Source organism: Acomys russatus, chromosome 8, assembly GCF_903995435.1.
Source record: "Acomys russatus chromosome 8, mAcoRus1.1, whole genome shotgun sequence".
Lineage (NCBI taxonomy): Eukaryota > Metazoa > Chordata > Mammalia > Rodentia > Muridae > Acomys > Acomys russatus.
The window spans coordinates 72,652,600-72,940,957 of NC_067144.1; the positions used below are offsets into that span (position 1 = coordinate 72,652,600).

Genomic DNA, 288,358 nt, shown 5'->3' on the forward strand with positions numbered 1-288,358 from the left:
TAAAGTTGCTGTACTCACGACCTCATGAACGAACACCAAGAAATATGTAGGGAGGCGGACTGCCGCAGATATGAACGCTGACAGAGCGCCCGCGTGCAGATTGAGACTCGTCTGTGTTCTGGCTCCGGTAGGCAGCAAAGGCAGCCATTCCGCTGAGTCCTTGCCACAGAAAGGGCGTTCCCAGGCTAGCGAGCATGCTGGCTGAGCCTTCCCCATCTGAACGTTGTGGTGGCCACACACACCTGGCCTAGAGATACCTTTATAGTTGCAACAACTGCTCACTATATCAAGTATGAAATGCTTAAAGGAAAAAAAATACACTTACAAAGACGAACAGATAGCAAGATGTTGTTAAGATCAGGGGGAAAATAAAGAGGATGGCTAAAAATGTCTGCTGTAGCTGTTGTGTGACATTTCCTAGGAAGCCACAAGTAAAAAATCTCTTCATCCCAGAGGGGACACAAGGGCAGACTAAAGAAACAACTGCGCCCCCCCAAGTCAAGCTTGTGAGCTGTGAGAGTATGGGGGTTTCCTTACAGGATTTTGGGTGACTTACAGGTGGGAGCATCACCAAAAAGACGTCCTCAAACATGAGGGACGACTTGAAAGAGCTGCACCCCTGGAGCTCTGAGCGGGCAGGTCCGACAGAGAGTCACCTCTGTCAGCGATTACTTACAGCTTCCACAACCTGCTCCAGGCCTGTGACTCTGGTGACTTTCTGAGCCTGTTTAGTTTGCACCTGTGACCCACCCTCCCCGGTCTAGTGGAGGAGACAGCAACACAGCAGTATCCAGGAGTAAAACAGTGCATTTGTTGAGTGATTGGGCTAGAGTTAAGGGGAGGATCAAAGGACAGAAATACATCTGAGGACCTTACTGAGAGACAGAGAGAAAAATGTGGGAGAGTACGAACAGACGTGAGGTGGCTTTGTAAATAAAGTTTTATTAGGAGCGACCACTCTCGTTTGCGTGTGGGCTGCCTGGAGAGTCTTGTCATACTTCAAGCTGGTCTAAAAAGGCTCAGTAGCTGTTACACAGACCGTGTAGCTTTCAGAGCCTGAAGCGGCCGTTTTCTGAATATTTACGAAGTTAGCCTTGCTCTAGTATATGCCTGGCTGGGAACCCAGCAGGAAGAAATGGAGACAAAGGAAGAGAGGCAACATTTTTCGCTTTGTTTTATTCTTTGAGAGCTTCATACATTGCGCGCGCACACACACACACACCCACACACACACACCCACACACAGCAAGAGAAGCAGGGAGGGGGGAGGGTCAAAGTGAACAGAAGAGCTGGCGGCAGCTGCGCAGGCCCAGGCTGTCCCCCAGGGGCTCTGAAGGGAACAGTGCTTTCCTGACAACTTGTCTGTAGGCTTCTGGGCTCCTAGCATTTTGGAAACTTTGTACTGGGACCTGAATAGGAATTTTCTGGTCCCTCTGTCTTCTCTCCCTGGGTTTACAGATGGGCACCTGGAACTGAGGGCTTGCCGAACGCTAGATCATCATTCTGCTAAGAACCGTATTCTCAGAGCCTGATACCACATCCTTTAGGGCTGTGGAGTGAACACTTCACAGACAAAGTTAGTGAGCACACCAAGGTGTCGCTAGCAAGGATGAATGCTAGTAAAACCAAACAAGAGTGCTTTACCACCATCGGCATTAACCTAACTGATAACTCTTACACTGAAATAAATAAAGCTGACCAAAAACAAAAACAAAAACAAAAAAACGCAAAACATAAAGTCAGCACAAGATAAAACAAGGCTGCCACGTGCCCGAGGGTCAGGAAGTCGACCACTATGTGGAAATGTAGAAACAGGCTCATTTTTACTTTTGGTAGTCATGCACACCCTAGTCAGAAAAAAAAAAAAAAAGAGTGGGCTGGGTATAGCCCGATGGTAGGATGGTTGCCTAGCACACCCAAGACCCTGGATTCTAACACCAAGCCTAATAAAGCAAAAAGGGTGGTGAGAGGAAGGAAAGAAGGACAGAAAAGGGGGGTGGGACACGAAGAGGGTATTATGCTTGTGACAGTCACCCAGATAAGAGCACCCTGGGAACCCTCTAAGTGACCTAATTGTTCTCTCCCTGGCACCATTGTCATCATCCTGGCTTCTCAGGCTTCTTGCAGTGCTGGTCTCTGACAGTCCTTGGGTGTCGGGTGTCAAGTGTAACAAGCGTGGTGGCCTCCACCCCGAGCCCAGCAGTGTTGTCAGCCCTGGAAACTTGAGTTGCACTCTTCCTTTAAATAGGTTTGTAGTATGACAAGACTCTCAGGCAGCCCACACGCAAACGAGAGTGGTCGCTTCTAATAAAACTTTATTTACAAAGCCACCTCACATCTGTTTGTACTGTCCCACATTTTCCTCTCTCTGCCTCTCAGTAAGGTCCTCGGATGTATTTTTTATTCAACAGCTATTCCTTCTGACCCCTGAGCATCATTGCAGGAGCTTTTCAAACTAAGCTCTCTCTCTCTCTCTCTCTCTCTCTCTCTCTCTCTCTCTGTGTGTGTGTGTGCGTGTATGTCTTTCTCTGTCTTTCCCTGTGTCTATCTGTCTGTCTGTCTGTCTGTCTGTCTCTCTCTCTCTCTGTCTTTCCCTCAGTCTCTCTCTGTGTCTCTGTCTGTCTGTCTCTGTCTGTCTGTCTCTGTCTCCGTCTCTGTCTCTCTCTCTCTTTCTCAATGGTTTTGTCTCTGAATCTTCCATTTTCAGGGGCCTGAGAGTTTTAGAGTTAAGCATGCTCGCTCTTGCAGACACACAAGGCTCATACTGCCGTACTGCTTGCAACCCCAGCTCTGGAGGACCCGCGGTCCTCTTCTGGCCTCTGAGGGCTCCTGGACACATGTGTACACACACACACACACACACACACACACACACACACACACACACACACATGAATGCTTACACAGATTAAAAAAAAATTTTTTCAGAGACCAGGACTGAGAGATCAGGTGCTGTGCAGTGGGGGGACGCTGGGTGGGACCACGTGGTGAACAGTCATGTTCCCTTATTTAGTCCGCAAGCATGAGGAAAAACAACAGCAACAAAACCCTGGGGTTAACATGTGGGGAGTTGTTCGGTGACTAAAGCACTGTTGTGTGATTTCAATCCCAGTCCAGGCAACAGCAACAACAGCAACAAAAGTCCCAGTTCTCCAATAGCCTTACAGAAAAGTCCAGGCATCCAAGTCTGCCTGGACAGCGAGCCATGCCCACCCCACTGGACTCACTGTCTCCCAGCATGCTCTAGTATGCCCAAGATTAACTCTTTGATGAATGAATAAATTATTATTGTTTGTGTGTATATACGTGTGATGCACATGCAAAGGTGTGTGCTGCAGTTCACGTGTGGAGGCGAGAGCACCACTTTGTATGGCATTTCTCTCTTTCTCTACATGGGTCCCCAGGGTCAAACTCACGTTAGCAGGCTTGTGTGCAAGTATGTTCACTCGCTGAGCAGTCAAACCAAAACCCTTGTTTATTTTTTAATCTCTGCTTTGGTTTTTTTATTTGTTTGTTTGTTTTTGTTTTGGTTTTTTTTTTTTTTTTTTTTTGGTTCATTTTGGTCTCTCTCCTGTTTGACGTCATCTTTCAATATCTCGTTGTGGAGTTTTTCCAGCATGTGTTTGGGCTTATGATTCCAGGAGAGACTATAATGGGGGGGGGGGGCAGGGCGGGGCATGACATCGGGAAGCTGAGAGCTCACATCCTTGAGCCAGAGTGAACTGGGAGTGAGCCAAGGCCATGACCGCCCAAAGTCCGTCCTTGCTGACATATGTCATCCAACAAGGAGGAACCTCCTAAAGGCTCTGACCCCTGAAATAGTGCTACCAACCTCCTCACAAGCCTATGGGGCACCTGCCTCCTAAACCCTCCACAACCTCCGAAAAGAGCTTGTTCAAACTGTAATCCTGTGGCGGGGGGGGGGGGGGGAGGCACGTTCTCCCCATAGTGAACAGCAATATGGGGTAAAGAAGACCCTGTGCTGTTTGACGGACACGGCGGACCAGAGCAGAGTCCGGAGCACGTCAGTCCCACATCACCTGGAACTGATTCCGAGGAGCATCACACAGAAAGGCTAAGGAACCACGTGAGATTAAAGACTAACGAGACATGACAGCTGCATCATCCTGGATTGGAGCCCAGGTCGGGGCAGAAGTTATAAAAGATGTTATTTTGTGAATTGATGAAATTTGAATATAAACCCTGGGTTAGATAATAGCAGTGCTCAGCAATAAATTTCCTAATTTTCGTAATCATACTGAGGTCACGGGAGAGTGTATCCATGCTCTCAGGAGATGAGCAGTGGAGAGTTCGTGGGCCAGCAGGGATGTTGTCTACAGCTTGCCTTCTAATGAATCGGAGAGAGTCGGTGACCAAGTGGAAAGCAGCGTAAACAGCTGGGAATCTGGGGAACAGTACAGGGAGTTCCTTGAGCTTTTCTAACAATGATTATGTATACTAAAGTTACACAAAAAGGATCCGAAACTACCCATTTGTTTCTCAGCGTCCATGCCCTCATCAGTTTGCATTTGCTCGTTAAGAACAGGACCTTAGGAGCTGAGAGACAGCAGGTAACAATGCTACCTGCTTTCACTGAGGACCTGGGCTTGGTTTCCAGCACTCACACCTCAAAACTGTAACTCCAGTTGTAGGACACCCACTCAATGCCCTCTTCTGGTGTCCTCGGCTCCTGCATTCACATGGTGTACGTAAACACAGATGCTAGGCATGGTGGCGGCGTATGCCTTTAATCCCAGCCTTGGGAGGCAGAGGCAGGCAGATCGCTGTGAGTTCGAGGCCAGCCTAGTCTACAAAGTGAGTTCAGGATGGCCAAGGCTACACAGAGAAACCCTGTCTCGAAAAACAAAACAAAACAAAACAAACAAACAAACAAACAAAAGGATAATTGTAGCACTGAGGAGGTCAGAAGAGGGAGCTAGGTCCTCTGGAAATGAAGTTATAGACAGTTGTGGGCTGCTACCCGGGTTCTGGGAATCAGTCTCCAGACTTAAGCAGGGTGCTGGACTCACATGGAAGCAATCCGAACAGCAGACGTACATGTCAGGGGATGGCCCGGAGAGTTTGTAAGAACTGAAAGTTCTTAGCATAGACTGTTTCTTGGGGTTTTTTTTTTTGTTTTGTTTTTTTAATTTTAGATTTTGTTTTCATTTGAAAATTGTTTTGGGGGTCTATGGAGATGGTTTAGTCAGCAAAGTGCTTGCAGCTGAGGAAAGAAGCCCCAAGTTCCACCCAGGAACCTACATAAAAACAACCAGCTGTGGCATCATATGCCTCTACTCCTAATCCTGAGGGGACAGAGACAGGAGGGTCCCTGGGGCACCCTGGCCTGCCTAACCTGCCTGGCAGTCTTCAAGCCAGTGGTCTGCACACACACCTGAATACACAGATGTACCACCACCTTTGAATTCCTTCCCTCCCTCTCTCCCAAAGACAGATGCACCTGACCAGGTGTGACAACATTTTAGGTACCTTTCTCATCGCTGTGACAAACGTCTCGATACACAAAACTTAAGGTAGAAAGCGTTACTCTGGCCCCTGGTTCCGTGGTCCATGGTCATTCAACTCCCTGGGCTTGAATGGAGAATCACGGCAGCAGAGGAATGTTCACACCCTAGCCAATAGGAAGCAGAGGACAGGGACAGGCAGGGGCAAGATACCCCTCAAGGATCTGTCTTCAATGATCTCCTTCCTCCATCAGAACCCCACCTCTGAAGGTTTCCAGAACCTTCCCTAACAGCACAGCCAGCTGGGAACCAAGCAATCAAGTGATAGGCCTATGGGGGACGTGCTGTTCAAACCACAGGAGGTGAGCATCCCACAGTGTATGTGTGGGTGGCAGCCTCTCATGAAAACAGTCTGAACAGTAGGTATACCTGTGCGAGGGTGTCAAGAGCACCTAGGAAAAGCTTCACCCTTCTTTCAAAGGTGTATGGGTCCTCGAGCACCCTAACTCTGGCTCCAGTCATACTCACGCAGTGGAGACCTGATTACAACAAAATTACAGGCATCCATCCGCCTGCAACACGGGACTCTGCCCCTGGTGCTGGCAAAGGCTCAAGTCCCCTCGCCCTGGCAGCCCTGACAAGCTGCCCTTGGCTACCCATCGTCACTGAGTCAGTTAAACACACAGCAACAGCAACCAGCAAAGAACGATCTTTTTCAAATGAAGAGGACCAGTAACCTTTTTCCCATGTGGGGCTCTGAATGAAAACTGTTCTTGCAGGCTCAGGCCTTTGAACCCTTGGTACCCAGTTTGCTGCACTGTTTGGGGGAGGTTTAGGAGGTGTGGTCTTCCTGGAGAAACTGTGTTACTGAGGGCGGGCTCTGAGAGTATATAGCTGCTTTGCCTCACTTCCAAGCTGCCCTCTCTGCTTCCTGCTTGTAATTAAAGGTGTGAGCTCTCAGCTTTCTGCTTGGCTGGGCTGAGGTGCCTGCCTCCTGCTGCTGTGCCTGCCGCCCACTGCCCGCCGCTGCCATGCCTGCCGCCTGCTTTTGTGTCTGCCGCCCAGTGATCAACTCTTATCCCTGAGGAACCGTAACCCCAAACGAACCCTTTCATCTATATGTTGATTTTATCATAGTGTTTCAACACTGCGACAGAAAAGTAACTAATGCAGACCCCACGTCTGTCCCCGAGGTCTTGATATGAGGCTTAGATTTCAATCGAAGGCAAGGATTACGTATGATGGGAGGTCCTGGGCTGTCCTGTGAGGTGGTGTGACACCTCCATCTGGGAGAACGGCCTCTCCTCTGCCTGGTGCCAGGCTCCAGCCTTTTCGTCCTCCCGCATGAGATTCCTAAGGAAGTGCAGGTTCCTGAGGGCCTACTGTCTCAGTGAAAGGGAAGGGCTCAAGTGTGCCTCTAAAATGTCTTCACTCCTGCCAGGATGGCTATGCTATGGGCAGCGAGAAAGAAAAACTAGGGAGCAATCTGGAGGTCCCTGGAGAGGGGTCTTCAGGCCCATCACTCAATAGTGGACCCATGTGTCTCTCGCCCAGAATGTCAGGGCCTTGCAAGCATTTTATTTGCTTTATGGTGATTGCTGGAGCCTTTTCAACATTTGACACCGTGACACAGTCACGCTTAAGGCATGGACTCTAGAGACACTGGTGCCAAGGCAATCACCAGTACTTCATGGACTATCCCACAACCCCAGGATGCTCCAGAGAGCTGGTTTGCACACACCCAGACTCTGAGGGAAGGGAGAGCTCTCTGAGTGTGTAATTCTTGACTATGGCCTCGCTTCTCCTGACTCACTCAATTATACAAGGGCATCAGGAAGCAGTGACTGGAAGCTAAAATTAACATCTCATGGGGCATGCCAGAGAGTTCTTATGTCTCTGCTGGAAAGTTTCCATGTGGTTGTGACAGAGCAGTGTCCACTGATGTCCGCATAAGGATGAGGGAGAGAATTGAATTTCTTGCTTTGTTTTCCCCCCACTGCATAGAAAATCGCCACGTGGGCAGCCTACTTGCCTTTTTTTTTTTTTGGTGAGAATCCCACATTCACTCAACAAATATTTATTGGTCATCTGCGATGTGCCTGGCCCAATGCAGGGTGCTAGGGGTGAAGAGACAAGGTGGACAGCAGCATGTGCTAGAGCCAGGAAGGAGCCTGGGCCTCCTAGGCCAGCCCTGGCCACATGGTTTCTGGCCAAGTCTTGACAATCACGTAGTGTCTAAGAACTGAAAGAATTCTGAGGGAAAGCAGTGCCCTACCCCAAGTCAAGAAGAGCTGAAATTCCCAGCTCTATTCCCTCCCGTGTGTGGTAGGAGCCAGAGGCTCTGGTCAGGAAGGAAAGAGCAGCGCTGTAAAGAGGGGCCCACGGGGAAGATCAGAGGGAAGACATGCTGCGGCTGCGGCTTCCTTTCTCTGCCCCGGATGTAACTGTGTCCCCGCGGTAACATGACCACTCAATGAATAGCACACCAGAGTCCCATCCACCATGGCAGGTCGGAGCACACCCAGCACCCCAGCTGCTAGTGGCTGTAACGTGAAGAGACCCCAACGTCAAATTTCAGGACCTCTGTGAGGTGGCCACAGCCGGACAGGAGGTGCTCTTGACTGCTCAGCACTTGTGAGCTCCTCCAGAAGGCCCTAGTTCAGCTCCTAGCAGCCATGTTGGATATCTCACAACTGCCTGTAACTCCAGCCCCTGGGAATGTGCTGCCCTCTTCCTTCCTCTATGGATACTCAGAGCTTTCCATGTACATGAGCATACACACATGTACACAGAGAGACAGAGGAGAGGAGAGGAAAGGAGGGGAGAGGAGAGGAGGGGGAACAGAGAGACAGAGACAGAGACAGAGAGGAGAAGAGAGAGAGAGAGAGAGACAGAGATTTAACAAGAGAAAGGAGCTCTATCTATGACCACCCTTGGGGGTCATAATTAGAGGACGCAGGTAGACAAGTCAAAAGCATGGGTGACATAAAGTCACGTGACAAAGCTTCACCTTCTTAGAAAGTGCGCACATTTCTTTGTGCATCTACTCTGTCTCCAGAAACTCCACCTGAGCCTGGCCAATGGCTGAGGGTGAGAGCTACAGGCGTGTCTTCCGTTCAGCACGCTAGCTATCCTGGTCATATTTTCCTTACGGTCTAAAGTTTTCTAACCTCTTGCCATGTAGTTAGTGCATGGTGAGGAAGAGTTGGAGATGGAGACTGCCCCTCCCCGACAGGCTCATATGTTTGAACCGTTGGTCCTCAGCCGGCGGAACCATCCGGGAAGGATGACGGAGCTGCGGCCTTATTGGGAGAGATGTGGGTGGGCTCTGAGATTTCAGACACCATGCCACTCGCAGTAGGTGCGCAATCTCTCTCCCTCGTGGTGGTTATCTCAAGATGTGAGCTGTCTGAAACTGTGGAGGCCCATGCCTGCCAGCCGACTGTCATGTTCTCCACTGTGACAGTGATGGACTCACCCCCCGAAACTGTAAGACACCAGTTAAACTCTTCTGTAAGTTGCCTTGGCCACGGTGTCCTCAGAGCAATAGAAAGTTAACTAAGACAGAGGATATACACATGCACACCCCCAGTGCATGCACACATGTACATGTAAGCACACTAGAGCACATGTTATACATACGTGTGTCATGTGACACAATTCCTGAGAAGACAGGAAGAAATGTCTATGCACAACAGATAGGGAAATGCTGATAAGCCAAAGGAAAGAAACCAAGTCCAGTTTGGTGAACCACTGGGTGGTACTGGGGTTCCTTACAGGAGCGGAAGTTACTCACAGACAGCTGCATCGTCAGAGCTCACCCCAGCAAGGGTAACGGCTCCTGAGAGCGCTGAACAACCTGCCCGCAGCTTGACAGTGGGAGACTCTCTTCCGGGCCACTCAGCTAGTCTGAGCCTCTCCCAAGAAGCTCTGTTTGCTTGAGAATGCCTCTCATTGACCCTTCCTTACTGCTTACATAGGCTTCGGGAGGGAGGAGCTCGGGAGTCTGGTCAGTTTCAGGGACTTCCTAAAGCTTCTGTTTATGGCTTTGAAGGAGCTTCCATCTACAGAACTTGTATCTCAGAGGAGACTGTTATACAACAACACACACACACACACACAAACACACACATGCACAGGTGCACACATGTACGTGTGTACACAAGCACAGAGTGTTTACTGATGGTCCCTACCGGCAGAAGCCACAAAGCCAGCAGCAATGTGGCTTCCATGTCAGTCCATGAGTAAGCACATCCGGCCGGTCACACCTGGTTCCGTTCAGGAGTGCTGGCTACAGGGGAGTCCGGGAAACATACGGATGGGTGGGGAGGCATTTACCACACCATGTTGTTGGGGACTCTTAAAGTCTTTGTATCAGCTGTGTATCTTTTTCACTAGACAGACACAAATGTCAACAGCTCCCCCCCCGCCCCGCCCAGTTAGGATAGTTTATTTTCAGAGTAGATGTGTAAAGATGCTAATGTTAATTTTCTACTAATAATACTGATTATTATTTAAAATGATGCCAATAATAACAACTACAAATCACTAAATACTTCCTTCTCCCGGGCAGTGGGCTAGGCCCTTTGTCATTTATTATATTTATCAATTTTTTTTTTCTTAAACAAGCCTGTGGAGGTCCAGACTGATCTTCAACTCACGATGATCTTGCCTCTGCCCCTCTGGGTCCTGGGACCACCAATGTGTGTGTCATCACACCTGCTTTATTAATCATTTTAAAATGAAAAGCCGAGCCAGGCATGGTGGTGGCGCACACCTTTAATCCCAGCATCCGGGAGGCAGAGGCAGGCGGATCTCTGTGAGTTCGAGGCCAGCCTGGCCTACAAGGCAAGTTCCAGGACAGCCAGGGCCACACAGAGAAACCCTGTCTTGAAAAACAAACAAACGAAATGAAAACTCACAGCCTCCTCCTGCCATAACTGTGGGCACACTGCACATAGTGGTTTAGGAGAAGCCAAATCTTGTGCCCTTAAGGCGAATAATGGTGCAAAAACAGTTTTATTTTACATTGTACTCGCTTTCCACAGGTCACATAAACAGAACCAGTGGTTCAAATGCTGAGAGCCTCCTGGCTCAGGTCCTCGGTTAAACAGTTTGCCTAAGCAGGGCAGATTCTAAGTCAAAGTCCTGACTAAGACTAAGGCTATCTGCTGGGTGGAACTCACTTTGTCATGCAAATGCCTGGCTTAAGTCCAGGCAAACTGCTGCAGAATTCCTGCCTGAGTCACCGCATGAGTGGCCACACTGAGGGTTTCCCAATCTGAAGGGCTGTGTTCCTCTTGCTGTAGGTTTCTTCAAAGCTGGTGTCTCTCTGGAATGCATAAAAATGAGGAACGTGCCTGAGCCGTGCAGCCCTCTGTCTGCTTCACCCACCCTCACATGCTAGGTGAGTCACCACAAGGGAAGACTACCATCTGGCAAGCCAGAAGGCACGCAGCCTGGTGCCTTTTTAAGGTTTTACTTTTAATTATATATGGGTGTGCACATGAGTGCAGTGCCTGAAGCATCCAGAAGAGGGTGTCGGATCCCCGGAACCTGAGGTTACAGGTGGTTGTGAGCAGCCCAATGCAAGCACTGGGGACCGAACTCAGGTCCCTCCGTGAGAGTCCTTTGAGCTCCTGAGCCATGAGCTTTCTCTCTGGCCCCTCAGTGGTTTGGAGCTTGTCTTGTTTTTATATTGATAATGGAAACATTTCCCCCCCCCCCCCCCCCCCCCCCCCCGCCAGTGTAGCGGCTTCAGTCTGGGTCATTTGATAGGTTAATTGCTCTGCCACAAACTCACTGGTTCTCACATGACAGTGATGCTCTCCCCCAGTGCCTGAGGCACTGCAATGAGACCCTGACCCGGCTTCAATGGTGGCGGCACACACCTTCGATCCCAGCACTTGGGAAGCAGAGGCAGTCAGACCTCTAAGTTTGAGGCCAGAGCCTGGTCGACAGAGTAAGTTCCAGGACAGCTGGAGCTATGCAGAGAAATTCTTGTCGTGGAAAAAAGAAAAAAGACAATGCCAATAAAATTCTACTAGTATTATTGATATTCCTTTTTGAAATCATACCACCCTCCTGGACCTTTTGAAGAATGAAACTTGAGCAGAAGACTCAGCAGGTAAAGGTACCAACTATGAAACTTAAACCTTGCTCGGTCCCCAGCATAACCCCGTAATCATAAGTAGAAGCCAAAGGATCAGGCATTCAAGAGTTTGAAGACTCTCGGGCCACACGAGATTCTGCCTCAGAAGATAAAGGGAGTTAGTGGCTCCCAAGGCCAGCAGGACACATAGTAAACAAAATAAATAAAACCTATAAAATCTTTTGGCTCCTGTACCAGATTGTCCCGGCACGGGCAGAGGCAGGCTGGGAGGCAGCATCACCCAACCAGACCCTGGTTTTATTTATTCCACATGGCTCCAAAACACGTCTGAACACAGCGTGCTATAATTTTTCTGGTGATTTCTATGAATCATTTTTTAATTATGAATAATGTTTTTCGAAGGCACTCCTGCAGAATTTTATCCAAAGTTCCCTTGGCAACCCTCACATAAAACATCTCAAGTGAAGCAGCATCTACGACCCACACAGACAAGCAAGTTCAGAGCAGAGATTCCCAAAAGATCCTTTTTACTCGGTCACCACCTGTCTCTTGATTCCCACATTCAAAGGGAACCTGAGGGTGAGGGCCACAAACCGACCTAGTAAGATGCAACTCATTGCTCCAATTACTTTTCTACAGATAATAAATTTCCTAGCTTAATTTGGATGCATCGTTCTTTCCTTGTGGCTAGGAACTGTCCTTGTGTTCAAATGGTTGCCCTTCTGTCACCTGGTGGGGGGGGCGGGGGGAGGGCAGGTTTGAGTTCTCAAACAATGGGTTTTGGCCCGCTTCTTGCCCCATAGCTCAATCCAAGCCACTCAGAAATTAGGATACTTACCCGAGATTCTTGCTTATAGTCTTAACTTTTGAAAACCCAAAAATGATGGATCTCCAACACCAAGTAATATCTAAATGCACTGGGGCTGCAGCTCACCTGCAGAGTCTATGTTTAGCCTGTAGGAGGCCCTGGGTCCTCTCTCCAGTGCTGCAGAAAAGGAGCAGAGAAGTCTGAGGGCTCCTTAAACACCCGAGGGTGGGGTTAGTCCTGGAACTCCAGAACTTTCTGCAGGTACATCTCGAGGGATCTTTATTCCCCTTCATTTGTCAGAACCGGCGCCTAAAAATGAATTAAAAAAAAAAAAAAAAGATAGGCTAAACAGAAATGTAAAGTCTTACTCGGGCACCAGACCCATCAGTAACCTTAAATAGACATCAATAAGCACTTAAAATTTTTTTTCTGTGTGGGTAACAATGGCAAACCCCAACAAAAATAGGAATAAAAACAGGTCCTTGCATGAACTGTCCAGCCTGCATGGTGGCTTAAATTGTTTTGAAGGTATGTGAGCTCGTTGCTTAGTCCAGGCACTGCACAGAGCTACCCTCCTGAAACTTGCAGGCTGCCTGTAAGGGTTTACTGAGAGGTTGAGGTTCTCAATAGACACTTCCAGCACCGTCTATCCTGATGCCCCTACGCCCAGGGCCTGGCAAATGGAAAATCTCCAAAAATAAATAACTCTGAAATTTTAACTCGTTTCCACTCTGCTTGCACCTGACCTCCTGTCTCTAAAAGAACAGCCACCCACAGCCTGGGTGACAGTCCCGGGACCCCGCCTGGGAGAGAAATACAAATAACTCTGTAGCCCTAAAAGGAGTCCGCATCTGCGGGATGTGAGTGCCGCCACTGAACCCGATTATTTTATGTCTGTCCTGGGGGGTGGGGGGAGGCGGGCGCCTTCGGAATTGGAGACCAAAAATATCTATAAACCGAAAGAAAGTCGTTTGTCAGCTAATGGATGCCTTCTCCTGGAACAATGTTCCTGAATTAAGGACTGGTGTTTTCTTTTTTTCCTTCTTCTTTCCTTTCTCTCTCTTTCCTTTCCTTTCTTTCTTTCCCTATTTTCTTTTTTCTTTCTTTCTTTCTCGGTTCGTTTCACACGGAAACCTGCTCCACTCTGTGCGGACTGTTCCAGGGTGTTTGCTCTGGCGTCTAGAAGGATCTCTCTTTGTCTGTTCTCCCTCTCTCTGTTTCTCCATTTTAAAATTGGAGATGATTTGGACGGATGAGGCACGTTGGATTTTGTTCCTTAATCTCGAGGATCTAACCCGAAAGGTTGTTCGTCTCGGGCAAGAACTCTAGAACGGGCGACGCGGAAGCTGGGGGCTGTGCAGGGGCCCTCGCGGACGCCAAGGAAAAACCCCGCTGGCTTCTGATTGCTACCAGACAGGACCTCACCCACCCGTCTCGCCCTCGGTGCCCACTATGCCCGAGTATCTGCTGTCCAAGGGAGGGGGGACACGGAGCTCACTTCAGCGCAGAGACCCACGCACGCATGAGAGATAGTGACGCTCACTAAGCAAACCTCCAGGTGCCGGAGAGCCGTGAGCTTCCCGACAGGTTTGCATTTACTAACGACTCAAAGGTTTTTCTGGCTGAAAAAGTCCAAAAATAATCAAGGTCCTAGAGAAAAATCCCATCACCAGTGCGTACCGGGGCTTGAAGGTGGGATTCCCGGAACTGAAGCACTTCCACGGAATTGAGACTCCTCCAGCAGGGCACAGCGGGGACCCCCGTCCCCGCTCCCTCCCTCCAGCCAACCCCTGAAGACCCGGGTGTGACCCACTGCAAGGGAGCCCCGGGCCGCCTGACTTTGGTCAGCGCCTGACAGCCGAGCCCAAATCTGCATCCAGCTTCCATTAGCCAGTGGTCACCTTCAGCCTCAGGTCTCGACCATCACCCCGAATGAAGGTTTAGCGTGCTCTGGACACACACCTCAGTAATCCCACCTTTTACGTTGGCCTTGAAAAGAAAGAGAAAAACAAATTTAAGTCTGAGCAAGACCGAGAGAAGACCGGCCATGGCTGCAGCACGCCAGCCCTGCCTCGCCGCCTTCCAGTAACTTTCTCCTCTTACACTTTGAATGAATCCGTCTATTCCAGATTTGCTTAGAATAGGGAAGCGATTCTTCACTGGCAGCTTGCAAGTGGATACAGTATGTTAATTAAACGAAACGAATTACTATCTATAAAATGCTGTGTCAGCCCTGTATTGTAGTCAACCTACTTTATGCCTCGGCGGCTATTATCACATAAGAGGTGGGGTGGGGGCATCATATCCATGCTTTCTTTGATGTCCCTTAAATTTTCTCTCAGGTGGGTGAGTTTTGTTCTGGCTCTTAAAAGGAATTTTTTTAGGTTGAGGTTTTTGAAGGACTGTTTCGGCAATGTCATAAATGAACTAATCGGTTTTCAGATTTCAAGGCGGTGTGTAATTGATGTAACCACTGAGGAATTTCAGTACACAGCCGACTAAGCCTCCTCCCGCTTAGGGGTTTTCAAACGTGATCTCGGCCTCCCAGAAAGCCTTGAGGATCGTTTGTAGAGGAAAGCTGGGCTTTGCCCAGTAGCAGGTGGTCTGCCTGGCCCCCACCAGGGGCTTTGAGGGGGCTGTTTCCGTTAAGCTGCTCCAAGAGCCCTTTGGGGGAGAGACCCAGGGGGATGGTGGCAGGTCAGGTGACATTCACTCTGGGACCTGACTCTCCCTAGCTTTGCTGGAAGGGCCTAGCTTGAAGCTGGGCAGTTAGGTGCGCCTGCAGCCTAGGCCCCAGAGTGGCCATCTGCCCCCAAGAGGTGACTGCCTGTGTGTCCCTCAGAGGGGTGGAGACCTGTAGAAGTCCTCAGCTGCTGTGTCCTCTCGGAAACCAGGGAGGAAGCAAGGTCAGACTTAGAAAAGAGGGAACACGTTGAGGAAAGGGCTACCCTCATCTCCACTCAAAATATAGAAGGGTCTCAGAATTCTCCCCACTTCCCCCAATACAGTAGGCCAGGGTTTAGGGATACCCCTTTCTTCCAGGCCAGAAGAGGCTCACAGGAACTAGAGCTGGCATCCTGACTCTGGCAGTGCCGGTGCCCCAAAGGATCTACCTCAGACTGTGCAAACCTCACCCCTGAACCCATCATAAGAAGATGCCCTGTCTCCCTACTAGAATCAGTGAGATGCCCAGACCAAGCTAAAGCAAACACTTTCTATCAGTGAGAGGAGGGAAGGAGGGAGGGAGGGAGGGAGAGAGATTTTATACAACTTAGGAAGGACTTGTCTTGACCTCTGACAGAATAAATTCTTTTCTCTAGCTACCTGTAATTGTTTTTAAACAATGTGTTTGCTAATATTGCAATTGTCTTGGAATCCCAGTGACTCCAAGGGGAGTCTGTAACGTACTTGGGAAGGAGTGAGGGCAGGGGGTTGGAGTATCCTTCGGGGTATCTCATACCAGAAAAGATGTCCAGTTGTGAGACCATTGCATCTGTGAGGCTGAGTGGGACCAAGTATTGCTGAGGTAAGCACATGCCCACTGACTGCCAAAATTCACGCTTCCAGTCCCCAAGGCTTCAGGATTTTCTGTTTCCTCCCGCTAGCTAGCTAGCTCAGGCGGTTGAAGTTCTTAAATTTCACTTAGAGGCTGGGATAGGAGGGGTCTCGCCCCCACACACACCTTGGTGGTGCCAGATCTCTGATCTCCTTCTACCACCAGCTTCCCCAGAGCCCACGCTGGCAAAAACATCTGTGAGGGCCTTGATCTGGGCCAGAAAGCTGGTTTCTGCTGGGGATTGGCCTCAGGTAGGCACGGGGTGTGCAGCCTGGCAAAAATAGTCCAAAGCATCTGAAGCGGAAAATTCAAAGAGATGTGGGGTGGCTTGGTCCCACCCCTTTCTTCTCGGGGGAGGGGGGCCCAAATTTTATCCAGCTTAGTTTTCCTAATGGAAAATTTCTAAGAGATGGGGCTGTCTTCTCAGCCAGCAGATTGAGAGTGTGGGTGCCTGCCAGCAAGCAGTCTGCAGGATCTGTAGGTCTCTTCTTCACAACCCCTATCTGCAGGTACCCTGAGATTCTAGGGCCTCTGTTTCTCTCCCCCCCCCCCACCCACCCACCCCCCCCCCCCGGGGCCCCAAGGCTGGTGCTGACACTCCAGGGCTTAGCTTCAGGCCCAGGCTGTGGACCTTTTCTCCAGTTCAGGGGTCAGAGACAAGAAGTAGTGTACTAAACCATGGTCATCACCAATTAAACGTTCAGGGCCTGGCGAGGTGGCTCAGTAGGTGACGTGCCTAGGATACAACATGAGTTTGGATTCCCCAGAACCCATGTAAAAACTGAACGGGTTGGGGGCGGGGCGCGGCTCTGAATGTCAGAACTGTAGTGAAGAGACGAACCGCGTGCTGGAGCTCACCAGTCAGACCTCCTTGCTGAACTAAGGAGCCCAGGTTCTGTGCAGAGGTCCAGACTCAAAAATAAAGTGGCAAATGACTGAGGAAGACATCCTGACTCAACCTCTGGCTTCCTCATGCCCCCTCATATACCCGTGTACACAACACACACACACACACACACACACACACACACACACACACACTCAACTCTTGCACCTTAAGAAGTTTTTAACTTAACACTGTCCCGCAGTAAGCCTGCCCTGGAGATTCTAGGCTCTAACTGCCTCGGAAGAGCTTGGCTGGGGGTCATTACTCTGCATAGGCGGCACACTCTTCCCAGCCGAAAATCCTCTACTACTGAGATCCCCACCCAAAGCCTCGGACTGGAGAGGCGCTGGGGACCCTTGTTCCTTAGCCCCGAGTGTGGTGTGAAGCGAAGTTTGGGGAAGGGCCTGTGTGGAGCCTGGAGCTACCCCGTGCCCACTTCAATCGAGTTTGCCGCCTCTCCAAAGCGGACGCTGTCTTGCAAAAGCCGGAAAACGGCTGCCACTGCGAAAATCCAGTCGCAAGTGTTCAAATGCGCTTTCCTATTAAAAACTGGGGAATTCGTTTGAGAAGTTTCAGTTGTTAGTTGACGGGTTTCTTCCACCTTCTCTTAGCCATGTTTCTACGATCTGGGTAATCCCTTTCAAGCCGGGGAGGAATTCTCTGGAGTCGGTAATTGAGGGTCGGGAATGCTGCGGGTGTGAGAAGCGCTAAACCCTCCCGTAGCTGCTTGAGTGCCCGGGCGCGCTCCGGAGAGGCCTGCGAGGCGGCGGCAGGGTGGGTCCTCAGCCCCTGCTCCCCGCAGCCTCTTCCTGGCGAGGTCCCGGGAGGCCAAAGGCACAGCAGTTAACAGGTCTCCCGTGAAGGGCTGCGTGTTTAGACACTCGGTACTGGATCACTGCCTGGACCCTTATGCAGAACCCAGAAAATAGCGTCCAGCTCCGAAACCTCAAAGGCAAAGCGTGAAGTCCCTTAGACTCCCGCCTGGTGCGACTTCGCACCACCCGCCGCGCTGGTTTTTTGTTTGTTTGTTTTGTTTTTTGTTTTCGTTTCTTAATCAAGGAGCGAAGGGCCTAGGTTTGCGCACCTCGCGAAGTCCACAGCAGTCTACACCACCTTGAAGGCTTTCGAACTTCGGGTTTTCAAAGCGGTCCCAGCAAAGGCCCGAAGCATCGGCTTCACCACAGTGGTTGGAAGGCTCGGCTCCCCTGGCGCTGGTGAGGGAAGTCTACAGGTATTCGGAGCTTGTGGACCAGCAAACTCCTCTCAGACTGGAGTGAGGACTAGAGGAGGAGGAATTCCAGGGTCAGATTCCCTACACCCCACAACTCTTTAGCCGCCAAGAGAGCCCTGATGACCAGGATCCCACAAGGAATGCCCAGAGACCTCTCTGCGTCTGTCTGGGATTCGGGACGCCTGGGAAGTTGGCATCTGACCCGCGTCGGAAGGCTCAAGCTCCAAAGAGGAGTGAGGATTCCAGCAACCGTCACCGCCCAGGTGCGGGACCCCACAGTAGCGCCTGCACCTCTCCTGACCTCACCAGCGGGGGACACACCACAGGATTATTTAACCCAGTGTGGCCCGGTGGGAGAACTCTCGGGGACTGAGTCTCCCTTTTCCAACTGTCTTCTGTCCGTCTCTGTGACCCTGGCTTTGCTATGGTCACCCTGAAGCTCTTGCGGAAAGTCGACTGCCCTGTTCCCACGGAAGAGGCCTGGTCCTTGGGCTTAGCACCCCCAGGTGCCCTCCGGCCCTCCCCCGTACACCCACAGCCTCTCGAACCTCTCCGGAAGGCGACAGTCTCCTTTAACCCTGGTGTTTCTAGAAGAGGAAGAAAGAAAGAAAGAAAGAAAGAAAGAAAGAAAGAAAGAAAGAAAGAAAAGAGGGGGGAATGCGAAAAGGTCACTTCGGTGCACGCATGCCTTTAGGTGAGTAGGAGGAAGATGTAGTGCTCCCTCAGGAGACCTCCATTAGGGTCGCGGACCTGCGTCCTAAGGAAGGTGCGAGTGAGCAACTAGCTCTGAGGATTGGTCCCCCCTGCCGGGCACTTGGCCAGCTGTTCGCGCCGCCTCTTCTGGACAACGCCCGCGGGTGACTTGCCCAAAGTCACCGTGGAAGCAAGCCACCGCACCCCTCCCTCCTTCCATCTTCGCCGCACCGGGCCGCCCTTCTCAACCCCAGGTCCTGCCACTTATCCTCCGGAGCTGGTAAGCGCGACGCTTCTGTGCTCTCTCACCCCGACTTACCTCCAGCCTGGGAGAGAACGCGGGTCTCTCGTGGGACAGTCCCTGGAGGAGGCGGCGAGGAGGCGCGCGGGCGACTCCCGGGCCGCGGTGGGGTCGGAGGCTAGACTCACCGCCCCCGCCGCGGCCCCTCCCCCCCCCCCCCCCCCCGGCGGCCCGGGGCGGCCCTGTGCTCCGCCCGAAGGCGGGTCCGCCATAAACAAACGCAGCTTGGTCGCACGTGGACCGTGGAGCAGCTTCGCCTGGCCACAGACCGAGAGCTCCGGACGCCCGGGCTCCAGGAACCCGGAACCGCCGGGGAAGGCAGGAAAGCGCTCGCAGCTCTGGCTTGGCTCCGGCCGCCGCCACCTCGCTACGCTCTGCTCCCGCCCCATGGCTCCGCGGCCACCGCCGCTGTTGCAGCCCTTGCCTTCCCAGAGCCCTCGCGGCAGCCGGTGCACGCCCTCCTTTAAGGACTAAACTGGGTCGCCTGCTCGCCCGCCGCCCGCCACATCCCCAGCAAGGTCGAGGCGCGAGAGGCCGGAGAGCGAGCAGGAAACAGGACTCGGGTTCACGCGGGACAGTCCAGCCTCCAGACTCAGACGGAGAGTATTTGCGACGGACTCAGGGCTGGCGACGGTGCGGAAGCCGTTCGGTGCCCCTGGCCTGTCCCTCGCACCTGCCCGAGCCCGGCACCCTCGGGCTCACCTGACCCCTGGCGTCCCCATCCCCATCCTGGCTGCCGAAGCCCAAGCGGGACTCCACGGGCCTGGAGCGCAGTGAGGTCTAATATGCCCAGAGCCAAGGCGCGATGAAGGAGAAGTCCAAAAATGCGGCCAAAACCAGGAGGGAGAAGGAAAATGGCGAGTTTTACGAGCTGGCCAAGCTGCTCCCGCTGCCTTCGGCCATCACTTCGCAGCTGGACAAGGCATCCATCATCCGACTCACCACTAGCTACCTGAAGATGCGCGCAGTCTTCCCCGAAGGTGAGGCTGCAGGTGGGACGCAGGGGAGTCGGACGGCCTGCTGGGTGGGTGGGGGGGGGGGAAGAGGCTTCAGTGCGCGTGGGAGAAGCCCATGCGGCCTTCGGGCTGCTGTGTCCCAGGGAGGCCGCGCCCGGGACTTTGGCCCAGCTAAGGGAGGGGACACAGCCAGGCCAGGCCTGGCGATCCAGTCATCCCTAAGCTCCGGGCATAGTGAGGGGAATCAAGCGTTGGCATTTGCCAAGTTGGCCCAGGCACGCTAGTTCGTTCCGGCTGTTCTTTCCCCCTTCCTTTCTGAGCCCTCCTCTCACCTATCCGGTCTTTTCTTCCTTACTCACCGGCTCATTCTGGTCTTTTTCGGTTCCTCTTCTTTTCTCGATCTCTTAATCCATTATATTTCCCCCCTTTCTCCCTATTTCTTTCTCGCCTCTATTTTTTGTTTGTTTCCATTTCTTCTCTCTTTTTCTGCTGGTGGAAAAGGACCTTCTACAAGCGGCTGTTGGACCGCATGCAGGCCAGTGCTGCGGATCCTAGCATTTGTGAGCAGCCTTCAGATTCTAGTCTTTCGTGTATATATCTCGCCTTTCTGACTCACCTCTCTTTGCTCTGATGATATGGACAGGAGACGAGAAATTGGACGAGACAGGACACAGCCAGAAAGAGAAAAAAGTGGCGGGTGGGCCTGAGTGTAACGTTTTAGGATTTAAAAGTGCTACAGCGAGCAATTATCACTGGGCGGCAGCTCTCCTGCAGATCCGGGTTTGTATGAAATAGCGGCCTGCTGGGTGGGCACTCTCCAGCAGGCTGCCAAGGGTGACAGGCAGCTGGGCACCGGAGGGGAGAATCAAGTCTCTTCCGGCCGAGGCCCGGGAGGAGGGATTCTGACACTGTCATGGAAGCGCCCGGCTATGAGGCCTGTTGTCTCCACGACCTCCAGACTTGGTAGTGCAGAGCAGGCCTCTTGGAGAGCCCGCGCCTAGGAAGGAAGAAAGGGATTTGGAGGGTTGTTGCTCCGTTTTTGACAGGTGTCCCTTGGTCACAGGGCTCCTCCACTAGTGCTGTTCACGGCCAGGGGCCGCACCCGAAATCGGTAAGGCCCCTTTGCGGCTGCCACCCACAAGCCTGTTTTTTGCATTGTCTGAATCTTAGATGAAATTTTCTCCACCACACTGGTGGAGCTTGGCTGTCTTGTCCGCGGGTGCAGCTTCCGGTTCTTTGCCGCGGAGGAGCCCCAGAGTAAGCTCCCTGGCGAACTGAGAGCGCCCCGGGAGCCGAGGTGGCTGAGGCGTTTCCTCGGTTCCGTCTTACTGCCCAGTGAAGAGCTCTGCTCCAGCACCCAGCTGGGCCCAAGGAGCGTTTCTTGGGATTTCTTCCCTTGTACAGAAAGATTGGTCTCGGATGCTCTCGTCAGGACACCCAACCTTGAGGCCCTTGGTCCAAGAGGTATTAGTGATTCCCTGCTGCCTGAAGTCTCAGAGTAACGAAAAAATTCGAAGTGGGTTTTATAGCAGCAGCTTTTTTCTTAGTCTCCTTCCCACGGGGAAGAGCAGTGTTAGCTGGTATTCTGCAAGGAGCCCTCATATCCGCTTGCTACAAAACAGGCGTGCAGCTCAGGCCTTCTGCCTCGTCCAGCCATACTGGGTTTTTAAAAAAATAGAAATTATCAAAAGGTGAATGATATATTGTCAATGAATTCAAACAAACCAGAGAGTAGCATCAGGGGACGTGGACGCCTGTGGGCAAAGGACTAACTAAGCCACTCTTGTTTGGGAGCTGACCAGAAGCCTATTAAAAACTGGGACAGTGCTGTGTATGCTGCACAGCAGCCACTTATTCAAGCATGAGAAGGCACGACAAATGGGCCTTATGTGGGTGCTGTCCGCACAGTGGCCCTGGCATTGCTCAGAAGCTCCCCAATCGATGGGGCCACCTCTGCCTCATAGAAGGTGACTAAAGGTTGGTACTCCCTGAAGGGGAGCCTGGGGGCATTTAGCTCTTGTACTTTTTGGAAATAAATCTGAAATTGTGGGGCCAGCCTTAAGGAAGGAGGCAGTGCCCGCATTGGCCACCCCTTTCCCTACAACGCTGTGGTCCTAAGGAATGCAGTTGGAGAAGGGGTGGCCCAGGGTCTTAAGGAACTTGCTCGCTCACCCTCTCACTCTTGCTGTGCTGCTACACCTGTTCTCAAGGTCTCCAGCTCAGGAGTTCTGAAGCTGGGAGCAAGCCCGCGTCTTTCAAGGTACCCCTGTTATGCAAACTAGTGGACTCCCGCCTCCAGAGGCGTTCCTCTCTGTATTGATTTAACCTGTTTTGGAGGGACCAGAATTGACTGAGGTCTGCTGCACCAAAGCCAAATCAAGACCATGGCTCTCGGAGGCTTGGTGGCCAGAGCAGTCCCAGGCACTCTCCCATACAAATCGAAAGGATTCTGAGGAAGAACCCAGCTGCCAAACACGGTTCTGCCGTGAGCAGTGGTGTTCACTGGGTGAAGGAGAATCTAGAAGGCCGCTTTGGGACTTTGGGGAACTGAAGTGCCATGGAATGCCTCAGCCCAGTGTTTCTCAGGCCTTCAGTCCATCATGTTGTGGGGACCTTCAAACGGAGCATTATTTTCATTGCTACTTTATAACTGTAATTTTGCTACTATTGTGAATTGTGACCCACAAGTTGAAAGGCGCTAGCTAGCTGGGGAAAGTGAGGCCAAAGAGGGACAGGCCAGCGGTCTAGCTTCCGTTGTGACTGCATGGCAGGCGATGGGTGCCTATACTCCAGCAGTACAGAGACTACAAGAGAGGAAAACTGAGAAGGGCCAGGCAGCAAGCTGGAGAATGTTCTCGGCTTTTGCATTTGAAGGCTACTCTGCCCCTGTCTTGGTAAATCAGGCTCACTGAGAATTCCATATTTGCGCAGTGGCGTTGGTGTGGGTGCAAGTGAGAAAAGGCACAGAGGAACCTTGCAACAAAAATGGAAAAACCACTTTATTGGCCAGAAACGCGTGAACGGCAAGTGTGTGTGTGTGTGTGTGTGTGTGTGTGTTTTGGGGGGAGGAGGACTGTCTCTGCCTCATGCCTGAAGGCCTTCCAATTTCTACCGCTTTGCTTTCTTTCCAACTATAAACTGGTGTGAGAGGTAGACAGGGTGCGCAGGGGTGTGGGGTGAGGGGCGAGCAGCTCAGCATTTGGAACAAGAGCTAGACAGAAGAAGAGAGGCACACTTTAGTGAGTGATTGGGAGTAGGGGGGGTACACAGGGCTGTGGCATAGCCTGAGCTGTGCTGGGTGGTGCGGCCCTACACGGGGTGGCTGGTTTCTAGCAGCCCGCACAGAGCCACCTCTGCCGTAGATTCCACCAACCCAACATCCCTGAGAGAACCACAGTTGGGCTTCCCTGATAGTGGGTGTGTGTGTTTCCTCTGGGCCCAGCAGGAGGCTAGCCTCAGGCGTTGAAGCTCAGCTCCTGGAGGCAAAAAGGCAGAGAGGTACCTTATCCCAGTGTACTTGAGAAAGCAATGCACACCAACACACACACACACACACACACACACACGCACGCTTGGGGATGGTGGTGTGCAAGGTCTGAATTGTGCCAACAACTGGATTCTTTGGGTTTAAATTCAGTTGCACACACCCCCTCACCTCTCTGTCAAATGCCCAGCGGGGAGGATTGGACCCACTTAGGTCATGCTTCTTTCCATCCAAAGGACTTGATTTCAGAACTTTGGTGAGGGCACTCTTGACATATGCCTATATGGAATTAAAGACCTGCAAGAGCGAGTACTGAAAAAAACCAAAGAAACAAAAACAAATAAATAAAAAAGCAGGGCTGTGGTGGCGCATGCCTTTAATCCCAGCACTTGGGAGGCAGAGGCATGTGGATTGCTGTGAGTTCGAGGCCAGCCTGGTCTACAAAGCGAGTCTAGGAAAGTTCAGGCTACACAGAGAAACCCTGTCTTGAAAAAAAAACATTAAAAAAGCTAACATTTTAAGAATAATGTAGCTTTCCTTTTTCTCTTCTGCCTCTACAAGCTTCTCTCTAGCTGCAGTTTGAAGCCTGCCGCTCTCTGAGTTAGTGCAGCCCCCGCCTGAGATGCAGCCCCTGGCTTTGGAGTGGGGGAGAGAGGAGTGGGGGTGCTGGCAATGCACACTAAGAAGCTGCGGGTGGGAATGTAGCTTTGCCCATGGGTCTCTGCCAGGTCGCTTTCTCCAGGGTGCTGCTGAAGGGGCTGTGTCCCGCACCTAATAGAGATAAGTATTTATTCAGCCTTGGAGGTTGCTGGCGGGGGTGGGGTGGGGGCGTGTGTGTGTGTTTCGGCCCTGCTGTCAGAGAGTGTACTCTCTAGTCCGTGGTGGGATATGCTCAAAACTTGACGCCAACCCCTTCCTTGTCCTACCGACCAGTAGGAGGCCTTCTTGGGGCCTCTGCCTACTCTTAAACCCATCTCTTGGCTCCTTGATTTGATATGGGGGTGGGTGCCAGGTAAGGCTTTTCCGGGGACCTGGGAGAGGACAGAAGAATGACAAGGAAGGGAGCTGGGTTGCTGGAGAAGTCGCTTCTTGTGACAATATACTGGGATCGGGTCTACAAATGGGGCGAGTTGCAGGGACCAGCTGTGTCTCTCTTGGGGAAGCAAGGCAGAGGGCCAGATCTCAAGTCTCACTTTAACACCCCTGCAGAAGCTTCAGCCTTGGGGACTGAGCCCTTGTCCGATCGGATCGATCGAGGACAGGGGGTCCATGTGGGAGATATTGTGGGGGTGGTGGGACTTAGCCGGCTCAGGTAGCCGACCTAGGTAGCCGACCTGTGTGTCTTTGAGAAAAAAAAAAAAACAAGCTTCTGGCTCCTCAGCCCCGCCCCCACCCATTTGACAAGCTTTGTTTACAGTCTGAAACTGGCTTGAGGTTGCCCTTCCCCAGGAACACGCCCTCTTCCTTACTCTACAAGGGTGATGCTGGGGGGTGGGGGGGCAGCGAGGTGAGAGACTTAGAAGCCGTTAGGTAGGTAGCTTAGCGGTGCTTGGAAGCAAACAGGAGGACAAACAGCTATTCCCCACCCTGGTTCTCCCTAACCCAGTCTCAAGGCTAAGATGCTTTAGAGTGGAGGTTAGAGGCCTTGGGATTGCCTGAAGATCAAGATTTATGAGAGGACACTTTAAACAACGTGGGGAGGAGAGAGGTGACCAGGCCTCTGGTTACCGAGAGGAGCTTTCCTAACTGGCTTTTACTCTCTTCTTTTTTTTTTTTGGAAGGGTGGGGCCAGATAGTCCGCCTCCACAGAAGGAGGGAGACATTAACTCCACCAAACATCCACAAGACCCCTATGAAGGGTCCCAGTTTGGAGAGGTGAGAGAAAGGGTGGATTTGGAACCCTAGTGTTTTCACCAGAACCTAGGCCCTAATTTGATCAGAACCCATCTCATCAGGTACCCCAAGAGCCTGCCTGAGACCCCGTATTTGCTCATGAGTTGCTTGTTGACCAACTGAGCAAAAGGCCAAGAGAGGAGGGACCATATTTAGCTTCTTGATGTCAGGGAACTATTGGGCTTTCAACTGAAGGGCAAGCCAAGGGCTGAGCCCAGGATGTGAGAGGAAGTCACTAGAAATGGGTGCATGGGCTTGGCTCCCTCACAAGTGCTCTCAGCAAGTTCTTCTTGGGGTCTCACCATGCAACCTGGCCTCTTGGGCTCCCAGCTTGTCCTGTAGAGGACACATGCTGCTGGGGAGCCCAATATTAAGACTGGAAACTGCAGGTGAGGGTGGAGCTTTGGGCTCCCTTCTTGGGGAGAAGCAGGTTTAGCCCCCCACCATGAGACTGGCCACCACTAACTGTGACATCTGGGGCAGCACAACCTACTCTTCAGCTCCACCCTCACTTCTCTCTCTCTCTCTGTTTTTGTTTGTTTGTTTTATTTTGTTTGTTTGGTTTTTGGTTTTTCGAGACAGGTGTAACATCCCTGGCTGTCCTGGACTCGCTTTGTAGACCAAGCTGGCCTCTAACTCAGAGATCCGCCTGCCTCTGCCTCCTGAGTGCTTGGATTAAAGGCGTGCGCCACCACTTCCCAGCTTTTTATTTTTCCACCCTCACTTTTCAAATAAATACACAGATCTCTTGCTTGGGGGTAGATACAGGCTATCTACCTGGTGTCCCTGTTTCCACGAGTGTGTGTGTCATTTCCCAGTACCAAGACTCTTCTTTTCAGGACAAGCCTGACTTTATCCCACCTCGAAGGCCAGCCCAAAGCATACTTTTATGGGCTGAGTGAACTCACCTCTCCCGCAGCGGCTTCTAATGGAACAGCTGGCAGAGCCACTGCTCTGGGATGAGGTGGCTGGGGCAGGGATGGTGAGTGGAGGAATTGTCCCAAGCAGCCCAGCCACCCCCTGCCAGATCCAAAAGAAGAACATTTTCAAGAAGTTTCAGGAAAAGTATAATGATGTGTGAAAACATCCAGGTATTTGAATTATACTGAAAATAGCCCTATGTGCCCAGTGCTCCGGTGCTCCGGTGCTCCGAGGCTGTGGGGACAAGACCCTACCACAGGTTTTCTAGGAAGCCGGACAGAGGCTTCTGGGTGGAGATCATTTCCAAATGGAAGGATTCTGGGAAGCCAGAAACATGGAGAAGGAGGAGGAGGAGGAGGAGGAGGAGGAGGAGGAGGAGGAAGAGGAAGACTGTGCACTGGGGATCAAGGGTCAGGGATGGCTGTCTGGCCTGAGCACAACTCAAACCCAAGAAAGGCCCAGAGGCAGGGGATAGTCACCGGGACACATTTGTCCATTTTCAGAAATTAAGTTTCCCTGGATTGCTACTAAATTTGTTCTCTGTGAACACTGGGGAATTTTACACCTTGGTTCTTTCCAGGGCTGTTTCAATGGGTTTAGAGGCCTGACACCTTAGCCCTCCACTCCACAAGTACCTAGCCTAAAGCCAGCGGTGCTCTAGGGGGATTCGTGTGGGACGCTTGGAGGGGAGCTGAATTAGAACCACCCTTGCTCATAGGTGGAGCCCAAAGGGCCAGGGATAACAAGTTAGGACTTTGCCTGGCGCTGGGGGGATATGTGAGCAGAAATTAGCGGTCACCCTATTTTTTTTTTTTAGTTTCCAAATGGTTTCCAGGAAGCTCAGAGGTCACATGTCAGTGGTGACACTTAGGACACTGTCCATATTGAGGGGTTTTGTAGCCAGGGTGTCTGCTCAGAGTATGCGTCCCTATCAAGTGGCCCCTGACCTGTGACCTCCACACTTAAGGCACTCCAGCGATTGGAGATTTGGCCCAGCCTACAGTTCCCCAGAGGACACAAGGCTCACCCAGGCAGAGCAGACTCTGAGGGTGTGGAGTGAAGGCTGGAGCTGTGACTCTGGTCTCCAGCTGAGTGGGCAGAGAACAGGCTCTGCCGGGTCACAGCAGCCAAGCCTGGGACATGGGGAGAGGGGGGGAGGGAGACTGGCTCGTCAACACCCCCGCTCCGCATTCTGGGGTGGAAAGGAGGTGGTGGCAATTTCCTCAGATCTTAAGGTGTCCCAGTAGGTGGAGGGAATGCAGGGGACTCTTGATTGTGTGACGAGTGCCCTGAGAAGCCTCCTAAGTGAGCCTGGAGCTCTGGAATTGAAGCTGACCTTGTTCCAGGAGACGCTGTTAAGCGCCTAGAGGATGGAGGGTCAAGAGACTTGACGATCTTTGAGGGCTGCGCTGGGTCAGGGGTGGGAAGGGGTAGCAGCACAGGTGCTGGGGGGATATTCAAATCAATACCATTTGACTCCCAGGATGGTCGGTTTCAAAGCAGATTAGTTTGCTTTGTGGCATTTCAAATAAAACAGCGATTTCAAAGAGTGTGAGCAGAGCGGTGGGCTGGAGAGGCTTGAGAGTCTATGGGAGCCCCCCCCCCCCCCCCCCCCCGCCTTCCCCCTCTCCCAGTCCCAGCTGTGGGCTTTGGACTTTTTGTTTTATGTCCGTGTGTGTGTGTGTGTGTGTGTGTTGCTTCTTCTTTCTTTCTTTCTTTCTTTCTTTCTTTTTCTTTTTTCTTTTTTTGAGACAGGGTTTCTCTGTATCCCTGGTTGGCGAACTCAGAGATCCTCCTGCCTCTGCCTCCTGCTCCCTAGTGCTAGGATTAAAGGCATGCTACACCTAAAGCTGTGGCGCTTTAGGTTTTTAAGACCCTGTCAGAGAGAATGCAGGCGGTGGGTAGCGGAGGTCGGGTAGAGGTCGGAGCTGGAGCGTGCAGCAGGCTGTGGGGTTCCATGTAACTGGAGCCCTGGCATCTCTGGGCACTGTGATTAAATGATTTGCTTTATTCCCTTGTCCCAGGTCTAGGAGACGCGTGGGGACAGCCGAGCAGAACAGGGCCTCTGGACAGCGTGGCCAAAGAGCTGGGATCCCATTTGCTGCAGGTAGAGCCACTGGACGAGTGTCCTCACTGTCAGTGTCGCCGCCGGGTAGCAGAAGTGGGGAGGGGTTCTTCGTGTTGTCGCCAGGCTGCAGAGGAGACTGGGAATGGGCTTGGCTCGGGGATCTGGGTTGCCTCTGGTCTGAGAAGAACAGGGCCCCGCATAAATCTTAAAAATCTAGAGTGCGGAGTCAGGCCAGCGCTACCGGCAACCTGCACAACCCGCCCCCTCACCCCCAACACCACAGTGTCTGCTACCCAAGCCCCGAGGCCCGAAGCAGGGCCGTGTCCTTGATGCTTTTGCTTGGCTCCCTGGGCTCGCGCTTGCTCGGAGACAGCTTTGCAGTTGAGGCGACTGCGACAGAACTCAAATCTTCGACTGTCCTTGCTCCCCTACCCCCACCCCAGGCCAGAGTCTTTCCAAAACGTTTTCATCTCGCTGCACCACATTATTTCATTCTAAATGGGAAACTGAGGACGTGAAAGTTAGAAGTAACGGACTCGAGGTCACAAAATGAAATGGTTTAGTTCCGTGGCCTATATCGATCACCTAGATATGGGGCTTCCTCCGGCATTGGGCCCCCACCCCACAGCTCTAGATCGCTATTATCTTGACTTCGCGCCTGGCCGCGGCGGAGCTGGTCATAGCTGGCCATCACTGGGCAGCCTCAGAGCCCGCGGCCACTTCCACATCAGCGGCTAGGGTAGCTGAGGACAGCGCCGCCTCCCTCCCATCTCAAACGCCCTTCTCAGAATCCCATCAGTGACTCGATTCATTCCCACCCCCGTCATTTGTCTCTGCCACCAAAAAATGTCCACTGATGGCTATTTTGCATTTCCTTCCTCTGTTTTGTGTTTTCTTAAAAAAAAAAAGTACGAGGAAGGCCCTAGTAGTTTAGGTGGGAGAGAAAAGCTTTGCTGCAAGCCTTGGGTGTAACCTAAAAACTGCACACCCCAGGGGTAGGAGAGAAAGGAGTGTGGTGGCATTTGGAGCCTGTAACTTTTACAGCATTAGCAAACAGAAGTGGCATAGTAGGGTGGCGTCCTCGAGCTTTTGCCCTCCAAGGGTCACTCGCAGCCAGGAAGGGCTGTTTGCCTATTTCAAACTCCTTCTTATTTGTGACAGTCGCGCGCCGGGGACAGCAAACCGCTGAGGTACTTAGGAAGGACCAGGTGGGTAAAGTGAACACTGCCTGTCGGGTGTGGGAGTCGGTGACGCTCCACATTTCCACTTTTTAAAAAGCTATTGCTGGCAACTTTCAGTTTTTAATCATAACTTTAAAGACTTCCAATCATTTCCCTATACAGTGAGAAATGCATTTGGCATTTCTTAAAGGAAATTGGAGTTCAGCATCCAGATAAAAAAATTAGAAATTGAATTTTGGTTTCCATATCTGGAATGTCGTTTCTTTTGCGAAAAACACTACGAAGTTAGAATTAGGGAAACAACCAAAACAAAACCTTATTTTTAAAAGTGATTTTACCCTCAGTGTAATGAAGGTAGATGACAGGGTATAGATGACAAAGAATTTTGGTAGCAAAATATGTGATACAGCAGAATGCTAAAGATGACTTCAAATTTCATTCCTACTCCATCCTATTTACCGTCCCCAATCCTTTAAAGGAGTGTGTGTGTGTGTGTGTGTGTGTGTGTGTGTGTGTGTGTGTGTTTAAGAAACCCAACAGTAATCTGGTTTCAATTACATGCTGTAAAAATAGAATTTGTAGCCAGAAATTAAATTTGGGATATTTTTATGGGTGCACAATCGTGAGCTGTAGGGAGCGCTTACCAACTTTATTGCCCCCTTTGGTTCCTGATGTTAAGATAATGAATGAGTAAACACAGTGCAGTTTCTTCTTTTCAGAAAGTTTTTCGTCTTTTTGCTCTTGATGATGCAGTTGTTATTTTCTTTCTTACCTGAATCACTTTTTACAATCTCATGTTATTTCTGGAAGGTCAGCCAACTCAGGCCAGAAATCAGAATTTCATCGGAGTTGGTTTCATTTTTCAGAAATCGATACTTTTCTACTCCTTGTCTTTAGCAAAAGGTCATTTGATCTTTCAAAGTCTAAGTGCTTGATTCTGTAGACGTGGTCTGGTAGAATAATCGAACATTTTGTTTTATTTTGTAGGGAACACCAGTGGCAGGAATTTACTATTCAAATGGTACTTAGGGGTAACTAGGAAACTGTGGCGAATAAAGTTCTGGTCCTAGTGGTATAAGCGGCTGCCAGTTCCCACATTAAGTAGCCTGTAGGGCTCCCCTAAGAACCAGAGAACACTGCCGGGTTCTGATTCAGTCTAAGTGCTAAAATAAAGCCACGACGGTCAAGCTGAGTGGGTTAGGACTTCTCAAATGTTTGCCTGGTCTCTGTAATGTGGATGGATATAAGACTGTTTTAAATGTGCTTTAAGAGCCTGGCCCGGGAAGTTGAGCGTCCCTGATCGCCCTAGACTTTCAGGTCTTCCCGGACCGAGTGCGCACATGTACAGTTTTGCCTCAGGGCCGCAGGCACGCCAAGCAAACACTCTCTGCCATCTCCTTCAGTGGCTGCATTCACTGCTGAGTCTGACTGTAATCTCTACCTGCCACTTTCTCTTTTGCAGACTCTGGATGGATTTGTTTTTGTGGTGGCCTCTGATGGCAAAATCATGTATATATCTGAGACGGCTTCTGTCCACTTAGGCTTGTCCCAGGTAGGTACTGCCCGATTCGATGGGCCATTGAAATATCAAATGTTAATAGTCCTGATAGCTTTGTCCAACCTGCTTTTATGTTTGAGCACCATTCATAACTGCAAAGCTCCCTTCTTTGGACATTACACACGGGGTTCCTCTTATTATATTGTACCCTTGCCCCCTTTGAGGTGTCTGTCAGTATATCCCAGCTGTGGCCAGCCTTGTCCTGAGATCTTGTCAGATTCCTTAGTAATGTGAAGTGTCACCAAAAAAAGCTTCCCCAAGGGGGAACCGTTCCGTCTGTGCTCACACGATATCAGGGGTTGTGTAGACAAGAGACACGTTCTCCTTCAGCGTGGCTTTTGTGTAGCATGCACACTGAGGAGGCCAACCGGGAAGGTGTGGACTCTTGTGCTGGTCCCATGGAAGTCAGAGTCAGTTTTCCTGAGGTTTGTTTTTTTTTTTTTTTTTTTTTTCCTTTCCCCAGTTCAGTGGTTGTTCAGTAGGCATTTTATACGCTGTGATAGAAAGTCATAAAACTCAGCTCGCTACTTTTTTCAAGGTCCTGATTTCTTCAGGACTTTTCCAGAGTCAGTTCATTAGAAGAAGAGTCTGTCCCCAGAGAGTTGCTGGAGGCCTTAAAGGCACACGGTCGTCAGGGAGAGGCTGGAGGGAGGGCCACTCCTATTCTCTCAACTCAGGGCTCATGGTGACAAGCCACATTTTTAAAAACAGTCCTTTGCCCGGTTTCATATGTGCTTATGTGCATCTGACTGCTCCCTCCCTCCACCGTCTCTTTTCTCCCTCACATCACTGTCAGCTTCTTTCCCAGCGTTCCCGTCGTCTTTGTTGTTTTGTTTTGTGACCAGCCGAGTTTAACTGGAGTCCTCGGTGCGACTGAGGCTTGAAGTTGCTCACGGGAGCCTGGCGAGCTGGTCTGCGAAGGGCTCGCCTGCTCCCAGCGGTCAGAAACCAATAGTCAGCAGCGAGGGGGAGGGGCTTGGAGGCCCCACCCCCACCCATGCTTGTGGTCCCGCCTGATAGGCCCGTTTCCGTGCAGCTCTAGCTTGCCGGTGCCGCTGCTGAGAACTCAGGGTTGAAGTTGTACGTCATCCAGAAGATGGGTTCACAGCCTTGTTTTTGTTTTTGTTTCCCTCTTAAACTCTTGCCGTTCCCTTCTTCCACCGCGCTCCTGAGTCTTAGAGGCGGGGTGGAGATGTCCCGGTTAGGGCTGGGAAGTCGGTTTTTACGCGTTCTCTTGAGCTGCCAGTGAGTCTGTGAAGTCACCATCCCCCAGGGCAAATAGAAGCTTCACCGATGAAGGCTGAGGTGGGCATTTGTCTATGGCTATAAACACAAAAATTAGAAACTCATTTGGGATGTCACCGTTTTTATATAAGTAGAAACTAAATGTTTCTCTACATTATGAGCTGCCAGTGGGACAGACAGTGGGAGGCACTGGGATTGGTGACAAAGATGGAAAATGGGCTTTGAGAGGCACCGTAGGACTCGAACTGCAGGCATTTTCTTGTTATTAAGCAAGAATGAAGCTTTCTCATAGAAAGGAAAAAATCATCAAATTTAGAAATCCACCTGTGGTGCAGTATTTTTGTTTTTTCTTCTGGCAACACATTTTAAAACATGTTGTCCAGCCAGGCGTGGTGGCGCACATCTGTAATCCCAACACTCAGGGAGGCAGAGGCAGGGGGATCACTGTGAGTTCCAGGCCAGCCTGGTCTATAAAGCGAGTCCAGGACAGCCAAGGCTACACAGAGAAACCTGTCTCGATAAACCAAAAGCCAACCAAACTAGACCAAAAAAACCCCAAAGCCTGTTGCCACTGGTGTATAGCTCCCTCTTATGCACATGCCCTTCTCTGTCCAAGTGGGTTCCTGCCTCTGGGTTGGTCAAGCAAAGTAAGTGAATTGTACAATACAGTTAGCTGGTGGTCTCTTTTTCTTCAACCACAGCTCCTCTTCCCTCCCTCCCTCCCTCCCTCCCTCCCTCTACCGCCCTCCTCCTCCACTTTCCCTCCTCCCTTCTTCCTCTTCTCTTCTTTCTTTAAAAAAAAAAAAAACAGCTCTTCTGACTACAGTTTACTAAGGCTTAACTCTTGTACTTACTTGTCTCATAGGATTGACACACTTGTAAGACTGGAAATGCTGCTGACGACATGAAATGTACTAACTGATCTATAGGGCTGGGAACAGAGCTCATTGGTAGAGCACTGACTGTACTAAGGTCTCAGGTTCAATCCCCGAAACAGGAAAGAAAAGGGGAGGGAGAGAGGAAGATTGTGTCTACATTTCTTATGGTTATTCTTCTATGAATTTCTAGATCATACCTTTTAAAAAATATTTATTTATTTATTATTTTTGTATACAGTGTCCTGCCTGCATGTACACCTGAAGGCCAGCAGAGGGCATCAGATCACATTATAGATGGTTGTGAGCCACCATGTGGTTGCTGGGACTTGAACTCAGGACCTCCAGAAGTACAGTCCATGTGCTTAACCTCTGAGCCATCTCTCCAGCCCCTAGATCACACCTTTTAGCTGTACCCAGGCAAGTTTGTTCTCTTGACCTGATCAAATGACCTTGATCAGATTATTTTTCACTTTCATCTGTAATCTGTAAAATCACTGATAGTTCTACAATAGTGTCGTAAATATGACAGAACACCTCACACACTTTTAGGCTGGCCAGTCAGCAATCTTTTAAAACAATAAAGTCACTATTGAATGTTAAACTTAGATCTGAGCTCCCTAGCAGTCAAAGGGAAAAGAGAGATGAGTTCTATCGTTGTCATGGTCTGGTGGGACCGGCACTTAATGGGACATAATTTAAATAATAAAGTAAGGCCTCTGACCCTCTCTCAGGGCGCAGACCGAGGCTTCTAATGTACTAGAAGCTTCATTTGAAGCCAGGTGTAGCGGCCTCCCGGGTACCTGTTCTGGAATGTGCTGGCCCGGCCTGCGTCCTGGGGGAGGCCAAGCTTAGCCTCTCCTTCCAGCAGGTGGCTGGGTCCAGCAGGCGGCTCCTCCTGGTCACTTTTCTCTTTTCACGTGTGAAACAGGATGGGTTGACTGTGAAGACTCTAAGAATGGCCAAAAGCACGGGAAGCTGACAGATCCTGGTCCCGCTCCCAATGAACTCTGCAGAAGGAAAGCCAGGCGGCCCCACGACCGGCCTATCATGTTTCCTTTTGGCGGGGCCCAGAAATAAAACTCCATAGCTTCATTTTTTTTGAAAGGGGAGAGGGGCCACATGCTACTATTTTGCAAAAAGGCAGCCTTTTGATACCTTTTGATCCTGCTCCCCCTGAAGATAGAACAGTTTTAAATAGAGTGCAGCCAAGCCAACTCTGCGGAGGCTGGGAGCCCCAGTAAGCAGCTCTCGCTGCTCTCGCTGTTGCTGTTGCTGTTGCTGCTGTGCAGTGAGTCTCTTGTGCCTGGGGGTGCCTGGTGTGCCATTTAAATAATCAACAGTAAATCTTTCTCCCAAACTCATCTCCTGATGATCAACGCCACAGAGGGAAAGCCAGGCCGATCTGCTCTGCAGTGTTTGTTTTGTTTTGCTTTGCTTTGCTTTTCTGTCTTCTTTATTTAAACAGTAAAGAGAAATATTGAATAGGATACCAAGGCAACTACTTTTAAAAACATGTTTTGCATGCTGGGCTGTGGTGGGGGCACGCCTTTAATCCCAGCACTCAGACAGAGGCAGACAAATCTCTGAGTTCTAGGCCAGCCTGGTCCAGGACAGCCAGGGCCACACAGAGAAACCCCATCTTAGAAAACCAAAAGCCAACAAGAAAGAAACAGGTTTTGCATCCTTGAGGTTACTTGTGTAATTAGCAAATGTGAAGCCAATATAACAAACATCCATGCTATTAAATTTATTTAAAGATGGTTCTTAAACAAGGTCACTAGAGACAAAAGTGTTGAGGTGGGGGTATAGTTCAGTGGTAGGCGTGTGGCCCGGGGCCCGGGGTTTGATCCTTGGAACAGAAAATAAAATAAAATAACATTAGAAAGATTTGTGGAATAAACTTAGTGCTTTCTGAGGAATGACAGCCAGACTCCTTTATAGCTTCTAGTTTCGTGATGCCATTCTGTGGTCACAGAATGCCCAGCTCCGCTCAGATGATGCTCCTGTAGAGTCCAGGTTACACTCAGCAGTGGAGGACCACAGGGAGCATCACCTACCTTTAGCCCGGGCGGTAGGAGAGCTCACAGAGAGGTCTCGCTCCATCAGAATGATACAATTGAGATGGGAAAAAAAATCCTTCCTGTGTAATAAATCCATCCCCATTTAAAGGCCATTATTGCAGTTTTAAAATAAATGCTGGAGCTGGGTGTGGTAACGCACGCCTTTAATGCCAGCACTTGGGAGGCAGAAGCAGGTGGATCACTGTGAGTTCAAGGCCAGCCTGGTCTACAAAGTGAATCCAGGACAGCCAAGGCTACACAGAGAAACCCTGTCTTGAAAAACAACAACAACAATAAAAAAAAAAAGAAAGAAAGAAAGAAAGAAAGAAGGAAGGAAAAGAAAAGAAAGAAAAAAACCCTAATAATAAAAATAAAAATAAATGTTGGAATAAGAAATATATTTCTCAGGCCACCAGCTGTCACTATAAATGGTGGGAGCCACCATGTGGTGGCCTGGAATTGAACTCAGGACCTCTGGAAGAACAGCCAGTGCTCTTAACCTCTGAGCCATCTCTCCAGCTCAGGATGTTGCTTTTTAATTAGTAAACAAATGTGGTCACTGCCGTCAAACTCTGGTGTAAAGTGACAGAACCAATCCCAGGGCGTGAGTTGTGTCCCCAGCTCAGCTCCACATGTCAGGAATCGAGACTCTTCAGGCCCCAAATCAAGCCAGTGTCTGTGCTCATACATAAAACATACGGATGGGTATTTGGGGAGGACTCTTTTACTATGAACAGCTATTAAAAGAACCCTTCTCTTCTTCTTTCATTATGTTAATATAAAGTTTTTACCCATATCTGATGAAGGGGAAATAGAGTTGTACATATGCTTTAAGCATCCGTATGGTTTAAATCTAACCAAGTTATCTTACACAACATCTAGGTAACTGTGCTCATCTTTAAAGACACATACACGTATGAGAAATAGCTGTTTACGGGGCACATAAAGAAAAGTGCACTAACTGAGAAGGATGCCAGAAACTGGCCAATACAAATAGCGGCCATGCCGGTTGTGGGCAGGGGACAGAACCCTCTGGCGTTGGGAAGAAAGGGCAGCATCCTAAGCTTGTTTATTTACACAGCTTGAGCTCTGAAGCCCAAACCATCTTAATTTAAAATGCTTCATCTGCTTTACTCAGCAAAACACCCAAGCAGAGCCACGCACATTTCCCAGGGGCCGTGTGGCTGCCTTTTCCACACGGAACCCGTCCTTCACTGTCAGACGTATCACGTCAGCTTTGTAGGCGGGAAGAAACCAGACAGTAGAACATGAAGAAGCTCTTTAGCAGGAATGTCACTGCTTTTGTACTCAGGGTCAGGGTCAGGGTCAGGGTCAGGGTCAGGGTTAGGGTTAGGGTTTTTTACGCTAAAGCAGCACGTTGCAGTTCTGTGTTAACAAGGCCGAGATATACAAGGCCTGCGGAGTTTCATCGAGACAAATACGCATCTATAGAGTCTTATATATTTGGGGGCTTGATGAGATAGCTACACCCCTTTCAGCATTTAAAAGCACGAATACATATAGAAATACAGGAAACTCCACGTCAACCATAATTCTGAGTTAAGGTCAGCACTGTTATATATTACTCCGTATTTTTTCTGTGAAGACATTTCCGTTGTTTGAAGGTTATTGGGCATCCTAGACAATCCCATTCATTCTGTAATGGACCCCAGAGCTCAGAAAACTAAGTCCTTCATCCACAAATCCTGGCCTGCCTGTCCTCCTACCTGTCACGACACAGGAGCTTCGGAAACAGCTTAATTAAAAGGCAGGGCTGCTCTACAGCCGGCAGAGTCACACTCTCTGAAGATGTCTGCAGAGATGTCACTTGACTCAACTTTTTTTCAAACACCACTTCGAGATTAAATGCTCGCTTCCTTCAAACAAAGTAAGGGAGAAATAACCAGGCAATGTAAAACCCATTCAGCCTCCAGTTTATCTTGTTTTTAAAATTAGCCATTGAAAGTAGGTGGGGGGAGTGGAGAGGGGGTGGGAGTGGAGGGAGGGAGGGAGGGAAAACCAGATGGAGCCAGTTTTCCAGCTGTTGGCTGGGACCTTTCTGTTGATGCCTTCAGAGAAATGTGATGTTCCTGTCTCAAACAGCCAGCTTCAAGGTGGCTGGTTACTCATCTTTTAGGGATTAGCAAGAGTGCTATGCAAGAAAAAAGAGCCGTTTGTATTCTTTATTTTTTTAATAAAATCATCTGGCGGGGCAGATGGCTCAGGTGTGAGGGTGCTTGTCACCAACGCTGGTGACCCCAGTCTTTAGACAAGTTCAATTTCCAGACCCCAAGTGATGGAAGGAAATAACAAAATCTAACAAGTTGTCCTCTGGCTTCCACATGGGCGTGGCTCCTCCAACACATGCACGTGCATGCGTGCACGCACACACACACACACACACACACTTATGCATATGCACACACAAACACAAGTAACCAATAATCCAGTGTGATTTACACATGTTTTTTGGAGTTATACGCTCTATTTTCATACAGGCAGAGCCTATGTGAAGCCTCGAGTTTGGAATGTGGGTTAAGTAGGAGGGGGGAGGGGGAGAGAGGGGAAGGGAAAGTTCTGGGCTTAAATTTCTCCCTTTGCTATTTGTATAGTTTTGGAAGGAAAGACTCCACACACGATGAAGAAAATACAATGGTAGATGGTGGATTTTTTTGGAGGGCAGGGCAAGACAACTGTACCGTGTGTGAGAAGGAAAAGTAACTCTCCCGTCTTGACAAGCTGGAAGATCTGGCGAAGCAGAGTCAAGGCTCCTTCGCTTGCTTCGTGGCCGGGGCTGGATGCTAATGTGAGGCTGTGGTTCCAGGGAAAGCACGTCACCAAGCTGCTTCCTGAGGTGGCACAAGATGATCCTGTGACCCACAGCAACCAGCTCTGGGTGTGCCCTCAGGACCACCCACCTAACAAGGAGTCTGAGACCTGGGATGGCAGCAGCTTCTCTCCACTGTCCAGGCAGGGGTGAGAAGTCTGTTTTGCCATCCGAGGGCACTTTGGTGTGCTCTTGGAGTTTCTCTCTATGCTGGCTGGGCTCTGAGACCCACTGGCCCTGATAGAATTCATTCCACCACTCCTGGGTTCTCCCACCCCCAGTAATACTAAGTATGCTGCCTCAGTGTGTTGTTGGCCAACCCCCCAACTCTTTTGATTGTAGTTCTAAAACTAAGAGCCACCCTCACTGCACGGGAGACGGCTTCAGGGCCCGGTCCAGCTCGGATGTTGCCTATGGCCTGCTGTGGAGTGTGTCTGGGAGTTGGTGACATCTAAATGTTGAGATAGTAACCTCAGGAAGTAACTGCCTGTGCCTAAGCCCCGCCCCCTCAGGTCAGAGGTCATGCAGAGGGACCCAGCCACACCATCCGTGGGTCCGCAGAATAAACACACTTTGGACCAGGAAAGTCAGAGACACGTTCCTGGCAACACCGGGGAGCTCTGGCGGTGCCTGGGGCGTGGTTCCGTGCTGACACAGAGGGGTCTTTGTCTGAGTGGCACGGGAGTCTTCCTCTGGCCACGGGAGTCCCCGGCTGGCCAGCCTCTGAGTGGACATGGCTCTCCAGGGGGTGAAGAAGGCTCAAGGCAGCTGGTCCCCAGCTGGCCATTGTCCTTACATAGCATGTGAGTGACAGTAATCGGGAAAGTCCCAGCTTGAGTGTTTTGAGACGTTCTCTGTCTGAAGGACACCGTCCGGGCCTCTGTCCACGGGTGCCACTTCCACCCTTGAGTTTGTCCTCTGCCCTGTGTATCTCTTATGCTTAGGACTCTCCGCAAGCTCAAGGCCGTGCTCTTGGCTTTCTCAGGGGGCGGGGGTAGGGGCACAGCTCAGAGCTCTTCAAAGAGAAGCATGCTTCCACCTTTGCATTTGGCAGCAAGGAGAGACAGACCAGAGTCCTGCCCCTGGCACAATGTGGGCCTGTAGCACATCTGATTTGTCCTTTCACCCCTTGCACCCACCCTGGAGAGACCTATGATGTGTCTGGTCCTTCCCTCCCGTGGCAGGTGGAGCTCACAGGCAACAGTATTTATGAGTACGTTCACCCTTCGGACCATGACGAGATGACAGCGGTCCTGACGGCCCACCCGCCACTGCACCATCATCTGCTCCAAGGTCCGTCCTCCACAGCACAGGAAACCGACCCCAGGGTTTGCTCCCCACACTTGTTGACGGGCTGGGCTTGGGCCAGGTAGCGGCAGGAGAACCCACCCAGTGTGTGTAGCTACACTTAGGCCTCTGTGCTGCTTGTGGCAGCGGTGTGGAGCAAGGCCGGGGCTTTGTGCACCCAGGCTGAGCGCGCTGCCTCTGTGTTTTCAGCTGACAGTCATGGAGTCCCTATGAGGTGCCATAAGCTGCTCAGCATTGGCTCACAGGCTGTTTCCCTCACATGCTCCTGGTTCAAAATTCCAGCGCAGCCTGGCATGAGGCGAGACCCGGCCTGCTGCTTCTGAAGACAGAACCAGGGATGGGATTATATCTGTGTAATTTGGGTGCAATCTAGATTTCATTTGCATATCATTGGAATGCTGGCTTTGTTGTCACGGGCATTACAGATATTTAAAGAGCTGGCTTCCTTTGTAAGCTATGCCATGCATTTGGAAGTATTCTGAGCAGGGACTTTAGATTGTGTGCCATGGCACAGACTGGTTTAGAAGCCCAGGGCATCACACACATACCTCCTTAAATTACAGTCAGATTGAGTGCTGGGAAGACACAGAGCTTAGCCCAGAGGCCCCGGCCTCTCAGCTCCCCTTGGCAGCACCACGAGGCATGCTGACTAATGGGTCTTCTGCATACCTGGGGCTGCAGTTCCCAGCTCGGCCAAAATCTCCCTATGTGGGGCCTGGAAAAGGAATGAGGGCAAAGGTAAGTAAATGGTAGGTTGCTCCTCAGGTAAAGGCCGAGCCTGATGGAGAGACCTGCAGAGATGGAGCTGGGGAAGGGTGTTCCAAAATGGTAGCAGTCTTACAGAGCTTTGGCGTCTCAGAGCCCACCGTGTAGCTGGCGGGTTGTGAATGTGCCCGGTGCCCTCTGCCAGCAACAGGGGCTGAGTTGTGACTGGTGTTTGGTATCTGCTGCCTCGACGGGAATTAGATGCTTCGGGGGCCTCTCCAGCAGCCACCCTGGCACCAGGGGCCTCTGTGGCATGTAAGAGGAAGATGCCACTTTGTGAGGCTGACCCACCACTTCCCAAGACTCTTGCTATATGGCCACGTGGTTCAGGCTGCTTTTCTTCAAAGTTTTGGAAGTTGCCTCAGGATGGGCAAGGTCTCTTGCCTTCCCCACTCAGGCTTTGGTTGTTGGCAAAGCTCTCTGGATCAGGGTGTGGCCGTGGGTGATGAGGCATCTGGCTGCTGTGTCTGCTCTGGGGGTTTGCTGGTGTGGGGTGGGAGGATTCTGGGGGAGCAAGCAGGACAGTCCCTGTCTAACGGTGCCTCTGCTTCCAGAGTACGAGATAGAGAGGTCTTTCTTTCTTCGAATGAAGTGCGTCTTGGCAAAGAGAAACGCCGGCCTGACGTGCAGTGGATACAAGGTATGTCGGGCTCCTGTGGGAACTGGAGTGGCTGGCTGGGGTCTGCACTGTATATCTTATATTCTGTTCCGAGTGTGAACACTTGAGGCAGGAGAGAGGGTAGGGGACTCCACCATGTCACCTCTGCCAGGACAGAAGTCTTGAGCAAGGTGCAGGGCAGATTGAGTCCTCAGGCCTGGCACTTTACTCGGATGTTCCAGGCTGGTTGGATTTCATCATCTAAGACCAGGATTGCAGTGGCTTAGCGTAGACTTTTGTCCCTGCACCTGCGAGTTCCACTTTGCATGGCCTGGATCAGCAACTCTGGAGCATCCACGTTCCTGGGCAGGATCCCAGAGCAGCAATGAGCAGCCGCTTCACAGAGATGTTGCTCCTGCTTCTGGAATGTTCCAGTAAATCTGGTACCTAAGATGGCGTTTCGCAGTAACCACCAAGGCCCTCCTAGGTGCCAAGCGGCACCCTCTTTTGGCACCACAGCCAATGGGTCATCCTGGCCATCTGAAGGGAGTGGTGCTGGCCTTGGGAGGGAGAAGGGAAGGCTGACCAGGCTGAGTGGCACAGCTGAGGCGTCTTAGCCTACCTAGCCCATGGCTGAACTTCTCTGTCAGACATGGTCACCTGCTGAGGTCCATTCCAGAGTAAAGGGGATCAACTACACAGCCAGTGGGCTGTGCTTCGGTGTTAGAGACAGCAATTTCCAGGTAGGAGGGTGGGTGGGTGCGGACCCTTCACCCAGGAGTGTCCCGTGTGCTGTTTGTCCCTATAGGGCAGGCGGGAAGGTTCAGGGAGCTGGAGGTAGCTGAGCTGGCACCCCTTGGAAAAGAAGGAGGGTGGTTTTGGGGGTGCTATGAGGCCTTTGTGCTTTTCAATTCTGTTTTTGGAATGCCCCTCTCAGCCCAGCGTCTTCCTGCTCCTCTTCAGCTGCCTGTTTTTGGTCAGTGAACTCTTCCTTTGACCTTGAGCTTAATCCCTTGACCTTAATCACACACTTCACTTAAAAATAATTTTATTTTTTTACAATTTATTTATTATTATGTGTACCTCTGAGCCATCTCTCCAACACCCCCCCCCCTTTTGCTTTGTTTTGTTTTGTTTTTCAGACAGAGTTTCTCTGTGTGGCCTTGGCTGTCCTGGACTCGCTTTGTAGACCAGGCTGGCCTCGAACTCACAGAGATTCACCTGCCTCTACCTCCCTGAGTGCTGGGATTATAGGTGTGTGCCACTATACCTAGGCCCATTTTTATTTTTTGTAGTTACTTTTTGCACACTGGGGTTAAACCCAGGGCCTCGGACACGCCAGGCAAACACTCCAAGGCCAAGCTCTTCCACACTTGAGGGATATGCACATTTTTCTTCCCTGTCAAGAAGCCTCCTTGAGCCTGGCCAGGAAGCCCTGAGCTCCACCCGTACCCAGGAGGCCCTGGGCTTGACTAGTTTCTGCCACTTGTCAGTTGTCCAACTGTAACCTGTCTGTCCGTCCTTGGTTGACCCATCCAGAAAAGTGGGAGCCCAGGCTGGAATGGAGGGATTTTTAGATTTCTTCCAGCTCTAAACAGTACGTTTGTGAATCCTGTAGACAGAGAATCCGGGCGGCCGTGGCTGTAGCTCGGCTGTAGAGCATGTGCTCTGTACACAGAAGCCCTAGGTTGAGTCACCAGCACTGCGTAAGTGGAGAGTGGTAGTGAACGCCCAGCACTTGGGAGATGGAAGCAAACTGTTAAGTTCAAGGCTATACTCCATTGTGTGGTGAGTTTAGGCTAGCCTAGGCTACAGAGCCTGGCACTAGTGTGGGGGCGGGTGGGCAGAGAGAAAGGTAAGGGTTCAGATGGCCACTGGTTTAACAATTACGGTTCTTGCAGGAGTGTTTAAGTGGCAAATACACTTAGCCATGGATGGATGGTGGCTCAGATGCCTCCAGGTGCCTCGCTCGCCCTGGGAACTGCATATTCCCTCCAGCACGGTCTCTGGCTCTCTAACTATTGTCTGGTGACTTACCGTTTATTAAAAACTTGAATTATAAACAAATTAGAAGTCAGCACGTTGGCCTGAGCATGTCCTTGTCATGTAAACATGAGGATCTGAGTTTGGATTCCCCAGCCAAAGAAATTTAAATAAATAAAAATTATACTGAATGAATTCTTCATTTCCTGGAGCGATAAGAGTGTACTGGGTGTTAGAAATGCTAGGTTCGATCCCATGAAGTTGGAAAGCATTTTAATTGCTGGGCAGCACTCACAAGAGAGCAGCGTGTCCCCTAACAGGTCTCTGCCCGGGTTCTCTAGTCAAATCTGGCCATGGGTTACATCCAAGTCCATCGTGCGTTAGTGAGGCTGGACCTTCTCACTCCTCCTGCACACCTGGCTGGATAAGAAGCAGATGTTTCGTTAGGCAGAGACATAGATCCTTTCTACCGAGCAGGGAATCAGGTTTTTAGCCACATGTTGACTATAGAATTCCATAGGAACTGGACTGAAGAATGTTCTAGCATTTGAAAAAAAAAAGAAAGAAAGAAAACCACTAAACCAAGAGCAGTGGTGCCCACTGAGCCTGCGGCGTCCTTCCCAGGTCATCCACTGCAGTGGCTACTTGAAGATCAGGCAGTACATGCTGGACATGTCCCTGTACGACTCCTGTTACCAGATTGTGGGGCTGGTGGCCGTGGGCCAGTCGCTGCCGCCCAGCGCCATCACGGAGATCAAGCTACACAGCAACATGTTCATGTTCAGGGCCAGCCTCGACCTGAAACTCATCTTCCTGGATTCCAGGTGAGTCTGCCCCTTGCTGTCACCGTGGCTGTGACTTCCCAGAAGGTCCGGGTGGTGGAAACTGGTCCCTGAGAGCCAAACAATAACAAGAAGAAAACCTCCTAAGGGTGTAGATCAGCAAGGGAGTTAGTCACGAAGGGAATGAACTCACGACAGACTTGCTGCCTGGGACTGGGAACTAATTACCTAACGTTTGAGTCTCACAAGCTTGTGAGGAGAATGCATGCTACAACATAAGAGGACCCTTCCTTCCTTCCTACTTCCTTCCTTCTTTCCTTCCTACTTCCTTCCTTCCTACTTCCTTCCTTCCTTCTTTCTTTCCTTCCTTCCTACTTTCCTTCCTTCCTTCCTACTTTCCTTCCTTCCTTCTTTCCTTCCTTCCTTCCTTCCTATTTTCCTTCCTTCCTTCCTTCCTATTTTCTTTCCTTCCTTCTTTCCTTCCTTCTTTCTTTCCTTCCTTCCTTCTTTCCTTCCTTCCCACTTTCCTTTCTTCCTTCTTTCCTTCCTTCCTCCTCCTCTCCCTTTCTTTTCAGACAGGGTCTCATGTAGCCCAGGCTGGCCTCAAATTCACTACTTGCCTGAGGATGATGATGATCCTCCTGCCTGTCTCTGGAGTGCTAGGATGGCAGGCACGTACCTTCATGTACCTTCTCCTTTTGTCTCTTCTGAAAGCCCACGACTTGAGTTTTCCCTCATCTTTCCACCACACTGGGGGAGACCTTGAAATAAAAGGTCTTCCACTCCAAACAGTGTGTGAGGCTCCAACCTCTGCGACAGCCACCATGAGCCAGTGGTGGAGAGTGGACAGTTCACCTTCCATGTGGGGAGGCTTGGCCACGGCCTGTGGATACCTTCCTTGTCAGTGTCTACGCTGGGGAGGGGAGCGTGAATGACGCAGAATCATAATCATGGCTTTTGTTTCAGGAGGCCTTGCTGAATCTGCTCTTACCCATAGTGCTTTGGGTCTCCAGTCAAATGCTTTTGGATTATTATTGTTGTTATCCTGGCTGCCCTGTAGACCAGGCTGGCCTCGAACTCACAGAAGTCTGCCAGCCGCTGCCTCCCAAGTGCTAGGACTAAAGGCATGTCTCTTCACATCTGGCCTTGAACGTTTAATATTTGAGAGCTGGTAGCTATATTTTCGTGGGACACTCTGAGGTGTTTTGATTCTGGTGTGCTGCACATTCCCGAATGATCCAGGCTCCACAGATCTTGAGGCCTCAGCTGGTGTTGCTTTTTCCACTGCCCTTCAGTAAAATGTCAGCCATGCTTCCCACTCGATACTTGAAAGTCTTCAGAAAGATGAAAGCAGACAACAGATGTGAAGCAGCCGAAAACTCAAAGCCTCTGGAGCTTGGCCTTCGGGAGCTCCAGGACTCAAGCAATCCTCCTGCCTCAACCTTACAAGAAGCTGAGACCACAGGCATGAGCCACTGATTGTTTTCTGTTCTATTTTTTCCCAGTTAATGAAAAATAATGCAAAGACGTATCCATAATTCTACTACTGTGAGGCTGAGACAGGAGAATTACTACTGAGTTCCAGGCTAATCTGAGACTGTCTCAAATAAACAAACAATTTATAAAAAAAAAAAAAAAAAGGAAAAATACAGCCAGGTGGTGTTGCCGCACTCCTTTAATCCCAGCACTCGGTAGGCAGAGGCAGGTGGATCTCTGAGTTCACGGGCAAGGCCAGCCTGGTCTACAAAGTGAGTCTAGGACAGCCAAGGCTATACAGAGAAACCCTGTTTCGGGAAGGGGGGTGGGTGGAGAAAGAAAGGAAAAATACAGCATCAAAGTATCCTATAGAACTGGCCATTTTACCCACTTACTGATTCCTTATTGAGAAGAGAGATAAATCCATCTGGCCCAGGGTGGGCCGTGACACGTGAAGTTAGTCAGGACGGATTCGCATGTCCCTCAAAGATATTCAAAGGGCCGAGAGGTGAGAGAGATGGCATTACAGGAGGTACAGCGTCATGCTAACATTTCAAGCAAAGAGTGAATGGAACGCATTGGGCAGCACCTTCCGGGACGGTTGAATGGTGGCCGGTTCTGTTTTGTTTCCTGCAGAGGTAGGGATGGCAGGTTGGGTGCGTGAGCTGGGTCAGAGCTCAGGAGGTCCGATGACCTTCTGGAAGCAGGCTGGACATAGGCCGAAGAAATGCAGAGGAGACTACTGGTTTCCTCCTCTCTCTCCACCTCTGTCTTAGTTAGGGCTTCTATTGTTGTGACAAATCACTGTGACCAAAAAGCAAGTTGGGTGTGACAGGTTTGTTTTGCTTACACGTCCACACTGTAGTCCATCACTGAAGGAAGCCTGGACCAGGACTCAAACAGGGCGGGATCCTGGAGGAAGGATGATGCGGAGGCCTTGGAGGGTGCTGCTCACTGGTTTGCTCCCCATGCCTTGCTCAGCCTGCCTTCTTACAGAACCCAGGACCAGCAGCTCAGGGATGGCTCCACCTACAATTGGCTGGTCCCTCCCCCATCAATCACTAATTAAGAAAATGCCCCACAGCTGGAGCTGGTGAAGGCATTTTCTCAATTGAGGCTCCCTCCTCTCTGATGACTCTAACTTGTGTCAAGTTGACATAAAACTAGCCAGCACAGCGGCTTGTATTTCTCAGATGCTTCAAGAAAAACCCTCGGGAGACCCACTGAATTCTCTGAAAGAGCAAAGAAGCGACTGGAAGGCTTTTGCAGTTGCTCCGCTCACAGCTCACAGCACTTTGAAACGCAGGTGGAGACTGGCTCAGAGGCCAGGCCGCTGTCACGTAGGAGACACTTCAGGGGGTCTGGACCCTTCACCGTTGCTCGCATTTCTGTTTTATTGCAGTAATGTGATCTTGAAAGACCTCTGGGCTAGAGCCAGGCCTGGGAGGACGGCAATAGTCAGGAGCTACTATGGTGGGGAGGGTATTGGCCTGAGGTCCCCCAAGTTACAGGACAAGGGTGGTAGGGCTAGGGGAGCAGCTGCTGGCCACCCACAGGCACAATCCCAGCACAACTGAACCCCGGCTTAACCTGAAGTTTGGATCCTTGGGGTTTTGTGGTGTTCGCTCTGAAACTGTAGCTAGTAATTTGGCTAAGGTTGGGTGAGACCAGCGATGTCTGGGGTCTGGCACATCCTTCTGACAGGTCTACAGACACTGGCTTTGAACAAACCCAGGAGGGCATCTTGCCAAGCCCTTCCCCTGACCTGTAGTTTTTAAAGTTGGCGAGTGGTTTGATGAGAACACGGTGCGCATGTCTCTGACTCTTCCCCACATCCGTGCCCTCGCTGTATCAGCTCAGTGGTCCAGAAGCCTCTTTAGTCTGTGCTGCAGAGACATCTGGGGTGCTTCTGGAGTCAGTTGTCTTTACTTTGCTCCTACCCAGTCAGGCACTATTGGGTTTGCAGCTCTCGGGGAGCCCTTGGGCAAGTCTCTAGAGCACTGACCGAATGGAGCAGGAGCCAGTGACACCCCCACACGCTCACCTGAAGCCCTGTTCCCTCCCCATCCTAGAGAAACACCACAGGTACATGTGTGCCAAACTGGAGAGCCATTCCAAGGAGACCTGCCGCTCTGAGAGATGCACGATTGGGGGTCCGGGCAGCGGGGTCACGTTCCCCCCCCAGCTCTGTCTGTGGCTAGCATTTCACAGCCGGCAAGCAGGGCCCTCAATGCCAGCCTTTTTCACTAGCCCCCAACCCCCCCAAACCACCCCCCATCTCCGCCTTCTTCACTAGCCCCCAACGCCCGCGCCACCCTCATCTTCAGCACTGACTTCTCCCCACTGCCACCTTGTTTTCAGAGTCCTTCCTTCTGCCCTTTCATCTGTCCTTAAATATCTGTCACCAACATGCTTAGGGCCACCTACCTCTCTCAAGGACACAGTTCTCAGTGTGATTGGGCCAAGTCTGTGAAGCCATACCACTTCCACCATGGAAAGGGCAGCCCGAGGTGGTACTGACAAGGGCTTAGCTGCTGACAGCCATTTCTCTTCGAAGTGCTGAAGTGGGAAATTAATATGTCTGGGCTTGTTCGGAGGAGAAGGATCGTGTCACAGGCACACTGGGAAAGACTTCTTGAGGAGACCGAGAGCTTCAGCTTCCAGGCGAATATTTTCAGCCACGGCACCATTTTCTGGGGGGTCTGCAGGATAATCCTCCATGGATGCCAGGCTTAAACAGCCACTCTGTAATTGTCAGTAGTAGGGACCACCCGACTGTAAGGTCTGGAGACCAGCCACCCGGCGAACAGTACCCAGGGTAGAGCAGCAATTAAAACAGCCAGCACGAAGCCAAAAAGTGGAAACAACCTCAGCACCCATGAACAGGCGAGCGAATAAACAAGACACAAAACGTGGTATCGGCAGGAAATAGAATAGCATCCAGTCATAGACAGGGATGTTCTGGCACACGCTACAAATGGCAGTGGACCGTAAACATGTTATCCCGTGTGAAGGAAGGCAGAAGGCAGAGGGCCACACACAATCTCATTCTAATTTAGGACATGCAAGTTAAAGAAGACAGGAAGCTCATTGGGGGACAAGGGCTGGAACTAAGGCCTGGTGGTGTTTTTAAGGTGAGGAGCTTCTGTTGAGGATGACCAGACAGTGTGGGAGGAGCACAGTACAGGGTGACTGTTGATAACGTGTCTTTAGTCAATCAACTAAACCATGCACGTGAAATGGTAAGATGGTAAATATTATGGGATGTATATTTTATTAGGATTGAATAAATAAAAGATCCAGGGAGATGGCTCAGTGGTCAAAGTGTCTGCTGTGTAAGCAGATCCCCAGGAGTCATGCGTGGCTGTGCAGCCTCTAACCCCAGCACTGGAGGACAGAAATGGGGGTTGCCTGCATTAACGCACACACAGAGCAAAACAGGCTCACAAAGCAGCCTCCGCAGACCCTCAGAGAGCCTCTTCTCCATCCCAGCGCCTACTTCAATATTCGCATCAAAACTTTCCCACCAATGTCCATAGATGGGCAGAGTTCGAGAAGAGCTCTGTTGCTAAGCCATCGCAGGCATGCTTGTAGTCTGCAGTTCCAGAACATTCTACACCATACCCCAAGCTATCATCCAGAGATTTTTCTTCCTGTAGAAAAGATCATTCCAAAATCCACATCCCCACCCCCACCCCTGGGCCTCTTCTGCATTTGATTAGTTGGCAAAGCAAGTACTGATTTAAAGGAAATTTCCTAAGAGCAGCTTGACTCATGGAGCCACGGTCCTCCCACAGGGTGACGGAGCTTACGGGCTATGAGCCGCAAGACCTGATTGAAAAGACACTGTACCATCATGTGCACGGCTGTGACACCTTCCACCTCCGCTATGCCCACCACCTCCGTGAGTACCGAGTCACTGGGCCAGGGGCAGCTGGCCAGGGTGGAGGCAGGAAGGGCAGGGAGGGGACATGCCTCTTGCCTGGGGCAGACATATGTGTGAATCTAAAGCCCAGCATGACTTCCTTTGCCCTTGCTAGCGTAGGCCCCTGCTGCCTGTTCCCTACCACTCCCGGGCATGGTCTCAGTGACAGTGGCAGACCCCAGTGGCCTGAGTTCTGAACTGTGGACTGGAAGGCCCAGCTAATCTATGAGATCCTGACTCCAGTTATGGATACCAGGAGCATTAGCACAGGAACAGTGTGGGGCCTTCTGGTGTACAGCCAGGCCTCGGAGTAAGAAATTAAGTACCCTGCCACCCAGTGGGAGGGACCCTATGTTCATAGTCTTCATTTTACCATTGAGGGCACTGCAGTTCAGAGAGGGGATGCACTGTGGTCACATAGGCAGAACTGGAAGCCGAACCCCAGCAGAGTTCAGCGACTGAGTCTCGCCCCGCTGGGATGCTGGGATGCTGGAGACAGCTTATGCTCTACCATAGGGGGCGTCGGCTGGCTTCCCAAGTGACTTGACTTGCCCATGGAGGCAGTGTGGGCACCTCAGGGTTTGGAGCAGGTCACTTTTCTTTAGGAATACAGGGAATAATTGGGTGGAATGAAATATTCCATCTTCCACCTGTCCAGCCCCATCCGGCCCGTGGCAGGTCCTAGGACACTTCGTGGACAAGCTGGGGCCATCCAGGTGAGGCCTGGGTTATGCCCCTGGGCTACGTGCTTGTCTTGTTCTGGCTCAGCTAAGAGATGTGAGAGGACGTTTACTCGTGTCCTTGGAGGTGGCAGATCCAGGGGCTGCACAGCCCTCTTGGCTACTCAGTGTGACCAGGCGTTGGTGAATGCAGCAAGATAGGCTCTTTCCCTCTTCTCAGGTCCATAGGGACCAGCTGAGACTGAATTTCTTACACCAAATTCCTTGCCCCTTGGCACACAGAGGTGAAGAATTAGGGACTGTGTGTGTGTGTGTGTGTGTGTGTGTGTGCATGTTTGTGCACATATGTGAAAACATATATGCGCATGTGTGTTCGCAAATGTGAAAGCCAGCAGTCTCATGGGAAGTTTCCTTTCTCCGGATATTGCCAAGCCTGAGGGAACTCTGACAGGGACACTGCCGGCAGGCAACCCAGACTCACAGGCCCTGGGTTCCGTCCCCACTACCCTGCTAGGACCAGAAGTTCAAAGGCATCTTCTTTTCTGTTATTTTGAGACAGGGTCTCTCTGTGTAGCCTTGGCTGTCCTGGACTCACTCTGTAGACCAGGCTGGCCTCGAACTCAGAGATCTGCCTGTCTCTGCCCCCAGGGCTGGAATTAAAGGCGTGCGCCTCCCAGCTCTAGGCGTCCTTATCTACAGAGAGAGTCTGTAACCAGCTTGAGATACATGAGAGAGACCTTGTCTCCAAAAGAAAAGCATAGGACCCCACTGGCCGCTGCTCTCAGTCCTGGGGTGCTCGGGGAGCCGTGGCAGGCCCTGCCTCAGAGTTGATGAGGTAAAAGAAGAAAGAGTGGCCACCATTTCTACATTTCTGCTGAGAGCTGCTTGTGAGTGACTTTAATCCCCTGACTCATTCCATGTCTGGTCAGGGGGTGCTTTGCTTACGGGGCTCTGTAGCAGCAGAGCAGGTGCCAGCAGCTGGAAGTGGCTGCCAGCCAGCACCAACCGACTTCCTAGTCCCCACTCAGGCTCCTCCTCCACTGTCCAGCCCGTTCCCAGCCTCTCCTCTGCACAAGTGTCACTTCTCCCTGTCACCTTCCCTGTCTGAGGTCCCTGTTGACTAACCTGGGCAGCCTCACAGCCACCTTCACAACCATGGGGCATGCTCCCCCCCATGCCCCTCCTCTAGGAAGAGTGGAAGGTGCTGAGGCCCCTCCCCCCTCCCCTCACCACCACCCAAGGCTGTTGCCTTTCCTGTCACAGACGTGTATAGCTGCACTTGGCTCCTCAACACCCTACAGAAGTGACCTAACTTCTTTCTTGAGGCCCCGTCCACTCCTGCTTTTTAGATCCTTTCCCAGGAGCTGCCACAACAAAGCTTACAGAAGACACACTCATTTCTCCACAGTCATGAGGCTCGAAGTCCAAGCTCAAGGTGTTGTCACTGGGTCCTGCTGAGGCCTTTCCGCTTGGCACCTTCCCCGTGTTCTCACGTGTCTGCTCCTGTGATCCTACTGTCTTATAAATGCACTGGTCACAACGGGTCAGGCCTAAGGGCTTCACCCTGTGAGCTCGTGCCACTGTATTTATCTCTGTTAAGGCGCTGACTCCAGTCAGTTGTGTTCCGTGGTACTGGACTGAGAGTTTCGGTTTGCAAGGTGTGGGTGGCACAGTTCAGCCTGGAGCGGGTACAGTCTTTGACACGCCTGTGACCCTACCTCAGCTGTGGGTGCAGGCCCTTTTTGTAACTTGGTAGGTAACCCCCATTTCATAAGGATGTCACTTCCTCTGATGTCATGGGGATGGGGACGTAGATGAGGTAATGGAAGCACGTTAAATGCGCATGCTTCACAGCCTTGCTCATGCTCAAGAGCATGGATCCCACCCTGGCAAGCAAGTCGGCTGAGGAGCCAGAATTAATCCTGAGAGAAAGCGGTGAATGGCTGTCATAGCAGTGCTGGTTGCATTGGCTGTACACAGCAGGGTCGAGGATGGCTGTTTACACAGCAGGGTCGAGGGATGTGTACACAGGGCAGAGAGGAGGCTGTTACACAGCAGGGATGGCTGTTACACAGCAGGGTCAGAGGGATGGCTGTTACACAGCAGGGTCAGAGGGATGGCTGTTACACAGCAGGGTCAGAGGGATGGCTGTTACACAGCAGGGTCAGAGGGATGGCTGTTACACAGCAGGGTCAGAGGGATGGCTGTTACACAGCAGGGTCAGAGGGATGGCTGTTACACAGCAGGGTCAGAGGGATGATTGTTACACAGCAGGGCCAGAGGGATGGCTGTTACACAGCAGGGTCAGAGGGATGGCTGTTACACAGCAGGGTCAGAGGGTTGGCTGTTAGGGATGGCTGTTAACACAGCAGGTCAGAGGGAGGGCTGTTACACAGCAGGGTCAGAGGGATGGCTGTTACACAGCAGGGGTCAGAGGGATGGCTGTTACACAGCAGGGTCAGAGGGATGGCTGTTATCACAGCAGGGTCAGAGGGATGGCTGTTACACAGCAGGGTCAGAGGGATGATTGTTACACAGCAGGGCCAGAGGGATGGCTGTTACACAGCAGGGTCAGAGGGATGGCTGTTACACAGCAGGGTGTGGTGGCTGTTACATGGCATGCATCTCTACAGATGTTCTTAAAGGCTTTGGCGCCTTGAGTATATTTCTGCTTCCTAACCTCCCACACAAAACACTTTTCCAAGTTAAGACAAAACACTGATTTTTCATTCTGGTTAGAAAATTCAAACTCCTTTGTTAGAACTTTAGAAGACGGAAAGCCAGTCAGATAAGAATGTGCACAGAGCCCCATCTGCCGGCCACAGTTCCTCATAGGAATGCTCTAGTCTTTGTAACTGTGTGCTAGGGACTGTGACTATCCTTGTACAAAAGAGGAGACTGAGGCACGGTTGGGAGCAGATCACAATTAGTCTGTGTGGGCGTGTGCCCGCAGCACCATTTTTTACATTAGGATTACACTCTGCTCGTTTCTGAGCCTCTTTCCATTGCACCACGTGCATTTTCCAGGATCACAGACCCCTGCCAATCATCGCAGAGTCTGCACAGAGCCCTCCCCCTCGAGCACCCGGGCCCCTCCCAGGGAGGCCTTGAACTTTAAACAGTGAATCTTTCTCCACACCAGCCTTCTCATCGTGTGCAACTCCCGCAGACCCCGTCCCTCCAAGTGAAGTATGTGGCTTCAGTGAGTCACCGGACTGCTTTCTAGAAAGTTCTGAGTCCTCCAACATCCCTCAGATGGGCCGGCACCACAGATAAGCTGGCACCGCTTGCCACCCTTTTTCTTAAATAAAAGTCACACAATACAAAGTCCAACTTTGTAACCATTTTCAGTGGGTTTTGGAATGGCCACTGTGCAGCTGTCACCTTAGTGTGATCCCACAAAAAGCTGACTCATGAAGTTGGTGTGTGTGTTTGTGTGTGAAAGTGTGTTGTGTATCTGTGTGTATGTGTGTGTGTCTGTCTGTTTGAGACACAGTCTCACTCTGTAGTTAGCTTGGCATTCACCCTGTATTCCGGGCTAGCCTCAGACCTATGGTGCTCCTCTGATATGCTGGAATTACGTGTGAGGCACCATGCCTGGCTGGATAAAATGGAGCCAGTTTATCCCAAATATTTTAAGAACCGAATATTTAAGAACAAATCACAGATATTTCAGGTATTTCATTGCCTTTGACACGCGGGGCTGACAACCTGTTGACTATTGGTTCATGCATTTCCCCATGCATCCAATGTCTTGAAACAGGGGATGGAGAATAAAAATGTGGGGGCTGGAGAGACGGCTCAGAGGTTAAGGGCACTGACTGCTCTTCCAGAGGTCCTGAGTTCAATTCCCAGCAACCACATGGTGGCTCACAACCATCGGTAATGAGATCTAATGGTAGAGCACTGTATACATAATAAATAAATCTTTAAAAACAAACAAACAAAAGTCTTGAAGCAGCCGGGTTTTTACTGCGGCTGACACAGGATCCATCATGATCAGCAGAGAGCCTGAGGCGTGCTGGGCAGACTGGGGTCTTGGGCTCTGTAGCTCAGTGTGAGGACTGGGTTTGAGTTGGATGCACACCTTGGTGTGTGTGTGTGTGTGTGTGTGTGTGTGTGTGTGTGTGTGTGTGTGTTAGTACCAGCTAGCCCATCACAGCCTCAGCCCCTTTGGCCTTTTCCCCTGGTTTCTGTTGGGTGGTTTCCATGTAGGGGCCCCAGGACAGCCTTGCCTTGACAAGCAGGAATGTTCTAGAACTGGGGGTAAAATAGTTGCCATGCCTTTGCTCAGCTTTCTGCTCACCACTGGCCACCTGCAGCTCTGGACACTTCCCTTCCCTCCTTGAAGACTGCTGCAGGGAGTGGTGGTTTATGGGCGCATAGAGGTTTGGGGGTACCGCTCAGCGGCCCAGCTCTGCACCCAGGCACAGAAGGTAGGCTCATGGGCTCAATCTTCACGAGCTGTGTCACTAAGCAGAGGGCTTTCTTGTGTGCGCAACACAGGAAATTAACAGTCTGAGGAAAATGGGTAACTGGGAAGAAATATAAACGGCAGTAGGGAAGCCGGTTCCCGGTGACACACACGGCACGACAGATGGCAAGTGTCACCACCAATCTGACACTTGGTTGCACGCACGGAAATTAGCATTCTGTTTAAACAACTAAGTTCCTGTGCCCATTAAAGGTTTTGGGGATTAAAATGTAATTGGGACATTTTGGATACTAAAAAGCTAATTGGATTTCACCACTCTGCAGGTACTGGTGATGTCTGGGGGTGGTTTTCTCCAGTGAAAGCAGAGACTATTAAATCAGGGCTCTTAACAAGAGGGGAAAGGCTACTGTGGGGACTCTGCAAATGTGTAGGGGTGTGTGTGTGTGTGTGTGTGTGTGTGTGTGTGTGTGTGTGTGTGTGTGTGTGTGTGTGTGCACGCGCGCGCATATACATGCGTGCATGTGTTCGAGTGTGAGTGCATGCACGTGAGTGAGTGCATGCACATGAGTGGGAGGAGGTGAAAGGCATCTATTCCCAGTTCTCAAAGGTCCTCTGCCCTAGAGGGCTCTGCGTCAGAGCGTAGGGCAGGACCTCTGGAGGCCCCAGGACTCATGTCACCTTGTGCTTGCAGTTCTAGTGAAGGGCCAGGTCACCACCAAGTACTACCGGCTGCTGTCCAAGCTGGGCGGCTGGGTGTGGGTGCAGAGCTACGCCACCGTGGTGCACAACAGCCGCTCCTCCAGGCCCCACTGCATCGTGAGTGTCAATTATGTCCTCACGTAAGTCACCATATTTGTTCCTATCTTTGCTCTCTCCCTCCATCCCTCGTCACACCGCTCTGAGAAGCGTCCTCTCCCACCCCACTTGCTTTCTAGAACTGTCTCCCTTTCTGTTATACTGGGATAATCTGGTAGGTTGGGATGTCCCAACTGTTGACATGTGCCAGGGAGTGGTAGTAAGGATGATGCGGGGACGCTCCCAGGATATAGCTTGGATCCTAGTAGAGAGCCCACGAGAGGGGCCAGTGTCCACAGAGCGTGAACTCGTGCCCTGTGTTAGTCACACGCGTCTGTGCTTCTGGCGTCAGGGACAGACATCTTCCTCTCTTCCCAAGGATGGTGAGTTTTTGGTTCCTGAAACACTCCAAAGTTTAATTGGAAATTTAAAAAAACAAAACTGTTTCAAGACAGTCTTGTCATTAGTTCAGGCGAGCCTCTAACTCCCACACCAGCCTTCCTTGTACTGGGACTCCAGGAATGGGTCTCCAAAGGCCTCAGAGGCAGGTGCGTGTAAGTCCACTAGAAGTCACGGCGTAGTGTCCTGTCCACCAAAGCGATTGTAGAGCAAGTCACTCTGGCTCTCACTTTCACTATGTGCGTCCACAGCCTCAGCCAGAGGACGGTCCTTCTTTGTGTCCTGGACACTGAGGGTTCAGAGCCTAGGTTCCTTCACAGAATGATCACCAGGCTACCACATGCTTTAGGAGGATGACACTGCAACATACGTGGGAGAAAATGCCTCTGCCCCTAACTTACACCAGCCAGGGATGGCAGCACTTAGTAGCTGCTCTCCCTTTAGAATGTGGCCTTGTCAACTTGCTTCTGCAGACTAGACATGAGTGCATGTGGGAGAGGGTGAGGTGAGGAGCTGTCTCTATCCCACCAGGCTCCTGGGGGCACTTAACAGAGAACAGCTGGGCCCCAGGTATGCAAACCAACAGGGACAGTGGGTCACGGAGCTGCTGCCTTTCACCTCTGCCTAGTCACTATGCCCACCCCTCGCCGTGGTCAAGAGTGCCCTTGGGAACTAGGTGTGGGCAGAATGGGTTCCCTTCACTCTTGAACTCTGTGGGTCACCACCCTCAAGCTGCCCTACCTGCTTTTCCTCCATGCCTGGGCTGCTGGGAGTGACTTGCCCACCCCTGCATTCCAGAGATATCGAATACAAGGAACTTCAGCTGTCTCTGGACCAGGTAGCCACTTCTAAGTCTCAGGACTCCTGGAGAACCGCCTTGTCTACCTCACAAGAACCTAGAAAATCAGCTAAACCCAAAAACACGAAGATGAAGACAAAGCTGAGGACGAACCCATACCCTCCACAGGTAACACACAGTGGGCAAGTTGGCATCTATGTGGGAGCTCAGGACACCTGGGTGTCAACTATATGTCCTTGCACAGTGAGATAAGGTCCCGCAAATAGCAAGGAGGAGAGGCATGCGTTACCTCGCGTGGCTTATGGTACTATCAAAATGAAAAATGTTTCCTCTTATAGTGTCATTGGTGAGTTCTGGGAAGTGGCGGGTGTCCACAAGCACCTGGTGTGTGGTCAGCTTGGAGGATAAGATCTTTCCAGTCGGGACCTGGGGACTTCGCAGTAGCATTGGGGTCAGGCCAACGCCAGCGTGGGGTGGGGCCCCTAAGATCCTGCCCTGTGGGATGAGAAGGCAGCTTACCCGTGGCCTCTTGGATGGCCTCTCATTTGTCTCTCTTGCCACGCAGCAGTACAGCTCGTTCCAAATGGACAAACTGGAATGCAGCCAGGTGGGAAACTGGAGACCTAGTCCCCACACTAATGCCCCAGCTCCTCCAGAACAGCAGCTCCATTCAGAAGGCAGCGACCTTTTGTACGGGCCGCCCTATGGCCTCCCCTTCTCCTACCATTATGGACACTTCCCTTTGGACTCTCACGTCTTCAGCAGCAAGAAGCCAGGACTGCCCGCCAAGTTCGGGCAGCCCCAAGGATCCCCGTGTGAGGTGGCACGCTTTTTCCTGAGCACGCTGCCAGCCAGCAGCGAGTGCCAATGGCATTGTGCCAACCCCCTAGTGCCCAGCAGCCCATCGCCAGCTAAAAACCTTTCTGAGCCTCCTGTGACTGCTGCCCGGCATGGACTTGTGCCAAACTATGAAGGTGGGTCTTATTTGCACGAGGGGAAGGGGAGGGCTCCAGCATCAGTAGCGGTGGGTGGTGGATGGGGAAAGGGTTCTCACACTTCAGGCAAACTGGCTTTTTCTGCTTCTAAGTAGGAATTACCATGCTTCCTACTGCCAATCATGGCTTCTGGAGTGAGAGAGGACTGGGTTGCACTCCCTAAGAACACCGAGCCAGCATCAAGTGCCCAGTCCCTCTGTAACTCCACGGGGAGACAAAAGTGATTTTCCAAACCAGCTCCCACATTTGACAACATAAGAGCTCCATCCGCAAGATGTCTTTTCACTGTATCTCAGAGTCGATGACAGAGACATTGGTTCTCTCCTACATCAGTTGTATTTTTGTTTTCATTTTTTCGGTGTTTTGTTTTGTTTTAGTTTTTGGTTTTTCGATACAGGTTTCTCTCTGTGTAGCCTTGGATGTCCTGAACTCGCTTTGTAGACCAGGCTGGCCTCGAACTCACAGAGATCCACCTGCCTCTGCCTCCCCAAGTGCTGGGATTACAGGTGTGTGCCACCATGCTCGGCTAGACCGGTTTTCAAACTACAGAAAACAAAGTAGAAATTCCTGGCCTGGGGGACAGAAACCATGAACACAGAACAATTGACATGAGCTCTTCGAGCCTCCGCCTTTTTCTCTGTAAAATGGGACTGCAGCCTCTGTGGGGAGCTTGCTTAGCACATTCTAGGTGCCTGGCAGTACATTGCTAGTTCAGTGACAACATAGGACCTTTTAACTTCTCCTGTTAGCAAGTAAGTGGGAAGAGCCACCCATTGTGTGGGGCCCTGAGACTTCCCTTTGCTCACTAGGAGATCCCAGGCCCAGGTCAGTTTAGCCTGACGGCCAACTGTGGGAAGATATAAGCCATTGCATCAAGACCTGGTGACTGCTCAGAGCACCAAGAAAGTCCTTGCAGATTGTCTGCGGGAACCCTTAAATGAGGGTAAATGTCACTGTAGGATGCTGTGCCATAGGAAAAAAAGATACCATCAGCATTTACTCAGTTGTTCAGGGAAACGTGTTTCCCTTGTGTGTTCTTTCCAACAGACACACACACACACGTCTCTCTCATCTTTCCTTGCACCCACATTCTGTCTCTCTGGCTTTGCTTTCTGTTCAGACTCTGGGGATCTGACCCCATATTGTGATCAGTCTACATTTCACGGCCAGATCTGAGGGACAATTACAGGAGAAATCCGGCCTTTGTGATCATCAGAACAACACGGTTTTCACAAGCACGCAATTGAGACGAGGCCCCACCAGGCACTGGCGCCTCCCTGCTTTGGCCCCAGCCTTTCCCAGAAGCCATGATCCCTACCTTGGGATGGCTGAATCCCCAACACTCATCTGTGCAAGGGCCCCTCACAGCCAGGCAAAGAACAAGTGAAGGGCCTTGTAAACATCCATGTGAGGCAGACTTATCATTCTGAGGATTGGCTAATGATATAACACACAGAATTAGACTTTTATTACTATTTTTAAAGCAAAAATAGTAGGCACCTGCTTGCTTGTCACATTTGACCAGAAAGGGGGCAGGGGAGGACCAAAGGTGCTAATTTGAGGCAATTTGTGACCAACTTCCTAGTCTTTAGTATTAAAAGACAAGAAAGGCCTCATAGGAAAGCTCAGGGGAGCTACTGAACCGGCATTGGCTAATACTTTTAATTATGAGCCTACTAACCAGCACAGGGCAGTCACTCACTCACACACACACACACACACACACACACACACACACACACACAGACTGTGGTACTGTGAACTGTCCTGCTTCTACACCACTGCTGGCCAGCAAGGTGTCCACTAGCTCCGGGTGGCTTTGGAGCATATTTTAATATTGACCACACCCTGGAGTATTTGGTTCTGTTACTTTAAGCGTTTTACTTAGAATGAATCCCACCTGTTGCTCTAAAGCTCCAAGCACATTTCCAACTATGTCGCAGTGGCCATGATTGCACTGCGCTGGCCTGGCCTGCACAAGGGGTGGGTGGCCGGATGGAGGAGAACTGAGTAGTTTTGCGCTTGATGGAGGGTGCCTGTGGCTGTGTGTAATGGAGAACCATGTGGCCCTGCACGTGTGACTCAGTGCATGACCCAGGAGGACCGTGTGGTACCACGGCTGGTAGAGAACCGTGTGGCTCTCCGTATATGATTAAGGGCACGCGTGTCTCTGTGCAAAGCCAAGGGCTCCTGAGGCCCGGCAAGGCTGAGGGTGCGTGTGGCTCGGATTAGAGCAGAGGACTGGGGTGTTTCTGAGTGTGCGGCTTCCTAGTGCAACCCTCTAACCTGTTGCTTGTACCCCGCAGCGCCCGCCGCCGCTGCTGCGCGCAGGTTCGGCGAGGACCCCGCGCCCCCAAGCTTCCCGAGCTGCGGCCACTACTGCGAGGAGCCGGCGCTGGGCCCCGCTAAGGCGACACGCCAGGCGTCCCGGGACGGAGCCCGGCTGGCGCTGGCCCGAGCGCCCCCGGAGTGCTGCGCGCAGCCCGCTCCCGAGCCGCAGGCGCCGGCGCAGCTGCCCTTCGTGCTGCTCAACTACCACCGGGTGCTGGCGCGCCGCGGGCCGCTGGGGGGCGCTGCGCCCGGCCTGGCCTGCGGCCCCGGAGCCCCCGAGGTTGCCAGCCCACTGCGACCCCGACACCCCGGCCCTGTTGCCGCCTCTGCGCCCAGTGCGTCCCGGCCGCACTATCTAGGCGCTTCGGTCATCATCACCAACGGCAGGTGACCCGCCAGGGCCGGTCTCACTCGGCAGGGCGGCCCGCAGGGAGAAGCCATAGGCCAGGTCTTCTCTGGTTCCTTTTTTTTTTTTTAAACTCCCCCCACATCCTTGCCCCCAGGTCCAGCTGATGGAGGGGCGAACTGTATATGCACGATATAAATTAATTTATACAGAGACAACTATTTTAATAGAACTCCGCAGCCGACTTTTAGATTTTTACCGTAGGCATAGAGGATTGGATCGCAGTTGGAGGATGGGAAAAGGGACCGCCTATCCTTGTCGCCAAGGGCCAGTTTTCAGGGGGGCCAGATTCCAGAGTCCTGATGCCAACCTGTGACCCTAAACTACCCAGTTTCCTGGGATCTTTGTTTCCTCACCATTAAGTCAAGCAAGCCGAGGCCCCACAATGGGAATTCAAGGCATTGCACGCAGTTTGGAGGAAGGATGCCACTTTAAGGAGAGCTCCCTCCCCCAGTCTTCTGTTCCAGATGGTTGGAGACAGGGTGGAAGTCCCTTCAAAATCCCTTTGGACACTTAAGTAAATGCAAAATGTTATCCTTGTAAGTCCCAGGAGCAGACAACAGTTTCTGCTGTCTTTGAACTCACCCATGCATCTCATTTTTAAATTTAATCCTTTTAAAAACACAAAAACCAACACGCGGAGGCTAAGGAGGAGAACGCGCAAGCTTATTGTGTGTGTGGACATGGGCGAGCTTCAGAAGCACACCAATCCGGAGCTGTTAAGAACTCGTGCTGATACCTACAAGTTGCACCTTCAAAATATATGGAGTAGGCATTAAATGCAAAAAGAAGATATATATATTATATATACAGAGAGAGAGAGCCAGGCCTGTTAGGAGAATGACCCCGTCAAGTATAATTCCTGGCAACGTCCTTCCAGCCGGCACACATCTGCCAGTCCTATGCTTGTGTTTGCTGCAAGTAGGAACTACTAAAGTTAGTTAAACTGCATGTGCAATACGGAAACCTGAACAGACTGCACCTTGCGGAAGAAAAAACATGCTTAAGGGATGTAATGAAAATGGTGTAAACATTTAAGCATTTTCTATATAGCGAGAGCTTTGTATGAACATGTCACATGTAACAGGTGAATGGAGACCCTTTTTATAAACGCACCAGCAGTGTTTAAAAATAAACTTCCATTACTTTTGTTTCACATTTATGATTTATTTACGAGTGTGTGTATTTTTCTTCTGGGTCACTATTTAGAGCTAGAGGTGTACCTCAGTGGCCCAGTGCTTCTGTGGCAGGCAGAAGATGCTGGTTTGAACCCAAGTATGAAAGGGGGGAAAAAAAAAAAAAAAAGAAAGAAAGAAAGAAAGAAAGGAAGAAAAGAAAATCACTATTCAAAAATTTTCTCATGGTTCTGACCTGGACATCTGCCTTGACTGCTACTTTTAATTTCTCTATACAGGAAATATAGGATAGATTTACTTTAAAAATACAGTTTATGTGGGTCTGGGAGTGGTGGAGCACACTTTTAATCCCATCATTTGGGAAGGAGAGGCAGGAGGATCTCTGAGTTCCAGGAAAGCCAAAACTACACAGAGAAAACCTGTCTCAAAAAACCAAAGAAAGCCGGGCATGGTGGCTCACGCCTTTAATCCCAGCACTCAGGAGGCAGAGGCAGGCAGATCGCTGTGAGTTCGATGCCAGCCTGGTCTACAAAGTGAGTCCAGCCCAGTCAAGGCTACACAGAGAAACCCTTGTCTCAAAAACCCCCCCAAAACCCGAAAGTCTTCACTTACCAGGAAAGTGGGATAGAGGTGAGGACATCCTATTGGGACTCTAGGTAAGAGAAGCATGGGAGAATGGGGAAACAGAAGGATCCAGAGGGTCCTAGAAACCTACAAGAACACTATGATGTGCGGATCTGGGCCCAGGGGTTCTGCTCAAACTATGGCCCCAACCAAGGACAATACGTGCAGTGAGCATCAAACCCCTACCCAGATCTAGCCAATGGACAGGACATTCTCCACAGTTAAGTGGAGAGTGGGGACTGACTCTCACACAAACTCTGGTGCCCCATATTTGACCATGTCCCCTTGATGGGGAGGCCTGGTGGCACTCAGAGAAAGGATAGTAGACTACCAAGAAGAGACTTGATACCTTATGATCATATACAGGGGGAGGAGGTCCCCCTCAGTCACAGTCATAGGGGAGGAGAGTAGGGTGAAAGGAGAAGGTGGGGAGGAATGGGAGGATACAAGGGATGGGATAACAATTGAGATGTAATATGAATTAATAAAAAAATTATAATGCAACCCCCCCAAAAAACCCAAAACAAAACAAAACAACAACAAAAAAACCAGCCAGCCAACCAACAACAACAACAACAACAACAAAAACAAAAATCAAAAACAAAAACAAAAAACAAAAAACAAGAACAAAACAAAAAAACCAACGAACCAACCAAACACCACCATCACCACCCCCCAAAAAAAACCAACCTGTATTTTAGGAAACTTCCTACCTGGATGGAAAGGTTCCACTTTTTGGTTTTTTGTTTGTTTGTTTTGTCCTTGTTTCTTTTAAACTAATCCTTCTAGAATCAATGCCATCAAGAATTATAAAAATGTGAGCTTCAGCAAGCCTCCTGTGTCACTCAGTGAGGACCCTGTTTACTCTCTCCAGTGCTGGCGAGGTTAGGACCAGGAGTCTATGTGGAAGGCACTGGGTCACACCCCTCGTCTGCACCCAGCATCGCCTCACTAGATGCTCAGTGTCCACACATGGTAACAAGCCAAGGTGTTATCCTTTATGCCCATGAGCCTCACAACTAAGCCACGGTTTTTGGAAGGTCTATGTTTGATCTGTGGGTGTTAGCACCAACATTTTCCAACAAAGTGCCATTTACATGCTTACCTGTGTCCATGGGACGAGAGGGATGCTTACTAGTGAGTGGAAAGATGACCCAGTTACAGATTCATAAATTATGACATAAACAAACATAGGGGAGTCTGTGTCCCTAGAAGTTTGAATGCATATTAGTAAACATTTCCTTATTTGGGCAAACATCACCCATTTCCATAACTGAGAATAGGAAAGAAGATTCCTCGGGAGCCAAAGTGGCTCCCAGAGATTATGGACTCAAGCAAAGTTGCCAAGCAGTTACCATGGCAACCCAATACTGTCACCCTTGTCCTCACACTGGTTCTCAACTCTGAGGCTCTGACAGACAGGAAGACTTTTAATAATGATGCCCTCCTTTCACAAAATAAAAAAATAAAAAAGAAAAGAAAATCACAGTGGGCTCTACCTAAGATGTGCCATGTTGACAAAAACGGTAGATCAAATGCACTTGAGGCCTAAGCCCAATTCAAGCCTTTGGTCCTGCACAGGGCCTCCCAGGGAAAGGAATTCCTTTATGTTCTTGGAAGCCCCTTTCTAGAAAAGCCATTCCATTCATACCTCTGCAGAAACGTGAAGGGGTGGGAGGGCCTGTTTTCCCCACCCCCACCCCCACCCCTCACTCCCACGCCTCATCCTTTCAGAAGCATGGTAGGCCTATCTCCTTTCCACCATAAAGATGTGTGTGTGTGTGGTGTCAGTGTGAGTGTATATGGTGTGAGTGTGGTGTGAGGTGGTGTGTGTGTACGGGACTTGTGTGTGGTATGAGTGGAGTGTGTGTGTGAGTGGTTCATGCGTGTGTATGTGAGGTATACGTGGTGAGTGTGTGTGGTGTGAGGGTATGGTTCATGTGTGTGGTATGAGCGAGGTGTGTGTGTGTGTGTGTGGTGTGTGTGTCTGTGTGTGAGTGTATGTGGTATGTAAGTGGTGTTAGTGTGTGTGTGTGTGTGGCGTGAGTGAGGGGTGGAGTGTGGTATGTGTGTGTGTGGTGTGTGTGTCTGTGTGTGATTGTGTGTGGTATGGGTGTGTAGGTGTTCTGTGGTGTGAGCTGTGTGTCTAACAGCCTACACCTATAAAATCTATCCATGCTTTAACCTACCAGAGCTGCAGGCAGTTGGGTAGAGCGTGGGAGTCGCTCTAATGCAGTGGAGTCAGAACATTTTCAGCTGAAACCGTGGAGACTGGCAGCCTTTAGTCACCGCCAGCCCAAGCCTCAAGCTGACCCAAACATAAGTGTGCTATTTAGTGTTAAAATATCAGTTTTCACAAAAGACAGATCCTAAAAGAACAGAGTTGAGGTGGTGACTTTAAATCTCCCTCTCATTTCAGCTGAAGGATTTGGCTGGCTGGGCGTGGTAGACAGGTGGATCCCTGAGTTCAAGCCCAGCCTGGTCTACAGAGTGAGTCCAGGACAGCGAGGGCTACACAGAGAAGCCCTGCCTCAAAAAGCCAAACCAAAACAGACAGAAAAGAATTGTTTATACTTTGGGCCTTTGTGAACTTTGCTCCTTCCCATCAGTAAGATTTCCTTTTGGGCAAGAATACATAAAAACTCACAAAGCACCAGGTTCTTGAATTCTTGCACGATTCTTGCCTTAAAAGCATGTTTATATACATATCCACACACACACACACACAGAAAGCAAGAGCTACTACTCTTAGTAATGAAACCGGGGCGGAGAGGGAGTGTTAAAACAAGATTGAGCCTGAGCCACAGTGAAAACCCTAAACGTTTATTTTGGTAGACTTGCTTTATAGGCATTGGTTTATAGTCATTCTTTTCAGAGATGAATCTTTGAAAAGCTACAAAAAAAAAAAAAAATTTACATTTTTATCTCAAAGATGCATAGTGATGAACCAGGACCGAGGATGTCCCATTTCTGGCAGGTTGGGAAGCAAAGCCCCTAAGATCCTCTCTTGCATTCTGGAGCTACCAGGTGGGACAGGCCAGGGGACGACCACACTGTATGACATCCCACACTAGGTGTAGTGGGATGCCCAGAGTCTGTGGCCCCTCACTGGGTGTGTATCTTCCCAAGCCTCTGACAGGTTTAGGGTTGGGGTCATGTCGCTGAGCATGAGAGCAACAGGACACAGGTCCACCACTTCCAGCCCTCCCTAGGGTTTCATCATCGCTCTAGCTGAGCCACGTGGAACCCATTTTTTGCTGTGTGCACCTTCCAACGCCTAGGGGAGTAGGCACGTTAGCAGCATTACAGCAGGAGCAGCCTGCTTTACAGCACACATGCAGATTCCGAGCTAGGTGGCCACATCTCAAGGTTAGGAGACAGTGAAGTATCCCCTGAGACTGACAGAGTCCCTGCAGCTCCTGGCACACAGCAGCTAGAGCGGCAGCCTTCCCAGCCCCATTAGCAGGATGCTCTCTACAATGTGGAATTTGAAGTCTTTGGTTCATGTGAGGCAAAGCCAGGCCAATGGAAAATGCAGATCTGCTTCAAGGCTATTTTGTCTCTCTCAAGACAATGGAGCGTCATGTCTGCGTAGGCGAGAGCACCCCTAAGCAGTGTGACTACTCAGTGGCCGATCGCCGTGCCCAGAACATCTCTGTCTGCTCTGACATGACCACACTTTCATTAGTTTTAACTTACAGAAAGGAAATTAAATGATAACATTTTTTCCCCAAAGTAGAACTATCCAGAATAGGCCTTCAGTTTAAAATAAAACATAGCATGTTTTTCATTAAATAATCCCCCACAGAAATGTAAAATGTAACAATGGCCGTCCTGAGAGAGACGGGCCTTACGTTACAAAGTCTGAAGAGTGAAGCTTGCAACGCCAGTCTGGGGATCTTCAGTCTGGATGACATTTTACAGACATCCTCTCAAGGGTCAGTCAGTTTGTAATTTTGGGGCGGTGTAGAGTTTTACTTGAACTTGCATGAATTAAGGAAAAAAAATCTGAACTAAAAAAGTTACTTTTAAGTTCTTTTAAAGTTACATTCCCTGGAACACAGGTCAGGCTTGTGTCATTCGCTCTGATATTTTTGCTTCAAATAGGGCTGTCTGTGCTAGGCTGAAGGTAGATGGATTTTTTTTTTTTAGGCAAAGTTTCTCTGTGTAGCCTTGGCTGTCCTAGACTCGCTCTGTAGACCAGGCTGGCCTTGGACTCACAGTGATCCGCCTGCCTCTGCCTCCTGAGTGCTGGGATTAAAGGCGTGCGCCACCATGCCTGGCTTTGTTTTTTAAATTTTCTTTTGTTTCGTGTTTCTGTAGATGGATTTTTATACTGAGAACCTCAGGTGTCTGGAGTTGGCCTGACTACACAAGACGTGGATAAAGATGGTACTCATTATGGTGAGGGGATCTTGTTCAAAGCTAAGTGTTCTGTCCAGTCGCTTCCTTTCCACTAACTCGGTGCAAGTGGCAGGAAGCAGGGAGAGCAGGCAGGAATGGGGTCTCTCAGGCTGGCAGTCAGGGGTATGCCCGCCTCCCAAGCCCCACAGAGATGGGAGGTGTGTGGGGAAGCACGGCCACATCTGGAAACAAACCTGGAAAGGCTTCCGTTCCTTTGTTCTTCCATGGAGATTTTTAGCACATCCGATTCTGGCCATCTTCCTTTAAAGTCACACACGCATGTGTAAACACACACTCACTCACACATACATACACCTCTCCAAACTGATGGCTTTAGTGTCAGTATCTTTCTTCCATGACAACGTAAGGAAATGGGTGGCAGAAGACCGTGACTACGGTGCAGTCCACACAGTCAGTCCTGCTTGAGCACCGAGTCCTGTGGGAACGCTCTACTTTTACCAAACAGCCTGCGCCTGCGACTAGTCTGCTTAAAAATTCCGAGAACCCTCCCTTGTGTGGGTAGAAGAGTGAGCCCGCACCTCCATTGGCCTGGGCGAGCATCTACCTCCAAGGAAGGTGTCATCATGGCTTAAAAGTCTGCGAGGTCATGGCAACTGCTCGCGGCAGCTGTTCTTCAGCCCAGTGTTACTGGACTGCCACAGCAGAAGAACTTCAAGAAAAAAACAAACAAACAAAAACAAACAAAAAACAACCCCCAGAAACAAACCAAAACCACAGTGCCCGCCGTGTTCCGGGAGGACCTCTGACTGAGCGCTCGCCTGAGCGGAGGGCGTTCTTTGTGTCAGCAGCAGGGCTGAAGGCCTGAGCTACTTGGGAAACATCTGCACTGTCATCTCACTGCTATTTCCAACTTCTGCTCCTCGTTTTCCCCAGTAAACACAGGTCGAAGCCCCGTGTGGGCAAGAGCACTTTCACACTGTGCAAGGCAAACTGAGCTTCCAAGCTGAACTGAATCTCCACTCAGCCCTCACCAGATGCATCTTCAAACACCCATTAAACCCACAGGGATATATATGTAAACAAACAAACAAACCCCAAACCTGGGGGCGAGGAGGTGTGCAGGGAACCAGCAACCTGAAGGGTTAACACATGGCACTGGCCTCCGACTCTGCTTCAGTTTCCCAGGCCCTAGGCAGTCAGAGACAAGAGCCACGCAAGCAGAGTGCTTGGGCAGAGCTCCCTTTGTTGTTGTGGCTTGCCGCCGAGGCAGATCCAAGCTCTCTGCAGGACTTGCGCTCCCAGCTACTGTCGCTTGGGCACAATGAGGTTTCTCAGCATGTCGAAGGAGTTGCCGTCTGGATGTACAGTCACAACCCCGACGTCCTCTTGATGGACCTGCAGGAACCCAGAGTCATCAAGGCCCACGATAGACACCTGCGGCCCCTCGGCGCTGCCCAGGCGGACTTGCTGACCACTGAAAATGAAGCACACAGGCACAGCGGTCACAGGAGGCAAGGGAAGGCTGGAACTATCCATTACAGGGACTAGGGTCCTGGGGACAGGCTGAGACTTACTTTAGCGACCTCTGACCTTCTCTGTCCCTGTGAAAACAGCGATAGAAATGGGCAGGGACTTCTATGGACCACATCAGGTTGCCTCTGATCCTACTACTGGTGATCTGTGCCCCTCCCCACCCTGAGCTCTCTAAACACGATGTACAAAGAGACAGGAAAGTGGGGGGGGGGGGCTATTTGAGAAACAAAGGGGTAAGGAGGGGCAAGAGAGGGCAATGGGGCCAGTGAATATGACTAAATTATATTGTAAACATGTGTGAGATTTCATAGCAAAAATCTACTACTTTTTCAGATTAATATGTATTAATTAAAACAAAGAAAGGGGGAAAAAAAGCAGTATATAGGAACAGGCAATATGGCTAGGCAGTGAGGTACTTGCCCACAAGCCTGATGACACAGACTCAATCCTTGGAACCCATGTGAAAATGGGAGGGGAAGGCAACTCCACCAGGCCTTCCCTCCTTACGTTCAAAGACGCTAACGCTTTGGAAGGGTAGACGCTTGTCTCACACACGTGTGGCTGTCCCACCTCAGTTGCAGGAGGACTCTGGGAGCTGAGTGTAGACTTAGTGGATCCTGGGTGCAGGTGTGGCTGCCACTGATGCATGAGGGATCCCGCTTTGAGATCTAGAAGGTTCTACCTTCGGTGTGACTACCGGCCTCTTCACAGTTCACACCAAACCTGCTCTAGATGCTCTCAGTGTCACGTTCTGCTCCTGGCTAGGCCAACTTGTTTAAGTTTGTGATCACTGCACTTTCCCCCCAACATTCCCCTACCCCCAGAGTTAAAAAAAGAAAAACCAACTATCCAGACCTGCGCTCGGCTGACTGCCAGGAGCTGTGAAAGAAAGCGCGGCGGGCACTGACCTGTGCACCCAGTATTTGTAATACAGCGGAAGGACGCCATTGGGCCCCTGGTCCTGAAATGTGTCTATCAGTTTCTCCAGCACAGTTACGGCCCTGGCTATGAGGCAGTCGGCTCGTAAGGGCTCCAGGCTGGCCCTGTGTTGTCTGTTGTACTCTGCGATGAGGTCGTTGATGCATATGGTAGGATTACTGTTAGTCACATTAAATCCACAGCCTGGACAAAACCAAACAAATGATTAAAAAAAAAAAAAAAAAAAAAAAAAAAGCAACCTGACATCATTAATGGTTCTCAACCTTCCTGACGCTCTGGCTCTGTAGTTCCTCATGTTGTGGTGACCCCAACCATAACATTATTTTTGTTGCTACTTCGTAACTGTGATTTTGTTAGTTATGAACTGTAACGTAAATATATGATATACAGGGTATCTGATATGTGACACCCCCCCCAAGGGTCGCGACCCACAGATATGATATACAGGGTATCTGATATGTGACAACCCCCCCAAGGGGTCGCGACCCACAGGTTGAGAAATGCTGTTCTGATAATAGTGCAATTTCTCCCAGCATTCACAAAATTAAAAGTCTGAGGGAGAATAATGCTACCATTGCCATCATCTTGGAGTCTGTCTTACTAGGAGCTGGAACATTCTGTTGCTAACCTGAAGCCTGTCCCTCAGGACTCGCCAGCCTCCAAAAGCACTAAGATGCACCACAGGACCACATCCCCAACACCATACGTTGGCTTCCGGGAGCGATATCGTGGCCACGGTCCCCGCTGCTTAGGGCCTGAATGTAGCACAATTACTCCCTTAAGTAAGTGGAGCTTTAGAAGTGAGAAGCAGCTTGACTAGAAAACTGCTGCCTGCTGGAAGCCGGGCTGGGAAGGGGCAGGCCTTGTAGACATCTGGGTACACATTTCTGTCTGTTGCTGATTTCTGAGTGACCAGTGAGCTCTACTGGGAATTAGGGGAGATTGGTGGTTGGTCCTAAGTGCATCTGAAACTGTTGTGGCGCCTCCTCCTCCCTGGACGCACTAGGGTGAAGCAGCCCCTTGAGGTTTTTGTTTTTCTGAAGGTTAAAGAGGGATTTTTTTTTTCCATGGCTGGGAACGCAAGGCCAGCGGCCGGGAGTGTCTTAGCTACTGTCATTTCTACTCCGTTACCGTAATAAGCAGAAAAGCAGAGACTGGGGCTGCTGCCCACTCTGGCCTGGGTTTTCCTGCATCACGGCACATAATCAAGACAATGCCCACAAAGACGCTTACCAACACTATCTGGATTCTCTTTCCGGGTGATTCTATGCCGCGTCACGGGGACAGTCAAGCTACCCACCACAGACATTAACTTTTTGCTCATTATAAAATGGGAGGGTGTTTCCTCCCACCATTTCCAGCTCTGTGAGCAGCACAGAGAGACATCTGTGAGGTGTGACACCAACCTGGCAGCTTCCACTGCCCTTGAAGTGCTCGTTCACTCAGAAATAGGAGTGCATAGGACATTTACATTTCTGTTGTTTTAGTATTATTAGAAAATGCTGGGGGAGCTGGGGCATGGTGGTGCAGGCCTCTAACCCTAGCACTCAGGGAGACAGAGGCAAGAGGATCGCTGTGAGTTCGAGGCCAGCCTGGTCTACAAAGCGAGTATAGGACAGCCAGAGCTACACAGAGAAACCCTGTCTCGAAAAAAACGGAGGCCAAAAGAAAGAAAGAAAGAAAGAAAGAAAGAAAGAAAGAAAGAAAGAAAGAAAGAAAGAAAATGCTGGGTGAAAGGCTTTAAAAACTTACCGATAAGGATATAAAATGTCTCTCCCATAAGCGTTGAGTTAACCAGAACCCCACCAATCTTCATGACGTCACCATAATAAATATCGTTGGGCCACTTCACTCGCAGGTTGATATCCTAAAAGCAAATCTGCATGTTAATTAAGCAATTGGCCACAGGGTGGCAAGCAATGAACCAGAAAGATGGGACCTGGTCCTCTCCAGCTTTAGACAGCCCATCACTTTGTGGGGTGTACCACAGTACCTTTTAAACTTGATTTTATGTGAATGGGTGTTTCACCTACATGTCTGTCTGTGTACTATGTGCAGGTCTGGGGCCATGAAGGCTAGACCTGTTGGATCCCCTGGGACTGGGGTTATAGGTGGTTGTGAACTGCCACGCAGGTGCTGGGAATCAAATCCAAGTCCCCTACAAGAACAGCCATTGCTCTTAGTCACTGAGCCGTCTGCCCAGCCACATGGAACACAGTATTAAAGTGCCTGCTGTATCGAGAAGGTAAAATACCGACGGAACATACCAGAACACTCCCTCCGTCACTGTCTCTCATTATTAAAATACCTTTTGCACAGATATTCCTGTGGCTCAGGGTTGCGGATTTGAGGCCTGCCGGGGTAACTTTGTGAGACTCCGTCTCATAATTAAAAAAGAGCAGTGGCCTGGTAATATTAGGTTGGTGGCAGAGCACAGGCCTGGGAAGGATGGAGGCTCAGTCTCCAGTACAAACAAACATCAACAAGAACAAAGCCCCAGCGTCTGTAGATGTCTTTTTTAAAAAATGTAAGTAATTTATTCAGATTATATTGTTATCTCCTCACTTGTATCTTCCCATCCCCCCCCCTTCATGCTATTCCCCTCCTCTAGGTCTGTGGCAGAAGGGAACCTCTTCCCCTCCTCCCCCAACCCCCCATATGGCCACAGCCTAACAGGTCTCATCCTGGTAGCCTGCTTACCTTTCCTCTGAGTGCCACCAGGCCTCCCCACCAAGGGGAAGTGGTCAAATAGGGGACACCAGAGTTCATGTCAGAGTCAGTCCCTGCTCTCCACACAGCTGTGGAGAATGTGGTGTCCACTGGCTAGATCTGGGTAGGGGGTCTAGGTTTACTGCATGCATTGGCCTTGGTTGTTGCAGTAGTTTGAGCAGAACCACCTGGGTCCAGATCCGCCAGCCTTAATGTTCTTCTTGTAGGTTTCTAGGACCCTCTTGATCCTTCTATTTCCCCATTCTCCCTTACCTCTCTCACCTGGAGTCCTAATAGGAAGTCCCAATATCTATCCCAATCTCCTGCTAAGTAAAGACTTTCAGGGGACATCCCTGTTGGGCTAGTGTCCAATTATAAGTGAGTATATACCATGTGTATCTTTCTGAGTCTGGGTTAACTCACTCAGGATGATCATTTCTAGTTCCATCCATTTGCATGCAAATTTCAGGATTTCCTTGTTTTTAATAGTTGAGTAGTATTCCATAGTGTAAATGTACCACAGTTTCTTTATCCATTCTTTGACTGAGGGACATCTAGGTTGTTTCCAGATCCTGGCTATTATGTTTAAGGCCGCTATGAACATGGTTGAGCATATGTCCTTGTTGTGTGGTGGAGTATCTTCTGGGTATATTCTGAGGAGTGGAATAGCTGGGTCTTGAGGAAGCCCTATCCCCAGTTTTCTGAGATAGCACCAGATAGATTTCCAAAGTGGTTGTACAAGTTTGCACACCCACCAGCAATAGAGGAGTGTTCCCCTTTCTCCACATCCTCGCCAGCATGAGCTGTCACTTGAGTTTTTGATCTTAGCCATTTTGATGGATGTAAGATGGAATCTCAGAGTCATTTTGATTTTCATTTCCCTGATGACTAAAGGATGTTGAACATTTCAAGTGTTTCTCAGCCATTCAATATTCCTCTGTTGAGAATTCTCTGTTTAGTTCTGAGCCCCATTTCTTAATTTTTTTTGGTTTGGTGGTGTTTAATTTCTTGAGCTCTTTATATATTTTGCATATTAGTCCTTTGTCAGATGTAGGGTTGGTGAAGCTCTTTTCCCAGTCTGTAGGCTGTCACTTTGTTCTGTTGACAGTGTCTCCTGCCTTACAGAAGCTTCTCAGCCTCATGAGGTCCCATTTATTAATTGTTGATCTTAGAGTCTGAGCTATTGGTATTCAGGAAGTTGTTTCCTGTGCCAGTGAGTTTGAGGCTCTTCTCCACTTTTTCTTCTAACAGATTTAGTGTCTCTGGTTTTATGTTGAGGTCTTTAATCCACTTGGACTTGAGGTTTGTGCATGGTGATAAATATGGGTCTAATTGCATTTTTCTGTATGTAGCCATCCAGTTAGACCAGCACCATTTGTTGAAGATGCTATCCTTTTTCCATTGAATAGATTTGGCTTCTTTGTCAAAAATCAAGTGTCCATAGGGACATGAAAGGTGGGGGACAGTAGAACTATGTAAAATAATAAGAGCCATACAATGGGGGAAAGGTTTAAGAAGTGATGGAGTTGGGAGGATTTGGGAGTGAAAAGTATGGGGGTGGGGGAGGGAGAATTAACCCAAATGAAGGGACTATAAAAAGGACATGAAAATCTATAATGTTAACTGGCCCCCCTTATCTCAGTATTGGGCACAGGTCACCCCTCTATGAGTCGGGGGGAGGGGCTCCCAAAGCAACAGAGGTTATTTCCACTTGCCCTTGGTTGCCCACCATAACTAAATAGTAAGACCCTATATTGAAGACATCACACACTCCAGCTGCAGGGCAGTGAGAGATCAACCTTGAGCTTATGGGGAAACTCCCTGTCTGGCTGGCTAGATTTCTGAGTGCCAGATGTGCTATGTGGGCGAATAGAAGAGCAACGACACCGGTAGTCTTATCCAGAGCTGGGCCCTGACAGTGACAGTAAGCACCTGCCAGACAAGGTGTGCTCACTGGTGCAACAGTGGCACGACTGTCACGTGGCAACCAGCCATTTTATGAGTGGATTGGAGATTTTCTTCTTAGGAGAAAATTCACAACCAATACTGTAAGCCTGACCAAAACCGCACGACTGCGGAGGTCTCGGGCACCAGCAGGTGGCCTGTTACAGGTGTTTTACTAAATGGTCATGTTGTCTGACAGCCACCATGTTTACAGCTCTGTGAGATCTGTGCTTCTCTCAACCCTGGTGAGAGACGCTTCTTTCTGTAGAAGGCAGAGGTTGATACAGAAACCCACAACCTGCCCAAACACTAGGAATAAGGGGCCCCGAGTGCTTAGCCCTGGGTGGATGTCGTGAGAAAGGCCCTACTTTCTCCAGGCTCAGGGAGCATCAGACAAGACGAGGCAGAAGGAACCTAGGAGTCGGAGAAGAGGGAAGACCTCTGTTACACTGTCTTCTGTGGCTACCTGCGTAAGGCTAGACCAGCCACACATCCGGGCGCGATGGGGAGGAAGGGGGGTCATGCAACCCCACCCTGGCCGAGGGGCTGGTACAGCGGACAGGCACTGAAGCGGGGAGAAGCATTTCTCTTTGGGGGTTGTCTGACCATCAGATGGTCCCGCACCCACGCACACACATGGAGTAGTCACTGGACTCAGTGGGTTATTAAAACAATTAGAGGGAATCAAGTTGAGAGGGAGATGTGTTAGGGGAGCATCGGGGCGGGTGGGGTATGATCACAACACATTGCATAAAGGCAAAATGAATAAAAAATTGAAAATAGCTCCACTCAAAATGGAAGTCATATCCTCCAGGTAAGGGCGAGGCTGGCAGCCTTGGAAATGGTAAGAATGCCAGTGGCAATTATGTCAGGTGCACCATGGGCAAGCTTGCTCTCCCGCTCCCCGAACCCCTGGCGCTACCTCTGTACACAGCAGCAGCTCAGTGAAGGCACTGAGTTAATTAGTGAGGCAGCAAGGTCAGAGTCAAAGCCGCGAGGAGGTGATCAGTCTTACTTGTGTCCTAGGCTCAGCATGTGACTTGCTGAAAACAGACTGTCACACTTACTGCGAGGGCTAAATGTGCCTGGTGCTCCCAGAAAGCATTACACTGTCAGCGCTCAGCTCAGGTGTCTTGAGGGTCTGTGATACTGATGGGCCCAGAACTAATCATGCAGTCATGATGTGGGGCAGTGGTCATTCACGCTGGTCAGTGACCTGACCTTGTAGGTCAAAGTGGACCTCGGAATTCTCAGCATCACTTGGAAAGCAAAGACACGTGTGCACTGTCCACGTGGGCAGAGACAGGGAGTGGCAGACAGCTTAGACACCCATTGAGAGCTGTTTCTCACATCTCGCTTAAGGAACCAATAAGGCCTTTAAAAACAAACAAATAAACAACCTCGATGTAAGAACTGAAACTGGGAGCACTGCAGGGAGCACCTCCTCACGGCCACAGGAGAGTGCAGCAGGAGCACTGCAGGCACATATGGAGTGGTGACAGGCATGGAAGAAAGGCTCCTTTTGCTGAATCCATCGTTCTCTTTTCCTGTCTTCCTTGTCTCTTTAATAGTGGACGCTACAGTAGTCTGAATAGGAACATCACCCATAGACTGATGATGTGTTTGAGAAACTGGTTCCCAGTTGGTGGCACTGCTTGTGGACGTTTGAGGTGTATGGACTTGCTGGAGAAAGTATGTCGCTGGGCTCTGAGGCGAAGGGCCTGACCTGCTCTACTTCCTGCTTGTGGCTGAGCATGTGTAGCTTCCTGTTTCTGCCACTATGCCTGCTGCTTGCTGCCATGCCGACACTGACCTTCTCCCTGCTGAAGCCGTATGCCAGAATAAACTCTTTCTTCCAAAAGTTGCCATGACCAAGGTCACAGCAACAGAAAGGCAACCAATAAGGAAGGTGGTGCTGGGAGTGGGGGTAAGACAGGTAATAATAAGGATGCCGAGCTCACGCGTCCTTGCAGTCAGGGAAGACAGCACCAAATGAGCCTGGCCGTGAACTCCATCACCCATAGACAAAGAGCAGCTCTTCTGAGTGGAGGTGACAGTCAGAGCAGGTGGGAAGAAGTTATTTAGATCCATAAAAAAGCCCCATTCAAAGCCGAAAAGGCAGAGCTTCCATCCAGCCCAACAGCCTGAGACGGGGCTTTCGTTAAGAGAAAAGCTTGTTCTTACTAGGATGCTAAGCAGCCTGGCAAACGGCCCCGGAAGGGATTGGGATTGGAGGTCAAGCTCTGTGGAAGAAACCACCCACAGCAACACGGCAAGTGTGTCAGGCAAGCACTCTGCCCCTGAGCTGTGGCCCCGCCAGGACTACCGACTGTAAATGGTACCACACGTGCTTTGGTGACAGCTTTGTGAAGGGCAGTGCCAATGATGCAAACACAGGCTACAGACGGAGAGGCCAAGCTGGACGCTCCACAGGAAGGGGAGGACAAGGAGGCTGCACATACCTCATACTCTGGGACGGACCGCACTGCCTCCACGACAGCCAGGGACATCAAGTGCTGGACAAATGGAATCCTCTGTCCCAGCTGTGACCTCAAGGGAACCGAGACCAGCAGGGTGGAAAGGGCACACCCCACAGGGCTCAGCCAGGCATTTGGGCCCCTTCCTGGAAGACAGAGCCATTGAGAGAGCCTCCCGTGTGGACACCCCAGAAAACACTATCTCAAAGCCTGGTAGATGTCGGACTTCAGTCTGTTTGTGCTTAGTGACCCACCTTGAGATTCTGGGGCTGACTTAACAAAATAAAGGTGCTCGGGGCTGGCAGGAGAACTCAGCTGGTAAAGTACTTGTCATATGCGTGTGAGGGCCTGAGCTCAGTCTCCAGTGCTCATACGAAAACCTGGGCCTAGGAGCGTGCTGGTGTGTCCTTATGACACCAGTGTTGTGGACGCAGAGACAAGCCGGTTCCTGGGGCTCTCTGCCTGGGACAGTTTTAGCTGAATCTGCAAATTCCAAGTCCCAAACAGAGAAGGGGGACAGCTCCCAAGGAACGACACTGAAGGCTGACCCTGGTTTCCACATGTACACACATACACACACGTGCACCCCACCACCATGAAGCCGCAGTTGAAACTTAATGATTGTGACAGCAGCTTCTCTTCTGTGCTTGACGGTTCATGTCTTACAGCGTCTGCGTGCTGTGCTGACACACGGTCGTGTGGAAGCTACCGCAGAGAAGAGACCCTTCGTGTAGCCCTGGCTGTGGAGCCCACGTACGCTGAAGCCAGAGCTGAGCCTTTAGTAATCGTGGCATTATAGGCCTCAAACTGGTTTTGAGTGCTGGGATTCAGTCTGGAGCTTTGTGCATGTTAGGCAAGTCCCGGTCTGAGCTGCAGACTGAATACTTAAGTTGAAGCAATCCCTGGGGGCTGCAGGGACGGCTCCGTCTGCAGTGTACTTACAGCAGGACCTGGGACCTGAGTTCAAATCCACAGCATCCACATGAATGACCAGGCAGGGGGCTGGTAGACAGCTGGATGAATAAAGTGGTGACACACAAGCATGAGGTCACTTGGGACACAGAGAAAGGGGAAACCAGGTGCTGGCTGTATGGACCAGCGAGAATTGGTAAACGCCAGGGCCACTGAGAGACCTTGCCTCAAGAAATAAATAAGCTGGAAAGTGACCAAGGCTCCTGCATACACGTGCACCGCCCCCCCCCCCCACACACACACAGAGCCAGGCATGGTGCTACCCTCGGTGTGACCCAAGTGATGAAGAGATGCCGGCAAATAGGCAGATGTGGGGCTTGGTAGCCTGCTGGTCCAGCCTACAGCTGAGGTTCAGGTTCAGCGAGAGGAAGACACTTCACACTGACCTTCTGCCTGCACACACAAGTGCATACACACCTGCATACATGTGCAATACAGAGTAATGCATGGGCATGTATCACAATACACTCACACATGTATACATGCATACGCACATACATGTACACACACACACACACACACATGATCCCTGATAGCAATTCTCTAAGCTGCTACTTGTTTTTTAAAATTGAAGTTAGGAAAAAAATAATAATAAAAATGAGAGGCATATCTTAATCAAAATTCTTCTAAAGTATCTTTCAAAGAAATATATATCTACATACACATGCATATATACATATGTCATGTCAAGTCCCATAGCTGTTATGCAATATATTTCTCTTCTTTGCCTTATGCTCAAGTAAAAGAATTGGCGAGCAGCAAACTCCCATCTCTCTGCCCTGAGTGAGGAAGGGATGTGTGTGGCCTGGTGGTGGCTGACAGAAACATGCCCCATGTTCCTGTAAAGGCTCCTCCATGCCTCTTGCAGACACTGCCAGGGTCTCTGCCCTTGCTGGTCCCACCATGGCGCTGGGAGGGTGAGGATGCTTGGTCGGCCAGCAGCAGGTGGTGGGAACCCTGCTGGTGCTGATCCAGTGCCAGCTGTGTCGGGGGCCTCGGGGTATGAGGCTTCGCTGAGGACCCTCGGGAGAGTAAATGCCTTAGAACTTTGTTTCCACCACAGCTCGCAGGATGTACGGGGAACACAGGTGCCAGGTGTGACAACCATCATGTGCAAACACTGCATAATTAGCGAACTGTGGCCTGGGAGAACGCTTTGTTCTACTAGCGTCAATCTGGCCTGCTCCTTTCCCCCTGCCCCATTTCAGGGGGCTGTTAAAATGGAAAGGTTCTAACTGGAGTCGTCTCAGGGTTCAGCACACACCGAGCTCTCCAGCTGGAGACTCATGGATTTTCGGGAAGAAAAATAACGGCAATGATAACAAAAGTTGACTGACCTTTGCCCTGGGTCTGCCGCACTGCAATGGCGATTAAACCCATTTCCTGTGGCATCTCAAACATCAACCTGCAAACGGTGGGAAAAACTGGTCAGGTAGAACGGATACATGGAGCAGGGCCCACAGCCTGGGCAGAAGAGGACGAGTGCGTACGTGTGTGTGCATGGTGGCCGGGAAGGGCCAGCGATCTGCAAGGCTGTAAAGACGGAAGGGGGGGGCGTGCTGTTCCCTCCACAGCCCTTGGTGGGAACCAGCAGGGAAGGGCAAGAGAGTGGCAAGGGCAGGGGAAGCTGCATGGCGGGGCTAGGTTTGACTGACCTAGGATACAGTTCCTTGATGGTTTTATTAAGTTGTTTGTTTTCCCTTACACTGTACCCACCTTCAAGTGACAACCACAATTCTTGACATTTGCTTCTATTTACAGTGAGTTTCTGTTCCAGCGCGCACACGTTTCTGATTACTCAGAAACCCAGCGCGCTGGCAGTAAAGTGTTTAAGAGATACCCCCATCCCATGAGAACTAATTATGCTTTAACTGCAGTAAATAAATCAACACCTTTTGAGAATTCCCGAGAACCCTGGGTCTGTTTGGGCTTCAGTTCTGCTTTTAAAATAGTTTCGTTGAAAAGGATAGAAACTTCTCGTGGGAGTTAAACAGCAAAGGGAACTTCTGTACTCCTCTACCTGACTGGCCTATATTAAGGGTCAAAAAAGAAAGGAAAAGGAAAAAGTGCGCACACACAACAAAGTCCTTCCCTCTGAGTCTCTCCACCAGTATGTATCAGGACACTCCTCTACCTCCTGCAGCTGCTGGTCTGGCTCCCAGCAGATAGAGTTCAGGGCAGGAGGTAATAACAGCCAAAGCCAAGCTTTCTCTTCTGTCAGTACAGTGGGGCAGTCTCTTTCAATGTTATCTGTCATCTATGCATCTATGTATGTGTCTACAAATCTATGCATATCTATTTGAGTGTATGTATATATCATCTATACACCTATGCATGTGTACTTATATATGTTTAGGCTTTTATGAATCTATATATCTATGTATATCTATATGTGTCTGTATGTGTGTGTGTGTATGCATGTATGCATACATGTATGTATGTATGTATGTATGCATCTATCTATCTATCTATCTATCTATCTATCTATCTATCATCTACCATCTGTAGAAGAGAGGGGTTGAGCAAGGCCTAGGGCAAGCCGGTACTCTGTATTAAGAAGAAATTACAAGTCCGTCTGAAGGGTTCTTCAACATTCTTGCAACATTAAAGCAAGTCTGTGCTTTGTGTAGCTCTCCACTCTCTCCTACGGGGTACAGGAACCCCAAGAGAAGAAACTGATTAGAAACCAACACCTTACTCCTGTCTCCCGCATCCCCAAGGCGTGCCATGCCTATGCAGGGAGGAAACCTCAGGGCTCTTTGTTTGTTTGTTTGTTTGTTTGTTTTTTTAAAGGCCGGCTCCATGTGCCTTTTTCTTTTCTTTTCTAAGATTTGTTTATTTATTATACAGTGTTCTACCTACACATTAACACCAGAAGAGGGCACCACATCTCACTATAGATGGTTGTGAGCTACCATGTGGTGGCTGGGAATTGAACTCAGGAGCACAGACAGCGCTCTTAACCTCTGAGCCAGCTCTCCAGCCCCCCAGAGTTCTTTGTAAGGGGGACATCAGGCACTGTTGGGCAGGGTCTGGCTGGTGCAACAGCGGGGTCTGCCTCATAGCTGCTGGGGCAGAACAAGGTACTTGGGGGACCCAACCTGTGCCAACGCACGTGAAACACATATTCACAGTATTGCTCTTGAGCCAGGCATGGTGGCGCACGCCTTTAATCCCAGCACTCGGGAGGCAGAGGCAGGTGGATTGCTCTGAGTTCAAGGACAGCCTGGTCTACAAAGTGAGTCTAGGACAGCCAGGGCTACACAGAGAAACCCTGTCTCGAAAAACAAAACAAAAGAAACACAGTTTTGTTCTTGGACACCATGAATAACCCACTGAGATGAGTATGCCTACCCACCCTGGGCACCACGAACAAAATGCCCCCTGCTTGCGCTGGCCAAGCAAACAATCCTCAGAAGGATTCCATGTCCCATGGCAGAGGTCACACTGACTTTCAAGAATCCCTGACTCAGGGTCCCCTTCCTGAGGCCCAGGCTTCCAGGGTGGATGAGGGGCAAGGAGGAGGGTGTGATTTAGTACCCTGTGAGCAGACCTCAGACGCTTCCGGAATGGTGGGTAATCTAGAGTGTTCTTTAAACTTGTGGACAGAAGACACGCATATGGACAGGGGTGGGGGCAGGGCTACAGGAATATGAGTGGCTCAGAAACCAAACAGACTTTTAGAACAAAGGGACGTGATTAAGGGAACATACGCACTAAACTGCTAGAGGTTTGGCAGCACTTAACAGGCCACAGAAGCGAGCAGAGTGAGTCCGCGCTGCCGAGGCCAAGAGGAAATTCTATGACGGAGACAACAGAGGAAGGAGCTAATGCTTGAGACAACTGGAGGCCGCCAGATTTGTTTGTGCTATCTGAGATAACTCTGGGGGCCAAGCCGCATGGCTCAAGGCTGACAAAGAAGCATTTATGAACTTTGTCAATGCTGCGTTTCTGAAAATGAAACTGCTGCAGTCTGCTTTAGGGAGGGAAAAAGCCCCATGGATGCACGCCATCCTTCCCGAAGACGGGAAAGTGGGGGTGGGGATCACCTAATCTTTACCTACCAGCCTCTATATTTTATTTTCTGGCTAGAAAGCTATGGAATAAAAGGGTTGGGCTCTGTGCACTCGCTGTTGTACCGAAGGGACACCAAAGAAAAGCCCTGTCTGTGCCGGACAGCTTCTGGAGCTCGAGAAGGAATCTGTGCAATGGAGATGCTCTAACGCCCATGCCGAGTGCTCGGTCACACGGCGCTCTGCAAAGACGGCCCAGACTTCCACACGGTCAATAAAGTTTTGCTAATCATACAAATTCAGAAGACAGGCCGGGAGGAACTAGTGAAAACAGCCAGTGAACAAAAATTTAAACGAAGATCCCAGTCTATCCTGGGTGGGGATCTGGATCAGCCACATTCGCCACTTAGGAGGGCAGTGAGCAGAGTCACAGTATGAGAAGCCAGCAGAACAACTGGTAGGCATTAAGGTGGCAACTCTGACACACAGACCCATGGGACACATGCTGGCCTCCAACACACACAGAACAGCAGGACTCAAAAGTAACACGCACACTTATTAATGGCTCCAGCAGGGTCAGTCCATCATGCTTTTTCAAGTCTTTCCATCATATGATCAGTTAGCGTTTAGCTTTAAAATTGCTCTTAAAAATTGTGGAAAATGTGCTATTTTAATATTAGGTAAATTATTTTCAGTTATTTAAAACTATCCTTAGGATTAAAATGAAAAGGTCTGCTTTAAAAGTAAAGAGGAGCCAGGCGTGGTGGCACGCCTCTAATTCCAGCACTTGGGAGGCAGAGGCAGGCTGATCTCTGAGTTCAAGACTAGTCTGGTTCTGTTCAGAGCAGAGCCAGTTGTGGGACAGCTGGGCTACACAGAAAAACCCTCCCTCAACAAATAAATAGATAAATGAATAAACAAATAAATAAACACACACAGAGAAACCCTATCTCAACACACAGATACTGCAAAGACAGCAAGGAGCTAAGTGTTCCACAGTCTTCACGCTGCCGTACTGTACACACGTCCAAAGGACACTGACACAGTGAGCAGGCCCTCCTGACGCCCATGGGTGGACACCGACACAGTGAGCAGGCCCTCCTGACGCCCAAGGGTGGACACCGACACAGTGAGCAGGCCCTCCTGACGCCCAAGAGTGGACACCGACACAGTGAGCAGGCCCTCCTGACGCCCAAGAGTGGACACCGACACAGTGAACAGGCCCTCCTGACGCCCAAGGGTGGACACCGACACAGTGAGCAGGCCCTCCTGACGCCCAAGGGTGGACACCGACACAGTGAGCAGGCCCTCCTGACGCCCATGGGTGGACACCGACACAGTGAGCAGGCCCTCCTGACGCCCATGGGTGGACACCGACACAGTGAGCAGGCCCTCCTGACGCCCATGGGTGGACACCGACACAGTGAGCAGGCCCTCCTGACGCCCATGGGTGGACACCGACACAGTGAGCAGGCCCTCCTGACGCCCATGGGTGGCAGCTTTGTTATCTTTCCACAACGTCTGACTCAGGAACTATGTTCGATGCTTCTAGAACTAAATCTTAAGGAGTACTCAGAGAGGAAAAGGATTTGAGTCACAGTTATTTTCTTTTATTCCTATTTATACTTTGCTATATTGAGATACAACCTACTGCCAGTGGCGTGCACAAATTTTTTTTTTAATTTATAAAATGAACATTTATTTTTTAAGACCTTCTTAAAACAACAACAACTCACTACTGGTCTAATGCTATGGCACAGAGAAAAAGATCATGGAACGGCGGGCTATCCTGAAGGAGCATGCAGTGTTTGCTTGCGTTCTGCCTCTCTTCAGCCTAAGGCTAACAAGCAAACAATGCACCTAACAGATTGCTCCAGTCTGTCCTCTTGTCCCACCCAGGGTGGGCATTCTGTCTGTCCGATCACGTGTAACTGCAATTGGCGTTTCCCTTTCTTCCACCAATCACTGCTCCTTTTACATTTTTAAAGTTGTTTGCCAGAGTTGGCCTTTATCTTCGTTGTTTTCTATGGCAGTGATAACACACCATGACCGAAGTAACTCAACTGGGGCTTCAGAGGGCTACAGCGTCCATGCCGGCTGAGAGCAGGACCGGAGAGATCATAGACTGACCTGCAACTACAAGGAGAGACACACAGACCCCAAAGCCAGCCCTCTCCCAGCAACACATCTCCTCCGATAAACCTGCTCCTAACCACTCACAAACCGGAGACCAAGTATTCAACTATAGGAGCCTATGGGGGCCACTGTCATTACACTCAGAGACAGGCCACTCTCTCTCACCCTCATTCTTTCTAGCTGCTCTGCCCCTCAATCTTGTAAAAAATAACAAGCCAACCTCAGCTGTCTCTGGTTTGGTCTCTTCTGCACACACTAGACACATGCCCACTTTTCTCAGTCTCCCCTGCCTTACAGAAGGTTGCCACTCTGGACCTACATCATATTCTCTCCACCCCCCCCCCGTCCCCTCCCCTATCCATCTCTCCCTTCCCCTTCCCTCTCCCCCTCTCTCTCCCGCCCTTCCCTCTCTAATCTACCCAATGCAGGCTGGGCGCACTCAGCAGGTCCACAGGCTCTCCCTCTTTCCTGTCTAGTTGCTGCGGTGTGGGTTCAGCACGCCAGGCCTGGCTCGTCATTAGGGTGATGACCATGACCTTCACCACCTGTGTGGTAGCACTGCTGGGGTTGCATCTGCAGAGTAAAGTGTCAGAAGCAGGGTGCTGGTCAGACAGCAAGCACTTTCATGACTGTGAGATATGGCTAGACTCCCCTGCCCTGGTCTTGCATTAGCTAGAGATGACCCGCATTCCCCACATCCTCAGTGATGGTCTACCACGCATGCATGCCTCAACATAGCTTTTGCCCATTTAAAGAGTTCTTATATGTTTGGGAAACTATGATACCTATTGCAAATATTTTCCTCTAATATGTTATTTATCTTTTAATTTGGCTTACAATCTTCTACCATTTTGGGGGGGGGTGTCAAATACATCAAGTTCTTCCTTTTTTGCCTCTTGGTTTTGTTTCATGGCTAGAGAATCTTTTCCCATCCCCGAGTCGCAGAGGAATGCACTTGGTTCTTGTGTCTGAACACATTCATTTTTAAGTTTTAGATTCCTGGTCCATTTGGAGTTCCTTCCTGTGTAGGCTAAAAGGCTTGGTACAAGTCTCGTTTTATGCTTTCCCAATGCCTGCCCATCTGTCTCTGAAATGATTTTAGGAAAATTTTCATCAACAGACATGCTACCCTTTGTCATGGGGATCTGAGACCTCTCCTTCATTTTGTAGTGAGTGTCAAACGCGCTTGTCTGTTTCTGAAGGGAGCCCTTTTCTGTTGGCACCTGTTCCCCCGTCCTAATCTCCAGCACTAAGACAGTGCTGATAGCATATTGTTTTAGTTATCAGGCACGTCTTAGGGTCTAGCCGGCTTAGCTTTCCTCACTGGTTTTTTTTGGGCACTATTTCCGCAGGCCCTTTCAGATATTGAGGAGTTTTGTTTCTTTGTTTGCTTTGTATGATGCACTTTCTAAATTAATTTGAGACTTGAAATGCTTGTGAAGCCAAGCTGCACTGTGAGTGAGGAGCCTTATGCTATTCAAATACATTTCTATAGGCATTCCTATAATGTTCTTTGTCATAAATATATGTCATATATCATTTTACTGTTACTATGTACACTGAAATCTATTGATTTCTATAGGCTAATTTTATATCCTGCCCCTTGACTTATTTCCTTCATTGCTTAAGTTAGAGAATTATCAGTCTTCTAAGATTTCACACACAAGCAATCATTTCGTCTGCGAACACACAGTTTTGCTTATTTTTCGATTGTGCCTTTAGTAGGCCTTGGGTTCTGTGACCTCAACACACTAGATTTCCAATAGTTAGCACACCCGCAACACAGTAATAGTTTCACACTTGCTTAGATCTCAAGAACTAAGCCCCTGAGCCACGGAGAATGGGCAGCTCTCAGCATGAAGAAAGAATAGGCTCTTTGGCTCTTTAGAATACCCCTCATGATTCTGGACAGGATACAGTTCCCCACACCCGTCCCAATAGGTCGTCAGCAGTTCACAGCTGAAGGAGTGGAGGTCTTGGGGGATCACAGAACAAGGTGGCCTGGCTCACGGCAGAAGACCTGCCATTTCATTTTGGGCTCCTGACATGTAGCCAGGCTGGCCGTGGATTTGAGAGGCTCTTGCCTTAGCCTCTCAAGTCTCTTATTCCAAAAGAAAGAGGTGAAGGCAGAAACACCATTAGTCGTCAAATGCATCTGTGTAGGGTTACCGGTCTCGGGGATTTGTGAGCTTTTCTAGACTCTCTCTATACTTATCCCTAAACTTGAGAGAGGATTATCTTTTTTTAAACAACTGAAACAAATTCTTAAATTTGCAAAAATTAAATGCCACCCAATGTGTGGCAAGGGTTTTGATTGTTTTTGGTCCTATGCATCTGGGAAGTTATTTTTTCCTGCTTTCTATGAGTTCTGGTTTTGTTTCTTTTTTCTTTTTTTTTTTTTTTTTTTTTTCCTCCTTCCCTTCTCTCATATCTTTAAAGATAGGGTCTCATGTGTAGCCCAGGCTGGCCTCAAACTCTCTGTATAGCTGAGAATGACCTTGAACTTCTGACACAGGCATGCACCATCACTTGAGTTATGTTACTGTGGACCACACCCAGGACTTCATGCACCCACTCTACCAACCGAGCCACATTCCCAGGAAACATTTTTTTAATTTTTTATTTATTTATCTATTTATTTATTCTTAATTTTCGGTGTTGCTGGGGATTGAATGTGTGGCCTTGAGTACAATAGGCAAGGCCTCTCCCACGGAAGCTCTGTTTCAAGCATGCCAATTTTTCCTCACCAAATTTACATAAAATAATAAAGTAACAAGTTTCCTTAGTTACAGAGCCAAGGAGTTCCTGAAGCACCTGGGTGGTCAAAGCAAGTCTCCTGGAATGAGTTTCTTCTAGAAAGGGAACCCCCCCCTCCCACTCAGGTCTCCATCCGGCCCTTCACCTCAACTCCGTCTCTGCCTCAGAATAATCACTGGGAAGGAATTCTCACCCTGCCAGCTGGCCTCAAGAACCAGAGCATCTCCTGCCACCACTGCCCTCTGTATCACCCTTCCTCCTTCCTCACAGGCTCCACCCTGCCAGGGGCGAGCAGCAGAGAGAGAGAGCGATGGGGGCGGGGAAGAAGCTTAACACCAGCTCAGCCTCTAGTGCCAGGGGACAAGGGGCCTCTTTCTTCAATGCAGGGCTTTGCTCCATGACACGCCTAGTTCTGCATCCAATGCTGGAACAGGTACTCATTCAAATGGTGATTTTCCATCCCCTCTGGGCCAATTCCACTTTCTACCCATCTCTCCAGCCCTCTGAGGCTCACTTCTGCTGACTCCGATGTTGGTGGGACCACTTGCCCCACTCTTTCACTGAGCTCTTCTGCCCGCTCAGCATAGTTTAAATGTGGGTCCTCTCCTCGGCACGTCATCACATCGTCTACACGGTGCACAGCGAGCATCGCGCCTTTTTTTATTCTTCTGTCGACGGTTGGTTTTGCGTGTCCCTCTGGGTCGGCTAGTGCTTCCAGGATGGTGCCGAGACAGGGAGGCAATGACTTCACAGAGCTGCTCCTGCTGCCCCCTCCACTTTTTAAAAATTCACATTTAAAAAAACGGTTGGTTTGCTCCACCCATCACGCGTTTGCCAGGAATTGAACCCACATCACCAGGCGTGGTGGCAAGCACTTTTCCTGCTAAGTGGTATTGTCACCCCGGGGTGGCTTTCTCCATGGATGTTAGCTTTAGGCCTATGGAATCTTACCAGTTGCCAGCAATCGGAAAATACTGGCAAACTCCCCTTTGTCCCTTCAGACCCTGGCATCACAGCATGCTTCTATGGCCTTGTTGAGAGGCAGCTCCGTCCAGGCTCATTTCCACCAAGACTGCCTGTGTGTCTGCAAGGTGTCCGTCAGGGTGAGCTGGGTCTTGAGTCCACCTGCGACCATGACTGCTAGAGTTACAGACACAGCGTGGTGCGTTGAGACATGCTACCCTCTCACTGCTGCTGGAGCAGGAAGAGGAGAGCCCACATAGCTGGGGTTCTGGAAACCGCTCCCTCCTCTGACCTTTCTCCCATCTTTTCCTGCCCTTGAAAAGTAAAGTGGGTCTACTTGTCCATTTTTGAGACTTAACTGCCTTTTTTTATTTTGCCTGACATCTTAGAATAAACCTCCCATCTGTGTTTGTTAATGCTTTTCTATTTAAAAATATCTCTCTCTCTCTCTCTCTCTCTCTCTCTCTCTCTCTCTCTCTCTCCCTCTCTTTAAATTTAAAAAACACAGTACCATACTGCTAAAGGTGTCAGGAAACATGCTCAAATAAGGAAGGGCTCCAAAGACGGCCCTGCCAACAAAATGCCAGTAAAATCTGAAACCTGGGTTCAGACACACTGGGAACGTTCCAAAACTTAAGACCTAAAGAGCGTCCCTATTCCAGTAAATCAGCTTCCCTGCAAATGCCATCAAACCCCAAGCTTTAATGAGACGGGGAGTATCAGAGGAAGGGGGGAGGGGTAGAGGAAAGGGTTCGGACCAGTATGGAACTTAATTTAAAAACTATTACGAGAAGATTAATATCCCCTCCCCCAACCAAATATATAAATCTCCCCCACACATTCTGTTTCATTTTCTCTTCCCAAAAAAGTGGGGGAAAACGAAGGAAGGACGGTATCCCCAACTCATAAAACCATGACCCCGTGTGTGTGTGCGCACGTGTGCACACGCGTGCATGCATGTGTGTATGTACACATGTGTGCCTGTGTGCAGGCTAAAGGTTGATTCCAAGTGTCCTCCTCCATCACTTCTCCCAGCTAGGCTGGGCGGCCTGGCTCTGACTCTGAGTGCCAGGGTTATAGGCACGTGTGGCCGTGCGAGTGCCAGGGTTATAGGCACGTGTGGCCGTGCGAGTGCTAGGGTTATAGGCACGGGTGGCCGCGGTCTTTACCTAAGTGCCAAGGATCTGAACTCGGGCTCCTCATGGTTACACAGCAAACATTTTACATACTGAGTCTTCTCTCAGCCACAACCTTGTACTTTCTTTTTAAAATAGCAAATGCTAATTACAGGACTTTCATTCAATTTTATCTGAGCTGAAATGCCATGCTAGGTGTGTGAAATAATCCGATGCAACCAGAAAAAAAAAATACAGGAGGGATGATGGCTAATACAAAGCTACCCAGGCCGTTTGAAGAGGGACTGTCAGAGTCTAGTGAGGGTGGCCAAGGCTCACAAGCGAAGACTGAAGCTTGCTCCTGTAGTCGACATGGTCACTACAGAGGTGTGGCTTATCAGAGCTGGGCGGTAGAGGAGAAACCGACAGTGTGGCCATGTTGCTGTGCTGACCTGCCACCTCCACTTCAGGAGTTGGAGAAGGCTGGACTGTAAGCTTTCTTAGAGGCGTTTCTTGAATCTCAGCAGGAACCTTCAGAGAGGGGCTGTGAGACAGGCTGGCCCCTCCTGACAGTGATGGGCTGCTGGCTTGGGATCCCAGAGGAAGGCTTTACTAAGGGCACCTGTGGGGTTTCCCCCTTGTGGATTAAGCTCTGAGCAGAGCATGTGACACACTTAGGTCCCTAGTCACAGCTGCCCTTGCCTCCTGTGTGCCTCTCCTGAATAAGGAGGCATTCTCACACAGACTCGAGCCCTGTTCCTGCTTATCTGAGGTGCTGCTGGTTTAACGTTCTTTCTAGAAAAGAGGCCCTGTGTGCCCTTCTACCTAACGTGGTTCAGAACAGAGGAGAGCCCCACGAAGACACCCAATAAGGCCACCAATGCACCAGTGTCAGGGTAGATGATGTGACTGTCTCCAGGTGAAAAGGTGCCAGAGTTATCTCTGTCAATAGGCAGGTTCACAGATTCCTGAGGAAATACTCACTCTGGGACGCACTGGCCTGGGGACAAACTCTCCAGGAACCACTCTCCTAATGATAAATTCTTTCATGTGAGTGCTCTCCTGTGGAGCCCACTCTTCTGTGGGGGATGCTCTCCTGTGAGGGATGCTCTCCTGTGGAGCCCACTCTTCTGGGGGGGGGATGCTCTTCTGTGAGGGATGCTCTCCTGTGGAGCCCACTCTTCTGGGGGGGGGATGCTCTTCTGTGAGGGATGCTCTCCTGTGGGGGATGCTCTCCTGTGGGGGATGCTCTCCTGTGGGGGATGCTCTCCTGTGAGGGATGCTCTCCTGTGGGGGATGCTCTCCTGTGAGGGATGCTCTCCTGTGGGGGATGCTCTCCTGTGGGGGATGCTCTCCTGTGGGGCCCACTCTTCTGGGGGGGAATGCTCTCCTGTGGGGGATGCTCTCCTGTGAGGGATGGTCTCCTGTGGGGGATGCTCTTCTGTGGGGGATGCTCTTCTGTGAGGGATGTTCTCCTGTGGGGCTCATTCTTCTGTGAAGGATGCTCTCCTGTGGGGGATGCTCTCCTGTGGGGGATGCTCTCCTGTGGGGCCCGCTCTCCTGTGGGGGATGCTCTCCTGTGGGGTATACTGTCCTGTGGGGCACACTGTCCTGTGGGGGATGCTCTCCTGTGAGCCACACTCTCTTGTGGGGCACACTTGCCTGTGAGCCATGCTCTCCCATGGGGCACACTCTCCTGTGGGGCACACTTACCTGTGAGGCAAGCTCTCCTGTAGGGCACACTCTCCTGTGGGGCACACTCTCCTGTGGGGCACACTCACCTGGGGGGCATGCTCTCCTGTAGGGGCATGCTCTCTTGAACACACTGCAGCCAAGATTTTATTTTCTCTGCTTTTTCTTCCCCTAATTTGGCATAAGTTTGAATGTGGGTTTATTCCATTCCGAGGCAGCTCAATTCATTCATCTCCCTCAAACTTCCAGAAAATTCTTGTGCCGCCACTCCCCTCAAAAGAGGCACCTCCTGGATATGACATTTTTACCTCCCTGAAAGCAAACTATGCTGGATCCTCTCTGTTCCCATGTTAGATCCTGGGTGAAGCATCCTTGATGCAGGGCATGCCTGAGGAAGACACTCATCTGGCAGAAAGGAGTGGGTGTGCCCACCTTGTACACATGACATGCTTTCTGGGCACACTCAGAAGCACGGCAGACACTAGCTTGGGGCAGAGACCGTTCTCAAGGGTCTTCGTGGACTCCCTAGTGGGACCTGGGTGCTGACATCCCTAGGGACCTCCCTGTCCACACTGGCCCACCAAATGCCCCTCATAAAGCTGGAAACCATAAATGGAGCTTAGCGTTCTAAGAAAACGGAGACTGCTGGGTGCGTTTTTTCACAAAATGAAACTGCCCGGAGCTTCTCATAAGGCTTTTTACGATAAGCATTAAAATGCAAAGAGGAAGATTAAAGTTCCTGCCACAGACTAGGCCTGTGGGGAGAGAGGGGAGGGCTGGCGGGCAGGCAGGGGCTGGCAGGAGGCTGTGCACAGCATTACAGTTGGATTTTGTTATATAAAAAGAGTGTGTTATTAAAAGAATCCTAAAGTTATAAAAACTCAAAGGAACATTTAGTGACGATGAATAACTTCTTTGGTAAAGATGAATAACTCATATTTCCTGCAGGCTTTGGGGAGGGGGTGGTTACCTGGCCAAGCTCTTTAATAGTTGGATTTGGTTGTTTTTGTAGGGCACCGGGTCTAGGATAGGGGATCAGAATGCAGTTGGACTCTAGTAGGCCTCAGGGAAGCACCCCCATGACCTACCCTGCAACTGAGGTACGGCGAGAGGTACGGCGATGATCCTAATAAAAAAGGCAACAAAAAGACCTATCTCCAGTAGCTACCTGAGCCAGGAGACACAGAATGACCTTCCCTGCAGGCCAGGAGACTGAGCCTAGGCTACTGTGCAGTGCTACAAACACAGTCCTCTGTTCTCCTTAAAAACAACAAAACACCATGTTACTGGCCATAGTAAGAGTGAACTCGGTAAGTCAGACACTGTCTTGCGTAGCCCAGGCTAGCCTCAGACTCACTCTGTAGCAGAGGATGACCTTGAATTTCTGACTCTCCTGTCTCCACTCCCCAAGAGCTAGGTTCGCAGGTGTTTCCAGAACGTCATGTAGTGTGGTGGCAGGGATACTCTGCAGGCCAGGCAAGCGCTCTCCCAACTGAACTACAACCCCAGATCCTTGGATGCCTTATACTTTCGCCCAGCTACACGGAAGGCTGCAGAAGACAGCAAACAGGGCCCATTCTGCTCTGCTGAAACCCCGGCAGTGACTGGCCCTTCTGGTGTGCTCCCCTTCTAGAAGGGAGGCATTTTGGTCAGCCCACCTAGACCCTGTGTTCCGGACATTAGGAGACGGAAGAATTTTAGAATACTCCCAACTGCAAAACATCACAACGGCAGCAGCCCTCACATGGGCCTGTCCACTCACTGCCGCTGCCTGCCCACGTGGAATGTGTGCAGCCCCTGTATGGGTGGGCCTGTCCACTCACTGCCACTGCCTGCCCAACTGAAACAGGTGACCCTTGATTCCTCTCAGAGCCGGGGAGCCAGGTCTTGAACGATGTGTTTTGTAAACAGGCTGAATGATGAATGGAGGTGCGGACTCGTACAGAGCTTCTGGGACAACAAAAAGACTCCAGCAGTAAATAGGCCTGCCCCAAATAAATGCCCCTCATGCAACCCCTGAAATACTCTAAAGAATACTAAAAAAATTCAAACATACACCAAGAAGCAGGAGTCACAGCAAGAACTCCATCCAAGAACACTGCGTATCAACAACTGCTAAGCCTCCTGCCACATATGCATTGGAGGCCAGGGACCCGCTCCCTGAGCACCCCGGCAGTTTGGCAGCATCACAGCACATCCAGAACTCCCAGTACTCCCTAACTTGCGACTTCCAGAGATGCAGCTCACAGCATTTGAAGCAGTCTAGCAGACTGCCAAATTCCTGCTGGGTCGGCCAAGAGGTAGGAACCAAAAATAAAAAAATACATATATATATAAATGAAGGGTTTGTTTTTTAAAAGCAATACATCAAACACAGAAAGGGCTCTTTTGTATGCTTTTTCCGTGTGGGAGCCAGAGAGGAGAAAATGGCTGGCCTTCTGGGAGGAAGGCGCTTGGCCTCACCTGTAACTTCTCTTCTCACCCCATTAAATGTAACCCACCCTAGGTGGCTCTTTACCACGTGAGAAAAATCATGGTAGGGAAAATGGGCAGAGGGAGAGGCTGGCTGGGAGGCCCTCGGAGCCACACAAGTGGGTGCCCAGGGGCCACAGGGAATGTGGCTGTTCCCTGGGGTCTGCCGAATGGACATAAACAGCTGTTTCTGTGGCTTCTGAAACCGGTGAAATTTGGTCACCAAAAGCTGAAGATAAAAAAGAAGATAGGTTAAAAAAGAAACAGAGGCATGTCAGAATAGGGTGTGTCCCCTTCCCAACTGGGAAGGGGAGGACAGCTGGGTGGACACTGTGGTTCCTCATGGTGGTGCCCACAGGTGAAGCAGACATTGTCTAAAATAATGCCACGGTGGATGGCAGCGCAGAGGTGGGGCACGGGCACCTGTGGCCACCGGGGAAGGCACTCAGGATCTCGTTCTGAGGGACAGCAAAAGACACTTAGTCCCCTAACCCTCTTCCCAATAAGTAGCTGTCAATGACAATCCCCAGGAGGCCCTGGTGAAAGACACCTCTGTGTGTGTGTGTGTGTGTGTGTGTGTGTGTGTGTGTGTGTGTGTGTTCTGCAGCCTTGGAGTAAGCCCTGGGGATGGGCAGCCTTTTCTTCTGTCACAGCAGGAAATCAGGCTTTGGCTTCTGTGTGAGGGCGAGGACCGACAGCTGCCACCTGCTCATCAACCATCCACCATCACAGCAGTGGGGACACAGGAACCATGGACGTTTGACTGTTCAGTCGTGTGACTTGGACTAATGCGGAGCGGGAGAGGACGGTCATGCACGGATTTTATTTCAGCGACCCCGAGTGAGGGACAGTGCTCTGAGATGGGGACTGTTCCTAGCCCATCTGGAGAGGAGGGACTGCTCAGAGCACTGGCGTCACCCACCCAGGGCCGCACAGCTGCTGAGAGCTCAGTGGGCTCACTGCCCACAACAAACAGTTGCTCCTAAGCAATGAACCTAGATCCCATCGCTGGGCAGCCACACGGCCTTCTGGCCCAGTGGCCGGGAACAGGACCAGGAAGCTTCAGGGAGAGGCTTGTGCCGAGAGAGCTGGGTCTGTCTCTACCTCTAGCCACACTGGTGAATACAGCAGGGATGTAGGAAATGCTACCCAGACTTGAAGTGTGCCTGTGCAGGGCTACCCCACCTCAGCCTGCCTTACAGAAGCGCCTCGTCCTTCCCAGGAGGGAGCTGCTCCTACACAGGCCTGCCGTCAGTCATACTGGCTGCCATGGTCATAGTGCTCCAGTCTCTGCTCAGAAGGACCAGGCACCAATGAGCCATGCTCACTGACCAGACAGCCATGCTCTTCTGGCCTTTCGGGGGCACCTGTTCCTGAGGGGCCACCTTTGAGTTCCTTGGAGCACAGGGGACAACTGGAAGAACACAGGGGTCACGTGCCAGTCTCTCCCAGGCTCTGCGGTAGTTACAGTGAAGAGATACCCTGTTCACCCTGGGGGCTGCTATCCGAGTGTGTGTGTGCTGGGGGAGAGGGCAGGTAAACTGTTTAATTAGGGAAAACAAAAGCAGAGTAAGGGGGTTAGCAATGAACTTGGGGTGAGTAGGGACCAGAGGTGGGCATGACTGGCCAGGAAGGCCACATAGGCCTTTCTCAGAGGGCAGAACAAAGTTAAGCAAGTGCCTGAAGATGTCTGAGAGCAAGGCCAGATGCCCTGGGTAAGTTTTAGAGAAACATGGTAGCCACAGAGGCTTAAGTTCACCCTTTAGAGGCCACAGGAGCATGGCTAGGTGTGCTCAGGGCCAGGGCCGGGGTTTCACACTCATAAGGACTTCGGGTTTTATGAAGAATTTAATAAGACACAAAACGGAGCCAGGTGTGGTGGTAGATGCATTCTGTGCATTTGGGAGGTAAGGCTGGAGATCTCAGTTTGGGGCTGGCCTGGGCTGTAGAGTCCAAGCTGGAGCTCACATTTTTAATGAGTCACCTGGTGGTTATACGGAACCAGCCTAAGCACGATGGACTTGGGGCAGGCAGCGAGGAGGCGGTGCTGTGGAGCAGGTGAGAGGGGATTGTGTGGGTCGCTGGAGTGGCAGTGCCGGCTGCTGAGGGAGTAGATGGAGTCACTGATGAGCTCAGGGTCCTGACCTGTGTGACTGAGGGGAGAGCTGCTGACACAGCGTTCGGAGGAGCTTAAGTGTGAGACACCCCTCAGCCAGCCTTGAGGATTCCCACAGTAGCCTGGAGGGAAGGGAGAGGTGGGACAAGGACCCAGACGTCTTTACACAGAACATTTGGTCCTCTTCATTTTCCATGCGCTCCGTGGAACTCAGAGGTGGCCTCTCTGGGATGGTTGCTCCACAAAACTGAAATATGCTTCGTGTAGATGGGGCCTCGAGCCCCAGGTCATGGTGGGTGGGAGGAGTAAAGCAGTGGGGAGAAGGGGACTTCTGGTGACCACCACTCTCACCCTTGGTTTCTTTTCAGAGAAGAAGTGTGGTGACCACACCTTCAGGACATGTGAGCTGCAAAGACCCAGGCCTGCTGTCCAGGTGCTCAAGCATTCAGGACGGCGGGCAGAAGGAGAAGGGACGGGTGGCACCTCTTGTCAGCCTCGTGCCTCCACATCTCAATGTCTCTGGATGGGAATAAATGCACACAGATCCCCAAAACGCTGAAGACACTTGACACAAGTGACTTGCTGTCATTTGGACATGTCTTCCCTAAGTTCAAGAGTTAGAGGCTAATGTTGATGGCATTTAGATGTGAGGACGGAAGAAGTAATTAGGATGAGATGAGGGTGGGGCCCCCAACATGGCAGGAGAAGCTTCAGGAGCCTCAGTCATCACAGGTGACGCCGTCTAGCATGGCATCACAGCAAGAAGGTCAGTCAGGCTCATGGCTCCCGGCCTCCAGGACTGTAAACCAAACACGCCTGTGTTCTTCGTATGAGCTGCTCAGTCGCAGGCAATAGAAAATAGCAACAGAAAATGTCCTGAGACACTGTTGAGACAGATTTCACACTTTCTGTGCCGTACTTTTTGCCTAGCATAGTATATGGATTTCGTAAATATTTGATGAATAATGTGTATTTCTAGCTGAAATTGGAGATTTCACAGCTATGCTTAATTCGAAGCTCAACAAATATGCAAGAGGATTATCCCTTGAGAGACAAATGTCTGAAGGTCCCTTTCACGGACCCAGACAGCCTGCCACAGGTGTGAGCCATTACCAGCGGACGCGTTCTGTCTGCCTTCTGCAAGTACCACAACAGCGCTCTTGCTCCTTCCCAGCGCAGGGATAATGCCCCGTGCAGAGTGCAAATGCCCAATAAATCTAAATAAATGTCAAATAAATGAGTGAATAAATATCCATTAAAAATTAACTGGACAGTTAATTTAGCCTACTCCCTGGGAAAAAAAGGAAAACAGTAAAACTAGAAAAATATCTTTTTTTAATTTAAAAGGTTAATTAAGAACAAGGTTAAAAAAATATTTTGGTGGCTTAAGCAGACCAAGCCACAGTCTGCAGCTCTGAAAACGGACCATTCTGTGCCATGAAGCAGAGACGCTGGGAAGCTGCTGGGCGTGTCTCACGATGCCAGCATGGCTGCCACTCTAAAACTAGACAGCCTGCCTGGGGAGGGGCCACCCTGGCACCAATACACTCAGATATGGAAATCCTAGATAAAATGTCAACTGACCCCAACCTTCTGGCTAAACACTGCCCTTGGGTAGTTTATCCTAGAAATGCAAAGGTGTTTTAACACCAGAAAGGTATAGCAGCGAACTATGTCCCACATGTGCTGGTTGAGGGGAGTCACGTGACCCTTGGTGGCTCTAGGTCAGTGGCCCAGACCATGTTCAAATCTAGTAGAAAGAAAGGAGCTTTGGTGAATTAATCCTATGACCTGGAAAGAACAAAGGTTCTTTTGGTTGTTGTTGTTTTAAGTAAACAAGATCTACTTTAATCATTATTTTCATTTACAATTTGTGTTTTAGCTTGTCAGAAATATTTCCTTCTATGCTTTTAGCCCTACCTTTCAGTTTATGGTTCATTTAAAATTACTTTTTCTACACAGCACCAAGTAAGCTCTACCCCGCCCCCGCCCCCCAGCTACTTAGTTGTCAGAGCACCCACTGAAATAGCTCTCTTCCCCACCCTCTTTCCTCTCTCCTCAAAGCTCAACTGGTGCTGGGCTGTGAGTGCGTTTCTGCACATGCCACCCTCTCCCACTGCTCCACACCTCCATCCTCAGGACAGTTGTGCTGTCTGACCTATAAGGTCAAGTTAATTTTTAAAATGTCTCTTGGATATGTAAAGATTATCTGTCCACGCTGAAACACATACATTTTATATATCCAATTAGCAAATCTACACATGAGCCTGAAGTCAGTGGAGAGACTTAGAAGTGATGAGCTTAGAGATGACACTAAAGCAGGGCTAAGTGACCCTCGAGGGACATAGGCACCGAGAGGGATGGGGGATGGGAAAGGGGGGGCTCTCTTGGGCTTGTGTACCCAAATGACTATGGATGTATTTGGTCTGTGTGATGGTTTAATACCGTTTGCCAGCTTGACAGGGTCTAGAGTCACCTAGGAGTCGGGCCTCCCAGCACATCTGTCAGGAATTATGTGGACTAGGATATCCTGAGGGGATGCCTATGAGGGATGATCTTGATTAGGTGGGAAGATCTGTCCTCAGTGCAGGTGGCACCACTGCCTGGGCTGGGGGCCTGGACTAAGTCATAAAAGGCTGAGTGAGACAGCACCAGTTTTGTTTGCTCTTTGCTTGGTCACTGCATATGCACCGACTCACGCCTCAAGCTCTGGCTGCTATGATTCCTGCTGTGGTGGACTAAATCCTTGGACAGTGAGCCAAACAAATGTTTCCTCCCTTAAGTTGCACAGCAAAGTAACTAGTGCAGTCAGTCTTAACAAAGTAACTAGTGCGTCAGCCTTCCCTAACAAAGTAACTAGTGCGTCAGCCTTCCCTAACAAAGTAACAGAGTAACCGGGTGTAGCGACTCACACTTGGAATTCCAATTCTCAGTTGGCTGAGGCAGGAAGATAACAGGGTCAAGGTCATCTTGGACTATATAGTGAGATCTTGTTTCAAAACAAAATAGTATAGTTCTGACTGTGAAAGCATAGGGGGCTTGAGTTTACTACCCAGAACCCACATAAAGAAGCTAGGCATGCAGACTTGTTTGTAATCTCAGTGTAATCTCAGGACATAGACACCCTAGGGCTTGCTAGCCAGCCAGCCTAGCCTACTTTCCAAGTTCCAGGCTACTGAGAGATCTCGTCTCAACAAACAAGATAGATGGGACCAGAAAAAACAAAAACATTCAAGGTCAGCCTCTGGCCACCATATCTATGTACACACATGTGCAGCTGGTCCTACCACCCCCCTCCCACCACGGATGATAAACAGATACTGGATGGATGATAGACAGACAGAAAGTGTGCCCCCAGCAAAGTCTTGGTCTGCAAACAGCACAGCTATCTAGTTGGGGTCTGTCATATTTCCAAAGGCCCTCGGAGAGCAGAGTCCCAGACTTAGCCTGGTGGTTTAGGAATCTTGGTTTCTAAGCCTTGGGTCTCACACTTGGGATTGCAGTTGCATGGGGCTGGGTAGGACCAACTGGAACAAGTAATATGCAACATTGCAAATGAGACCCAGGCGTCCTGAGAGGCCAGTGTCCCCCCTTCTTGGCTGGAGGGTCCACATAATTCACCTTGATTCTCCCGGAGCCACAGAGAACATGCGGTGGGTCGGTCTAAACACAAATAACCCTGGCAGGCATGGGTCAGCATGCCCTGTCACCCGCATAAAAGAGGCTCCAGGCAATGTCCTGGAGGAGGCTGCTCCTCGCTAAGGCAGCTCATCAGAAGCAGATGTGGCCACCTAAAGCAGCCCCTGTGGAAAATGGGCACACTCAGAAGACACACTTGGCAGGCCACACCTACACCATAAATACTCAGTGCACACAAGACCCACAGAGGGAGACAGGCATTTGCACAGGAGGCAGACACTCTGCCGCCAAGCTCTGCAACACGATGGGAACAGACATCAAACCTGGACTGAGTGCTTGAAGCCCCACACTTCAGAGGGCTTCCTCTCTGCAGCAGATGCAGAATACTTCAGTCATCTGACGGGTAGGGCTCTGTTAACCCCTTGCATGCCAAGGGTGCAGGCAGGAGGGTGGCAGACTCGTCATCTTGGCTGCCATGATGGCGGTCTCAGTAGCATCCTTTGCTCTGGTGGCAGGTCATTTGTGGATGAAACCTAAGAGCTGTGTCAGGCAGACATCATGGTATACAGGAATGTGCTTGTCTGGCCAGGCTTACAGAAGAAAAGTAAGGAACAGACTGGGAAACTGTCAGTAAAGCACAGCTGCTCGGTTAGTAAGCCCTCTTATGTACCCCCACCTCAGCTCTGTCAGTAACCCCTCTTATGTACCCCCACCTCAGCAGTCAGTGCACATTAGGGACACCTATGGCTTCAACCAACTACAGCTGACTGAAAACTAACTGGTGGTTCTCTGCCCTGGGACATCTTGGAAATCAGGTTCTCACATGCAATTAGCTCCTAGCTTAAGTCACCTGGGCCACTTACTATGTCCCCAAACAGACGGGTCTGTGAGAAGGATGAAAGAGGAAGGAAAGCTTTTGTCTCAGAATTCAGTTTTAAGAGGTATGAAACTAAGTGGAGGGTCAGAGAGACTGCTCAGCAGGTGACCGGAGCTTAACCCCGAGTGGACAGAAAGACGGAAGAAGCTAGGCATAATGGCGCATGCCTTTACTCCCAGCACTCCCTAGGCATAGACAGGTGGATGACAGAGCAAGGTCCAGGCCCGGCCAGGGCTGCACAGAGAAACCCTGTCTTGGAAGAAACAAACAAACAAACAAAACTAAATCCAAAGAAATGTTGTCTTAGAAGAGGAGAGTGGATATGTCCACGGGGCCTGAGCTAAGTGCTGACTCAGCAGCAGTTAGTCTCATTGTTGCTAATGGTTCTAGAGTGAATGCACTTCTCAGAAACCTGTAAGAACTTCAATAGGGTACTTTTGTTCCCGTCTTATAGGGATGCTGTAACAAGGCGGCGTGTCTGAACAACACTGTGTCATGCTGTTTATGTACGGAAACCAGCCATTCCCTATGTTACCACAAACAGAACTATGCTTAACCAAGGCAGGCTCGCGTGAGCTGAAGGAACCTCATCACGGTGGCCTGAGTTCAAGGCTGTCACATGACTCTCCCCCAAGTGTCGGCTCAGGGCCTCAGGCCTCTCCCAACACGTGAAGCTACCATACCTGACTGCAGACGGGAAAGGGACATGGGGGCGTGCACTCCAAAGGGTGAGAGCTGGAAGAAGCGGTCTTCACCCTCACCCCATCTGGCCCAGCAGGCAACAAAGATGGGGGGAGGTTACTGTGTGCCAAGGGAAACAGCAGGGCCGGGAACCTCAGCGTGTTCTCGCTGCTGGACATAGCACCGTGGAGATGATTTGCATCTGACAAATGTTTCCACTGCCTGCTGGGTCTTCCCTTAAGTATTCGACATATTCGGGGAAAGCTGACAAGTTGAGAGTTAGGGGAGGCGGCACCAAGCCCTGAGTGGCCCCGTGAACGCTGAGGCCACATCTTAAGCCCTTCATTACTCTTTCTTTGTGTTCAAGTTCAGGACCGTCAGAGCTCCTGGGGACGGCCCATGCTAGACTTCGGGTCACCTCCTTGCTGCAGACGGATTCGGTATAGTACCACCCAGTCATGGTGCAGTCCCTGTGAGACTCACAAGGACGGAAACGGTGACAGTGTGAACAGCCAAGCGGTTCTTACTGGAGAGGAACCATCACCAGCCACTTGAGACGGCACTGCAGAAAGGGGAGGGAGGAGGGGCTCCGGAAGATGGTTCCATCAGCTAGTAAGTCCTTGCTGTGTCAGCGTGAGGACTTGAGTTTGGGTCCCCGCTACCCACATGACAAGCCAGGTACAGCTTGGGAGGGAGGGGGAGTAGGATCCCTGGGGGAAGATGGCAAGTTGCTCTAGCTGAATTGGTGAGCTTCAAGTTCAGAGAGAGGCCCTACACCCCCCCCCCCCAAAAAAAAAGGGTGAAGAGTGAGTGAAGAAAAAACATAATAAAAACATAATGTCAATCTCTGGGCTCCAGACACATGTGCTCCCACATATATCGTTAACCCCGTCTCTTCAGCTGAGAGCAAGGCCAGGCCTAGTGCTAGCTGCTCTGGTGACAGCTGGCCTGACTAAGCGTGAAGACAACTGAAGCACCAGGATTTCTGTGCTAAGGAAGGAGGGGAGCTACATAACATTAAAAGCAGAAAAAGTTTCCTCTTCTTAAAGTGAGTGGACCAGGCAGTGCTGAGCCAGAGTCCAGGACTACTCCAACAGGGCAGCCTGGGGCCCAGGAGTAATTGCCAAGGTTCCAGTTTATGCCCCGAAGGCACGGCGAGGTTCCTGCATGTGGCCGCAGCCCTTGGCTTTCCCTAACAGAGCTCCTGGCTCCAGCAGGTTTTGGCTGCAAAATCTACCCTGTGACTGGTTTATTCCTCAGTTCCTTTTTCTCTGAGTGAAGCATATCCATGTTGCCAAAGCAAGAGCCGGACAAAAAAAAAAAAAAAGATTTTTTTTTTTTTTTTAAATTTCAAGGTTAAGAAAAACAATCTTTGATACAGAAATGTGATCAAATACTCATTTCAGAAAACTGTCAGAATCAGGTAATGTGATGGACAATTTGGTCCCCACCTCTCCATCATGAGTGAGGCCTGTGCACACACGTGCCAGCCATGAGCTCCCGGGCCGTCTGCCTGACCAGACCGTAGGCCTTTACTGTAGACAGATCCCAGTTGGTAGGGCCGCTTCCCTCCCTACACTAACACAATGCTTCCTTACACCAAGATAAAGTGTTCTCCACTTGCTGGCAGCCAGGCCAGTAGAGAATGAGGCTTGAACTTCATGGGTCACCGTGGCGACGCTGCACACTTCTCCCAAATGTGAAGGCATGTGCCGCACTGCCCCGCCCCCAGCCTGCCCTCAGCCGCCGCTGTGACTGACGCTCCACCCCAACCCCAGGGCATCGGGTGGCTGACAAACACATGGGGGGCGGAGCCCTGCTTCCAATTTTCTTTCTTGGGCTCTTTGATCAGGACTGGTTTTTAGCTAATTCTGCAAATAAGAGTAGTCATAGGGTGAGCTTTGGGACAACTCTGGGTTCATTCAAACCCCGCAGAAGCGATGGGCACCCAGGTCTGCTGTGTCCACAAGGCCATCTCCAAGTTACAGAACCGTGCCATCTCCGCACAGTGGGTCTGTGGGCCCAGCCCTGTGGGCCCACATGGCTTTCTGAGTCTCTCCTTCTTCCTATACTTGGCCTTGGATTGTTCAGGGGCCTCAGAGTGCACCAGAGCCACTTAGCCAGAAGGTCCAGTGCATGCAGCTCTCTCTGTGCTGTGGAGGTGAACAGCATTCCTGTAACCCCAAAACACCAGCTAAGAACACTGAATTTCTAGTGTCCTCCACGTGCCATGGGAATGAACACTGACCTTGTCTATAAAGGAGGAGACAAAAGACCCCCTAAGACTATCATCTGCTGTCACGTGACACTTGTGTATGTGCCAGCTGACATGCTACATCTCTTGGTCAGAAGCCTCCCAGCTCCTGGAGCTCAGGAAAGTCTATCAGCTGGATCATGTGACTGGATGGCCCTCAGGCTAGCATGGGTCTCTGATGTTCCACTTGACCAAGCCGTGTGAGCTTGTGATGTCAGGGACAAGATGGCGGGAGGTATTCCAACAGTGCAAAAAGAAGGCTAGCGTGGTGCCAGCTTGAGAAATGTGAAAGCAGCCAAAACATACTTTCGGATTCTAAACAACGGTAGGGAAACTTCTCTGAGAACCCTCAGTACTCAGTCCAGCGTAACAGGCGGTAGTTAAGGGCAGGGATACGGCTCAGTGGGTAAAAAGCTCACTGTGCAAGCGTGACAACCGTAGCTCAGATCCTCAGCACCCACACAAAGCTGGGCAGGTGCTCTGTGTCTGCAATCACAGACTGCAGAGTCCCAGGGCTCACTGACCAGCAAGTCCAGCCAAAACACTGAAGTCTAGGTTGTGAGAGACCCTATCCCAAAATATGAGGGGGAAGCAATAGAGGAAAAACACAGATGTCAAAGTCTGACTTACATACACACACACACACACACACACACACACACACAGAGACATGCACAGCCATATGCACACACAAGTGTCCATATATGCATAGACCACACACATGCACACACACTCATATGGACACACATGTGCACACACACACACCCAGCATATGGGCCACACACACACACACACACACACACACACACTCTTACACATACTCATGGACACACAGGTGCATACACATATACCCATACACACATGCACACACCCCACAGGGACACAGGTGCACACATATGGACACACACATATGGACACACATTCATACCCACCCACATGGACACATGGGCAGACATGCATGTGCGCACACACACACATACCCATATGGACACATAGACATGCACACCCACCCACATGGGCACACACCTGCAAACACATGCAGACAGACAGACAGACAGACAGACAGACAGACACACACACACACACACACACACACACACACACACACACACACACACACACACGAAATTGTCGGGCATGCCCTGAGGCAATGTCAGGCTCAGACCTGTGCTGGCTTCCTTGTGTTTGGGTGCCTGCTCCTCCCAAGCTGCCTGGCTCTGGGCTCTGTGTTTATGGGCAGGGCGGCAGGAAGGACATGACCTCTCCAGCTCACGGCGGGTTAAGCAGCCTGATTGAACGCTGCTGCTAATTAAGGGCCCCTCTTGTCTGGCAGGACCACCGGGGTACCTTCTGCACTTGTTCATGACCACTGGGCCGCTCTCAGAAATTAACTCCTGATGAGTTCAGACAGGGGCCCAGCTGGTCCTCCGAGTCCTCCCAAGTAGATAAATGGAAAGTAATCAGAGAGCTGCTGACTGCCAAGGGGAGAGGGGCTCTCCGTGACCTCCTGGTAAAATCCACAGTATACTTTTACTGTGGCTTAATTCTCTACACTGGGGGCACTTAACAGAGCCAGGCGTAGTGTGAGGAGAGCCACAGTGATGGCGACGGCATCTGGTGTGAAGTCTACCTTGTGAAGGAGCTGCTGAAGGAAACAGAAGTGACTTGTGCAAAACTAATTTCCATCAGCAAAACATTTTCAGATGTGCTGTTTTCCCCACCACACTTCACAGACCCCAAACAGCTCCTAGAATGGTTTGCAAACTGCACGATGTTAAATCCTTCAGATGTTAAACCCTTACTTCCTATTACTTGCAGAAGGAGCTTTCCTCTGAGCTAGGTATTTGGCCGCCACTGTCCAGCCCTTCCTTCCAAACCCAGAGGCAGGGAGGCAGGCCCGCTATTGATCACCCCCTAGCTCCTGTGGGTCTGGCAGCGCTGCTCTAAGTGCCTTTGGCTCAGCTTCTTCCACAGCACTGTGGTCCCGGTGTCAGCCAGGGCCAGAGCCACCTTCAGGCTTGGCTGGGAGGATCCACTTCCAAGCTTCTTTCCGTGGCTTAGCTCCCCACAGACTGTCATCACGAGGCTTTTGCCGTGGGCTCCTACAGCCTGTCAGTTTGCTTCTTCGGGCTTCTTTTAGCCCTCTGGGATGGGGAGAGAGTCCATGAGGAGGGGGAGGGGAGGGAGGGGCAGTGGCAGCAAGCAGAACACTCTTGCTTTACTTGGTTCGTCAGGAGAGCCACAAGGTCCAGCCTCACCCAAGGCTCACAGAAGTGTTCCAAGCATAGACAGCACAGGCCTGGGCTGTCACAGCTGCTGACCACAGCGGGAATCCTTGGATGCCGGATGACCCAGGGCCAGCCTGCCCGCCCTTCCATAATGGGCCCCCTGGAAACTGCACACAACGACACAGCTCATGTGTCAGGCTACACACCAGAGTCATCGCTTCCAGGGTCATCGTCCTTTAGGCCCCAAAGAAGCCAACACGGCTGCCTATCACAATGGAGTGTTAAGCAAGGGGAACTTGTAAAGCCCATGCCGGGGGGTGGGGGTGGGGGGGAATGGGGTGGGGGAAGAATGGGGGGAGACTAGTTCTCAGGAGCAGCTGCCCAAAACTGACCACTCTAAGATACCAACTGTTGGTGGCCTGTCCCTTCTTATATTGTGTCTACAGATGCTACGGCTGCTGCTGGCAGAGGAAACCACATTCTCAGAGATGTACTCTTATGATAAGGAGAGGAGGGGGAGGGGAGGGGGAGGAGGGAGAGAAGATGAAGGGGGGAGGAGGAGTTCTAAACCAAGCACTTCTCAGCATGCTCTGCTCACAGATGAGGAGGAATGTCAGTTAGGGTACCACTTCACGTCACTTCACGTCACTTAGGAGCCACAGGTGAGTACCTCAAGGTCCTGGTAATACTCAGCTGCAGCTAGAAACAGACCATGTATCCAAACAGCTCTATGGTCTCACATCACTACACTACAGCTGTAGGGAATCTAAGTGGGCCAGATGTGATGACGTAAGCCCTCAGGAGGCAGAGGCAGGTGTACCTCTGTGAGCTCAAGGCCAGCCTGGCCCACATATCGAGCTCCAGGCACAACTACAATGTAAGACCCTGTCTCAAAAATAAACAAAACTCATGGAATTACCCACAGTTCTACCACCAAAAAGTATTTGGTAAAACTGATGTAACTTGTTTTCATAGGTGTTAATATAATCAGAAGGAAGGAAAACAAAAGAAAGCAAAACACCAACAGACACTACTGCCCGAGTTTGCTGCGGTGGCGTGTGAGCAAGTTGTCCTGCTAAAAAATGTTCCTCACATCACCTGAGTCAGGCGGGAGAGCCAGCTCCGGTCTATTCCCTGGAGCTGTGGGAGTGGGGAACCAGCCTCCAAGATTGTCTTCTGACCCCCACACGTGCGCTGCGCCTTATGTGCACCACACGTATCATTCGCACACACAATAATAAATAAAACTGTAAAAAGGGGGGTGGGGCAGGGTAGCATGCAGGTGTAGACACACATGTGTGGGGGTGTGCATGCATGGATCAGGTAGTTTGCGTGTGTAGGTACTTATGTGTACGTGTGTGTGTGCATGCATGCGTGTGGAAACCTGAGGCTGAGGCCAGTGCTTTCTCAGTGACGCTCCACCCTAGTGTTTACACCTGAGGCAAAGTCTCTCACTCAAAGCCAGACTTGGACGACCCAGCCTGTCTGCCTAGCCAGCTTGCTCTGGGCATCCCCCTGTCTCCACACTGGGATATCAGGATGGCTTCCACAGCCACTGGCATCTGTGTGGTGCTGGGAGTCCAAACACTGGCTTCACGCTTGACTGCAAGCACTCTACCTACTTAGCTATCTCCCACACCTCCCGACACCTGATTTAACATGGATATTTGGATCGTTCATCATCTTGTTATGACTTAATTTGTAAAAACTGGCTCTTTTTACTTGTTTTAAGAAATTAAAATTGTGTCCCTCTGCTGCTCATTTCCTGCTTCTTAGAAATTACTGGGATATTGATTTCAATTTCTCTATTAGCTTCCTAGTCATGTTTCTTTACATTTTTAGGTTATTGCACCAGGGACCACAGTATATGCTGTAACTTTTTATAACCTGCCACAGTCAATATTGTACCACTTCCTGTACGATGAGGAAACCTTAGAACCGCAGTGGCCCGCACCGACCACTTCAGGCTGAAGTTGTTTCGTGCATCGCATCTACAGATGTGACCCTCTCATGAGGAGTGGATTAATCCTCGCTCTAAATAGCTGTGTGGTTAATCAAAAATTGAATAAGGGAAACACAGATAAAGCAATATTTTGTACCTACCCAAGAAGCTCGTTTCCAGTTTTCTTCACCGCCCTGCCAGGACCTGGTTCTCTGTGCTATTGCAGAGGTCCCTTTACGTCACGTCACAGTGATGGTCTGCTGGTGACTGAATTTTCTTACAACCAAAAATGCTCTAATTTTCAAGAATTCAGAGTCTAAACTGTTTTCTTTCAGCATTTTATAAAGATGCTGTCTCACTCTGTTCTGGTCCCCTTGGTTTCTGATGAGAAGTCCAAAGTTGGTCAGATGTCACTGTCCTCCGGCATCACCTTTCTGTCCTCAGGGGCTGCTCTTGCCTTTAGTTTAACAGTGTTAAGGAAACTCCCTGGATTTCAAATACTATTTTTTCTGCTTGGCATTCTCTGAGTATCTTGTATCTGGAAGTTTCTATTTTTCATCAGTTTTTTTCCTCCTGAGACAGGGTTTTTCTGTGTAGCCTTGGCTGTCCTGGACTCGCTTTGTAGAAGCTGGTCTCAAACTCACAGCGATCCGCCTGCCTCTGCCTCCCTGAGTGCTGGGATTAAAGGCGTGCGCCACCACGCCCAGCTTCATGAATTTCTTTAAAAATTGCTATTAATTCCTTCAATTATCTCTTTGGCTCCCTTTGCTCTTTCTCTTGCTTCACTTCCTTTCAACTATAACCACTAAGTGTTTTATTTTTTTAATCTGAGACAATAGCAGGCGTTGGGACACAAGGCCCAGCACTCCATGTCCTCCAATAATGCAAGCTGATGAGCTGTGGTGAGTGGGGGGCTCCCCTTTAGCAGAATAGGGGAGGGGGAAGAGGGAGGGGGAACCAGGAAGAGAGGAGGGAAGGGGTTACGATCAGGATGCAAAGCAAATAAATAAGTAAACAAGCAAGCATAAATTGAGAGCAAGAGTGAAAGAGAGAGAGAGGAGAGCGAGAGAGAGTGAGAGAGAGAGAGACAGACTGAGAGAAGAGAGAGAGAGAGACAGACAGACAGACAGACAGAGACAGAGACAGAGAGGGAGAACATGAATGACACACACAGGGAATATGACTGTATTTTCAGCCCCAGAATTTGCACTCAGTGCTCAGTTCTGGGTTTGATGACCTCTGACCTCTTCTTTCCCATCTCCCCTTACTGGGCACGGGGGTGCGGTGGGGTGAGTGGTGTCTTAGCAGCAGGACCTCTGCTGTGGTTCACCTTTGGGCTGGGCCACACAGTTCCAAGCACACAGGTTAGATAGATGTCTATCGTAAAAGATAAAAGGATTTCCTACTCAGGCTCCCTGGGTTTTTCAGTGCTACAGAGCAAACCACCACAGTGCGGTGCCTTACTCAACTGTTTGTCTGACTCGTGTCTGCACTGGCTGGGGCAGATCTGCTGGGGGCTGGAAGAGCCACAGGAGCACGGCATGGCCACAGGCTGCCGAGGTGGCGGCAGTTGGAAACTTAGCCAAAACCGGATGGGATTCACTCCTTCCTCATAAAGCTGTATGGGCTTCTACACAGAGCTCCAAGAGAACACATATGTGAGTTGTCAATCATGTAAGATCTGAGTCTGGGGGTGTCCATCGTCACTCCTATCATATCCCAGCAGCCAAAGCTGTCCCAAAGCCCACCCATACTCAGGGAGGGGGACACAGAAGTTACAACTTATTTCTAAATAAACTAGCTTTTTTTTTTTAAGACAATGTCTTGCTATGTAGGCCAGCTTGGCCTCAAACTCATAGTGATCCTCCTGCCTCAGCCTCTTAAACGCTGGTGTTACAGGCACTTGCCACTCTGTCCAGTTTTGAAATGATCTACTTAAGCATTAGAAGGATACATTTACCTCAAAGCATCAAACATGTGCACACCAATATCCGAGCGCACAAACGCAATCGCCTTTGCTACCTGGAGCAAAACTCAGCTTCCCCGACACAGCCGAAAGTGCATCACTTTGCAGTGCAAGAACCAAAGTGGTGAAAGCCGCTAACCCAAAAGCTTGTGTCCTCGGTGTTCACCACTGCTTGACTCTCCAAAGCACTCGGGAGAAACAGAAATGAATTGAGGGCTCTCGCTATTTTCAAGCTGCCCACAGTACCCCAGGGAGCCACAGGTTGTCCAGTGAACGCTGATGGACGGAGTTCATGGAAGCCAACTGTGAGCAAAGCTCCAGAGCCACGTGGGAGAGTGGGTGGGAGGCAGCAGTGCACAGCCACGTGGGAGAGTGGGTGGGAGGCAGCAGTGCACAGCCACGTGGGAGAGTGGGTGGGAGGCAGCAGTGCACAGCCACGTGGGAGAGTGGGTGGGAGGCAGCAGTGCGCAGCCACGTGGGAGAGTGGGTGGGAGGCAGCAGTGCGCAGCCACGTGGGAGAGTGGGTGGGAGGCAGCAGTGCGCAGCCACGTGGGAGAGTGGGGGGGAGGCAGCAGTGCACAGCCACGTGGGAGAGTGGGTGGGAGGCAGCAGTGCACAGCCACGTGGGAGAGTGGGTGGGAGGCAGCAGTGCGCAGCCACGTGGGAGAGTGGGTGGGAGGCAGCAGTGCACAGCCACGTGGGAGAGTGGGGGGGAGGCAGCAGTGCACAGCCACGTGGGAGAGTGGGTGGGAGGCAGCAGTGCGCAGCCACGTGGGAGAGTGGGTGGGAGGCAGCAGTGCACAGCCACGTGGGAGAGTGGGGGGGAGGCAGCAGTGCACAGCCACGTGGGAGAGTGGGGGGGAGGCAGCAGTGCGCAGCCACGTGGGAGAGTGGGGGGGAGGCAGCAGTGCACAGCCACGTGGGAGAGTGGGGGGGAGGCAGCAGTGCACAGCCACGTGGGAGAGTGGGTGGGAGGCAGCAGTGCACAGCCACGTGGGAGAGTGGGTGGGAGGCAGCAGTGCGCAGCCCTCTCGTGTGCCCCAGCAGGGTTGGCATACATCCCCACTTCTCCCATCTCTAGCTCTTCTTTCCTTAGCATTCCTACCTGCGCGCCCAGTCACAGGCCCTAGCAAATAGGAGAATCCAAAATCCAAGCTAGTTCAGGGTCCTCTTAAATTATACACATCCCTGGTCAGGTCAATACAGTTTGAAAGATGAATATTCATTTTATATGATATTTTAAATTCAAAGCTGTATTAGATAAAGCAATGCACAAAAGGCAAAATAGTTATACAAAATGAAATAAATCCAAAGAATATGTAAACCAAATCTTATGTTGTATATCTTAATATAGGAATAACAGAAACACAGTTTAAGAAAGGCTTAAGGCCTGGGGATGTAGCTCCGTCAGCAGTGTTTGCTAGCCCGAGAGGAGACTGTGGAGTCAACCCTGACACCTTCACACACCAGGCAGGGTGCCTGTAATCCTAGCACTGACGTGCACTTGTGTCCACATGGAAGGTCAAAGGCTCAAGGTCATTTTTGACTACACAGAGAATTAGAGGCCAACCGAGGATATATGAGATCTTAGAATGGAGGAAGGAGAGATGGATGGAGGGAGGAAGGTAGGTCGGCTGAAAAGCTAAGCTCCCAGCTCTCCAGCATGCTTCCAATGGAGGAACGGGGGCGCTCTCGAGTCCCCGGGCATCCACGAAAATAACCCCAATTTCCTGAGACCACCCTCACGGACAAGAATACAGGGACTCTTGGATTGAAAGAGCTGCCTTTAGAATATGTGACACTGATGAGTGAAGGGGCCCCATCAGCAATGCACAGCACAGCCAGGTGTCCTCAGCCGACACCACAAGGAAAACAATTCAGCCGAACTAATATAGCTGCCCACTCAGAAAAACAGTGTATCCCAGGCTGTCCCGGAACTCAGAGATCTGCCTGCCCCGCCTCATGAGTGCTACGAGGAAAGGTGTGCCGCCATGCCTGGAAAATGTACATATATTTAAAACCAGTAATGTGACCACACTGGGACTATGAATTGAACAGTGAGTGTCACACTGACCTTCTTCGGGTAGCAGGGACACAGGCGAGCTTCGCTGGAGCACCCTCCATCACGGACTCTAAAACCATGTCCTTGAGAGCGTATGCACTACAACAAATACTACCTGGCATGTTGACAATTTATGGAGTTTTCTAGTATTTATACGCTGCCCACCCCATCCCTCAAAAATTAAAGGCTTGTTTCCCTTTGTTGATACAGCCATGGCTAGCCTGGAACTCACTATAGATGGGCCACCTTGGCTGTAAATTCACAGGGATCAACCACCTCTGCCACCTAGTGCTGGAGTCAAAGGTGTGTGCCATCGCGTCTAGCCCTAAGGGTTATTTTCTTCTGTGTGTGTGTCTGAAGGTGAGTGGGCATGAGGGCCGGTACCTGCCGAGGACATCAGGCACGGGACGTGAGGGCCGGTACCTGCCGAGGACATCAGGCACGGGACATGAGGCCGGGACCTGCTGAGGACATCAGGCACGGGCCATGAGGGCCGGTACCTGCCGAGGACATCAGGCACGGGCCATGAGGGCTGGTACCTGCCGAGGACATCAGGTACGGGACATGAGGGCCAGTACCTGCCGAGGACATCAGGCATGGGACATGAGGGCCGGTACCTGCCGAGGACATCAGGCACGGGACCCTCTGGATCTCGTTTACAAGCAGCTGTGAGCAGCCTAGTGGGCGCTGGAACCACAGCTGGGGTCTTCGCCAGAACAATATCTGCTTGCTTGCTTATTTATTTATTATTTTTGTTATAGTATTATTTGTTGTTTTTGTTTGTTTGTTTGTTTGTTTTTGAGACAGGGTTTCTCTGTGTAGCCCTGGATGTCCTGGACTTGCTTTGTAGACCAGGCTGGCCTCAAACTCACACAGATCCATCTGCCTCTGCCTCCTGAGTGCTGGAATTAAAGGCATGCGCCACCACCGCCAGGCCAGTACCTGCTCTTAGCCACCGAGGCCTCTCTCCAGTCCCCTTAAGCAAGTCTAATTTACATTATTTATGTGTGTGTACATGTATGTAGGCATGCTCAGATCATCACACGCATGTGCAGGTGAGGGCAGCTTGTGGGGGTTGCCTCCAGGTTTGGTGGCATGCATCTTCATGCATTGGGTCACCTCGCCAGCCTCTGCTGCCTACACTTCTAGCTGATGTGCACCTGGCCCATGACTTAGCTCTCACAGAGCTAGGTACACAAGCCAGGCACATTCCTTGGAAAAACATGGTTCCGAAGTTTTGATAATTTACAGAGGCCTCTTTTCCACTTGTGGCATTCATGTGTGTCATCATTCACCTTTGACCCTTCAGAATGCCTGCTTCCAGAGGCCTCGCCTGCTGCTGACACCCGGGAGGAGTGTGGGTGACAGGCCAGGAGCTGAGGCTCCAAGCCACAGACAGGGACACCTTTTTGCTTAGAAAAGACTCTGCAGGAGACACAGCAGGCCTCAAGGAAACTGGCCCTGCACAGCTGCAAGCTGCACGTGCAGCAAGGTGGAGGTGTCACAGAATTGCCCAGGCAAAGAAATCTCTCCCTCTGCTTCTTAAAGTCTTACCAAGTCAGGAAATAACAGGTTTCCAATAGATTTCACAAAGAGTCAAGAAAACATCTTCACTCCTCGGCACTAGGTTTGGTCATGCTAAGCAAAGCCCCTGAGTTCATGCCATGTATGGCATGTGTGACTTACTGTACCCACCGGATTATTTTATCATCATTGTTTTGAGGTTTCTGGGATAGGATTTTCCCAGTTAGGCTTAGAGACTTCTGATCCTGCAGACTAAGCCGGCAAAGTATTAAGTGTGTGTGACAGGTGTGCATCACACGCACGAATTATCCACTGATGCTTAGTTGTGGAGTAAGACACAGCCAAGAACCTGGCAAAGGGCTTAGAATATTAATGTTTGAAAGGTAAGACCTTATGAGCTACCCAGTACAGCATTTATTATTTTGACTTAAATTGTTTAATTTGTTAAGTTGGCTCCTCACCAATTTTGGTGAGTTTAAAATGGAAAGAACTTGTCCAGGTAGGATGGCTCAGCAGGTAGCAGTGGCTGCCTCCCAACCCAGACAACCCGTATGACAAGCAGATGCCTTGGTGTGCACCTGCAACCCCAGCACTCCTTGCTGAGATGCAAGGCAGAGGCAGCAAGCCCCTTAGCAAACTCAGTCTGGGAAACTGCCCTCTGTCTCCTTCACGGGCTCTGGTGGATGCACACCTACACACACATGACTCGAACACAAACACACACACACACACACACACACACACTCACTCACACACACAAAAATATATATATAGTAAGCCAGTGACAACAAAATAGAACAGAACTGATAAAACGGATACATATATTCATATATATCATGCATCATATATAAACACACATGCACACACATATATACACATATGGACATGTGTGTATACATACATACATATATACATATATATGGGATTTATTAGATGGCTTACAGGGGAAAAGAACAAATTAGAAGTTTCACATCTGGCCTTCTTCTGAGGAGGCCTGCTAGGCCCCAGGGACACCCTGTTCCAGCCTCCAGACCACAGCTCTACTCACCTTCAGAGGAAACCTGCCAAGCCCCAGGACCATCCTGGGTAGAACCCGCAATCCCAACCCCCTGCATGTAGGTCCAAGTGGGACAACAGAGGAGAGCTGTGGTTATTCCCTGAGTTCTAGCATCCAGCCCACAGCTCTACCCATCTCCTAAGGAGGGCTCCCAGGCACCAGGGGCATCCAGCCTCTGGCCCGAGGCTCTACCTCCCCCCAGGAGATCTGCATGGCCTCAGGCTCATCTACCTCTGCATGCCTTCCCGAGGACTCTAGCATGCACCCGAACACCCGCCCAGCCAACACCAGAGACAACCAGATGGCTGACGGCCAGCATAAGAACACAACCCACAAGAGCCAGGGCAGTGTGGCAACACCAGAGCCAAGCCAGCCTACTACAACAAGGCCTGGATATCCTAACACAGCTTAAACATGAGAAAATGACCTTCAATCTAACCTTATAAAGATGATAGAGACCCTTAAAGAGGAAAGAGATAAATTCCTTAAAGAAATACAGAAAAATACAACCAAGCAGGTAAAGGAAATTAATAAAACTGTTCAAACCCTGAAAATGGAAATAGAAACAATGAAGAAAACACAAACTGAGGGACTCCAGGAAATTGAAAACTTAAGGGAGAAAAAGAGGAAGCATGGAAGTAAGCATTGCCAACAGACTGCAAGAGACAGAGAAGAGAATCTCAGGAATAGAGTGTTTGAGGAAATTGATATGTTAGTCAAAGAAAATGTTAAATCTACAACATTCCTGTCAGGAAACATGCAAGAAATCAGGGACACTATGAAAAGATGAAGCCTAAGAACGATAGTAACAGAAGAAATAGAAGATCCCTGGCTCCAAGGGCCAGCAAATATTTTCAACAAAATGATGGAAGAAAACTTGCCCAGCCTAAAGAAATAGTTGCCTATAAACATACTAGAAGCTTACAGAACTCCAAATAGAGTGGATCAGAAAAGAAAATCTTCCCTCCACCTAATAATCAAAACACTAAAGGTAAAGAACAAAGAAAGATTATTAAAAGCTGCGAGAATAAAAGGCCAAGTCACATATAAAGGCAGGCCTATCAGAATTATACCTCAACAGAGACTCTAAAAGCCAGAAGGGCCTGGGCAGATGCCTTGCAGACCCTAAGAGACCACAGATGGCAGCCCAGACTACTATACCCAGCAAAACTCTCAATCACTGTAGATGGAGAAAGCAAAATATTCTATAACAAAATCAAATTTAAACAATATCTATGCACAGAAGATAATAGAAGGAAAATTACAATACAAGAAGGTTAATTATACTGAAGAAAACACAGGAAAAAAATAACTCTACTGCAGGAAAACCAAAAGAAGAGAGAAACACACACACACACACATACACACACACACACACACATTCTCATTCTGGTCCCCCATCTCCCCATCACCCATCAAAATAACAGAAACTAACAATGATGGGCCATTAATATCTCTCAACATCAATGGACCCAATTATCCATTAAAAAGTCACGGGCTGAGAGAACAGATGAGAAAATATCATTCTGCAGCACACAAGAAACACACTTCAGCAAAAAAGATAGACATTGTCTCAGAGTAAAGGGCTGGAAAGAGATCTCCTAAGCAAACGGACTCAAGAAGCTGAAGTAGTCTAACATCTACCAAAAATAGACTTTCAGGCAAAATTAATCAAAAGAGATGGGGAAGGACACTTCATACCCATCAAATGAAAAACCCACCAAGATGATGTTTCAGTTCTGAACATCTATGCCCCAAATACAAGGGTAACCACATTTGAAAAAAGAAAGAGAATTACTAAGGCTTAAATTACACATAAACCTCCACACACGAATAGTGGGAGACTTCATCACCACACTCTCACCAACGGACAGGTCATCGGAACAGAATCTAAATAAATCCACAATAATCAGGGACAAGAGAAGGCTGTCCACTCTCCATATCTCTTCAATATAGTACTTAAGTCCTGGCTAGAGCAGTAAGACAGCTAAAGGAGATTGGGGGATACAAACAGGAAAGGAGGAAGTTAAGGCATCACTATCCACAGAGGACAGGACATATAAGTGACCTCAAATCTTCCACCAGAGAACTCCTACAGCTGATAAACACCTTCAGCAAAGTGGCTGGATACAAAATTAACTTAAAAAATAAATAAAAATCAGTACCTGTCCTGTATACAAATGATAAAAGGGCTGAGAAAAAATAAGGAAACAACATCCTTCACAATAGCCACAAATAATATAAAGTATCTTTGTGTAACTCTAGCCAAGCAAGTCAAAGACCTTCAAGTCAAGGACAAGAACTTCAAGTCACTGAACAGGTTGAAGTTGTCGCTCACAGGTTAGTTGAGTTAACGTAGCACAAACGGCTAACAGGATGGATGCCATCTTACCAAAGGCAACCTGCAGATCCAGCGCATTCCCATCGAAATCTCAACACAGTTTTTTTTACAGATGTTGAAAAAAAATCTCAACTTCATATTAAAACAAAAACAAAACCAAAAAAATTCAGCCGGACATGGGGGCTCACTCCTTTAATCCCAGCACTTAGGAGGCAGAGGCAGGGCGATTGCTGTGAGTTCAAGGCCAGACTGGTCTACAAAGTGAGTCTAGGACAGTTGTGGCTACACAGAAAAACCCTGTCTCAAAAACAAAACAAAAAACAAAAACAAAACAAAACAAACAAACAAACAAAAACCACCAAACAGACAAAAAAAATCCAGAATAGCTAAAACAATCCTGTACAATAAAAGAACTTCGGGAGGCATCACCATTGCTGGTTTCAAAAGCTGTACTATACAGTTATAGTAATAAAAATTGCATGGCACTGCATAGAAACCGACTGACTAATGGAATCAAACTGAAGACCCAGAAATAAACCTACACACCTACAGACACCTGAGTTTTGACAAAGAAGCCACAACCATACAATGGAAAAAAACAGCATCTTCAACAAATGGTGCTGGTCTAACTGGATGTCTGCATGTAGAAAAATGCAATTAGGCTCATATTTATCACCATGCACAAAACTCAAGTCCAAGTGGATCAAAGAGCTCAACATAAAAACAGATACAGTAAATCTAGTAAGAGAGAAAGTAGAGAAGAGCCTTGAACTCATTGGCACAGGAGACAACTTCATGAACAGAACACCAACAGCTCAGGCTCTAAGATCAACAATTAATAAGTGGGACCTTATGAAACTGAAAAGCTTCGGCAAGGCAAAGGACACTGCCCAAAAGGACAAAATGGCAGCCTACAGAATGGTAAAAGACCTTCACCAACCCTACATCCAACAGAGAGCTAGTATCCAAAATATATAAAGAACTCAAGAAATTAAACACCAACAAGTCAAATAACCCAATTGAAAAATGGGGTACAGAGCTAAACCAAGAATTTTCAACAGAGGAATCTCTAATGGCCAAGAAGCACTTAAGGAAATGTTCAGCATCAGAAAGTCATCAGAAAAATGCAAATCAAAATGATTCTCAGATTCCATCTTACACCTGTCAGAATGGCTAAGACTAAAAACACAAGTGACAGCACATGCTGGCAAGGATGCAGAACAAAGGGAACACTCCTCCATTTCTGGTGAGAGTGAAAACTTATACAACCACTATGGAAATCAATACGGAGGTTTCTCAGAAAATTGGCAACAGTGCTACCTTAAGACCCAGCTATTCCACTCCTAGGCATATACCCGAAAGATGTTCCACCATACAAGGACACTTGCTCAACTATGTTCATAGCAGCTTTATTTGTAATAGCCAGAACCTAGAAACAACCTAGATGTCCCTCAACCAAAAAATAGATAAAGAAAATATGGTACATTTACACAATGGAACACTACTCAGCTGTTAAAAACAAGGCCATCATGTAATTTGTAGGCAAGTGGACAGAACTAGAAAAGATCATCCTGAGTGAGGTAACCAGACCCAGGAAGACATGCATGGTGTGTACTCACTTATAAGTGGACATTAGCCATACAGTACAGGATAGCCATGCTGCAATCCACAGACCCAAAGAAGCTAAGTTACAAGGAAGGCCCAAGGGAGGATGCTTGAATCTCACTCAGAGGGGGAAATAAAACAGGCATTGGATGTGGAGGGAGGGAGGGAACTGGGTAGGAGAGGAGATGGGAAGGGGAGCAGGGGTGGGGACTAGGAGTAGAACAGGGGGGGCTGGGTGAGAACGGAAATCAGAGGTGGAGGACATGTCTGAGACCTGGGATGGGGAGGCCCCAGGAAGTCTACGGGGGCCACCTTAGCTGAGACTCCTAGCAGCACGTGACATAGAGCCTGTAGTGGCCACCTCCTGTGGCCAGTGGAGGGACAAGGACACCAACCCACCCACAAAACCTTTCACTCAAAATTTGTCCTGCTTCCAGGACGTGCAGGGATAAAGATGGACTCTCAGATGCCATCGTGCAGCTGTCAGAATGGCTAAGATGGAGGGAATGGCCAAGCAAAGACTGGCCCTACTTCAGACCCATCCCAAGGGAGAGAACCAATCCCTGACGCTGTTAATGTTACTCTGCTAGGCTTATAGACAGAAGCCTAGCATGACTCCTCTGAGAGGCTCCACCCAGCCGCTGATGGAAACAGATGCAGAAACCCACAGCCCGACATCGAACAGAGCTCCATGAGTCCTATGGAAGAGTTTGGGGAAGGATTGAGGAAGCCGGAGGGGCCAGGAACTCCACAAGACCTACCGAGTCAACTAACCTGGGCCCATGGGGCTCAGAGACTGAACTGCCAACCAAAGAGTGTGGCCTAGGCCCCCTGCACATATGTAGCACAGGTGCAGCTTGGTCTTCCTGTGGGTCCCCCAGCAACTGGAGCGGGGGCTCTCTCTGACTCTGAGGCCTGCCTGAGATTCCTGTTCCCCTAACTGGGCTGCCTTGTCTGGCCTCAGTGGGAGAGGATGCACCTGGTTCTGCAGCGACTTAATGTGCCAGGGAGGGTTGGTACCCATGGGGGGCCCCCCATCTCTGAAGAGGGGATAATGGGGGCGGGGAGCGGTAGGGGAATGGGAGGAGAAGATAGGGCGGCAATCAGGATGTAAATTGAATAAGTAAATTTTTAAAGTTTCACATCTAACTTTTCCTTCCTCTCAGAAAGAAACAAGTCGGATAGACAAGAAGTCTTGAGTGTCACGCTGCACACACTTGCAAACACGTAAAGTACATGGCTAACTTTTTCTGTAATTAAGAATGTCACTTCGGCAGATTATAAATTTAGTCAGCATTCTTCTGAACATCCCGCCGGCCGGCACTAAGCAACGCAAACACAGTGCCCCAACAGCCAGGGTTCTAAACACGCGTTTCCATTTCTCCCACTACATCACTTCCTGGCTAATCCCGCGCATGCCGAGACCCAGCAACACACTTTTTTATGCTCCACAGGTCAGCGTGCCAACAGCAAGAGGACACCCTGTGAAAGGCTGGGCTCTCACCTGAGTCCTGAGAGAGCTGGGCCAGCGCTGTCCACCTCCCTAAGGGTCCATGGTAGGTGCAGACTCTAAGAAAAGGGTCTGATGCCATTTTTTGGTTAGAAGCGTGGGAGGTTGACAAAAATCAAGTCACATGCAAGTACCTCTCGAAGGATGCCAACACTTGGTGCCAGTGCAATTATGAGTTGGAAAATGTGTAATGAATAAAGCAGCCCATAATTCCTCGCGGAATATGTAGGCACAACGTATTAAGTGACATTAAAAAGCAAAAAGCCACAGCGCATGCTTGAACCTCAACTCCAAGACTCACTGCTTTGGGGCATTTGAGTCAAGCCCCATCATCTGGAAGCACCTAACAGTAAGAAACATTAGGTCAGGCGCGGCTGGAGAAACAGCCGCTAGCTCTCCGCCTAATGAGGTGAGTGGGCCAGCACTTCGGGTGCTGCCTCAAGTCAGAAAGCTCAAAAGTTAAATCTAGTGCAAGTCCAACCTCCAACATGCAAGAATGAAAACACTCATATGCGGGTATTTTTTCTCTTCCAAAAAAATTTCAAACTGCCAGCTCTCCCACCCAAAGCCACCTGGTGGAAAAATGTGTCCCCGGGCTCATCGGATTTTCCCAGAGAGCATGCCCAGTTCACCTGGTGGTCTTTAGAGGTTTGGCAGGAACGTGGTGGCATTTTCCCTTGGTGTCTCCAGCCCCCACCTTCTCCTAACACACGCACAACCAAAGCCAGGAAGACCTCAGAGACAGACAACCCCCTCAGCGCCAAACCTCGTCCCTTTGAAGACTGTTGCCAGGCCGATGGGAGAGAGGAGACCGGACGACTCTCTGAAGGGCCCCCGCGTCCCCCCCCCCGACGCCGTGCGCTCCCCCCATGCCCCCCCCCCGTGCCCCTCATATTCTATAGCTGAATTTTATTTTCTTCCAGCCACGCTGTCAGGTTTCACAAAGAAAAAGACAGAAGGCCCTGTTAGATTCTCTAGGCCTTCCTTACCCCGGGAGGCTGTGTGCTGAAAGCCAAGGCGAGGTCAGGGCACCTTGAGGTGGGGCGGTGGTGGAAGGTCTTTCCCTGGGGGTGTCTTTGCCGGGGACTATGAGACTCTGGCCCCTTCTTGTCTTGCTTCCTGGTGCCCGTGAGGTGAGTGGCTTCCTCCACACACTCCTGCCATTATATTCTGCCTCACCGCAGACTCAGTGGGGCCGACGGTCATGAACTGGAGCGGTGACTCTCAACCTTCCTAATCCTGCGACCCTTTAACACAGTTCCTCATGCTGCGGTGACCGCAGGCATGGACTCGCTTCACTGCTACTTCATAACTGTGACTTTGCTACTGCTAAGGATCGCAATGTAAATACCTGACATGCAGGATGTCTGATGTGTGGCCCGATGCGTGACCCCTGGAGAAGGGTTGTTTGACCTCCCTGAGGGGGTCACGACCCGCAGGTTGAGAACCACTGAACTAGAACTTAAAAAATCATGAGTCAAAATAAACCTTCCCCCTTTAGAAGTTGATCGTTTCAGGCACTTTGCGACAGCGATGGGACACTAACGTAAACAGGAATTTCCGTTGAACAACAGTCAGTGTGGATGGTCCTGGATCGCGATGGCCATCATGCAGGCTGAGCTTTGGTCCCCAGGCGGCCCCAGCCACGAGTCTCTCGTCAACCTTAGGCATACTAACCACATTTCCTTCCTTCCCTCAATTAATTATTATTTCAATATTTCTTTTTTCCCCCCTGTTACATGTTTTTTTTACATCTGTGTCTGTCTGTCTGTCTATCTGTCTCAAGTGTCCCTGCCACAGCACCTGTGTGTGGAGCAAGATGGCAACTTTAAAGTTATTTCTCGGGCCCCACACTGTCCTTGCTGGGGCAGGGTTTCTCTTCTTGTTCCTGAGGTATCATGGTATCATGTGCGCCAGGCTGGGGACCTGAGAGCTCCCAGGAGAGGCTCCTATCTTCATCTCCCATCCTAAAGTGGAAGTGCTGGGACTCCAGACAGAAGCCACCACATCTGGGTCCCCATCCTCTAACCCCTCCTCCCCGCCCCAAATGGGTTCCAGGATTCAAACTCCGGGCCTTCAGGCTTGCTTGGCAAGAACCCTAGCACACGGTGCCATCTTGCCAGCCCAGAAATGCATTTCCAACTTAGGATGTTTTCAACTTAGAAGGGCTAATTATGATTTAAAAAAAAAAAAAAAAAAGTCAAATAACATCTGCATAAGGCCAGTCTAGCGGGTGCATGGGGTGTGCCTACGCAAGATGTGTCGTGTGTTTATCTGAAATTCAAATTTAACAAGATGTCTGGTATTCTGTCTGGAAAATTAATGCACAAATATTCACAAGAGAGAAGCAGACATGAACGCCTTGCCCTCCTAGCAATCAGTCTAGGAAGAGAAAAGACAGCAGCTGGGAAGGACATAAGTGGGGTGACGGGAGAGGATGCCAGGAGAAAGCTCGCGCCCTCGTTGTGGAACTCCACGTGCTGTTTCTGAGCCCTGAACATCACTCAGCGTTCTGGCTCGTTTAATACGTGGACACCAAGCAGCAGGGCCAGGAGCTGGGCAGCGAGCAGCAGGGCCAGGAGCCGGGCTTCTTCCTTTCTGAGCCCTTCCCAGGAGAGATGGACACTGCTGGCCCAGACCCATCGCTTTCTGAAGCCCTGCTAGGCAAAGGGATGGTAGAGGTGATGGTCTGCATTACCTCCTCCATCCCGTTTTCAATTTATTTAGCTCTGCCTCCTTACAAATACCCGAGAGAAGATACAAAAGGATCAGATTTGGTTTCAAAACATGAACAGCAGCTGGATTTGAAAGCCATGCCTCGGGCACTGTTACAGGCACACCAAGGCGCATGTGCAGGAGGCCTGGCTTCCTCTCTCCCACTGTGGTGTTCTCAGCCTTAATCAATACTCTTTGACACGTTTCCCATGCAGAAGATACGGAGTCTGCAAGTCATGCTGACAGTCAGCATGGGCCATCTGCAATGGCATGCCGGAACCAAAGGCTGGTGGCCACATACTTCTTCCAAAGAAGGTGACTGAAAAAACGACTCCCAGCCCAAAGCCAGCACCTTGCTTCACCACCTGCATCCACTGTTCATGAGTCCCACTTTCTCACAAGGTCTTACCCGGACATGCTCTCCATCTTCAGCTCCAGCCCTCCCCACCCTCACACTCCCACCTGCTTCTGACAACATTAAAGTTCAGGGCCGGAGGGACAGCCTGGCGCTTAAGAGCCTCTGGCCCAGAGGAGCTAGGTATGGCTCCCAGCACCAACACAGCAGCTCCCAAATGTCTCAAACTCCAATCCCAGGGTATGCAGTGCCTCTGCCCTCTTCTGGCTTTCTCTGGCCACCAGGCACAGACATACACACAGGCAAAATGCTCATGCACATGAGAAATAAACAAATCTTGAAAAGAAAGGAAGCTAACTACAGATGTTCCATCTCTTCTGGGTCTCCTCCTGGCTGCTCACTGCAAGAAGCCACCAGCCTTGTCAAATGCTAAGACGTGGGTTCTGAGTGGAAGCACACGTGTGTACACAAAGCAGATTCACTGAGCAACTTTGCTCACACCTGTCTCCCTACTGCTGAGACCAGAATCACATACACGCAAAAACCAAGTGCGAAAGCCTCAGCCTATGTGGACAACCCACACACACATGGTGCAAGCCTGCAGGACTTGTCAGACCGGCATCCCTCCCTCAGGCCCACTGCAACCACAATTCTAGCTACCTGAAATCCTTGTTGGAGAAAGCCGGGACGCATGGCAACATTTGGTACCCACAGGCTTTCTCCATGCATGTACAAACAACGCCATTTCCACGCCAATTACAGTACTCCAGAAGCAGCTTCCATAGCTAATTTCAGAAAACCACCATTCTATCCAAATCCAAGATGGCTACGCCCCCTACTCCCCACCGCCCCCCGCTAGACACCTTCCCAAGGGGAAAGCCACAACTAAGGTTGTTTGTGTCATTGGCCATACCGGCAGATAAATTCAGCTAGAACCATTTCCCACATCTCTTTCCTGTGGACCATTCTGCTGAGAATGAGGACTGGCCCTGTACGAGAGTGCTGCAGCAGCAGCTCCTGTGCTGTCCATGCCCTCAGCCCCCGGCACGTGCTTCCCATACCACTGTGAGCGCAACTGGCAGCTGACAGCCCTTTCACTGTGCCCAGGAGCCTTGTAAGGAAAGCCTAATGGTGACACCTATGCCTCCACAGAGGATCGGTGACAGCCGCTCAAATGTCCGAACTCCGGAAGGATTTGACTTATTTCCTTTTCTATTTATTTATTTGAGGAGAGATCTCGAGGTCTGGGCTGGCTTTGATTCCTTTTATAGCCAAAGATGATTCTGAACTTCTGGTCCATCCGCCTCTACCTCCGAAGAGCTGAGTTAGGCACGTGCACCACTGTGCCCAGTTTGTGCAGTGTCAGGGACCAAATCCAGGGAACTGTGCATGCCAGGCAAGCACTCTACCAACTAAGCTATACCCCCCGCCCTCCAAAAAGGCCAGTGGCAAAGCCTCAGGTCCGGTTGGCAGCCTTCCCTCCTGGTGATCTTGTACAGCAGCTTTGCTTGGTTACAATACACCACAGCAGTGTGGTGACTTCCTGGAGCAGAGTGATCATCGAATAAAGACTGAGATCACAGAGGGGCAACAGGACCTTTGCACAGCACCATGGTTTCAAAGTGGGAAAAGCCTTTGCTAGCAGGGGATCCTTGCATATACGCCAGAGGTGGATTAAAACGTGGATGCTTTTCTTTTTACCCAAATTTAGGATTGCTTTGGATTTACCACTTGTATCTTTATTCAAGTCTGGACTTAACTGGTTTCTCCGCCTCTCCCTACAATGCTGAGACTTTTCTCCAAGTGACCCTGCCTACTCTCATTTGATTTTCTGGATCCAGGACTTTCATCTTCTGAATCGCTGCTTATCTCTCTCGTGCACCACTGGTGATGCGCCCCCCCCCTCACCCCCAAACAATTGTTTGAGTATGGCTCAAGATTTACATTTCTTTCTCAAAGGAGAATTTAAATCTTTTCATTCTCCAGAACTCACCTACCCTCCACTCGGAGCACTTCCCTCCCTCGCTGCTTCCCCACCCAGCGCTTGGGTCTTGCCTTTGACATCACGCAATTCTTTGAATGAAAGAGGTTGGAGTTTTGTTACCAGCGAAACGAACTCTACTTTGGAGACATCCAAGTTGTGTGGATTTCGCATAAGCTCCTTTCAATGACTGCCACGCCATTACTGGGCATGTTTACGCTGAAGAAGAAGATTCTGTGTTCTATTGTGACTGACGCTTTCAAAGTGCGATTGTTCAATTTGCAAACTGCAATTGGTTAACCAAGCTGAAGTTAATTAGCCCGTGATCCTAGAGCCCGCACCGAGCCCCACTGTTTGATGTATTCTGCCGCCCTCCAAGCCGACTCCAGCTGGCTGGGGGTCACAATGAAAAGGCAGCCGGCTTAGGGCTGGGAACGAAATGAGCCGCTCTGAGTGCGGCTCTCCTCGCCTTCTCTGGGGCTGGCTGCTCTGACCTTCCCCACATCGGTCCTTTGCGGATTAACATGTAAAGCAGAGCCGAATTAATTTCAGAAAAGGAATATGAGATCAGCCTAGGATCATACAAAACATCTCACTCCTAAACACACTAATGCCATTCAATGAGAAGCTGTCAGTGTGGGGGTGGGGGTGGGGGGGGGTGTCGGCCCAAGGATTTGAAGGTTGGAGCGATCTATCAGACCGGTTAGCGAGCTGCCTACTCCTGTGGCATGGCTAATGCATTCCTCTAGAAGTTAATCCTATTTCTAAGGACCCTCCTGCGAGGCGCACACAGGCCGTGATGAATGAGAACTAAAATGCATTAAAATTCTCAACAACCTCACCAAAAGGCACACTATTAGATTCTGAGTGTCTTCGGTAAGACGGTTCATTAAAAGTGCAGGTCTTAAAGAACACGCTTTTGTCCCCACACACTGGAGAGAAAGGGTCCGGCTGTCAACTTGTGGTATCTGCAGTCAAAATATTTTTACATTAGGTTGTCTGAGTAATGACATAAGAAATGCTACATGGAGCGGGAAGGGGCCCTTTTCACGGGCTGGCTTAAATGCAGTGACCTGCCTGTGCCTGGAGGATGTGCGTTTCCACGGCTTTAGACACACAATGGTGTCATTAAATCCACTTTAAAAACTCAGAGATGAAAGAGCGCTTAATTTCCCTTGAAGAACTAGCAGTGCTGAACACTTCTCTTTTTCCCTCATTGTATTTTGCTTGTACTCAATTAAGAGATAATTTAGCCATTTATCAAGATGTGGTCTGAGCTGAGCAGTCGCAGACATTTCCCGCAGCTGTTTCTGCACAAGTCTGCACCCACCTAGAGCACAGTGGAGTGGTGGTCCGAGGATGTTCGGAGTCCACACCTACAGCACGGGGGAAGAATGCACAGGTCCAGACATGACCAGGACACACATAAGCTCAGAAACGCCAAGGACAGAACACTTGAGACACTGCAAGACCAGAAAGGACTCAAAAAACACACAACTATATGTGACCCAGAAGCTAAAGGGTTCAGCCTTGGTGGCTCAGGACATAAACGTCCACCGTGGATGCTAGGTACCCTGGGTGCTAGAGGGCTCCCTTGGGGGGGGGGGAGGTAGGAGGGGGCACAGGCTCAAGCCAGACCACACTGTTCCCATGAGTCATGGCACGCCTGTGCACAAAGGACCCACAAAGCACCTGACGCCTGCTTACCCCCCTTTCACACCGGCCTCTACCCCTTCCTTTGTGGTGTAGTCAAACCTACTGCAAACAGCGCATCAGTCCAAACTCTGGAGCTCGTGAGCATAATAATTACGGTAATGACCACAAAAGACTCACACCTGGTCACTCCTGACAGAGCATCCACTTTGCACACGTTACCCCTAATTCTCACACTCCTTCAGGTGGGTGGCATCTGCGTGACAGACGACACAGGCTCAGAGAGGGCAAAGCAGTTGAAGGCCACACAGCTCAGCCACAACAGAAAGAATCCGACAGTGGTCTTCTGGACTCCAAACTACAGGATGTTCCCATAAAGAAGCAGCGAGAGAAAACAGACAGCTGTGACGCTAAAGAGCAATGCAGGGCTGCAAAGCTAACAGGGTCCCTCATGCCCGAAGTGAAGGCACCTGTTAGACGTCAGAAGAAGGGGTTGGGGAGTGGAGGGGGGCGCCACCCTCTGGGCCAGACTGGGGGTCCTCGTGGAGCAGCAGCAGGACACAGACATATTGGGGAGTCCCTAACAGCTATGCTAGGCAGCTGCTGACCGGCACCTTAAGCCCAGCGCATCCCTTCAGCAGGGGTGAAGCACAGGAGGATGAGGCTTGGGAGATGGGGAGGAGTGCATGCTTCGATCTTGTGCAAGTGTCTTTCCTGTGTGCTTAGCACTCCACACCACCACCCCTCTAAAGCGGAGACGATCACAACACGTGTGACAGCTCTTTAAGACACACGGAGGGATGCTAACTGGTTACCCTCACAAATCCTTCATTTTCTTGCTTTTATGTGTAAGCGTGAATACAGCCTGGGGTAGACTGGCAGCAGCCGGTTCAACAATTCCAAACACACAGTCAGTCTGTGTGTGCCTGTCGTCTGCTGCACCCCATCTCCACATGGGCTGCAGGGGTGTGAGTGTGCACAAACACAAAAGCGCTCGAAGGCCAGGTGTGCGCTACCTTGTTTGTACCCTGTGACTTTGCTTCCATCTGAGATGCAGAGTCTAAGCCACTGTGTCAATCAAACACAGCTGGGCTGGGTGTTTGCGTTGCCTAGACAAGCGTGTCCCTGCAGCCACACAGACCAGAACTATTTCGCTGTGTCCTCCCTCCCATCTTCAGAGGTTCTCTGCATATCTGGCCCTGTGACACTGGAAGACGATGGTTGATCACAGTAGGTCCCTCCCCCACTCGCATTTTCACATTCTGTGGTTTTAGTGGGTTGTAGCCATCTGTGGTCCAAAAATATTACACTGAAAATTCTGGAGTGAAACATGTCATGAACTTGAAGGCATGCCAGCCTGAGCAGCATGAGCGGATGCTGAGGTATCGCTCCATTCCACCCGGGATATGAATTCCCCCTTCACCAAGTATCAACAACGCGTGTGCTGGCCTCCTCTCACTAGCCAACAGCCTCCTTGATGCCTGTGTCCAAATAACCCTGATTGTATCTAGTCATGTCCTCCGAATTTGAGAATGTTGATGCAGGCCATTTGACTAGTCCAAAGAGAAGCCATAAAAGGTTCCCCTCAGGTGAAATGGTTAGAGGTTGTTAGAGGCACATGCGTATACAGGCAAATGCACATGCGTTGGGTTTGCTACAATTCCTAGTTATGGCACACAGGAAAGAGACGCACTCAGTTTCCCTAACCATGAGAGAAATGCAAATCAGGTATTTCCCTGCTATCCCTGCTATCCGCACCACTGGAAATAAGGCATACCAGCAGCCTCTCACACAACTGACGGGTGCTTCACAGAGCTGGGCCCTTTGGGAAGTTGTTCAGTGATGCCCCTGCCAGCCGTCAGCACAGCCGGTAAGTTGGCACTTGAGTTCATTGTGATAGTTTTTGTTTGTTTGCCTGTTTTGAAAGAAGGGAGAGGCACGGGCATAAACATGCTGAGTGTCACCTCAGAATCATAAGAATTTGGAAAACTGTAGAAATGACAATGTTAAAATTGTACAGGGTGAGTCTGGCAGCTGCCAATCTCCAGCAGGTCCCAGCTGGAAGCCTGGAGGACGGCTTCCACACAAGCATCCTCTCTAGGAACTTTCGAGCTGGTCACCACAGTAGGTAGACAGGCGCGTCATCATGCCTCAGAGTTGTACCGCCATTGTCCATTCAGGAATTATTTCTCTGTGGTCATCCTTTTGGCCAAGCTGTGCGCTCAATGGCAACTCCTTATGCGATGCCAGGTAGGGCTTTGGCAGGTCTCAGTCTGTTCCAGTTGGAGAAACAGAAAGACACAAGCAAACATGGGTGCTGCCAGGTGCGCCTGCTAGAAGCTGCCATCACAGCAACGGCCAGGTGACAGGTGGGCGCCAGCACACCAATGGCCAGGTGTCAGGTGGGCGCCAGCACACCAATGGCCAGGTGACAGGTGGGCACCAGCACACCAATGGCCAGGTGACAGGTGGGCGCCAGCACACCAATGGCCAGGTGTCAGGCGGGTGCCAACACACCAACGGCCAGGTGACAGGTGGGCGCCAGCACACCAATGGCCAGGTGACAGGCGGGCGCCAGCACACCAACGGCCAGGTGACAGGTAGGCGCCAGCACACCGCACACCTTCAGTGTAACTATCACCCAGAGAGAATGTACGTCAACACCGAAGCCAGCCTCTTGCATAAAACTCTGAGAAATGAGCAATGCACAATCCTGGCCATGGTCGAGTGATGCCCTGTGCATCGCCTTTTCTCATGGCTGTGTCAGAGTTCCCAACAGCAGCCGTCTATACCACCACCATGGCAAGAGCCGGCTGCTCGCACTGCTCACAGGAGGCAGAGAGAACAAAAGCTGGTGTGCTGCTGTTCACGTCACCCTTTTTATTCAGTGTGGGGTACCACCTACACCCAGGGTGGGTCATCTCTCTGGAAACAGCCTCACGGTGACACCGTGGACCATCACAGTCGCTGTGCTGACAAGCCTGGGGACAAAACAAGGGACAAACCCCCTCAGTGTGCTAATGGGGTCTTTGCTGTCCTTCTTGTGCTATTTTCACCACAGTCCCCTCTGTCCCCAGCAGAAGGTATTTAAACATGTATTGCTGGGATCTCCAATGTGTCTGGAAACCATACGGGGCTGTGCTGAAGGAGGGCTCACCACAATGACATCACCAGAACATCACCCAGACTGGTAGCTCTCAGTCAGTAATAGGACCCCATGGTTCGACTGGGGCTCTCTGCTACTGGGCAGCGCTGTCCAACTGGGATGGGGGCTATGGGTGAGTGCCCATCTCAGATGCTCCTTGTTAGAGCAGAAATGAGCAAGGCCTGGTACCCACACACACCTCAGTGGTGCACATGACACTCCAGGTTTATAATGGAACTTGTGAAGCCCAGCTGCCCGGCACAACGAAGAACCCAACCCATGTAAGTTTGGGGACCATTCAACTGGCTACAAGAGCCACAGGGCATCTGGGGAGCCACCTGTTTGCTTCCCCCGCCCCCCAAAAAGGAGATCCTGAAATTTTAACTTTACACTGTAACCTTGTGAAAAGAGGTCATTAGGGTAGCAGCTATCCTTATTGAAGGGAAATCAGACAGCACTCATGCAGGGAGAGGGTGTGATGTGACGCTGTGTGCCCTGTACCAGGTAATGCTGGACAGCAGACTAGGGGGGAGAAGGGATTGTTCCTGGTGGGTCAGGCAGGGCTCTGACATTTCCAAATGTATCTCCAGGACCTAGAGAATTAAGTTTCAGTCATTTAAAGCCACGCCCTAGAGCAGCGGCCATTATAAACCACTAACAATCACCCTACCTAAGTCTCAAACTCCTTGGGCTGTAGCTCAGGGGTGGAACTTTTGCATATGACTAAGTTTCTGAGCTTAGCCCCAGCTCCCAAACAGAACTGATAGGCTAATCAATAATACATATATTCCTTTAGTTTGATACTAAAATTAGTTACTGTCTCTTAATCAATCTTGAGTTTGGTTTGGTTCTAGTGCCTGTGTGTGCACATGTGAGTTTGATTGTATGCACACACCACGTGCACACACACACACACACACACACACACACACACACACAGAGTTCTGATTTTTACTTTGCTTCATTCATCCTTCCTTTTTGAAGTCCAATACACGAGGTAGATTCACTTCTACCAGGAAGGCCCCAAGCTGTCCCCCAGTCTGAGTACCCTGGGCAGCCACAAGCAGGGTCAGCCCCACTGGAGGACCATGGATCCTGACTGTCCCTCTGCCATCTGATGTCACACTGGCAATGCAACAGCCTCTAAACTGTGGTGTCTGGGTAGCAAATAGCAAGTCAGGAGCTACTGAGTAAAAAATCCAGTCAGATCTGGAACTTTCACAAGGACAGGAGAAAAGAGAGGATGTAAAGTGAGGGCACCACTGGGGGTGTAAGGTGAGGGGTAAACAGAGGAGGGGTACACTGGGGGTGTAAAGTGAGGGGTATACTGAGGAATTTAAGGTGATGATACCACTGGGGGTGTAAGGTGAGAGCACCACTGAGGAGTGTAAGGTGAGGGCACCACTGGGGGTGTAAGGTGAGGACACCACTGGGGGCTTAAGGGGAGGACACCACTGTGGGTATAAGGTGAGGGAGGGCACACTGGGGTTATAAGGTGAGGGGCACACTGGGGGTGTAAGGTGAGGGCACACTGGGGGGTGTAAGGTGAGGGGCACACTGGGGGTGTAAGGTGAGGGCACACTGGGGGTGTAAAGTGAGGGCACACTGGGGGTGTAAGGTGAGGGTCCGACTCTCCAAACAACCAGAGAAGAAACACCTGGAGCTGGAGGGGCTTTTCCACCTAATGGCTGGAATAAGAGACGCACATGATTTGTAAAAAAAGAAAAAGAAAAAAAAAAAGAAAAATGCGGGACTGCACCAGCCTCACAGCAACTGATTTTAATACAAGAACAACAAAACGAGACCCCAGCAAGCCCTGCAGTTCTGCACTAGCCTGCCTGCTTTGTGGGCTCAGACCAGCCTACATGGATGTTTTCAGGCACTACCTAATCTGAAATTGCTTCTTCGGCTCACAGAAGGAGATGCTCACACTCTGAGCATTCTCTCTCTTACAGGCCTCACAGAGACACCTGCATGGCAGGAGCAGCTTCTCTGGTGGCCACCTGTCAGGATCCGGTGTCAGGTTTCCTTCCAAATCATCCCCTCTACTTACACCATGCTAGTGACTTTTCTCTTTTTCTCTTTTTCTAAGTATATTGAAGGTCTATGCCACACATCAGTTTTAACTCCTGACAAACAAATAAAGCAACGCTAATACAGGATCGGTAAAAATCCAGAATAAAAACAATTTACTAAAATGTAGGTGGAAAAAGTACATTCATAATCAAGCCTGTCTCCAAGGAGGGGAGGCAGGCACTGCTCCCTGGAGCCTCACAGTGGCCCTGATGAAGTCAGTAAGATGAAGGCCAAGGCTGAGGCCGAGGCCGAGGCATGAAAGAGGAAGTTGCTGAGCATGAGATGAAAGGAGGGAAGATGCAGAGGAAGTGATGGATTCAGTGCCTAGGTAAAAAGGCCCCCAAAACACAGCAAGAGCTTGGATGTGGTCCAGCAGCCACGGTTATCTCCGTGGTGCCTGGCAACGGTAGGCATCTCAGGAGATGCTGAGGATAAACGTGAGGGTTGCAGGGGTGCCGGGAGGCAGTGGGGCTTCTCTGAGGTAGAGATGAGCAGCTGGGGGGGACTTGACAGCCCAGTGATGTGGACTTAACAGGAGGACTGAGCGGAGCTGCCCGCAGTACGCCCACTGATGGCATTTGTCCGGTAGGACTCAGTCAAAGCCTTTTCCTCTCAGGTGGTCACCTTTCGCTGAGCCTGGGAACAGATCAGAAGAACTGGTATCCCGGGGCCCCCTGCCCTCCTTGTGGGGTACTTTCCTGTCTTTCAGACAGCACAAATGCACAATGGCATTCCCACACACCCTGCAGGTGAGGATCTGGGGGTGTGTTCCTGTAGGCTTTGAAGACCCTCTCCTGCCGTGCTGTTCAGCTGTCTTACGTCTGGTCCCCAGCGTGACAGACAAGCTAGAGCACCCAGGGCCTGGCCACATGCTTCCTGGGTGCTGTGCACAGGCGCAGGCACAGTGGGGATCTGTCTTAGGGCCTTGGCTGCAAGCGAAGCTCTCGAGATCGGCAGTTCCAGTGGGGACGTCTCCTTCCTAGGAAGTGGCCACTTCAGAGCTGTGAACCAGGAGTTCTTCCCAAAGCCAGCACAGAGTCAGCACCGCATGGTCCCGTCTCCAAGCACTTGCAGTAAAACCCACTCTTCCGGGGGCTGTCCTAACTAGCGTGCCCACGAAGGGTCCGTGTGAGCTGACCTCCAACTCACGATGCACAGCAATGTTCTTAGCCGAGCACTTGCTGGAGTGGCTGCATCCACAGATGACCCATGCCCCGAGCCAGCTCACTCACCACGAGTGAGTGCAATATACAGCAGCATTGCTCCCGGTTCACCAACCGGAAAGCTTGCCTGTCCTCAATGAATGCCAGCAACAGACGCAGGCTGGCCACGCTGCCTCCCAGACAGGGCGGGAAGGGACATGGCCTTGAGGAGCCCGTGGAGCAACTCAACGTGCACACTCAGCTACTGAGCTGGAGGACAGTGAGAGCTGGCAGAGCAGGAAGCTCCCTCCTGGAGCCCCTCCTGGTCACCCCACCATCTGCTCCTTTACGGCTCTCGGCCTTTTTTTTTAATACCTCAAAGTCTGCGGCATCTCCTACCTCCCTCCATGTTCTGAGAACCAGAGGAGAGGATTTTAGCTTTTCGTGTGTGCGTGTGTGGGGTGGGGAGAGGGTGTTAGTTCACAGAGCCACACATTCAGAGGGGACTGAGTGAGAGGACGCAGCAGCACAGGGCACAGGACAACAGGTGGAGTCTCAGCAGCAGGACTGAACCGCTGCTGTTATTCTCATGCGTATCTCTGGTGTTCAAAACCTGCACACAAAAGCTTGAGCAGAGAGTGACTGGATGGGCAAAGGGGCGATTTCTTTACTTCCTGTGATTGAGGTGAAGGAGCTGGAACTATGGTGGGCTTCCTTGTGTCATTTCAGCTCACCTGACCCACTGACTGACACATGTCAGAGAATCCTGGAAATGTAAAAGAAATCTCCCGCAACACCCTGCCTTTCCCTCCTTCTTCCTTTTTGCCCAAAAGGTTAATGGCAGATTCAGCAGCTTTTCCTGACCGTGATAGATAGCATAACGCTGCATTTTCACTGACAGTAAAGACAACTCACATTAGAAGAGACCCTTCTACCCATGGGGTTAATTTTTTAAGTGGATAAGCAATTAAAGGTGCCAAGCAGATTAAAATTGATCCCCTGCATGAAAGTTGTGATCAATAAGAAAGACCATCTGTAAATTTGATTGCATAAATCCCTTTTACCTAAGCTGACCATAAGCACAATCTCCGGGATCGTGCCTTTCATCTCCCCGAGAAAGAAAAATGTAATAAAGGTCACAGCCTTCACAAAATGGCAGAATGTCTGTTCAAAAACTCAAAGCCACCCTTGGGAGACAAGTGTGCCACGATGAGCTTATGACCAAAAACTGTATGATTAAAAACAAAAACAAAACAAACAAAACAATAGTAGTTAAGTTCCCAAACATGAAACACTACAGGAAGTACTTCACAAATATGGCTTGCTGCCTCTAACTGGTTCCAACTCGCCCCGTACTGGTTTTCATGTCCGGTCACTTTACATAGCATACTTATACCTTCTTGGTGTGGGCACAGCTCGGGCACCACGTCTCTCTGCTCGGGGCCTGGGAGGTGCACACTCAGGTTCAGATTTCCGCCCACCCGTATCACACTGCTCGGGTGCAATTGCTAACTGTGAGCAGCTTGTCTACAGGTCCATTCTAAATGCTGGCATGTGACAGCCGTTCACGTCCTGACAGGTAAGCATGGCCGACAGCACTGATGTTTATTATCTATTATATAGATACTGTAGACACAGGACCCAACAAAGCCTCTACAGCTTTGACTTGCCACCATAGTGGAAGGAAAGGAAACAGGCGTGTCCCTGGGCCTAAAGACTCTTAGGGCTCTTTAGATCCTGAAGGTCATGCAGGAACTGACGCTGGGCACGCGCCCTCGGTAAAAAGACTAGCAGACGAGTGACAGGCCTGCAGGGAGATGTGTCACTCCAGGACTGAGTCAACTCAGCTCCTTGGCCTGAATCATAGCTGGGAGAATATCACACCTGAGAAACTTGACAAAATATCCAGTGAAGATCCTACCGCTGTGAGGGTTCCCTGACATGTGTCAGTCAGTGGGTCAGGTGAGCATGAAATGACACAAGGAAGCCCGCCATAGCTCCAGCTCCTTCACCTCAATCACAGCTGGCGAGGATTCCCATGGCCACACAAGACCAGCACATGCCAGGCATGGTCCTGCACACCTCACAGCCACTGCTCGTTGGCTGCTATAGTGACGTTCATGTTGCCACTGCTTTACAGAGGGAGAAATAAGCCATGAGGTGGTGAAGTGACTTGCCCATGGCCACACAGCTAGTCCCAGACAGGAAGAAGGCCATCCCTGCTCACTGTCTTCCTTCAGATGCGATTGTGAAGTTACTTTCTTTCACTAACAAATGCGCATTATGCCAGTCTGAGAGTGCCCGAAATGTGTCCATGAAGGCAGCTAACAGAGGCAGCCCCTGCTGAGTCTTGACCCTTGTAAGGGCTAAGAGGGAGCCTCAGATCCACAGCCTCCCTAGCACTCACTTCCAGCCCCACTATCTGGCTGACCCGATAAGAACCAATGAGTTCAAGCTGATGCAGACCCCTCGTGGCAGAGGAATCGCGGTGGCAGGGGGCTGGTTGCTCACGTGCATCCACAGCCAAGAAGCAGAGTGCGGACAGGAAGCAGGACTTCGCTGTAAACCTCGAGGCCTGATCTCAGTGGACCACATCCTCCAGGGAGTCCCCCCTCATACAGGGTCCACGGCCTTCCCAAACAGCGCCACCAGCTCTAGACCTAGTTCTGACACGTGTGGCATTGGGAGGCGCACCACACTCGAACCGCAGCTTTAGAAGGCATCCACACAGATGTCGGCATGCTGACTCTACCTGGAGGTTCCGGTATTGTCTATTAGGTACTTTTCTGTTGCCAGGATAAACCGCACGGTCAAAAGCAACTTGTGGAAGGAGGCGTTTATTGGGGCTTATGGTTCCAGAAGGTCAGGGTAACCATGACAGGAAAGCACCGTAGTAGGTAGGCATGGTAGTAGGGGCACGGAGCTGAGAGCAGAGGTCTTCCACCACAAAGCAGAGACAGAGAACTGAAAATGCTGTGAGGTATAAACTCTCCAAAGCGCACCTCCAGTGCAAGGCCACTCCCCCGACCCCCAGCCTCTCCGAGCTTCCCCAGCAAAGCCACTGCCCCCAGCCTCCCCAAACAATGCCACCCACTGGGGACCAAGTGTTCAAATGCCCGAGCCTAGGCGGACATTCCCCATTCAAGGCTGCAAACCAGCAAAGGAGGAGGAGAAAGATGGGAAACGCTTCATGTGAACAGAAGAGGGGAGGCAGCTGGGGACAGGGCAGGACAAACAAAGGAGACACTGCCAAGCTCGGGATTGGACCGCTGCCTGTGACCAGTCAGCTCACACACACCACATGAGCTTTGCTGACCTCTCCCAGGCTGAGGAGGGTGTGGGAGTACCTGGGACAATCTCATGCTCTGAGGCCACAGGATTCTAAGAGTGGAAGTGAACCGTTTTCTCTATTGTAAGGGTGGTGTGACCGCGTATCAGAGAAGGTTATGGAGCCGGTGTCCCAGCCAGGGGACTGAGAAAGGCACCCAGCATGTGAGGGACCTTGTTGAGAGACATAAACAGGCACGTGACCAACATCCAGGAAACAAATGTGGGAGGAGTCAGCCCCGGCTGGGGGGGGTCAGCCCCGGCTTGGGGGGGTCAGCCCCGGCTGGAGGAGTCAGCCCCGGCTGGGGGGGGGGGTCAGCCCCGGCTGTGGGGGGTCATCCCCGGCTGAGGGGGTCAGCCCCGGCTTGGGGGGGTCAGCCCCGGCTTGGGGGGTCAGCCCCGGCTAGAGGAGTCAGCCCCGGCTGGGGGGGTTCAGCCCCGGCTGGGGGGGTCAGCCCCAGCTGGGGGGGTTCAGCCCCGGCTGGAGGAGTCAGCCCCGGCTGGGGGTGGGGGGGTCAGCCCCGGCTGGGGGCAAATGTTAGGGGTGGCCAGGAAGCAGCGTCTTATCGTGTGGGTGATCCCGCCGACCGAGGCTGCCGGAAGAGGCCTTCCAGCGGATGCCTCTGAAGCTTCACTCTGAATTCAGATAACAAATGTTTAGGTTGAGAAGTGAGGACACCATCTAAAGAAAGAACAATCAGGAGCCAGGCGGAGCGTCACCAGCCTGTCCTCTGAGGTGTACAGACGAAGGTCGCCGTCCGCCTCACCACGACCACTCCTGGCATTGTAGGCAACGGCCTCTGAGGACTAAACAAAGGGCAACCCGGGTGCCTGGTGCCAGGTGTGGGTAAAGCAGCTCTGTCCGCCCTATGAGAGGTGACAAAGGTTTCTATCCACGGAATGTTAAGAGCTTCGTGGGGCCAACGAGCTTCCCAGAACCCAATGCTCTTCCTCGAGTCCCATGGCAATCAGGCAATCACAAGCATCACCTTTCGGGCTAAAACTCTGATTAAGTCTAAATAACAACTAAAGACTACTTTATGAGCGTAAGATTAGATGCAGAGCAGATGTCGGAGCCGAGTGTGAAGTCACAGCTCCTCCAGCCTTCAGCCCAAGCGGTAATTTTAGCACTCTGCCCCTCTCCAGCCCGTAAAGTCAGGCATAGCTCAGAAGCCGTCCTGATTGCTGGCCCACGCCCAGCCTGGTGCAGAACCCTGGGGACATGCTCTCCCCCTGACCCCCCACAAGGCCTCACTGCCCCTGGCAGGCCACACCCAGGGCTCCGTAATTCCCTGAGTTAATGAACCGGGCATGTCTCCCAGTCCAGGGAAGGATCAAGTGTCCCAGTGATAGGTGCTCTTACTCGCCCTAGATCAGCTGTCCTGGGCAGGCGTGCCAGGGAGGGGCCTCATGAGCCACTTGAAGATGCCGTGTCCTGTGAGAATCAATCAGCACCAGGACAATTTTAGACATGAAAACATTCCCCCAGGGACGTCAGGGGTGGCGCCCTCCTCCTTGTGCGGGCTGCGTGTACTCCAGCCACAACCACAAGGAGATGGTTCTTATTTTCAAAGTTCACCTCGGAGGCACAGTGACCTTTCCCTCTAGCACTCCTGTTCACGTGTCGGGCACCAACTTCCTCAGCAGTGACACATGAACATGCCCATGGCCACTCACACGGCTGAACGCTCACCCACGGTCTGCCTGGCATGGAGAGTCTCCGGGACAGCGCTGAGTGGGTGCCTCCACTGCAGGGCTGTTCTGGAAGGCAGCCCCACTTCTGTGGCTCCCCCAGCCAAGGCAGCCTGCTCTCCCCCGGCCCACCCCAGACAGGAGCTGGAAGGCGTTACTTCAGACTGCACTCCACTCTCGCTTTGCCCACAGGTGTGGGGAAAACCTGGTGTGATTTTTTTTTTAAGGCAGCAGGTGTCAAGGTAGGGTCTGAGTTTCTCTCTCACGCAGCTGGAACTGGACCAAAACCGTGTGGTGAACGGCAATGAACACATGAGCGTGACGCTGCGACCCTTAGTGCTGCCGCTTGACCTGCCTGTTACAGAAGGCTATTTATAAGGCCTTCTCAACGCGTCTGAACACCAGAGCCTCGTGCTATGCTAGCCTTTATCAGGCTCCTTTAAGAAACCTCAACAAAGAGGCGACTCAAAATCCTCTAACTACACAACGCCTCTTAAGTTCAGACATTTGAAAATACAATACAGGTGCTGGAGAGATGGCTCAGAGGTTAAGGGCACTGACTGTTCTTCCAAAGGTCCTGAGTTCAATTCCCAGCAACCACATGGTGGCTCACAGCCATCTGTAATGTGATCTGGTGCCCTCTTCTGGCCTACAGGTGTACATGCAGGCAGATACTGTATACATTAAATAAATAAATAAATCTTTAAAAAAAAGAAAAGAAAAGAAAGTTACATCTTGACCACATGCGTGCCAAGAACAACTAATAAATAAAATAACAATCTGGTTAAGTGAGAAGTCCTTGCCCAACTCTTTAATGTCAAGCTCACAAAAATATCAGCAGGAATATAAAGATTACACCTCTTGCCTTGGACAGTATGAGGAAAAAAAGCCAGTGGTCCAAGGCAAAGAGTTAGTACAGTGTGATTTTGGAGACTTGGGCAGGATGGCTACAATCACAAAAATAATGTCAAGTTAAACAGTGGAGGCCACACTCGGCTTGGTGGGCCAGGGCAACACGGCTCTTATCTTGCAAGAAATGACAGCAATGGGGGAGGGGCGGGAAGTGGTCACACACAGGTTCCCTGAGCAATGGGGGAGGGGCGGGAAGGGGTCACACACAGGTTCCCTGAGCAGTCCTTGGAGAGCAGCCCCCTAAGCAACTGCTGCTTCCAGCTCTTTTTTTATCCCCTTTTCAAATAACAGGAGTCCAGGCTAGTTTTAAAGTCAGAGAGCATTTACAGTACCTGGCAGCCTTTCTGTTCCAGTCTTGGTGAACTTGGGGAGAGGTCTAACTTTGAAGAAGTGAAGCAAGGTAGCCCTTCTCCCTGACCCTGGGCCCGGAGCAGCCTCCACCCTGCAGGAAGGGACCCGAAGTGCTTAGCAACTGGGAGCTGCCTTTTTTTTTTTTTTTTTTTTTTTTTCCTGTAGTGGACACACAGACTCAGCGTCCGCACCCCAACATGCAGACCGTTAATGCCTAGTGTTAGAAGGTGTCATGGAGCTAACAATATCAGACAGGCTCATTCAAAATGACCTAGCCCCTACATCCAACAGTGAGCACTCTTTTGAGACAAGAAGGGAGCGATGAGGGGAAAGGCTATCCGCAAAGTGAGGCAATTGACCTAAGAGATGCGGCTACCAGACCGGGATGCCCAGAGCCAGGAGATGCGGGAGGAACAAAGACCAGCTCCTCGCTCAGAGCCGCCGAAAGCTCAGCCCTGCCACACCTGGTCTTTGACTCTGGCCTCCAGAATTGCTGAGGGGATTACTGTGGTGACTGTATATGGCAGCCCCAAGAACAGCAGATACACAGGTGCACGCCTGTCATCTCCAGGCAGCAAAGGTGCATCACTCGGGCAGTTTCAGTGAGCATGCTCCTGTGCCGGCGTAGCACTACATCAAATGGGGCTCAGAGGGGTGACACTGCTCTTCCCATGAGACCGTGGGGCAGCATCATCGTGCCTGCTTTCAGAACTACATCTGGGAGTCTTCAAATTCCGCTGACAGATGGCATGGCTATCAGACACCAAAGCCAATACTCGAATACGGCCGATGAAACAAACAGCACACCGAAGACAGAACCAATGATGACATCCCACTAAGACAGTACCAGCTCACCAGCTAAGCCCTACGTGTGTGTTTGTCTCTTCAGATAGGCGGACACCTCGAAGCCGCGTGCCGTCTGCGGGAACTGACATATGTGTTTTCCACCTCAGCAACATTAAGAAGCAGAACCCGAGAGGACTGCATGGCACAGCCCATTATTTCAAAGGACAAGTTCTAAAGCAAACACTGGCACCCCTGGGTGCCAGGCTGCCAGATTGTGAGTGGTACACTCGTAACTTGTTGCCACGACTCTGGAAACACTTTCCAGCAGGAGGGAGGAGGCACACACACACAAACCTCAGTAAGACCTTCCCCTCGTGGGAAGGCTAAGGATGTGTCTCAACTAGCCCATCTTCAGAAAAAGCAAGCATGACTTTATTCAGAAATTCCTAAGATCTCAGGAAGTTATTTATCTTAGAATTTCATTGCTAATTTTTACAAGCTCATAGACCAGAGATCTCTGTATTATCTAACATTTATATATAGTTTAGGGCAAAACTTATTAGCCCTGAGCTCTACTTCTCTATAGAAAATGTGAGTAGATATTTTAAACACTTAGTCTACTTTACAGTTGAAGGAATGTTGCCTCTGTGACATCTCAGAGGAAAACCACGGAAGTGTCTAGTAGTAGATTTACTGAAGAGATTCCGTGCTCTGACCTTCCAAGCACTTAAAGTGCTCAAACAGGAACTATCTCTGCCAAGGTCTGACTATGTGATGTCCCTCACAGGCCCACGTGTGTAAGCATTTGGTGCCCAGCCGGTGGCGCTGTTTGGAGAGGATGTGTAACCTGTGCTGGAGGAAGTGTCACTGGGGTGGATCCAACCTCACCGTGCTCCATTTCTGCATCCTGACTGCTGACTCAGTGTGACCAGCTTCCTCACCCCTGCTATCACCTGGGTCACCTACAGCTGTGCCTCACCCCTGCCATCACCTGGGTCACCTACAGCTGTGCCTCACCCCTGCCATCACCTGGGTCACCTACAGCTGTGCCTCACCCCTGCCATCACCTGGGTCACCTACAGCTGTGCCTCACCCCTGCCGGCACCTGGGTCACCTACAGCTGTGCCTCACCCCTGCCGTCACCTGGGTCACCTACAGCTGTGCCTCACTCCTGCCGTCACCTGGGTCACCTACAGCTGTGCCTCACCCCTGCCGTCACCTGGGTCACCTACAGCTGTGCCTCACCCCTGCCGTCACCTGGGTCACCCACAGCTGTGCCTCACCCCTGCCATCACCTGGGTCACCTAAAGCTGTGCCTCACCCCTGCCGTCACCTGGGTCACCTACAGCTGTGCCTCACCCCTGCCGTCACCTGGGTCACCTACAGCTGTGCCTCACCCCTGCCATCACCTAGGTCACCTACAGCTGTGCCTCACTCCTGCCATCACCTGGCTACCTACAGCTGTGCCTTACCCCTGCCATCACCTGAGTTACCTACAGCTGTGCCTCACCCCTGCCATCACCTGGGTCATCTACAGCTGTGCCTTCCCAGCCATGATGGCCTGGGTAACTTAGACTAGGATCTGAAGCAAGCCCTCCCTCCCTCAGGTGGCATTTTGTCAGATATTTGGTCACAACAACTAGGAAAGTAAAAGATACACCATCTCATGCTTTAAAATCACCATTTATTCCTGGCATGCCACCATGGTAAAGATAGCAAGGACTGTAAGGTAATCCTCATAGGTTATGAAGGGGGCATCGGGCTAAACTAAAGTTGCTTTTAGGCTAAATTTGTAATCTTCATAAGAAAAATTATTAGGAATTTGATTCTTTTGACAGAGGAATAGGGAAATGATGCAAAAAGGAACTGGGGCGGATGAACTTTACAGAACGCAGACTACCTCCCACTTTACAATTATACATAACATTAACTTACATTTTAAGATGACAGGGCCTTGCTATGTGTCCCTGGCTGGCCTGGAACTCACTCTATAGACCAGGTTGGCCTGGAACTCAAAGAGATCTGCCTGCCTCTGCCTCCTGAGTGCTGGAATTATTGGCATGTGCCACCATGCCAGGCCTTGAATTTGGTTTAGTTTAGTTTTGTTTTTGAGACAGGGTTTGTGTGTGCAGCCTTGGCTGTCCTAGACTTGCATTATAGACCAGGCTGGCCTCCAACTCACAGAGATCTGCCTATCTCTGCCTCCCTGAGTGCTGGGATTATAGTGGCCTGGCTGCCTTGAATTTTTTAAGTAAACATATCCTGTATAAAAATGCTGTCCGTCAGTAATGCCCCTCTGGCATAGATGGCATCGTGGCAAATGTAGACATGGTCTAGCAATGCGTCCTCTAACACTTAACACACAGAAGTGCCAAGATGGCGGCACTACTCCAGGGGAAAATGTCATGGGTAGATTCACGCCGGCGCATGCTTTGTAAAATCCACAGGGAACGCACACCAACGCAACAATAATGCACGTACTAACAACGCGTCAGCGGAGGCTCTTAAGCATAAAGGCCCCACAGCAGAGGAGCAGCTGTGGGAGTGGAGGGAGAAGGGGGGAGCCCATGCAAGCCCCCTGCTTCTAAGGAGGCTGGACAATGGCTCAGAGGCTAAGGGTACCTACTGCTCCTGCAGAAGACCGGAGTTTGGTTCACAGCCCCCACATGAGGCAGCTCACACTTTCCTGAAACTCCAGTTCCAGGGGATCTGATGCCTTTGGCCTCCTCAAGGAACCTACATGCCAACAAACACATCCACACACAGAGACACGTGATTAAAAATAAGAAATAAATCTAAAAAGACTCCTCTAAGAAATGAACCCTACTAACTAAATAAATAAGTCATCCTTCCCCCTTTTTAAAGATTTCGATATTTCACTCTGGTCTGCAGAGAACACTACGCAGCAGGAAACACAGGAGCCCATTTCCAAGGCTTTGCCTCTGTTTGTGCACAGTTTCCATCGTAGTGGAGACGCCAGGCACTGTTTCAGGAATGCACATGGAGCACACCTAGCCTGGGCCCTTTCCGTTTTCTCCTTGTATTGGGCTGGCAGCCTGCTCTGCCTAAGAAAACACAACACTAGATGTATTCAAATAAAAGCAAGAATGAGGGTGGATTTTAATCCCACAGAGAGAAACCCTATCGATTGGGCCCATAAGGAAAGATGTAGTCGCTAGGTGCTCCCTAATTACGGCTGCTCTGGTGGGCAGCGTGCTGGCGAAGCAGATGTGGGAGACCATTAAAGCCGGGCTCCAACATCTGTTTACAATTTCAAGGCAATTGTAAATACAGCAGAGAAGGTCAATTGGGCCAATTAAGACCGATGTGCAACCCAGCACTCTGCGTTTCATTCCAAGCTCACACAGACTTGACTCTTTCTGCTTGTACCTCATGCGAAAAAGAAAAAAAAATTAACACAGGAAATGAGCCTAATAACAGCTTTTGTCCTTTTTGATGGTGATGTTTTTTAAAAAAATGGCGGCAAACTCTGTGTTCACAGCCATTAATGTGCACCCTGGGCTTCCCAAAGCCCGTGCTCTCGCCCTCTTGTGCCACAGCTGCCTCTCCGCTCCCTTCCAGGGGCTGGTAAGAGGCGCAGAGAGGTAAGGAATGACAGATGCTCCCTTTTAAATGGGAACAGGGACACCAGCACCAAGGCACAACTCCACAAACATTTTAAGGCAGTGTTGCAAAGAGCAAGACTGCTAGACAGCGTGTTCCCGGTAGAGTGAGGAGGACGCGGTGCCCATGGCGTGACCAGGTCCTCCCTGCGGTGTTTTTGAAGGGTGAGGAACAGGCGTGGTGGATGTCCTGCCCTCAGGTCAGAATGACGGCCACTAAGGGATGTTTTGCACTGGTTTTGGTAGTGGGGGCCTCTATAGTCTTCTCTTTGGGGAAAAGGGGGAAAGGACAGTTGGGCAGACTTGGGTTCAAGTTCTGCATCGTCTGGTCAAGTGGCCGCAAAGCCTGTTTGCTCATCTGCAAAATGGGAGTGCTGCCATCTTCCAAAGCTCTGAAACTCAGTACACAGTAGGCACTCAATAAACGCTGGCCTCTCTGGGTTTGAAATACATTTGACACTTAATAAAGGCTGGGTTCCTCTGTCCTCTTCTGAGGTCTCCAGGCCTTCATAACCCCAGGGGCCTGGACCTGTGATCCCAGCCATGGCGGCCCGTTCTCATGAATGTTGCTTCTACTTAACTTCTGGGATAGGTCTGTCCAGGCTCTGGTGATGTCATTTACTCTTACCTGCTTTGGTTTTGGTTAAGTAAAATCTGAGCTGATGACAGTGTGAGGCCCTAAAAGAGGAGCCCTAGGCAGCTCTAGGGCAACACAGATGGTGAAGGAAAGTCAATATAGCCTATAGTGAGAAAGTTTCTTTCTTTTTCTTTCTTTCTTTCTTTCTTTCTTTCTTCTTCTTCTTCTTCTTTTTTTTTTTTTTTTTTCTTATGTCTTCTTTTGGCACTTCAACCTTGAGGCCCAGCCCTTCGGGTCTCAGCTCAAATAAAGAGTCCCCTGTCTAAACAACTGGTAAATCTGAGAGCAAACAGCTCAACTCCATGTGGTTCTGCCCCCAGTGTCAAACTTGGCACCATCCGGTCAACCTTCCAGAGAGATCTGCAAGGGCCATTCCAAGAACAGCGCTTGCAAGGTTTGTAGCCTTTTTCAGAAACACAAAAATCTAACTAATTCACTTGGCTGGTTGTTCCAGCCATTAAGCTTAAACGGATTTTTAACAAATAGTATTTGAAACACCACCACTGCCATGGTAGTAAAAACACTGCAAAAAAAATAAGAGGTCTCCTTTCTCCCGGGTCCACAAAGGAGAAAGTCCTGGTAAACATTCATCTTACTTAAATGCATGTATAAGCCTTCTTAATTATAAAAATTGGGTAAGCTGTATGTATTGTTTTTGGATTGGTTTATGATCTGTAAGAGCTGTGTAACAGATCAAATGAATGTGTAATTATTGGATACAGATGGTGTTTTCTGTATTCTAAATTGTGAATCAACAAACCCACACATACACGTCTCTGTGCTCACTCCATCTTCCTTGGGTTAAATTCCTAAGAACTGAGTTGTTAGGTTCAAATGTGCACACATCTCAAGGTATTTGAAACACAGGGTATGCCAAGGAGGCTAGGTTAAATCTGTATCCACGTACAAGAGTGCCCTCAGCCTGGTGCTTCTGCCCAGGTAATCTGTGTGCACGCTTACCTGTGTGGGCATGTGTGGAGGCCAGAGGCTGACCTTACCTGTGTGGGCATGTGTGGAAGCCAGAGGCTGACCTTACCTGTGTGGGCATGTGTGGAAGCCAGAGGCTGACCTTAGCAGCTCTTTTTCTATCGCTCTCCACCCTGTTTTGTTTTGTTTTCAGACAGGGTCTCTTGCAATTCTACTTTAAACAGGCTGGCGGGCCAGCGCGATCCTGGGATCTATCTGTGCCCTCTCACCTCGAAATTGCTGGGGTTGCAGATGCATGCTGCCACAACCAGCTTCTTATATGGATGCCTGAGATCCAAACTCAAGTCCTTAAGCGTATATAGCAAGAACTTTGCCTTTTAATCTCCAATAATTTAGCACGCAAAAATGTCATTTCCAAAATAAATAAATAAATAAATAAAGTCATTTCCATTTTTATTAATAATGATATTTAGATCTTTGCCACATTTGTACTGGTCACCTGATGCCTTTGAGAAACTGCTCAATTGCTTGACCAACTGTAAAATTATTAACCCTTTGATGATAGCATCCCATGTACTTCCTCCTCCGCCAGTCAACTGAATGCTGGTAGCACGAGCTGACACACAAACCTTACAGCAAGGCGCAGCCCATCAGGCTCTCCAGCCATGCTTCTTTTGGGATCTTTAAGGTTTAAAGAGCTTCCCTTTCGGAGCTAACAGTCTTACACACTGTGCTGACAGCAGTACTGTCCTGGCTTGGTTTCCTACGGATACGCCTTTTGGTGTTTTGAATGTGATGCGTGTGCATCACGTGTTTTGAATGTGATGCGTGTGCATCACGTGTTTTGGTCAAGCATACCCCTGTTCCGCCCCCCCCCCCACGTTTCCTCCCAACTTCAGGTATGGCACTCACTTTAATTGCTGTGATCGAGAGGGCAAAACAGAGTTGAGGAAAGAAAACAGAAACCCCAAAGGAGAAAGAAAGAGGTGAGAAGGCTTCTAAAAATAATATTTGGCAGACACGGGCTAAATGCAAGTCTAATTTGCTTCTTAGTTAATGAAGGAGAAAATGGGGCTGCTGAAGAGAAGGCCCATTCTAGAACTGCAATAATAAAATCCCACCGACGACAATGACAACATTCTTGTTATACATGGAAATCTAACCCTAAGATAATAAGGGATGTATTGCTACAGCAGTACTGAGAATAAATTCCATTTAAGTGATGTTATTCTAACAGTGACCCAGAAAGTGTTGAACTAAAGTCATCTGTTACCTGTCCCAGGTGTGTTCTTCGGGGGATAAAACCCACTTAGAGAACCCCAGGCATCCAGGAACATACATGTGGAGAGAAGTGTTTAGTGTGCAACTGATCAGCCGTTACGTGCTACAGATGGCTGGTGTGTGTTTATACAGAGCTCAGGCACAAATATGCACCGCATGCGCATCAATTTTGCTCTGTCAAAAGGTAAAAAGAGACGATGAAACTTGGCGTATGCTCTCTGGCCATTAGGTTCCGCAGAATGATGGGTGGCCCCTGCTGCGCCAACCCGTGTTCCTCTAAACCGGGGAAGGAAAGGTGCCTCAGGAGTGTCTGGCTGGAAGGAGGCCGGGGAGAGTGAACCCCGGTGTGTGATAAAACTGTCTGGGACCGTCCAGAAAGTCTACTGGGGGACAGGAGTAGAGCTGGCCAGGGCAGAACCAGTAGTGTCCAGCACCATCCTCCTGCCTTCCTGGGTGTGCGTGTAAAAATCTGGCTCTGCTCAGTTCTGACGTGCTTTTCCAGATGGGTACTGGCATTGCAAGTTTCCAGACCCTCATCCTTTCTTTTAAAGTGTGTGTGTGTGTGTGTGTGTGTGTGTGTTTGGTGTGTGTGTGTGTGTGGATGTGTGCAGATGTGCAACTGAGTGTGTTCATGTCTGTGTGTGCATCTGAGTGTGTACGTGTCTACATGTGCATGTACATGTGACTGTGTGTGTACATCTGTGTGTGTGTACATCTGTGTGTGTGTGTGTACGTCCGTGTGCGTGCACACGGGTATGGAGGCAAAGGACAGTCTTGGGGGTCATTCGTCAAGAGCTGCGATGTCCTTCTTTTGAGACGGGGCTCTCACTGCTAACCAGAGGCCACCATACAGCTAGGCTGGTGATCAAGAAGCCCCAGAGGCCCACCTGCCTCCACCTCCCAGGTACAAGTACACACCACCACACCGGCTTGTGTGTGGGTCTGAGATCAAAGTCAGAACCTCACGATCACAGAACAAAACATGTCACTGACTACACTGTCACTCAACCCTTCCCTGTATGTGGGACGGGTCACTTCTGCTTGTTACCCAAGCTAATTTCTGCTTTTGACAACCATGGATGTTCGCTTGCACACTCTTATATAAGTTTCTGACATAAATTAAAGCACATGGAGCTCACGCAGCCGCAGTGTCCTCAGCATGGGCACACACACACCTGTTCAAAGCTACTGGGCTTAGGCTAGTCTCTGGGCCTAGGACTCACATATGAGTTGAATGCTTTTGTTATTTTTTTCTTTGTGCCTAGGTCTCCTCTCCTTAGGATGAGCCTGGTACAGAGTCCGCTCAGGGGTAAAAGTGGGACACTAGAGAAAGACGTGCACTGCGCAGCCTTCCTGTAGCTCTTGGGGGCTGAACCTCTCTATCTCACCAACGTGCTACAAGTGAGTCAGACCTGGACTCACCTTAACTCGCTGTCCATGTTTTCAGCACCCCTTTGTCCTCAGTAAGTGAGAGGGAGGATGGGGAGGTGACTTCTGTGGAGTAGCTTCCCTCTGTGGCCCACTTACCCCTTGAGTATGGGGGTTCTCTTTGGAGGAGAGCTGGGTGCTCAGAGATGTGCACCCCCCCCCCCCCGCTTGGGGAGTTAGGAAGATTTTTCTCACCACATTTCCCATCTTCCCCAAAGCTATTAGGGACAACTTCTTATTTTATAGGTATGGTACGTGATGGTAGTAGGCCAACCTCATTAGTCTGCACAGCAACACAGCACGGCCCACACACTGGGCCAGAGAGGGGCACACTAGCCTGAGACAGCCCTCTTACCCCCATCCCCACCCAAGGTCCCTTCCTCACTGCAGAGTACAGGCCGAGAGGTCCTTGAAGGATCAGGCCCTGTGGCTACCTACTTTTCAAGTCCCTGGAACTGAAGGGCGAACCCACACCAGTGAGAGCTGTCTGTACTCATCAGCTCACCCTGGGCCTCCCGACAAGCTATCACCAGCTCCCCGCGCGCCCTCAACACAGCGCAGCGCATTTACCAGATAACCACTGTCCACAGCCAGAGCCTGGGCCCTGCTGCCTAGTGCCAGCCATTTGCTGCCCGCTGATAGCAGGCCTCTATTTGTCCGGTATGAAGAGACAGCAGCAGGGATGGAGACTCCTTCCTCAGATGGCGTCCCATGCCATGCCTGCACAGCGCCCAGCACACCTCTCCTCTGCAGAGACACCAAAGCTGCCTGAAAAACGGCTCTTGAGCAAAGGCAAGTAATCTGTCTGTACACACACCACCTTGTGCCACCACACACAGCTTCTCTGTCCAGCGCAATTCAAATTCAGAATCTGATAAAAACAAGTAAGTGAACAATCTTTTAAGGCTCCTGAATGTAGATCCATTTGCATTTGTGTGTATGTGTGTGTGCGTGTGTGTGCACAAGCGCATGCCTGTATGCAGGTACATGTGGGCATGAATGCAGATGACAAAGGACAATCTTGGCTGCTATTTGTCAGGCGCCGTCTACTTAGGGTAGTTAAGAGCATGCCGCCAAGCCCAGCCTTCTCACATGGGTTCTGGGGACTGAAGTCAGATCCCTCGGGCTTGTGAGGCAAGCTCTTCACTGGCTGAACCATCTCCTGCACCTCAGCTGCATTCTGATGAGAGCAAGCTGTGGCTTTCGGGAAGAGATGCTCCTGACGCATGCTGCATGGAGATGCATCCATGGAGATGTGTCAGCAGCCAGGGTGCAGACAGCCTTCGCTTAACATCTGGAACCTTCCACGACTGAGCTGCTCAAGAATGCTTGACTTCCGAGATAAGGGCAGAGGAGAGCTATAACGCAGGCACCTCACTTCCTCCAGGGGACAAACTCCACACCAGCTTACCCATCGAAGGCTCTGAGAGATGGCATGGGACGTCATCGTGGGAACATGAACGCCAACGGGCTTGTCTGGGAGGTAAACGTGGACTGTAACGAGAGCCTGGTGTGGCTAGCTGGCATGCTGTGGGGACTGGCCCTGCCAGCTAGGGGACGAAGTGGATTCATTCTCTCTCTCCAGGCTGGCCTTGAACTCACAGAGATCCACCTGCCTCTGCCACCACAGCAGTGGGATTACGGGTGTGTCCACTGTCTACGCACTAGATGACCCCAACACCGAGGCCCACTACTTTCTATGAAACATATTTAAAGCACGCACAAAATAAAACCAATGTAAGAAGCATGTTGTCCTGATGATGGTGATGGCAACTTTAAAATGAAAGATTTCAACTTCTTAGTTGTTTTCAAGCATGTCAGATCGAATCACATGACGTCGGAAAGTTGTAGTAAAGTTTTAAGAATCCTTCAGGGACTGACAAAGTGACCAACTCTAGTGACTACCCACACGTGGGGTGGCTCCCAGCATTTCCTCAAAACTGAAGGGCGTCCTGGTTAGTTTATAGCTGACAAGCTAGCAAAAATAATTACTGATGGGAGAGCAATGCAAATCTTGACATTTTACTTGTAAACATGTCAAAAAACTGATTGGAGCTGCCTTTTTTTTTTTTTTTTAAATCAATTCCTTCCGTTCCTCTGTCTGTGCTACAGAGGGACAACACAAGGCAACCAATAAAAGGAGAAGTAGAATGGAAAATTCAACTTCAAGGAGACGAAGTCACCAGTGTAGAATTGTAGCGATTAAAAAGAGCTTCTGAAAGTGGCCCGCTGATGGTGTGGAAACCGCCAGCGGACAACAGGTTTGGCTAAAACAGCTATTTCAGAAAGATATGCAACTGTCACCAAATGTCACTGTCTCTTATACTCAGAGTTGCATTCTTTGGAAACATTTACGCTTTCGATTAAATTGGTAAGTGTAAGGAGATTTAGGATTTTCAGAACTATTTTGGGGTATACAAAGTCAAAGCTGAGGAGCCTCTGTGGTCATTGCACCCCATTTCTCTCCTGAAACAGACGTCCACTGGCCCCTCCAGGAGGTGGCTAGGGAGGCAGCCCAGGTCAGAAGATGGCCGACACCTACATGGGTACACAGCAGGCCAGCTCTGCGAGTCGGGCAATGGCTCCTCCGAAGCCACCTGAAGAAAGCACCAGTTCCCTCACGTTCAATCAGTGGTGTGAGCAAGCAGGCTGGGAGCTTGGGGGGCTCAAGGCTATCACAGAAATCACAAAGCTGACCTGGCCACGTGCTCAGAGTCCTCTGTGGGCAGTCGTACCCCAGGGGCTCTGCAGGGCCGGTCCTGCCCCTGCCCCGGGGTGCTGCAGAACTGACCAATGCTTGCTTGGTTGTCATGTTGATTAGAATTTGTGTTCAGAGAGGCCTCGCACCCCCTTTGCCTTGTCTCAGCCAGTGAACTCTACTGACCATTCATGGGAGATGGAGCCCACAATTGTCCCAACCAAGAACTTGTTCTCATTTTCGTATGGGAACAAAAAGTTCCTTTTGTACAGTTTTACTAACTAGATGTAACCACGTAAGCCAGGGCCAGACAGGCAGAGCCCACACAAAGCACAAAGTCAAATTCTTACCGCGCACCTCGTGAAGTAGAGGAAGGCTGACACAGAAAGAGGACAGCTATGTGACTCTAGCTGTATCCGATGCCCAGGACAGGCAGGCAAAGCCATAGCCCGGGCTGCCGAGGGATGCATGCGAGGGCATGAAGGCCAAATGCCTATCTGTCCTACTGGTGCGGAACATGAAAGCTGGCTGTAGCAAGAAAATGCTGACAGTCACTGACTTGACCATACGCACACTTTAAATGTCAGAGAGTGTGAGTTATAGTTCAAAGAGGCTGTTTGGAAAATGTAACGGGCCCAACTTGTTTGAAAACCAGGAGGAAGGAGGTGGGGCACCCGCCAGGTTCCCCTCCCATTAGAGTCGCTGTGGAGTCACTGAGCGACCACTGGGCAGGGTGAGAAGGGCTAAGTTCTGAAAGGACAGTCACAATAGACGCAAGGTGACACTTTCCAAAATAGGCTGTCTCCGATTTCAAATAAAAACTAGGGCTTTTATGGGTCAGAAAGCTGTAATGCATTCCACAGCCACAGCGGTCCCTCAAAACCCCTGCAGACCATGCCGGCACACGGAGCAGGCCTTTCTAGGAAGCGCAGCAGCAGGCAACGGAGTTCAGGGAGCACAGCCCACAAAGCAATGAAAAGAAAGCAGCAGGGAGAAAAACCCACAAATGCCCCCACAGCCTCTACAGCACCCAACACCAATAATCACCTAGTTAAGAGGAAACCACATCTAGGGACTGTGTTCTCTCACCTCTGGTTATGAGGCAAGCACAAGCCAGTGCGTGAAATAGCTAATGTGTTCCAAAGTCAGAAATACGGTGCAAAAAAACAAAGGTTTATTAGCATGGAAAATCTCACACAGGCGCTCACACCCCAGACATGGACACCCACATATTCTCACGCCATACATATATGCATGCATGCTCACATGCACGCACGCGCGCACACACACACACACGCACGCACGCACACACACACACACACACGCACTCACCTTTCCCAGGTGCTGTCATTCTTTGACTGGCTTTTATTATACTAGTACATTAACAGAGACAGTGGGCACTAAGAATGCTGCCCTTCCTTGGGTGTTGTCCACCTTGGTTTTTTGAGACAGTCTGACCTGGAACTCACTTTATTAGTCTTGGATGGCTGGCCACCACACCACAGTAAGGATGTCTAACAAGACAGGGGCGTGATGTTGAGGTGGGTGCTATGGCCTACCTTCCCAGGCCTGGAGAAGCATATACTGGCCATACTGCTCATGTGGGCCCTCAGGCACAGGGGAGGGGAGACAGGATGGGGGGGGGGACCCAGAAATTAGCACAGAGGCCAGTGGCTGCCGAGGACAGGGCTGGCCCTGACCCTGACCTAGAATAGTTCCTTGCAGGGTCTCTCACACCACTGACACTCACACAACAACTCAAGGGCTGGTCGTGTGTTAGACGGGATGGGACAGCACAAGTGTGCACATGCACTCTGTACACTGGACACATGGGACCTTAACCGAGCCCCTGATGTGTTCCTGGTGGTCACACGTGGTGCTGGAGCTTACCCCTTCTCTCCAACAGCCCATTATTATTCCTGGCTTTTATCAGGTGAGGAAACAAAGCAGAAAGATCACGCTGTTTCTCCAAGGCCACGTACTTCCCCCAAGGTCAGCCAGTCAGTCAGCGAGGGATCCCCAAACTGGGCACATAGACCAAAATCTGAATGAGTGGGGTGCTGAGACTGGGACAGACCAGAGTGCAGGGCTTGGTTACCTAAGTCTTACGCTAAGAGTCACATTTTAATTCTAGGTACTGTTGGCAGAACCACACTGTGAGGTGCATATGAACCAATCAAGTGACACCTTTAGTTTAATCCTGGAATGAGGAGATGAAGGGGGAAAAAAGACATAAATAAAAAGGCAAAACAATCATTTCTCTCTCAACTGAAATGGGAACACTCAACCTTCTAGAGTGTATCCAATTTAGACACAGCACATCTGTGGATCAATAAACGGTTCCTTCCCAGAGTTAAAACCAATGCAGAGGCAGCTCGGATTGGCCGGCCAACTTCTCACCAGTAGGAGCCACTTACCTACTTTAACATGCTGCTACTTAGAAATTATCACTCAATCAATCGCCATCCACCTGGGTTTATTTTCGCAGAGCGCGTCAATAAAATGAGTGTGAAAACAAGTTAAATGTGTTCTATTCATTTTCTTGATTTCTCACCTCTCCCAATGGTGGATATGTTGACAGAAAAATTACTTCATTTTATTTCCACAGGCATTTATGGAATGCTGACCAGGCTCTGTGCTCAGGCTTGGAGGCACTCTACGACAAAGGGGAGAAACACAGTCCTCCATCCCTGAGGAATACATACATGTCCCCATAGCCTGGATCAAGGCACCCAGAGGAAATGTGAGCCCACAATCTCCCCAGCCCCGCCCACACTCTCTGGCCCCGCCCACACTCTCCCCAGCCCCGCCCACACTCTCTCCGGCCTCGCCCCCTGCACCCCTCCACCCACACCATCAGCCGCTGGCTCCAGCCCTGGGAATGCATTCCCACCAAGGGATAGTTAACGCACTCTTGTTATTTGTTGTTGCTGTTTTTACTAACAGGATTTCCTGTTTCTCCTGCAGCCTCAAACTCGCTGTTAGCTCCAGTATAAAACTGAATTCCTGATCCTCCTGCCTCCACTTTCCAGGCTCTTTGACACGCTCTACCTAACCTCCAACTCTTTTTAACTTTGAAGACTAGCTCCTGTTGGGGGGTGGTGAGGTGCGAGGGTGGGTGAGCATCCACGTGATCAGACAGGAATGTGCACGCGCCTGTAACCCCAGCATTTCAGGGTGCACACAGTGGACCTGAGAGCCCCTGGCTGGCCAGCTGAACTGGAACAGAGAGTTTCTGGTATACAGCAAAGAGAAATGCTATGTCTTGAGGCAGTAAGGCCGAGAGAGGGCTGGAGAGGGGAAGGCTCCCTGTCCTGCTCTGACCTCCCCATAACACGCATGGGCACACTTGCACACACTTGAGTGTGCACACCACACACACAGTATCTCCTTTCTACATAATTTCTGATGAAGGCTGCTAAATTTCTATCAACAGCTTTTTTTTAAATGACAACTTTATTGAGGTGTGGAAAGACCCTGAGTTCATCCTCTTAAAGTCTAAGGTTTAGCAGCCCCAACCTACGGGCCGAGTGGTACAGCCTTTAACACTATGCAGCCCAATCACCTCTGCCGCCCACAGAGGAGACGCCTGGCCTGCAGCATCCACTCCACCCAGCCTGGGAACCTTGATGCTTTGTAAAAGTTTTGAGGTTTATTTATTTTATGCAGATGAGCGTTTTATCTGCATGCGTATCTGTGCACCACAGGTGCCTGGTGCCCACAGAGGTCAGAAGAGGGCAACAGCTCCACTGGAACTGGAGTTATGGATGGTTTGGAGCCTCCGTGTGGGTCCTGGGAATTAAACCCACTTCCTTCACAAGAGCAGCAACTGCCCCTAACCACTGAGCCATCTCTCCGGCACACTCCCAGTCAATCCACCTCTGTGCCTCTATGATGCTCTCTCCTCTGGCCATTCCACACAGCGTGGGTCCTTTTTGCCTTTAGCTTCTCCCACTTAGCGAGGTACTTGTAAGGCTCCCTCCGAGTAGCACAGATCAGCACGCCATTCCCTTTTTATGCCTGGTACTCCGTGAGCCGACTGTATTTTATGTATCCACTTACCTGCTGGTGGGTTGTTTCACTTTGGGGCTACTGAAAATATTGACACTAAGCACACATGTGTACAGGCTTTTGTGTGGCTGCCCCTCAAGCTGCTGGGTCACCCAGTTAGTTCTATGCCTACTTAGCTGAGGCACTGCGAGGCTGTTTGCCAAAGAGACCGCACCATCTTCCGTTCCAACTAGCAGTGTGAAAAGGGTTAAAATGTCCCCCCTCCTTGCCAACCCCTGTGATTGTCTTTCTCATCCCTATCCGAAATGTCCTGCAGCTTCACCTTCCTAAGTGCTGGGACTGGGCGGCTTCTGTGTCTCCCTACGGCCATTTCAGCGAGGATAGGCTTCGATTTTAACTTCTCTACTGACTAAGAGGTTGAGTACCTTTTCATGTGCTTATTAAAGGATGTTTCCCTTCACAAGCATTCCCAATGTGTCTTTCTTCCTGTTTTTCTAAGTTTCAGACTGTAGCCTGGCAGCCCATCCCTGCCCAGCATCTTCCTCCCGCCCTGCTTGGACAGGCGAGCTATCTATCACGCTGCCAGCTGCTGGCAGGGACGGGGTAAGTGGTACCTAGGCTGTTTCCCCAGCTTCTGTACTTGAAAGGCTGTAATCATGTGGGGTTTGGGCTTTTTGTTTGGTTCGGTTTGGTTTTGTTAGTAAAGCAAAATGCCAAGGCTGAGCTGTTGTGGGGTTTTGTTGCTGACTTTGAAAGAGCTGTGCGGTTCACGGCTCTGAAGTTGACGGGCACACCACGGCTTCCACTCTGCTCCAGAGAGGGCCACGAGGTCAGTGGGACAAGGTGGGAATGTGTCTCTCACACACAAAGATCCCAGGGAGACAAACAGCTGCTCAGAGGAGCCAGGAACAGCCTCGCATTCACCCTGCTCCCTCTGAAAGGTCCCAACACCTAAACACCCCACGGTGAGGACCAAGCTCCCAGCCCCTGAGGCCTCGGAAGACAGATTCAAATTATATCCACACCAAGGCAGCGGGGCAGAAACTGGGAGGAAGCGGAGCAGCGGCTGGTCTCTTGTTCAATGGAAGGCGATTTGGCCCACGCCTCCCACCACCACCATGTCACGAATCCCTGAGCTTTCGTCAGCGGGATGTGAGCACGGCATGAGTCACAGAGACCTCCCAGGCCCAGCGTGGGCCCTGCCTTCCAGGGCACAGGCAGCAGAAACATGAGAGCCACACGGTGTAACATGCAGACTGCAGGTAGCACGGTGAAAACCTACGCAGTGTAACATGCAGACTGCAGGTAGCACGGTGAAAGTCCAAGGCTTCCAGACCTGAGAGGACTCGCTGGCTGCCCAGTGGGAGTGAGTGATGGGGGGGGGGGGGCAGTGGGCAGGGGAGACCAAGTGTGGAACCGCAATTTTGGAAGCTCGGGTATGAGGTGACGCTGAAACAATGACTGCGAAGGCCACAGGCAAGGTCACGGTAGACTCAAAGCCGGAAGGTTGGCCATGGCCAGGAGCTGTCTTCTCTGAGAGTCAAGACTTTGCAGCTGCCAAATGTGAGTCCTACAAGCTTTTTAGAAACAAGGAGGTGAGATGTGACCTGTACTTCAGGCAATTACACTGCAGCATCTGCCAACTGTCAGATGGGTAAATTTTCCTCAGCAGAGTTACAAAACCTGAAAGCTACCAAAACATCTAAGCCTATTTAAGATCATCTTTCCTCCCTCCCTCCCCCCTCCCTCCCTCCCTCCCTCCCTCCCTCCCTCTCCCTCCCTCCCTTCTTTCTTCTCTCAGATAGCCCAGCTGTCCTTGAACTCACTATGTAAGCAAAAATGACCTTGAATTTCTGATCCTCCTGCCCCCACCTCCTGAGTTCTAGGTGTGAACTACCATATCTATTTTATATAACGCCAGGCTCAGACCCGGGCCTGACACACGTTAGCCAAGCACTTGGCCGCTTGAGTCACATCCCCAACTGTCTTCGCACAGTTTCTTCTTGAACAAATGCACACCCCCAAATGCTACAAATTCCCATGTGCTCTGAAGAACGCTTCTAATCATCAGCGTCACAGGTCCTGGAAGAACTGTAAAGCCACGAGGTTCCGCACACGTTTAAGTTGGCACATAAAGTTCCAGTCTAAGGGTACTGCAGAGACAGGCGTCACTGGCTGGAGGTCGGTGTGACACTGTAAATAAGGCCATCACATGGCTCTTACGTGTGTGCATTCAGAATGATGTGCTTCTCAGTGTCGACTTCTAAAATACACGTGCAAACTCCTGAGCCCAGTGTGCTTTCCTTTCCTGTTCAGCGCAGTCACAGCCCACCTCTGCTTCAGAATCTCAAACCCCCTCTTCCACTTGCCCACATTACAAATATTTAAGAAAAAAAGTGTTAAGTTATTTCCAGTGACCCTTAAATCCTAATTATAAATTTTTTAACTGAGCACTGATTCAGTTCTAATCATTAATAGCAGAGAATTGCTTAAAACATATAAATGTTTCCAATTTTGATTAAAATGTTAACTAAAACTTTTGAAAGGTATTGGAAATAATATTTTTTAATTTTTGAAACTTTGAAAATCTATTCTTGGTGTATATGTGTGCATGCACACACACAGGCACACATGCACACACACACATGCACACACACACAGGCACACATGCACACACACAGGCACACATGCACACACACACACAGGCACACATGCACACACACAGGCACACATGCACACACACACAGGCACACATGCACACACACAGGCACACATGCACACACACACAGGCACACACACACAGGCACACATGCACACACACAGGCACACATGCACCACACACACAGGCACACACCACACAGGCACACATGCACACACACACAGGCACACATGCACACACACAGGCACACATGCACACACACACAGGCACACATGCACACACACACAGGCCACCTCTGTGGTACATGGGTTCTGCTTATAGAACTCATATCGCTAAGCAAGTGCTCTTATGTGCTGAGTCATCTTTCCAGCCTAGAAATACATTTCTCCATCAGACAAAAGGGCCTTAGAAATTACAGTGATGGAGGAAGGCTATCTGTCGCCAGAAAGAGCTGGGAATCGCTCAGCATCAGCCCCAGGCCTGGTGTGCATCTTGTTAGATGTGACTCGCTTGGCGACCCTGTCCTTGTGGAGTTTTATTATAGAAATGCTTCCCAAACGATCTGCCAGGTGATGGGCTGTCCAGGTCCTCCTTCACTTTGTCCTAAGTAAAAGGAGGCTCCATCTGAACAGCCAAAGGAATTGCCACTCCATGTCACCTGCAGTATTTCCCACAGCCTTGCTCTGTGACACCTGGAGGCTGCCCCACTCAGAGAATGGGTGAAAAGGCAGTGCAGCAGAAGTGAACAGGGGGTGAACTGGGGGGATCGAGCAGGCTGCTGCTGTGTGAGTGAACGTTTCAGAAAGGGACCCCTGTGGAGGCTGAGGGAGTGACAACTGTAACCTTCCCACGCACACGCTACTCCAGCATACCCAGTTCAAAGACGCTGCAGCAAGGCAGGCCGCAGACTTCTGGTCTACCGTGGTGGGCCTACCCTGAAACCAAAGCTTTGCCCCTAAAGGGCAGACAAGAATGGAGGTGGAAAGAGATGATGAACAATGCTAGAAAGAGATGAAAGCTTTATGAATTACTCTGCGGCTCGCCCCGCACAGAATCTGTCAAATTAGAGCTCTGACCCTCACACTTTCCCCTCCCTGCAGGCTGCACTCACGGCACCTCGGGAGTCTCTGATGCGTGGTTCGTTGCTGTTGGATTTTTTTTCTCTCTCATTTTTAGGCAGAAAGCTTGTCATTCCAACCGTGTTTTTTCCAAACAAATAGTAAAATGTGATAGAAAATTCTGAACATTCCACCAGCAGTGACCCTTGGTGCTCTGATATGGTCTAATAACTCAAAATTATTCCCCATCACCCGCACTTCATATGACATCAGCTACCACACAAGTTTTTAATACACAGTAGGCAGGTGGCCTGGCGATCCCCTCCACGCCTCACATCTGGTATTGTACTCCATATAAGGTGCTGAGTCCGATTTTTTAATAAAAACATGGCCTGAGCTTGTAAAAGTTCAAGTAAAAATATACCTTTAAAACTGCTGTGTTTAATTTCAGTCATGAAAGCCTAAAATTATTGTAAAATAATACTCAACCTTTTCATAGTTCCATTCAGTGAGGCTTCAAACTGCTCTCCTCCTGGAAGGGGAAAGAACCCACAGCCCACAGCTTCCTGAGTCCGCACGGGCTCCTGCTTCGGGGAGCTGGAGTTACGTGGCCTCTATAACCCTTCAATCTGGGTGAAATTAGTTTGGTTGGGAGTGTGAAGTGCTAATCCGTCTCAGTTTCTGGACAGTGGGAAGCGGAAGAAATACTGAACACTTCGTGGGTAGCATGGGGCTGAAGTAATCTTTCTGTCAAAAATGGAATTTAGTCCTAGAAGGAAGATATACGCAAAGGAAAAACCATTTTAATACATGCATATGATTATAAATCTTTTTTAGATATAGTCTTACTATTTGTGTGGTGTGAGATGTTGGGGGGAGGGGAGGGAGAGAGAAGGGAGGGAGGGAGGGAGAGAGAGAGACTATAGGCCCACTTGTGTGTGTGGGTGCCCAGAGAGGCCTGGATAAGGCACCAGATCCCTTGGAGAAGTTTCTGAGCTGCCCAATGTCTCTCATGACTGAGCAACAAGTGTCTCAACAGCTGAGCCATCTCCCCAGCCCCTGCTGTGCGACCAGCAAGAAGCCTGTTCTGCTTTCACATGCCACAGTGTGTTGCTCTAAGTGTGGCTGCGAGACAACGAGGGTGTCTGCCAAGTTCACGCACACGGCTGTGCGTGGACCGCAGCTCAGGTCTAAGTCGGTGCACACTCTCCTGAAAGCTAGCCCAAGGGGGGCAGGTCCCGCCAGTGCAGATGGCTTTCCGTGGCTGGGCAGGCCCACGGTGAAGACGCCTGGATCTCCTTCCTTCCTTCGATCATAAACGGCTCGAAGCGATCTGGCTGCCTCTAAATCAAAACTTAACTTTCATTTCCTTTAATGATTCAGTTTCATCTTTATCATCTTCAACTACAGACTGGAAGTTGATACTAAATAAGGGCTAAGTAGAAATAAATTAGTAGTTGAAGCCGGCTATAAAACAAGCAGACTAGAAAACCTTTCTGCTCTACAGAATCTATTCAATAATAACCATTTCCCCAAGGACTGCTCACTCTCGGAGGCTTGGGGGAGGGGATGGCTGCCCTCCCTATTGTCATCAATAAAACACAAATCAGCCACAGGCCTTTGCAGGGTAAAGGGTCCTCCCCATCACAAGGGCCGGAGTACAGTTTAGGCGCAGTCCAACAACGCCTACCCGCCATGTGGGCACACCCCTCAGCCCAGGTCCAACCTCCCCGGTGCCTAGGGAGCGGCACTCATGGGCATCGCAGCGCTGGGTCCAACAGCACAACAATGTAACTTCTTACAAAAGACCAGCCGAAGAGTGTACTTGTGCCTTCTGTCCCAGCGGTTAAAGGACGGGCTGTGCTGACACAGTACAGCATTGGCTGGTCTCCAGGAGACACAGCTGACTTGCAGAAAATGCACCAGTCCACTCAAACCTGTGTCCCATCGCCACCGCAGGTAGCAGAAGTCCATGAGGACAGTGCCCTTGACCTCTCCTTTGAACCAGGCTGGCTGAGCCCAGATACTAGCAGGGAAATGGGCCGCTGGCTAAAGCCATTGACCTGCTATCTCCACTCCTGTCCTACCCGGTGGCTGGGTCTGTGGTGGCGAGCAGCACCTCTCAGCCTGGGTCCCCAGATGGCTACGTGGATCATGAGCGGCCAGGGCTAATGTCCCCGCTGTCTTCTTCCTCTTCTCCCTGTGATGCTGGGGATTGTGTGAACACCAGCCTATTACACATATGAGGTAACTGTGAACACGAGCCTATTACACAGACGAGGTAAGTGTGAACACGAGCCTATTACACATATGAGGTAAGTGTGAACAGGAGCCTATTACACATATGAGGTAAGTGTGAACAGGAGCCTATTACACATACGAGATAAGTGTGAACACGAGCCTATTACACATATGAGGTAAGTGTGAACACAAGCCTATCACACATATGAGGTAAGTGTGAACACAAGCCTATCACACATATGAGGTAAGTGTGAACACGAGCCTATTACACAGATGAGGTTAGTGTGAACTCGAACCTATTACACATACAAGGTAAGTGTGAACACGAGCATATTACACTTACGAGGTAAGTGTGAACACGAGGCTATAACACAGACAAGGGAAGTATGAACTCCAGCCTATTACACAGACAAGGTAAGTGTGAACACAAGCCTATTACACATACGAGGCAAGTGAGCACGCGAGCCTATTACACATATGAGGTAAGTGAACGAGCTCGGCCTGAGTTACATCCCCAGATGTGCAATTTTAAAGACAAACTGCTAACTGAGTGTACGGCACACACCTGGGACACCAGCTTCTTCTGAGGCTGAGGCAAAGAGATGGAAAACTACGGACAACTTAGCAAGACCCTGTCCAAAGAGTTTAAAATGGGGCTACGAGCATAGCTCAGTGGTAGGAACTTTTCCTAGTGTATGAAAGGTCATGGGTTCAATTACTAGTACGAAAACTGACTGAATGACTAAATAAATGGACAAATTGTTGTTGGTTTGTTGCTATGGCAGTTTAGTCTTTTATCCTAACGTAGGAACATACAGGACCAGGAAGTTTATAAGGCGTAATAGATAGAAAAGTGCCAAGAAAGACATTCAGTATCTCCCAGCAGTGACTACGGAGGCAAAAGTAATGAACCAGAACCCTGTGGTTCAACATTATAGCTTCTAATTTTATGTAAACAAGAAACACTCCTGTGTTAAACAACAAAGCAATAACATAAAAGTCTTTGTGTTTTGGTTTTTGTCTTTTTGAGACAGGGTTTCTCTGTGTAGCCCTGGCTGGCCTCGAACTCACAGAGATCCTCCTGCCTCTGCCTCCTGAGTGCTGGGACCAAAGGCATGTGTCACCATTGCTCAGCAAAAGAAAGATCTCAGTGATTTGTGTACTATTTCATAATTCCTCTAAAGGCTCCACTAAACTTCTACTGTGGCTGTACTGTATAATTCCAGGAAATCGCTAAAGTGTAAAGAAAAAAATGCCCAAAATAAAAGCTGCTTTGAGAAAGACCCCCTGCCTGTCACTCACACTTCAGAAAACAACACAACGTAATTGGCTGGAACAGCAAGGAACTTTGTCCCTGCTGGGCTACTGTAGGAGCCTGGCAGTGCACCTCCACTTCTCAGTTTCCAGAACCCATGGCAGTGCAGTCTAGGAGGATCCTGGGCTGGAACAGGAAATGGAGTAGAGGGCCAGTGAGCTGGCTTTACCACGAGAACAGGGGTAAGTGGCCTAACTCTCTCGCAGCTTCCAATGAAGCCAAGACACTGGATGGGGGGGGGGGGGGGGAGGGTCTAAGCTCAGACTCTGTGGTCTTGGCTAAGAGATCAGAGGGTACAATTTTAACTGGAGGGTTTTTGTTTTGTTTTGTTTTTTAAGGAATCAACTCATTAAAAGAACAATGCTTAATTTCAGGTGAATATTCTTTCAGCCATGCATGCTATGAGAGGCTTAGTGGATGAAGAGTGGCCACCTGAGTTTAAATCACTGGAGCCCGTAGCAAGCCAGGAGGGGCCGACTTGCAAGGCTGCTCTCTCAGGGTCACAGTTGCACCACAGCATGCACACCATCCCACCCACACAGTAATGATAATTTTAAAAAGAAATTTTCACTTCCAAATCTAATTTCCTCCTAAGATGACCCCTACTCCCTGCCTTTTGCATTTTCTAAATGTCTCTGAGTTTCAGAAAGCCCTGTGAGAACGTAAGATATGAGGCAGGCATCCTGTGAGAGGAACAGTTCCACTATTTACCTCTGACCATTTTTATCTTCGCAAGATTTGGTCTGTTTGAGCATCTGCCTTGGAAGAAAGTCCTTTCAGCCTCCATGACATCACTCTATTAATCCTTCATTTTAAACGCACGAGCATCCTTGAGGCTGTGTTTATAACAAGTTGCTTAAAAACCAGACGCTTGGACTTTTAGTCCCACCTGAGAGTCCAACCCAAGACTTGACCTTAAAAATCAGGGCACAGAGGCCTCCCAAAATTCCTCCCCTTTTTTTCAATGAGGGGGTGCAGCTTTAAAAAAAAGCCTAAGCCACTGCTGCATTGGACTCTTTGGAGAGTTGAGCAGGGAAAGGAACTAGAGAAAACTACACTTAGCCGTACCCCGGGGCCCCAGCTACAGCACCTCCAGACTGCAGAGACTCTGAGTTGCTGTTCTGTCACAACTTTAAATTTAACTCCGCACCACAGCATGTGTGTTTTTACTTAAGAGACTTCAGAAATTGATACTGAAGGACCAATGCGGGAGGCCAGGCCACGTTCGCTTCTGGGTCCCCGGTTCTACTGGTCGGTGCAGAGCCTGCTGGCCTGGTAGGGAGCTCCTCGCAGCAGGACCACCCCCTCAGCCATACCGAGGCTTCTTGCTACCACAGAAAGTTGTGAGGAGAAGTCAGGGCCACATCTGGCACACAGAAAGAACTCACGCAGGCCAAGTGAATGCTGTCACCTCCTGGCTGACGTACAAATCTTCACATGTACGTGGGGGGGGGGGGGGGCTTGGGTCATCACACTTGCCCAGCAAACACTTTACCCGCTGAGCCATCTCTCCTGTCTCCCTCTCACGTCTTAAATGCATAGTTCTAGCTACCAGCTAACTAGTAATTTTAAAGTGTGTATAAACAGGAAGAACTGGCTTCTCTGTCTGTCCTTCTGTCCTCAGACTCTGACCTCACTCATGCTGGACATGAGAGGATTTTCTCAGGCCTAAGGAATCCCCTTCACAGAGTCAGGAGGAAAACTACCTCACGGATCAGGACCAGCTTCCGGGGAGAAACGGCAAGCCAACTGCTGAGAGATGCCAAGGTGAGGAGCGAGTGCACCTGGCCTCCCGGGTCTGGGTGACGACAGTTGGAGGCTCAAGGGCAGAGAGGCCTATGAACAGCATGGGGGCAGGAAGAAAGATTTGGCATCGACCCCTGCGTGGGCCCACACCCCACTCCCCTCCAGAGGCTCTTTTGAGGGATTATGGAATAAAATTACATCAGAATATACATTAATGAGAATATTTCCAATAATGAGAACACTGCTAATTGTATCTTTTCTTTTTTAACATGAGGTAGAATATTTTATGGCAACCCCGAGACCGGCCAGGTGCCCAGCGGGGAGCCTCGTATTCCGCACACACTTGTAAAGGCCATGACAGGACGCTGCGTGATATGAGGTGTGAGAAATGAAAACTTTATGTGCATACAAATTTAGATTTTTAAAATATTTTCACTAGGGGCATAAATAAAGAAAAATTAGACCCCTGGGTTTTTGGGGAGCGAGAATACAGACTGAGGTTTTTGTTTTAAATTTGAGTACTTAGGTCACCTAAGGCCTAAGGAAGTCACCAAAAGCAACACTTCAGCTTGACTTTGTTTTTCATAGAACTTACACTGTTTTCTTCAAGGAAGGAGAGAGGGTTGAATATGGAGAGCGAGAGAGAGCGGCCCATGTGTAAGTATACAGGGACCTGTGCATCTCTCTTCGTGAAGCAGCCTTTACAAACACAGTAAGGTGACTCAGACAGTTTACTTAAATTCATTTTTAAATTTTAATCTATTTTAAATATACTATCATTGCTACTTTTTCAAAAAGTCCACGTTGGTTTGCTCATTTTAAAGATATTTACACATTACAAGAATGTTGGGTTTTGATGGGAATGCCCCTGTCCCGGCCCCCTAGATTCTACCGTCTCTACTGTAAATACTTGCCGTGGTGCACATCAAAGCATCCGCCCATCCTTTCCCATCTCCACAGAGTCACAGACAGCCCCACCAGGTCAGTTTTGGTGTCCTTAACTTCAGCCCAGTATTTTAGTTTGCATGTGAAAGTGTGGCATTCCCAGGTCTGCTGGGACACGCCTGCGCTAGCAGAACCTATCAGAAACCCCGGGAGGTGGCTCGTGCCCCATGTCCCGTCCTGCTGACCACCGCTCCCTTCCTCTGCTCCACAGCCGCCCACCGAGTCCCTCCAGCCGGTCCAGAACACTGCACGACGGAGCCACACTGTGTGTCTTGTGTCTCTCCTGCTCTGCCTGAAGCGAGCGGATTCCCACAACCCAATGTATGTACCGGCTTGAACCTTACCTGCTGAGTCACTTTTGTTTCTTTTCATCATATGGATTAATGTGTGTGTAGGTGTGTGTGTGTGGCATGCATGGGTGTGTGCGTGCTGTTGCGTGTATGTGGACACTACTCAACCATTTTGGGGGGGTCAGGCCTCTCCTTCTAGCATGTGGGTTCCAGGGACTGAACTCAAGTTGTTGGTGGTAAGGATGTTAAGCTCTGAGCCATCTCTATGGCCCAGTGTACAGTTTATCCAATCTATCTGTAATATCCGGATAGAGACTCTATGTAGGAAAATAGCTGAGTTTTGGTCACCGACCTAGTGACAAGGGCTTCCAAAGAAGCCTAAACCACACACGTGCCTGGTGCCCACGGAACTGGAGTTACAGAGGGCTGCGAGTCACCAAGTGGGTCCTGGGACCCGAGCCTGGGTCCGCTGCAGGAGCAGGAAGGGCTGTTAACTGCTGAGCCATCTCGCCAGCCCCCTCCACGCCGTCTCTAAAGGCAGCTTCCCTAGGGATTGCAGCACCGAACTCTCGCCCCCAATGGCTGATTTCACCCTTCACTGTCCAGGAGGCCGGAGCTGCCATAGGTGCCACATCTACACGCAGACCACCCAAGATGGCAGTAAAAGCCTTGCTTCAGGCGGATGCACACAACATGTTCAATAAATTGGGTAGAAAAGGACTTTCTACCCAATATGCACTCAGATACTCACCCAGAGAGCCTTCTGGATAGTTACTTTCTCCACTGCTGTAACGAAAGTAAAAATTACAAAGGCAACTAAAGGAAGGAGGACTTATTTGGAACACAGTTTGAGGGTTCAGTCCCTCATGGTGGGCAGGGGCAGCATGACATCACACTACCTCAGTAGTCAGCAAGCACAGACCAGAAGTAAGGGGGTCCAATTTGTCAAACCACAGGGCCCATCCCAGTGGCCCACACCTTCCAACAAGTGCAAAGCCTCCTATGGGTTCTCAGCACGCAGAAGGGAGCCAGCATCTGGGCGCAGGTGTTCATCCGCAAGCCTCCTGCTCCGCGTGCAACCCCACAGCCTTTCTCCTCAGGGGTGCATGCGCCCTCTAGTCTCGGGAACTGGCTCACGTGTCCTTTGGGGCACATGGCCGTAGCCAATTTGGAAATAATGCCCTCGCAGTTGCAGATGTTTTGTTGTGTGTACAAGTCTAGACTGACAGTTTGTTTTCTTTGAGCCCTTTGAAAACACAGTTCTGCCTCTGTAAATACAGTCTCCTGGACTGTGCGGCTTCTGAGGAGAAGGCCGCACCATTCTTCTGTCCACGCACGCTGCTTTGCTCAGCGACTGACTGACACATTTCGTTGTGACTTGTGGCTCTGGCAGTGAGTATGGTGGGCCTAGGTGCATTTCACCATGTTTATCTTGCCTCGGTTTGCTGGACTTCATGAACTCGTAAATTTATGTCTTTGGTCAAACTGGGGGGAACATCTGGCTGTTATTTCTTTAAAGATTTTTTTTCTCTCCCTTGTCCTTCTGGACCTCTGATTATACATGCATTAGGCATTTCCACGCTGCCCCATAGGTCTCTGGTACTCTGTTTATTTTTAAAAATCTGATCATTATTACAGTTTTGTTTTCAAGTCCACAAAACGTTACCCCTAGAGACCTATATAATTACTTCACTGTGCTGACCTTTGAAAGGGTTACTGTGAACACGACAGAAGCTAAAAAAAAAAAAAAAGGTAGCCTCGACCCTCACAGGAAGTTGTGTTGGCTAGAAAAGTCCCACCCCAGCGGCCACTCAGGGAAACCAAGAGAGCACTTCAAGTCAGGAAGGGGCTGGCACCTGCCACCAAGCCCTGGGTGTGGCCGTGGTCGCCCTGATGTAGGTCTCAGAAATAGCCCGTGGCTGGTGGTGTCCACATTTCCAGACAACGGCACGAAGGAACAAACAGCCTGTCTCACTGGTAAGATGGGGAGTCTTAGAAAACAGACCGTAAGGATAGCACCGTCCACAGCAGCAACCACCACATCTTAAGCTAATAATGACTTCGCAATCACAGAAGACAGAGTTAAGAGGTTTTTTCCTACTTGGAGTCACGGTGTTATTCATGGTCATATTTCCACTGTGGAATGGGATGGGTCTGAGGGATGGAGCTGACATGAGCTCAGCAACCATTTGTTACCTGAACCTGTGACAGGACAGACTTGCTATGGCTGCTGGGACACAGAGGGGCACACGCTGACTGCGGTGGGTGGCTGGCCTTTCAGATCTAAGAGAGGACGCAGTCTGGTAAACGCCGTCCACCGACGCGTGACATGGGCGATGTCAAGTCCGCCATGTGATCGCACGCCACAGAGAGGCCTGTGTGTTCCACATCTGTGCTCTGGGCACTGACAACATGAGCTGCACGCTGTTGTGATCTCCTAAAGGCCCTGATTCCACCAAGGCCCCTGCAGATACTCAGCGCAAGCCCTCTGCGGAACTTCTGGACAAGTGCGGGTTCTCGCCTGAGAGGCACATCCGTGGCTCCCAGCACCCAAGTTTCTTGGATCGCCTCCATGGATGCCACAGAATGCTGAAAGCCAAACACATTTTGTTTTGTGCTCTGCTTGAAAAGACAAAGCCCCATTGACTACTCTCAAAAGCAGAAAGGGAACTGGAAGGAGGCGAGAGGACCACAGCTGCAAAGTACAGGGAAGGGAGGAGGCGGATCTGTCTGAGTCTCCACCTCACACTCCCCACTGCAGGCCTGAGTGGCCTCACCTGCTTACCAGGCACAGCCTGGAGGTTCTGGGCCAATCAGCCAAACAAGCTTGAAGGAACTTCAAGATCTAAAAGGGTAGTGAGACCTCACCTGACCAGACAGTGCTCCCCGCTGTGGGCTGAGGGGCAGCTCCCAAGGCCGCTGAGTTCTGATTTACCCCAGTGTCACTTGTTCCTGCCATTCATGTGATTGTTGGTTATTTATTCAGACAGGGTTTCACAAGCTGGCCTCAGGATCTACTACACAACTGGTGATGACCTTGCACTCCTAACCCTCCTGCCTCCACCTCCCAAACGCTGGGACCACAGGTGTGTACTACCACACCAGGCCGCCCCAGCTCCCTCCGCCTCACAGCCTGGTTGTGTGGCTTGGAGGTGACCCTAGGGTAGAATTCCTTCATGGATGTCACTTAACTCCAAGGGGAAGCTCCCACTCCCACCCACGACAGTGGCTACTTAGCCTGACAGGGACATAGAACCCACACAGACCTCCCTGTGCTGCAGAAGGGAATCCTAGCCATAAACTCTGGAGAACTCTAGAACTTCAGTGGCATTATGTGTTACTAATAAGGCACATACACGTGGCTCACCCGTGGCATGGAACATCCACAAAGCAGAGCATGTTCCATTTTGACTGGTGTGGGAAGGATTAAGCTTTGTCACAGGTGGGAGCAGTCTTGGCGGGCTTTACCCTTGGGGCACCCCATGAATACCTTATGACAGACTGAGTGGAGCCATCCTGGGTCTGGAATTCAGGAAACAGACCTGGGAACCCCACCTGGACTATTGTCTTTCTAATGGACCTTCACCGGGAGAAGGAGCCGGTCCTTCCCACGTGACTCAGGGACTTGGGGAAGAGAGAAAAACAAAGTCGGCGGCAGGGAGAGCGTGCGGGGGCAGTGGACAAGCTGGACCAGCACGGACGAGCTGGACCAGCACGCAGGCCAGAGAGACACCTAAGGACCCGTCCCATGGAACGGCTACCGTAAGGTTCACTCTTTTGTTTGTCCCTTTAACCTTTTTCCTTCTTGTATAAGCTAGTTGGGTTGTATAATAAAGTTTAATTGCTAAGAAACAGAGTCAACAGACTGGCCAGCACCTCCAGGAGGCATGGAGGACTTCACAGAGAGAGTGTGAGACCCTTACTGCCTTAACTTTTTTTTTTTTTTTTTTTTTTTTTGAGGAGGGCATGGAATAAAAAGAAGTGACTCAGCCAGCAAGCGAGCACCCCAGCCTGAAGGACTGCGGGTACCTCTGGTCTAGCCTCCACTCTGGTCTAGCCTCCACTCTGGTCTAGCCTCCACTCTGGTCTAGCCTCCACTCTGGTCTAGCCTCCACTCTGGTCTAGTCCCTCACACTCCACCCGAGGCCATTTGTATGTAGGCTCCTGTACAAGATCTCATCTGAGGAAGAGTTTGTTACTTAAAGACTAAGCTCTGGGCTGGAGAGATGGCTCAGAGGTTAAGAGCACTGGCTGCTCTTCCAGAGGTCCTGAGTTCAATTCCCAGCACCCACATGGTGGCTCACAACCATCTATAATGAGATCTGGTGCCCTCTTCTGGCCTGCAGGTGTACATGCAGGCAGAGCACTGTATAATGAATAAATCTTCTTTTTAAACAACAAAAACAAACAAACAAACAAAAACCCTAAGCTCCTAATGGTGGGAGCAGACGCTTTGCTGACTTGTGAGACCCTCCTGCTCCTCCTGTGTGCCTGGTCTTACTGTAGCTTGCTATGCCATGTTTGGTTGATGTCCTTGGAAGGCCTGCTCTTTTCTGAGGGGAGAGGGGAGGAGTGGGGAGGAGAAGGAGGGGGTGGGAGGAAGGGGGGGCACTGTGGTCAGGATGTGATGTCTGAGAGAAGATTTTTTAAAATGAAGCACAATATTAGACTGTTTTTTAAGCACCCACATATGCAATACAGCAATCTCAGTTTACAAACAGGAGGCTGGCCCAGAGAGGCCCGGGAGCTCCACCTCACATCCCAGGCTGTCAAAAGGGCATGAGAGGGTTTCCTGGTTATTAGCATGGTCACCCACAATGCACTCTGTTTTAGGTAAATGCGGCATACAGACACTATCCAACTTCAAACTGTGAGAAGGCTTTTAGCATCCAGGTGACCTCTGGACCCGCAGGCAGAGAGAAGCAGGACTGGACCTCTCCCCGCTCCCTGCCTCTCCCAGCTCCCTGCCTCTCCCAGCTCCCTGCCTCTCCCAGCTCCCTGCCTCTCCCCGCTCCCTGCCTGCCTCTCCCCGCTCCCTGCCTCTCCCCGCTCCCTGCCTGCCTCTCCCAGCTCCCTGCCTCTCCCAGCTCCCTGTGCCCTTCCCACAGCCTAAGAAAAACCCCCTCTAACAGCCAATGACCTCACCGGCCTCCTCCATAATTTGAATACTCTGCAGGGAGAGAAAAAATGAAAATGATGAGTGACCTCCTGTGCAATGCAGGAGAAATGCAGCCTTGGGCTCCAAGTGACAGAATACCCTCCGCGCGGAAACAGACCTCTCTGTCCCCAAGGTGTGCCCATGTATAAAAAATGTGTAAGAGAGCAGGTGAGAGCCACTCAACTCTCACCTTCAAAGCAGGGAAGTGTTTTATTTGAAAGAAAAACAAAGGTTCTAAATAAGCCACAAAGCAGAGTCAGGTGAGAAGCGGGAGTGAGGAAAGGTGGCTTAATAAACAGGAGAGAACGTGTCCGCTTGATTACCCAACACAGTATTATGCTTATTTTCTTCCTTACACATTTACAGGGTTTTAACACAACACATTTATAAACCCGGCGCTCAGCCCTGTCTCCACAGCACGTGTACACAGGTGAGTGGTCGGCCTCTGTGAATACGCCATTCTAAACCTACCTAAAATGTTTCAAGTTAGGACTCGTGCTCACCCATAAACCAACGTTGGGAAAGCTTTTCTTACCATGGGTGTCCTACAGGATCATACCTGAAGGCCTGTCCACGGCCTTGACTGGACAATAAACCCAGGGTCTCTAGACAAGCCGGCCAGGAATGTCTCCGCCTGGGGCCGGAAGATGGTCAGATCTCATTCTGGTGAAATCATGGGAAACATTAAAGAGAACTCAAAACAACAAAGGTACATATATTTTAAGTCTTGGTTTATTTGTTTGTTTTTCAGTTTCCAAGTGAGTGGCTGTGTGTACTCAGCTTAACGACCACTCGGCAACCTTCCAGCTCGGTACCAGAGGCCTGCAAAGGGCCTTGTGTGCAGCTACCCCTTGCACTTCCTCGTGGCATGAATGGGCACCGATGAACCTAACGTTTTCACGATGGAAAATCATGAGATTTGGTCTAGGCCCAGTAGCCAAAGATGTGCCTGAGCATCCCAGCCAGATGTCTTGTAAGCAGACCCTGGGTCGGCCCAGGTCAGGCCATGGACCTGTTGCTATGGACTAACTAATGCCTCTGCACCCTAGAGACTCCAGTGAGAAGGGTTCAGGTCTCTTCCAATTGCAGTCAACTCCTCAGCTTGTTTCCTCTAAGAGGAACCTGAGCTACAAGAATGAGATGTTAGCCAGGCCTTGGCCTTTAATCCCAGCACTTGGGGAGGTAGAAGCAGGTGGATCTTTGTGAGCTCGAGGCCAGCCTGGTCTACAGAGTGAGTTCCAGGACAGCCAAGGCTACACAGAGAAACTCTGTCTCAAAAAACAAAAAAAAGAGAAAAAATAGAAAGAGATGTTAAAGGTGACTTTGATGGTTTGATTGATTTTTTTTCTTCCTTTTTCTTTCTTTCTTTCCTTTATTATGAGACACGATCTTACGTAGCCCAGGCTAGCCTTAAACTCTATGTAATTATGATCTTGAGCTACCTCCACCTTCAAAGTGCTGTGGTTACAGGTGTGTAAGACCAGAGAAGGTTTATACAGTTCTGGCAATTAAGTACAAGGACCTCACCCCTCCCCGCCCCCAACTGCTACCTATATACAGCTGGAGCTCACGGGAGACTAGCTGAGTGGCTGAACTCTAAATAGAACCAAGCAAATGATTACCAGCTATGTAACACACAGAAGCAAATAGTGTACAGTTATCCACTTGCTCAGGGCTACTGGCCTAACACACAGCTCTCGAACAGTGTCTGGACACAGGGCAGCCACACAAAGGCAACAGTGAAAAGTTTCTGAACACACAACAAGCCAAGATTAACTCAAAATCAACACCTAATGAGCCCACGGTGTTTCTGTCAGGACTCACCTTTGCTGCATCCGGCAACGTCACTGCAGCCAAGGCTCTGAACATACAAATCCACTCTCACACTGTGTGTGCCATTACACAGCACAACTCCAGGAACTGCTGCCTGAGACACCGTCGCTTGGTTCTGAGACTAGCATACATTATGACCTGCAGTGGTCTGTACAGACTTTTCTACTCTTACAGAAACACAACCGTTTAATTATGAAAAACAAGACCTTTTATTATTTGCCTGCTATCCCATATCCCAGCAAGTATCTAATTAGTGGCTATTTTAATGAATTACGTTCACCTCTTTGTTATGCACGTGTGTAGTAAGTGTGTGCGCATACACATGCGATGGCATGCGTCTAGACCTTAGAGGACAGCCTGAAGGAAGAAGTCAGCTCTTTCCTGGGACGTGGGCTGCAGGCTCGGAGGTAACAGCTCCACCGCCGAGCCGCCATGGCAGGCCACAATTTAGTCCGTCTTTTCATTGTGTTGGATAGTGTCTGGGTTCAGACTCTGAGTTAAGCTGCATTTAAAAGCACTGTCCTGTAGATTCTGACCTGGAACTGTGGCAGAATTCCCAGCAGTCGCTGAACTGGCCCCGAACACACTCTGTCTCTTTGGACTTAAGCAAAACCGTGTCCTCAGCATTGATGTTATAAAATCAAAGTGTCAATCAACTGTAAAAAAATATGGAAGAGACTCTGTGCCCTACAGTATCAAATATTCAGCTAAAATTTGTCTTTATATAAAAATAAACAAGCCCATGAATCTCATTAGCGGGCGAATTTTCCTTTGTAGTAAATAAGTGATAAAATTACTATGTACTAGAAAATTGTTTTTAAACGAATTGCTTTATGATTTATTTTTAGTGAACGCTTAACTTGCATGCCTATTTTATATACTTAAATGCCTGGGGATGGTGAAAAGGGGCCTGAGTGGGAAAAGTTGGAGCCACCTGGTCTAATCCATGCTGTAACTGTCACCCAAGGACCCACCCACAGGATGAGGCACAGTGAACGTGAAGAGACCCTGGGTGCTGCAGCGAGCGAGGGACCGTGGCAACTGCACAGTCTCTGCAAGCCCTTCCCAGTGACTGCCTGAAGGTCTCAGACTCCCTCAAAAGGTTCAGACTGCCACCACTGAGAGTATTCAAAAGACCACGCTGTGATCTGAAAAGTGTCAACAGGACCTTAGGCCCTCCTAGCCCTTGCTGTGGCGGTGCTTGCTGTGGTCCTGGTTAGTACTCACCTGTGCCCTCTGGTTTAGTAAAGGATGCTTCCGGTTAAATGGTGCAAAGGACTGAGCAGCCGCACTTTCCTCACCCCCATAGCGATGGTATGAGCGAGCGGGGTCTGGGGGCAGGGGGAGGGGGGAGGTTGCAGAGGTAGAGCCTTCAGGATGAGGTTAGTGCCCTCACAGAAGTGGCTCTGAAGAGCGTCCTCACCCGTCCCCACCATGTGAACAAACTAAGCGAGAAGGTCAATATGTGCCACTCAAAGCGGGGTCCTCACCAAGACTGGACCCCAAGGAAACCCTGGCCTCTCACTTCCAGGCTCCAGCAGGGGAGAACAGAGCCTTGGCCTCATCGACCTAGCACAGGTATACTTGGTTACAGCAACACAAACTGACTTAGAAACCAAATGGTTGAGAGAAACCGAGAAGGTCCGTTAAACAGAACCCACTGTGAGCATCATTAAACTGTCCCGGTCACAGAGCAGGCCCTGCCTCTCAACTCTTAGTCGGTTCCATGCCTGCCATTCAGACACGAGGCCCTGAGTTTGGATCCCACCCTCACATAAAAGCAGAGCGAGATGGCAACCCCAGGGCTGGGCAGGTGGAAACAGCAGATTCCTGAAGCTCACGCGTCCATCAGCTGGCCTGGCCGAACCCACCAGCTCAAGGCTCAGTGAGAGAGCCTGTCTAAACAGACTGGAGAGCAATGGAGGGGGACGCCTTGTCAACCTCTGGCCTTCACACGGACACACACTTATGCTCACGCGAACACAACACAATCATACTGATGCAACAACAACAAATGTCTAACACACACACACACACACACACACACACACACAAACTAATGGGAAAAACATCTCCACAAGAAAAACAGGCCCCCTAAAGTAACTCAACTTGAGCAGGCTGGCCTGTGAAGGGTTAACTTATTCAGGTATCCAATTGGATCAACCAAATAAAATTCCTGGAGAACTTGCCAGAATAACCCTTCAGTCGTGACCGTTGCAGAAGTCAAGCACTGGAATTATTTCCTAAACTTTAATTTAGAAGTAAACATTCAAATAAGGGGAAACTCTCCAATCATTTTCACTTTTAAAGTACTAAATTGGCCCATTTTTTTAAAATCTCACATTAATTATTCCAAAGCAATCAGCTTCTTAGGACCCTTTTATTTCACAATTACACTAATATGCCATTAATTTGGGACACTTACCAACAAGTTTGTCCCCCTCTTATTACCTGTGTGCACATTAAGAGCATGTGGATAACACAATACAGGCATTAATATGTAAAACGCCAACAAAAGCCATCTGGAAAGCTAATGAATAATCAAGGGATTTCGAATTAAACTACAGGATTTTCCCTTAGAATCTTTAGGACAACACTGTCAGGTCCAATCTATTCGCTCGGCCTCCAGAATCAATTTTTCAAACCCTCTGACAGCTCTAATGGTTTCCACCTGTGTCTCCCGCCTGACTCTTGACTGGCATGCTACCAGCCAGGGTGGGAATGGACACAAAGCCCGCTATTAGGATCCGGCTGTTTCTCTACTGTGAGGTCACTCAGCCATTAAATTAGTTCCAGCCCAATTTTTGTCCTCTCGGGCTTGGGCCTGAGGGAGGAGGGAGCAAGGTTCCTGGAGCGGTTTCAGAAGGGGAGGAGAGGGAAGACAGGGTGGGTCGAGGCTGGCTAGAGTGGGCCCAAGGCTGAGAAGCTGGGCTGGCCCAAACTTTGAAGGTCAAAACACTCTTCCCAAAATGACTGTGGCCATTCCCGTCAATGTGATCCCTCCCCAAAATAAAACTCATAAAAATTTTGGAAACAAGGTCTCACTACATAGCCCACGTTGACCTGGAACACATGTAGCCTAGGCTAGCCTTAAATGTGCAGCAATCCCCCTACCTCAACCCCCTCAGCGCTGGGATCACAGGCACGCTACTATACTTATGGGATTGCTTCTTTCCTTTGCTTCTGCTAGTAGATCAACTGTCTCCCAGACGGTCCTTCCTCCTCAACACAGAACTATCCCTCTGAAGGCAGTGCTGGTTTCTTAGAAACAGCAAGAGTGACTAGGGGACACTTCCAGACCAGAGGGAGCTGGGGAAGGTTCTAGGGCAGCTTCTGATGTTCAGTGCCCCTGTCCTCACAGCTAGGAGAGGGCAGGGTTCGGGGACCGGGTGCTGCCAGGGATCACAGAGCCAGTTTGAGATATTGTCATGGTCCCAACACTTTCCCCATCGACTGTGAGCCTTATAACCACACTCACTAAGCAGGAACCACACGAGAAAAGCTCGCTGGCCCACTGGTGCATCTACCTCGCACCCTGCGCTGTCTTGACTGTGCCCTCTTCCAGATCAAAAATAGCAGCACACCCTATGAACTGTACTGTCACCAGGATGTACCTTTGGGAATCTGTCCTGAGATGAGAGCAGTGTCTACACATGGCCACGGTGCCTGGGTAATCCCATATAGTGCTATAGGCAAACGTGCTTGAAAAATCCAGGGATTTAAACAGTGGTGATCAAACATTAAATAGTAAAATCAAAATTATCCTTTACAGATGAAAAATAGCCAGCCCTTGATGAGGCCACCCAGCATGGACACGTGGACAGAGTTAGTCTGTGTCTGTCTGGCACACCCCACCATGGCGTCACAAGTCAGTCATCTCAGTATCTGACAGAGACTTGGCATCACTCAATCAAGAAAGATGCTAAGACTCAAAGAAAAGACAATTCCAAAACTAACAATGGCTCATGACTTGGTTGCCCCGTGACCAAGGGTTCTGTGGCCTCAGGCTGTCCTCACAAGCACGCTGGCCCCTCATCTTACCAGTAAACAGAATGCCCAGGCTCCCTAAATACCCCATCAAAGCAAGCACTCAGGTTGCTTCTCCAGTGGCGGGGAAGGCCTTATGCCTAGCCACACCTAGACTGCACCACATCTGTAGATGGCTACCCAGCCCATCTGTAGGATGTGACCGTGGGACACTCTGGGGCTCATTGGGCCAGACATAGCCTGAAGTCCACACTTTAGGACTCCACCCAACCGCTGAGCTCACCAAACATGGAGAGAGAAAGAAAAATAAAGGTCCCTGGACACCCACAGTGCCAGCAGTGCCAACAACTCTCCCGTTACAACAATTGGGTAAGACCCATGGCCAGGAAGATAAGCCAGAGAAAATGACAGGGGCCAAGGAGAAAGGCTGAGACTGCCTGTCCAGCCCAAGGACCTCCACGGCATGGCCAAGTCTGACGACTGGGGGAGCATTGCTCACTGATCGCGTGTTTACTTTTTGTTTTGGGAAGGGAGAGCCTATAGTAACCAAGCAATCCTCGGCTTTCTATTGCTGCAGCTCCTAGAGTCACAGGGCTGGGGTAAAAGGTGAAGGGTCACCATCCCTTCCAGATGAACGCAGTGTCCTGTCAGAGACCAAGCGAGGGCTTCCAGAGCTCCTGCTGCTGCATGGTGGCTGACGGCGCTTTGCAGTGAAAGCTGAAAGTACAGCGAGTGCCAACGCACTGGTCAGACGACAAACCCTCAGATCTCCCTAGATTCACAGTAACAGGAGAAGGACGGCGTTAAACACAGTAAAAAAAGAAGCAATAACAAAGGCTGGTGTTTCTAAAAGAGTCTTATGCTGGAGAGATGGCTCAGTGGTTAAGAGCACTGGCTACTCTTCCAGAGGTCCTAAGTTCAATTCCCAGCAACCACACAGTTGCTCACAACCATCTGTAATGGGATCTGATGCCCTCTTCTGGTGTGCATGAAGACAGCACTCATGTACATAAAATACATGAATCAATAAATCTTTTTTAAAAGGGGGTGGGGGAACTGCTCTCCCCGTGGTTTTGAACCCTATGGACACTGAGGCTACAATATATTCACACACAGGTCTCCAGCTTCTTTCCTTAACAGAGCGTACCTCTGCCATGAAGACTTCTAATTGTCCCCACATCTCTCTCAAACCTTCAGTTGGATCCACAGATGCCTCTCAGGGAAGTGTATGCCACACAAACCACAGCAACACAGAGAAGCTGCGTGCAGCGCCGCACACCGGTGACAGCATGCTGCGGAAGAGTGGAGCCGGTGGGTGCCTGAGACTTGCTGGCCAGCTAACCCAGTCAAATCCAGGCTCAGTGAGAGCCCCTACCTCAAAAAGTAAGGTGAAGAGCAGCTGAGGAGAGACTGCCCTCTGGCTTACACACACACACACACACACACACACACACAAATGTACACATGAACTTACACATACATGAAGACCGTGTGTCTCCTAGCTTTCTTTCCTGTATGTAGACCATGTGACTAGGCCTAGCCATGAGCTCTGAACATCAAGGCAAGCGTTACTCCCAGCACCTAAGTGGACAGCAACCCAGTCTGCTTTGCCCACCCTGACCTCTAGCATGATGGGTGGCGTTGCCGGGTTCAAGGACGTGCAGCAAAGTGGTGTCCACATGCATGGACTGCTCTGTGGTGGTTTGAATGAGATGTCCCACCCCACTGGGGCCTTTGAACACTGTGGTCTTGGTGGCTCTGCTTGTACAGGCCTAGGGGGTGTGGCCGTGCTGGCCTAGGGGGTGTGGCCATGCTAGAAGTATGTCACCAGCGACAGGCTCTGAGGCTTCACAGTCACTGCCAACAGTTCCCACTCCGCTTCCTGCTCTCCACCTGAGATGTCCCAGCCACCAGGCCTGCCTCCTGGGACGATGATGAACCCCTGTCCTTCTGGAAACATGAACCCAAATAAACTGTTCCTTGTTTTTTGTTTTGTTTTTGTTTTTCGAGACAGGGTTTCTCTGTGTAGCCTTGGCTGTCCTGGACTCGCTTTGTAGACCAGGCTGGCCTCAAACTCACAGCGATCCACCTGCCTCTGCCTCCCGAGTGCTGGGATTAAACGCGTGCGCCACCACGCCCAGCATAAACCGCTCCTTCTATAGGCTGCCTTGGTCACGGCGCATCACCACAGCAACAGAGAAACACGAAACAGTGAAGTGTTAACACCACACCAATGGGCTGCATTCTCGGAACACAACAAACTGTGGGTTTCCTGCTGACATATGGTCCCTTGGTGAGTTATCCTGGGTCCTTCTGGCACTAAGGAGACCTCTTCAGATGCCTCTTCCTAAAATGGCTACCTCGGGGAACTTCCATTTGCATTGGCTATTTGAGCAGCTTCCCCTGGGACTGCTGGGAAGGACACACACAGACAGAGGGGAAGGACAGCTCCCCGTTCAGTACCTGAGCCACAGAGGGGCCAACAACAGAGCCATTTCACCGCCTGTGCTGCACAGAGCAGAACAGGAGAGAGAGAGGACTCCTCACTGCCCGAGAAAAGCAGAAATACTTTTCTCTTGGCTGGGGGTGGGGTGGGGGGTGGGGATGAAACTGAAAAAATAAGTACCTATAGCAACACAAATTGGCTCAGTAAACAAACCCTGTAATTAACACGGCTGGAGTTATAGCTCGCTCATCTGTCCCCCCCACCTCCCCCCCCCCGCTCCACCCGTCCTCTGCTGACCGCCTACATACTCCACACACTTTAACTGCACCTCGGCCAACGGTGTGAGAGCCAGGGACACACCACCTACTTCGTTATTTTGCACCAACATACAACCAATTCTACTCCAGATACTATTAGGACAAAGGCAAGGGCATTTCCACACACTGGGTTACGGTCTGTCTAATAACCTCTGCAGGTCAGTTACGTCTGGAGGACTTTTCAGTGTGGGTCATGCCTAGCGGAGGCCTTGTTCTTGGTCTCTCTCTAGTCTACCAACGTCCTAAACTAAAATCATCTTAATTAGGACAAACAACTTGTGGCATTTAGAAAAACCCCTTTGATCTGTTTTCCATGTTTTAACTTCAAATAGAGACCATAGGATAGACATAAAATGGAAGTTTACAGTCGGAATAAAATTCAAACATGCAAATGAGATTAGAGAGCTTGGAAGATGACTGGCTAAGGACGTACCAGAACAGTTTTCAAAATACGAAATTCCAACTTATTCCCACTTAGGCCAGTTATGTGTCACTCTGGTTTACTCTTCACACCCCGCAGAACATCCTAGATTAGCTGTTTGACACTGATCCCAACAACACAAAGAACAATAGTGCCTGACCACTTCCACCTGTTGCACTATTTTTTTCATAGTTTCCTTCAAGGACGTTTTGCAACGGCTGATTAAAGGAAGCATAACACCAGCCATAAAAGCAGCGTATGAAACACAGGCTCTGATACAAATACTTTTTTTAATTCCTCCTTTATGGCTCAAGCGCTCGCACTCTCTCTCCCCCCTCCCGCCCCCGCCGCAACTCTACACACACACACACACACACACACACACACAGGATGAGACTGAGTTCTACCATGCTCGGACGATCGGCAGATCTGTCCCAGCTCTCCCCTGGCACTGGGTACAGAGAACAGACACCAGTGGACACCTTGGCCAGGCCGAGGACAGGCCTGGAACTCACCCATCCAGGAGACTCATGGTTGTTGGGGTCACTTCTGCAAACAGAATGACTTTTCCGAGCCGTGAGGTCTGCAGATTTCGGCGATAGGTCTCCAGGTTAAAGTGCTGTGATGAGAAGACTTTAGGGTTGGTAACCACAGGTATGGACGATGGGGTGATCTCCTCTTCAGACGTGTAAGAGGAGACAAATCTAAGGGAGACTTTGCTGGACCGTATGATTCCTTCAGGGTCCACGTGCCTCTCAAGCCACCGCATAACTGGATCCTGGATTTCCTACGCCATAAGAAGGGGAAAGACTGTGATTTGAGGTTTAATCTACTGACAGCAGTGTTTCCTGACATTGCTCTCTGGGTACCTTAAATACTTCCTAATTTATAAACAAAAGAGGCAGGTTAACAGACTCTGCACATCTAAAGAGGGACAATATAATAAATAGACTGAGCACTATGGTTTCGATTCGTCCCCAGAACTAATTCGAAAACCCATGCATTAATGGTATTTTGGGGTGAAACTTTTGAGACACGACTGAGTGAAGGGGGCTCTGCCCTCTCACATGGATTAACCCATTAGTGGATTCCTGGGTCACTGAGTGAGTTATCAGGAGAGTAGGTCGGGCTTGTAATAAACACTAAGGGAGCCCCCTCTCCTGAGCTTCCTGCCATCTGACATCCACGGTGCTCCCTATGGACTCCTCAGAGTACCTCTTATCAGCAAAGAAGCCTTCATTCAGTGATACACAGACACACACACATACACACATATGCATACACACACAGAGACACACACGCATACACACACACACAGACACGCACATAACACACTCACACACACATATACACAACAGACACACACACTTTCACAGACACAGACACACACTCACACACAGACACACATGCATTCACACACATACACTCACACAGACACACATACACACACACACACACACACACACCTTTAAATTGTCAGCCTCCAAACTGTGAGGCCTTCATTGCTTGATAAATTACGCAGCCCTAAACTCTCAGTGATGGTAACGGAAAGCAGTAAGACAAGAAGTGTGGGTTCACAGTTAGGAATTAGAAACCAGGAACGCAGGCGTCCTCTCCAGCCCTGAAGCCCCTAGTTACCCAGGACTGCGCGTATTGTACAAAGCAACAGAAAAAACAAAAAACAACAAAACAGTGTGGCACTACACGCTACTTTCCTTTGTCCTAACGGTGAAAACAGAAGAGACCCTGCTTAACCCAGAGTCCAGTGCAGAGCGAAGAGACAAGAGCGGCCCTGAAGCTTGCGGAGGCTCGCCACGCCCATCTGCAGAGGCCAGAGGCCCTACTCTGGATGGCACCACAGAGAACCGTGTAGATTCCTTCAAAATAGGCCTACACTACACAGATCCAAAACAGGCCTACACTAAACAGATCCAAGTGCCTTAAACGACTTTAGCATTTTATCTTATGTGTATGAGTGTTTGCGTGCATGCACGTCTGTGCACCATGTGTTCCCAGTGCCCACGGAGGCCAGGAGAGGGCATCGGATCCTCTGGAGCTGGAGCTACAGGCGGCTGCGAGCCATCGTGTCGGTCCTCTGCGGGACACTGAGAGCCAGGGTTGTAGGACAGCCTCGTGCCAATGTCAGACCTTTCACAATAAAGTAAAAAGTGTCCCTTCTCCGCTACTATCAGGAGGGTGTGGGAAGCTCCCCACACCCCGGAGAAACAGCTGACAGGATGGGGGTTCTTTCATTCAACCGATGGCAGCCCTCCAGCCTTTGGGATTTACTTCCAGGTTATAGCAAACAGCGAGGGGAGTGGAACAAGTAATAATATCAGGAGAAATCCAGACAGTGAGACACAGTACAGGACACTGTGCAGGAGTCCTGAACGAGATGGGTAAGGAGACGACACAGTGCAGGAAGGTGCAGACACTGTCTAGACGACTGTTCACAGGGCACAGGGAGTGCCAGTGGCTGGGATGGGGTGTGTTTGTACACATCTGTAACCACGGCACTCAGGAGGCTGAGGCAGAGGGCTTACGAGTTTGGGGGCAACCGGGGCTACATAGCAAGACCGTGTGTCAGAAAAGAAACAAAAATGCCTAGTGAAACACAGTTGGTGACTCTTTATTGGACTCTGGTTGGAATAAACCAGCTGGAAAAGACATGAAACAATCATAGACAGGAGCACTGTGTACAGCAAGTAAAGTTATTTGAGTAAGTATGGAGGACACAGGCACTTGAGGACGATGTCCTTAGCATCTGTCAATGTCCAGTAGATCTGACTCATCTCCAACATGGCAGAAGCCAGGAAGGCTACGTGATGCCATTACACAGAGGTGATGGGCGCCAGGAGTGTTTGCTGTGCCTTTCTTCCCTAATCTTCCATGCTTAAGAAGGGGCATAAAGTTTGTTGCTTGTTTGCTTGTTGTTTTTTAAGTGGTGCAATAAAATAATAAACTCAACTAAATACATTAGCCATCTATTCAATCAGGTATCCATTCAGCAAGCATCCCAGGCAGGTCATCCTGCGGCCTCCGAGGAGGCAGCAGATAGCAAAGGGCCTCTCCCTGTCCTCAGAGGGCTTTCCTTCTCATGTGTGAGTCACAAGCCCAACAGGCAGGGTGTTACACAGATATGTGGGCTAAGGGAAGGAATAAACAAAGAAAAAGAGCATGTTGGAGGCTAGCCACTGGAAGTCAAAGTCAGAGACAGGGGATCGTACTGAACAGGCAACATTAGGAAAGACCTCGGAGGGAGGGAGGGAGGAGGGAGGGTAAGGGAGGGAGGGAAGAAGGGAGGCCTTGCAGTGTGATCTGTTCACGTCAGGCTCAGCTGTCTACTTTGTGTCAGAGCTCCACAATGCTCCACGGTGAAGAAATCAACACATTCCCAGAACACAGTCCATCAGTATGCAACGCTTGGCTGCAGTGACATCACTTGGATTATGTAGAGGGCAGAGCAGATGCTCCAAGGAGACCACAAGGAAGGGGAAAGGGTCTGGGGGAGCAGAGAGACGGCGGAGCCCACGTGGGGGCCATCAGGGAGCTCCTAAGGGCTTTCAGGGGTAGGGTGAGCCAACTCCATCAGAGCAGGGTCCCTGCCCTGCTTCCGGAGTGAGCTGACTGAGGGGAGGAAGCGAATGGAAGCAGAAGTGAGGTCACAGTGCCTGAACCAACATGACAGCACATGTGGTGAGAACATGCTCACAATGGAGGATACACAATTTGACAACAGGTCATGTCTGGGATGTTATCAAAACGGGGTGATCGGGTTCAGCGAGACGGCTTAGAGGGAAAAGGTACTTCCCAGACAAGTCTGACAACTTGAGTTTAATCAATTCCTGGAATCCACATGAAGGTAGAAAAAGAAACGAACACTACAGAGTTGTTCTCTGACCTCCAGACACATGCTGCACATGCGCACATGCGCAGACGCGTGTGCGCGCACACACAAACACATCATCATCATCATCATCATCATCATCATGTTTACACACACAGAAAAATAACAAATAAATATGAGAAGATTAAATATGAGCACAAGATTATTTCTGGTCTAGACACTCTAAAGGACAACTGTTAGCAACAGACACACAGAGACCTGGTGTGCGAGAAGGAGCCGAGGGTCAGCCTGGGTGTACCAAACTTGACAGGGGCTACCAGAAATACAGCAGAGTAAAATGAGCAGGCGAGGGCTCAGGAGCTCAGGGGACAGGTCAACACAGACCCACACTCTGGGCCCATCAGATGTAGATGACCGCTGACAGCCAGAAGAAAGGATCACGAGGACATGGTACGCGTTAAAGGAAAGGATGCCAATGAGCTGGGTCCATTTTCTGGGGTCTGGTAACAAGAACCACCCACCAAGGTGCTTTAAATGACAAGAATAGATCATAGCTGTCAAGGCCATGATCGAGGTGTCAGCAGAACCAGATCCCCTCTGAAGGCTTGCTGTGTTGACTGTGCCACCCAAAGATGTGTGGGGACACAGTCCTTCAGTGACATCAGGCTGGGAGGTAAGATATTTCAGTGGCTCTGTCAAGGCTTTGGGGGGCGCCTCCCCTCACTCTATCATCAACCCTTAACAGGAAAAGGTGTGTTTGCAAGAAGCATAAACATAAGCACTTGTTTGGTACAAGCCTGCCGTGCGTGTCCTTTCAGACGCACTCAAATGACACTGGTGACTTGAAAGCCGAAGAGTGACTGTCAAAAACACACGCACAGGTCTATGGGTTAAGTGTGTCCCCCCAAGTCCATGTCTTGGTAACCTAACTTCTGACGCAACAGTATTAAGAAGTGGGGCCTTTAGTCACTGACTAGCTCATACGGGCCCTGAACCCACAAGCAGGTTAATGCAGTAGTTCATGTGGATCAGCTGTCTATGGAGTACATACCCTTCTCTCTCTCCTCCCTCCATCCCTCCCTCTCCTTCTGCCCCCTCCCTCCTTCCCTCCCCTCTTCCCTCCCTCTCTCCGTCCCTCTCTCCCTCCCTCTCTTCCTCCCTCCGTCTTGCTATTCTTACTGCCAGTGGACAATACAACAGAAAGGCTCTCACCAGGCGACATCATCTTGATGTGGCATTCTACAGCCCTCCATAATCAGGAGACATAAATTCATTTTCTTTTCTGCACTGTTTTGTTAGTAAATTAACTAAATCAACTTAGCAAAAATTAAAGCACAAGCTGAAAGAATTAATTCATGATTCTCAGATATTTTATCAGTAACCATTAAAGCAATATGAAAATGTTACTGAATTAAAGGTTTTGGAGGCTGGGTATGGTGGCAGATGCCTTTAATCCCAGCACTTGGCAGGCAGATCGACGTGAATTTGAGGCCAGCCTGGGCTACAAAGTGAGTCCAGAACATCCAAGGCTGCACAGAGAAACCTTTTCTCAAAAAACAAAAACAAAAACAAAACCCCCAAACTGGTTTGGATTTTATATACACAAACACACATATAATTTATACATACATACATACATACACGTGTACATATGCACATCTATATGTACACACGTGTATGCTGTGAAATGGCCTGAACCATACACAGCACAACCCACCCTCAACCTCCAGACCCATTTCGTTCTCTGAGATGAGTGGCTGAGACAGAGGTAAAATGTCTCTTCTTCAGGAGGACAGCCCTGTGCACAGCCTGGCACATCTAGGTTAGGCCCTCGCAAACCTTCGGGGACTTTATGGCACTCGTTGCAATGTAACCTGCAGGCCACATACTCAATGTCCCACTATCCTATTAGAACAGGAATTCCATAAAGGTCACATGTGCGTATTGCTTTCTTGTGCCCACAGCAAGCTCAGGTCTGGCAAATACCTAACACTCACTCATGGTGAAAATTCACACCAAGTTCCTAAGCAAGGAAGTTGTACAAGAAACAGACACATGTGCACATCTACCTGGTCACAAGCAAAACCCTCAGAGGGCAATGAAATGAGATGGCATCCCCCTCCCTTCTCTCTAGTGTGTGTACATGCACATGTGTAAACATCACCCCTCCGTGTTTGTGTACATGCACATGTGTAAACATCACCCCTCCATGTGTGTGTACATGCACATGTGTAAACATCACCCCTCCATGTGTGTGTACATGCATGTGTGTAAACAGCACCCCTCCATGTTTGTGTACACGCACATGTGTAAGTCACACCCTCCGCATCCAGTGCACCAGCTCCTGCCTCCAGGGTCCTGCCCTGCGTGAGCTCCTGTCCTGACTGGCTTCAGTGATGACCAGCGAGGTGGGAGCATGAGCAGGATACACCCTTTCCTCCCCAGCTTGCTTTCTGGTCCTGGTGTTGTTATAGTACTGGAGACCCTGACTGAGCCTGGAGGCTGGAGGACGCGTTGTGGGTGTGGCTTCTCCGCTCTCACCACGTGTGTCCTTCATCTACAGGGTCCATGAAATTCGAACTGAACTCTCAAGCAAGCTGGGTTTTGTTTTTGGTTTGTTTTGTTTTTAGAAATTGACTTAAATTTTATACAAAATCAGAAAATACTTAAGATGGCCAAAGGGGTCTTGGGAAGGAAGAGCATAGAAGACTGCATGAGCTGTTCCTGTAAAGACACACACACACACACACACACACACACACACACACATATACACACACACACTGGGTCCTGTTGCGGGGGTGGAGATGCAGTGGCACTGCACACACACACACACACATGGGGTCCTGCTGCGGGGGTGGAGACACAGCAGCACTGCACACACACACACACACACACATGGGGTCCTGCTGCGGGGCTGGAGACACAGCAGCACTGCACACACACACACACACACACACACACACACACACACACACACACACACACGGGGGTCCTGCTGCAGGGGTGGAGACGCAGCGGCACTGCACACATACACACACATGGGGTCAGGGGTCCTGCTGCAGGGTGGAGACACAGCGGCTCTGCACACACACAGGGGTCCTGGAGCAGGACAAACTCTAGAGAAGCAGGTTCACACATTTGATTATTTCACAAAGGTACTAAAAGCAAAATTAAACTAATGAATAGGGCAGTACCTTTCTGATCTTAAGATATAAAATTTCTCAGGTGGGACAAAACATATATGAACTCAAAAGGCAGGAAATCCATCACGCTGGGCTTCAGAAGACAGCAATCGAGAGGAAGCAACGCCAGCATCTCCAAGAATTGACAGGGAGGGTTGAGGACAGGCCCGGGGGCAGATCCCAGCCCTGAGCCTGATCCTCAGCACTGAGGGAAGAAAGGGGAGGAAGAGGAGAACATCACAGAAAGAAAAACAAGACAAAACAGGGAAACTCTTCTCAACGCATTACCAGACAAAGAGCTTTATCTAGAACATATTTTTAAAGCCTTAAAATTTGCAAGGAAATAACTTAGAACATGGGCAACAACTCTGAATGAACGCTGCCCAGAAGAAAACAAGAGCCAGCCGGTAAGCCTATGAAAAACCTCAGCATCATTTGCTGCCTGGGAAAAGCAGGCTGAGAGCCAAGCTTTGCGCATCTCCTCAGTGAGAGCTCAGACCCTGACACTGCTGTGTGCTGGCAAAAACGCAAAGCAAACACAGCTCTCCAGTAACACAAGAGACCATGATGGCTCTGGAAAACAATGTGGCTGGCTGGTCACAGCATGTTGCTCTGGCTAGCCCAGAACTCTCCACATAGAACAGGCTAACCTTGAACTTGGAGGCACGAGATACCACGCCCAGCCCTAGATAAAGGACTACTTATCTTACGGTCAAAACACAGCTCTTCAATACTGACCCAAGAGTGAAAACACATGCCCACACAAAGACCTTCACGTGTGTGTCCACGATAGCTCCACTCGACAGGCAGGACGTGCAAGCCCAAATGTCCACGAGTTGGTGAATAAGTGAACATATATCAAAACACTGGAGCATGGCTCAGCAATTAAAAAATGATGACCTACCCAGATATAAACATGTAACGACTCTCAAAAGCAAAGCGCCAATCAAAAAGAGGGGAGTCTAGGGAGCTGGTATAGTGCTTGCCTTCCAAGAACAAGACCCCAACTCCAATCCCCAGAGCCCACCTTAGGAAAGCGAGGTGTGGTGGTGCACACTCAGTACACACTGGGAATCCCAAATCTTAGCACCGAGGAGGGAAACATGGCAGACTCCTGGGCTTACTGCACAGCTGGCCTCACATATTTGGTAACTTCAGGGGAGCAGAGACCCTGCCTCCAAAGAAAGAAAGAAAGAAAGAAAGAAAGAAAGAAAGAAAGAAAGAAGAGAAAGGGGAGGGTGTAGGTAGGTCACACAAGTGACCGCTGCACACACATGTGAACACACTCGAACATGCACACACACAATAAGGTGAATATGTACAACATGATCCCATTTACACAACATTTCAGAAAAGACCAGGCTCACAATCCCTGGTGATAGAGGGCAGAAGGCTGGTTGCTTGTGGCTGGGCATGCGGGCCCAGGGATCCACAGGGGGCCCAGGGATCCACAGGGGGCCCAGGGATGCACAGGGGGCCCAGGGATGCACAGGGGGCCCAGGGGATCCACAGGGGGCCCAGGGATCCACAGGGGGCCCAGGGATCCACAGGGGGTCCAGGGGATTCACAGGGGGTCCAGGGATCCACAGGGGGCCCAGGGGATCCATAGGGGTCTAGGGATCCACAGGGGCCCAGGGATCCACAGGGAGCACAGGGGATCCACAGGGAGCGCAGGGATCCACAGGGAGCTCAGGGGATCCACAGGGAGCGCAAGGGATCCACAGGGAGCGCAGGGATCCACAGGGAGCTCAGGGGATCCACAGGGAGCGCAAGGGATCCACAGGGAGAGCAGGGGATCCACAGGGGGCGCAGGGGATCCACAGGGAGCACAAGAATCCACAGGGAGCACAGGGGATCCACAGGGAGCGCAGGGGCTCCACAGGGAGCACAGGGGATCCACAGAGAGTACAGGAGATCCATAGGGAGTGCAGGGGATCCACAGAGACAGGAACAGGAAATGTCCCAGATCTTGACTGGAAAGTGGATAGCACAATACACTTTCATCAAGTGTACACCACAGCAGGTGCATTTTCTTGAGTAGAAATCACGCCTAAATAAAACTGATTTTTAAAGCAAGCAAATAGCAGCAAACCTGAGCCACGCAGATGCTTGCACCCAGAAGACACTCCACCGTAGATATGCCCAGTTGTATACGTGTGTGCACACAGAAGTGGCCCTCTAGTGAACACTGAGACTTGAGAGTGCAGCTAGGACCAGGGACCTGATGCTCACTGTCTGGTCTAGAGCCACTTCTACCTGATGTGCATCCAACAAATCAACATTGGATTAAAAGTATCTATTACAGTCTGCGCTTGTGTCCTGGGGCTCCATTTCCCAATCTGTAAGGTTTTTTATCTCGGAGACACATTTGGCTCATGATAAATAATTAGATTAGTCCTGCTTCAGTCATAACAGTGTCAGTTGCTAGGCAACCAGAAGCGGGTAAATCAGAAAATGAACCATCAAAGACTAGGCACACAAACCCTTTTTATGGGTGTCTGGTTCTTAAATACTTCAGGGACCAGGAACAAATGTATGTCTACTCTCATGGAATTTATAGGAGACGGGCCTATTCTTCCTCTTCTTTTTTTAATCTACTCAATAAAAAAAATTAAAATGTTTAAGGTTTGGGTCAATTTCACTGACCTATAACCCCAGCCCCAGCCAATAAAAATGTACTAAGCACCTCCCTAGCACTGTCATACTCACATTTGTAAGAGGGGACCCTGGCCTGGACGCCTGACCTGAGGAGGCAGCGAGCGAGCGCGCAAGCGCATGGACAAGCTCTGGCTGGGCACTGAGAACCGTGGCATCCCAGAAGAGAGACTGGGAGTGGAGCCCAGTGTCCTTCACTCACAAACACCCTCAGCCCTGTCTCCTCTCACTGCTCTCCTGCTCAGGGTCTCCTGTCCTCTTGCTGCAGGAATGGGAGGCGTTTGATAAGTAAGGGCTGGCAGAGACGTGCAGAAGGACAGAGCCAAAAGGCCATGAGTAAGAGCAGCCGCTCAAGTCCGTAGTGAGGAAATCAAGGCCCCAGCAAATTTGCCTTATGAAACCCCTGCTTCCCTCTATAGTTCGTTTATTTTCTTTTTTCCTTTTCTTTTTCTTTTTCTTTTTTTCTTTTTTTTTTTTTTTTTTTTTAACATGGGGTATTAGTATGTAGTCCTGGCTGTCCTAGAACTCACAGGCAAACCAGGCTGGCCTTGAACTCACAAAGATTCATCTGCCTATGTCTCCCAAGTGCTGGAATTAAAAGCCACTATATCCAGCTGTTCTACTGTTCTTGAAAGGAAAAATTTAACTTTTATCTCTTACTCTAAGACCACACACAAAAACTTCACTCTTGCCAGAAGTGGTGGCACCTAACTTTGATCCCAGCAGTAGGGAGGCAGAAGCAGGTGGATCTCTGTGAGTTAAAGGCTGGCCACTGCTATACAGCCAGACCCTGTCTCCACAGCACTCCTGAAAAGTTCCAAACAACAAAGGCAAATGTCACTCTTAAATTTAATTCTACACACACAAACAAACGACACACAGAGAGAGAGAGAGAGAGAGAGAGAGAGAGAGAGAGAGAGAGAGAGAGAGAGAGAGATGGATTTAAAATTGTAGGACTTGGACTGCACAGAAATTCACAAGCTCCGTCCTACCCAGCCTTGCAGGACACACAGGAAACACTGATGCTACTAAGGTCATCACTACCTGAAGGACCTCATAAGGAAATGAAAAGGCATGAGCACAGGGCTAGCATGCCCTGAGGGACATGCACAGGGCTAATGTGTCCTGAGGGACATGCACGGGGCTAGCGTGTCCTGAGGGACGACATGCACAGGGCTCTTGGTGACTGAGCGTCAGGAAGATGTGATCTGAGGCAACAGAAGAGAGAAGAGGAGCCTCTTAGGTACAAGTCTGGATTTTGCTTTCTCCCCGCATGGTCGTGGCGCACATCTTTAATTCTAGGGCTCGGGAGGGAGAGGCACTCGGATCTCTGAGTTCAAGGCCAGCCTAGTATACAGAGTGAATTCCAGGACAACCAGGGCTACACAGAGAAACTCTGCCTTGAAAAGCAAAAACAGAAAGATTTCACTTTCTCCCTTCCTGGAATCTGGAACATCCCAAATCCAAGAAGAGTAAAGGGTGTTTCCCTGAAAACTCAAGGGAATGACTGAGACGGGGCACTTTTGTAGCAGGGTCTCCTCCAGAGAGCAGCCCAGCCAGGGCATCCTGATAGCGGGAAAACCGCACTGTGCCTGTCACACAGCACAGCCCTGTGACAGCTCCTACCCATCACTGACTGGGAAGGAAGCAGGTGAAGACACATGACAGGGAGAGTGTGAGAGTCACCAAGGGGCTGGTCACCAAGGGGCTGGTCTCACTTCAACCGCCACAGTCCACTACACACGTCACCCACGATCTGAGTCTGAGGGGTCACGCCTGTCACAGTTTCCATCCACACAGGTGCCTGTACACAGTAGGCACTCAATGTGTGTCCGTTAAACTGTCTTCCTTTTATTACGTAATGTGATAGCCTGGCTCAGTCACAGTAAAAGGTCCTAGATTTACTACCTTTTTTTTTTTTTTTGGTTACAGGCTAACTAGTGAAGACCACAAAGGGCTTGAGGGGAACAGTAACAGGAGAAACGAGTGAGTAAGTCGTTTCTAACAAGGCTGGTTTTATGGGCCTCACACCTCCTCCAGGCAAGATCTAGCCTAGCCCCGTGGAGACAGGGGGAGGGCGGCTTTGGGAAGGAATCAGCTGCCACTCACAGGACTCTTGGGTTTGGGCCACGCCCGCAGGAGTCTCCACGGCCTTCATTAAGCATGCCGTATGTGAAACTCCCGCCATTTGTTGGAATCCAATACAACCCAACTCCTGACAGTGTGGGGAACAAAGAAATCCGTGCCTGGGGTGCCAGCAGGAAAGCCTGTGCAGTTCTCCTGGAAGTGGACTCTCCTGGCCTCCCTGTACACAGGAGTGACCATTAACACTTCCTGCTAGGGTCCCAGTGTATCCCAAAAGTTCACGGGTCATGACCCTGATTCCATAAAGCAGCAGTGTTGGGAAGTTTTTGGGAAGTGAACGGTGCTCGGTCCCAGGGAGCCGAGGAACCCAGTGTGGATAGTTAGTCTCCTTCTCCAGAGCCTGGACGAGTCATCTCCTCCATGAACACCTGCTACCTGTTATGGTTTGACAGTGGTATGACCCCCATGGCTCACGTTTGCACATTTACTCCCCTGATGGAGGTGCTAGAAGGAGGAGGTGGTAGACCCCTCAGCAGTTAGAGATCACTGGAGCAGACCTTTCAGGTCCTGGGCCCGCCATGCTAGGAACTCTCCCACGGCTACTGAGCTGCTCTGACGTGATGAACTAAAATCCTCTGAGTCCATAATCTAAGTAAATCCCTTTCTCTTAAGTTCTGTCAGGCAGTCTGCCCAACAATGAAAACTGTAACCCACACCTTAGGCTTCTGTGTCTACCATGAGCCAAGACACCTCCTCTGCATCTCAGGCGTCAGGAAAGTCTCAGGCTCCACCATCCACCTCACCTGGATTTCTCTGGAGCACTGCCCGTGGGGCAGGGGACATTGGGCGTGGGGTTACATGAACTGACCTGCCACCAACCAAGTATAAAGTCATGTGGAACACAGTTTGTGCAGGCCTCAGTGTGGAGGAATGCCTTGAGTGGATGTAGCAGTTGTCAATAAAGTGCTGTTTAGCCAATCAGCTGGGCAGAAGGACAGGAAGGGGAAGGCGGGGCTTCCACGGGAGGTGGGATGAGAGGGTTGCTGGACAGTTGAGAGTTGGGGAGAAAAGCCACCCAAGGAGGATCAGATCTGCAAGTGACTGGGATGGGTGGGGGCTATGAGGACACGGGATTAGAGGAGAGGAGTTTGCAAGTAGATTAGTAGCAGTTTAGGTTCTGCCCAGCCTAGTGCTGTAGCTTTAACTACACCACAGTCTCAGTGATTTGTGCCCTAGGCCACAGTTATTTGCAACACCTCTGGGTCTTCATTTTCATTAGGTTGTGGCTGTTGTGTAGTTGTTGAGGCTATCTGTGGTTTCTGTTTGCTTTCTTGGTTGGTTGCCCAGCATCTTTAAAAATAAACAGTGGGGCTTGGAAGACGCCACCATCACCAAACGCTTGCTGTGGAAGGATGAGGACCTGAGTGTAATGCCCAGGCACCTGAATAAAAAGCTGACAGGGCAAACCAGGCCCACAAGGCAAGCAGAGGAGTGGGGAGGCCGGCAGGTGCACCCTTGGAGCTCAAGGGCCAATGCTCCAGAGTCCCTGAGAGCCTGTCTCAAACACAGAGATGGAGGAGAACTGAGGAAAACACCCCATGTCGACCTCTGACCTCTGGTACACACAAACACACACCTACATGCACACATACATGCATGTGCCCCATACACACACACACACACACACACACACACACACACACACACTCACATATACACAGATTCTTTTTGTCACCAACACGTCAACAGTGGTGAACTTGGGTGAGGGCTAAGTGGGGCCGGGAGGCTGTCCTTTATTGTTCCAAAACAACCTGCATCGAAGGCGCTGGCGCTAGGCGCAGTCTCTAAAGCCAGATGCTTTTGTTCCACTTTCAATGCTGAAACTGCCAAAGATGTGACCCTCTTAAACAGCAGCAACAGAGACCCCAGCTGAACGTTGCGGCCACACCTACAATCCCAGCGCTCGGAAGCTTGTGGCAGGAGGCCAGCTGCTGGTAAGGCCAGCCTGATAAATAGAATGAGACCATGGCTGGAAAACAAAAACAAAAACAAACAAGCAGACACCTTTCCCAGCCTCCCCTCAAATCAAAAACACAAGGAAGACTGCATCCAGACGCTTTGCTTTTAAGCTGCCTCTGAAGGTGTCCCTCAGCCCCCTGCTGTCTGAGTCAGGCTGGAGCTGCCCAGCCTAGCCAGAGCAAGAAGCATTTGTGATGGAGAGATATATGACTACGGGACTGCAGAGTTCCACCATCACAGAGCCGTCCCTCCGGAGCCCGGGGCTGGAACAGTGCAAAGATAGGATGCACAAGCCCCAGTGCATTTTGCAGAGCTCCTAGGTCTAAAGGTTGGAGTATCAGTAACGACTTCCTGGCATGAAACAAGGCGCACACACGTCTGAATCTTGAGACTTGAATCCCATCCAGCTTCTACGTCACAGCTGCCTGACAGGGCTGTGGCCCCAGCATACTTGCTGACTGCAGACCTCTTGGTGAGACTTGAGTTTTGAAACCAGAATCGGTAGGTTAACAAAATTTACGGGTTGTAGAGAAAGTCTCTGGGCCTCTGGGGAGGTAAGCTCACCTTTCGGACAGCAGCCCCTGGCGGCTGGTTTAGTAAGAAGTGTTGGCTCCCCTTGGCCTACAGGCCATTTCAGGTAACAACTGGGGGTGCCCAGGGAAGCAGAAAGAAATCAAAGGTGTGGCTTTAAGCCATGTAAGTGATCGCCCTCTGTGTTTAAAAATAAAACAGTAAAAGTCCCATCTTTCAAAAGGACCCAACGTGCACGAGGCTCTGGTCGCTAGCTCTGTGCCACATGTGCCTGTGAGTAAACAGAATTGAGTTGTGTGTGCGTGCATGCACACATGTGCGGGTGTACGCCTATGCATGGGCCTGTGGAGAACAGACCTCAGCATCTGGCATCTTCCTTTCTCACTCCTAACCCTGCTGTTGGAGACAGGGTCTCTTCTGGGAACCTGCAATAAAGAGCGGTTCTCAACCTGCCAGGCACTCCTGCAACCCTTCAATACAGCTCCTTGTATTGTGGTGACCCCCAACCATAAAATTACTTACATTGCTACTTCATAACTGTAATTATGCTGCTGCTGTGAATTGTAATATAAATATCTGTGTTTTCTGATGGTCTTAGGTGACCCCTGTGCAAGGGGTCGTGACCCCCAGGTTGAGAACTGCAAAGTTAAGCTATTAGATAGACTGTCTGGCCAGAGACTTACAGGAATCCTCCTGCCTCCGTACCCCAGCTCTGTCTGGCTCCTTATGCAGGTGCAGAGTATCCCGCCTGACTCACGTGTACAAAGCAAGTACCTTACCCATCTTACCCACCCTGAGGACCTATATTTAGAGGGCTGAGCTCAGAGGGGCAGATAAGACTTATTTTTTTAGTGTGCCAACTTCTACATTTGGAATTTGGGGAAATTTTTCCACAGCATTAAGAAACTGATTTTCAGGGCGGCAACTTCTAGAAGACACGGCTAACTGAGCTCCGGGGCCTCAGAGTCACAACATGTTGAGATACAGACAGAAGAATCGGAGGCTGACAACACGCAAGGCCGGGAGCCAAGAAGCAGCAGCCACGGCTTCGCTTCTCCCTGCGGTGCACTCTGTCCGCAGCCACGAGAGAACAATCTGGAAACAATCCACCGGGCAGCTGCTCTCATCAACAAACTGTTTATTGTAAGAAAGTGGCTGGGTCAAAGGCTAAACATCAACCTGAAACTGAAAGCATACAGAGTAAAATTCCATACCGTCCATGCCAGGGGAACCGGGACCTCTGCACAGGGAGAAGCGAGGCGAGGAACTCACACCAGGGGCCAGAGTGCGGGCAAACCTGTGTGTGTTCCGTGTCCTCTAGCAACTCCAGTGTTGCAGCGGCTTCTCCCGGTGGCTTCCCTCGCTTGTCTCTCACCAGGCTCAGCAGCTTATGCACAACGCATAATCAAGCAAGACAGCCTGCTTTTAAATGTGTCTAAACCGAAGCTGGATGGGACAGGACTGGAAAGAAGTGCTCCATTACGGATGTCGTGGTGGCCGCACAATTACATTTTCAACAGAGATGTTATCTTTTTAGAAATATATACCGAAATATTCACAAGGAAAGTCAACCAATATCTGGGATTTGGTTTGAAATCATCCCACACACGGCGCGCGGGTGTGAACAGATGGAATGGGACTGCCGTAAGAGGACAGCTGTGACGGAGCGCGTTGAGAGCTCAGGAGTCCGCGGTGTTCTGCACTTACTTCTGAGTATTTGAAGTTTTCTATGAGACGGTTTCTTTTGCTTATGTGCACAGTTCATCACAGATCTCTGAGCAATGTGTGAGGCAGAGCCATGAGTCTCTGCCAAGGAGTAGAAAAGCAGAAAGGGATGCTTCATGTCTTCCCAGCGTGCTCAGGGCCCAATCGGCCAGACCAGATGCAGAATCAGACCCAGCAGATGGATCCACCAGGCCTGAAAGCATGGCTCAGAGGTCACACACACTCACACACACTCACACACACATACACACTCACTCACACATACTTACACAGATATGGACACACACACTCACACATACACACTCACACACACAATTATTGTATGGCAAACATGGACTTGCATCGGAGACCTCCCTAGGGCTTCACTGCACTACGGAGCAGGAGACCCTGAAGTAAAGTAAGAAAACCTAATATCATAAGTAACAGGGACCAAGATTTCACACAGACTTTGAAGATATAATTTTGTTTGTAAATCTGAGACTAATACAGACTATACTGATAGTTTTTATAGTATAGGTAAATTTGAGAAAATGCGTGACATTATAAAAAGTAAAATATTCTTTGGCCTCTATTGAGGATTTGTGGCAGCATAAAAATGAAAGTAGCAGTCATTACAGAGATTTGGGAAGGGGCGCGCTCTGGGGCTGCTGCAGAGGTCTGGCTGCGGAGAGGCTGTTTGTTTGTTACTTTGTTTGGTTTTTTTTTTTTTTTTTTTTTAGTGGTTTTTAAGCGTGGGCATTTTACTCAATAGAAGGGTGCCTGCCTACCTGGTGTAATACTGAGTTGGATCCCCAGCAACACAGACCCACACGTAAATTCATTTGCACACGTGTGCTTTGCCAGTTCCAGCATAAACACCTTAAGGGACCTGAAAGGATGCAGAGTCGCTTTGTCTCTCATCCCACCTGACAGAAAGAGAAGACTTCGGAGGTATCGGTGGCTGTCTTTTACAAAGGCGACTTCTATGAAAAACTCAGTGTGGACCATCTGCAATGCTATGTATACGCCCAACACCACGGAAGGAAAACATTCCAAAGAGAAGAATCGTCAAAATTATAGACTTTTGATCTTTAAATATTTTATAGCTTAAAAGGCTACAGGGGAGGGAAAAAAAACATGAACCAGCTGGTATATCGAGGTTGCCGGAGGAATACTCCAGTGAACTCATCTTGGCAGGGTTAGGCAAATGAGATTAAATATGCTCCACACCCTCGCCAAAACTGAACCACCATTTTTAAAATATGAAACTAGCATTTGGTGCTTCTTTTAAACATTACACTTGTTTACTTATAGAAAATAAAACAGGAAGGGGCGCTGATTTAAACATCCCACAATATACACACACACATAGTCAAACACCACAGGGAACCCTATAAATATGCATAATTTTCTTGTTTTTATTCGTTAGTTAAATTTTTTAATTTTTAAGAAACTGAGAAGGGAATCAGTGAGGCCGTCGTGTCATCTCTCTCTGATAAATGTCATTTTGAGACACAGAAAAGCTAATCTTCAAGTTTTATTCTTATAATTATAACTTTTCATTTTAATCTTCTAAACTTTCATCTGCATGTGGGATATAAGCTTATTTCATATTTTTAAAGTCCAGGACGCAAAGAAGCCTCAGAGTTAGTGGTACTGACCCACGGCGTGACCTTTCTCCTGTCACTGCAGACGTGGCAGGTGGTACCTTAGACTGTAAATGTCCTGAGCTAAAGCCTCCCCTTCCCTTCCCTCCTCTCTACCCTGGCAAACGTCCATGAAAGACCGACACACACACACACACACGCACGCACGCACGCACGCACGCACGCACACACACATGCACACACACACGCACACACGCGCGCGCACACACACACATGCACGCACGCACACACACCAACCCTTACACCGTGAGTCTCTGGGCTTCACAAGGAGATGCGTGTGTGGCCTCCCTCTGTAGCGGAGATCCCTAGATATTCTAGCCGGCATCTCCTCACTCTCGGGGTCAAGGGAGAAAACCGTGCTTCACAGAGCGAGGCTCTCACTCGGCAATCTTATTTTCACTACAGTTTTAGCTAAAGGAGACATACGTTTAAATACACAAATGTACATACATATGGCTAACATAAGAACATTAAACACCACTAATATGCCAATTACAACAAACCTTCTAAAGGCTGAGCTGTTCTCGCTTACTAAACCCGTGTTCCTCTGATGATAAAATAGCTTTTAAACTCTACAATTGTTTCATGCGGCATTGAAATCTTTCACTCCGGCATATCCCCTCTCTTTTATTCACTTTCAGTGATACATTAAAATTGTATACACTTACAGCCAGCCACACGGCGTCCTGACGTGTGCAGAGTAAGCTCTGGATGAAGTACCAACACTCCTTCTTCTGAGTACATGATTAACCCAAATGCTGAGAACATTTTAAGAAAGGAACTACCCGCGCCCCAGCAGGAGCCTAGCGAATGGTGCTAGAAACACCGAGCGCCCAGCACACACTGACCCCAGCATGAAAGCCATGCCATCCAGGGTCTGCCCAGAATGTGTGCTTTCATCTGCAGCAAAGTGCCTGGTGGACAGACAGACAGCCTGACCTTGATAGAGTCCCCTGCTTTCCCACAGAAGCCAGAAAAGGGTGCCCAGAGGACCTAGTCAAACTGTAGCACTCTGAGGCCTCGCTGAGACTCGAGCACCACCGGGGCGCAGCTCCAAGGCTGGCCTGCCTGATTTGAAATCTCATGTTTGTCCAAGATACAGGGCACCACTCTAGGAGCGACAACCCCAAGTTACTAGCATGGACAGGAAGAACACATAATACTCTTTCTAATGAACACACACGTCAGGTGGCCATCAGGTCCCAGACCTCACAGTCCTGCACTGATATGGAGGAGTCCTGCAGGGCTGGGCCAGTTCTTGAGAAGCGGGTTTGGAAGCCTTGCCATTTACCGTGGTGCCCACCGCCGGCCGCCTCGTATCCACGTCTCACCTCTGCACCTGATCACAAGCCCCTCTGACGGTGCCCCCCACAACCCAATGCCAGCGTGGGCTGGCTCCCGGGGATGCATTTGTTGGACCTGAGAGACAAAAATCTGCTTTCAAGAATGTTCCAAGAGTTACTAGAGACAGCGTCAGTCGGCTTCCCGGGAGGCAGCACCACAATCCATACCCACTCACACATGGCAGCTATTAGGGAGCTGGTGTAAGAGACAGAAAGCATTTGCTCTTGGAGGATTTTTTATTCCAAATGAGCCTGCTTCGCATCTACAAATCTGTGACTACATAAATGGTGGATATAAATAGTCTAAGGAAACAGAGCCGCCCTTCCTAGCCACAGAGCAACCCTGAACTGCAGAGCTGTGTGGGGGCCCCACCACCCGCTCCAGATCCCATGGCAAAAAACACAGCTCAAAATCACAGCAAAACTCAGCAAGGCTGGAAAGCAACAGAAGCCGTGTGTACCTCCATCTCCCGCAAGCATTTTCTCCCTGCCTTGACGTGAGCCCTGAAGTGTGGGCCCTCCAGGCAGCTCGGGGGCTGGCTTGTAAGAACAAGACTCATACACAAAGACAGGTCACCCGGCAGCTCAAAGGCTCCTCGGAAAATCAACGTGCAGAGGAGGCCGGGGACAACACCCGCGTTTTGTGGCTTTTGCACTTCAGTGTCAAGAAGGATCATTTCACGTTTACACGGGTATTGTATCTGATAACAGGAAATGAGTCAAAATGAACAACAAAAAAATTCCCAGTTTTGGTGTGGGGAGAAAGAAGAAAGGAGGGAAAGAGGTATATGAAAGACGCTTGAAAACATCCGTAGCTATAAAAGCTTTTAAACGTTGGCTTTAATCTGCCAGCTGCTCTCAGCTGTGTGTTCTATAAAGTAGCTGCCTCAAGACCTCGGCAGGCGCACATCAGAAGCCACTGGGTGCACCTGGGACCCTGACTTGCTCTCCAGTTTGGATCTCCAAAAAAGCATTTCTTTACCTGCACTTTAGAGTAAGGCTACATGTTTGTCTCTTATTCAAGACTGAGAGCAAGGCCCAAAAGCAAGAGGAAGAGAGGGTTCCGTGTCAAACCCGTGTTCAGAGAAAACTGCAGGCAATGGAGAATTAAAATTTAAAAAACAACACCACTAAGTACTGAAGACTTTAAAAACCTAGTTTACAATTTGGGGAGACAGCTCTGTGTGTACAGTGCTTGCTGTACAAGTGCCCACAAAAATGCTGGGAGCATTGGCAAGCCAATAACTCTACTGCTGGGAGTGGCCCCACGAGGATGCATGGAGCTTGTTAGGTGCAGCTGAAATGCTGAGAGTCGTGTTCAGCGAGAGACCCTGTGTCCATCATCATCATCATCATCATCATGACCATCACCATCACCAGAGAAGTGACTGGACAGACAGAACACTACCAGTTACTCAGGCCTCCCACACACTCACCCAGGCTGGTGTACCCACACGTGCATATACTCCCTGCTCACACAACTTTGTTTTTAAATATTAAGAAGACAGAACCGACTTCCAGGCTTGGACACAGTTCAGCAGTACAACAGTTTGATTCCCACCTAAGTAAATAAGCAGAAACAAAAGCTCAGGTCCCCAAGGCAAGGACGGACAGACAGACACAGATGCACACACACCGCACCGTGCTTATTAGAGGACCCAGATGAGACCGTGAAGTGTGTAAGGAGACTCATTTACTTGAAGAGCAAGCCATAAAGCTAAGAAACGACCATTTCTCCCAAGCTGCACATGGCTCGCCCTTACTAGCTTTCAAATGTTTGCTGAATGCAGTGGCCAGTGCAGAGAGAAGTAAGGACCCTGAGGAATGACGTAGCCTGCATTCCCTCATAAAGCAACAAGGCCCAAATCCTACTTCATGATGGCGTGCTTCAAAACACCACACTAAACACCTTAAGTGCAAAAAGTTGAAAGTGAATTTACGAGAAGGCATTCCCCGGGCAGAAAGGCCTTGCCAAGGGTCTGTTGAAATGTCTACAAATATTAAAAAACTATTTTTACCAACAGCAGCTAGTCCACAACAATGTCTGGATTTTGAAGAAGGAAGTAAGAGTTTTTGTATGTAATTTTAGGTTGAATCAGAATGGAATATTATGGCCCATTTTTTTTTTTTAAGCATGCACTATTCGTGCCGCACCTCCCACGCCACCGAAAGCACACACGCACACACCGCGTGACTCTGCCCAGTAACTCTATCAACAAACTCGGTTGCTGCTTCCTTATGGCTGCATCTTGATCCCAAGGGCACGTGGTCAGACGGCCTGCGAGGACCCTGCCACGAGTCCAGCCGCACGCACTGCATCTCCCAGGAGTGGGAAGCCAGGCTGGAACAGACCTGCAGACAGCCTGGGTCCCTCAAAGCAGCGGCAGCTCCCCTGGCTAGCGGTGGAGGCGTCCACCCTCTTCTGCATCCTCTGGCCACCCAGGGACCATCACCATGACACTGGCTCATGGACATGAGACTTTATGGGGAGAAAGACGGGGGGGCTGGCTCAGAATCCTGGCTGGCCCTAGTCATTCCACAAGAGCACCCCGAGACTCCAGTGGGCCTTCTTCCTTGTCACCCTTCCTCAGACAGAGAGTAGGAGGAAATAGAAACCAGACAGCCTTTCATTGAAAAAAAAAAAAAAAACCTGCTTCTTTTATAAAATGGTATTTTTATATAAAATAAATATTTACCTTTCCTTCTCTGTCTTTTACTTACAAAAGTGTGTGCCCCCCACAGCATACCTCATAGTAACCCTGCACTCCTGTCACCCACACAGGCGAAAAGCATGCGAGGCATCCACACCCCAGCCCATGACAACGATACACCCCACTGGCAACACTGCACCCTGCAAACCAGTGGCTCCCAACCCTCCTGCTGAGACTTTAATACAGTCTTCCTGTCGCAGGGACCCCAGCCACCACACAGCCATTCTGTTGTCACTTCACAACTATAATTCTGAGGTTATGAATGGTAACGTAAACACCTTATATAAAAGCATATGATATGCAGCCCTGCGAAAGGGCTGCCTGACCCTGAAGGGGTCGAGACCCACAGGTTGAGAACCGCTGGTCTAAAGCATTAAGGCAGACGCCAAGTGTTAACCAAGTGTCGGTGTCCACAGAAGACGCTGAACACTCAGGGCCTAAACACGAGTAGGGTGCTTCCAAACTCTGGGGACACACACCAGGTCAGTTTTTAGCTATTAACAACTGGTTCAGCTCATTATAAAAGTAACACACATGCATCATAGGTAGCTTGAAAGTAAAAAGAAAACTTTAAAGCATTATTAAAATTACCTTAAGCCTACCACCTGTGTGTGTGTGTGTGTGCACATGTGTGTATGTGGATGTTTGTATATAGAAGTGTGTGTGCGCGTATGTGTCTATGTGTGTGTTTGCGTGTACATGTGCATGTGTGTTCATGCACCATAACTCTTCCAGTCTTGTTTCAGTGGACCTGGCTATGTGGCACACAGTGTTGGTGGTTCTCAACATACTGACCTCGGCTGAAGCCCGAACTTCCGCCCTTCCCTGGGAGGACGGATCAAATGGAAAGACCCTTGTCAGACCAGAAGGCCGGCTTGGCCACCGCAGCCTGCCCTCCGCAGAGCCTTGCTTGTTACCCCCTTCACACTCACGGGGCACTGTAGTGGGGCTGGCTGGGAGAGCCCGTGCTGGTCGTGGCGTATGGAGGGAGCGCTCAGAGCACACCCCTCATAAACTCCGAGGTCCATGGTTCTTTATGTCTCTCTTCCTATCACAGTGACACGGAGCCGCGGGGGAGGGGGCGTCATAAATCTTCCCGGCTTCTTGCCGTCAAGAGCAGAGTCAGAGCTCCAAACTGGGTAAACACAGCTGCTGTGCAGTGAAGGTATTTAGGTAATTTCTCTATTTATTTTGTTCTTTCACGTCCTGTACTAGAACAGGACTTAGTACTGAATAAACGTTGAGTGAACAGATAAATTTTATGAACTGTGGCATTGAAATAATTTCTACAGACCCAAAAGAAAGCACCACCAATATAATAGAAAACATCGAAAATTACGCTGTTTGACACTTATATAGGGTGAATAAACTAAATTTCTGAATTATTTTATAGTTCTGTAAACTGTAAAGGAGTCTGTAGCACAGGCAGGCTAGCTCAGCAGCGACACCGTGTGGTGGGAGCATGGATTGCCATGAGCAGTGCTCTTTACAAAAAGCCACAAGTCTGCCCAAACTCCTAAGTGTACAGGGCAGGTGGCAGGTCCAGCAGATGGAAACTGACAAAACCCCCCTTACATACGTCTCATCCAAGAGAGGTCAATGAGACCTACTACGCAGAGATTCAGGAAGGAAAGCAAACACAACACAACCCCATTCCTAGCCTCGCTGGCTGATATGCTGAGCTAACGGTACAGGGGCTAGCTGACCGGAATGTCTCAGCTTCAGGACAGGAGCAAGAAGAATCTTCTGGCTGCCCACACACAAAAAAAGCCCTTTCTGTTTCCATTTTCAAATTCATTCTCATTATAACTGTTTGGAGCATTTTGCTCCAAGAAAATACAATACTTTGTCAATACTACGAAAGAAAACTCTGACCTTTGACCTCAACCTCTAAAGCTTATCCAAGACATTCCAGAGTGTTGAGGAACATCACGCAATGGACACACACCACAACTGCGCATGTGCATTCACTTCCCTCAATTCTCAACATAAGATGGAACTCAGTCAGAATCAAGCAACTGGGAGGCTGGGGCAGTCCTCAGAGGCTGCCTCAAGGCGGCCAGGAATGAGACCCGGGACCCAGAGTGAGGAGGGAGCATTTGTGAACACCACTCTTTCCAAGACTGTACGTAGTCGGGTCCTCAATGGGGAGCTTTGCATGTTGTACACAGAGCAAATACTGGCTTTCACCTTGTTCAAGAATCTCATCCTATGGTTCCTGAGTGGGTAAATTAGTATTTCTCCAGTCAGGTCCTAACTAGGAAAACACACACTACCCCACTGCCACTCGCTGCCATGGGGCATTTTATTTTAAGTTTTATTTCCACAAAGAACTTTCACTGTGGCTCTATGGAATCTGGAAAGCACAGGCCTGCAGTTTCGAGCTCGCCATGGGGCATTTTAAAGAACCAAATTCAGGGGCTGGAGAGACGGCTCAGAGGTTAAGAGCACTGACTGCTCTTCCAGAGGTCCTGAGTTCAATTCCCACAACCACATGGTGGCTCACAGCCATCTGTAACCTCTTCTGGCCTGCAGGTGTAATGCAGACAGAGCACTGTATATATATTAATTAGAGCCAAATTGACTCTGTGTGTGTGTGTGTGTGTGTGTGTGTGTGTGAGTATGCACACATGTGCACCCGTGTAGAGGCCAGAGGCTGATATCAGAGGTCCTCCTCATCTGTTCCCCACTTTATTTACTGTGCCAGGCTCTCTTGCTGAGCCCAGAGCTGAAAAATTTGGTTGTCTAGCTGTCAGCTTGCAGGGGGAGGCCCCTCTCTGCTCCCCACAGGCTACAGTCAGAGGCAGACTATGATGGCACCCAGCTTTTCACGCAGATGCTGAGGGAGCCCTCAGGTCCCAGTGCTGTGTACCAAGGTCTTGTCCGAGGTGCAGTCTCCACAGTCTGAGAACGGAAAGATTGAAGTCGCAACCTCTCTTCCGTGTCCCTGTGACACAGAGCCTCAGTTGTACTTGCTCTAAAGAATCCACCTGAGCAACAAAGCATGCCGGGCAGCTGCTCACAGGAAGATACCTGAGGCCACCTTTCCTCTTCATTTCTCTGCCACAGTCAAAGGGCCTAAGTCCCAAGACCCCACAGTCAGGACTCGGAAAAGGGCAAGCAGGCCATGGGCAAGGTCGGTCACCAATGCCTTCTGACCTCCCAGGCTAGCAGCCTTGCAGAGGGCACATGCGTGCTCTCACCTCCAGCTGCAGCCCTCGACGCTCAAGCAAAGATTTAAGGACGGCCTAGGAGGCTGGCAGCTGCGCTCACGCCACTGAAGGACCGTGTGCCTGGCCCACACAGACAAGTACCTGCAGTTCTGAGGACGGTCTCTATTTGGTATTTTTATAAGTCATAAGTCAGACTGATAAGTTTTGCCCTATGAACTGAATATGGAACAGTGGGGCTGGAGAGACGGCTCAGTGGTTAAGAGCACTGGCTGTTCTTCCAGGGACCCAGGTTCAATTCCCAGAACCACATGACAGCTCACAACTTCCTGTAATTTGAGCTCCAGGGGATCCAACACCCTCACACAGATACACATACAGGCAAAACACTAATGCACATCAAATAAAAATAATAATAAAAGCACAGAGATGAGTAACTGGTGTTGGAATTGCTAAGATAAAGGAACAGACAGAAGTTATATGACTAATGCCCAGAAATGCGCATCAGAAAAAGCGCAAACTGCAGAGCTGGGCGTGGTGGCTCACATCTATAACCCTAGCACTCAGGAAGCTGAGGCAGGGGGATCACTGCAGGCTTAAGTGTGACCTCTACTGCGTGGTGTATTCCAGGCCAGTGTGAGCTAGTGAAAGCGTGCCTCAAAACAAAACAGAACTCATTAGTAGTGAAAATGTAATAAAAGAATGTTTTTTAAAAGAAAAAAGACCATCCTGTGTTGATATTAGTTTGCTGATTAAAAGCATTACCTCCCGCCTTCTTAGGCTAGGTACCAGGAGCTTGTTAAGCACATCTGTTCTTTAACCCACGCAAGCTCTCACAACCCACTGATGGCCGCACTATCCTGCAAACTGCACAGTGCTCACACATAGTGTCTCCCTCATATTGTCTCCTCCAGCCCTCACACGATCGCCAAGGGTCTGCATCTGTCCAAGTCAGGACAGGGCACCCGCACAATGCAAAGCTCTGATCCCCACAAACTAAGCTTGCCCAGGGGCAGCGCCTCCCTTTCCACAAAGCAGGAGTGAATGGTATATTTTCCTCTTTTCAACAAAGCAGATGGGGTGGATGTGTGGAGTCTCCTGGCCCCCATGGATTTTGCTGTGTGTTAAAATCACTAACCCCACCGACCAGCCTGTTGCTGGCTGACAAGAGAAAGAGCTCCACAAAATCATTTGTCACAACGAACAGGAAATTGACAGCATGTCACCATGAAAGGATTAGTGAGAACACACACCTGGAGAGCCTGGCAGCCTGCCCAAGACCAGGTATCCCACAGGGACCAGCAACGAGTGCAGGCCGGAGGGAACTCCCCAGCACTTTCCAAACGTCTCCATTTCACTCTTAGATGTGAGTGGCAGACATGAAATCCAAAGCCTTTTTGGCACAAGATAGCAGACATCAGCACACAGCAAACAGAAGTTGTGATTTTTCCCACACAAAGATTTGCTGAGAAAAATCCAGATCAAAACAACTGGTTTTGATCCCGGCTGCTCACAGCCGCCAAAGCAGTTCCACTTCAGCATGCGCGGGGGCTGGTTCCTGCACGCCCTCCTGCAGATACAGCACCGCTCAGCATTTGCACGTGGCCTCTGCACATCCTACTCCGGACTTTGACAATCTCCAGAAGACTGGAAACGCCCAACACCCTGCAAATGCTACACAAATAGTTGTTACACTGTGCTGTGTATTGCTCAGGTAATGACAGGAAAACAGTCTGTGTACACTCAGTAGAGGCAGGATTGTTTTCAACTGTGTGTGTCTGTGTGGTGTGTATGTACACATGCATGTGTTGCACGTGTATGGTGTGTTACCTATGCACATGTTCAAGGGAGCGCACACGCCATGGCACGCCTGGCAGGGCAGATTTCGGCACTGCTCTTTGCTCTTGCCCTTCTACCTCGTGCGACAGGGTCTGCTGCCATCACCGTGCCGCCAGGCTGGCCAGCCGAGGAGCTTCCAGGGCCTCCCATCTCGCCCTCACGTCATAAGGAGCACGCTGCTGCGCCCAGCTTCACACAGGTTCTTGGGAATTCACACCCAGGTCCTCACACTTGCTCCTTACCAACTGAGCCGTCTCCCTGGCCCAGCACAGGACCTTTACTTTTTCAAATACCTAATCTATAGCTGGTTGTGCTCACAGATATAGGACCACACATGCAGAGATACATAACACCGGGTTCCACTCCCCTACAAAAGGACCACAGACTACAGAGCTCACACCTCCTAACTCCACAGTCCACAGTCCCCTCTACTTTACACACACACACACACACACACACACACACACATATACACACACACTAAAATATTAAAGATACTGGCATCAATTTGGTTTCCAAACCTAAAATCCAAAGAGAAATCAAGGCTGAAAACGGTCACGACAGAAAAGCAAAGGGGCCGTGGTTTCAAGGCAGGTCTACCTCAAGCATGTGATTCCCAGCTGAGTGCACTCACCTCAGTGGCTGGCAGTAAGTACAGTGGTGTTAGGGCAGGAACCTGTCGTGCGTCGCAGCTCAGGCCGAGGGTAGTCAGGATCTCCTTGAGGACTTCATGTCTTCTCATGTTGCTGGATTTGAGTGCATTGAAGTCTTCCTGGGTTTGCACCATGGAAGCGCTCGGAGGGAGTTCCAGATGCACCTGAGGAGAGACAGGATGACAGCAGGTAGAGAGAGGCCGCCTGCATCAGAGAAACAGTTTCTGTAAGCCAGTGTGACATCTGGAAAGTGATGCCAAGAAAGAAAATGCTGAAGATTAGAATGGGCCACATAAAATAGTGGCTTCCCAGCTCAAAAGCCATGCTGGGACTGACCAGTGCCTCGGACGGTCGCCAGACTCTTTCCACGTCATGACTTTTTTTTTTTTTTTTTTAATATTTTTTATTTAATTTTAATTCATGTGTGTTGGTGTGAGGGTGTGAGATCTTGGAGTTACAGACAGTTGTGAGTTGCCATGTGGGTGCTGGGAGTTGAACCCGGGTCCTTTGGAAGAGCAGGCAGCGCTCTTAACCGCTGAGCCACCTCTCCAGCCCCATATCATGACTTTTATCATCAACCCACTGCACGTCCTTGGGAAACTGGACTAAAATTATGCTGAGAACCCAGCAACACTACGGAGGCTAGGCAGGCATGACAAGCCGGGCTGGGCCAGGCCGGGCTGGAACCTTCCGCTCTGCCTTGCAGTCAGAAGAGCAGAGTCTCACGTGCGTCATTTGGAGACTGCAGGCCTGGGGGTGGGTAGGCTGGACTTCCAGTAAGAGGGCCTTCCTGATGCCCCTGCACCTGAGCCAACTATAAATGTGGGGCTTCCTGCATGTTGTCAGCTGTTAAAGTGTGATCTAGGATGCACACTGCAGACCGAGTAGCTAAGTGAAGGTTATAAGTACACACATCTCCATCAGCGTCCATGGCAGGATGAAGGAACACGCTGGAACTTCCAGCTCCCCTGGGGGGCAGACTTTAACTGGGCGTCAGAGTCTGCAGGTGCGAGAACACTCGGTGGCAGCAAAGTGCCCTGTGTTTAGTTTTATGTTGGTTTTGTCTACTGGTTTTCCAGCTGGAACACTGGAAGGCTCGGGAAGCAGGGGCCAACCTCCTGCTCTTTCAGTCACCCAGTTCTCACCTAAGCTGTAACCAAGGCCAACGTGACAACCAAACACAGTGTCCACTTTGGGGCCAATCCAAACAAGCTGGGGAACAGTGGTCAGTGGTCAGCAGGTGGGCCTGCCCCTCAGAAAGCCCTTAAGGAGGACAGAGGAAAAAAGGAGTGCCAGCAAGTCCTAGACAAGGGCCACTTCACCCATCGGAGCACATATTTGCCCTGGAGGCTAACCCGTACAAGAGGCACAAATAAAATGAGCAAAAATCCAGGTGGTAGTGGTGTCTTTAATCCCAGCACTCAGGAGGCAGAGGCAGGTGGATCTCTGAGTTCGAGGCTAGCCTAGTCTACAGAGTGAGTCTAGGACAGCCAAGGCTACACAGAGAAACCCTGTCTCAAACAAACAAAAAACAAAAAACAAAAACAAAGAACAAAGGCGGTGTTCCTGCAGGAGTTCACAGGGCTGAGTGCACATGGCCTCACTGGATGGTGTGCATGCAAGGCGCAGGCGCACTGACGTGTGCTCAGCTGATGTGCTCGTGAGAGAGATGCAGAGGGAAAAGGCTCCCATCACACTGCGATAGGCCTCCAGGCCCAGAAAGGGCAAAACCAAAGCTGGGGAAGTGCTCTTACACTGGGCTGGGGGCCGGGGGTGAGCGGAGGGAGGGGTCAGGGCTTGCTTAGCATGCATGAAGCTCTGGGTGCATGAGGCCTCAGAACAGCACACCAGACAGCAGGAGGGCGCCATGCCCTGCCGCCTGGTCCTCTGTAATCCTGACGGGAGCCTCACAGCCATTGGCGTGCAATGCTGGTGATGGGACTTAGATCTATGACCTGGCCCTTCTAAGCCTAAGGCTTCTCAACTGGACTGAAAGACAGAAGAAAACTGTCCCCAGCAACAAATGCAGAGCAAGTGGCTGGCGTCCACTGCGCAGAGACCAAGGATGCTGCTCTGCCTACGGTTTATGTGAGCATGCGTCACCACAAAGTTTCATCTGGCCCAAATATCAAGCACTGAACAGCTCTGCTTGAAACTTCTTCCCTGAGCTAAGCCGGTGAAGCACATGAAATTTTTTTCAATTTCATCTTCAAGCTGTATTTGGGCAACTTCATGACAAAATCCTGACCCGTTTGATAATCAAATATCAACCTTAATTCTCAGCTTTACACTTTCCCAGCGAATGCGATCTTCATAGCACTGTGTGCACGTCCCCAGCTCATCGTGTTTTCTTGTTACAGTGACTGAAAAAGCTGGGGTGCTGCGCCTGGTGGGCAGTGGGGCTCTGCCCTTGAAGCCCTTCGCTCTCCCTGACTGGGTCACATCATGACAAGGTTTATCGCCGAGATGAAGGCTGTGAAATTGAACAGAGGAAGAGAAGACTAAGCAGACCGGAATGAGAGTCGCCGGCCTTGGTGAAACGGCGGCAGCCGAGGCTGTGGAGGAAATGGTGGCCCTGCCACACTGAAGGCTGGAGGTCACTGAGAAGCAAAGATGACGTTCTAATCCTCAGACTCTGATTTGTGAACCTAGGGCAACATAGTGAGGTATCAAATTTTATGATAGTATTGGGGTCAGTTTAAATGGTGCAACGGGCAGATGTGTCACGGAACTCAGAGAAATGGGTTGTAACGTGCCGAATCAATTTTCTAGTACAGGTCTGTGGACAGAAGTGAGAAAAAAAAAGTCTTCAAAATTGAAATATGGCTCCAGGAAGTGGGGTTTTCAAGTGGATTTTTTGAGAATGTGTGGTTGCTATAGTTACCATATTTGCAGAGAGAAAGATAAGAGGAGCATTTATTGGGCCCCCCGAAACTAACCCATGTGGTCTGCAGCCCCACAGGAAACCTGCTGGCTCTGTGTGTGAACATCTGTCCCACTGCTTTCGGAGCATCCCTGTCTAAGCATCGTCGTAACAAAAAAGGGCGTTAGAACAAAGAAACAAGAGTAGGAAAGAGCTCGGGGGTGAGTGAGGGCTGTGTGAGTGTGCAGGCTCAGGGGTGAGTGAGGGCTGTGTGAGTGTTCAGGCTCGGGGGTGAGTGAGGGCCGTGTGAGTGTGCAGGCTCGGGGGTGAGTGAGGGCCGCTTGAGTGTGAGTGTTCAGGCTCGGGGGTGAGTGAGGGCCGTGTGAGTGTGCAGGCTCGGGGGTGAGTGAGGGCCGTATGAGTGTGCAGGCTCGGGGGTGGGTGAGGGCCGTGTGAATGTGCAGGCTCGGGGGTGGGTGAGGGCCGTGTGAGTGTGCAGGCTCGGGGGTGGGTGAGGGCCGTGTGAGTGTGCAGGCTCGGGGGTGGGTGAGGGCCGTGTGAGTGTGCAGGCTCGGGGGTGGGTGAGGGCCGTGTGAGTGTGCAGGCTCGGGGGTGGGTGAGGGCCGTGTGAGTGTGCAGGCTCAGGGTTGCGTGAGGGCTGTGTGAGTGTGCAGACCTGAGTCCCGGTACCCACAAAACCCAGCTTCAGCAGCATGCATCTGTAATGCCAGAACTCCTAAAAAGAGATGGGAGGTAGAGACAGGAGAATGCCCCAGAAGCCCGTTGCCCAGGTAACTTAGCACTGGCAGAGTGAACGAGCGACCATGTCAAACAAGGCAAACAGCAAGGACCGTGTCCATAGCTGGCCTCTGGCCACGGCATGTGCTTACGTGCAGAGACAGAAGCAAAGAGAGATTTATTATGTCTGTACACGTATTTGCACACCTGTGTGTATGTGTGTGCATGCAGTGCCCGTGGAAACCAGCAAGGTGAAGGCCAATCCCCTGGAGATGGAGTCACAGAAAGCTGTGAGCCACCATGTGGGTGCTAGGAATCAAGCCCAGGCCTTCTGGTAACTGCTGAGCCATCTCTCCAGCCCTGAGCACTTGGGTTTTAAACATAACAAATCATAAGAGAAGAACAGAGGCTGTGATGATCTATCCAACACTAAATTCGTGATAAGTGTCACTGACTGTGGCAGGTGCTGCTTTGAGCTGGCTAACCCTATGCCTTTGACCTTCCTGCATTAAACAGGGCTTGATGACATTAACAGGGGTGTGTTTGGGGGCAAAAAAAATAAATTAACATATTTTAGGAAGATTGTCACCAGTAATGATAAAAACAAGAAAGAATTTTCTGGCTAACCCTCGGCTAACTGGAAGGTTTACCTAACCTCGCCACTTCCTGTCTTGGCTCCTGGATCACATGCAATTTGATTGATCAGGGTATTCATCAAAGCCCTCAACTATGCCTGCCACCAGCAGAAACCAGCCAGGAGTGTGACTAACTACTAGCACTTAAGTTCCTGTGTGTGAGCGCACAAGAACACACAAGCTTATGAGCAGAGGCCACGGTGCTGTTCCTCACTGCTGCCCACCTTGGCTTTTGAGACAGAGCCTCTCACTGGCTGTCCAGCGAGCCCCAGGTGTCTCCCCTTCCCCGCCACCGGGATCACAAGCCCACCCCGCCACGCCTGTTTTCATGTGGGCTCTGGGGAAGTGCACTCAGGCCCTCCCGTTAGTGAGGCAAGCCTGTTCCTTCTGTGCCACTGACCCAGCTGCTCCCAGGCTCATCAAGCTGTAAAGAGTGCGCTCTGTCCCAAACACGCCCAAGAAGCATCGTAACGGCAGCTCCCCAGTACCTGGCAGAGAATGGCTTCCCCTCCTCGGGCGCCGAAAGGCACATGCACAATCACCGTGTCCTTGTCCTCGTTCTCCAGGTGGCCCTGGACGCTGCCCGGGCTCAAGCCATGCTCATAAACATGGCCGCTGCTCAGGACACTGAGCTGAACCTCACTCCCATCAGCCTTTGAGAAAACCAAGTTCTGGGCTGTGTTCTGTGACACGTCCCTACTTGTCACCTGAAAGTCACCGAGCGTGAAGGAGGACGACAGGCCCAGCACCTTCCCTCCCTGAGAAAGGTAGGCCATAAACTTCTGCTGTGTGTCTTCGGGGACAGGCTCCCTGCTGGCAATGACCAGCAGCGTGCAGTTGTCGGCCCACGGGTCCCTCAGGGCACTGTCTTCCTGCAGGTGGTAGAGGGTGTAGCTATCAGTGTCCACACAGTCGCCCAGGACAGATTGCACCTGCTGGAGCCGGCCCAGGGCCTCCTCGGAACTAGAGCCCACGTACAGCAGGATGTTGGGTGCCTTTCCTGAAATGTTGACTCTCCTCTCTCTCCGTCCAGGGCCCGGTTCACCCGCGGCACCGTCTGCACCGCTGCCGTGGTCGTAGGGGAGATCTGGGATGTCCTCCGCTGACGCAAACCTCACTGATTCAATGGTGCTGTTCTCAAGTTCCAAACACTCATGGCAACTGGACAGGTGGAGCGGATGGTGCTCAGCGCAGCTCTGCCCTGCATCCCCACCTGCAGCACACTTGCTGGCGGAGGCGCAGCCAGTCTTCAGTGGGAGAGAGCCTTCTCCGGCAGCCTTCCAGGCACCTTGGCCAGCACGCTCCATGACACCCTCTCGGGAAGGTTCTGGGTTCAGTGGTAAGGCTTGAGCTTGCCCATCGGAGGCCTTGCTAAGTTCCTTCAGAGCAGGATCCTTTAAGTGAACTGCTAGAGTGCGAACAGGAGAGATCGTTAGTCAAGACTACTGACCAGAAATCCAACGAACCAAAAGTGCTTCCTGTCCACCTCAATCCCTCACATGCATTGAGTGTGCACTTCTACAGTGAGATCCGACCTCTTGGCTAGAACTGAAAGTCATGGCAGCGGGATGTGATGGCAGCCCACTGGTGAATCGCTGTGGCATCCCCCCCAGGGCATGGAAACTTTTCTAAAGTTACTTACAGACGATCTTCTGGGCTACCAGCCCATTGTCCATCTGCAGCCTGTCCTCCATGAACGCCACCCCAAGCTTGCTGAAGTTGTCCACGCTTGCTTTAGCAATTAGCTGGTGGGGATCCCCAGGTCGGCAGGCTAACGTCAAACAGCAGTCAGACCATTTTACAGGCTGAGAAAGAGCAGGTGAGGGAGAAAGCGAAGCTCAGACTTCCGTTTCAGAAATGGCCGGACCCAATACTTTAGCCCCGGGATCCTCAACACTAGGTCACAGTCACAGGCGGAATCCAGCAGGCTTACGGGGTACAAACAGACAGACAGATGGTGTCCAGCAGGTTACTGGATACTGCCTTTGATCGGGAGCAAGGATATTTGGGCTCAGACATTCCAATTCTGACCTAAGAAGATGACATATTACAAAACGCTGACCAGAACTGTCACTGAATGCAGCTGGACTTGTGCCTGGTGTGGAGCACATGCCTCTTAGGCCAGCGGCACCAGCCAGTCCAAGGCCCAAGAATCCCAAGTTCAAAGCCAACATAAGCCACGCAGTGAGACCCTTCCTCAAACGTCAAAACAGAGGAGTGGAGAGACGGCTCCATGGTTAAGTACACTTGCTGCTTTTCCAGAGGACCTGGGTTCAGTGCCCTGCAGGTGACTCACACCCAACTCTGCTCCCAGGAAATCGAGCGCCCTCTGCCAGCCCTCATGGGCGCCATACCCATGTGCTGCACAGACATATGTGCAAGCAAAACACCCATACACATAAAGTTAAATTTAAAATTCAGTAACAAAATAAAAAACAAATGTAATTTAGAAATAAACAGAGGTCACTAAAGCTCCAACTGCTTTAGGGCACTAAGGTGAAAGAAAGGGCCAGACCCAGGTGAACCTAGCTGCCCTTTTGTGACAGACACTGGCAGGAGCATCCATAACACCCAGAAATGCAAAGGAAACCCGTCCATCAGCTATTTCCAAGTGCAGTCGGGGCTGGTTGCAAAGACGCACCTGTAAGCACACCGGACCCTCCACTGCCAGGGTGCAACTGCCTACTGTTACAGTCAAACACAGTTCCAGACACACGTCACACGCAGTTCAAAATCTCACCACCAGAGGGCGAGAGACACACAAGAAGAAAAAAACAGCTTTTAAGCCTTCCAGTTTTGTACCAAAACATTTCACACCAGGAGACGAAGATGCGCAATCGCCGAGGTGCTCAGTGGAGGAGAGGACCCAGCTGAGCAGGAAGCCTGGCTGCAGAGACCAGACTGAGCTCCACTCACCACCACCACGGCCCTGGGCGAACTCTGCAGCACTCACCACCCTCTTTGTAAAGTAGGAAAAATGAGAGCATTTACCATCACCTCAGACCTGTGTGGCAATGGGATTAAAGAGAGCCTGTGCTACCACAGGGCTCGAGGTGTGTGTGTTAGAGGGCTGCTCAGGGCCTATGAGCGCTGCCTGCTGTTTCTGAGGACTCAACTCCCTCAGCTGGTCAGAAACACACACACTTAAATAAGTAATAAAAATCTTTTATGATAAAACAAAACAACAAATAATGAAGCAAGGCTTTCAACCTTTGACTCTTTCTGGAGCTCTTCCCCAACCCACAGAATAATTTGGTGCCCCTCTTATGATAGGACTGTTTTGTAACATGCAGATCTGGCCCTAGCGAATCCAACGCATTCACCGCCAAAACACCTCCCACTGCCCAAGGTCTATAACTGTCTCTGATTCATGAAATAAATTCTCTCTCTCTCCCTCGCCCCCCCCCCTTCTCACACCATTTCTCCACCACGACTGTCTGAGACACCATTTATTCTGGGGAAGAGTCACCACCGGACACTGAGGGCTTGACTGCTACTAAGGTACCAGATGGGCTACGCCCCCCACCCCCAGACCTGCCTTCCAGCTGGTTTCAGGCAGCTGCCTGCACAGCCAACTAACCAATGGGCTGTAGCGCTGTGGTGTCACCACAGGCCACCAGCAATTTTGTTCTAAAAGAGCTAACTGTAACACCCAGTGGAAAACTCATTTCCAACACACACACACACACACACACACACACACACACACACACACTCCTCACCGTGAGACTGGGAACCTTGCCTATCACACAGGCCTCACTTAACCTGAGCGCTCTATGCCACCCCTGAGCAAGAAACAAGGCCTTTGATCTCAAGGTCCAACTGTTCTCGCCCAGAAGAAAAGAGCGCATGGAACAACCCTCAGGAAGTGGAACCCAGGCCACCCACCAAACAATGACGGACAATAGACAACTACATAAAAAATACATATCCATAAATAGACTATTAAGCAGCCACTGAAAATTAATGAATTACCAATACATTACAATCATAGACAAAGCATGAATAGCTTAAAAGATGCTTTCTCAGCCAGGATTTTTATTGCTGTGACAAAGCACTGTGACCAGAACCCAGGTGAGAAGGAAAAGGTTTGTCTCGCTTCCTCTTCCGAACCACAGCTCCTCACGGAAGGAAGTCAGGACAGGAACTTCAACAGGGCAGGAGCCTGTTGGCGGGAGCTGATGCAGAGGCCGTGGAGGGGTGCTGCTCCCTGGCTTGCTCCCCATGGCTTTCTTAGAGAACCCGGAACCTCCTGCACAGGTGGCAGCACCCGCAATCAGTCGGGCCCTTTCTCATCAATCTCTAATGAAGAAACTGCCCCACAGCCCAGTAGTATGGAAGCATTTTTCCCAATCAACGTTCCCTCCTGTTGGGTAACTCTAAGGCTGTGCCAAACTGACATACAAGCCAGCCAGGACAGATGCCAACAGCTAAAGGTCACACATGAATCTATGTAGGCAGCGTATCTAAAATAGGCAGCTGCACAGTCGGAGCACAGGTGAGAGTTAGCGATGCGCCTGGGTGGTGACAGCTGGCGGGAACAGTTCTGAAGTGAGAAGGCTTCCCAGGTTAGCTGGGCTGATAACTGGAATGTTGGGACTGCAACAGAAACTATTTAACTGAACTCTACACATTAGGATACATTTTATGACATGTAAAGTCCCTGCCTGCAGGGACCACAAGAGGGCGTCAGCTCTCCCCGGAGCTGCAGATGCAATCGGTTGTGGCCTGCTCTGCAACCCCTCACACCAATCTCTGCAAGAAGCGTAAAGCCGGTTGGCTGGTTTCTGCACTCTTTCAGGACAGCATAGTCAGTCAGTAGGAGAACCCTGGACCCTAGGGTCTGACCTGAGGCCACTGCTCTTCTCTGGACTGATAAGATCTCCCACCTGGAAGCTGCCAGGCAGATTTAATGGGGAGACGCCTTAACGAGCCAGGTCCACACAGGCTGCTCTGATCAGCCCACAGCGTGGGGTCCTCGGAGCCATTTCCCACAGCACAAACCCCCGGGTGCAGAAAGTGAAGAGTGGGATGTTACGATGGTTTCTGGCCCCTCCAAGACTCAATCGACCACATGAAATTTTGTTGTTGTTTCTTTTTTTTTTTTTTTTTCCTCTGCATAAACAGTCTTGGTTGTCCTGGACTCTTTTGGCCTCAAATTCACAGCGATCCATGTGCCTCTGCCTTCCAAGTGCGGAGATTAAAGGCGTGTGCCACCACATCTGGCTATGACATTTTACTCCTTAGTATTCTTAGAATTTCAATTGAACTGAATTCTCCTTAGAGAAACAGCAAAAAAGAAGTGACTAGGCAGCAGGGAGTGGTGGCACACGCCTGTAATCCCAGCTCTTGAGGAGGCAAAGGCAGGTGGATCACTGTGAGTTTGAGGCCAGCTTGGTCCAGGACAGCAAGGCTACACAGAAAAACCCTGTCTTGAAAAATCAAAAGGAAGGAGGAAGAAGCAGCAGAAGAAGAAGAAGCAGAAGTAGCCGCAGTGAACAGGCACCGTGAGAAGACTTAGAAGGTCAGTGTAAGCGCCGGGCTCTGTGGTCAGCGGCTGAGTGAGCATGTACAGAAACAGAAACCCATGAATCTCCTTCTAGGCAAACTCGAAGCCTCCCTCCCCTCCTCACACACAGCCCACACATGCGCTGCGCCCGGAAGGTCCCAGATGAGCCGTGTTCAGTAGAATTTCATATTTTAAAACTGACATCCAGCTGGGCATGGTAGCTCATGCCTTTAATCCCAGCACTCGGGAGGCAGAGGCAGGCAGATCTCTGTGAGTTTGAGGCCAGTCTGGTCTACAATTCGAGTCCAGGACAGCCAAGTCTACACAGAGAGACCCTGTCTCAAAAAAAAAAAAAAAAAAAAAAAACAAGAAAAGCCAACAACAAACTGACATCCTAGTGGGATGTGAATGCTCACACCTGCAATCCCAATACTTAGGACACTGGGGCAGGGGGATTGCCCTGAGTTCAAAGCTTATTTGGGTTACAGAGTAAGACCTTGTCTTCAAAAACAAAAATGTTTAAACTACAAGTACATGCACACACATATGCATGCACTTGTGCATGCAAGCACCAAACACACACACATACACACACACACCACTTATACATGAGAAAAAGAAGAAAATAAATAAATAAAAATACGTAAAACCCTGATCATTTGGAAACATCAGACAAACACTGCGCTGACGCCCAGCATGGGAATGGGGCAGGGCTGTCTTTGGAGGAAGATGGGAGGAGACACTACTGCCCAGGCAATGGCAGGCTTTCCAGACAAAGGGTGGGGCAGGCAAAGGAACCTCTAACAGGAGGGCACTGGTGGCACACAGCCAGGAAACGTTCAGCCAACAGCTGCTCAAACTGCCTCTGCATCTGCAGGCTTCAGGTAAAAGGAGCCAATGATTAAACTCACACATCTCAGAAGGAAGAGAGATGCCAGGACGAAACAAAGGCGGGCGAGTACAGGAAAAGGTCTCAGAGCGATGCCTACCGGTCCCTGATCAGGTTTCCCAACTCTGTGGCTGCTTCCTCTCCTAAGTGCACTTCCTTTCTCTAGGAACGCGGGGTGTGTGTGCCATGGACCATGGCGGCTCCTTCAGGCAGCGCACGGGGCTCTGATCAAAGGGAAGACCCACTGTCACCAACACCTCACAGGGGCTGGGCGGTCACAGGACACTTCCAATTTGCACAGGGAGATGGGAAGTGGAGACAAAAGGGTGGGTAACAAAGGGGAAGCCATGCAAAAGGCTGACCCCAAAGATCAAAGCTGAGGAAGCCAAGACTGCGCCTGAGTTTCCTCTCAGAGCCTACCCAGTCACAGGAGCTCTGAACTCAGTGTCAGGACTCACGGTGACATCCCAGGGTCAGCCTCAGAACTTGAATTAAAACTCCAGTCCAAGAAGCAGAGGGTGAGACACCAGGCGTGTGTGGCCCCTGCAAGCAGCTGGGGGAACAGAAGCCCCAATAAACTGTTCAGGTGCCCAACTTGATACTATGCCGATGTCTACGATATGCTAGTGTCTGCTTCCTGGTCACCTGAGCCGCACGCTCGGTGGGTTGCTAAGCGTTCTAGGAAGCAGGGCTCCATGGTGAACGCATGGAATATCCCAACGCGAGGGAAGCAGAAGGAGATGCTATTGCCAGGCTGCAATTCTAGGACTGAGGAGACCGATGCAGGAGGATTGCCACCCATGTGAGGCCAGCCACAGCCATACAGCAAGATCCAGTCTCAACAAGAACAGAAAACAAAGAAGCAAAACGAATGGTTCCAGCAACAGATGGGGGAGGGGAGGGGGGATGGGGGGGGAGGGTACGCATGGAAGAGGGTCCACACCATGGCAGGGGCTGAAATCTGTGGCACAGGGTCACCGCTGCAACCTGGTAGAAACAGGTTCAGACACCAACTGTCCTCCCCAGGCTTACGCAGTGAACACTTTGTCCTCAGCTGATGGACTGATCTGGGTGTCTGATTTGAGAGGGTTTGGAAATTGTAGAAGGTCACTAACAGTAGGTCCTCAGGCACCGCGCATCTTGCCTCAGGACTTACACACACACACACACACACACACACACACACACCGCCCATCAGGTGAACAGCCTCTGACACATTCCTGCCAGAGCCCTAGGCAGAGTTCCAATTCCCAATGAAATACTACGTGGCCTTTTAGTAACTAGACCGCAGCACTTTCCACCCTGTGGGTCACACATCAGACGTCCTGCATCTCAGATATTCACATTTTAATTCATAACAGTAGCAAAAAAAAAGTTATAAAGTAGCAATGGAATAGTTTATGGGGGCTGGAGAGATGGCTCAGCAGGTAGGAGTGCACTGGTTGTTCTGTCAGAGGTCCTGAGCTCAATTTCCAGCACCCAGCACATGGTGTCTCACAGACATCTATAAGTGTAGTCTCACAGGATCAGATGACCTCTTCTGGGGTGTACATAGAAATAGATGGGTTTAAAAAAATAAATAATTTATGGTTGGTGGTCACCACACATTAAAGGATCTGTGCTGCAGTATTAGGAGGGTTGAGAACCGCTGGATTCCAGCATTATGTGCATTTGCCAACCACTTACAAATATTCAGTTCTGCCACATAAGAAAGAGCATATTCATGAATTAAACTCCATATATTTTTAATGTGTATGGATGTTTTGCCTGCACCTATACCTGTGTACCACGTGCGCGCTTGGTGCCTTCAGAGGGCAGAAGAAGGCCTCAGACGTCCTGAATCTGGAGCTACAGATGGCTGTAGGTGCTGAGACTGGACCCTGGGTCCTCTAGAAGAGTAGCCAGTGCTCTCTAACCACTGGACCACCTCTCCAGCCCCCTAATACCTAGTCTGTGAAATAAAATCATAAACCTGCATGACACACTAAGGACAGATAAAAATGGGACCCGTGTGTTGGCACGGATGTAAGGCGACAAGACTGTTTCATGGGGTGACCAAGCCTGAAAGCCAAACTTCACGGTCAAATTGACTGGATTTAAAGGCACCTCTGAAACAGATCCCTTGGCTTATCACTGAGGAGGGACTTCCCAGCCTACATGCAAGGGGCTCCATCCCACAGGCCAGGGACCCAGACTGAGCAGGAAACTCAAGTCTACCAGCACCCTTCACACTGCTTCCTGACCCACTGCTATGTGAGCAAGCGGCTGCGGCCTCGGACCCTCCAGCCTCACCCATCCCTGCCATGACAGTGTCCTCACCCTGTGTTCAAAACGAGCCCCCTTTCTTTAGTTCTCTCTTGCCAGGAATTTGTCACAGCTCCCAGACAGGCAGGACACAGATAGCACAGATCCAGAAGTGAAGGGACGTCACTCTCTACAGCCTCGTGTGTGTTCTGCAGAGAGACGCCGACAGTAACAGCACACGGCTTCTAAGCAGTGCCAAGCCACGCCCACTGCAGGCACACATGCTACATCATTACAATAGAGCCAGAGCATGCTGGCTTCCGGAACCTTCTATCTGCTGAGCCATGGTGACCTCTACTCGGGTCCTTGTATTCATGGGCGGCAGGAAAGGCTGACTCAGCAGAGGGAGGGGCTGCAGTTTATGTTCTGGGCCTGCGGTCCTTCCATGCGTGGGTATCTGCTTGACCCCAGGCCTCTCCTCGTTTCTCACTGATGTCTTAACTGATTTGAACATCTTACCTTGATCTCTAGCCTGTTTTGTGACCACCGGGACAGCAGAGGCAGACGAATCTCTGTGAGTTCTAGGCCAGCCAGGTCTACAAAAGAGAGTCCAGGACAGCCAGGACTCCACAGAAAAGCCATGTCTCAAGAAAATAAAAAAATTTTAAAAAAAGGTAATGAGGTGACAGCTGTGGCAGGCATGCTAGTACACCCCCCCAGCCTAGCGTTTCTCCTTCACCGGCAGTACGGAACTCCCAAGTCCTTGCTGAGCCCACACAGTCTAGTGAGGGACTGGAGTTCTTATCCAAGGGACCAAGGAGCCTTCGTGTCTAAACTCTAGGCGAACAGATGACAGCAGCAACAGCATAATAGGCAATCTATAGATCACAGCGCCAAAGAGGAAGCTCGCCGGCTTCCACTTTGCTCTCTTCCCCTGTCCTGAGAGCTACAATATGGGTCAATTTGGTGGTAGAGAGGCAGTGCACAGCAGGAGCCAGAGGCTGCATCTAACAACCATCTAGGATGGAAGAGGGAAGTTCAGCCTGCCTGAGCCACTAAGTCACCGTGGGTCTCTTTGTTTCAGTGACTTAGCTGCTATCCCACACGCTACAGTAACCTTGTTGCTTAAGAGGCAGTGTGTTCCTAACCCCACGGTGAGGTGCAATTAAGTAACAACTTAGGAAATTAAAAACTGCAGTAGTCAGGGGCTAAGGCTGTAGACCCGGGTAAAGCAACTGCTTGGGGTCACCAGGTCCTGTGTTCAGTAGCCAGCTCCAAAAACAAAAGAGGGTTACAGTAGGTGCGTCCTGGTGTTTCCAAAGAATCTGTGTGCACTGGATACTGGATTGCAATGTCTTAAAATTCTTACTAAATTTATACAGAATACCAGGCTGCACAAGGTTTTTACTTTCCATATTTGTGTAATAATATATAAGAGAGATGTAAGTGTTCAGAAACCTGGTGCTTGTTCGTTTGGGATCTAAGAAGAGACTGTAGAGGGGCTAGGAATGTGGCTTGCTGGATACGAGGACTGCTGCTCAAACACGAGGACCTGAGTTCAGATCTCCAACACTCACTTAAGAAGCTGGGTGTGGCCCTTAGTGATAACCTCAGGGCAGGAGGGCATCAGCAGGCGGGACCTCAGGGTTTTCTGGCCAGACAGCCTAAGCCAAAGTCAAGCCCAAATTCAGTGATGAGACCCTGTCTTAAAAACTAAGGTGGTGAGCACACACTCGTACGTGTACACACACACACAAACACACACACACACACACATATACACACCAAAATGTAATCGCTTTAAGGAAACTGGGAGATAGAGTGGAGGAGCCACAGGGCACTGCAGGTGAACGGCTCTGTGAGAATCCCACACAGGGCTCCGTACAGTTTTCGTGTGGAGTACACTGACACTGATTATGGCAATGCTGTACGCTGGTATTATAAAATAAAATATTTAAAAATATTTGCATCTGTAAACAGCATAAATACATTCAAAAATCCCTTTGATTGTAACTGTGTACTAAACTTCAGAGAGTGGCAAGGTAGACTTAAAAACCCAAGGAAGACCAGGAGACAGCTCAGTAGGTAAAGGACTTGTCATCAGCACAGGGACTTAACTAGGATTCCTTTGCTGTGAGAAAATTCCATGACCAAAAGCAATGGGAGAGAAAAGGGTTTGCGTGACTTCCAGGTCACACTCCATCACAGAGGGAGATGAGGCAGGAACTCAGGACAGGACCTGGAGGCAGGAGCTGATGAGAGGCCATGAAGGGCGCTGCTCATTGGATTGCTCTCCATGGCTTGTTCAGCCTCCTGCTCAGCATGGCTCCACCCACAGTGGGCGGGGCCCTTCCACATCAGTCATTACTCAAGAAAACACCCCACAGACTTGCCTAAGGGAAATCATACCCAGGGATTTTCTCAATTGAGAGTCCCTCTTCCCAGATAACTCTAACTTGTGTCAAGGTGACGAAAATCTAATCGGGCTACATGATGCCCTGAGTTTGATCTCTGGGACCCACGTGGGAGAAGCAGAGAACTGGCTCCCTCCAGTGTCCTCTGACCTCCATCCACACACGCACACACACATGCACACACAAATAAATAAATATAGTGAAATAAAAAATACCCAAAGAAGAATAAGGAACACAAACTTTTCATATATTAAAAAAAAAAAAATGAGTCGGGCGGCAGTGGTGCATGCCTTTAATCCCAGCACTCAGGGAGGCAGAGGCAGGCAATGTGTGTGAGTGAGTTCAAGGCCAGTGTGGTCTACAAAGTGAGTCCAAAACAGGCAAGGCTACACTCAGAGAAACCCTGTCACACAAAAAAAAAAAAAAAAAACAAAAAAAACAAAAAACAAAAGAAGAAGAAGGAGGAGGAGAAGAAGAAGAAAATACAAGGAATTTTATGTGATTTAACTAAATGATCACTTGCCATTTGTTTTGAAAATTCTTTAAAAGGTAAGGATATAAACAGTTGTTTCTATGTACAAAAACTACTCAAGTTCATCAAAAGACATGGTCTCAATAGTTGGTCTCCTGATACCAAAGGAACCTGTCAGCCACAAGCACTGTAGACTGGACAAAGTTTAACAAATCCTTTTCCTGTTCAGAAAACTCAAAATCAACCAATGAAAACCACTCACTTGTTCCTATGGCAACCAGGAAGGATGTGAGGATTGAGCATCAGGTCACATTTGGCCACCAGTGGCTTTAGGCACATCATCTTCTGCTTTCAAAAGCAACAATGGAGACCTAGGCTCTCAGCATCAGCTGTGGTGTATGTGAAGTATCTCCAAGGACTCCACACAGCAGCCAGCTCTGGGGCCTGCCCTCCAGCCCCCACACACACCAGCCGGCTCACCACAGACACAGGGCAGGGCGAGGTGACTCCCAGGCCGAGGGGGAGTCAAACCACTACCCTAAGAACAAGGACCGCGTCTCATGCCGCCAAAGCTTAAGTCAGCATGTCCCAGTGGCGTGTGCTCCAGGCCGGAACTCTGGCCATTGAGGGGAAACCAAAGAAGGGTCACGAGACAGGACGGGAAGACAGCCTCCCAGCGTAGACAGACAGAAAGGAGGACCGCCTCCCAGCTTAGACAGACAAGAGGACAGCCTCTCAGCTTAGACAGACAGAAGGACAGCTTCTCAGCTTAGACAGACAGGAGGACAGCCTCCCAGCTTAGACAGACAGAAAGACAGCTTCTCAGCTTAGACAGACAGGAGGACAGCCTCCCATCTTAGACAGGAGGCTCAAGCAGGAGATGAAATGAGCCATGAAAACGGAGGCACAAAGCAGACATGAGGGAGTTGTGTTGGTCAGACTTATAACTTAATGGAAGTGAGGGAGACGTAAAGAGGTGGAAATAGGTCTCGCCCCCCTCTCTTGGGGTGCCAAAAAAAGAGAGATTACAGGGCCGGACCAGAGCACCTGGGACAGAACCTGGGGTATTGTTGCCCAAATACACTGCAGGACGGCTCGGCGGGTGAAGGCGCTTGGTGCCAATCCCAACAACCTGAGAAGGATCTCAGGTCCAAACATGGCGGAAGAGAACTGACTCCTGGCAATACAGCCTCACGTGTTAACACAATCAATCAATCAATAAGTGGAAAAGGAAAAAAAGCCACATAAAGTGAAAAGAGGGACTGGGATGGCTCCTCTGGTAAAGTGCTTGGCATGTCTCTGTGACGACATGAGTAAAACCCCGAGCACCAAGTTAAAAACTTTACCTGTGGGCCGAGGAGCCAGCCTGGAGCAAGAGTAAGGTCAGGGTGTGTCCAAACCCGAAAACCTTGTCTTGAGACCAGCAGGAATAGGACTGTTCCCTCCCTGATCTCTTACAGCTCCCACCTCTGCCACCCTTGATGTAGCCTTGTAGCCTGGCGGCCAGGTTACAGGGTAACCGTCCTTTCTTCTTATAAGGGTTATGTCCACAAAGCACCTGGAATTTCTCTTCACGCAAATAAGGCATTCCCAGCACCTTGGCCGGGGCTGTACACCTGTATCCTCTGACCCTGCCACCTCAGAAGTCTGGTTCTTGTACAATCACCTACGTCTGAGGTCTCCAACACTTGCTCCCCCTTCCCAGCATCCACTGCGGGTCAGATCCAGCAGGTCACTGTGCTCCACCCCCAGCGTCCACTGCGGGTCAGATCCGGCAGATCACCGTGCCCCCCCCCCCCGCCCAGAGTCCACTGCGGGTCAGATCTGGCAGGTCACCGTGCTCCCGTCCCCCCAGCGTCCACTGCGGGTCAGATCCAGCAGATCACCGTGCCCCCCTCCCAGCATCCACTGTGGGTCAGATCCGGCAGGTCACCATGCCCCTCCCTCCCAGTGTCCACTGCGGATCAGATCCGGCAGGTCACCGTGCTCCCCCTCCCAGAGTCCACTGCGGGTCAGATCTGGCAGGTCACCGTGCTCCCCCTCCCAGTGTCCACTATGGGTCAGATCTGGCAGGTCACCATGCTCCCCCTTCCAATGTCCACTATGGGTCAGATCTGGCAGGTCACCATGCTCCCCCTCCCAGCATGCATTGCTGGTCAGACCCAGCATGTCACGGCTTTATGGGTGGGGAGGCAGGGCCAGGAACAGCACATGCCAGGAGTGGTGATGCTTGACACACCCTGGGCAGGTGGACACTGGCTGACTGGTGAGCCTCGGGTCCCTGTGGCAGACCCTGTCTCAAAGGCAAGGTGAACAGAAACGGAAGAGAGCTGAGAATGTCCCCTGGCCTCCACATTCATCCATGTCTACAAACACACACATACAAACACATGCACACAAGCACATGTTTATGCACAGGCAAAGAAACAGATGAAAGTAATTTTACTAGTACATCTTACATAGCCCAGTATATCCCAAAAGAAAGGGGAAAAAATCCAGAAAAGACATTCATTTTAGGACAAACAAACAAGCCAGGTGTGGTGGCACACACCTGTAATCCCAGCACTCTGAGGCAGAGACAAGTGGATCTCTGTGAGTTCAAGTCCAGCCTGGTCTACAAAAGTAAATCCAGGACAGTCAGGGCTATTACACAGAGCAACCCTGTCTCAAAAAACCAAAACAAACAAACAAAACACACACACACACACTCACAGAGAGAGAGACAGAGGGGGGTGGACTGAGACTTCTTTAGGGCACACAAGTAAAACACACACGGCACTCACTGTTTCTGAAGATGATGGCTTCTGGAGACTGTCGCCTTGGACCCGGATGCTCTCTGTCACAAATGCTATATGCTCTGCCTCAAGTATGAAGGGTGAGACAAGAAACAGAGCCCATTTGTTCAAGTCATCGATAGACTACAAAGGAGGAAAGACAGAGAGGACTCGATGTCATTTCAGACCACGATTGTTACTTTTGCCTGACTTGCCCTCCCCTCACCTCTTTGGGTGAATTATCTTCTGCATCAGCCTTCCCCTTTTGCTTCTTGTCTAACTGTGGTGTTTAAACAACCGTACAGGCCCTGGTCTGGTTCACAAGAATTTCGAGGACTCTAGATATTTCTGACCACTACTCCTTTCAGCTTAACTTGAGTGAACTTTCCAAACCGCACCCGGAAGCACAGTCAAGGGCGAACCGCACACCTGGAAACTTGTGAAAGTCACATGACCGTCCAACGACAGACATGCTTTAAATGAAATGCGCACCCAGTCAGGAATTCCCTTATTTTCAGATTCCTGGGAGGAGGACTGTAATTTGACTTTAAAAGGCTTTAGTCTACTGAAATCAAGGGACACCCAAAGCAGAAAAGGCTGGAGTTTTAAAGAGCAGATTAGACACAAGTGGTTAGCAGTTCAGATGGGCCTAGACCTTATTGCATGCGGCTTTTACATGCCTGAGTTCAAACAAAAAAATAATTGCCTATACGAACAAACTCACTTTTGTGCTTGTCACTGACCCCTAAACCACGCCATATAATTGCCATTTCCACAGCCTTTGCCCTGCATCAGGTATTGAGATAACCTAGAGATGACTCAAATTCGGGGAGGACTGGACCATCCTCACCTGTTTGTCTCTTGTTTTAGGTGAGCTACCAACCTTGAAAACCCATTTCCTTTATTTTCAGATTCCTGGCAGGAGGACTGTAATTTGATTGTAAAAGGTTTTAGACTATGGAAATCAGGGGACACCCAGAACAGAAAAAGCTGAAGGCAAGGCTGCAAGGAGCTTTCTCAGCATCACAGGCCTGAACCCAAACACCACACAACAGCAGTGATGTGTGAGCAGCACTGAGGGGCAACCCACCAGTGCACAGCAGGGCTGCAGCAAGGGATGGGTATCCACAAGGCTGTCCGGCTGGGGTTGGAGCAGGTAAGAACCAAGCAACTAGGTTAGAATAGTTAACAAGCCAAAGAGGTCCTGAAAAGGTCCAAAGGTATCTAAGAAATTTTCCTTGGCAAATTTTCTACTTTGATACAAACCCCTAAAGGTTTAGTTTTAAATAATCAGTTTAGAAACTGCCACAGTGGAAAAATCTAGCCTCTCTTATTCTTCAGTTTTGTGGTCTCTCTCAAGCAGCTATTTGGGGGGGGGGCGGGTAGGAGAGTTTGAGACAGGGTTTCTCTGTGTAGCCTTGGCTGTCCTGGATTCGCTTTGTAGACCAGGCTGGCCTGGGAACTCACAGAGATCCGCCTGCCTCTGCCTCCCCACTGCTAGGATTAAAGGCGTGCGCCACCAGGCCTGACTTCAAGCATCTTCTTAGGAGAACTCATGTCCTAGGAGGAGCAGGGTCTGCTGGCACTGCCCCTGCCTTGGTCCAGATGGTACTGTCATGTCTAGACTACCGTAGCCATAAACTTGGGAAGCCTGAGACCTCTCAGCGTGTTACTCCCACTGTACCCTTCTTCAGATTTATTTACTTGTGTGTGTGTTCTGCTGCCCTGCCTCCAGGTGTGTAAGTGTACCACCTGCACTCCCTGGGCTCTCTAGAACTGGAGTTACAGATGGTTGTGACCCAACATGTGGGGGGACTGGGAACTAACTGGACATGGGTGATCAGAAAGAGCAACAAGTGTTCGTAACCGCTGGGCCAGCTTCACTCCCTACCGTGTATTTTTCACTTAGAGTGATGTTGAGTGCCTGGGAGCGCAGTTCCATGCCCATTCCTAAGCAGCTTGCCGACAATATTCACCCTGAACTAAGATGATGATTCCCATATGGCTGTTATGGTTTGACATCTATGAAAAAAACTCATTTTAGTGCTAAAAGTGAGGCAGCTTTTCAGAAAGGAGCGGAGAGGGTAAGAGGCCATGGAAAAGCGAAACACTGTGTGATGTTCACGGAGGATACAAGTGATGTGCATAAGTTTACGGTAGGAAGTGCACTGTGAAGTCAGGTCCCTTGCCTGCACAGGACCAGAAAGAAGCCAGCCCACAGAAACGCTAGGTGCCAAGTGGGGTATGGTGGGTGTCCCTGCTACTGCCGCAAGACCGAAGACTCGAGGGAGGGGCCCTGGCCCGCAGCCAACAGCGCACAGCAGGGCTTCCGGGCTCCGGTCCACGCACAGCCTGTGCGTGCCGGGGATGCAGCCGCAGCCGCGTGCCGGGTCCACGAGGCGCTCCCGCCCACCGCCCACCTGGCTCTCGCCGACGCAGAAGACGCGGCCGCCGCGGCTCAGGCACACGCGCGCGCCCCCGGGCTGCAAGGCCGCGCGGCAGAAGGTGAAGGAGCAGCGCGAGGCCCGCAGCCGCCGCACCGTGGAGAGCACCAGCGCGGCCGGCCGGCGCCCCCAGCGCGCCCACAGGTACAGGTAGCACAACGTGATGAGCATGGCCGGCGCCCGCGCCCGGGCCAGGCCCCGCCCCGGCCGGAAGCGAGGCTTGGGGACCCGGTGGAGTGCGCGTGCGCTGCAGGAGGGTGCTGTGGGCGAGGGAGGGCGGGAAGGAGGGCGTGCTGGAAAGAGGAGGGTACAGGGGAGCGATGCGCTAGAGGTGGAAGGATGCAGGCTGGGGAGGAGCTGGGGAGGCGCCAGGACCACGGAGAGGGTGACTGGGATAAAGAGAGGCTACGGGAATAGAAAGGCAGGACAAGGGCTAAGATGACACTGGAAGAGAGGTCACTGTCTCAGGAGGCTAGGAGGGAGAGCCAGGAGACTAGAGGTGTGCTCTAGAGACAGAGAGACCTGGGCTGCACAACTAGAGAGAACTCAGTAGGTGAGAGAAGCTGTGCAGGGAACACAGATGGACAGGGGCGTGGAGGATAGGGCCCTGGGCGTGGGATAGTGATGGAGGGGAAAATAGGCACTCATGAAACAGGAAAGTTTGGCTGAGGAGGGAGGGGTAACTCAAAGTCCAGCCTCCGTTCCTTGAGAGTGGGGCTGAGGAAGGCACTGTGCCCTAGTTTATATCAACAGCCAATGTTTGCTAACTGCACATTGCCGCATTGCGCACCAGGAAGCAAACAGCCTCTATCCTGTCCATTTGGAAGAATAGCTGAGGCCATTGCATCAGATCATGCAAAGCCTTCAAAAGTACTACCGGGCAAATTACACGTTTTCATAGGAGGCACCAAAAAAGACAAATGGGGTTTTCCCACTACTACTGTCTGTTAGCGGTTTAACTGTGAGCATCCTAACCCCAGCGGAGGGAGGGAGCGTCAGTTACGGTTCACGGTGGCCTCGCCCCAAGGGAAGCCCAGTTCTCAAGACAGCAGTGTTCTTCTTCCCTGGACTCAACAGCTACTGCTGCCCGGGCCATTGCTCCCTCGCTGTGAATGGGAGGCTCAACACGATGAAACCAGCCAGGTGGGCCAATCTCATATCTTGCCTAATCCAAGCATAGATTTTTTTTTTTAAGTACACCAACCATGGATCTGTCTGTTTAAAATGTCCCCTCGTGCTGCAGAGGTGGTGTGGGCCTTTAATCCCAGCCCTTGGGAGGCAGAGGCACACCCTGTGTTCACGGCCAGGCTGGTCTACAGAGCAAGTTCCAGGACAGTCAGGGCTACACAGAGAAACCTTGTTTTTAAAAACCAGAAGGAGGAGGAGGAGAAGATCCATGATTGTGTAAGATGTCAACATTGGTGAGAGCTGAGTACAAGTGAGCAAGAACTCACAAGTCTTTTGTAAGTCTAGTATGATTCTAGAATAAATTAGAGAGCAACTGTCTCCTTAATCTCATTAGCCCTCCTTGTTCTATCCCTGAGTTACTAAAACAGCAACAGCAAAAAGCGAAAGCCAGGCATGCTGACATGACAGATGAATACAGTTTGGTTACCGAGGAGGCTGCAGGGGGAGGACCAGGCATTGGAGGGCAGCCTGGGCAACAGAAAGGCTCTCATCCTCGGCCAGCAAGATGTTTTAATAGGTGACGTGCTCGCTGTGCAGCCCCCAGAACTCACATAAGAGTGTGAGGAGAACAAGCTGGCAAGGCTGCCCTGGCCTCCACGTGGGCCATCATGGGACGCATGCACCCACGGGCAGTTTTACAGCAGGGCAGGAGAGGCGGCATGGTGGCTAAGACAGGTGCCCTGCTGTTACAGAGGACTCAGACTCTGTTCTCGTCATCCACATGGTGGCTCACAACCGTCTGTATCACAGTTCCACGGAATCAGACAACCTCTTCTGGCCTTTGCAGGCACTGAAGGCACATGGGCACACATACACACACACACACACACACACACACAGGGAAACACTCTTACACATAAAATAAAAATAAGTATTTTTTAAAATAAAAGAAATATTTCTTTTTTAAAAAACTCCCAACCTCAATCTTTTTAAGGAGAAACACAAACTAGAGAGTTTCCAGGTGCCTCCCCTGTACCCCCAACTCTGACGTTCAGCTCCCAACACAGCTGCAACATGACTCAGATTACTGGGCATCTCCACATCCCTGGTGTTTAGCACCTTACCTCCACCAGTAGATGCTCAATAGAAGTTTCTGGGAGTAAAACTTCATAATTTTTTTTCCAGTGAGATACAGTTGCAATCGCCTTTTACCTACTTGGCTATTAGAAAGCAAAGTGCTAAAAAAAACAAAAAACACACACACACACACACACACACAACAACAAAAACAACAACCTTTCTACATTGTAAGTCAATACATCTTCACGCAGCGGAGGGGCACAGTTCTTTACAACCAGAATATACAGATGCCAGCTCCGGGCTGCAGGGGGAGGTCTGGTCCGACCGATCAGAGGGGACCTGGGTGCTGAACAGTACACAACGCTTCCAGATGAGGCCCTGTTAGCCACCTCCTCTGGCCCACCGTCCAGCATTCATAGGTTTCCAAAGTCAAAACCACCTCTGTGGATGAGGAATGAAGCTGAAAAGGGGTGAGCCCTACTCCCATTTCACCGACAGCAGCGACCCGCGTTCACAAACATAAATCGCCGTGCAGAGAGAAGCTAACTACGGAAGAGGCAGGGCTCGAGGCAGGGACCGTGAGGCAGCTGTATTGAGCTGGCTTTCCACAAGTTTTTCCCCCCTAATAGATTTGGCCCTGAAAAGACGACAGTATCCAGACCCTGCCAAGGAAAGCCAAAGGGGCCCGCTGCGAAGAAATTCTTCCTGTCTATAAATAACTCCCCCTAGGGGGCACAAACAGAAACATCAAAGGCAGCCGAGCTGGGCAAGCCGCTAGCTCTTGGGACAGTAGAAAGGGAGTGCGTCCCCAGTGGGAGCTACCACCTACCGTAAGGCCCTGGCGGCTACGGTCCCTACGGGTACTGCCGGCCCGCTACCACAGCTCCAGGAGCCGGTAGCAAGCAGCCAAAAACGCGGAGTGGGGCGGTGCGTATTCGCCAACCACAACGCAGGTGGCAGCCTCGTGAGCAGGAACAGACCACGGGAAAGGGCCAGATCCCTGCAGCCCCAGATCCTGGCCACACCCCAGCCAGGCTCAGGCGGTGCTGAGGCTGGCTACCTCTAGCCATACTCAGTTGAGACTTCGGGCACCTCCCGGGCCCACAGCAAACAGGGTTGCTCCTCAGCAACTTGGCCAGCCCCACAGCAGGGCGAAGAGTGTCTACTTGTCCTCTAGGGCTGGCCTAGGTCAAAATGTCACCTCCCTGTGGAAGCTTTCAGTACCCTACCGACCCTGTAATGGATTGCTTGCACACCTGTGTCCGCTTGCCTTAGAACGCCCTGCGGTGGACATTCCTCTAGAGTGACACCTCCCCGCAGCTGAGGGGGACGGAGAGTTCTTAACACTTACTCTCCCAGCTTTCTCTTCCCATAGTAAGGATGGGGAGGCCTGAGAGGGTCTAGATTCTGACATCTGAACCCTTAATCTGTCATTGTCAGGTCAACAGTTTCAGGAAGGCCCCACCCCCACCCCCACCCCTGCCCCCCTTTATGTTTCCACACCAAGAACTTTGTGTGCTACTAGCACCTCCTGGGTACTGAACCTAGAGCCTCAGGCACCCTAGGGAAGCTGCTACTCCTGATACACAACGCACACACGCGCACACACAAGCACACCACATCCCTCCTGATACACAACGCACACACGCGCACACACAAGCACACCACATCCCTCCTGATACACAACACACACACGCGCACACACAAGCACACCACATCCCTCCTGATACACAACACACACACGCGCACACACAAGCACACCACATCCCTCCTGATACACAACACACACACGCGCACACACAAGCACACCACATCCCTCCTGATACACAACGCATACACGCGCACACACAAGCACACCACATCCCTCCTGATACACAACGCATACACGCGCACACACAAGCACACCACATCCCTCCTGATACACAACACACACGCGCGCACACACAAGCACACCACATCCCTCCTGATACACAACGCATACACGCGCACACACAAGCACACCACATCCCTCCTGATACACAACGCATACACGCGCGCACACACAAGCACACCACATCCCTCCTGATACACAACACACACACGCGCACACACAAGCACACCACATCCCTCCTGATACACAACACACACACGCGCACACACAAGCACACCACATCCCTCTTCTATTTTTTTTTTCAGGATCTAACTAGGTTGGCTAAGCTAGCCTCCGGCCTCAGCCTCCCCGTTAGCTATAATTACAGGTCTGTGCAGCCAGGCTCTGGTACAGCTGGAGAATTTTTTATTCTATGTATGACACAGATTAGCACCTAAAATTAACTAAAATACTCTCCCTGGTAAGGAAACAACTTGAGTCAAGGAAGTATGGCTGAGCTCCATAGAACTGAGGCTCCAGGGAAGCCTCAGTGACATCCAGTCCCTGTGAGGGCTCCCGGTGCCGTGACATGCAGAGGTGACCAGGACCCGCGTCCTCAATGGCTACAAGTGCTCTGCACCCCGGGGTTCTGTGGTCTCCCCCATGCCGGCTCACACAGTACTGCAAAGCTCAGTCCTGGTCACTGCTCAGAACACATCATCACTAATGTCCGTGGGCTGTGTGCGAGTGCTAACTGGCTAACACAGTGTGGAAATCAGTGTGGCAAGTCCTAAAAGAGCTAGGAGAGTGGTCATACTGCCCGGCTGTCCCACTGCTGGTTTCTATTCCCGGCTCTGGGGAGCAGGCTTACTGTGCTCACAGCTCATTTACTCACAATGGTAGTAATGGAGAAGCAGCTCAGATAGAAGGAACTGCTCAGACTTCCATCGGTTGGTGAGTGGATAATGGCAGCGTGGCACCGTACACAGCGAAATTCCACTCAGCGGTAACGAAAAATGAAATCTGCAGGAAAATGGGTGGAGCAGGAAGACATTATACTGACTGAGGTAACAAACACTGCAGGTTCTCACGCATATGTGGATCTTTAGATTTCTGTGCCTAATTTAGAGTACATGTGGAATCCAGGAACTAGAAAGAGACCTGGTGGGGAGGAGGTAAAGACCTTAAGGGAGGGACAGAGTACCACACAGGTGACAGAGGGTAAAGAAGAGTAAGGGGAGGGAGGCCTAGCTGGAGAGAGGGGCGGGGAGGGGGGGGGAGCTAGGGACGGATGACTAACACTAAGGATAGTTGCAAAGCCAAATGCAAACCTATTATAAGTATTAGTTACCTTTCTGTCACTGTGATAAAACATATTAGCTGCAAGCATGAAGCAGACAGGGAACCGGAAGCGGGGTGAGGCCATGATGAACCGGAAGCGGGGTGAGGCCATGATGAACCGGAAGGGGGGTGAGGCCATGATGAACTGGAAGGGGGGTGAGGCCATGATGAACCGGAAGGGGGGTGAGGCCATGGAGTCTCAAACCCGTCCCCAGTGGCATACCTCCTCCAGCAAGACCACACTTCTTAAACCTCCCAAAACAGTACTGTGGACATGTTTAAAAACATGAGCCTGTGGGGATGCTTCTTATACTAACCACCACAGTAAGTTTCCTAAGTGTGGGGGGGGGTGGCGGGGGTGTAAGAATGTGTCTGTGTGTGGTGTGTGTGCCTATTTGTGTATGTATATGTATGTGTCTATGTGTGTATATGTGTGTCTGTGTGGTATGTGTACGTGTGTGTGTATATGTGTGTCTGTGTGTATATACATATATACATATACACACACGCACACACACACACACACACACACGCACACACACACACACACACACACACACACACACACACACACACATATATATATATATATTCCCCCTCCCAGAAGCCATAGGTTAACAAATAAAGCCCAGTGCCAGGTATGGGATACCTCCCTTTGTGTTGTTTGTTGAAGTGTTCCAGAACCCCCCAGAAACAATACAAGCTATTGCTGCTGCTCTAGCTTGCCCCTCAGAACTTGATGCTAAGACCCTACTACTGAAAACACGCAGTAGTCACCAGACATGGAGAAGTCAAGTTAGTACTGACCAGTAGCTTTTCTCTCTGCTAGTGAGCTTTCACTGTATTATAAGGTACTGTAGGCTGCATAGGGGGAATGCATTAATAAGCAGACCAGCCTCAAACCCTGTAATTGGTAATAATGGGCAACATGGAAAGACACATGCATGAGCTAATGGAAGATGCGCCCATGCATGAGCTGTGGAAGACAGCCCGTGTATGAGCTAGTGGAAAATGCGCCCGTGCATGAGCTAGTGGAAGACGCACCCATGCATGAGCTAGTGAAAGACGCGCCCACGCATGAGCTAGTGGAAGATGCGCCCACGCATGAGCTAGTGGAAGACGCACCCATGCATGAGCTGTGGAAGATATGCCATGCATGAGCTAGTGGCCCAGATGGTACGGAGATAATTAACCACTTTCTGGTTGGATTTAAGCCAGTCTCCATGGGAGGAAATGCTTGCTTGGTGCTGTGACTCTGGCCAAGAAGCCACGGCTGGGAGCTCATAAGCCCCAGGAGTGAAGCTCTTACGACTACTCTGTTGAAGGGAAATGTGTCAAAGCACCAGCTTCTTGCTCTGCACCTAGAGATTAGTGCAGTTCTCAGACCTCAGACAAGCTTCTTCGCGCAGTTAACACAAATTCACACGTGGTCAGATGCAGAGAATAAATGCAGGGGAGGGCTTGCCATGAATGTGACATCTATACACTATATCACACAGTGAGCGTACACAAACACACACACAGAAATGTGATGCATAATTACACACAGGACCTGAGAAGTAATAGTAATAATTAATATTAGAATTTTAAAAACACTTGTGAGGAGCTACAAAGATGACTCAGCACTTGAGGGCCTTGGCTGCTTCTGCAGAGGACCCTGGTTCAATTCCCAGCACATACATGGTGGTAGCTCACAGCCGTGTAACTTCAGTGCCGGGGGATCCAGCAGCCTCTGCAGGCACACATGCAGTGCAGACATGTGCAGGCACAACACCAAAGCACATAAGATAAAAATAAATAAATCTTTGAAAACCAAACAAGAAGCTGTGACTGCAGCAGCTGTCCATGGAAGCAGTGACCAATACACATGACATGGCTTTTAAATTGATTGCTATTCAACACATGATGACACTGTGGAAACCATGTGCCTCTGCATATGCTTCCGATCCCACACTCACACAGAGACAGCACTGAACTCTTCCCCAAAGTGCCCAGCCTGAGCAATGTTCCCTTTATCAGTGGCTTTTGTTTTCAACTCAGGATTTTAAGGTAGTTTAGATTTTAGATTCCTGCTGATTTTCACAGCTGCTTTGGAGACTGAAGAATCTCTGCACACAAAGCTTCACACTGTGGTGCTTGGGAAAATCTCCGAGAGGCAGAGTGCCAGCTAATTACAAACGCGTCATTGTCCAAACTCTGAATTTAGGTCAGAGCAGGCCCCAGGATGATGGCAGGGGCATTGCTGACCTCAAGACTCTGATGTAATTGGGGGTGGGGCCTTCCCAGGAATGTATGGCTCCTCTGCACCTAACAGGCACCCCGCTCACAGAGTGCATGGCTGTGCAGTGCCTTGCTCTCTGCTCCTTGCGTTTCAGTCAGCCCTTCTCCTTACAGACCACGACAACATTTACACTTCTGTATTTGATACTCATAACCTAGGCATTTACCCTAGAAGTGATAACAAAGGGAATAATATTATTTTGGAATTATTTTTGTTTTATTTTATTTATTTTCAAAACAGGGTTTCTCTGTGTAGCGCTGGCTGTCCTGAACTTGCTTTGTAGACCAGACTGCCTTGAATTCACAGCTATCCACCTGCCTCTAACTCCCCAGTGCTGGGATTACAGGTATGCTCCACTGCACCCAGCTAAGGAGTAATTTTCTAAATTGGGATTTTTTTTTTTTTAAGATTTATTTATGCTGGGCGTGATGGTGCACACCTTTAATCCCAGCACTTGGGACACAGAGGCATGCAGATCGCTGTGAGTTTGAGGACAGCCAGGGCTACACAGAGAAACCCTGCCCCCCCCCAAAAAAAATTTACTTATTATTTATACAGTGGTCTACATGCATGTATGCCTGCATGCCAGAAGAGGCCATCAGATCACATTATAGATGGCTGTGAGCCACCATATGGTTGCTGGGAATTGAACTCAGGACCTTTGGAAGAGCAGCCAGTCCTCTTAATCTCTGAGCCACCTCTCCAGCCCCTAAATTGGGAATTTTTAAGTATTAAACCTAGGGTACATCTTCTGCAAATGTGGATGCATCCACTCAGAGGCATGACAAATACTATGGAATGGTGTCTTTCCAGAATGGCTTGAGGTTACGCTGCAGAAATCACTCAGGGTGTTTGCTAAGGACACATCTCTTACCCAATCACGCTGCAGGAACTGGACTCAGATTGAAATTGCCCCACAGCTAATGTCTGCCAGCTCTAAGATTTTCCAAAGACTATCAGGTTGCATCTGCGGTGGTTTGAATGTGCGCCCCCCCCCCCCCAGTCACATTAGTTCTCCCTTGAGCCCTACAGGGAGGTGAGACGTGAGGGGGCGGGGCTGTAGATCATGAAGGCTCTGCTTTCACGAATGGCTTTTGGCAGGTCTCAGGGGAGCTGGGTTAGTTCTTCTGGAGGCAACTTTTCCAAACAGTGACCTTTCCACACCATATGATGACCTTTCAGCTTATACATGACAACAGTTCAACCCTCACTGGTCATGCTGACTTAGATCATACTGTGAAAGTGGATCCAACAAGCTCCTTTTTAATCTTTATAAAATATTGTCTGTGGGGTGACACTCTGAGCTGTGGAGTTCTTTATTCCTGTTATTTTTTCGCCCAGTGGTTGTCACACGTAGTTTACTTGTCTGAACCATGACTGTCTCACCGGGCTGTTTCTCCTGCATTTTGTTGGGTACATTTGTTCCACCATGCTCATTTGTTTTTAAGTTTCATTTGCTTTTTGCCCTCACCCGTTCACCCGTGAGTGATGGACTTTTTTTTTTCCATTTTAATGTGTGAGTGTGTGTGTGTGTGTGTGTGTGTGTATGCATGTGTGTGTGCCTGCACTTGGGTGCACATGCATGTGGAAGCTAATCCTCAGTCATTCTTCTATCTTATTCAATGAGGCAGGCTCTCTCAATCAAACCCAGAGCTCAATGATATATGGCTGGTCTTCCTAGCCATCTTGTCCTGATGATCCTGCCCCGCCTTCTGAGGCTGGAGTAGCAGGCCGCGTCACCACCTCACGAGGCCTCTGTGTAGGTTCTGGGCCTCTGAACTCCAGTCCTCAGCCCTGCACGGCAAATGCTTAACCACCGCACCACGCCCAGCCTCAAGTCTTTCATACTCAGGGTGACTATTCAGCACTGCCACCAGTCATCCTCACTCTCAAGCTGCTCCAGCTCAGCAAGTGAGAGCTCCATGCCCTCTGGACTCCCTCCATCACTTCTTTGGGCACCTCTGTGCTTTCTGGCAGGAGCCATTCCTGGCTCCTCTCACTCTTCCTGAAGGAGGCATTTCTCCAAGGACCTCGGCTCTTTTTCATGGACAATGACATTCAGAAACAAAGATGAGTGGCAGTGTTCCCAGGCTCTTAGAAACAGTTACTTTAAAATAAATGCAAATGGGATGCCCTTCACTCCAGCCCACAGAGTCTCCTTTTCTCCTAGTGAGGACCTTGGTTCCCAGCACTGTCATTCAATGATTTACTTAAACCTGTAACACATCCCAGGGGTCCCGCTCAAACTATGGCACCAGCCAAGGACAATACAGGCAGTAAACTTCAAACCCCCTACCCAGATCTAGCCAATGGTCAGAACATTCTCCACAGTTGAGTGGAGAGTGGGATATGACTTTCACACGAACTCTGGTGCCTCATATTTGACCACGTCCCCTGAATGGGGAAACCTGGTGGCACTCAGAGGAAGGATAGCAGGCTACCAAGAAGAGACTTGATACCCTATGAGCATATACAGGAGGAGGAAGTCCCCCTCAGTCACAGTCATAGGGGAAGGGAATAAGGGGAAAATGGGAGGGAGGGAGGAATGGGAGGATACAGGGGATGGGATAACCATTGAGGTGTAATATGAATAAATTAATAAAATGAAATTTTTTTAAAACATGTAACATACACACACCTTAGAAAACTGCCCCATCTGACTGGACCATAGCCAGCTGCCAAGCCCCAGACCCCTTTGCCACTTTATTGCCTAATTTACAGACAGAGGCTGTGAACAGAAATCCCTAGAAAGCTGCACATGTTGAAGATTCTTTGGGTTGACTGATCTGAACTTCACGACTGTGCAGAGTTGGAGGGATGCAGCTCAAAACCCAAGAGCATCTTGTTTTTGTTAGTCCTTCGACAGCCTTTATCACATGCCTCTGCTGTTCATCCTGTTATCTCTTCTGGTCCTAGGTGGAACCTTTGGAATGTGACCACTAGCTTGCAGCAACCCAAAAGCTAAGATTACCATAAGGTACCACCTGAAGCCTGGAGCAGAGAGCTCACTGCACTCCCTGTGTAACTGAGGTCCTGCCTACCTGCAGTCCCTGCCAAGGCATTCCCTCAATGTGCTGATCTGTGGCTGCTACCTGTTCCGTGACTATGAGATATCTGAAAGCAGCTTCCACAGTGGAAGACGACCTGCAGGATGGCCACAGGCCACGCCTCCAGGCCACACACATTCAAAGCTCACTCCCTTTGCAGTGAAAGCTGCCCTTGGCATCAACAGTCCTGACAACCACAAAGAGCCCAAGGACAGTCCGCATTCACCGTGGGCACCCAGTGCTTGTGTTGCCTTCTCCAGCGGATGAGGTGAGAGCCTCCTAGAGCTCAGACTTCCCTCTGATTTGGTGAATGGTACCTTGGCCTCCTGAGCAGGCTGCTGTACTGGACAGTTTTCTATTGTTTCCCACTTTAGAGCAAAGCATTTGTCAGAACTTCTGCTAGCAGTTGGCTGCCTCTCACATCTGTCTTTGCTTGCCCGCCTGATCAAAGCAATCTTGCTACTTTAAAAAATTCCATGACTGCGTGACCCTAAAGACAGTGAAGATAAGAGTCACTGTCACCTCCACATTTATGTTCCCTCTCTGTAGAACTTCTCTCACATTTAAAACACACCCAGCATCACTCAAGATGCCCAACATCCATTGCTTTATCTCTAATGATTCCCTGAGGCACTGCAACTCTCCAAATCCAGCCACGTCACTACCATGGCAAGAGAAACAGAAACAGGTAAATGTGGTTGTACACAGCTGCCTAACACACCCAGTTCCAGATCTGATGCCCTCTTCTGGCCACTGCAAGCATGACACACACATGGTGCACTTAATGAAATATTCTTTTTTTTTTTTTTAATGCAGTTACCTGGACACAATAGTACATGCCCTTAGTTCCAGCATTTTGGAGGCTGAGGTAGATCTAAGTTCAAGACCAGTCTTGTCTAAATATCAAATTTAGACCAGTCAGGGCTAAATAGAGAGACCACACCCCCTCTACCCCCTGCAAAGAAAAGGAAGAAATGAGGAGAAAGAAAAGGAGGAAGACGAGAGAAGAGCCTGGTGGCGCACACCTTTAATCCCAGGCAGAGTCAGATGGATCTCTGTGAGTTCGAGGCCAGCCTGGTCTACAGAGCAAGTTCAGGAAAACCAGGGCTACACAGAGAAACCCTGTCTCAAAGGAAGGATGGAGGGAGGGAGGGAGGGGAGAGGAGAAAGAAAGAAAGAAAAGAAAGAAGGAAGGAAGAAAATGCAAAACTTTATCTTCAAATGTGTCTTATTTAGAAGCAAGAGTATATGCAGTTACTTCTACTCTCTCTCTCTCTCTCTCTCTCTCTCTCTCTCTCTCTTTTTTTTTTTTTTTTTTTTTTTTTTTTTTTCATGATGTCTCATGTCTCACCCAGGCTGGCTCTACCCTAGGTAGGTTTCTATTGCTGTGATAAAACATCCTAACAGTGGTGGTTTGAATGAAAGTGGCCCCATGGGCTCATATATTTGAACACTGTGGCCCCTGTTGGTGGAATTCTTTGGGGAGGATTAGGAGTTTGGCCTTGTGTCTCGGGAAGAGGGCTTTGAGGCTTTAAAAGACTGGAGGGAGCTGGCCACATGCCTGCAATCTCAGCACTCAGGCAGGCAGAGGCAGGCAGATCTCTTTGGGTTTGAGGCCAGCCTGGTCTACCAAGTGAGTCCAGGACAGTCAGGGCGGTTATACAGAGAAACCCTGTCTCTAAAACAAAAACAGAAACAAACAAAAAGCTTGGAGGAATTCCCAGTGCACACATGCTCATGCTTGCTCTCTGTGCCTCACCTTGTGGATCAAGATGTGAGCTCTCAGCTGTTTTTTTACTCTGCCGTTGTAGACGACAACTCTCAGAAACTGTGAACCAAACTAACTGCTTCCTTTTACATGTTGCCTTGGCCACAGTGTTTTATACAGCAATAGAAAAGTAACTAAGGCCATGACCAAAGTGGTGGGGGGGGAGCAAAGCATATATTTCAGCCTACAACTCTCAAGTCACACTCCAGGAAGCAGAAATTATGGCTCCTCCGGCAAGGAATCACAACCAAAGACCTAGATCAGTGTGATCTGGCTGGAATACAGACATGCCCTGTGCTGCATTCAGTGCAGCACAGAGAGGACAGTATAGGGCTACAGTAGCAGTCAGCGGTCAGTGCTGGCAGTTCAGTTTAGGTTGTGAGGGCAGAGGCAGTTTCTCCAAGCAGAGCAATTCAGTGAGAAGCCTATTTGAATCAGTCAGCTTGAAGAGGAGTTTTGTGCCAGGGCAGCTGAGTTGAACCAGCAGCCAGACTGCAGAAAGAATGGAAAGAGTGAGCTTATTTAGCAGTAAGTCTCAGAGGCTGAAAATACTCTAGGCCTAGGTTAGCAGATGGAGGCTGGAAGCTGAAGCCTTCAAGGTCTGGGCTTGCAGAAGATTGGATTATAGAGAGGCTATGTACAGAGACTAGAAGCTTCCAGGCCTAGGCCTAGGGATAGTTAGATAGAAACACTCTGGGCTCAGCCCAAGCCATGTGTTAATAAAGCTTGGGTATGGCTCTCATCTCATCCCCTCTTCTGAGGAAACAAAAGTGATACTTACAAGTGGACAAAACCCAACAAGCACAGCCTCCAAGTAATTACCCAAGGCTGGCCCTGACACAGCCTCCAAGTAATTACCCCAGGCTGCCCTGAGCTCCAATGCTCTTGCTTCTACTTCTCAAGTGCTAGGAGTGTAGGCATGCTTGGTTTTCTGTGATTAAATCTGCTCAAGTGTATAAATTTATAACCCTAAATACAACACATTATTTTACAAAAACCAAAATAGCTAATACTTACAGTCCCCAGCCTCTGGAGCAGTAACTGACCATAGCATGCTGCAGAAACAAAGAGAAGTTCTAACTCCCCTGGCCAGAGTGGTAAAATGGCCAACAGATATCAGGAATATAAAATGGTACATATTTACCAAAATAATCAACTACTTAAAGATATTGTGGAGCTGGGGGAGATGGCTCAGAGGTTAAGAGCACTGACTGCTCTTCCAGAGGACTTGGGGTTCGACTCCCAACACCCACATGGCAGCTGACAAGTCTGTAACTGAGTTTGAGAGTATCAGCCATCCGCTTTTGGCCACCACAGGCACTAGGCACAAACGTGGTACCCAGACATGTATTCAAGGAAAACATCCTAAACCACTCGCACACATTAAGAAAAAAAAAAAGCAATGAGAATTGTTTTAACCTCGGTACAGGGGCTGAGCAGGTGGCTCGCAGGGTAGTGCATCAGCCACACAAGGGTAAACGCCCTAGTTCAATTCCCTAGCACCCACACAAAAAGCTGGGCATGGCCACACGTGCCCGTGACCCCAGCACTGTGCAGTGGGGCAAAGCAGAGGAAGCAGGGTGGCTGGAACCTGCTGGCTGCCAGCCTAGCTGCGGACTGGCAAAGGATCCTGTCTCACAGCAACAAGGTGGGGAGTGACAGAACAGGACACCAGACACTCTGGGCCCTCAGGAAAACAGGCACAGTGCTCTGTCACACGCAGGCAGGCGCGCGCGCGCGTGCACACACACACAGAGCCTGGGCCAGCTCCTGCCCTCAGAGTGTCCAGACAGTATTGCCACTGAGCTGGACTGGAAAGAAAGCAGCTTAGCTGGGTAGGCGGGTTACCAGGCCCTCGTTCAGCAGCGTGTGCCTGAGAGACCGCCTTCTCTGAGTCTGTTTCAGAGACACAGCTCTCTTTTATTGGGAGGAAACAGGGACTGTATAACCCTCCGGGAGTGAGCAGGGTTTTCAGGTGAGTGTGCATCATTGGCTGAGGCTGAGGTGCTGAGAACACTTCGTTTGCATGAAGAGGAATTCCAGGTGCTAGACATGTCCTTATAAGGAAATAGTTTTAACCTGAAACCTGGCCACCAGGCTGCGTGACTACCTGTGGCAGAGGTGAGACACAAAGCTGCATGCCCCTGGGCACACAGGCCCGGAACAGGGAGGAAGAGGTCCTTACTCCCGCTGGTCTCATGATCAGATTTTTGGGGTTTGAACACGTCGTGACCTCACTCTTGCTCTGGGCTGGCTCCCCAATGCACAGTTCGCCTGCCCCCCACACATACATACACTCACACACATGTATATACACCACACACAAAAATTCAAACTTGCACCAGCACTCGGGAGGCAGAGGCAGGCGGATCGCTATGAGTTCCAGGCCAGCCTGGGTCTACAAAGTGAGTCCAGGACGGCCAAGGCTACACAGAGAAACCCTGTCTAAAAAAAAGAAAGAAAAAAAAAAAGAAATTCAGAATTGTTTACAGTCTTTCCCAGTGAGTTCCTGGGAAACAAAGACATAAATGAGCAAGAGTTTAAAAACCATGTGATTTTGTCTACTGGAGAAAAAAAAGAATTCCCACATTGAACATAGAACGGGAGGGGCCTAACTGCCACCTCCAGCTTGTGCTGAAAACCTTTAGGTGAACTCCTAGATTGCATTGCCCAGCTCACTTCGTTGTGAGGACACATCCACGCACACCTCAGAGAAGCTGGGTGATCGTCAACGTCAACTACATCCACAACTGAGAATGCCAAACAACTGAACTCAACCCGCTGGCAACATCTGTAGCAACTCCGACGCTTTCATAACGTAGTTTGCAAATGTGTTTATATGTATTACAGGACGTCTGAGATGTCTGGAGTTTACTTTGCTTTATTTTATTAAATAATAAAAAATGTTTTAGCCGGGCGTGGTGGCGCACACCTTTAATCCCAGCACTCGGGAGGCAGAGGCAGGTGGATCGCTGTGAGTTCGAGGACAGCCTGGTCTACAAAGTGAGGCTAGGACAGCCAAGGCTACACAGAGAAACCCTGTCTCGAAAAACCAAAAATAAAATAAAATAAGTTTTAGAGAAACTACAAATGAAAATAATGGCATCAATCTCATTGACAGTGTTTTGTTATAAATAGTGCGTATCCAAGCCCCCTGCTTTACTTGAACCAAAGCTCTGACCTTTCACTCTCATTTTTTTTTCCAGTATAATTATTTTCTCTTTTGGGGGGAGGGGTATTGGGGACTAAACCTAGCCCCGACACACACTAGACAAATCCTCCCCCACAGAGCTACATCCCTACCCCAATATAATTCAGCTAAAGATAAATCCCAGGTTCTAGAATGGCAAAGGCCTATTTTAAATTTTTCCTTCATACTTTCATTAAAAATACTTAAAACCTTTTCCTAGTTCCCCCTTCTCACAGAAAATGAATTCCTGTAAACCTAGCTTTCTTCCATTAGGGGTAGAATCTAGAAGTCACATGACATCTCTGCTGCACAGCCGAACGGTGCTGCACTGCGGATTCAGCCAACCAATGGTGTCTGAGAGCTTTGCGGCTGCAGGCGAGGACAGCGAGCAGCCACATTCGCACACCTCCGGAATAATTTCACCTTTCATCCGCACCGACGTCTGAGCCTGTTTCCCCCACACACACGGCCCAGACCCCAAGGGCGTCGCCAAGCGACAGCTCTGTGCTGTCACTCTCGGGAGAAAAACTGAGCATCCGCCTGGCAGACATTCAGGCATTATTACGTCATCTGACGCGCGTCCTCGGTTCCTGCCCTCTTTAAATTGACTTCTTGTCACTCTCAATCAAGATACATCTACATTTACATCTACATCTACGGGGCCCTAATCCTTCACCCGTGGACTTATGGTGACATGTTTCTGGTCGTTTACCAGTTGCCTCTGACGTTACTTAGGGCTTCTTCCCCTTACGCAGTACCTTTTACCTCTTTTCTGGAGGGCCGGAAGCCCTTCCCAGCGAGTTCCCGTCTCGCGGACCCACGCGTGCGCAGTAGTGGCGCAGCAAAGTCCCCGGATGCAGCCCTACCGGAAGCCCCGCCTCTGGCGCGGAAGCCAGAATCGCAGTTCCGTGGGCGGCGGCCCCAACCTCCGCTGCAGTGCCCGGGGCGACATCCCGGCCGGGTCCGCGCGCCCGTGGGCGGCCTCAGCCCGCCGCGATTCCCGACAGCCGGCGGCGCCTCGCTTACCTCGAATCCCGGGATTCGGCCGCCCGCTGCGCTCGCCGGCCGCGCTGGGGCCCCGCTGCGCCCCCTGGCGGCCGCACCGGGCCGCGCGCGGGAATGCGCGCCGCGCAAAGCCGCCCCCGCCTCGGGCACGCGCAGCCGGGCTGTCCGCCGCTGCAGCCTGGAACCATAGCTCCCCATCGCCTGCAAAGCCAGGCTTGCCTTCGCGCTGCACCGCGTGCCATTCACGTCTGCCTCCGGGCACCCGCCCCGCGGCGGCGTCTTCCAGCACCCCCCGCGTTATCAGGTCCCAGCTGTTGTAGCTGGAAAAGCCCGCCCCTCTTAAGATGGCAGCCCCAAGTGGGTGTCTAAGCTACCCTCATTTCTGCCCATCCAGTCGGAATTGGGGGATACCCACATGAGAAACCAGGCTTAAGTAGCTCTGGGGAACCTAAGTGGTTCTAGGAACAGCGCTTCCTAAATCCTAAAGATAGCACCCCTTTGACCTGAGAAATTTTCACAGAACCGTGTGTGTGGTGTGTGTGTGTGTGTACCATAAATTGCAAAATAATTCTTTGGCTACTTGTAATTTTATCCTTTAGTAAAGATGAAAGCAAAATGCTTGGTTTTACATAAATACTGTAGAACACAGAGTATTATGTTAGCAAATGAGTAGAAATATTCGTTTCAGCTTTCACTTGTAGCCCATCATGAAGTGAGGGCAAGATCCCGAGGCAGGCGCTCAGGAAGAGGCCGGGAAGGGGGTGGGAGATGCTTACTAGCTTGCTCTCCTTGGTTTGCTCAGCTCAGCTAGCTTCTTACATAACGCAGATCAATTGCCCAAGAGTATTAGAACTACAGTTAAAAAAAAAAAAAAAAATACTGCCAAGGACTTGTCTACAAGCCAATCTCTGTTGTGCGTTTGTTCATTTTTTCGTTGTTTATTTTTTGAGATACGGCCTTGCTCTGCTGGCCTGGAACTCCCAAGGCAGTCGGACTCAACTTGAACTCACAGAGAACCTGCCTCTGCCTCCTAAGCGTGGCATGGAAGGTGTGCGCTAGTGCACCCTGCCCTCTCAGCCCGTTGTATGGAGGTGTTTTCTCTACGGTGTCCTCTTCCCAGATGAACCTATCTTGTGTCAAGTTGACAAAAAAAAAAAAAAAAAAAAAAAAACTAACCAACACATAACACTGCCTCACATAAAAATACAGTATGAAGCTACAGAAGGCCAGCACATTCAGTTTTATGACCACATATGGGGTTGCGGTGCCATTTAAGAAACTGGGCCCTTGGGCTGGGCGTGGTGGTGCACACCTTTAATCCCAGCACTCCGGAGGCAGAGGCAGGGGGATCTCTGTCAGTTTGAGGCCAGCCTGGTCTACAAAGCGAGTCTAGGACAGCCAGGGTTACACAGAGAAACCCTGTCTCAAGAAAATGGGCCCTAGAAAGACTCAGAGAACACGGTGCATGCAGCTGGCCGTTACCACAGAACACAAGGTGCATGCAGCTGGCCGTGACCACAGAACACAGGGTGCATGCAGCTGGCCGTGACCACAGAACACAGGGTGCATGCAGCTGGCCGTGACCACAGAACACAGGGTGCATGCAGCATGCCGTGGCCACAGAACACAGGGTGCATGCAGCATGCCGTGACCACAGAACACAGGGTGCATGCAGCTGGCCGTGACCACAGAACACAGGGTGCATGCAGCTGGCCGTGACCACAGAACACAGGGTGCATGCAGCTGGCCGTGACCACAGAACACAGGGTGCATGCAGCTGGCCGTGACCACAGAACACAGGGTGCTGTGACCAGGTTATCTCATAGAAAACAACTCAGAACAGAGAAATGGAAGAATGGACAGAGCAAATGCAGGAAAGGAGAGGGCAGTGAGGGATTCATTCCTGCCTGAACCTGTGTAAACTGCCCAGTCCTGGCTGGCCTGGAACTCACAGCAAGCCTCCTGCTCCTGACTCTGGAGTGTGAGAGTAAAGGCTTGCATACATCACCAAAAGTATTTGAAAATGTTCTTGGTTTATGTCTGACTTTTTTTTTTCCTGTTACTATAAAAACTTCATGAAATTGTTACCGCATTGGAGTATTATATTTGGGGCAACCCAAATCCATAGTTACTCCTTACTGGATCCAGAATAAGTAACCTACTCTCTTTAAGAGCTAGTTTAGCAGGGACAATCCCTGGGCCATTGAGGGCCTCTCTCTGGGTTTCCTGGCTCATCACGTGGGCAATTTACATGAACACACACCCCACTGTGGTAATGACACCATGCTAGAGACCCAAAGCAACGGGTCCCCGCCATCTTGAACTGAGCCCTCCGGAACCAGGAGCTGCATAAACCGTTTCTCTTTGTACTTCAATGGCTTCAGCCATTTAATTGCAATGCAAAGTTAATACCGGCGGACAGATCCTGTGGTCCTTTCCATTTGGAGGGCCCTGGAGATGAGAGCCATTCTTCACCTATGAAATCCAGAGAAAAGGCAGAAGGCCGCATGCTCCAGCATCATTCTGGGAGGCAGGGGTGCGCTGCAACCTTCTGCCCAGCCTGGGCTCTTTATAGGGGCCTTGAGCCATCTGGGGGCTGTTGGGGAGCAGAAGGGGCCCTGGCACTGGATCAACTAGGTCAACCCCAAAAGGCTACCTGGATGCAGAGGGAGAAGTGCTGGGTCTCCAGGAGGATGAAGTTACTAAGCAGTCTCCACAGCTGAATGACATCCTCCGGCATCATGGGGCACAGGGTGGAAATCCTGACTGAAACCAGAAAGAACTCATGAGGGAAAAAAGACAGCCACTAGCCAGGTGGTAGTGGAGCACAACTGTAGTCCCAGCACTCAGGAAGTAGAGGCAGGTGGGTCTCTGTGAGTTCAAGGCCAGCCTGGTCTACAAAGACAGTTCAGGACAGCCAGGAAACCCTATCTTGAAAACCCAAAAACATACATACATACATACATACATACATACATACATACATACATACATATACATAGAAGCCATAGGCCCTGAGAGCACACCTTCCTGCCCGGGCCAGACCCCTCCCATCCTTTTCCACCACCTCCTCTTTCCCTCCCTCCCTTCCTGGCTAGGACCTCAACCACTGGCTCTGAGGAGGCCAGTGTCAAACAATCAGAAACCTTCAACCTCTCAGTTCCTACAGGGAGGCAGGCCCAGCCCCTGACCCAGCTGGCCTTGGGATAAAGCTGAAAGGAACTGGGTAGGCTAATGTCAAACTGAGAATCTGTGAGTTAAGGTGGCCTTAGGTTCCAAAAGAAGAGAAGTTTGTTGGGTTTTTTGTTTTTGTTTTTTGAGACATGGTTTCTCTGTGTAGCCTTGGCTGTCCTGGACTCACTTTGTAGACCAGCTGGCCTTGAACTCACAGCGATCCGCCTGCCTCTGCCTCCCGAGTGTTGGGTTTAAAGGCGTGCGCCACCATACCCAAAAGGAGAGAAGTTTGAAACTAGTTGTATTTAGAGCTGAATTGTTGAAGCTAGGTCACAGCATAATCCAAGCACTCGGGAAGCTGAGGCAGGAGGATTGCCATGAATTAAGAACTGGTCTCAAAAAGCAACCAAATAAAGATTAACAAAAGCCCTAACTTCAGTTCCTAGACACATAGCCTTCAGATGTGGCGTGGTGGTCACCTGGTGTTTGTTTATGGTCAGATGTGGCGTGGTGGTCATCTGGCTGGTGTTTTAACACTTTGGTTGTTTGGGTCTAGTGTTAGTAGTGCTGGGTTTACAAATTGCATCAAAGGCTTTGTATACGCTAGTGAGTGCTCTACCACTGACCTACACTCCCAGCCTCACCAGATGTGTTAGATCAAAATGCATCACAGGAAAACTCATCTCAAGGCAGGGTGTCACGCGGATGAGAGCAGGGAGAGGCACAGCTGGGGAAGGCTATGGCCCTACCCAGGTGCGGGCCGACGAGACCGGAGAACAGGGTTTTCAAGTAAGATCAGCTGAACTTCCAGGCTTCCACTGCTGGGTGAGATAGCGAATCCTACTGACAGGCAGATTTCACCTGAGTGCTGTTACTCTGCACACTCGGGGCTTGCAACATACAATATGCAATACACAATATGGAATATATGGCTCATGACAGCTTGAAGCTGAGATGTCTCTGTTGCTTTACTTTGGCATTTATAGTGGCTTTGCACTTCAGTGCACATTTTGGTTTCTCAAGGAGCGGACTAACTGGTTTGATTTTTCTCTATGTGCTTATGTGTGGGCTCAATTTTCTTAACCAATATATTTTATTAACTTAGTGACCGAGCATATGTCACTTATAACCTGACTAACCAAAACAGTAGGAAATGAGGATTAATGGACACAATAACAAAACCTTAAGGATATCAGTTCTGAGGAACGATTCTCCGGGCATGAGCCACAGCATTTCTTCTGCTGGAACCTGGGGAAACCAGAACCCAGAACCTCAGCAGGAGCTGGAGCCCCGAAGCCTTCCCCTGAGAGGTTCTCTCTAGGAGCATCTTGAAGTGCAGTGATAAACAGCCAAAACTATCCCAAGTCTCCAAAAAGCCCTGCCTCCAGTTCTGGGCTCATTTATATATCTCCTCCCCAGAGTCTGTTCACGGGATCTTTTCAGCTGGCAACAATCAGGCTCCCACACGAGGTGGTCGGTCTTCTAGTGAATTAATCCCACCTGTTCTCTCACGAGACTGTTCAATCCCACACTTGGGATCCTAAAAAACAGGTTTATCTCTCCTTCATCTCCCCCTTTCTATTTAATAAGCTATATACAACAAACTAAGAATGGCCGCTTAAGTCAACATTTATAAGGACCAGTCCATTTGTAGTTAACAATTTTTAAGAAATTATTCCACTATCCTATACTATGATTCTTTTAACTAAAGCTATAATAAAACTGTGGCTATTAGTCTTCAACCCCACCAGAGACCCCAGAAGGAAAAACTATCTAATATGAAGGAAGTGCAGGCAACAACTTCCAAAAATATTGACAGGACAGAGAGCTGACTGTCTGGACAGTGACAAATTCCTTCTCCATTGTTGGGGCATCCAGTCTTCAGCCAGCCGGCCCAAGGCATTTGACAGACTGTTTCTGGACTGTCACAAGTTTCTCTCCATTGTAGGTGCATCCCCCCTTCAGCCAGCCAGCTCAAAGCATCTCAGAGACTGCTCTGAAGCAGGAATCCTGAAGGACTGGCCCACCTGGTCTCTGCAAGGCTGGGCAGCCAATTTCTCAGTATCAGGCTTGATCATATCAGACAGTCATTCTCTCATCAGTGGTAGAGATGAGCACAGTTGCTCAGTCCAGTGGCTATCTGCCACTATCATTTCTTGATGCCCACATAATTAGACTGGAGGCGCTGCCAGGAACGAGTGTCTCTCAGTCATAAAAGCCCTTTATTATTAAATGCCATTTTCTGTGGATCTCTGAAGTGTTTGAAGACCATCTATCTATCTTTCATCTACCTATTCCTTTGGAAACATAAGCAAAAATCTAAATAAAGCTTATTCTATAATTTAGTATCTAGTAAGATTTATAAGTGACCAACTACCAATTTCTATTTCCAACCATCCTGAACAAGTTATAACAGCTATTTTTCACCTTTTCAAATAAGTTGTACATGTATAATACATTAAATAAATGTCAAACAAAATGGTCTTATGTTTATACCAACATACAATATACAATTTAAGTTTCCATTAAAATACCATATATAATACATAAAGCAAAAGTTGAAAAAGGAAAACAGTCATAAATTTCCATCAATCTACAATACTAATGTGAAATATTTAAATACCAATGCAAATTATTTGAGGCTAGTAGATTCAATAATCTACTTTTTATTCTATACGCCTATATCTTCCCTTCCTTCCCCCTTTTCCTTAATATTAGATGGGATAGAGAGATGAGAGAAAGAAAGATAGAAGAAAGAAATCCCCAAATGAAACCTTTATTAATGGCAACTAACCCCCTTAGGCAAAAATGAGCATTGGTAACCCACCAAAACCACCCACCCCACCTACTGGGAATGGGGGCATTGTGTTCTCAAAATTGTTTTATGCTATTTAGGAGAAAAATGTTTTTTGGGTACCCTAGAAAAATAATATATTGGCCAAGTGCTGGAAAAGCTAGCTGTATCTGGTATTGTCCAGTCTTTTTGGGATCGATCCTTTTGGCTAGCCGATTTATTGTTAATATGCATGCAATTTCTGGAGGAAACAGTAGCGCCAGAGGCAGAAGTTCGATCTTCATCATTGTCCTGTTTGTTTTTTTCTGAAAGTAAGCAAACTTTTGAAATCATTAGTATAGGTATGTTAGTACATATATAATTTTTCAAGGAAAGTAGTTACTACAAGCTTTTTGCCAATCTTCATTAATTAGCCATAATGACATAATCTCAGAATCAGTAAGAGGCACTACAATTTCCACTGAGTCCATTCCTGACAGTTGGAGCAACCTTATTCTTCCCTTTGTAATCAATTCAGAAATTTTCTCTATGTATGTTTTCAATTTTTTGCTTTGTTTATTTGCCAGGAATATCCATTCTATGATCCTGTCTTCCCTTTGCATGAGAAGCCCAGTAGGAGAATGTTTCGAAGGCAAAATAACCAGAATGCAACCAAGTTCAGGATCAATTCTGTGCACATATGCCTTTTGAAGTTTTTGCTCCACCAGAATTAACTCCTTTTCTGCCTCAGCGGTTGGACACCTTGGACTGTTTAAATCTGAATCCCCTTGTAATGTTTGAAACAAGTTACTTAACTTATAGGTAGCTAACCCTATGTTTGTAGGCCTTAACCAGTTAATATCTCCCAATAACTTTTGAAAGTCATTAAGAGTTTGCAATTGATCTCTACGGATCTGTACCTTTTGTGGTCGAATTTCTTGTTCAGTTATTTTATACCCTAAATAGGTAATTGAATCTCCTCTTTGTATTTTTTCCACAGCAATCTGTAATCCCCAGCATGGCAGAATTCTTTGTGCTTCCTGAAACATTTTTTCTACAACACTAGGATCAGAATCAGCTAGCAGAATATCATCCATGTAATGGTTTTTGATAGATTGAGGAAACTGCCTACCAATTATTTCTAAAGATTGTTGCACAAAATCCTGGCATAAAGTTGGGCTATTCAACATTCCCTGTGGAAGTACCTCCCAATGATATCTCTTCATTGGACCACTACTATTCAGAGTAGGTACTGAGAAAGCAAACCTTTCCCTGTCCTTCTCATGTAGAGGTATGGTGAAAAAACAATCTTTTAAATCAATTGTAATTATATGCCAAGACCTAGGTTACAAGGAAGGCAAAGGAATTCCAGGTTGAAGCAAACCCATGGGTTGAATCACCTTGTTTATGGCCCTCAAATCTGTTATCATTCTCCATCCACCTGATTTCTTTTTTACCACAAACACAGGGGAATTCCAGGGACTGGAAGATTCTTCAATGTGTTGAGCCTCCAGCTGTTCTTTCACTAAACAGTGAAGCGCCTGTAACTTTTCTTTTGTTAAGGGCCACTGCTCCTGCCATACAGGTCTGTTTGAAATCCATTTTGGGGGCAGGGCTGTTGGTATCTCAACAGTGGCCCCTCTTATAAATTTTGACACTCTAAACCTGAAGAGTTCTGAGGTTGGTCAGTGGGCATAGCTTGTGGTCGCCCCTGATCACTTACATTAATCTCTTTTCCAGAAGCGCGTACCAATTCACCCATAGTTTCAACATGGTTTATTTCTGTATTTGCAGGAATAGTAATCTGAGTACCCCATTGTTGTAAGAGATCTCTTCCCCATAGATTTATGGGAATGTCAGCCACATAGGGTTTCAGCCTCCCTGTCTGCCCTTCTGGTCCCACACACTCAAGCCACTGCACACTTTGTTTTATTTGAGATAGCTTACCAAGTCCTACAATTTCTGTATAAACCTCCTTAAGTGGCCAATTTTAGTGCCAAGACTTCTGACCCATGATTGTCACATCAGCTCCACTGTCCACCCAGCCTTCTATTTTAACACCATTCAGGTGTATAATTAACTTGGGTCTCTGATCATCAATTACTGTTTACCAGAACACACGGGTCCCTGTGTTTTTGAACGCACCAGTCCTTTCCCCTGGAGCGGCTTTGCCCTTAATGTAAGAAAACAGTAGGAGTTGAGCAATTCTATCCCCGGCATCGATTTTCATCTCCTTTTTTACACATGCCATGATTTTTATTTCCTCCTTAGAATCTCCGTCTATAATACCGGGATGCACAATAAAACCATGAGAAGTCAGCCCACTTCTTCCCAGAACCACTCCTACTGTGCCTGAAGGCAAAGGTCCGAAAACACCAGTATTTAATTTGTAACATTCAACCTGGGGAGATAGGGTAAGAGACATATTTGAAGCCAGATCCAAGGCTGCACTGCCTTCCGTAGCATGCATTAGATCACTAACACTCAGTTCCCATTTTCCTGCGGGTTTGTCACTTCTAGACTGGCCAAAGGAATTTGGCTGGCATTGTTTACGAGGGCCCGAGCTGATGACCCCCTCCTGCCGTTTCCTGTCCCCAAGATATTGCCTTGCACATGTCTCTTAGACTGACAATCCCGAGACCAATGTTTCCCTTTCCCACAGTGACTACAGTACCCTGGAGGTCTTGGTCCCTCATTACCATCATAGCCAGAACCTCCTTGTTCTCTCCTTCGATTCATGTTTTCTCCTGGGTTATTGCACCTTCTATCTCTACAGTTTCTTTGCACGTGACCAATTTTACCACAATTTAAACACCAAGTATCATGATATCTGGGCTCTCTGGCTAAAGCTTGTCCCACAATATTATTTTGATACTCCCGAGAGTTGATATTAACTGTCTCCTTTACCCAGTCATCTAGTGGAGCGCCTCTTTCCTTTAATGGTCTAAGCATCGTCTTACAGTCAGCATTTGCATTCTCATAAGCCATGATAAGTTTTAATGCCTGTTTGTTGTCAGAATCTGGCATCACCTTATTCATAGCAGATCCTAATCTCTGTAAAAATTCTGTAAAGGCCTCCAGAGGTCCTTGGAACACTTTAGTAAATGGAATAGTTGTTTTCCCAGGTTCCTCTACCATCTCCCAAGCTCTCAAGGCTGCATTATGACATTTTTCAATCACTCTATCTTCAGCTTGAATTTGTTCTCTTAAGTTAGTATATTGTCCTTCCCCAAGCAATTGATCTCTATTAATATTTATTCCCTGTGTCCTATTTTCTTGTTCCGTTCTTGCAGCCTCTGTTTGCCACCATGATAACCACTGTAACTATTGTGCTGCTTCCAATACCGCTGAAACTAAATTTTTCCAATCTTGGGGAACATGTCTATTCTGCATGGCCCAGCTGTTTAACATTTGTTTAACGAAGGCAGAGTGCATACCATATTTGATGACGGATTCCTTAAAATGTTTTAAATCCATCATGTCTACAGGACACCAGACCATTTCGTCATAACCCTCAGCACCATTTTGCACTGGCACTGGAAAAGCTAAAGGTGTCTGGGCAACTCTGGAGGTGTCCTCCACCAGAACATTTTCCTCCAAAGACATTTTGGTCTGTCTGCCTTCCTTTTCCTCCGGTTTCTGACCTTCTCCACCCTTTTTAATCAAAGGTGCCTTCTGCTTTTCCAGTCCATCCAGTTTTTTCTGCATTTTGCCCATTTGTTCAGTCAAGTCAGTAATTCTTTCCAAAAGGATAGAGTTTATTGACTCTTCCAGTTTTTGCATCTTATCAGTCTTTCTTCCAAACCTTTTAAATATGTTATACAGAAAAAAGACCAAAAAAAAAAAAAAAACCAAAAAATCCCATCTGGGTATAAGGCAGGAAAGGACTTTGTAACAGCAGCTGTGATTTTGCTGACACCCTGAAAAAGCATTACTATCTGTTGAAAACCATTATCTTCCTCCACAACATTAGACGTTAAATTACCCATGATGTCCAAAGCACATTGGTTGCCACTTGTAGGCTCAATTTTCTTAACCAATATATTTTGTTAACAACTTAGTGACCAAGCATACATGACTTATAACCCGACTAACCAAAACAGTAGGAAATGAGGATTAATGGACACAATAACAAAACCTTAAGGATATCAGTTCTGAGGAACGATTCTCCGGGCATGAGCCACAGCATTTCTTCTGCTGGAACCTGGGGAAACCAGAACCCAGAACCTCAGCAGGAGCCAGAGCTCCAAAGCCTTCCCTCAAGAGGTTCTCTCTAGGAGCATCTTGAAGTGCAGTGATGAACAGCCAAATCTATCCCAAGTCTCCAAAAAGCCCTGCCTCCAGTTCTGGGCTCATTTATATATCTCCTCCCAGAGTCTGTTCACGGATCTTTTCAGCTGGCAGCAATCAGGCTCCCGTACGAGGTGGTCGGTCTTCTAGTGAATTAACCTCACCTGTTCTCTCATGAGACCATTCTGATCCCACTCTTGGGATCCTAAAAAACAGATTTATCTCTCCTTCACTTATGGTTTAGGCATAGCTTTTCAGAGAGTTTCCAATGTTACAAATTTTAATATTAAAAGTTCTGATCAACAAAAATATTTTGTTCCTTCTTATGGTTTGAATGTGTCCCTCCCCCCCTTCACATGCTGGAAACTTGTCAGTTCATTTGCTCCTGACCTTTAAAGGTGGAGCATTTGCAAGACAATCAGGCCAGCAAGATGGTGGCTGACGATCCAGTTGGCACACTTGCTGTCGGTGGCCGAGTGACGCCCTCCACCTTCTCACAGTGAAACCAAAAGGCCATAGCAGGTGCTGCTGCCACTACCTTGGACTTCCTAGCCTCGGAACCATTATCTGGTCTCAGAAATTTTCATGTAGCAACATACAATGAGGTGAGATGGTCCTTTATATGGTACCTACTCAGCCCACATCAACAACAGCAATATATGAAGACATAGTGGTAGCCCCCTGTAGTCCCAGCTGATAGAATGAACATATGTTAATATTATTAGAGTGGCTTACTGGTTGGTCCAGCTAGTCCAACAAGGGCAGTATCTCCATGGAAAGGCCAATGATCAGTAGTTGTTCAGTTTTCCAGCTGGATGTCTCAGCTGCTCTTCAAGAAGTTGGGTCTAAGCCAGGTGTGGTGGTGCACACCTTTAATCCCGGCACTCAGGAGGCAGAGACAGGTGGATCTTTGTGAGTTCGAGGCCAGCCTGGTCTACACAGAGTCTAGGACAGCCAAGGCTACACAGAAAGACCCTGTCTCGAAAGGAGAGAGAGAGAGAGAGAGAGAGGGAGAGGGAGAGGGAGAGAGAGAGAGAGAGAGGGATAGAGAGCGCTCGCTGCTTATCCCTAAGGACGGAGCTCAGATTGCAAACACATGTATAACTCCAGCTCCAAAGGACACAATGCTCTCTTCTGGTCTCTGGACAGCTCACACACATGTGCGCATATACAAGACACATACATATAGATAATGTAAGTTAACTAAATAGGTGGATCTGGACGCGTAGCTCAGTGGTCGAACATGTGCCTGCCATGTATGAGGCCCTCGGCTCAGTTCCTGCAAAACCCAGTGGGAGAGAGTGTTTCAGCTGTGTCTTTAAGGAATCCCACTGCTCTCTGGGGCAGCCCAGTGATGCCATCCTTACTTTCCCCTCACTCCAGCATGCATCTACTGAGCATCTTACAAGACCAGATAGATTTGTAGCCGCCTCTTCAGATCTGTTCCCATCATCACCTAACAGAAGCATTTTCAGCTCGCCGCAGGGTAACACAGAATAAAGACCACTCTTCCCAGCTGTCCTTGCAAATGGGTGTGGTCATGGGATCAGGTTCACACTAGGACATAAACAAATGTGATGGATGGGTGCAATAGTGGGGCCTTATTCTGAAAGGCAACGTGTTAATAGACCAAATATTTATGTGTCCTCCTCCTTCCCCCGGCTCCAAATTCATGTTATAGCCTAATTCTCAGTGTGGTCACAGGAAGCCCTGGGATCTCTGGGAAGCATCCTGGATGGGGCTAGTGCCTGTGGTGGTTCATTTGATTGCTAAGGTGACCAGAGGTAGAGGCACACAGGAGACAAACCTTTGGCCACGCCTGTGAGGGGATTTCAAAGTTGGCCTAGTAGAGGTAATAAGACCTGCCTCCAATGCAGACCAAACCCTTCTGAGGACTTGCAGCCAAGTGTGGAGGAATGCCTTGAGTGGATGGAGCAGTTGTCAATAAAGCGCTGTTTAGCCAATCAGCTGGGCAGAAGGACAGGAAGTGGAAGGCGGGGCTTCCAGGAGAGGAGGAGGAGCTGGAGTTGACAGTTGAGGGTGAAGAGTTGACAGAGGAGTTGGTGGAGAGAAGCTGCCCAAGGACCGTCAGATTGGCACGTGCCTGGGTTCTGAGGACAGAGGATTAGAGTAGTTTTCTCTTAGTCTACTAATACATTAGTAGCAGTTTAGATTCTGCCCAGCACAGGGCTTGCAGCTTTAAATTACATTTCAGTTTCTTTGTGTCAGTTATTGGCTTCCTAGGTGGGACAGATACAATTGACTGCAACATCCAAGGCTGAATAAACACAGAAAAAGCTGATCACCACCATTCACCTCTCTCTGCCCCAGGAGTGTGACAGGATGTGACGCTGCCTCGCTCTCCTGCTGACATGATGGAATGAACTTTGTCCTTTTTTTTTCTTTTTTTCCAAGACAGGGTTTCTCTGTGGAGCCTGGCTGTTCTGAGCTCACTCTGTAGACCAGGCTGGCCTCAAACTCACAATGATCCACGTGCCTCTGCCTCCCAAGCGATGGGATTAAAGGCGTGCCGCCACCACGCCCAGCTAAACTTTTTCTTGTAAGCCAAAATAAAAGCCCCTTCCTCAGGTTGCTTTCATTGGCTATTTGATCACAGAAACAAGAAAAGTGGCCAGTACAGTCCCCCACGGACGAAGCCCAGGGATTGCTGACCTTTCTCCATCAAGGCGAGAGCTGACAACTATGAACAGGTTCTCATCAGATACGGAATCCAACAGCCCCTGGATCTTGGCGTCCACAGCCTCCACAGTTAAAAGAGTAAGTTTCCATTGACCATAGGCCACCTAGGATACAGTGCTGAAGCAGAGCCAACATAGACATCCTCCAACGTACATATGCGTACCATAATGCTTCTCGGAACTTGGGCACGGGGAAATGCCACCCTGGCCTCAAGGTCAGATGGAGTAACAAGACAGAAGGACCCTGTAAGCTTGCACTGCCCTGTTGCCCTGAGCCGCCATGCTCGCTCTGGACCCCAGAAAGACTTCTGTCAGGTGCAGGCCCCTGTGTTTGTGATCCATGTGCAGTCAAGCTGAGCCATACACAACACAGAGAGCTTATTCTGGGAACAACAACAAAAGCAATGAAAAGGCTCCACCCTAGGTAGGAAGATGAGCACTTTAGGAAAGAAATATAGCTGGGGAGATGGCTCAGTGGTTATGAACATCTCCTGTTCTAGCAGAGAACTGGAGGACCCGAGTTCGAATCCCAGTGTCTGCATGGCTCTTCCCAAGGAGCTGGAAGCCCGGTTTCAGTGGATGCAATCTTTCAGAAATTCAAGGAAGGCAAAAGAAAACATTGTACAGGAAAGAACTACAGCTAGTTCGTTTAAGAGACATTTATGGGGTGTCTGTTATACACAAGACGCTGTTGTAGCAACACGTAGCCATTGGTGACACGAGACCCTGGCCTAGAGTGTCATTAGTTCATAGGGTAGGGTGGTACACCAGACAAGTTCACTCACTTTTTTGTTTTTGCTTTTTTTTTTTTTCTTTATTTCTTTTCATTTTTTTGTTTAGTTGGTTGGTTGGTCAGTTGGTTAGTTTTTTAATACATGGCTTCTGTCTTGAAAAGGCTTCTGTGTAGCCCTGGATGCCCTGGAACTCTCTCTGTAGACCAGGCTGTCCCTGAACTCGGAGATTCATCTGCCTCTGCCTCCGAAGAACTTGAATAAAGATTTTCACAACCAATGCCTGGCTTGTTATTTCTTTTTGTTGTTTTGGTTCCAAGGCTAGTCTGCGATTTGCTAGGAACTGAGGATGACCTTGACTCCCAACCTTCCTGCCTCCACCTCCTGGAGGGCTTGGCTATGCCTGTGTGCCACTGAGGCTGGCTCGATTTACTTTTATTTCAAACATTAGGCCATTTGTAGAAGTCGTGGATGCCTCTGAGGACACAGTTAAAATATGTGTGCAGTTGCCTGGATCCTCAGGGGACTACTTCCAGGACAATTGCAGATCCCAAATCTTATATAAAGTGATAGAATGCTGAGGTAGCTGTTAGCTTAGGGGAGAGAGAACACACACTACCAGCTGGGGACCAAACCATCAAATCTCAGGCCTGTAAGGTACTTTAGATTCAGATTCTAACAGGTTTTTGTTGTTGTTTGGTTGGTTGATTGGTTTTGGTTTTTCAAGACAGGGTTTCTGTGTTTAGCCTTGGCTCTCCTGGAACTCTCTTTGTAGACCAGGCTGGCCTCGAACTCACAGTGATCTGCTGGGATTAAAGGTGTGTACCACCACACCAGCCCCGAACAGGCATCTTTTGAATCTTAACCTCTGAGGCTGTCCATAGCACTGACACTGCTTTGCTTTTCCCTTATTAACTCATCTTCTGTTGTAGGACCTATTGGCTGTGACCTTCATGAGGGACGAGAATGTCACCACAGTTTTCTGCACCTACAGCAGGACGGTAGACAATCACCAAAGACAGAGGAACGCAGGTCACATCACATCACATCACATGCAGAAGAACAGTACTGAACTGTCCACCAGGAGGGAAACAGGCCATCAAGATGGCTCAGTGGCTAACGGTGTCTGCTGCCTAGCCGGCCTGTCTGAGTTCAGTGTCCCGGATCCACACGGTAGCAGGAGCAAATTATGTCCTGCAAGTTGTCCTATGCCAAGAACACTGCATCACATGCCTCAACCAACCGACTAATAAACGTCAAGACATTTGAAGGAAGGAAATTGTGACCCATGCTGCAGTGTAGACAAGCTTTGAGAATTCCACGCTAAATGATACACGCCAGTCACTACTGGACAAGTGCCATGGGATTCCACTCACGTGAGCAACCCAGTTAAACCCAAATTAATCTAACTTAGAGAGACAGAAAGGGTGGCTAGTGCCAGAGTCGGGGTGGAAAGGCATGGCAGCTGGTCACATGGTCCACTGTCAAGAGTGGAAAGCAGACAAGAAGTGAGGCGGGGCTAAAGGACCTCAAAGCCCACTGACTCACACCCACCAGCAAGGCTCCGCCTCCTAAAGGTTCTACAACCTTCCAAAACACCATCTGGGGACAGTGTTCCAACACATGAGTGGGAGGGGTTGTGGCGGGGGTGTGTGTGTGTGGGAGGGGCATGGCTCCTAGGTCAAAGCACAGAAGTTATTGTTTAAGAATTTCAATATAACAAGATGAAAATTCCAGGGAGGGTGTCAGGGTGCTCACCGACACCAGCTGTACCCTTTAAAACGGTTAGGATAGAAAGATTTAAATTACATACACTTCAAAATAAATCACACCAAAAATGTAAACCTAAAATGCATCTCTCATTTCAATTGAAGAAATGCACTATTGTTGTGCTTTATTTTTATTATGAAGATGCTCAGGGGATAGGGGCGCTTGCCAGGACGTCTGCCCACCTAAGTAAAATCCCGAGACACACATCACGGGAGGTGGTGACTGACCAAAAGCTGCCTCCTACCTCCACGCAAGTGAGTACGCAAGCACAGGGACATGGCTGCAAACCCTCCCCATAACAAATAAATGTAGTTAAATTTTTACTTTAAGTCTTGAATTCAGGGTGTCACTCCCCGCTAGTGCAGTTGCTGGCATGTGTGAAGCCTCGAGTTTGATTCTCAACCTTGAAAGAAAAAAAATAACATGACGAGTAATAAAGGCATCTCGCACTTCTAAACCAACTCCCAGAGCTGCGCATGGCCCTGAAGGGCAGACAGCAGGAAGCAAGGCTGAGCCAAACAGAGGCAAAGGAAATGATCACTTCCCTGCCTGTCTTCCTCACTGTTTATGTAAAAATACTCCACCCTCTTGGATGTTTTGGCTTCGGTATCCTCCTCAGAGTCGGCCGGAAACCCTCTGATGGGCATCTTTACTCTTTGTCTCTGAGGACTCACCACAAGTCAGTATCCAAACAAGAGTTTTTAATTAAAGACAAGAGAGCTTGAAACAGGATCTCCATTTATTCCCTACTTCGTCATCTGAGGTGGGACTGACACCCCAGCAATCGGGTAGATTGCTCGAGATTAGCTGCCAGGGGCCAGGGAACTTTCAGTCTCTTCTGCCATAAGACTTTCTCTTGTGTAAAGATCTGCTGCCCCAGACTCAAAGTTTGGGAAGTTATTACGCTCAGATAGAAGACGCCTTTACGTTCTCAACGACTTCAAGTGTAGATTTCTTTTGCTGTAATTTGTTTGTCTGTTTCATAGGAGATCCAAACACAGAGTCAACCTAGGGCCTCTTGAATGCTGAGCAACCGACCACTAAGCTATACCCCAGCAGCAAAGAGAGGAAAAGAGCTGCTAGATCCTCAACGGGATGCTCTTGCCGAGAACCCACGTCCCCAGCACTCACGGGGTGGCTCACAGCCTATGTATCTCCAGTTCCAGCAACCTGACAGCCACTTCTGCCCTGGGTGGGTGGGACCAGTCCTGCCTGTGGTGCTCAGTCACACATCCAGGGAAAACAACCATCTACAACACAAACAACCCCTCATCAAGGACTTGTCACTTTAAAACAGCCGGACTCCGCAATCAATCAAACTACAGAGCTGCGCCCAGCTCCAGCTGTAGGAATGGGGGAACAGGGAGTTTGTTAGGAGACTGTTTCCCCTAGAAATGCCAGAAGCTGCACTGTGAACTCTCACCAACATGACTGTCTAAACATGACCCAAACAAGGATGGCACCAATAGACAAGCTAACAATGGGGGCAGGGAGCTCACCAGGCCTCCAGCCCAGGGAAAAGCACACCAATTGGTTATCCAATACCCAAGGTCAGCCCTGAAGACATACATACAAATGGCATTTCTACACATTGAGCAGTGCATAGTTATATGCGTGCACACGTGTGTGTGTGTGTGTGTGTGTGTGTGTATGTGTGTATGTGTGTGTGTGTGGGTGTGTGTGTGTATGTGTGTGTGTGTATGTGTGTGTGTGTATGTGTGTGTATGTGTGTGTGGGTGGGTGTGACAACAATTGAAGAAAAAGAAGCCATGAATTTGAAAGAGAGCAAAGGGTGGTACTTGCAGTGAGGAAAGGGAAGGGAAAAATAATATAATTATATCCCAGCATTCTGGAGGCAGAGGCAGGCAGATCTCTGTGAGTTTGAGGCCAGCCTAGTCTACATAACGAGTTCCAGGACAGCCAGGGCTATCTAGAAAGACCCTGTCTCAGAAACAAAACAAAACAAAACAAAGAAAAAGCACACATGGTTGGGCTGTCAAGATAGTTGAGTGGGTAAACTCACTTGCTGCTCATGGATGCAAGACTGGCTCCACAGAGTCACTTTCTGTACTTAATAGAACCTCCAAAACACACAGAGGCTGAACTTAACTGCTTACACTTTCCTGGGAAGTAAATCAGCTGCAGAAACCATGCGGACTTTTGCACCCCGTCTGTCAGGGTGTCTTGTCTGTCAGGGTGTCTTGTCATTTCAAATGTTCATTTATTCAACATATGCTGATATAGGTAGGAACTCGTGGGTATTTATTTTATACCTTGAACTATAAGCAAATATTGTTACTCAAACTGTTTAAGCTTTGACCATGACAATTTTATATTTCTCTTGCATAAGTCAAAAATAAAGACAGAAGACTGAAGACAGCAGCTACTGTGTATGTGCGCTGTGCTGAACCCTTTTGTCTTTACATTTATTCTTGGTGCTCGTCATTCCTGGGCCGCTAACACGGCTTGTTTAATCTCTCTAAACGCCAGTTTCTTCTGCTTTTCTTTTTTTTTCTTTTCTTTTTTTTTTTTTTTTTTTTTTTTTTGGTTTGTTTTTTGTTTGTTTGTTTTTATTAATTTATTCTTGTTACATCTCAATGGTTATCCCATTCCTTGTGTCCTCCCATTTGTTTTTTGTTTTTTTGAGACAAGGTTTCTCTGTTATAGCCTTGGCTGTCCTGGACTCACTGTAGACCTGGCAGGCCCCGAACTCACAGAGATTCACCTGCCTCTGCCTCCCGAGTGCTGGGATTAAAGGCGTTCACCACCACTGCCCAGCCCCTGCTTTTCAAACTGTATGTTTGCAGGTATGTGCCCATGAGTGCAGGTGCCCACAGAGGCAGGAGAGGGCAGTCACAGCTCACTGAGAAACACCTCATGTGAGTACTTCAACCCCAGTCACAGCTCGAACCTCTCAGCCATCTCTCCAGCGCAGGAACAGGAGATTCTTATTTGTTTGTTATTATGTATTTATTTTTTTGGTTTTTTGAGACAGAGTTTCTCTGTGTAGCCTTGGCTGTCCTGGACTCCCTTTGTAGACCAGGCTGGCCTCGAACTCACAGCGATTTGCCTGCCTCTGCTTCCTGAGTGCTGGGATTGAAGGTGTGTGCCACCACGCCCTGCTCGTGAATTATTTAGTTAGTTTTTTTGGTTTTGGTTTGGTTTTGATTTTTTTAATTGACAGTGTTCCTCTATAGACCAGGTGGCCTCAAAATCACAGAGATCCCTTCCACTGCCTCTGCCTCCCAAGTGCTAGGATTTAAGGCTTATGCTACCCGGCTTAGTAAGAGTGTATTTTTATTAGCTGTATAAGGTTTCCCCACCCTTTTTTCTCCATTAATTAATTAATGTATTCACTTTACATCCACTCCTCCGGGTCCGCCCCTCACACGCCCCTCCCCCACCCCCTCTCTTCCTCAGAGAAGGAGTCCCCACATCCTTTATAAGCTGTTGGAACACTTGACTGCCATTAGTACCTTTTCACTCTCCCTTTAAAGCAGGCCGTTAGCGCTGATGTAGAACTTCTGGACTACCAGACACACCTTATCAAACTTCCTTTAAAGAGCTCCCACATCTAGCGCTTTCGTTATCTAAAATTTAAAACAAAAAAAAAAAAAACCGACACCTTATTGTACTCCCTCCCTTCATATCTTTTGTCCACCCCCCCCCATTAGACTAACCCCCCCGGGGGGCTTTTTAATCTTGTGTATAAAGTTTGGGATTTCTCCCACTTTTCTGTTTGCCTTTAATTGGGGTTAGATATTTCCCAAATCTTAAATAAGCCATATGGAAACATTTCATTCTCTGAACACCTTCGGGTTTTTATTTTGTTTTGTTTTGTTGTTGTTGTTTTTAAACAGTCCCTTAATTTAAAAGGTGCAGACCAAGCCGCAGTCCTCCTGTGCACTCACTTGGCGCTGGGAACAGGGGTCCCGGATGGTGACCTCCACTGTAAGCCCCCACCACCCCTGTCTCAAGGCTTCCACGGGTGCGGGCGGAGGCTGTGCCTAAGCCCTTGCCTGGCTTCGTCGCACCCAGCTGTCACCCACTCGTGGGGCTGTCCCGGACCCTCGGTGTAGCGAGGACTCTGTGCCCCACACCAGTGTTGACAGGGAGACTCAGGGGTGACAGGGGAAAGCGGAGGGCTGGATCAGAACCCCTAGGCCCAGGAGCTGCTCAGCAGTGGGGACAACCCCCGGGGTCGCGCAGCCGCCACAGGTCATCCTGAAGGGCCCTGCCTGTCGGGTCCTGAGCTTCCCGCTCCGCCCGTGACCCTCCGGGGATTCTGTTGTCCCTTCTCCTCTCTGGACACACAGCCCTCCCCGCCGCCGTCCGGACTCCGCTCTCTTCCTTGAGCCTTTCTATTCTCCACTCCACCTTCCGTTTCCTCCGAACCTTCTCTGGGTCCCCTGCCCTCCCCCTCCCCCGGGGCGCAGTTTCCCGAGTCCCCTCCCCCGCCCCGCCCTTGCTTTTAAACCTGGCGCGGACTGAGCCTGTAGGTGAGAGCGCTCGGCCAGTGGGACCCACGCGCCACCGGCACCATGCGACCCGAGGCGGTTGGATCCCGGGAGGCGCGGGGACGCCTCTGCCACTGTCCCGGAGATGATCCCGGGAGGCCAGTGCTGCCGCGCGGGCCGGAAAGGTGAGGGTGTCCCTGCGGCCACGGTGGAGGTGCACTCAGACACTGAGCGAGTTCCTTAGCCTGGGAGTGACTGCCGCAAACTCCTGTCTGAAGTGCAGGCACTGCGCGCGTATCTGACAAGGAAATATGCCAACACTTGTGTTGAGGATCTGAAGTTGATCCAGCTGGGAAATAATGGGAGCTGGGGGCCCTGTGCGAAACTTGCAAAATGATGCGGCGATCTATCACAAAGTGACAATCACTTTCCCCATGCTGGGCTCGGCGTTTGTCCGTCCCTGGGACCCCGCTATCTTTAAAGTTGTGAGGGTAAAGGAAATCAAACTAGCTGCGGAGGCAGGGAAGGCGCTGCTTGGAGCTGCAGAATCTCATTCCCCCTTGGCATGGTAGAGCGCTGAACAATCAAGTCTTCAGTGGCGGAAACCAAGCAGCTGTCATGGAAAGCCTTGAAATGTCAATGAGAGATTAGCTGGGAGAGAAATACCTCGACTAATACGTGCCCCAACAATAGTGTTAGGCTTGGGGCTTTCCTTCTCAGAGTGTGCTTGGAAGCAGGGCGGGCAGAATTCTGTAGGAGACGGGACCGGGTAAGGGGCTGACGACAGACCCTAAGGGAGCTTGGTGTGTGCCAGGACTCTTTGTCAAGCAGACACTAGACTCTCATAGTAACTTTGGGGGGGGGGCAGCAGAAATGCCTGGGGTTCAGTCTTTTCTGGTGCTTGTCTCCAGTCCCATCCCAGCCCCTTGGAGACCGTGGATGCCGCCTCCTGGAGATGCTGAGCTGACCAGAACTGGAAGTCCGGTAAGGCAGGTGTGGGTGTTGTAGGGAACAGTCAAATCAGAAAGAGGCACCATGTCTTGTAACTAAAAACGAGACAAAACCAAGCCGGCCGAAAGGTCTCCTGCTTTGCTTGGTCTTCTAACCCAGTCTGGCAGGTAGCACCTGAGTGAGCAGAGGTGCTAAGGGGCCCATTGGGCTCCTGGCTGTGTCTCTAACCTTGAAAAGTAAAACACTGCAGACACAGGTGTTGCATGGTAATTACATGGGTGAGGGGCTTCTGCCAACCAGCAGGTGGGGGAGGAAGGGGCAAAATCCAGCACCTTAGAGAAAAGCCAATTGTGTGCTGTGCAAAGAAGGCAGACCTCCACCTCAGTGCCCAGAAGGTGCAGTTAAATGCCCCAGCCCATTGTCTGGCCCTTTAGAAGCTCCTGGAGGGACTTCTGTTGTCTGTGCAAATACACTCAAGCACAGGGCTTTGTAGGCAAAGACTGTCACTATTCCCTTATCTTTGCACTGTCGGTTAATTGCTTTTAATTTATTAGGTAAGGACTTGCATTTGTTATATTCTCAAAGATAAGTTGACTTTTAAAACAATGGAGTTAGTCTAGGGAAAACATCCCATTTTATTTACATAATGCCTGTGGGATATAGCTTAATGTACAGATTATAATATGGTAAGAAAAGTTAAGTGTGAGAAAATAGCCCTCTGTTACTCTTAACATTATTTTCTTTGAATATTGGGTGTTTTAATTTAGTTAGTCTTCTCCTTCTTCTTCTTCTTCTTCTTCTTCTTCTTCTTCTTCTTCTTCTTCTTCCTCTTCTTCCTCTCTCTCTTTCTCTCTCTCTGGTTTTGTTTTTGTTTTGTTTTTGAAACAGTTTTTCTGTATAGCCCTTGCAGTCCTGGAACTTGCTATGTAGATCAGGCAGGTCTTGAACACACAGAGATCCACCTGCCTCTGCCTCCCTGAGTGCTAGGATTAAAGGCATGTGCCACCACTGCCCAGTTAATTTAGTTAGTATTTATTAGCTTAAAGAATGAAGCAAATAAAAGGATAGCAGTCTAATAAGTGATTTTTAGCTCTAATTATTACGTCTCCAAATTTCTAAGTGATGGAAGAGGATTCTTTGTATTCTATAGCATTTAGACTCAAGTTCTGAAAAGTAAGATTTTAAAGGGGAAGCTTACAAATTACTAATTTTTCCTTTAAGTGAAACGTGACTGTGGGGTCCCTCAGCTATGTGTGAGACTACAAACACTATATGGTTCACGGCCTAAAACAGGTCGCTTTGGGTTCTTTAATGATGAGAAACCCTCTTGAGGCAATTATGCTAAAGCACAACTCCTTTCTAGTTGACTGCACTTCGCACAAAGCAGCTAAATCCTGGATTTGGGTAGGGCTTTCCTTGTCACTAGGCTCTGGCTCTAGCCAGAAAGCCTTTGTAGAAGTCACACACAGCCTCTGGTGAGCCACCCTGGGCTTGGGCTGCAGAGCTTCTAGCTAATGGCTCCCACTCCCGGCAAAACAGGAAGACGCCTCGGTCTGTCTCCACGCCACTATGTGGAGGATTATGAGAAGGACTGGGCCTTGGTGACCAATCGAAATTAGAATAAGATATAAATATGAGAAAAGACCCCATGCCTCGATCTTTGAGCAGAGAAGCCATCCATACCCATTTGAAGCCCCTAGAGAGTGTATCCACCCCCTGGACTGGGGGTGGGGGTGGGGTGGACGACAGACCAAAGCCCACATCTTTTTCCCCCTCAAGACAGGGTCTCTCTGTGTAGTCCTGGTTGTCCTAAAACTTACTCTCTAGACCACGATGGCCTCAAACTCAGAGATCCGCCCGCCTTTGCCTGGGATTAAAGGTGTACACCACAGCCACCCAGCTGGGACTGGAATATCTGATGATAAGCAGATGTTTCTGTCACCATGCTGCACAACAGCCCCCAGCCTTGATGTTTCTTGGCCTCAGAGCGTTTCCCTCCTGACCACTTGTCCACACTGCCAGGGCCAGGCCTGTCCTACTGTCAAGGCTTCCCACCATAGCTGAAACATCCTGCTTGAGCCTGGTCTTTGGACCTTAAGATGCACATACCTAAAACAGTGCTTAGCTGGTTTACCCTGCTAGTCCCATTTAATTACCTAGTGTGAGTGTTTCAATATTTCCATCCATGAGGACTGATCTTTCATTAAGGTCTTTTTGAAAGCCAGGTGTGGTGGCTCATATTTGTAATCCTAACACTTGGGAAGATCTCTGAAAATATGAAGCCAGCCTGGGTGACATAGTGAGACCCTGGCTCAGCCCGTGCTACATAGAGAGACCCTGTCTTTAAAAGGGGGAAAAATACGGCATAAGAAGTTAAGAGCACATGTGTCTATGGGGTTCAGTTTCTACAGTTCACGAACAAGTATTGCACATCCCAGTCTAGTCAGGACAGGGAGCTTTAAGGAGGCAGCCTTTCTCAGCTGGCATTAGCACCCGCTTTGCCATCTACCACAGTGTGCACTGCTGCCCCCTACAGGTCATCTTCAGCAGCGCTTGCAGTGCGAGAGCCTCAGTTTAGGGATCTTTTATAATTACAAAGAGCTTAATCCAGAAATTGTTTCCTGTCGCTCCGAAGAGTCAGGGCAGTGTGAAGGATTGTGTTCTGAAGACCCTTGTAACTCTGCTTGGCTCTTCATGGTGAATGCCAGAGAGCACTGTGACGCACTATAATGTCTGCAGGGGCCAGTTTATTCACAGACGTACTCACTCACAGACACGCGTACAGGCACATACTCTCCTATAGGGCAGAATGGCACAGAGAGCAACCGTATCAAAATCTGAGTCCTTTGTTGGCAGGCTTTGTCCTGTCCCTAACTGTCTCTCACTAAACTATATGGAATCCCACAGAACTTAGGTTTTCTTCCTCAGCCCACAGCCCACTCTGTAAAGCTATCTGAGACCTGAGGTGAAAACGCGACTCCTGTTCCTTAGCCCGTTGGACAGCCTGAGTCCACTTCAGGCCAAATCCATGCAGGTTCCGCGCCCCGCCCAGCGTTTAGGTAGACCAGATGACTCTGGGCCCCATTGTCTCAGCTTCTTGCTCACTGGCAGTGAGCACCGGACAAGCTCAGCTCTCAGCTGTCTCTGGTCTCCTCTGTCCCCTGGTGCTCAGAGTCTCTCCTCCGCAGCCTCAAGATGCTGGGTCCTTTCTCTTCCGCCCCCAACATCACTTCTGCTTTAGCATCTCTTGCCTTGACCGGTGTCTGCCAGTCCTTACGTCAGTCTAGTTTGTGTACAGCTTTCAGTGGCTGCCATCATCCTTAAAAGTACAGATTATGGAGACGGAATTACTGAGCTCCCATCTGAAAAGCTGATCTCCAGGACCAAGCCTAACTATATTCAATGGGGGCTCAGAAATCTGCTTCTATTTGCAGTCTTTAAGATCAAGGCCCAAATTAGCGGAGTCCAGGCAGAGGTCTGGAGGCCCTGGGTCACCATAGTGTCTCATTCATTTCACACGGGGCTCCCTTTCTGCGTGCTCTGTTTCCCCAGCCTCCTTCAGAGAGAGCCCCAGGTTTGTACCATGACACGACTGGGGGAAAGTGCACATGTATGTCAATAACACAATATAAAGCATGAGATGACAAGACTTGTAAGGTTTGTGGGAAGGGGCATCCATGACACATGGCTAAGGCCTCATGTTTTCCATCTTCATCATCATCATTACTAATAACTATTGCCATATGCGCATTGTACAAAATGTCATAATGACATTTTAAATATAAAATGTATATTCCCCTCCCTTTGTCCTCTTCTCCCTACAATGTCCCTCTTGATAGCCTCCTCCCAGTGCCTGGACCACTGTGGGATAACCACTCTAGGAAGCAGAACTCCTGAGACTCTGAAACATTTAAACTTTATGCCTAGCACTCTACTTAAGCTGTATCTTTAAAACTTCAAGATGGGCCAGGTGGTGGTGGCGCACGCCTTTAATCCCGGCACTCGGGAGTCAGAGGCAAGTGGATGACTGTGAGTTCGAGGCCAGCCTGGTTTACAAAGTGAGTCTAGGACAGCCAGGGCTACACAGAGAAACCCTGTCTCAAAAAACGAACAAACAAACAAAAACAGAAGAACTTGAAAATGGTTCCTTCAGTGGCTCCCTGACCTTATTTGTATTTCTACACATTTCTCTTTTCAGTGTCAGCCTTGTGGGAACCAGCAAACTGTGGGGTCAAAGGGAGCCTTTGGGTTCCAGCATCCTGTCAGGTAATGTGTTACCTCACAGCAAGAAGCACATGGTGTCTAGAGGGCAGTACACATTAGCATTTTCTTTCGGTGGGGAGGGGGTACACAGTCTCTCTCTGCGTCAGCCCCTGACTGTCCTGGAACTCTCTTTGTAGACCAGGCTGGCCTCGAACTCACAGAGATCGTCCTGCCTCTGCCTCCCGAGTGCTGGGATTAAAGGCGTGCGCCACCAGGCCCGGCTTATATTAGCATTCTCAACAAACTGGAGAATTAAATAGATTATCTAGTATTATTTTATTTCCTTACAAAGGGATTTCAAGGATATTCCATTATATTTCTGGAATCTGTTTACAGTTTCACACATTTAATGTTTCATTACAAGCCGGGACTGGGCATATTCCAAACCCTATCTGCCCTTCACACTCAGCGGCAAATACTTCCACATAATCGACTAATTTAAAGCATGGCCCAAGCCTAAACCTTGTTTCTATTTCTTTTTTTAAGGTTTATTTACCTGTTTTATGTGCACTCGTGTTTGGCCTGTATGAATTGCCTGGAACTTGAGTTACAGACAGTTGTGAGCGGACACGTGGGTGCTGGGAATTGAACCCCGTTCCACTGGAAGAGCAGCCAGTGCCCTTAACCATGGAGCCATCTCTCCAGGCCCCCTTACTTGCATTTCTGTCTCAGATGTGCTGATGTATGTTTCATGTGCTCTGTCAAGTACAGGCCTCCTACCACACCAACACCTCAGGCCGTGCAGGTCTGTGCTGTGGGGACCAAGTCTAGCAGTGCAGGATGTTTGGCAGGTACTTCCTGCTTCTGCCCAGAAGCACCAGGAGCTTCTGGGAGAGCACAGGGTCAGCTGGAGTCTTAGGAAGCTGTGTCAGCACGGTAGCCAGTGTGCTCTCTCTCCCTCCCTCTTGCCTGGAAGGGGCACTAACTAAAACCAGCAGCAGCCAGTCGATGAACTCTACTTCCTCAGAAGACCATCGGGGAAAGCAAATGAATTAATAAGTTTTATTATTATTATTTTATTTTAAGAACAAGCTAGTGGGGCTGGAGAGATGGCTCAGTGGTTAAGAGTGCCATCTGCTCTTCCAAAGGTCCTGAGTTCAATTCCCAGCAACAACATGGTGGTTCACAACCGCCTGAAATATGATATGATGCCCTCTTCCAGCCTACAGGTGTACATGCAGGCAGAGCACTGTGTACATAATAATAAATAAATCTTAAAAAAAAAAAAGAACAAGCTAGTAATTAATAAAATACTGATAGATTATTGGGGGCTATTTTTAAATACTTTCCACCTAAATTGGAATGCACAGTTTTATAAAATTTGAAACTTGTGGGTTCCAACTTTATGTATTTAAACTTTCCTCTTTCTTAGTCTCCCTTATCACTCTCCCCATCTCTTCTTCTTTCCCTCCTTCCTTCCTTCCTTCCTTTCTTTTTTGAGGCAGGGTTTCTCTGTGTAGCCTTGACTGTCCTGGACTCACTTTGTAGACCAGGCTGGCCTCGAACTCACAGAGATCCTCCATTAAAGCCACCAAGGCCCCGGCTTTCTTTGTCCCTTTTATCCTCTCCTTTTCCTCCCCCATTCGTCCTTTCTCTTTACCCGGCTCCCTTCTTCTCCCTCTTCCCTCCCCACCTCCCTCTCTCCTTCTGTCTCTTTCTGTCTTTCCCCACGTGCATCTTTCCCTTCTGGTGAGAGCGACCCCCCCCCCCCTTCTCTGCGCATCACATCTAAACCAGTCAATTACTCCTCGGGGTCAAAGGTTAAGAGTCATGTTTCCTCCAAAGCTCAGCGGGCTACATTCCTGCCGTCCACAGTGCACATGCGTGTGTTGTGTATGAGACCAGGACACCTACTATCCAGGAGGGCTCAGGTTGTCCATCTCATGAGAGAGGTCCCCCAGCAGGAGTTCTGTGTTCTGGTCACTTAAAAAAAACACCATGTACATGAAAGGCAAAAGTGAGACAGGAATAGGGGGCATTAAATGCTGCTGGTGAGAGTTTGGGGCCTTTTTATAAAGGTTAATAAATGGTTTGTTTGTTTCTTTAACATTAGACTTTACTTACCCATTTCAAAACGTCAAGAATACCTGCAGAGTTCTGGGGAAAAAGTGCTGGCCAGCTTCCCAGTGCAAGCCACCATTCATTTCTACAATGACAAGTCAGACTCGGAGGAGGAGGAGCAGCAGGAGGAGGAGGAGCAGCAGGAGGAGGAGGCCCATTGCAACCATCATCAGTGCCAGGAGGCAGAGGCATGGCCCATCCATCCTCAGTGTTGGGAGACAGAAAGCCCAGGAGGAAAGGGCAGACTAGGACTGGCAAGCCTGTAGGGAGGAAGGAGTGGCCTGGGGCAAGGGTCAGCTGCCTGCAGGTGATTCTGCAGGGCAGTAGTGCTCCAGCAAATGAAGGGAGCCTCTCTTTCCTATGCTGGCCTCTACATCCTGGCCACAGCCTTGCCAGGACTCAGCCACTTCCAGCCTCCTCTGTTGGAAGTTCAGAGGCTGCTACTGTGCTCAACTCCTACTCAGGCCAGTCTTTGTTTTCCTGGTGTGAGTGTGAGTCTGTGTGTGAGTGTGTCTGTGAGTGTGCACATTCATGAATACCTTGGAGAAAGGGTGCCTGACAAGAGGCATGTGTCAACACAGGGTGTCCTCAGGAAGAAGGCTTTCAGAGCTTATTCTGTCACCCTGAAAGCTACCACTTCATAAGCCCAGCCACCTCTCCCTTGCCCAGAGACCCATTCTTGCCCTCGTAAAAATAATTTATATATTAACTCTTTTTTTTTTTTTTTTTTTTTTTTTTGAGGCAGGGTTTCTCTGTGTAGCCTTGGCTATCCTGGACTCCGTTTGTAGACCAGGCTAGGCTCGAACTCACAGAGATTCGCCTGCCTCTGCCTCCCGAGTGTTGGGATTAAAGGAATGCAGCCACCACGCCCGGCCTTTAACTCCCACTTTTAAGAATTCATTTGGTTGCTCAGTAACTGTCTGACAAAATATTCTTTTACTTGTGAAAAAAAAAACAAAACAAAAAAATTGAAACACTGAATGATTTCCATAGACACAAGAAGTAAGAAGATATCTTTTTAGGGGTAAAATATATGTTTCTGAGAATAGTGTAAGAGCTGTGTATTTAAATATATATGTCATAAAGGGTTAATTTTTCTTATGTGGTAACCAGTATGGTCTTGTTATTTGCATAAAATGGCACTATTTTCAATTAAATTATTTTGAATTTTATCATTTTAATAATGCAAGGACTTTGCTCTCCAAGGCTCTCCCCTAATTCTCTTACCTCCATCCATCCTTCTGTACACACCACACTATATGAATTTTTATTTAGAATAAATGATTTGAAAGAATGTTTGACAGTCATCTTTTCGTGTGAGATGTTTTTAGAGTAAATTAGTTCCTGTTCTAAAGGCTTTAAAGTGTTTTGTTCTGTTTTTAACTTTGTTTAAAATTATGCATTTTCACAAACGCAAGAAGAGGCCAGCAGGACAGCCCCGTGGGTAAAGCACTTGCCGCCCAGCCAGCCGGCCTGAGCTTGATCTCCAGAACTCACATGATGGAAGGGCAGAACCACGGCCTTCGAGTTGTCCTCTGGCCTGAGCGCCGCGCCACATACACAGGATGACCGGATGAAAACAGAAGAGAACAAAAGGCCAGTCCTGATGCCCAGGCCTGTCATCCCAGCCACTTAAGAGGCTGAGGCAGGAGGATCACAGGCTGAAAGCCTGCCTTGGCTGCACAGTGGGTTTAAGGCAAGCTGGGTACCTAGTGAGACTATTTCAAAAGGAAAAAGATACTAGGAGCACAGTTAGGGACACAGCTCAGTGGTACAGTGCTGCCAAGCAGGCATTGAGGCCCTGGGCTCAGTGAGTATCACACACACACACACACAGACACACACACACACACACACACACACACACACACACACACACACACACGGGGGGGGGGGTGGAGTGACGGGGGGGGAGAGAGAGAGAGAGAGAGAGAGAGAGAGAGAGAACAAGAAAGAAAAAGCCTTAAAAAAGAACAAAATAACCTACACCCTCACTGCCCAAATGACATATTGATATTTAAAGAAGTACAAACAATGCAAGCTGTGTAACACACCTAAAAGTCCAGGATGTCCTGTTACAAAGTAAAAGAAGACATTTTTAGCTCCCCCTTCCTCTGCCTTCGAGTAATAGCCATCAATATTTTGAGGCAGGGTCCTGCCACACATCTCTGGCTGTCCTGGAAGTCCCCGTGTGGAGCAGGCCGACTCACACAGATGCACCTGCCTCTTCCTTGAGGGCGGCCATGAAGGCACGCCATGCTCTGCTTTTCCTCCATGCCGGGCTGCTTTTGTTTTTGTTTCCTAGCTGGTTTTTTGTTTTCTTTTTAATTGTTCCATCCTTTCAAAAACAAACAAGCCAGGCATAATGGCACACGCCTTCAATCCCAGTTCAAGAGCCAGAGGCAGGTGGATCTCTGTGAGTTCAAGGCCCCCCTGCTCTATGAAGAGAACCCAGGACAGTCAAGGCTACACAGAGAAACCCTGTCTGGAAAAACCAACAAAAGAATAAAAACTCTTCCTGTTTCCTTTCTTCCTCTCCACTATCCTTCTTTCCCTCTGTCTGTCTGTCTCCCCGCCCACCCCACCCCCGTGTGTGTGTGTGTGTGTGTGTGTGTGTGTGTGTGTGTGTGTGTGTGTGAGAGAGAGAGAGAGAGAGAGAGAGAGAGAGAGAGAGCCTCAGGCATACTAGACAAGAGTTACAGAGTAAAACTTTCCCTTAAAGTTGTTTTAGGTACATTTTTTTCATGACCCGTGAACTCAGTGCCCTGTCTTCATTGGTAACTATGGTTACATTGATTCACTAAGTGAAATCTTTAACTCGAAAGCTCTATGCTTTTTATTTGTTTTTCTTAACTTTGTGTGTGTGTGTGTGTGCGCGCATATACATGTGTGTTTGAGTGCAGGTGCATGTGTGTGTGCATATGCATGTGTGTGTGAGTGCTTGTGCATGTGTGTGAGTGTGTGCATGTGAGTGTGTGCATGTGTGTGTGGGCAGGTGCATGCATGCCACATCCCTGGGGAGAGGGGAGAGCTTAATCTTGGCTGTCAGTCTTCACCTTCCACCTTGTTTGTGGCTCCTGTTTATACCTTTTGCCAGGGCGGCTGCAGAAGAGCTTAGGGCTCTGTCTCCACCTCCCCACCCCGACCCCAGGTCTTGTTGCAAGTACTGGGATTGCAGATGCACAGCGTATTTGACTCTGCATGAGGTCTTGGAATCAAAACTGGATCCCCACACTTGCATGATCCGCGCTTTACCCCTGATCCACACCGCAGAGAATCTATTTTATCATTTACAGCAGGCATAAACTGCCCACTGGGTTCAGTGTGGGGTTACCGTCCCGTCACATGCACTAATCAGACCCAGCCTCCCTTTACCCACAATTCTCCTTCCCAGCTTTCTATTTTCTGGTGGACTTAAATTCATGTATATATACACACATGCACACATGCACACACAGATGTGGAGGTCAGAGAAACTTGCAGGAGCAGTTCTTTCCTTTTACCATGGGAGGCCTGGGGACCAACTCAAGTTGTGAGGTTTGGTGGCAAGCATTATTTATTTATTTTATTTATTTATTGAGACAAGGTTTCTCTGTGTAGCCTTTGCTGTTCCAGACTCACTTTGTACACCAGACTGGCCTTGAACTCACAGCGATCCACCTGCCTCTGCCTCCCAAGTGCTGGGATTAAAGGCGTGCACCACCATGCCTGGCTGGTGGCAAGCATCTTTTTCTGCTCACCCATCTTGCAGGTCCCAGGTAAACTTGTTCTAGCTCCCACATATGAGAAAAGGCATCTGTCTTTACTTGGATTATTGGAAGTAGCTATTTTGCTGCAAATAACAGGACTTTACTCTCCTTTAGGACCAAAAACTATTCCGCAGCATCAATACACAACCTTTTTTTCTTTAATTTTTTTAAATCATGTTTTATGTGTATGGGTGATTTGTTTGCATATATATCCGGAAACTACCTGAAGCAGAAGAGAGCGTTGGGTCTCCTCAGTCTGGAGTCACAGATGGTTACAAGCTTCCATGTGGGTGCCAGGCAAGGCTACATAGTGAGACCATGTCTCAAAAAAGAAAAAAAAATAATAATAATAATAATAATAATCAAAGGCTGCCTAATAGAAGAAGTTCAGATTCCTCCAGGCCTAATTTGAACGAGGGGCTGCATCATCACCCCACAGGCTGAGGCCACTGAAGCATGCTGGTGAGGGAGGGTAAAGGAGACTAGAGGATGCAGGCGCCCTCCCTCGCTGGCCCTGTCCTCTGGCCCTTAGCTGGGGCAGTGGCTTTCACAGGAGTCACTCACCCAACCATGGGTCCCAGCCACTGCCGTGGCCTCACCACTGCTGTGGCCTTACCAATGCCGTGGCCTCACTACTGCAGGTCCTCCACTCGAACCGTAGAACTCACTAGCATGTTTCGCTGTTTCACCCTGGGCCCCAAACAGCCAATCAAACTCGCTGAGGTAATCCCTTTATTTTTGTCACCTAGCCGTTATCTGTCTAAGCAAAGAGAAAGAGAAACCTGCCCTACTTAGAAGCACTTGTGGAGGCCTTGCTGCTTCCTGCTGGAGCGAATCATGATGACTCATTTTTATAAAACAGCTGATGAAGGATCAGTGCATCTAGGCGCACTCGTGATGACGACATGAGAAGGGCCGGGTAATTAAACAACGACAAAGACGCAGCTGCCTCAGAAGGGGACTTACGGATAACCTATAACACATACTGTTTTAACATTGTTTCCTCTCACACCTCGTTGGCATTTCTGGGCTGCTTTTGTTTCTTTGTTTCACAAAGATGCTGAGCAGCATCACAGAGGCCCTGATTAAAGCCACGGCAACGTATGTACTACAACGGGACACAGTTTTATTTACTTGCTAAAAATGTCATTTCAGATTGACAAACTCTTACCTGTTTGTGGGGCACAGAGTGACGCTGTGACTTGTGACCATGACGCAGAATAACTGAGTCAAGCTAATGAGCAAATCCATCAACTCAAGCAGATGTCATGTTTGCAGCAGGAACAGTTTTGTTGTGTAAATGAGCCACAGTTTCTTTATCCATCCTTCGGCTGAGGGACATCTAGGTTCTTTCCAGATTCTGGCTACTACAAGCAAGGCTGTTATGAACATAGTTGAGCAAATGTCCTTGTTGGATGGTGGAGCATCTTTCAGGTATATATGCCCAGGAGTGAGATACTCAGCTATTAAAAACAGGGAAATCTTGAAATTTGAAAGCAAATGGATGGAACTAGAAACGATCAGATCATCCTAAGTGAGATAACTCAGACCCAGAAAGAAATACACATGGTGTATACTCACTTACAAGTGGAAATTAGACCAAATTAGATTTCCTCTAAGAGACTCCACCCAGTGGGGGATCGGGACAGATACTGGGATTTGAAGCAGACTGCTGAGAGTTGTAGGGAGGAGTGGGGGGGATGGAAGGTCGGGGAGCAGGAGCTCCACAGGGAGACCATCGAGGCCTGCCGACCTAGACCTAGGTGGGGCTGGGGTGGGGAGCCTGCACAAACTGATGCACCAGCCAAGGAGAATGCATGCAGAGAACCAAGACCCCTGTTCAGGTGTAACTGATCCTCATTCTCCACGTGGGGGAGGGGCACTGCTGCTGACCCTCTGACATGCACTCTGGTGCCCATGATTTGGTCACTGCTCCTTGGCAAGAGGCCTATCAGGCACACAGAAGAAGGAGATGCAGGCTATCCTGATGAGACCTGATAGGCTGTCACCAGACAGTTGGGGGTAGGAGCCCCCCCATCAGAGGTCTAGGGGAGGGGAATAGGCAGAAGAGGGAAGGAGGTGGGAACAGGAAGATAAGAGTGAGAGGTTGACAATCCGGATGTAATGTGAATAAATTATAATAAGTAAAATATACATTTAAAACAGAACATTGTAACTTGTCTCTTCTAGAAAATTTGAAATGCACAATGCACTCTTACAACTTTTGGGGGGTCTATGGGTGTTTTGCTTACATATAAGCATGTGCACCTCATTTGTGTCTGGTGCCCTCAGGAGAAGGTATTGGGTCCTTGGGAGTTACAGATGATTGTGAGATGGCCTGTAGGTGCTGACAATGGTCTTCCGGAAGAGCAGCCAGCGCTCGTGAGCACTGACCCACCCCTCCATCCCTGCACTGCACTATTGACATCTACAGCCCTTGCACTAGGCGTTCTCTCTGAGGCTTTGTACCCTGTAGCCCTCAGCTCCCCTCTTCCCTATCGCTACTGCCTAAAACAACAGTCTACCATCTGTTTCTGTGTGTGTGTGTGTGACGTGTGTGTGATGTGTGTGATGTGTGTGTGTGATGTGTGTGGTGTGTGTGATGTGTGCGGTGTGTGTGTGTGTGATGTGTGTGTGTATGGTATGTGTGTGATGTGTGTGGTACGTGCATGTGGCATGTGTGTGATGTGTGTGTGGCATGTGTGTGTGACGTGAGTGTGATGTGTGTGTATGTGTGATATGTGCGGTGTGTGTGATGTGTGTGTGTGATGTGTGTGTGTGATGTGTGTGTGTGTGTGTGTGTGTGATGTGTGTGTGATGTGTGTGTGATGTATATCAAGACCTGTACGTGAAGGTCAAAGAACAATTGTCAAAAGCTGGTTCTCAGCCGAGCGTGGTGGCGCACGCCTTTAATCCCAGCACTCGGGAGGCAGAGGCAGATGCATTGCTGTGAGTTCGAGGCCAGCCTGGTCTACAAAGTGAGTCCAGGACAGTCAAGGCTACACAGAGAAACCCTGTCTCGAAAAACCAAAAAAAAAAAAAAAAAAAAAAAAAAAGCTAAATATAGGGCTGGAGAGATGGCTCAGAGGTTAAGAGCACTGGTTGTTCTTCCAAAGGTCCTGAGTTCAATTCCCAGCAACCACATGGTGGCTCACAACCATCTATAATGAGATCTTGTGCCCTCTTCTGGTGTACAAGTGTACACCAGGCAAAACACTGTATATGTAATAAATAAATAAATAAATCTTAAAAAAATAAAGCTAAATATAATTTCTCTTACAACCTAGCAATTTTACTCCTAGGCATTTTCTCAAGAGAAACGAAGACATTTGTACAGAGAAAAACACTTACATGGATGTCCTTAATAGCTCTCTTTACAATAATCCCAAACGAGAAACAGTTCAAATATACATCAACCGGTAAATGGATAGGTACAGTGTGGCAGAGAGTTCCAAACACTCGCTATTCATGGTTTTGCTTTTCACAGTTTTAGTCACCTTAACCATGGCTCAAAAATATTAAATGGAGCCGGGCGTGGTGGCGCACGCCTTTAATCCCAGCACTCGGCGACAGATCCCTGCGAGTTCGAGGCCAGCCTGGTCTACAAAGCAAGTCCAGGACAGCCAAGTTTACACAGAGAAACCCTGTCTCAAAAAACAAAAAATCAAAAAAACAAACAAACAAACAAAAGAAAGAAAGAAAAGACAAAAGGAAAAGAAAAAGAAAAAATTTCAGAAAAATTTCATAAGTTAAATTGAGCGCCGTTGTGAGTCTCCTGATGAGAACTCGTTTTTACCTGCTGTGTTGTACACTGCCCCTTGTCCACTGTGTGGCCCTGTATTCAGTATCTGTGCCTTAGCCACTCAGTAGCCCCCTAGGCCATCAGATTGGCTGTGGAGGTTTGGCAGGGCTTGCACAGAGGCCTCATGTCCCCTAAGGGTGAGGATAGGTGACTGTACATTCACACAATGAGAAACTGTACTGGGAAAAAAGCGACAAGGCAGTGACTCATGATAAGGCGTGAGCAGATCTTGGAAATGTGCTGGAAGAACCTAGGAAGACTGTGCAGCGCGACTCTTCTGACATATCTATGTGTTTTTTCCAGAGAGAGAGAGAGGAAGACAGGGCCAGGGGATTTGTAGTGATAGAAGCCAAACAGTGGTCACTTAATGCTGCTGGGAGGCATTATTAATTACAATCAAGCACGGGGACACTTTGGAAGGGTGGGCGTGTCCTAAAACTGGACTGTGGTGACTGCTATACACACTAACTAAAATATTTGTATTATATAAGCCAACAGGCAGCTATATAATAATACACTATAGTCTAACAGCTATTTAAAGCAACATAGCCTCTTTTTTTTATTCTCTTTATTTTTCATTTTATTAATTTATTCAGCTTACAACTCAATTGTTATCCCATCACTTGTATCCTCCCATTCCTCCCTCCCTCCCGCTTTCATCCTATTCCCCTCCCGTAGGTCTATGACTGAGGGGGACCTCCTCCCCCAATATATGGTCATAGACTATCAAGTCTCATCTTGGTAGCCTGCTTATTCTTTCTTTGAGTGCCCCCAGGCCTCCCCACCAAGGGAGAGGTGGTCAAATATGGGGCACCAGAGTTCATGTCAGAGTCAGTCCCCACTCTTCACATAACTGTGGAGAATGTCCTGTCCTTTGGTTAGATCAGAGTAGGGGTTCAGTGTTTACTACTTGTATTGTCCTTGGTTAGTGCCATAGTTTGAGCAGAGCCTCCTGGGCCCTGATGCACCCGTCATAATGTTCTTCTTGTAGGTTTCTAGGACCCTCTGGGTCCTTCTATTTCCCCATCTCCTATGTTTGTCTTACCTAGAGTCCCAGTGGGATGTCTTCACATCTGTCCCAATCTCCTGGTAAGTAAAGACTTTCATGGGACGTGCCCTTTGAGCTAGTGCCCAGTTATTATTATTTTTATTTAATTAACTTATTCAGACTATGACTCAATTGTTATCCCATTACTTGTATCCTCCCGTTCCTCCCTCCCTAGTGCCCAATTATAAATGAGTATATACCACGTGAGTCTTTCTGCTTCTGGGTTAACTCACTCAGTATGATCATTTCTAGTTCCATCCATTTGTCCACAAATTTCAGGATTTACTTGTTTTTAATAGCTGAGTAATGTTCCATAGTGTAAATGTACCACAGTTTCTTTATCCATTCTTCAACAGGGGGACATTTAGGCTGTTTCCAGGTTCTGGCTACTAAAAATAAGGCTGCTATGAACATACTTGAGCATATGTCCTTGTTGTGTGGTGGAGCATTTTCTGGGTATATTCCAAGGGGTGGAATAGCTTGGTTTTGAGGAAGCCCTATTCCCGGTTTTCTGAGAAAGCGCCAGATAGATTTCCAAAGTGAACAACCTAGACTCTTTTATTTAATCATTTTTTTCCTTAGGATACTTAGCTATTATAGATTAATCATCTTCTTTCTTTGTTTGTTTCTTTCTTTCTTCCTTTGGTCATGAGAGAACTTAAATGTTTGAAAGCAGCCCAAAGGGAAAAGTTCTAAATAAAGCATCCATTTCTTACCTGGCATTTCCTAGTTTTTGACTCTGGGGTTTATTCATCAAGACGCTGTCTTCTGAAAACTTGCAGTGACCTCTGGATCATCCATCACAGAGGGATGAAAAGGCCCCAGGTGTACTCCAAGAAGAATGAGCCAATTCCAAAATAACACACAAAGAGAAGACCAGCTGCCCAGTCCAGGGCTCCTTAGGGTCGGTCTCTGTGTCCTGTGTTTGAAGAGCACGTTTTAAGTTACTTTGGATTGTTACAATGTCATGGAAGGGCCATATCCAAATGCAAGTTAGGCATAAGACACAGGCCTTCACCTGTCAACAATGCGAGTGACAACAGTCTCCACTGTGGCTTGGGCTCTTCCTGAATGTTCTGTCAACCTGCAAGTTCAAACATTTCCATGTAGGGCTTTTATATATGTTGTCTCCTAGAAGTCACTATGCACATCATTAAAAGAGATTTTTAAACGACTATCTTGTTCTTGTTGTTTCCAAGACAGGGTCTCTCTGTGTAGCCTTGGCTGTCCTGGACTCACTTTGTAGATCAAGCTGGTCTCGAACTCACAGTAATTCACCTGCCTCTGCCTCTCTGAGTCCTGGAATTAAAGAAAGGTGCGCACCACCACGCCTAGTCTTAAAATTATTGTCTTTTTTATTTTTTTTATTTTGTTTATTTTTTTTAAATAGAGGTTTATTTATGTATTTTATGTTTAGCATGTACACCTGAATACTGGAAGTGGGGATCAGATCCTGTTAAAGATGGTTGGGAGCCACCATGTGGGTGCTGGGAATTGAACTCAGGACCTTTGGAAGAGCAGCCAGTGCTCTTAACCTCTGAGCCATCTCCCCAGCCCTAAAATTATTATCTTAAAGTACACTTTTTTTTAATCAACAAAAGCAGATGTGGAAAAGCGAGGTACTGAGAACTGCCTGATAACTTTCAAATATGACGCATCTTCCAAGACACCAGCCAGCTGCCTCTCCTCGCCTCTCTGTGCCACAGACTCCTCTTCTGGTTTCTATAAACCTGTGTGCTGCCCAACTTTAGTTATGTACAACTCATTTGCACCTGCCACCTGACGCCGTGTCTGTAAGCCACCCCCACTGCTCTGTGATAATCTGTGTGAACACGCCACACCTTCCCACCCTTTGTTGGTGGATGTTCGCATTGCTCAGTTTGGCTTGTCATGAGTAATGAGCCTATGACATATCTGATGTGTCCGTTGTGCACACGTGTGGGAGTGGCTGCCGACCGTTCCTCATTATGGTCACCTGAGGTAGAAGTCATATTCTGTTCTGCTAACTTCTCCAGAGGCCATCCGAACGGGTTTCATGGTAAACAAAACTAAATGCAGAAATTTCCTAATATAAACAGACGTTCAGTCTTCTTTGGAAGTGACTTGAGCAAACACTGTCATAGGCAGGACAATTGCGTTATCAGTCACAAGGTTACTGGATTGTGATGTCTCACAAACATGGCTGCTTCAGAAGATACCATCTCCTGTGGGGGCTCCTCGGGAAATGCACCCACGGCGGCTTTCCCAGCATCCCCTGAGGCTTCCACGATGAAGTCTGATCAGCATGGTGTGTGTTCAAAAGAAAAAAGTATGTCCCACTAAAACTTAGACGTCTATGTTCATTCATTCATTTATTTACTCAAGTGTTTGTTCATGTGTGTGCATGTGCACATGTGTGCATGTCCAACTCATGGAAAGCACACATCAACCTGAAGTGTTCCACAGGAGTGATTCACCTTGTAGTTTTTGTTATTGTAGCTTTAAGACTATGTTTTTTGTTTGTTGGTTTTTCAAGACAGGGTTTCTTTGTGTGTAGCCCTGGAACTCACTCTGTAGACTAGGCTGGCCTCCAACTCACAGAGATCTGCCTCCCAAGTGCTGGGATTAAAGATGTGCGCCTTTACATGCGGCTCTAAAGATAAACATCTTAAATATAACAACAAATAGGGCTGAAGAGATGGCTCAGAGGTTAAGAGCGCTGGCTGCTCTCCCACAGGACCTAGATTCCATTCCCAGCACCCACATGGCAGCTCACAACTGTCTGTACCTCCAGTTCCAGGGGATCCGACACCCTCATCCAGAGATACATATGCCAATGTGCATAAAATAAAAATAAATCAGAGCCCAGAGCGGCCTACTGAGACTGAAGCACCAATCAAGGTCCATGCATGGACTGGACCTAGGTCCCCTACACAGATGTAGCTGATGGGCAGCTCAGGTTTTATGTGGGTCCTCTAGGAGGGGGAGCACGGGCTGTCTCTGACATGGACTCTGTTGCCTGCTTTTCAATTACTTCTCCCTGGCGAGACTGCCTTGCCAGGCCACAGGGGAAGAGGATATGATTAATCCTGACACAATTACATGAGCTGGGGTTGCTGGGAAGTGAGGGCTCCCATTTCCTGAGGAGGTGGGGAAAGGGAGAGGGAAAAGGAGGGTAGGAAGGAGGCACTAGGAGGTGAGGAGGCATGGGGCTACAACCAGGATGTAAAGTGAATAAGTAAATTAACTAAAAAATAACAATAAATTAATAAAAATAAAAACAAACAGTTCAGATAATAATTAGTTTGTTTTAATTCCTGAATGACTCTTCTCTGAGGCCAAAGCCCTTTGACTATAGCCAGTTCTTGGTGGTCTGTGTGCTCATAAACTGCACTGTGTCTTAGTCCATCTGTGATCCTGCGACCTCTGTATCTGATCTGTAATCCCTGACCTCAGGGTCAGGATCCAAGCCTGGGAATCTGGTTCTGTCCACAACGCTTCCTGTAGGATGTTTTCAGGGCACAGGTTACACAGACATCTGGGTTTGCCTCCAGTGGACCAAGTTTGCAGAGATCTTCCTCATCTCTTTCCGTTATGGGGACACACGTTTGGGAAAGAGGTTAAGAAAACAAGGGTCAGGGCTGGACAGATGGTTCAGTGGTTAAGAACTGGGGTTCAATTCCCAGCACCCACACGGCAGCTTACAACTGGCTGTAATTCCAGTTCCAAGGGATCTGACACCCCTTATACCAATACACATAAATAAAAAATAAAAAAGGGTCTCTTTAACTTGCTGCCTACCCACAGGAAGCATTCTTAGACCCCCAGGGCCTTTACACCCTACCAGTGACAGAGACACTTGTATTTTGTTTTGTTTTCAGCACCTCCCCCATTCCCTGTTTAGTCTGAATCCATAGGCAATTCCTTATCTTCTCCAAGCCTCCGTGGCATCTGTGAGCGTATAGCAGCAGCAGCAGCAGCAGCAGAATGTATATGTGTGTGTGCGTGCCTTTTACAGAGGATCTGATTCCCAGCACGCACGGAGGCACGCACGCCAGGTGGCTCACAACTGCCTGAAGTCCAGCTCCAGGGAATCTAGCCCTCTAACCTTCTCAGGCGCCTGCACTCACCTGCATATACCCCCACGCAGGCACTCTCCCTTAAACAGAGTTAAAAATGAAAAATAAATAGTAAAAATAGAACATACCAGATGTTTCTTCGCTTCTTTTCTGTTTTATTTGGTTTTTAAACTTTTCATAACCTTTGTTGACACTTTTACTTGCCAGATGTACTTCTTGAATCTGGCCATATTTGTCTGTGTGTGTGTGTGTGTGTGTGTGTTATATGCATTCTTGTGTGTACACATACACATGTGTACACATATGTGTGCCAATGGTCAACCTCCAATGTTTTCTTCCTTAGTCACTCTCTACCTTGATTTTTCTTTTTCTTTTTCTTTTTTTTTTTTTTTTTTTTTTTTGAGACAGGGTCTTATCACCTGGAGTGCGCCAATTAGCTTAGGCTGGGCAGCTAGCCTCCAGTGATCCTCCAGTCTCTGTGTCCCCAGGACAGGGATTTTGAGTGTACACTTTCCCTCATGGCTTTGTTTTTGTTGTTGTTATTGTTTGGTTGGTTGGTTGGTTGGTTTTTACTTGTTTTGTTTTGATTTGTTTTTGCTTTTCAAGACAGGATTTCTCTGTGTATCCTTGTCTGTCCTGGTCTTGCTTTGTAGACCATGCTGGCCTCAAACTCACAGAGATCCACCTGCCTCTGCCTCCCTGAGTGCCATGGCTTTATTTTTAACATGTGATCTGGAGCTTGGACACAACTCCACGTGTTTACCTGACTACTTCAATATTAATTGAGTAGCTACTATCTGCCCAACATGGGCGTGGCTGCATGCAGCAGGTAAGACAGTAAGTGCTCAATCTTGGATGCTCTCTCAGCCTCCATCTGCTGGAATTGCAAGCACATGGCACCATGCTTGGCTATCTTACCCGGGTCCTGATGATCACACTCAGGCCCCCATGCCTGTGTGCCAAGTGCTTTAACAACATAGCTTATCTCTGCAGTCCCATAATTTCAGACCTCGTGGTCAGTGTTACTTGGCCTCATTGCCTCTGGGGCTGAGATGAGGCAGACCGTCAAACAAGTTGTTTGCTTCATGGTGTCTGGGAATCAAAAGGGGGAAAAAAACATGAAACAAGAGGAGCCAGAACTGTGATATGCCCTTGAAAGGTGCATGCCTGATGACCTACCTTCCTTCCGCAAGGCCCGCCTTTCACAAGAGCTTCGCCATCTACCAGCAGGACCATGGGCCAAGGGTCAAACCTTTGAGACAGCATGTGAATACTCAACAGCCCAGAGATTAGCACTAGCTTGTCTCAGTTTTAATTTTCTTTCTTTCTTTCTTTCTTTTTTTTTAAGACAAGATTTATCTGTGCAGTGTAGGCTTTGAACTTTTCCAAACCCACTTTGCTTGGGGTTCGTAAGTGCTTATATTGCCCTTCCAACCCACCTACCCTAGACAGGAGAGAAAAGAGGTTCAGGGGAACAGGAGAAGTGAAGCTTTTTAGACTCAGTTCCGTGGAGCAATTCCACTCTTTGTGGTCAAGATTCCAGCAGACCTGTTAAACAGCAAATGAGCAATTCAGCAAAGGTGACTGCGATTGCAGCAGCTGGAACCCGGAACAGCAGCTGGCATGCAGAAACTCGAAGCGTTCTCTGGAGTGTTTCTCTCTAGGAGTGTCTCGAACTCAAAGTGGAGCGACGAACAGCCAAACAATGGGAAATGATGCCAAGACCAAAAAGCCCACCCTCTTGTTTTGGGGATCATATATATCCCCAAAGGATCCCCAAGAACAGCAAGGATCCCCAAGACAGCAAGGATCCCCAAAACAGACAAGGGTCCTCAAGACAGCAAGATATATATATATATCTTCTCTCATGTTTATGAGTTGGCAAAGACCATGCCCCTGAAAGAGGCAGTTCCTCTTCTATTGGGCAAACACCACGTGTCCTCTCACAAGTCTGTTTCCAACAGCCAAGCAACCACATACCCTCACACAAGTCTGTTTCACATCCCACACTTGGGATCAAAACAAAAATATGTTTACATCCACTACAGTGCAGCCAAAGCTGGTCTGGAGCTTGCTGTAAAGCTCAAGCTGGTTTTTGAAACCGAATCCTCCAACCTCAGCCTTCTATGTGCCTTTTTCCCTTATCGATCCTCAACCTGGTGCTTAGTCAGAGCACGCTCTCTTCAAACTTCAAGTTCAAACAGATCCTATTTAATAGAAAAAAAGCAGTGTTTCTTGTTTATCAGAATGGCTGTGATGGTCCAGCTTGTGGTGACTCCGCTCTCGAATGCACCTGAGCCGTGAAACATCCCTGTTCACAGCCTTGTTTGTCCTGCTGCAGGCGCTATCTGCAGCACCAGCCCTGCAGTTCTCCTTCTTGTGGGAACTGTCCCTCGGCTCCTAAGGAAAGCCACGCTGGGGACATGGCTGAGTTTGTCCTGTGAGCATCGAGGAGCTGGGGACATGTGCACTGGGGAATCTGCTGAAGGACCTAAATATATAGGATGTGGCCAGAAGGACATCAAGGGTCCCCAAGATAGCAAGGATCCCAAGACAGCAAGGGTCCCCAAGACAGCAAGGGTCCCCAAGACAGCAAGGATCCCCAAGATGGCAAGTGTGTCCAAGACAGACAGCAAGGGCACCCAAGACAGCAAGGGTCCCCAAGACAGACAGCAAGGATCCCCAAGACAGCAAAGATCCCCAAGACAGCAAGGGTCTCAAGACAGGAAGGGTCCCCAGGACAGCAAGGGTCCCCAAGAGTGCTGTTAATTAGTAGTTCTTGGCTCCTTTCCATGCTGCCTCCCCTCCCGTGCTGGGCTGTGCGGAAGGGCCCTGTGTCTCTCCAATGACAGCAGTGGTAGCTATGTACCACACTCTGAGTTCTCACTATGTGCCCAGCACTGGTTTGTGTGTTTTGTTCATTTTATACTCACATAGCCATGTGGATTCACCACCGACAGCCAAGACACTGAAGTTTGAATCCAGATATTTGAACTCTAGCAGAAGACACATGGGAGCCAGCATCTGAGAGCCTCAGCTCTGCTGGTGGTCCAAGGAGATGCAGTGCTGCCGGATGCTAAGATTAGGAGCAAAGACGCTACAGCCACATTCTAAGTAGCCTGAGAGAATTGCAGATGAAGAAAACAAGCTTGTCTCTGGTGAAAAAGGCATTGTCCCAAAGATACATCTGTGTCACTGCTCTTTTTTTGGGGTGCGGGTTTCAAGACAAGGTTTCTCTGTGTAGCCTTGGCTGTCCTGGACTCACTTTGTAGACCAGGCTGCCCTCGAACTCACAGTGATCCTCCTGCCTCTGCCTCCCAAGTGCTGAAATTAAAGGCATGGGCCACCTTGCCCAGCTTGTGTCACCACTCTTTATGCACTTGCACTTTGTCAGGACATGGTCCAAGAATGAAATTGGACAAGGGGAACTCTGAATGATTGTGAGAAAACTCCAAGAAAATAAGGGTCTTGTGACCTCAGTTTCTTTAAAAACATGGAATTGTTCTTCGAATGTGTTTTTGTGCCCCTCCCAGGTATAACGGATAGAAGTGAGGTTACACTAGTTATTCTTTGTTGCTGGCTGTTGCTGTTTGTGTATGTCTCTATGGAAAAACATGTCCTCGCCATGAGCTTCTCGTCCTAATGATCGTCCACTTTACTCAGGTGACTCTTCTGAACCTCAGAATATAAACTGTCCGATGCTCTGCATAAAGTTGGCTATTACATGGGACTTTGGCCTGCCTCAACTCTCCGAGATCCAACTACCAAATAGAACAGTAGACACACGGCATCTCAACACAGGACATCTCAACACAGGGCATCCCAACACATGACCTCTGAACACAAGACATCCCAACACATGGATCCCAACACACAGCATCCCAATACATGGATTCCAACACATGGCACGCACACACACACTCACACACACTCTCTCCCTCTCTCTCACACACACACAAATGCACATGTGCACGCACGCACGCATGCATACAAACACATGCATACACACACATGCATACAAGTACGTGCATGCACATGTGCACGTGCACATACATGCTCACATGTAGGAACCAGGCCCAACTGGGCTGCCTGCCTGTCTTGCTGTTTCATGTCCTGTTTCTAGCAGCTTCTGTGTCTGTGTTTATGTTGGTTAGCTAGTCATGTTTACTGCTCTGAGAACTCACCCCTCCCCTCCTCGGGACTTTTTCTCCTGTGCGCAATCACCTCTTGAGGGATTTCACCTGCAAATGGCATGCCTGTTTTGCTGCCTATAAGAAGGCTCTTTGAACACGGAATAAAGGTTGTAGCTGTAGTCGCTGCTCTCTTAGCACAAAGGACCCGCTGTTTTAGTGTGTGTGAATGTGTGTGTGAGTTAAATTTGCAGTCCCTTGCCCTTGACTCGGTACTGCGGTGGCGCAGGCGCCACACTCACACACACACATGCACACGCACAGGCACACTTTAAAAACAACACAAACCCTCTGCATGCCAGGCCTTAGGTACAGGTTTACTGTCTAGCTGGAAGGGTGGTCAGGCATGCCAGTGGTCAGTCATCCAGTGATCAGTCATCCGGTAGTCAGGTGTGCCGGTAGTCAGGCGTGCCGGTAGTCAGGCGTGCTGGTGATGGAGGCCAGGCCCAGGTGTTACCAGGCCATGATGCACAAAGTAGAAGGAGCATTTAGAGACTTTTCACAAGAATTTGACAGAGAATTTCCTGTTTGTAGAGTTTAGGAAAACACAGCGGCTGGGTTTCTGTTACTTAGTCTTTAATTTTTCTACAAATTAGTTTTTATCATATTTTACATAGATACAGGCCAGCAAAAGATTGCAAATTTTGAAAAGCTCAAATAACAGCCCCCCCCCAATGGTGAGAGGAGATGTCCTAAACTACACATGGAAATGTGCTTGGTGAGCAACAGGTTTGGAGACCAAGGGGAGCCTCGGTACAGCTATGCCTGGTGACCAGAATACCAAACATAAGGCCAGGCCAGAGCAAAAGTCAGAGGAGTTCCCAGACAGCCCCCCACAAGGGCGAGCGCTGGGGCAGCTGAGAACCTGGAGAGTGAGGTAGCCAGTGGGGAGCAGTGGGGGAGCAGCAACAGTGGGGAGACTGGTGGGAGGATGAGGGGCAGGAGGACCAGTCGGGTGATGATGCTATGAGCACCCAGAGGACGCTAAAGGTATCCAAGTGGAGGGGACGAGGTCTAGTTTATGCTGAGGGGCTTCCTCTCCTGTGTGACACAGTGGAGCTGGCCAGTGAGGAGAGAGGCCATGTAGGAGAGGAGCTCAGTCACAGGGTGCAGGGAGGAGCCTCACAAGAAGCAGCCAACTCTCAGGAGCCAGGATGTAGGTCAGTGGTCGAGTGTTTCTCATGGCAAGGTCCTGGGTTTGATACCCCAAGGAAAGAAAAGAAAAAAAAAATCACAAACCATAACTGGGACCAACGCAACGGGGGGGTACGATGGCACCTTGTTTTCTTCCAGCCCCTCTAGGAACAAGCAAAACCAGCCCTTCCCTGATCTTAGACGACTCAGAGAGAGAAAGAGAACCATATTACACCACCTCAGTCAGCCCAAGCCCAACCAGAATTTTCAGAGTGGCTTCTTTGCAGAGGCCCAGCATGCAAAGGGATTTTTTTTTTTTTTTTTTTTTGCTTGTTGTTGTTTCCAGGACTACATAACAATTGAGATAACATGCTGCCAAGATAGAGTATCTCTGCAGGGGGAAAAAAAGGATTTTCTTAAAGATGTTAACTCTTCTGCTAGGGGGGAAAAGCCAAAGATGAAAAGGGAACTTAATAATTTTTCCAAGGATTAAGAGGCCATAGAAATGTTGGCTTTAACTGGCTTTCCTCTAGCAGATGATGTTCAGGACTGTGGACTAAGTGGTCACGTGGGCTCTTGGCGGTGATGCAGAACTGCGAGTCTCCATGGTTACCTGTAAGTCTCCAAAGGCAAGGACGTCAGGATGGTCTCTGCTTTCTCTTTTTAAAATGCTGTGGAGGGGCCATCTAAGAGCGCACTGCAGCACTGCGGAGGACTTTACAGAGTCCGTGATCACATCCCCACCTCCCTCCCTGGCAGGCAGGCGCTGTCACCACTGCCCACAGTCCTCATACGATACAGTACAGGAAGCCAGCTGGAAGTCACTTAGGCAAGATGATGTACATGGAGCTGGAATTTGCAGATTTGCTTTCTTGTTTTGTTTTTCTGAGACAGGGTCTCTCTGTGTAGCCTTGGCTGCCCTGCACTCACTGTGTAGACCAGGCTGGCCTCGAACTCACAGCGATCCGCCTGCTTCTGCCTCCCGAGTGCTGGGATTAAAGGCCTGCGCCACCACGCCCGGCTCACAGATCTGGAATTTGAACCAGTCTCAGTCCTTTTCATTCTTGTCAAAGAACCGCTTTGTGTAAAGAGGGTTTCTAAAATGAGTTTGCGTTTGCCAGATCTGTGAGAGTCTTTCTGTTTCCTGCATGTGCCAGAAGCAGCTTTCATCAGAAGTTTTCCTATCAAGGAAGTCTACCTAAATTACTAAGAATGAATGGCCTCCTCGCTATCCAAACCATACCTTGTAACGTCCACGGATCGATTTCTGAAAATTATTATGGAAGACTCAGTATAGCTTTCTTGAACAATTAAAGCATAAAATGTAAATTAAGTAAACAAGTAGCTACATTGGCAATGCTTGGCTTTACTGGCCGGAGTACAGAATGGAGGCTCGTGCTACAGGTGGCCCACACACCTGTAATCTCAGCACTTGGGAAGTTGAGACAGGAGGACCATAAGGTCAAAGTTTACATAGTGAGACTGTCTCAAAAAAAAAAAAAAAAAAAAAAAATCAAAGGAGG

At 49.6% G+C, this 288,358-nt stretch overlaps 3 protein-coding genes and 1 long non-coding RNA gene across 5 annotated transcripts; 2 read left to right on the forward strand and 2 right to left on the reverse strand.

Annotated features, from left to right (window-relative positions):
• The first annotated feature begins 19,663 nt into the window (after positions 1-19,663).
• Sim2 (SIM bHLH transcription factor 2) lies at positions 19,664-60,239 on the forward strand. Its single transcript, XM_051150285.1, has 11 exons — positions 19,664-20,032; positions 28,331-28,413; positions 31,018-31,107; positions 39,308-39,416; positions 40,751-40,836; positions 43,402-43,601; positions 48,833-48,939; positions 54,767-54,914; positions 56,068-56,236; positions 56,634-57,042; positions 59,370-60,239. The coding sequence occupies exons 1-11, from the start codon at positions 19,858-19,860 to the stop codon at positions 59,783-59,785; spliced, it is 1,992 nt and encodes a 663-aa protein (XP_051006242.1). The 5' UTR covers positions 19,664-19,857; the 3' UTR covers positions 59,786-60,239.
• Positions 60,240-67,192: 6,953 nt separating this feature from the next.
• Positions 67,193-210,051, reverse strand: Hlcs (holocarboxylase synthetase). The gene is made up of 9 exons (XM_051150284.1): positions 209,893-210,051; positions 208,739-209,658; positions 203,996-204,178; positions 177,121-177,392; positions 77,837-77,904; positions 75,513-75,673; positions 70,150-70,264; positions 68,367-68,580; positions 67,193-67,399 (listed from the first exon to the last, which is right to left on the reverse strand). Exons 1-9 carry the CDS (start codon positions 209,942-209,944, stop codon positions 67,228-67,230), a joined length of 2,157 nt encoding a protein of 718 aa, XP_051006241.1. The 5' UTR covers positions 209,945-210,051; the 3' UTR covers positions 67,193-67,227.
• On the reverse strand, positions 138,433-139,015 carry LOC127192930 (uncharacterized). Of its 2 annotated transcripts, none has more exons than XR_007831077.1 (3): positions 138,918-139,015; positions 138,766-138,841; positions 138,433-138,651 (listed from the first exon to the last, which is right to left on the reverse strand). It is a non-coding gene; the product is annotated as an uncharacterized LOC127192930 (long non-coding RNA). The 2 variants fall into 2 exon arrangements; XR_007831078.1 differs by having other exon boundaries at positions 138,690-138,841.
• Positions 210,052-261,654: 51,603 nt separating the features above from the next.
• On the forward strand, positions 261,655-269,169 carry Ripply3 (ripply transcriptional repressor 3). Its single transcript, XM_051150280.1, has 4 exons — positions 261,655-261,764; positions 262,491-262,563; positions 266,729-266,796; positions 268,847-269,169. Exons 1-4 carry the CDS (start codon positions 261,664-261,666, stop codon positions 269,118-269,120), a joined length of 516 nt encoding a protein of 171 aa, XP_051006237.1. The 5' UTR covers positions 261,655-261,663; the 3' UTR covers positions 269,121-269,169.
• The last annotated feature ends 19,189 nt before the right edge of the window (positions 269,170-288,358 follow it).

Excerpts from the sequence above, each read along its gene's own strand:
- Sim2 (XM_051150285.1), top strand. The coding sequence starts at position 19,858 with ATGAAGGAGAAGTCCAAAAATGCGGCCAAAACCAGGAGGGAGAAGGAA. Across the intron at positions 28,414-31,017 it reads TGGGATCCCATTTGCTGCAG|ACTCTGGATGGATTTGTTTT; the intron begins GTAGAGCCACTG and ends TCTCTTTTGCAG. Across the intron at positions 39,417-40,750 it reads GCACCATCATCTGCTCCAAG|AGTACGAGATAGAGAGGTCT; the intron begins GTCCGTCCTCCA and ends CTCTGCTTCCAG.
- Hlcs (XM_051150284.1), bottom strand. The coding sequence starts at position 209,944 with ATGGAGGACAGGCTGCAGATGGACAATGGGCTGGTAGCCCAGAAGATC. Across the intron at positions 204,179-208,738 it reads GGGAAGCCATTCTCTGCCAG|GTGCATCTGGAACTCCCTCC; the intron begins GTACTGGGGAGC and ends GTCTCTCCTCAG. Across the intron at positions 68,581-70,149 it reads GACATTTTATATCCTTATCG|GCTGTGGATTTAATGTGACT; the intron begins GTAAGTTTTTAA and ends GGTTTTGTCCAG.
- Ripply3 (XM_051150280.1), top strand. The coding sequence starts at position 261,664 with ATGCGACCCGAGGCGGTTGGATCCCGGGAGGCGCGGGGACGCCTCTGC. Across the intron at positions 261,765-262,490 it reads CTGCCGCGCGGGCCGGAAAG|TCCCATCCCAGCCCCTTGGA; the intron begins GTGAGGGTGTCC and ends GCTTGTCTCCAG. Across the intron at positions 262,564-266,728 it reads TGACCAGAACTGGAAGTCCG|TGTCAGCCTTGTGGGAACCA; the intron begins GTAAGGCAGGTG and ends TTCTCTTTTCAG.